The sequence below is a fragment of the Amblyomma maculatum genome, chromosome 5 (genome assembly GCF_055883805.1).
Source record: "Amblyomma maculatum isolate TAMU_Amacu chromosome 5, ASM5588380v1, whole genome shotgun sequence".
In the NCBI taxonomy this organism is placed as follows: Eukaryota; Metazoa; Arthropoda; class Arachnida; order Ixodida; family Ixodidae; genus Amblyomma; species Amblyomma maculatum.
The window spans coordinates 160,896,041-161,184,354 of record NC_139348.1 but is presented as its reverse complement, the minus strand read 5'-3'; the positions used below and the strand labels follow the sequence as shown (position 1 = coordinate 161,184,354).

The window sequence follows — 288,314 nt, the reverse complement described above, 5'->3', positions numbered from 1 at the left end:
CGCACAGGAATCATCTACAAGAAAAGCGCCGGCAACAGTGACCGAGCCTATCTTCTGGTCATCCCTGCTGATCTCCGCGATGAAATCCTTCATGCTTGCCATGATGAACCCACCGCTGGACACTTGGGCTTTGCACGCACTCTTACCAGAGTGCGCCAGGCTTACTACTGACCCAAACTTGCCGCCACCGTTCGTCGATATGTTAGAGGTTGCCGCGAGTGCCAGCGACGCAAGACACCGCCATTGAAGCCAGCGGGTTTCCTGCAGCCTATTCCCCTACCGCTAGTACCATTCGACCAAATTGGTATGGACTTTCTAGGCCCTTTTCCTCTATCGTCAGCTGGCAATAAGTGGATTATCGTGGCTACAGATTATGTGACACGTTACGCGGAAACTATGGCTGTGCCACGTGCAACATCCTCCGAAATAACACAATTTTTCATGACGCAGATTGTCCTCCGCCATGGCGCCCCTTCATACGTCATCACTGATCGTGGCAAGGCATTTACAGCGCGTCTCCTTGAAGTTTTCCAACTAAGCCAGACGCATCACCGAAAGACTACTGCCTACCATCCTCCGTCTAATGGCCTTACCGAGCGACTAAACAAAACAATAGCGGACATGCTCGCCATGTACGTAGATGTGCGGCATAAAACATGGGACGAGATATTGCCTTATGTCACATTTGCATATAACACGGCTGTCCAAGAAACAACTCGATTCACTCTGTTTCGCATAGTATACGGACGCGATGTACAGACCATGCTCGACGCTATGCTGCCATGAGCGGCTGACGACCAGCAGCTTACCGCTGACGCAGAAGAATTCACCAACTACGCTGAGGAAGCTCGCCAACTCGCCCGTAATCACATTACAAAACAGCAAGCAACAGATGCACGCCGATATAATGACCGACATCGCTACGTCGTGTTCCAGCCTGGGGACAAAGTCTGGGTGTGGACACCTGTCCGGCGCCCAGGCCTGTCAGAAAAACTTCTCAATCGTTACTTTGGACCCTACAGAGTTTTGCGTCACCTCTCAGATAATACGTACGAGGTTATTCCAGACGGAACTGACCGAGTTCTAGTCGTCAGTGCTCGTCTGACCTAGTGCATGTGCTTCGCATGAAGCCGTATTTCACCCACTGAAAGCTGTATTTACCTTCCGGATCAATTTTTTTTTTCTGTGGGCTAGCGTTTTTTGTTTTATTTTGTTGTTTTTTTTAGGGGGTGAGGCGGGGGGGGGATAATGCCACCTGGCGGTTTGAGGTAGCGCTTGAGAGACGAAGAAGTTGGAGACTCTCGCGCGCTTCAGCTGGCTAGGACTGCGGACTCTTAATTGAGCCTGTGTCTCTGTGTTACTGTTTCCCGCGAGCCCCTGCCTTGACTGCGTGTCTCTGCCCCTGTTGCCGTTTCCCATAAATCCCTGTCTTCGTGACAATATAGTGGCTGCACAGCAACCATAGTTCTGCATAAAGTAACAAAATTCCCATAAAGAACTGTGTTAGCCAAGGAAACACGATCTCCCCAGTACTATTCACAGCTTGCTTAGAGGAAGTATTCAGAGACTTGGAATGGGAGCAGTTAGGGATAAGGGTAGATGGAGAATACCTCAGTAATCTGCGATTTGCTGATGACATTGCCTTGCTAAGTAACTCAGGGGATGAATTGCAAAGAATGATTGATGACATAGACAGGAAAAGTAGAAAGGCAGGCTTGAAAATCAATATGCAGAACACTAAGGTAATGTTCAGTTTGTTACCCTAAGCGAACATCCGTTACCCTCTCTTCGCACTACATGTCCAGCCCATACCCATGCCCATGCTTCAACAGCCTCGGGAAGGAACAACAGTTTACGTTAGGTAGCGAAGCAATGGAAGTAGTAGGCGAAGATGTCTACTTAGGACAGGTTGTAACCGCAGATCCGGACCATGAAAAAGAAATAACAAAAAGAATAAGATTGGGATGGAGTGCATTTGGCAAGCACTCACAGATTATGACAAGCAGGTTACCGGTATCGCTCAAGCGGAAAGTTTACAACAGTTGCATCTTGCCTGTGCTCACCTATGGGGCTGAAACGTGGAGATTAACCAAGAGAGTTCTACTTAAGTTGAGGACAACCCAGACGGCTATGGAACGAAAAATGGTAGGGGTAACATTAAGAGATAGGAAGCCTGTAGAGTGGGTCAGAGAAATAACTCAGGTTACCGACATTCTAGTGAAAATTAAGAAGAAGAAATGGGCATGGGCAGGACATGTAGTGCGAAGAGAGGATAACCGATGGTCGCTTAGGGTAACAAACTGGATTCCAAGGGAAGGAAAGCGTAGCAGGGGGCGGCAGAAAGTTAGGTGGGCGGGTGAGGCTAAGAAGTTCGCAGGGGTCAAGTGTATGCAGCTAGCACAGAACCGGGTTAATTGGAGAAATATGGGTGAGGCCTTCGCCCTGCAGTGGGTATAGTTAGGCTGATGATGATAATGATGATGATGACTGGAAGTCTGTGCACAGACCTACCGCGTGGAGACCTCAATCAATGAGTGCGCACCGGCCGCACGCGTTAGAGGCTATTAAATCTGTACATCTGGTGCTTACCGCCACCAGATACATATAGCACCTACCGGTACTCTCGAACACCAATTTCTCAAGCACTAGTGAGCACAACACTGCATGTGCATGCGGCACATAGAAGCAGCGGCGCAGGTGATCTGACGCACCAGCAATTGTTTGCTGACCGGTGTCTTGCGTCCTGCGCTTCTCTTTCACATCTGCAGACACGTTAAGAAAGCCCGAGATGTCCTGTCAGATTCCAACGGCACGGACGCTTTGATCCCCTTCCACCGGCAGGGGATTTTTCATTTCGGTGTGCTGGACGCCGAGACATCCCAGTCTTCCGCTGAGACCAACTTCAAGGCCACCCTAGACCTCTTCAAGGTTTGTCCGCTTCTGCCTGCCTGCTTTAGTACGGCAGCACGTGCACGGGAACACAGCGAACCCACTCGTGTCCAGGAGCTCAGGCTCGCCTTTGCTATAAAAACCCACGCTACAAGCTAGGTCTCTCCCTTAGTGCATAGGGTGAAAAAGAGGTTAAATATTTCCTGGCGATGCCATCCTTTAGAAGCAGCCATGGACAATATTTGCAGTCACTGCATGCAAGGCGTCAAAAAGAGCACATTAACGTTACGCCGGAATAACAAAAAAAAAATGCCCACGATTATGTTACTTCCTAATGCGAAATTTGAGCGCAGCTCATCAGCTGTTTCATCTTTTCGATAAATTGAGGCAAAACGAAGAGGCGTCCGTGTGCTGTGCGATGTCAGGGCACGTTAAAGATCCCCAGGGGGTCGAAATTACTCCGTAGCCTTCCACTACGGCTCCCCTTTCTGTCTTTCCACTTTCACTCCCACCTTCCTCCCTTCCCTTACGGCGCGGTTCAGGTGTCCACAGAGCAAATGTGAAAAATACTGCGCCTTTCCTTTCCCGTCAACCAATAGAGAAAAAAAAGAGGCAAGGATTTCGAGCAAGGCATACTTCTTTTTTTTTTTTTTTTCCACACGTATTCCTTCAAGAAACACTCCACTAACAGTTCTTGGCTGTCATGGAAGAAGCTTTGTGGTCCGAGAAATGAAGAGAGCAATTGAGTTATCGGGAGGTTGCGGGAGGCAGCGCGTGGGTCCATAGGAACGTTGCGCAACGAACAGATAGCAGCGACTCCCTGACGCCGCTAGCGAGTGAAGCGAGCCTGGAAGCGAGTGAGAACGGGATGCACGCACCGTGATCCGCCGCTGCACGGTTGCTTTCTGCGGATGAAGGATGCGAGCGCTATTGTATCCCCCTCCGGACCGGTCGTCTCGGTGCGCCCGCATACTTGCGGAGCGGGTCGGCGTTTCCGCAACCGGAGAGCACCCTCGCCTCCACTCCGGAAGAGGGGGGGGGGGGGGGGGGGTCTCCTCTTTCTGCATGGCGGCGACGGTGTTCTACGCAGCACGTTGTGTTGACTAGCTAGCGACGTCAGTCAGTCGCTGCTAGCGCTGCCTCCGGCGACCCCCTCGTGTGCTCCGGTAGCTGCGCGCGCTCCTGCCCCCATCATTCGCCGCTGAGTGTACCCCCCCCCCTCCTCCTGCGAGGCTCCGGTGGCCAAAGCGCCGGCTCGAACGGGGGGGCTGAAAGGGGGGCGGAACTGGTTACGAGGCCGACGCCGACGCCGCCGCGAAACCCAGGAACGGCCGCCAAAGAGCTGTGCTCTAAAATGTCATGCGTTAGCGCACCCTTGCTTCTCGTCTCCTTTCAAGCGACGCGGATACCAACCACAACGACGCTGAAAAACGATGTGTGATGTCTTTTGTTGCACTTAGTTTGTTATTAATATTCACCGCTGCAGCGTTGCGCACACACAAATAGTCATATCGATGGCGTGAAAGTCCTTAAAATCTAATTTATAATCCATATTTACAGGCAGGTATGTAGAACGCTATGTTTCCTTTCTATGCACGTCACTAAAATTCCTGGCTGGGCCACTGCGTGCATCACAGATAACGCGGCTTCAACCAAATCCTAAAAAGGAAATGAGAGAGAACACCGTCAATAGTGCCGCTGCGGAAGGTTGTGCAATGCAAGAAAGCCACGCAAATAATTTATAGACAAGACCATGCAAGGATAGTACGACGTCTACGCCGATAGCTTTCTTTTTTCCTAGCTATCGTAACGTAGGGGAATCATTACTCGAATAAATGTAGTTGTAAGCAGTAAACCTCGAAAGCAAGCCAGTGGGGTCAGTATTGCCGCGCCTTCCAGTGGGGCATGAATGCCACACCAATACTGGCGCATCCACACCACGCGTAAGTTTTGCCAGTTTTGATAGCCCCTACGCAGAGGATATCGTGGCCCATTTTCGGGGCGTGGACCCACGCCGGACATCGGCAAAAACGTCTCCCTCATTGAGTGAGTAACGTTTCAGATAGCTGCTGTACAGCTTCTGACGGAAGACGATGACTAAAATAAGAGCCACGAAAGGCTATCGATATATTGGCCGCATAAGTGTTGTGCTCTAATAACTTCCACTACTACTACTACTACTGCAATAAAGAGAAATCATAATATTATGCAAGATATCAGTAATGATATAAGGCAGAAAAGGAGGCGCAGTTTATTAAGGGGACGGCGGGGTGCGACGTCTGCGGATGAGGTAAGGAAATTTTCTGAGGAGGTGGCCGCGAGATGCAAAGATTTTGCACTGAATTGAAAGCAGCTGCGGTAATGACGATGACAATGAGAACAAGATTTCGTGTGGCAGCTCGGAACACACACGACCCTGGTAACTAACCATGGGTGAAATTCGTTGAACCGCATTAGTGGCAAAAATGTAGCATTAAGGCAGTGAAATATGCACAGCTACCGGGGCCTCATCTTTTAAGAATATATATTTTTCAAGTCTTTGACCCATAATAAATGAGACCTCAAGGAGTTTTCTTTTTTTTTTTAACTTAGACTGATCAGCTTGCTCTCCACTGTTTGTTTACTGGGCTACTAGCTGATAAAATCAGGGCAACTTCAGACTCATCAACCAAGGATGAGGCAGGGTTTTCTACAGGCTACTCTACTGTGGATCAGATGCGTGCTCTCAATCAGGTGATAGAAAATTCCACCAAGGATGCGGGATCGAATCCCAGCTGCAGCGGCCACTTTTTAAGGAGCGAAAAGCAAGGCATCTGTGTGTTGTGCGATGTCAGTGCGTGGTAAAGAACAACAGGTGGTTGAAATTTCCGGCGCCCTCCACTATGGCGTCTCTCATAGCCTGAGTCGCTTTAGAAGGTTAAACACCAACAAGAAAACAAAGACCGAGAATTCACGGACTCTGCAATGATCCATTGAACGAGGGGCGCTTGAAATCCGCATCTACGGTCACCGAACAGTAACCAATACCGGAAGTGAAAATATATCCTCGATGGAAAATTGACCGTGGATCCTAGTTGAATACGGCATCTGGAGTGAGATTTGAGTAAACTAAATTAGGAGTACGATCACAAAAACCTCGAGCAGATTTGTTGTAGCGGAAATTGCCAAATGAATGCCTATGTAAGGGCAATTATCCGGTTATCGCATAAAACCTGTTATTGCTATGTTCAAATTTGTTCAATCAAAAGCGTCACGTTAGCTACCTTGCGGTGATGAAACAACTGCACCCTAGAAAACGGCATGCGTCAGAATAGTACACAGAAACCGGCGCAGGGGGAAAATACCGAAGAGAAAAAGCGGCATGGCGACCAACAACACTCGCAAAAACAGCATGCACCAAACCAGCACGCCGTTTATAACACCGCGCAGCGACAGAACAGCGCACGGAAAACAGCACGACAATAAAAGGGCGTAGCTCATTACGCTGCAGTGTTACACAAAGTGTGCTTGGTAGAAGTACTGGTTAATCAGTCCTCATTTGCTTGGATTTATTGGTGCAGTTTTATCCGTGTCAAGACGGCAGAACATGGGCAACGTCATATTAATAAAACCTAACCTAACAAATCACGGACGCCAGCTACAAAGTTAAGATATTTTGGAAGCATTGGCCCGTATATAACTCCACGCCCACAAACAATAGGAGCTTGCATAAAATAAATCACGGAGACAGCACACGAATATCGAGCACGTAAATTTTTGTACGCAAATGCTCATATTGTGAAACAAGCAAACATGATGCTCAGGATACTAAGTCCAAGAAACAAATGCCAGGCCCTACGTTGTGTTGGTCGCTCAAATGGCTGCCTGTCAGTCAGAAAGGAAAGAAGCCAACAGTCGGCGAGGCCAAGGAAAGCGTCGGGGATGGCACTTTGTCTTTTTCTTTTTTAATGTTTACTTGGATAATCACAGAAATTAGTAATGTAATCTGTTTAGGAGAAAGATAGTTAGACACAAAGTAGAAGAAAAAACAACGTGCCGATGGTGGGATCCGAACCCACGACCTCCGAATAACGCGTCCGGTGCTCTTCCAACTGAGCTACATTACTTACTAATTTCTGTGATTATCCAAGTAAACATTAAAAAAAAAAAAAAGACAAAGTACGATCCCCAACGCTTTCCTTGGCCTCGCCGACTGTTGGCTTCTTTCCTTCATGTATTATAACGAGCATCCTCATTTCCCCTTGATTTATCTGCTTGTAGCTTACGGGGGTCTCGGTTCTGGCAGTCTTGAAGCCATAGGTAGCGTAAGAGGGTTCTAGCACAGCTTTCGCCCTCGCTCTTGATCACGTTCTACGTGACGCTGGCGGTAACAAAGGACGTCCCACGTCCGCCGCTATGGCTGAGGGTGGCGCTGGTGAACACTCTCAAGGTTCGTATACAGACAACATAAATACCCAAGAAAGTAGCAGGGGAGACAGCGGCCGATGTAGCTCAGTTGGAAAAGCACCGGACGCGTTATTCGGAGGTCGTGGGTTCGGATCCCGCCATCGGCACGTTGTTTTTTCTTCTACTTTGTGTCTAACTATCTTTCCCCTAAACAGATTACATTACTAATTTCTGTGATTATCCAAGTAAACATTAAAAAAAAAAGACAAAGTACCATCCCCGACGCTTTCCTTGGCCTCGCCGACTGTTGGCTTCTTTCCTTCATGTATTACAACGAGCATCCTCATTTCCCCTTGATTGATCTGTTTGCCTGTCAGTCAGGTTATGCGGTAACAGCTGTATCGCTAAAAATAAAATGAACTGATTTTTTTTTTTAATGCACAGGCCCGAGTGTATTTGAACACCAATCGAATACGAATAAATCAACTTCGCTGGTCACTGCGTAAGGCCACTGTTTCAGCGCTGCATCACAGACAGCCTCCAACTCACCCACGTTTTTATTATATAAAAGCAATAGATTATCACGATGTTGCTTCAATCAATCTACAAGAAAAGCAATCTCTGGTTTCAAACGCCACTTCCATGTAGTTTGTCCTCTACCCTTCGTGGCTGTGAATTCGCCATTCCTGCAGGGCTGCAAAGTTCCGCGCTGCGTTGTTTTGCCGTCTTGCTGCTTCGTCTATGCGCTATTTTATCGCCATGCTGTTTTTCTTTGTTTCTTTGTGCTGTTTTATATCAGCGCTCTTTTTATGTGCGGTTCTCTAGTCTCCCCACGAGCACTACTTCAAAAACATTTGACTGCGCAACAGAAAATGAGTGCAATTTTGCTGGAGCTGAAGAATTCAGTGAACTGATCAGTATAATTCAAATTTGGCTACAGTTGTTCAGTAAGTTCTTGCGACAAAATCAAGTTTTCTTAAATATATCTTCCTGTATTTATGATTGCGTTCTGGCAGCGGTGAAATAAGGAAGATTGACAAGGAAACTACTTGTGGAGTAATCTGGGGCCCGAAAGCAAGTAGCTCGCCTGTAGCAATAGCGGCAAGCGCATCTCGCCGTCAGGAAAGAGCAGAATCACCGCCCCTCTCGGCCGCAGTAAGGTTAACGACTGCAAGAAATGGCATAATCTGAGGAAGAAACCTAAAAAAATCTTCAGCAAAGTAGAAACAGGCGTTCGTGGCTGCAACCGTGCCAGAATAATTTGGTTGCTTCTCGTGTTGCAAAAAATAAGTCCGAGAGAGGCCGCTTCAAGCATGAACAACACACAAGCGTTTAGAATGTTGGCGCAAAAATACTGTGCAGAATAGAGATGCAGATACGAGTGAACTGAGGACACTATTCCTCCCTTCAAACCATTCACGCTTTCTCTGTCAGATGAAGAGGAACCGTTTCTCTTGTAGGAAACGTACGCACCATTGTTCACTAAAAGCCTGCGCATTCCACAGCTCTCGATTCCAATGATACAACGCGTGAAAATAAAGGTTACAAGTCGATGGCGTGCTTTATATGCATTAGCCCACGCTTGTACCTTAATGTCCTCTTTTTTGTTTTTTCGTACTTCATCGTATAGTGACGCTGCATAGGCGCATACCGATGGCAAAAGTGTGGACCTTTGCCACAGCTCGTGTCTTGCTTGTTGTTGACTCTTAAGCGCGTGCCCGCCTTTTCTAGCTCCTCAGGCAATTCCAGCGGACGAGAGACGCCGACGCGCCGTACAACCTGGGTGGAATCGTGTTCGGCGTAAGGATGACGCCACACCAGACGAAGGCGCAGATAGGCCTTATCGACGACGTTGTCATGTAAGCTGCTTGATATGGGTAGGAGCTGTAAGCTCTTCCAATCAAAGGCACAGGGCACCGCCCTCATCTTTTCATGCATTTTGAGGCCTATTTGAGATTCATTCTCTTAATAACTAAAGTCTAATGCTGCTTTCGCGGTAAATATGTTGCCACGAAGTATTCAAACCTTTATTTGTTCTTTGTCAATCGCGGCCAGCATACGGCTTTATCACTGATTGTATAGTGTACGCATCGATTCTGTACTCCTTGTTTGTTCATGCTAATTGTCGCGAGACGTAGCCTTATCATTTTCGTTACCGCCCAAGATACGCCGAGATGTATCTGAAAGGATTCCAGCCATTCGCGTGTGTTCTGCAATGTTTCATGTTATGCTACTACCCGTCTGCGGCTTTATCTACATGTTTTTCATCACCTTTAAATTTAGCGTTGACGGGTGTAATGGGCATTCGTAGTTCGACAGCCGCTGAGCACGAATGCTGCTATCGCCGCCGCCTAGTTGGTTAGTATTTTTGGAGGGCGTAAGTCGGGGGGGGGGGGGGGCAGTAAAAATTTTATTTCAACGAAACTCAAGTCTGATTGTTGCCTACAGCCTCGTCACTACCACAGCACAATATGAGATTTTAATGTGATTGCACTAAAAAGCAAAGAATGGGGAAAATGCTGTGTCCGGTAACGTCTTCTACCATAAAATTATTTGATTGGCCGATGGAGTGCATTATGTCATTAGATCACGTGCAATGGCCAAGTTGGTACCTGTGTGTGATAGCAGCTGGCGGGTGCTCTTGGGGGTGTGCAAATGCAGCCCGTGCATCAGGTTGTAATAAGACCAAATCAGTATCCAATCAAAACAGTCTGTGCTGCCGTGGATCCTTGCAAACGGAGACCACAAATGTATGACGCTGAGGATTGAGTGTCGGGAACACCATATTGTCACGTGGGGGTGATAAGGTCGATGACACAAATGAAGAGCCGGTGATTGTACTGAAGAAACTATTTATTGGGCTGACATGCGCCCGCAAAAGAACTAAGCTACTCGGCGGCGGCAATAGCAACAAACTCGTCAACGCTCAATTTAAAGGCTGCTCAGAACAATATGGATAACGTCGCAAACTGCTAGTAGCACAGCCTGGAACATTATAGAAACATGCGCGAGGGATCGGAATCTTCGAGACAGATCTCGGCGTATCGTTCGCGACAAAGAAAATGATAACGCGTCGTATTGCGACAACGAGCATGAACAAACACTGGATACAGAATTGATAAGCGCGCCAGAATAACAATGATAAGGCCGCATGCCAGCGGCTGTCGAAAAGGAACAAATAAAGATTTAAACAGTTCGCGGCAATATGCTCCCCGCATACGCAGAGCAGCACTGGCGTAGGGGAGAATTAAGCTGATCGAACACTTTGCGCAATTTTCGTAATACGTGACGCAAGTATTTGTCCTCTAAAGCTACATTTCAAAACACAATAATATTGCTCTCTTTTGTAGAATAAAACTCCTAAAAGGTTGATCACTTCATATGCGGCTACCACTCCTGCTCAGTAGAACTGCGTCCCTATGGTGGTCATGCATGCTGGCGTAAAATTCAGCGCTATATTATTTATTTTTCTATTAATGGGTCAAACATTCCAAAACGTTCCAAATAAAGTATTTAAAGATATTAGAGGCAAAGAGGAAAGCATGGCTACATAAATTCATTGCAAAATATAGCGCGCACTGGAACTCTGTAGTCAAACGCTTATTTGCTTTTCATTTTGTTCCCGTTTTTTAATCTGTTCTTCACCTCTCTAAATATTGACCTACTTCGATCATATCGTCAATCATATCATATCGACAATGCCTTGGATTGTCACCAGGAATACGACAGCACGTTAGTATGCTGCCAAATGTGAATGTGCGCGCGGCATGTAAGACAGAATTAAAGAGATGTACACTCGAAAGAAGGCATTATTAGGTGCGCCGTCCGAGATCATGTCGTTAAATGGCTCTAGAGCGTTTTGCGATCGCCTGTGCAAACATGTGATGAGAACCTCTGATTGGGCACTTGCTGGAAACCAGATTTCAAAAGGCGAACAACTTATTTTACCGGCCATGTATGCACGAAAGGGTCATTCATCATCATGCAGTTGCGAGTACAAAATTATTGCAGGTTTCACAGCATTAAGATTTGTTGCTGGTTGCAAACATTGTGCAATAAGTAGCCTGCACAGCCCCACACATTTATTTCCAGCCTCAAACTTATATTTAAAATTTGAAGATTGTAACTGAGGAACAGGAGTGGCAGTGTTTTTTAAAGTGCTTAAACCGAGTAGTACGTGCGAAACCTTTTACGCGCAGATGGAAGTTTACGGAGACGACGGTGTGCGATGCACAGCGGGAGAGAGTGTTGCCGCCCGCGCATGGTGCATGCGATCGGCTGTGGCTATACGTTCGTCACTGTGACACCTGTCGGGCCCATTGGGAGTCGTTGCTCCAGTCTTACGATCGTTGGAGTTTTCTCACTGAAAAAAAAAAAAAAAAAATCGAGCTACTCACACGGAGTAAAGAAGGCAAAGAGGAAACACGCGCATATAGCATGGATAACGCTGAGCTGAGCCGAACTTTCAGTTTTCATTTACACGTATCTTTTGTGGCACAAATGTGACTCAGTGTATTATCTGGGTGCCCCGGCTTGCAGCCTAGACCAGATGCCCCATCTAAATGTAAAAAGAAGCGCTTAAAATGACCCGAGGTCCTAGACTAGTGAAATCAACTGAAGGCTGTTTGCGTCGGCTAGTCCGTAAAATATTTCTATTTCCAAAGTAATTAACTCTCCATAGAGAAGTTGTACATATTGGTTAACCAACACCATTCCCACTTCGAGTTATAGATCAATTTGCTCTCGCCCTACCATCTGATCTGCTGACCGTCCTGGTTAGCTCAGTCGGTAGAGCGACTGCCCCGGGAAGGCGGTGGTGCCGGGTTCGATTCCCGGATCAGGGCGAATTTTTCTTTAACTACGAAGTTTCTGAGAAAGCTGTATAGCTTTCCTTTGTAGCCGTATGGCTGCGCTTGGGTGGATGCAATGAGTAATTACTCCCTTATTACAAGTTGTACGTACATATGCCTGAAAAACAACTGGCTGAAGTTTTTGCACCAAAGTACCCTCAACGCAACTGTATTTACTGGCCTTCAAAAGCTATCCCGGGCTTATAGCGAAGTGGTGAAGGTGGCAGTTGGGTATAGTTGATTTATTAATGCGAAAGCATTACTTCGCTATGTTCACAGATTTCTGTCCGCAGACCGCATCAGCAGGCCGCGTACACAGAGCGAGTCCGCAGAGCGCGTGAGCCAAATCATGTCCGCAGCAGTTGAGAGTAATTGAGAAGTGGTAGAAGTTAATGACGTAATGTTGTTGCCTAAAAATACTTAGGTCAATAAGTAATTTAGGTAATTAATTACAGGCAAAAAATATAAAAGCTGTCCGCAACAGTTGTGAGTAATTGAGAAGTGGTAGAGGTTAATGAGTGGTATCAATCGATAGAGGGTGATGTAGTGTTGTCTGAAAAAATAATTAGGCCTATAAGTTAATTAGATAATAATTTAGAGGCAGAAAATATAAAAGTAAACGCGAAAATGGTCTCATTAGTCAATGACTTGGTGCCACATTTGAATGTATCAAATTAAAGTAGTTAATTAAATCAGTCAGTTAAGGTGACGTCAAGAATGTGACATCACGCAACCTGAAGTGGAGTAAAAAAAAGGCATAGGAAGGGATTGGCACGCAATTTGAAAGTACCAAAGACTAATGTAGTTAATTAAGGCCGTCAATTAAGGTGACGTCACGCAACGGAAAGTAGAGCCGGAAAAGGGCTTAGGAAAGGATTGGCGCGCAATTTGAAAGTATCAAATAATAAAATGGGTAAGCAAGAAGTGAGTTAATGTGACGTAAAGGATATGTTATAGAAGAATCAGGGCGGACACCAGGACGCCTCTACACCTTACGTTTGTCGATGTAGCAACATGGCGATTAGTCTTCTCGCGTGCTCCCGCTTCCAATCCTCGTCTTCCCTCTTGTTGTCGTTCTGTTTGCAGATTCTTGCCTGAATTTGCAACACCCCCTGAGGTGAGAGGTAGCTCAAAGCTTGAACGATGTCATCTCAACGGCATCAGATGACCACCCGACTGATGAATGGGGTCCAAGATGCTGTCGTAAGAACTGCATATACCGGAATTTCATTCTGCGCGTCGTGGTCCCCTTGCTGATTCTAACTGCTCGAGATATTACATTCATCGTCGATCTGCTTGATCGCCATCGTAGCCATGGGCCCTCGTTAGTGCTGCACCAGAGGGTCCGTTTCTGTTGGACGGAGACCAGCGCACCGCCCTTTCTTGTATCAGCTGTGACAACAGTTGCACTGTTTCTAGGGGACGTCTCTAGTGGGGGTTCACTTAGCTGTTACGTGTTTTCTGGAAGAGTGACAGTCTCGATGCGCAAAACACTGATGGTTTCATGCAGTTCGTGCTGTACGTCTAGTTTGAGGCTCACTTCGTGAAGCTCCTGCTCGATCTCAGTCATCTTGGTGCCCGTCGTGTAGGGCGCGATATACTCAATGTGAAACAGCTGGCGCAACACGGACGGGGCGCAAGACTTCGACGCCATCTGCTGGTTGGAGCCCTTCTCCCCGGCATGAAGGTATTATTGTGGTTTCGTCCTACTACACTGCGGCATAATCGTCATTGATCTTGTTCATCTCAACACTGACGCATCTCACAAGTCAGACACAACACATGTGTTTCCACCGTGATCTTTTTTTGAGCACTGGCGTTTATTTTTTTTCCTATGCTTGTGAAAGAGTGGCCGCCAATTTTTCAGGCTGTTCGAAGATTCGTTGATGCAGAAGTGCTTGCAGTATTTCAAGACTCAGTGCTTGTGTAATAACATCGTAGACCATCTGTTCTGTTTTCACTACGGCATCTTTCGTGCGATCTACATAGGTCGGCATGTGCTGCGTGATCTTTCTCTCGCACATACTTTACAGAAGCTGCACTGCGAAGCGCTTCGAGTTTATGTGCTGTTCACTCTCTCTCATATTTTTTCTCAGGGCCACTGTATGCGCTTCCACCGTTTTCTTTTGACGGCTTCTGGGGACCTCGAGTGAAGTCGCTATATCCCATAAGCTCCTCCTTGCCAGTCTCGTACCCCCGCAGGCCGATAAAGTCGATTCGTTTTGATGATTGCTCTGTGTGCATATTGCCAGGCGCACGATCCGCAGGTTGCGCTTGTTCGCAATCTTTATTTGGAGGTCCGAAAACAGTCTTGCTTTCAAACAGCACAGAAGCCTCTGCTCGCCTTTCAACGTTCGTAAATTGGTTCGATGCTTTGTTTACTCTGGAACCACCCCATCTGGATCGGTCCCTGATTGTAATACGCCTCACCCAAAGGTCTTTATCACAGTACAACAGGCGCTCGTGTGTGACTGCCGACATCGCTCTGGGCCTACTTAGAATCATCACTCTTATCAATCACTCTCCGCGATGTTTCGGTGTCTTTAGAGCCGACTCGGTAAAAGGAAAGTCAGGCATAGGTGTGACTGCGTTGGAACTTCCGACTATAGTGTCTCTTTAAGTACAATTGAATCGAAAGGTGATTCGGCGAACAGCGATTCAGGCTTTGAAGGGCTTCCATGGACTGCAGCTAGAAGACTCTGGGTACTTGAAGTCGTGTGGAACAATTCGAAGTCTTTCTTCGTGCCGTTACATAAATTCTCACTACGCCGCGTCACTCGTTTGAAACTTTCCTTGCAGCTTTCTACATTACTTCAATGCAGATTCTGCAGTGTTCTTTAATTTTTATGATACACGAATACAGCTTGCACGAAATGTGATCCAGTGCACTCGCACTCAGAAAAAAAAAAAAAAAAAGAGAGCGCGGCGCACAGGCTTGCATATAATGCGTCAGTGGGCGGGAAGACCACAGTAGGCGTTGCCTTCAAGGTTAACCAGGAAGACGAGCGCTGGCTAATGCGAACAGAAAACCGGTTCATTTATCGCTCCTTTTTCCTTGTCCAATAAATACGGGGCAGAAAAAAAAAAGAAAAACGTAAGATATACCACAATCCCATGAACAAAACGGAATTCAACAAACCGAAAAACACGAAAAAGAAAGAAAAACAGAATTTTTGTCTGGCACCCACAAAGACATGCAGCCAACGTCCACATCGACTTGTCGTGCGGCATTCTTATTCTTCAACGAACTAACGCACGAAATGTATACTATGACACAACACAGGGTATCCGACACCGACATCGGGTCTGTACAATTCCGCACAGCATTCCACAGAGGTATAAATGAAACTAAATACCTATCCTGTTCACGACATAATCCGAGTCTAGCGGTACAAATAGAAGGTTTTAAACCTACCATAAAAGCTGTATGTACCTTGTGAACGGTTTCTAAAAAATTATGGTGCGGTCATCGAGTTATCTAGTTAGCGCTTTCTGTGATATCTGAACTAAACCTAGAGTAATCACTCATCCACTTAAGCCTGGCAATGGTCATCGGCTTTTCATGTCGCAGGGACTTCAAGGTGGACATGCTGGTGGCTACCACCCACATGAGGCAGACGCATGGCCGGGACTACCCGTGTCGAGTCATGGCGCCCACCACGTGGAACCACAAGTACGGAAGATTCGAACTTCCCATCGTGAGTACTCTTTTGACAGCGCGTTTGGTATTGCCATCTCAAAGCCCTATAGACAGTCAAGGACGCTCGCTAAAGTCTGTTTAAAGCAAAACTGAAAATTGCATGAGGTCGAATGTCATATGGCAAATACATAATCAATAAGGAATATGCTGTCTTGACGCCTGTTCTTAGCAATGGGGTCATAAATGCCTTGAGCGCCGCCTTTTAAATGTGTCGTGCCGGCCTGAGTCAGAATTTTTCTAAGTCTGAAGAGTGCTTATCATGATGGGCTACCACCCTAGCCACCTAAGATGACTGCCTCCCTAAGACCCATCCTATAGGTCACGTGATGCCACTCAAAATTGTGACCTCCCTTAGGTCTCCTTAGGTAACCCAATGTCACATGATGCCACCCAAGATGACGGACCACCCTAAGGCCCTCCCTAGGTCACGTGGTGCCACACACGATGACGGCCACTCTGCGCCAATGATGAGCTTCACGTGATGTCACCCAAGATGACGACCACCCTAAGCCCACCCTGGCTCATACTCCCCCCAAAAGGCTTAGTATGGACCGCTACTACGGCATCATATATACTTAGTACCGGGGGGTACTAATTTGAGTGCCAACCCGAAGTGTTTAAACTTGAGCATGTTTAAAGCCAGCAATTTTGGAAGCCGTTTTACGAGAGTGTATTTTGAAATCGCTATTATTTTCCGCAATATGAGCCGCAGCACGTCGGGGACACTTCAGTCTACGAATTCTAAAGCTCTTGGCGCAGCATGTTTTGTGTTTCCGCCTAAGCCCACCAGTGTCGCGCATGTCTGACTAAAAATATACTGATTGTCGTAATTTTTTAAAAGCCTAGTTTCACAAGCACAGGAACATCTGGAATGCGAGCGAAATCTCGTCAAATCTCACTTCAGGACGCTTGATACTTTTTAAGTTTACAACGATTTACGCGCATATTCCCTAACCAAGCATTGCCCATCAGGCTGCTAACGTCCTGTGTTCTCATGCAAACTGCATTTGCTAACCGCGTCCATAGGTGTGAAACAGTATCATATGTGGAATCTTTAGATGGTCATTCTTTAGTTTCATTCTTGCTTTCTCTTGTTCAAATCTGTCCTTCAAGCGTCCTTCAAGAGTTGCATCTTTCTTTCCTCCTTTCAAAACCATTCCCACATTGGCCTTTGTCTCGACGCTGAGCGCAGCGAGACGTGGTCGAGCTTCTGTCCACGCGAGGCTACCTCAACCTGGGCATCCCGGTGTCAGTGTCTTTCTCGCTCAAAGGTTTCTGGTACGCACCTATGAACGTGAAGGACTTTGTGCCGGGGGGCAACTGCACTGTGAATATAGCCGGATATATCGGCCCCTACGTCAAGGTACGGATACCCGCGATATCATTGCACTCACCCGCTCACTCACTGTTTGCACTGGCGCGTGTTCAGAGGCTACTGCGTGTGTGTGTGTGTGTGTGTGTGTGTGTGTGTGTGTGTGTGTGTGTGTGTGTGTGTGTGTGTGTGTGTGTGTGTGTGTGTGTGTGTGTGTGTGTGTGTGTGTGTGTGTGTGTGTGTGTGTGTGTGTGTGTGTGTGTGTGTGTGTGTGTGTGTGTGTGTGTGTGTGTGTGTGTGTGTGTGTGTGTGTGTGTGTGTGTGTGTGTGTGCGCGCGTTTGCAGAGGACTGTGTCCGCATGGATATGCAAACGTGGTCTCGAGAAAATGTTATAGATACTGCGCTTTTTCTTTTTCGTATACGAATTGCTAATGCGAGTAGGCTAGGTAAAAATAAATATTAATGATGGTAATTAATACTGATTATAATAGTTAAAGGGGTAATTTTAAACAATAAGAGGTCAAAATATCAAAATTACAAAAACGTTGCGGCAGCACTAATGCTTTCGCATTCTCTCTCTCCCAGTACCGTTTTTGCGGTAACTTTTTTTTTTTTTTTTTCAAAGCGTCCGCAATCAAGACACATGCATATCCACTTATGGGACTGCTCCAATTTGTCTCCACGTATGTTTTTGTTTTATTTCATTTACAGGTTTGCAACAACCCTGAATACCGAGACAATTTCGAGGCCGTCGACGAAGGCCATTTTATAAATTACACTTTTAGCAAGAAGAAGAGACGCATCTTCACCTTTGACAGCCTGCAGACTATAACCAAAAAGGTGCAGTTTGGAACAATGAGAGCGAGCACTAACGACTGCTTGTTGTTGGGCGTCGTAACCGTTATGTCGTCAAAGGCAAAAGGGTACACAATTTCATTCTAGATACCACCAACGTTTATAGGTACATCTATAAACGTTGGATACCACATCCTGACTGTTGAAAGCAGTTGTAGAGCCTTCCTTACGTTGATATATTGTGCGCTGATGTTTGACATTTTAACGAACAATTATTTGTAGTGTGAAAAACGATCTTTTTAGGTAGTTGGTGTGTTGTCTAAGCTCCACCTTGCGGCCAGATAACATCACCCGTAAAAAAACGCACAGGAGCACCTAATTAGATTATGTCGTGTTTTCGATAGCGTTAGAAGCTCTTTATGATTTACATCGACTTTCTCTCATTTTTACAGGCTGTGCAGAGCTACGCGTCTCTTCGGGCAGGGGTCGTTTTGCGTCATCTAGCTAGAGGTTATACGTTTCCTCCTAGTTGACGAGGGGTAGCGAAATAAAAAAAAAATCGAATGGCACACGTAGCCCACTACGCACGGAGAATAAGCCAGGATGGTAAATTTTGGAGGTTGCCCACCCTAATTTGGTAGTCACCACTGAGTTGGTCGTAGTCAAATTAGGTTGGACCTCTATTTTACTCAAATTGAGCCGAAGTCTAACTTCGGGAGTCTAGTGAGATAAAGTTTGGGATGGCCTATCTAAATTTGAAAGGCGCCACCGGTTTGGCATTATTCAAAAGCGGTTGGGTACTAATTTTGGTCAACTTCAGACAAATCTAAATTGCGGTGACCAGGGAGGAGGAGGAGGAAAAACTTTATTTAGTCCTATATTATTTGGCGGTTTTTGGACGTCTTCAGAGATGTCTGCTTGTTGTATCCACAAGAGTCTTCTCCGTCGACTTCGTCCACTTTTTACAATGGTCGGTTGCCCTCAGTCCAGGGCTCCGCTGGCTGCTGCCGCCCGTTGGGCTCGCTGTACCAGACCTTTCTGGTCTTCGCAGCGGTCGCTGGACAGCAGAGTCTCCCATTGCTCCGCACTCGGGTTTCGAATTTTGGGGACCACATCTATGTTTTGACATGCCCATGTGATGTGATACAGTGTTGGTTTTTCATAGCACCACGGACATCTGTCAGCGTATAAGGTAGGGTGCATTTTGTTTAGTACGTGTAGGTTTCGGTATGAACCCGTCTGTAATTGTCTCCATATGACAGTTTCCTCTCTGGTGAGAGAACTGTGCGGTGGGGGATATCGCATTCTTCTTCCTCTATAGTTTTCTAGTATGGCCGAGTATGCCTTGGGTGCTGGCAAAAGTTCCGCGGACCCGTCGGATGCTCGGAAAGTAGTGTATGCTCGAGCTATCCTGTCAGCCTCTTGGTTCCCTGCCACCCCCATGTGCCCCGGTACCCATATAATTTTGTGTCTGGTCTTGTTTTCTTTGTGGTTTTTAAATCTGTCGCTCGCTTCGAGGAGTATACGAAGCGCGTGACGACCAATCCTACCATTCATGAAATTTCGACAGGCTGTTTGAGAGTCCGTGAGTATCGTTAGCGACCGCCCAGCTCTATAGCCCTCCGCCACCGCTAGAGAAATGGCTACTTCCTCGGCCTCTGCTGCTGTGCAGTGTCGGATAGAGGCGCTGGTCACTTCGCGTAGAGACGAATTGACCACCGTGGCCACTGCAATTTTGTTCTGTCCTCCTCTCGAGGACGCGTCTGCATACACAGTCGTGTCTTCAGGAGCGTATGTTTTTTGAATAAAATTGGCCCTTGCTTCTCTTCTACATTGGTGGAGGTTAGGGTCCATGTTTCTCGGGATTGGAGCTACCTTGAGGGACTTGCGAAGTTCGTCGGGGATCGTTACCGTCCTCGCTATTTCTCGCATCTGCTCACAGTATCCGAGTCTCTGTAAAAGCGCTCTTCCAGTCGTTTTCTGCAGCAGCCTGAGTTTTTGCGACTCAAGCTGCGCCTCGCGTAGTTCTTCGAATGTGTTTTGCAATCCAAGCGCCATGAGCTTTTCTGTAGACGTGTTGCGCGGTAATCGGAGCGCCGTCTTATACGCTTTGCGTAGCAGGGCGTCAGCTTGTTGTATTTCACTCTTGTTGAGGCACTGGTAGGGCAGGCTGTACATAATTCGGCTCACTACCAGGTTTCTAACTAGTTTTAGTGTGTCCTCTTCGCGCATGCCATGCCGCCTGTTGGTGATGCGGGTGATCATGCGTGTCACTTGTAGCGTTGTAGTTTTGAGCATGGTAAAAGTGTGACTACTGCGTTGGTTCGATTGAACCCACATACCTAATATTCTTATTTTTGTCTTTTCAGGGATGGGCATTCCTTCCAGGTAGATGTTGAGTTTCAGGCTCTCACTGGTTGGGACGGTCCGGTTTTGTTTGCCTCTCCACACTCGAAGCAGTTCCGATTTCTCGGTCGAGCATGCGAGTCCTCTTTCTCCGAGATATTTCTGTACACAGGAGGCCGCTTCCTGTAGTTTTCCTTCCTTCTCCCCGAGGGAACCGGTGTTCGTCCAGACTGTTATGTCGTCTGCATACATGGCGTGCCTGATGCCTTCGATCTTCTCTAGTTTTCGTGCTAGACCTATCATAGCTATATTGAAGAGGATAGGTGAGATGACTGATCCTTGTGGTGTTCCTTTGTTTGGCGCGTGAATTTTGTTCGATCGAAGGTCTCCCATGCCGATGGTGGCAGTTCTATCTGACAGGAAGGCTTTGACGTACCCGTGGATTCTGCGTCCGCAGTTCAGGTCGTCTAGACCTCTAAGGATCGCTTCGTGACTGACGTTATCAAATGCTCCCTTGATGTCAAGGGCCATTATGACATTTTCACCTGTTCGGGGTACGTTGCGGAGCACATCTTCTTGTATTTGAAGCAGCACGTCCTGCGTCGAGAGTTTTGCTCTGAAGCCGAACATGGTATGGGGTACATGTTCGTTATCTTCCATGAAATTTTGCAGTCTTTGCAGCACCACCCGCTCGTAAAGCTTGCCGAGGCACGACGTGAGCGATATGGGCCTGAGATTTTCAATTTGGAGCTGTTTGCCAGGTTTAGGTATCATAATTACTTCGGCGTGTTTCCACTCTTCGGGAACCGTCTCCGCCTCCCAGTGTTTGTTTAGAAAACTTACGAGCTCTTGTATGAGGTCGTCACTCAGGTTTCGGATCAGGGCATTGTCGATTCTGTCGGCTCCTGCTGCCGTGTTTCTGGTCGTATTCCTTATGGCCGCATAAACTTCTTCCACAGTTATTGGGCGGTCGAGTCTCTCGTTTTCGGCTCCGCGATAGTTTCCTTGGTATCGTGAGGGGTTGCGATCACCGAAACATTTTTTTCGTGCCTTCTCTAAAAGGTCGGTGTCCGAGCCCTTGAAGGAGTGGATGAATCTGTGGATGCTTTTATTGTTTTCTGATTTTGTTTTGGTCGGATCGATTAGTGCTCTTAGGAGATTCCAGGTTCTGGCCGTACCTAAGGTTCCCTTAAGCGAGTCGCTGAATTGTTCCCAATTTTGTCTCGCGAGTTGCGCTGCGTATTCTTCAGCTTTTGCCGTAACTTCTGCTATCTTTTGTTTTAGTTTCCTGTTGTGTTTTTGCTTCCGCCATCTTTTGGTGAGACAGCGTCTGGCTTCCCATAGTCGCAGAAGGTGCCCGTCTACTTCGGGCGTTGTTGTTGTTCGTCTTACACTTTTTGTGCATTTGTCTCGCGTTTCTGTCAACATGCCGCTCCAGTCTTCTAGTGATTGAATGCCGCCTTCAGATTTTTTGCAAGCCCCGCGGAACGCGTTCCAGTCCGTGAGTTTTGCTTGTCCGATCCGGCATCTTACCCTTTCCGATGCTATTCGCGTCCGGAGGATAAAATGATCGCTACCTAGGTTTTCCATCATGTTTTCCCACTGTGACTCCTTGCTCTTCCTTACGAACGTGAGGTCCGGGCAAGTGTCCGTGCTCACACTATTACCGATTCTCGTTGGGGTCGCGGGATCTGTGATTAGCTTACAGCCAAAATATTCGGCTACGTCCGCTAATGTTCTTCCCTTGATATCTTGTTTCCGGTATCCCCAACTCGTGTCCATGGCGTTGAAATCTCCCACGATAATGAGTGCATTTTCTTTGGCCAGCTTGTGCGCTCCGTGGAAGAGTTCGAAGAATTTGGCTTTTCTTTGTCTTGGCGGGCTATACACGTTTAGTACGAATGTGCTCCTTTCCTTTCGCTTTTTCGGAATGATTTCGACAAGCGCGTGCTCGATGTCCGTCTCGGCGATGGTATCGTGCCTGATTGCGGTGATGGCTTTGATGACTAGAACGGCTGCTTTACCTCCGTTTTGGCTCTCGTAAACATCGTACCCCTGTAGAGAGGGCCTGGTTCCAGTCTCTTGGAGCGCAATCACATCGGGGGGTGTGAGCTGTGTGTTTATGTATTGTTTTAGTAGGGCCTGTTTTTTGCGGTAGCCTCTGCAGTTCCATTGCCAAATTTCTAAGTTTTCTTGGTCTTGCTGACGCGTCTTGATCATGTTTACGTGTTCGTGCTGTTGCCTTGTTCGACAGCGAACGCCGTTAACGCTGGACGGTTGTACGCTCTTTCCCTAATGTTTTCGTTATGTCTTTGTTTTCGAAAAGCACTTTTGATTTCTGAGATCTGCCCCTGAAATTGTGCTTGCATCTGTTGCATTTGAGATTGGATTTGCCGCATCATATCCTGCATCATCTGCTGCATCATCTGTTGCATTCGTGATTCAAGTTCTCCATTGTTGGATGCTTGTGGCTGTTTTGGAAAGGCTCTAGTGATTTCAAGCGGTGACCAGGGAAAAAAATTTGGGGACGTATGTACACACAAAATTTTAAATAAAACAGCATGCACATTTAGTAAAGGGCCATTAAGGAAAGGGACCAGAGGTCCGATTCTGAGGGCTCAGACAGACGCATTTTCTCTAGACACTTTCTGCGAATACAAATCTGCATTATGACTACAATTTAAAAGGCATCGGAACTTATAGAAACGCCATTTCTCGTCACAGGAAATATGTGGCCGATGATGCATTTTTCATCAGTGAGGAATAGAGGGAGGGGGGGGGGGGGGCGCCTTTTCCGTTGCTCAATAATGATAGCAATATTATGTTTAATAATAATAACGGTCTATTCGCTCAGTCAATTCATATAGGATCCCATTCGATGCTAGGTAGGCGGTACAGCAGGGCAGTTTAACATTTCCGGATTTAGTGCACAACTAATGTTGATCAGAAATTACCTGACGAAACATTTGTTCCCAGACCCCTAAAGGTTAGCTTCACCAGAGTTCGTTCAATGTGGGAGGAGACATGCCCGAAAGAACATACAGCAGCGGATGAATCAAGAAATCTGTGCGTTGGTTCACGTTTCTGCGGATAGGTGTAAACGAAGCAAAAACCAGCATCTAGCGCCGTTAACTTAAAAACTACAATTGCGGCACCAAAACGATTGTACACGACAAGCCGACGAGAGTATTAGTTATTCTGTGATGAGAGCAAGTGTGAGGTGACTACCTTGCGTAACAACTCTCTTAAAGTGTAATGAATACCTTTTGTAAGACTGATGGTCATGGTACGATCGATACGTATTTAGTCCTTAAAAAGCTAAGCTGTGTAGCACTTTACCTTATTTTCGGAAAGGAACAACACGCCTGAACGGACAGGGAGGTTTCCTCTTGGTCAATTGGCTGGGAAGAATGCCCAGTGAACTTCCATTCTTATTAATTTCCTGTTACACAGAGCATAGATACGAAGCGGTAAATATGATAAAAACAAGAGAACATATACCGGACTTCGAGAAACTCTTATGAGCCATCTCTTTCCTGTTTCTTCAAAACTGAATGTTATCAAGCCTACGCAGCGAGAGGATAGGCCTGGAATAGAGATATTTAATTTAAATTTGGTGTAGTGTCCGATGAGGAACGGGCCACATCTGGGCCCGTAATCCGAGTTTGCGTCGTTAACGAAGTGTCGATATCTCACGTGACCTGGAGTCATCTGATTGGTCGAAACGCTGGAACTGGGTGTTGCCACTGCGGAACCGGAAGAGGTGGCAAGATCATTTTCCAGCGTTTCCACCAATCAAGTGACTCGAGGTCACAGAGATAGCGACATTCACGATAACGACGCAAACTCGGAATACGGGCCCAGATGTCTCGCAGTTTGGACCGAGTCATGAGTGAGTAGTGGGGGAGGGGCAGGGGAGGAGTGGGTACGGCCCCTATTCGCTTAAATCCACTCGGCCTCAGCGTTCCTAAACTAACACAAAACAAAATTAAGATGTGTTTAGGGGAGCCTCATTCCAAGGGCTAGTCCTTCTGTTGAAATAGCGGCTAGCAGTCTTGGGGTCCGCATAAAAGTATGGCTATGAACCGGGCTTATTTTTCCCACCCATCGCAACAGGCCGAAACTAAAGAGCGTAGTTTCATGCGTAGGGTATACTGCTGGTCTGGTGGTGCCTTCGTGTTGATGGAGTCGTCAGGTTCCCCTCGGCAGCCTCAGCCACAACTGGCGAAGGCCCCTAGGTCAGAGTAAGCAGCGCGGACATAAAGGTGTAGCCCTGCTTAAATGGATACCTCTTTCAAGGGCGTAGCAATTTTGGTTAGGTATTTGTCTCCATAGACGAAGCGCTTAAGATGTCTGCCGAAAAATTATATAATTTTGCGGCTTTTCAGTTTCTTGAAATCGCTTTATGTTCGCCTTCGAGTTGACGGCGCTTTTGAGGCTTGCGCCGAGAAATGGAATAGACCAGAGCGTGTTGAATGAAGACAGTTGACGCATGCGCTGCTACAGCGGCAGCGCAGCATCAAAGTAACAGTGCGTCTGATATGGTTATCTCTGCGTCACACAGCAGCCTGGATTGAAGGGTTTCTTGGCGCATACACAGCTCCTGTGGCGCATCTAGGCGCCAGAGCGTGACCCACGAAAGATCATTTAGCGCGTCGTTTCGCTTTTCGGTTGCCTCCATGTTCTCCAGTTCAGAGCCATGTTCTTCCGGGCGCCATTCAGACAACGGTTTCTATGAGAATTTCTTGTTTTAAAGGGAGAGAATACTGCCAGACACGGGTATAAAAGTGTTCACATATCCTAAATTTTACCCCTTAGTGGCAGTATCAATCGAAGAACTCGAGGTAAAATGAGGAGTTTATATTTGAAACCGATCAAGAAAGTTAGGTTTGGTGGATGGTGGCGTCATACTCTGTCGTTTTGTTACTACTGAATAGCATCTGCTTGAGGGGTCTGAAATGAATATAGCACGTTTTATAACCATCCCACAGCGTCATACAGACAGTTACTGGTGCGTGGCACTACTAGCCGCAATCACGGATTTCGCTGATGTCTATGCGAAGCCGCTCACTCTCCCTCCTCTCTTTCTCTTCGTGAAGGGGAGAAAGAGAAGTTAGCTTCACGCGCCTCAGCATTGAGGAGGCGGAGCAGCAGCAGAAGCCGCTCTCCTCTCTCTCTGTCTCTACTCGTCTCTCCGTGAACTCGAAGAGGAGAAAGAGAAGGTAGCGACGCCCGCATCACGCGAATTAACGATGAGGGGGCGCAGCAGGCGCAAAAATGCACCCAGTGAGAGAGTGGGGCGTGTCACAGTTGCGGACGTCGCGGCCGTCACCGGGCAGCGTTGTACAAGCGTGTTACCCCGGACTGAGCAGTCGTGTGTGTCGCTCCCTCCCCTCACATCAGTTACTCCTCAGCCTTCAAGGACGGCAGACGTGTATACGCGGTGCTCTCTGGATCTCTGCTCCGAGCTGCTCGCCGCGTCGTGAAGCAGCTTGTACTTACCTCCGCGCCTTAACTGATGCTCGACTTCAAGTGCATTTCCCGGCTCTTAGATTGCCTTTCTTCCTCCTGAAGACCTTCTTTCACTGCTCGGAATGCGTTGCAGAAACTCGGGAGCATCTGTTTTGATCATGCCCTACCATTCTCCTCAAATCTCTCTTTCTCTCCTCATATGATCCCACCGCAGACCTTTCGGACGCAGAGCAGTGCACTCCAAAGAGGGATGCAATACATTATGCCTATTCTGGTGTTCATATCAGCTTAAGTTACCCCTTTTTTTTCTCTTTTAATAATTGCAGCTGCTTTTATTTTTTAATTTTGCTTCATTCCCTTTCAAAATGCGTTCAAAAGAAAAATAACGCAACCAAAGACGTCGCTATACTTGAAACGGCGCTACCATCGTTAGCGCTGTCAAGACAATACTGTTTGTAGTGCATATCACCGGGTTTAATATAATTACTCATTTCAATCTATTAAAGTTCTCTTTGTGCATTCAACTACAGATTTAATAAAATCTGGGCATCTTCGTTCAGACACGTCCTGCTCGCGACTTGTGGTGCGGCAGTCATTGTGTTCATAGAGTTGCATAGAGTCACTTTACAAACTCTTCGTGTGCACAGTCACTGTTTGCAGACGCCATATCCTTGAGAAAACTAGATTAAAATATGAAAAAAGTACGTTTTAAATCTTTCTGCCTTATTTCTGGGCCCCGCGGACGGATATTGGTTAATTTGGGGATGGAGCTTTCGAATGACGCAAGAAACAAATTATTGAGAGTCAGTAAACTGTCCCTTTGTAGTCGAGTTAGCTTATTTTCTGTAATATTTGCCTTGTTAGGGTCGCTGCTTCTTAACTCCTTGCACAAATAAAGACATTGAATTAAGAAAGTGAGCACGAACGCAGGGGAGGGCTGAATTTGGCGACACACGCTAATCTAGTAGCCAACGAAAGTGAGAAACGGGTGACCTCTGAACCTAATTTTACTTTTCCTTTTTGCCTTCATCTTACTTGCCTGCGCGCATTGGCAGGCTGTGTTGGCCCACCATGCAGACCCCCGCATCAGCTTCGCGGTGTTCGACGTCGATTTGGAAGACGTATATGACGAGTGTCCGGGCAGCGTTTACGGAGCCTTTGACCGCGTCGCCGGCTTGCGCTGGCTCACGGACCGCTTCAAGGAACTACGGATGGCCAACGCAGCAAAGGCGGCGATACCGCCAGCTGAACAGGAGTCGAATAAATAACTTCATTGTGCAGCAAGAAATTTTCTCTGGATTCCTTATTCCATCACACCATGTGAAAGGTAGCCTGTCTGGCTCTTCGAACCAGTGTTTTCTGATCCTCCAAGGAATAAGCTGCTCAGCGTCTCTCTGCCCCCCCCCCCCCCCCCCACACACACACACACACGCACTCATCTTCACAGTTCTGCTGTTTTTATAATCACTAACGTCTATTTAGTTTGGAATATCCACATTATTTCGTGCATCAGGTTTCTCGGCCAGCCAGGTGAAAACATTCTAGGGGGCACTTTTGACCGCTAAAGTGCAGTGAGGCGAAAGCCTCTATTACACTGTGGTCCGAAGCCCTCCACTAATTCCTCCTCTCTTTTTTTCACTTCCACCTTCCTCCTCTTTCTTAAGACTCGGTCAAGGTGTACCTCGGCGGCTGCATTTCGATGGAGGCGAAACGAAGAGGCGTCCGTGTGCTGTGCGATGTCAGCGCACGTTAAAGATCCCTAGGTGGTCTAAATTACTCCTTAGCCCTCCACTACGGCTCCTCTTTCTCTCTTTCCACTTTCACTCCCACCTTCCTGCCTTCCCTTACGGCGCGGTTGCGGTGTCCACAGAAAACAATTGAGACAGTTACCGCGCCTTTCTCTTCCTATAAATAAATCAGAAGTCAATCAATCCGCAGGGAATTGACAGATACTGCGCCTTTTCTTTCTCGTGAATCAATTTGAAACATCGCTGATGCCTGCTGTTACTGCGTCTGCTTCTGTGTGCGGTGTGGTGCTGCGTTCGAGGAAGCGGCAAATGAAAGGCGCCGCAACGGCGCCAGGGTCGGACGCTCGGTGGAGTCGTGAATCGCCTGGTGATGTCATGGCTGGATGTGACGTCATCGTGATGTCAGTTTTGGTTATTAGACATATGGTCGGATATGATAGTCACAGCCGATCATCTCACTTGTCATGACGTCACCAGATGATGACGCCATAGTCATATCTTTCATTACCATCATCACTGTCACCGTTGCTAATCACTAATTAATTAGGTACTGATTACTAATTACGTAATAATGATTGATTAGGTAATCAGTTTATTAGCTCATTACCTATTGATTACTGAACTCATAACTCTCCATGGCAACCGCGCTGGCCTGTCTCTAGACAAGAAATGCCCGGCGTGCCTGTCAGGATGACAGCTATAGTGGGACAGGACACCGGACGCCGTATGGGCGATTAAAATCTTTTGTCTTAAATTGTACCATAGCAAGATAGATGGTAACTCCGAGTAAGAATTTTGCATAGGAAACAAAAATGAAATAGCAAAATTACAAAAAGCAACACAAAGACAGCAAAATACTAGCAAAAATTCAAGGAGACTTGCGGGCTAGCTCAGTTGGTCTCTCCTGGGAAATTTTCTTTGGCTTGTGAGAAAAATATGGTATTTTGTAACTGCACATACATATATGCTAAATCTAAATTAGGCAAGAATTCGGGCCCTGAGCAAAGCGCGCGGAACAGATCCGCAAACCAGACACATTGATGTAGCAAAATACCCTGGAAGACAAGCCCACTCCATTAGAGTCATGGATTCCACATTTACAGAAAAGGCAGCTGCAACTATTCCAACAAATGACACGCAGTTGAAGAGGCTGCAATTGCCCTAGCAATCTCGACGAGCAAAGAACATGTCATCATTTCTCGCTGATTCACAGTCTGCATGCAGAAACTACCAAAGGGAAAGAGTATCCAGCATAGCACTTCAAATCTCCCATCACACCACAGCTCATCACCTCCCAGATACCTACATCATTGGACTTCGGGACACAATCACTTGGAAGGAAACAAAGCCGCCAACGCCTCAGCTCGAGGATATGCTAACCGGCCACCACTTCCAGGGGGATTTCTGAGAACACAGGATGTACCCGAGAAATATACTGACATATTCCTGCCTTACAGACTTGACAGAAGAAAATATTGACAGAAGAAAGAGATTTAGCGACCCGCCTCGTGAACCAGGACGTATCAATGCCACGGCTCCTTGCAGTGGACGACGCTACCCTCCTTTTATCAAGAAAGGAACACCTCCGGCGCCGCACACGTGCACGTATCCCTCTTTGTGCGGTATCCCTTCCCCGCGGTCTCACTCGCGCAGAGGAGGTGGCGCTTAGGAGGATTCGGGTCGGTGTTGCCCTCACACCAGCTGTCACTAGGACGTAGTCTTGCTTCCAACACCTATATCCCCGCCCAGGGTGCCCGATCTGTAAAAACGAAGATGTTGAGGCCGACATTCACCACTTTCTGTGGGACTGCCCAGCGCTGAAACCAACACGAATCCGGCACCTGAGAATAGCTGGCCTTTCAGCAACCAATCCTGCCTAATATGTCGCTTGGACGCAGGGACCTCATCATCGCTCACTCCTGGACTTCATAAAATCAGCCGACCTTTTTCCACTCATTTAATCATTTATTCATCCTTCATCTTATACCCTACTGATTCCGTGAGGAAATAAATATCGATTTAAAAAAACGTTCCCCACGCCACGCGGAACTAACCAGAGAAGCAACAGTCACCCTCCGAAAAATCCAAACTATCAGCCAGGTCGACGGCACCTTCTACACAGGATCTCGCTCACCACTTACAAATATTAATGTGCATTTTGTAACGTACTAATCACCCTACAACATATGGTGTGGGGATGCAAGGACCACGTGATACCATAACCACCCTTAACCGAAGAGCAGTGGGAGATGCTGTCAAGCCCGGCCTGCAGCCTGGATGATCAGCGTAGTCTAGTCGACCGTACTCGGGAAATGGGTCGGGTCCACGGCTTCCTGGACTGAGGAGGCTGACCACCTGGGGCGAATATTTCACGCCTGCTCTGAATAAATGTTTGTCTCTCTTCGCCTCAGTATATCGCAAAAACACTTAAATAGCGGGGATAAAATTTCGCATTAGGAAACATCGTTATTGGCTTTAAAAAATTTTCCTTTGTTATAGTCGGGTGGCAATTAGCTCATTTGGCTGACGTTTGGTATATTCATGACGTTTCTATTTCTAGCAATTAGCGGTTGTACATTTTGAAAAAGTGTCGATTGCAGTTCGGCCGCTTTTATGCGCTCTTATCTTTAACGCAGATAAATACTCTTTATTTCCCCATTCTCATGGATGGAGGAAGCAGAGGCAAACGCTGCGTGCAAGCAGCTTGAGGAGTCCGTTACCCGCGCGCAAGTAATAGCAGTAAAAGAATGAACACATTTTGTGGAGTACTTTCGTACTTTCTGGGGTAAAACGTACCATATAGTGTTTGAACAAATAGTTAAACCTTAGCGTCTTGATAATCTTGATAAGGTACTTGGAGCCGTTTCCTTTTACGGGAAATGTTTTAGTACTTGCTGGAAGTTCAGTTGATGCATGGTTTCGTAAAAAGCCTTAGCGCGGACAAAACAGCGCGAACGGGAGAGAGACGGATGTCTTCACTGTTGCCCACGATTTTTCTACTCTCTCACTATTTCCTTTCGACTCTTTTTCTGTCTCCTCTCTTCGTCACGAAGCCAACTCGTTTCCCTTACCCAATTTTCTTTAAATTGACTCTAAAAGTGATCGAAATTAGCAGCGGATATGTAGAGGTGGCCGAGTTTTTAACCCATCTTATTTGTTGTCCTTGTAGAGTCTGTTCGACAGTTCGTCTCAGTGGCCAGTGCGCATTACGTGGCCTGATTAATTTATTGGAAATTTTATTCATGAAAATTCTAGGACCCTTATGTGGTCCGCCTAGTCAGACAGCCCAGAAGCCGGCTCCGTAGCGTGGGCCTTGCAAACACTCGCTACTGGTCGGAGGCCTCGCTATGCAGAATGGCCTCCAACTGCTCCAGATTGGGATTCGGAAGTTTGTCTATATACGATTTAATTGGCATACCCACACCTTGTGAAAGGCCGCAGATAGCTTCCCAAATTTTGGGCACTTTAGTTTGTACAGTGAGGGGTACCATAGGAGGAGTTTAAGTGGGGTGACGAGAGGGTCTGTAGACTGCGGAGGGTGTATTCTTGCGCTTTGTTTGTTTCCTGAGGTGTTTCCTGAGGTTTCCTGAAGACTCGACCGCCAGGCTCTTCTCGTGTTGAAATAAACAACGTGCACGTGGTGCCTTCGAAACCTTCGCTATATATGTTTCCTGGGAGCTTCTGTGTCAGTAATATATACGGTTGGAACTCGTCGAAAGCCAAGCATCGACTACTACGGCGGACCTTTGCAAGTAGCCGCGCTTATGTATTATTACTGTTTTGGGCGATCGTCGTGCGCACAGAAAGTCCTGCTTCTAGCAGTTTTCATCCCGATCCATCGCACGCAATGATCTCCACAACTGGAGTGATGCGATTCCTCAGTCGGGCAGCTTGGCCCTGCTTAAACGTAGGTCCTGTTTATGAGAGGCACCCACGTCCTGGATTTTGGCTAACATATGACCTGGGTTTTGAGCCCCCCGAGTGTCAGGGAATAAGCGTCTTCATTTTTTTTTTTTTGTTCTAAGGGACGACGCCATGTGCCTGCTTGCGTTTTAGGGTATGCTCTTATCAGTACCCAGAGGCCTTGTGTGTGACATTGGCATAGTGCCTTACAGCGAGACATTTGAGTACTGGGGTTTCGGTCCCCTTCCGGCAACCTCTGAACCCCAAGTATGGGACGCTTTCAACGAGACACAGCAGGGAAGTATTTTTGTGGCCAAGTCCTGGCTGCCTGCCCTGGCACAATTTTCCTGCATAATTTAAACCGTTTCACGGGGGGCTGCATGAGAAAGAGAATGATTGCTTGCTTTGTTTCGGATTGCTGCTTTTGGGGTCGTTTCTGATTTTTATTTATAACGAAAGAAAAAGAAAAAACAACGTGGGAGAGGCAGAAAATAATGTCACGACGATGGAAGGCGGTAAAGCGAAGATGAACAAAAAGTGTCTGTTTCAAACTGATGCTCTTTAGGCTACATAGAAGCAGAAGAGAGATACATAGATGGATTTATTGAAAGGAAAAGGCAGAGAGGTTGGCCCGAATAATTCAAATAATTCAATAATTCAAGAGGCATAACACAAGAAGAATAGTGAAGAAATAGGCCATAGGTGTGCAAAATTTATGATAAAGGCTAACTAGAAAATGTGTTTTAAATTGCGGATTTCTGTTATTTTTGTTTGTAGTGAAAGAAAAAAAAATGAGGGGGACACACAAGCTCGGCCGTTATGATGCCACAGCGTTAATAGCTGTTAGTGGGTCGTGTAGCACAGGGTTCTCAATATTTTGCCTCAGGGAACCCCACCGTCACGATCCCACGATTTGGCTTGTGCATGAATATGCTCTCGTTTTTTTTAGTGCGTAGCACTACTAGCCGCAATCAACGGATTTCGTCGATGTCTGTCCGAAGTCGCGCTCTCTCTCTCTCTCTTCATAAACTTGAAGTGGAGAAAGAGAAGGTGGCGACGCGCGCGTCGCGTGGATCAGCATTGAAGAGGCGGAGCGGCCGCATAGCTGCAGCATAAGCCGCGCTCTCTCTCTCTGTCCATCCGTCTCTCCGGTAAACTTGAAGAGGAGGAAGGGAAATTGGCGACGCCCGCATCACGCGACTTAACACGGAGGGGGCGGAGCGGCCAGTGAATAAGACAGTGAGAGAGGGGCGTGTCAGTTGCAGACGTGGCTGCCGTCACTGGGCAGCGTTTCACAAGCGTGTGTTACTCTGGAGTGAGCATTCGTGTGTTGCTCGGCCGCCCTCAAATTCGGCATCTCTCACCTCGCATCAGTCACTCCTCAGCCTTCACGGACAGCAGACGTGCACGCGCGGTGTCCCTGGAAAGCCGCTGGCCGCGTCGTGAAGCAGCTTGTGCTTACCTCCGCGCCTTAACTGGTGCTCGCCTTCAAGCGCATTTCCCTCTCTCTTTCTCTCCCCCTGTGATTCCACCCCAGACCTTTTGGCCGCAGAGCGGTGCATTACATTGTGCCTGTTTTCCTTCATTTCCGAATATGGTTTAAGGAAAGCTGAGGACGTGGCTGCGCCGCGCGTTTGCTTCGCGTCGCAATGGATGAAGCCGGGCCGTCAGGCACTGCGGCGCAGGCTCGCCGTGTTGATTGATTGATTTATAGGAAGGGAAAGGCGCGGTAACTGTCTCACCTGTTTTCTGGGGACACCTCAACCGCGCCGTAAGGGAAGGGAGTGAAAGTGGAAAGAGAGAAAGAGGAGCCGTAGTGGAGGGCTACGGTGAAATTTCGACCACCTGGGGATCTTTAACGTGCGCTTGACGTGCTGAAGTACAACGGTTAAGAAATGCCAGGCACCTACTTCGCATTTGATTAACTATGCAAATCGGCCGTAATTTTTTTTTCTATCTATGAGTTCGGTTTTGTAGCCACTTGAACACTCAGCCAAACGGAGTGTGAGGCCAAGCCGGCCTGCATGTGTCTCTCTGAGCAGCCCAAGCTGCTCACCAGAGCCCGGGAAGCAACCCCAAGCCATTGAGATCCTAGACGTGTCCCTGTATGAGGACGCAAACTTTGTGCGGCCTGTTGTACAAAAAAGCAATGAAAACGCCGTTTTGAATGTTTCAAAGCTCTGAGCCACTTTATTGGACAACTGGCACCATTGTATGCCTTGAAAAGCGTGGTAAAAATTGACACGGCTACGTTCAACTGTCAAGAATCTGCTCTGATGAAAATATTAGCATTTATTTATCGGAGGAAGAGCCCGTAACTGCTTACTAATGGCTATCATCATTAATACGAGATTATTTAGCCTTGCATACGCTTCGGAATGTTAGTCTCCCTGTTCGGGAACAGGGCGCCTCAAAGCCGCCTCTGAGTATTCGGCGTCACATTTCTGCTTGTGCGCCCTGGTGTGCAAAAAGGCAATGAAAGCGCCGTTTTGGGTGTTTGAAAACACGCCAAATTCGAAAGTCGCCAAACTGGACTTCCTTACTGTACCTTTTTAGGGCAGGAACCAAAAAGTGGCCCTGAGGGTAATTTCTCACTTTCTATGATCTGAGCTGTGCAATAGCTGGATAGAATACCTGTGAGACAAAAGTACTGAAAAGCTTGCACAGAAAAGTATTTTGGACATGAAGGCCCTCCAAATTGACGTTGTGAACAGCCCAATCGCGTGCAGTAGAACACCTCAAAAATATCGCGGTCAGCCAAGTAGTGAGTACCAAGAGCCAACTGCGATGAAGGCTAGACCACAGTTGCTACTGGCCGCTACCATTAGCTAAGACGGCTACAACCACTGGGCGGAGCATGTCAACACACTGCGCTGCCGCCGTGAAGGATGCACAGCAATTAGCTGCCAATCTTATTGTGCATGCCTGCTGAGAGCAATTGCCTTTTACCTTTTTGTCAATAAGTATGCTCTGAAGTGATTGATTTAATTAAGAAATCAAGCAATATTCCGTTAACCTTCTTTTGTGCCCGATATCTTGCTAAGGACACTATCGCACTTTCTGCTAGTAGCATGCATTACTTTTTCTGCACTGAGGCGCTCTGTCCCTGAATGAATTAAGACATTGCAAAAGAAAATGAAAAAAGTAAAATTTTTCTTTCAGTTTCTTCAGGACACGTCATTTGAAGTGTGTTGAACCGAAAATAACCCTCAAATATTTTTTGTATTGCAATTTTTTTTTCGCGCCTGAAGTGGCTATGAGGAAACCACCAACGTAATTCCGGTAACCAATTAACGTTTGTTCTCTCTGTCTCTGTCTATTGTAAAGATTTGTTTTCTTGTTTCTGGCCATAAGTTTATTTATTCCCACTAAATTTAAAACAAGAATGAACTAGCCACAAGCTGAAGAGACCGACGTGATTCGACCAGCATGGGCTGCGCACAGATTTACAGGCTTGTCCGCCCTTGACGCTAACTTAGTTATTGGGCTGTTTGCGGAAGTCGGACTGAAAGTCGAACGTTCTATACGGGCTAATTGGTTCATTGCAGATAAAAGGCAGAGCTGTGTAGATGAGACATGACGATAGACATGGGAACTGAAAACGACACCATGGTCGCAGACTTTCAGCATGAACGAAAGAACGTGCTATTTACTCGAGGAGCCGAGGCGAGCAACCACTACTGTCATTCGCACTGTATATGATAAAAAGTGCCCTTTATAAAAAAAAAAAAATTGTTTTGTGTAGTCGTTGCTGTATCTTTTTTTAGGAGCCTTAAAAAATAAAACATCTGACTTGCGTGCTTTGGGAAATTGCAAAAAATTTGCTTGCAATCTCCCAGGGCAATTAAAAACTGTCTACATACGAAGTGCATCCCATCAGTCGCGTTCGCGAGGACTTTGGCCGAATGCCATTCGCTGGTGCACAGATGTAAGGATGGATACTCCCCACACATGCAGGCTGAGCCGTTATCTATGTCCCTTAATCGTTCTTATGCGTCCTTGCATTTACTGCGTTTACCTTTTTAATGCTTCCTCATATCCGCTTTCCTCCTGATGAACAGTGCGACCATGATGAGGGTTGAGTCGACGTGAGCCGGGGTTACTTTCTTTCGGTGGTGGTGGTGAAAACGTTTAATAAATATAGAGAGTTACATAAAGGTTGCTCTGGGGTCAGGCTTAGTGTCCTTCCCCTCACAAATAATTGGAGTCCCTTTCGATATGAGCGCCAAAGAAGTAATGTTAAGTTGTAATTCTCGATTCCTTCACAGATATATTATTGCAACTTATAAATTCATTTGCTAACGCTGCTTAAAGTCATTCAAATGTATAAAAATTCAATAACTTTGTTTCTGTTTATCAAACTGTTCTTTATTTTACTTTCTTATTTTCTAATACTGTACACATTATATGTTCTCGTTCATGCCGCTCCTTTCTTTGCAATCACCTTCATTGAATTTGTCACCAAGACCTGGCCAATCCGCCCGTGTGAGGACGTGTCAGGTCTCCAGAGGCCGACGACGACAACCAGACGCAGTGGAAGGCAAGTGTTGCAAGGCGACGCTGTGTGGAAATTCATCATCCTGCTGTTTCACGCCTTCCAAGGCCAGCTAGCCAGCACCGGCCAGACATCAAGTTCCAGGGGCCTCCACGCTGCACCTGAAATATATCATTCATAAATTAGAAGAAAACGCTTGACTCAGTGAGAAACTCAGCGGCCTTGAAAGCATTGTTAAATCAAGGCATAGATGAGCCGTATGTGAAAGTACTTATACATATATAATGGTTGCACTGCGACTATAGTTCTGCATAAATAAAGTAACAAAATTCTTTTAAATAAAGGTGTTAGGCAAGGAGGCACTATCTCCCCAGTACTGTTCACAGCTTGCTTAGAGGATGTACTCAGACTTGGAATGGACTCAGGGATAAAGGTTGATGGAGAGCACTTCAGCAATTTGAGATTCGCTGACGAGAGTGCCTGGCTAAGTAACTCAGCAGATATATTTCAAAAAGAGATCAATGACCTTGATAATAAAAGCAGGAAGGTAGGACAAGAAACTGATCTGCAGAAGACTCAAGTAACACGAAAAAAAAAACGGCAGTTTGCGATAGGCATCTATAGGCATCGGAAGAGGGAAAGGAGTACGTATAGTTAGGACAGGCACTGGTCAGAGAAGCGGAGTGAGAAAGAGAAATAATTAGAGGAATAAAATAGGAAGAAGCGCTTTCGGGAACTACTCTCAGATCATGAATAGCTGCATTCCAGTATCGGTCAGCTATAAAGTGCATAACACTTGTATCTTACCGGGAAAGAAACGAGGAGGCTAACTAAAACAGTTCAACCTAAATATGCTGTTTGTTGCTAGAGGTGACTTTAAGTGCCTCTGGCGAACAATATATTCTTATTAATTTTTATTCCCACAGAGATTATTACAATACTTGTATCTCGTTCAGCAGAAGCCAAATAATCTGATCAAAATTTCAATGTGGAACAAGTGGAAATCGTATTAAATTTCGCCACACCATTTTAAGGCGAAAGCTTTTTTTTTTTTTTTTTTTTTTTTGCTCTTGGGTGCTGTAGACAGAAGTGTCGTCGTAAGCGTCGGCAAAAGCGCCAATAGAGAATGCGGATGGGGTGTGTACACACCCCATCTTCTTTATCTTCTTTATCTTTTTGTGCTTTTCTTTCGCTTTTTCTTTCTTTCTTTATCCTTTTTCCATTTCATATATCTATCTATTGTAACTAGGCAGTTGTGATCTTTGTTTCCTTTTGTATCTTTAATGTACAATTTTTACATTTTTATGTCCATGTTTTTTTTTTTCATCTAAATTATTTTTTTCTTTATTTTGGGCGTTTAGCTCCTTTTCTTTTATCTTAAATTGGATTAAGCCTGGCAAAGCTTTGCTGGTCCGGGCTCCCTCTCTCTTTCTTTTACATTTTTTTTTCGTCATATTCTGAGAGGAATAATAAAAGGTAAAAGGGGTGTGTACACAAGAATTTCAATCATCATAAAGTATTGCGGAAATAGTGATATAGCTAAAATTACACGTAGTAATCATCATCAGTCGGACTATACCCACTCCAGGGCGAAGGCCTTTTTCATTTTCAAACCCGATTCTGTGCTAGCTGCATCCGCTTGACCCCTGCATACTTACTCTCGTATAGTATAACTTGTAATAATGACATATATATAACAGTTACTGATATGATGATAGTTGACATATTAGTTATATTCATAGTTACCGAGAATTACCGACATTACACCAAGAGTTAATGACAATATATGATGATACCTCGGTTGGTGATAGTTATGGCAGTGATAGCAGTAATTGGTAAGAGTGGTAGTCGGTGATAGTAATCTGGGTGATAGTTGTAGGAATGATAGTGCTGATGATGATGATAGTGACGATGGCTATGCAGTTAGTGATAATGATGATGACGATGAAGTTACTGACAGTGGTAATAATCATAGTAATGACAATTATGTGGTTAGAGATAATGGTGATGATCATAGCGGCAATGACGATGGTAGTTAACGATAGTTGGTGGCAGTGGTAGTTTATGATGAAGATGATGATGAGGAGGAGGAGGAACAGGTAGTTATAGTGATGGTGACAGCAGTGATAGAGATGTGATCAATTTTTCAACCATTTTCTTTAAACTGAATTTCCTCATCTTTCCTATCCATTTTCTTAGTCCGAGGGACCCCGTCTACAAAACTCACTGCCCTGCGTTCCTCTCTGGCGCTCCTCTTCCATGGATTGGCAGAGTCTCTAGAGCTCGAGCGTCCTCTTGAATGGCTTCTTGTTCAGGTCCGGAGCAGCCCCTGGGTATTGGTGGAGTCTTCGCCCGGCTGTCAGTGGCTTTCAACTTCGGAAAAGAGTCCTCCCGGAACAGGAAGTCTTCTGTCCTCTTCGGCTCACGTCGCCGGGTCTGGCGTGCTTCGCCGCAGGATGTCACGTCTTGTTTTTCTACTTTATTTTCCCACTGTTTTTTCCTGACTTCGTACGGAGTCTTCAACAATTCTCGACATTTCAGGTCCCCCAGCACGTAGGCCTTGCCGTACAGTTGGCATTTGGGCTCACACTGGTGGTCTTTGGGTGGTCTTTCCAGTCCGCAGCCGCAACACTTGGTGTCGCTTGGATTGGGGCACACGTCCTCTCGATTCCCAAGACGGCCACAGGCGGAGCACACTTCGTACTTTTTGCGGTACAGCTGGCATCGATACGGCGCGCCATTAAGATATATCTATCTTGGAACGGCTTTCTTCTTGAAGAGAATAAAGACAGACTTCGAGTTTTTGCCCATTCGTCTGACTCGTATCTCGAGGTTGTCTCTCCGGTCTTGTCGATACAAAACTTCTTCTATGAGTACTCCAGAGGCACTCCGTGGATGACCCCCTTGCCACATTTTTCTGGAGTAGCCACGTAGGCAAAGATGTCCACCCGTTTGCCATCAAACATGATGTGCTTGAGACTGGCGCATTTCAATTTCCTCTCCGTGCTCGTTGTTACGACGAGGATTGAGTGCTGTTTCAGGTTAAGGGAGATGAGATCCTCTCTCTCGTCGCGTGGGTTGATACCAGCTGTCATCTTGATAGCGTCCGTAAGGTGGGCCGTTCTGTATTTTGTGAGCGTGACCAAGCCGCCACGTGGTCTAAGAACAATCTTTTCGGCGCCGTCGGGAACCTGCGTGATTTAACATTCTATCGACTTCGCCGCCATCTTTCTTTCTGCTTGCTTCTCCAAGGCCCTTTGTCTCACAGCTTCTTTGTCGCTTTTCTCGAGCGGCACGTATTTCCCTCGCCGACTTGAGTACCATTGTCCCGGTACCTCAAATTCCTCCTGTTCGACCGCTGTACCTTCCACAATTTCCATATTTTTCGTTTTCACTGGCTTCACAAGGCTGGAATGGACCCTCGATGGGGCCGCCGCACGCCCAGTCCGCCGCGAGAGGAAGGGGAAAATTATATAAGCCCCTTCTGGGTATACATGACAATCTCTAAAGAGGAGACAAACCAATATTGTATAATGTGCGGGGAGAGTGGCACTCTGACCACGTAATTTGGGAATGTGCAAAAGATAAAAGGGAATGTGCAAAAGATAAAATTTGGGAATGAGCAAAAGATAAAAGATAGAGAAGCCTGTAAGACCTTGATGCGGAGCGAGAACCCCGCCATACCCCACTCAACAGCAGCAAGCCATCCATCTGGCGACTGAGGCCGTGAAGCAACAATGTGTCTTCACTAGACATTAGTTTGCGAGGCTCCTGAGTATGGCTCCCTTAGGCCTGCGTGCCGGGGGGTCTAAAAAGGAGTTTCATTTCAGTGGATTGGATTGGAAAACATTTATTGTCAGCAATGCGACATTTGTGGGCGCTACACTTAGATGGCCTCAAGCCCGTTGCTCTCGGCGACCTTATGAGCCCACTCAGTATCCCGAACTTGCGTTAACGGGTCTGAGCTGGCCAGTATAGCCTCCCACCGCTCTAGAGAAGGAACTGGTAGTAGGTCCACTGGTAGCGGCGCTTTTTTGCAGCTCCATAGTATATGATCGTACCCGGCTATTTCGCCGCAGTGTTTACAATTTGGATTGTATTGTGCTGGGCACATGTGCGCTAATTAGGATGGGCTGAAGAAGGCACGCGTCTGAAGCCGACGCCAGATTACTTCCTGCCTTTTGCCAAGTTTCTTGTCTGGTGGAGGATATATATCCGCCTTTCTAGTTTAAAGTGATTAGTACAGTCATGAATGAGATAAGTGCATCTCGAGAGAGATTGGGGGAATCAACCTGGCTCACTGCTCGGCTGACATAACCTCGAGCTATACTGTGAGCCAACTCGTTTCTTTTGTTCCCCGAGTGTGCCGGCACCCATATTATTTCCACCTCTTTTTGGTTCCAGTCTTTATATCTTAAAATTCGCTCTGTCTCTTTGGAGATCATGCCCCTCTCAAAATTGTTTATAGCAGATTTGGAGTCGCTAATTATGGTAACCGCTGTGGTGCTGACCATCGCCATGCGATAGCCGCCTCCTCCGCTGTCCCTGAGTTGTTTGTTTTGATTGAACCTGCCATTAATGTTTTACCCGAGTCGTTCACGCCCACAATAGCAAAAGAGTTGCCTCCTTCGTATTCCGCCGCGTCTACATAAACCGTGTATTCAGAGCCTTAAAACTTAGCCTCAAGGGCCTTTGCTCTTGCTTTTCTCCTGCCTTCATGAAAAGCAGGGTGCATGTTCTTTGGTAGCGGTTTAATAGTGAGTGCGTTCCTTACTTCGATCGGCAGTTTTACTTGTGCATTTCTTTCCGGGATTCTATCTTGTAGTCCTAATTTACCCAGAATTTTCCATCCCGTGGATGTGGTGACAAGCCATATGTACCTCGCATAGTTCCATGGTGTTATTGTAGACCCCCAGTTTATGAAGTCTTTCCGTAGGGGAGCAGTGGGTAGCCCCAGTGCTGTTTTATATGCCTGCCTTATTATTGCTTCAATTTTGTTCTTTTCTGCCACCCCTAGCTTGAGGTAGGGGATGGTTTACACTATTCTGCTTATCACAAAAGCCTGAACAATTCGGCACAAATATTCTTTGACCCCGCGTCTTTAGTTGGCTATTCGCCTTATCAACCTGGTTGCATTGTTAATTGTTGACTTAAGTCGATTTATTATTTCTGTGTTCTTTCCATTGTCTTGGATTATCAGTCCCAAGACCCTGATTTTGTCCACTCTTGTTATTAGTGTGCCATTTAATTCCACCAAAATGTCTTCTGCGTTGATATTGCGTTTTTTTGTTCCTCGGATTATCAGAAGTTCCGATTTGCTTGGTGAGAATTTTAGCCCTGCCCATTCCACATATTCTTCAGCAATGTCGATTGCCTGTTGAAGATTTTCTTCTATTTCCCCATCGTTGCCTGTGCATGTTCATAACGTGACATCATCAGCACATAGCGTATGTTTCACCCCTTTAACAGTTTTCAGTAATGCTGGAAGGTTCTTTAACGCTAGGTTGAAGAAGAAAGGGGAAAGAACTGAGCCCTGTGGGGTGCCCTTGTCTCCTAGCTTAATTGTTTCAGACCTGATGTCTCCAAGGCTTATTTCTGCTGTTCTTTCGGTTATAAAATCCCTAACGTAATCGCAAATCCTCTTGCCAGGGACAATTTCCTCCAGATTATTTATTATAGCTTCGTGTTTGACATTGCCAGAGGCTTTCTGTAGATGAAGGCCAAGTACAGTTTTTGTGCCCCCTTTATAGGGCGTGTCAATTATGTCTGCTTTGAGTTGAATCATTACATCCTGCGTGGACAGCTTGCTTCTGAAACCTAGCATTGTTTCGGAAAATACCTCCCTTTCCTCTGCATACTCCTGAAGTCTGTTTGGTATTACATGCTCCATCAGCTTCCCTAGGCACGATGTTAGCGATATCGGCCTGAGGTTGCCTACTTCAAGTTTCTTCCCAGGCTTTGGAATGAAAACCACTTCAGCATGTTTCCACTCTGAAGGCATTCTACCTCGTTTTCATACCCCATTAAGAAAGTCTGTGAGTGCCGTGACTGATACTAAATCTAGGTTTTTCAGCATTTTATTGGTGACCCCATCTGCTCCCGCTGCTGATGGGGTTCTTAGCTGACTCATTGCTCTTCATACCTCCGCTATTGATATGTCCCTATCTAGCTCTGTGTTCTCTGGTCCTCGATATGGTGTAGGTGAACTCCCTTTGCTCGTGTTAAGGTATCTGCTCTTCAGTTCCTCTATGAGATCTTCAGCTTTGCCCTGGTATTTATGAACCAATCTTTTCAGCTGTCCTTGAGCTGCCGTCTTAGTTTGTCCTAGATCTAGCAAGTGGCGAAGAGGGTGCCAGGGATTTTTACACCCAAGATTTCCATTCATTTCATCGCAAATCTGTCCCCAGTATTGACTCTGAAGTTCGTTCGCGTACTCTTAATTTACTAAATATCAATTAATTTGGCCCAGTGATTGATCAAAATATATGTACAATTAACCAATAATCCAAACTCATGGTTGATCACGTGACATCACGTGCTTAGACAGATAGCTTGACAGTAGCGAAATAGACAAAGTCCTACTTTAACCTTCTCTGATCTTGAAGTTCAAATTTAGCACCAGCCTGGATCGCTTTCCGAAGTTTTACCGTGGTGACAGATTTCACGCTCTAAAAAACAAAGACAAAGTCAGAGGCAGTACTAGATTAGATGCACAAAATAAAACACCTTATCATGTGACTTAAAAAAATGTCTGCAGCGCAGAACTCGCCTGAAAGCTTTGTTTTTCAGTATTCCCCATTAAAACAGTTCTAAGAAGAAATCAATCTCTTCATGAACGGTGCTTTCGGCATTCTCAATGCTTTTCTCGCAATTTTTTAAAAATTTTGTGCACTCCTGGAGCGCACACCTGGCCCAAAAGCTCGCGCTTCACTCAATGCTGCAGCCGGCCGGCGGGCGCCAAGAAGAAAAAGTGTGTCGTGCGCAGCGCTCGCCGCCGCCGCACGAGGAGAATTGAGGAGGAAAGCGCGGCGCAGAGGAGAGTGGCGCTACTTTAGCAAGGGTAGGGGGCCTACATGTTGCGCCGCGGTAAGTTCCCTAAAGGGACACTGCAGCACTTTTTGCGACAATTGGGCTTTCAGCAGAAACCCACAGTTTTTCATGCTGCGAACTCGAATATCAGGTTGAAATTAGGCAGAAGAAAGTAGAAATAGCCTTTTTTTCAGCAGAAATAGGCAGCCCGCGCGACGGGGCTGACAGCGGGTCGCGCCGCCGCCTGCGATTGGCCAAGACGTCGGGTTACGACATTTGGAGGACCGGGGAAGCTGCGATGCGGCTCCTTCGCTGCGCTGTGTGCTGATCGCAGCTCTCTGCGGCTTTGTGAATGTCATTATAGCAATTCATTTCCACACGAATGACCATCGGGATTTTCACCGCATGTACCCGTACCAGATGCGCCCACAAACGATGCTGCACTTCCGTTGTGGGGAGCGTAGGTTTGGAATTAAAACTTGCTTTGATTAGAGTAAGGCATTTTGAAAAGCAGAAACTACATGGCTCTCAGCGAAACCTCGGCGCGTATATTCCTGGAAAGGAAGGGCAGCGAACAATGCCGTAGCCGACTACCTCCGTCTCAATTAGCCTCTCGCCCCACATGAAAGGTCATATTGTTGTGAAAAATGAACCCAAGGCTTGGTGTACCAAATCCTGCTTTGAGTGCCAGTCGCCGTACCTTGGGGAAACGAAGAATTTTATAGAAAGGATGAATCAGTACACAGCTGCCACCAGACAAATGAACAATAAGCGAAGCGCGGTTGCCGAGCTCTGCAATGCATGCGAGGCATTGACGGGGCCATTGTAGACAAAGTCAAATACGCGCAGAATGATGCTTGAGTGATACGAGATTTAGCAGACGTAGAGAACCTTTCCTTTTTTACCGTACTCTCACAATACACGTTTAGTGAATTGACGGCTGACGTATGTTGAAAGCCAAGCTGCAGCTCCTCCGCACCCATACCTTCAAGGGAAAACCACTTTCCGAAATGTGTTTTCACAAGAGTCTTGTCGTTGTCATTTCCAACTTAATTTGCATCCTCAAACAAGACAGGACTATGTAAAATGACGAGGCAGCAACGCGTGCAAAATCGCCAGGCCATATATGATCAACTTCGATGATTACTTGCTTAGACGCATCGAAGGAAACCTCGCTCTGTGCGCTCCTTACCTGAATGCGCCCATACCCAGCTGAGCGGTACACTCCTTATCTTCTAATAATGCTCCCGTAAGGGTTCCACGAACCTATCAGGCACGTGCTGTGCTGGAAAGGATCCTGCAAAGCCTTCACAACCTAGCTGCGACACAGCAGTGGGCTTTTCTTAATCATCTGCTAGTTCGCAGCAGCACGCGCTGATGAGTTGCTCATGCCTAGCGCAGAAGCCGTTGCTCAAAGATATTGCGAAAAAAAAAGAAGAAAAAAAAACGAGAGACGCGAATTTAATCATGCGCCGATGCTGTCTGCCCTCCCCATCGCGAGTTTCCACTCCATCAACGGATCGCAGTCAACGCTAAACGCAACGGTTCACATACAAATGAGACCTAAACAGTCAGAAAGTAATGGAACTACGAAGTACAAGCCTTACCTCCCTTTTCTTCCTTTAATAACCGCGGTTCTAGGAAATGATGACTGTCCCGGCACTTTTGTGCGAGGAAATAGAAGGAACCGCGTCATGGTTCAGCCATTTCTTTTTGTCAAAGAAATCGCATTAGGAACAAACTGCATGTAGTCACAGTCACAAAAATGCTTCGAGTAGAATGTTTCCTTTGCTCGGCTTGAATTTACCTCTCCTCAGCAACGCCGCATTGCGCCGCGAGCTTTTAACACAATGGAAGATTACATCGTCGTGTCCACAGCTGTTAGTGCATCCAAACACATGCAGATTTGTGCTGTACCAGTTGCACAACACTAAGTTGATGTGTTTTGTACGTCCGCAACGCACGCAAGACGAGGAACAGCGCATGCCGAAAGCCCCCTCCGTTGGCTCTGAATGCCTCCGGTTGGTTGGTTACACAACTTTTATTTCCATCGGAAATGGGCGTCCTCTTCCCCGCCCCCGGCACGCGTGTCGGGGAAGACGGGGAGTCGTGCGCCTAGGTAGCCCTTGGCTTGTTGCGGCCTCTTCCGCCAGATAGACAGTGCGGTGCTGGATCGCATAAAGCACCGCTTTTGGATCGCAGGGTCCGCGCTTCGCAGCAGGGTATCCCAGGCTACTCTACTTGTAATATTTTGTCCTATCACTGAAGACTGTGGGCACTCCCACATTATGTGGTCGAGGGTCCCTCTCGCCCCACAATGTTTGCACAGATCATTGTCCCTAAGTTCTGGCAGCGCGTGAAGCGCCCATACCGGGTTCATAAACGTATTAGTTTGTAGCCGCCTCCACGCGACAGCTTCTCTATTATTTAGGCTATCATCTGGCAAGGGTACCAGTCTACGTCCCAATTTATAATGGTCGATGATTTCCCCGTAATTTTGCAGACATTCGTCGTATGCTCAGTGTTCGGGGGCTCGACGGCTACCCGGAAGTAGAGAGCTCGGGCTAGCTCGTGAGCCGCCTCGTTACCAGGGACGGCAGCGTGAGCGGGTGTCCAAATTAACTGAATTTTCCTATTCAGCGTTCTTTGGGTGAGGATTTTGGCCGCCTCTGGCGATATCCTCCCCTTTCCAAAGTTTTGAATGGCAGTTTTGCTGTCGCTAATTATGAACTTGGCTTCCGTTCCTACGCAAGCTAACGCTATCGCAACTTCCTCCGCAGTCTCTATGTTGCGGCCTCTGATGGCTGCCGCGGATACCGCCGCCCCTCGCGGCCATCGACAACCGAAGCTACCGCCGCACCTGTTCTGCCACTTGCCGCATCAACATAGACTACTTCCTTCGCTCCCATGTTCTTGAACCGTCGCTCTAAAGCTTCGGCTCGCTTGGCCCTTCTTTCGACATTAAATTCTGGATGCATATTTCTAGGGAAGGGGGGACTACCAAGGCGTTCCTGCTTTCCCTATTAATTGTGACTTTTCTTTGAACTCCTCTGTCTGGGTTGAGGCCTACTTTTGCAAGGATGACCCTGCCCGTCTCGATCGTGCTTAGTCTCTCTAATTGGCCAATTCTGCCAACGTGTTATGCACCCCGAGTTCGAGCAGTCGTTCGCTCGAGGTACCCATAGGCAGTCCTAGCGCCTTCTTAACGCATCTTCGAATCAGGCAGTCTAACTTCTCGTTTTCGCTGGCCTTGATGTCCAGGTAGGGCGCGGCGTAGCTGATTCTGCTTATTGCGTATGCCTGGATTAGTTTTAGTAAATTTCTCTCCTTGAGGCCTGACTTATTCTTATCGGGCAGAAAAGCCTGCATGATATTTCAAAATTTAGAATCTCCTATAGAGTTAGGAAGCAAAGGCACGCTGCACGGCTCAGTGCTATCGCCTTTCCTATTCAACGTGGCGATGAGAGGCCTCCCGGGTAAACTTAACCAAATCAAGGGGCTAAATGTTAGCATGTATGAATGCCTACGGCTCCTTATGGTGACGTCATGACGGACGGAGAAGCGAGGTTTCTCTCTCCGCTTTCCTCCTCTGTAGCAGTCGTGCGGGGCGCGGGAAATTTGAGTTGCGCGCTTTCAGTCGGCGATTGCGTAAATGTTTTATGCATAATCGAAAAAATATCATCACAGGCATGATCAAATATTAATAACCTACTTCGAAAATCTATACTATTGGCACATTTGAAAACCGCTGCAGTGTCCCTCTAAGCAAGAGCACGGCCGGTCTCGAGAGAGAGCGCGCTCTCCCTCCCTCGAGATTCGGCCGTGGCAAGAGTAAAGCCCCTCAATAATTTGAAAGTAGCGACACTCTCCTCCACTCCGGCGTTTTCCTCCTCGAATATCCTCGCCCGCCGGCTGCGCGCGCTGCACACGGCACGCTTTTTTGGGCAGCGCTCTCTCGCCGTCCGGGCTGTTGGCTGGCACATGCGCGCGCTCTTACGTTCGCGCTTTTTCCACACTCTGTGATTGAATAAAATCACGAGTAAGACATGCGACACGCTTGTCTACCACGAGCCACATAAGTTAGCGTCTCGTACGCGCAATGAAAGTGCCAAATAAGAGCGCTTGCAGCACGAACAAAACTACTTTCTGCATACATCTCACATTCCTTTTGACTTTTCTATACCGTCTGTCTCAACACAGCATAGTATGTGAAGCTTAATATTTACAATATATTTGAACATTCCAGAATATTTTCAGCATACCAATTGTTAGTTAAATTTAGATTCACCTCGAACTAATTTTCGCGGAAGTACAGTTTATGACGTCACGAGTGGAGTTTTAGTAGTGGGATGTTTGCTGGGAACAAGCTGGGACATTTGCTTTGATGGCCGTCCTAAAATTTTTCATTAAGGTTCAGTCTGAGTTTGGCACTGCGCAGTGCACAAGCAACGGCTTAATCGTTTTTGTAGTTGAGAATTTTCGCGGCGGCTTGAAATCGAATATGAACTTTTTTCTATTAAGCATGAAAGGCCTGTAGGTCCCGCAGTCGGTGACCTTGAGGTGATGTCGAGCCGAAATCGAGAGCCAAAGATCCGCGCACCGATTTCCCGTCATCCAAGTAAAGTGTCCGCACCCCAGAGCCCTCTCGACGACCGTAATTTGGATTCGACTTCACTGAATTCGCCATACCGAAATTATAGGTTAGACATCGATTTTAGCCACATTCGGATGAGGTCACATTCAGAGGGTTCCTGGGGCTGTATTTTGCGGGAGGTCCCGAAATTAGGACGTAACTACTGAATTCGCCATATTTATGTTAGGTTAGACACCAATTTTCGCCAGATTCGGACAAGGTCAAATTTTAAGGGTTTAAAGAGAAATTTTTAATGTGCGGATATATAGTTTTGCGGACACGGTCTGTGGACGAGTTCTCTACACGCTTTCCTGCGACATAAGTCTATTAATGCTTAATAATCTCCCTCATTGCACGCGCTATCGTTGAAAAGCGAGACCTAGGTTCAGAAATTAGAGCGGGTGTGAAGAGGAAGAAGTACACGACGATATTATATGCGAATGTTTGCGCATTGTATGCATCAGCCGTCGCTATTATAGCACGTTGAGCGGAACCATGAAGTGAAAACAATAACACGCATAACGACGCAACATGATCAGAGAATTAAGTGAGATTTTCAGATTAGTGATGCGCTTGCATGCAGTTTCAGTATACACAGTCGCCTGTACCTCGCAGAGATTCTCAGAGATCCTCGCAGAGATGGGCAGTGTGCGTCGGCGTAAAGTTCTTGCGGCCGATGTTGTCATCATCATCATCAGCCTGATGATACCCACTGCAGGGCGAAGGCCTCTCCCATATTTCTCCACTTAACCCAGTTCTGTGCTAGCTGCATCCACTTAACCCCTGCGAACTTCTTAATCTCATCCGCCCACCTAACTTTCTGCCGCCCCCTGCTACGCTTTCCTTCCCTTGGAATCCAGTTTGTTACCCTCAGCGACCATCGGTTATCCTCTCTTCGCACTACATGTCCTGCCCATGTCCATTTCTTCTTCTTAATTTCCACTAGAATGTCGGTAACTTGAGTCATTTCTCTGACCCACTCTGCACGCTTTCTATCTCTTAATGTTACCCCTATCATTTTTCGTTCCGTAGCCCTCTGGGTTGTCCTCAACTTAAGTAGAACTCTCTTGGTTAGCCTCCACGTTTCAGCCCCATAGGTGAGTACAGGCAAGATGCAACTGTTTTATACTTTTCTCTTGAGCGATACCGGTAAGCTGCTAGTCATAATCTGCGAGTGCTTGCCAAATGCACTCCATCCCAATCTTATTCTTCTTGTTATTTCTTTTTCATGGTCCGGATCTGCGGTTACTACCTGTCCTAAGTAGACATATTCGCCTACTACTTCCAGTATTTCGCTACTTAATGTAAACTGCTGTTCCTTCCCGAGGCTGTTGAACATTACCTTAGTCTTCTGCATATTGATTTTCAAGCCTACCTCTCTACTTTTTCTGTCTAGGTCATCAATCATTATTTGCAGTTCATCCCCCGAGTTGCTTAGCAAGGCAATGTCATCAGCAAATCGCAGATTACTGAGGTATTCTCCATCTACCCTTATCCCTAACTGCTCCCATTCCAAGTCTCTGAATACTTCCTCTAAACAAGCTGTGAATAGTACTGGGGAGATTGTGTCTCCTTGCCTAACACCTTTATTTATGGGAATTTTGTTACTTTCTTTATGCAGAACAATGGTTGCTGTGCAGCCACTATATATATCTTCCAGCACTTTCACGTACGGCTCTTCTACCCCCTGATTTCGCAATGCCTGCATCACCGCCGATGTTGTGCAGCCACTTTTTTCTTCTAACGGTGTCTTCCTTGCCGCTCGGAATCGCGAAAAGAACAAAGCCTTTTTCATGCCGGCTTGTGCACTGAAATGCGCAGCAACTGGGCATAGTGCTGCACTAAAGGAGCGCGAATAACGCGAAGTGCAAGCGCGCAATGTCAGGGAGCTCGGTCGTAGCAGCGGCGGCTGCCCAAAAAATGTCGCCGACGAAAAATGAAAACACAAAAAGAGCGAAGTTAACGCGCGCTTTTCCCGAAGAGCGCCCGCGGAGCCAATCACCGTCCGATGCGAGAGGTGAGAGAGGAGGATCGGCGAGGGTGCGCAGCGCGGCGGCATAGTTCACAGAAAGTCGCTACTTTCAAATTATCAAGGGATTTTAGGCAAGAGTTGACTGCAGCGCCGCTAGTTCTCTCGACCGCCATCTGTGTTCCTGGGTGGTATGTGATGTTAAGAAGATAGTGAGAGACCGGAAAGCGTGGCGTGATATGGTCCATAGGGTCACGAAGAGTCGGACACGACTGAACTGAACTGAATGGGAAGCTGTGAAGCTGAGTTTGTTCTAGTAACTTTGGTCCTGGGCCCTTATTGCGAGTTTGCGTCGTTATCGGTGTTATCGGAGCACTGTATCGGTGTGTGTCATAGAGTTCCTTACACTAACTACAGGGAAAGCTGAGGGCGCTGCACTTCAGCCACCATGGGCGCGCTAAGAATCATGGGCCGGTGTGCTACTTGTTGCGGGACAGTCGGTTTTTCTCGGGTACGAGGAGTGGCGTTACTGCAATGTTTCTTTTTCGTCATCATCATCATCTGAAGGTGCGTCGCGAAAGCGATAGTAGCGAAGGCGCAAAAGCAGACGTCGCCAATAAATGGTTTTTGTTTCCCAAAATGCCACTAAAAACTTCCTTAAGTGATTGCACAACCATAAATATTTTATAACGTTTTTCTGTTTCAAATTTTGCCTATTAAGGGCGAAATATTGGTATTTGTGCTGCTCAAAACTAAGCCAATAGGAGAAAGAGCCATCGCTTATATTGGGTATATATCACATGCTGTTTCTCTCTCTTTTTGGAATTTATAGTCACAATATTCAATCTTAGGACATTATTTACGGTAGAACAACATTCATATTTGCATTAGTTTTGGCCAAAAGTTGTAGTTCTGCACTCGGTAGCTCTCCGGCCCATGATGCTTTGAGCGCCCATGGGGGCTGAACTGGCCGTCTGAAAACTCCATGTAAACTCCCACAGACGGCAGCACAGCGTTCCCTCTAGGTAAGAGTAAGAAACTCTATGGTGAAAAGCCGGTATCACTACAGAACCAGAAGAGGTGGCAACATCATGTTCCGGCGTTTCCACCAATCAAATGACTCGAGGTCGGAGAGATAGCGACACTATAAGGGGTATTCACTGACGCGCTGTTCGCGGTGCATTGTGGGTAATTGAGACGCAGTCGGCCATTTTTGTGTCCACGGAACGAACAGGACGAACGTACGTATCAAGTGCTGTCGTGCGGTTCTACAAGCAGTGGCACCCACAGCTATATGTTGTTTATTGAGCTATCGTAGACTAATAGACGCGTGCACAGTATAAACAACGGAAGCTGAAGAGCTGCGCCAAAGGTACACACGAACAACTTCACCCGAACGAGACACTTCACCGAGATGCGACGCCACGTATGGCTGGCACGGCACAACCGCATAATTATCATGGAATATGAGAAATGTATGTCAAAATGGGCTGGACTGGAATCTTTCGGATGTGCCCTAGCAGCCAGCTCTTGTCACTATCTGTGCACGACTGTTCTTCACGCACTCGGAAGACACATTTCCAGTAAAAGAGCAGCGCGGCAATGTATCGCTTGCAGTCATGCGCATGCATTCAGTGCGCCGCCAACACCTCCTCGTCGTGTTTTGTTGCAATAAAATGCTTCAAAGAGGACTCGCTAAACTTTGTGCTGCCGTACTTGCCTCATTCGATCAGAAGAAGTCGGATGTTCGCATCGTCTCGCATCGGCTGCTAATCAAAGCAGACCGCATGCAGATTCGGCGAAGGAACGTAGGCGGGCAGAGTTGTTTTGCCGAAGGTTTGAAGAACTTTATAAACAAATTTATCTCTAACAACAAATCAAGTTTAGCTTGGCCAAAACTGCGCTGTATTTCAAGAGTTTTGTTGCAAAACGTTATTTCGAGCCCGCAAGGCAGCGAGGTGGCGCTACCGGTGTCATCGCTGTGGCGTGTGGCAGCGGTTTCTTTTGCTTCCTTACCGCCACGGACGATGCAAACATCCGACTTCTTCTGATTGATTGAGGCAAGTACACCAAACAAGTTTTGTATAAAAGATACTGACTACTAAACGCCATTTCTATACAGAATATCAGCTACAAAAACTCAGCGGTTTAGTTGGTATAACAATGGACGGCACGCACGTAATTGCACAAAGAGAGAGTTCGTCTGCTTCAACCGCGGCTCTTAACCCAGCCGCTTGTAACGTAGTTGCTTTCTTCGAGTGGTCAGTAGGATTGCGATTGGTTCCTTGGGATGAAGCTCGCCTCTAGGACAAGGAATTCATGAATGTCGCGCATTTATGCGTGGGCACAGGCCGACGCTTACCGTGCAGTTGCGCATATCGACTGCACACGGGTTGGTACCAAAGTTTTGTTTCGTACAGGTCTCTGTCCGCATCGCGCCCACTTTGCTGATAAATCGAACTGCCACTCATAATACCGACTGAGTTTTTATAACAACAGTGCTGGCATGAGGCAGAGTGACAGAGCAAACGGACGCGCACGAAGAGCTAACCTAACCACCGCCAGTACTAGTACTATAGTCAAACCAGGACGCAAAGATGGCGTCGGCTGCATATTGACGTCAGCTGTGACGTCATGTGAATACCCCCTATAGACCAACACCGTGTTTACAAACAAAGGGGGCGCTCGCGGCGCCGCAGCCGACTGGGGGTGAAAAATAGGCTTAGCGTCCATAGGAATACATGGAATCTAAATATTCCAAAGCAGTTTTCTCATTTCACGGGGCACCTGTGATGTCGTTATTCGGTACGAAGCAACTATAAACATCCTGGAACAGATCGTCAAAATATGAAATCTCGTCACCGAGGCGAAGTATTTTTAAAACACCGCGAAACATCTTGGGGTGCTAGCTGGGAGGGTGACCCGTAGAAATACATGTAAATAAAACTAACCGGAACATTTTTCTCATTCACAGAACATCAGAAGTGGTGGTCGATCGCTAAACGTTAACCAGTGCTTTGAAGAAGTGTGTGATGAAGTATGGTGTGTCATTACAGAGGCAGTCTACTTTTAAAACTCCACCAATAACCTGTGTTATGAATCCAGACACCGCCAAAAGGCAAGCTGGGTGTAGCGAAACATCTTGGGGTGCTAGCTGGGAGGGTGACCCGTAGAAATACATGTAAATAAAACTAACCGGAACATTTTTCTCATTCACAGAACATCAGAAGTGGTGGTCGATCGCTAAACGTTAACCAGTGCTTTGAAGAAGTGTGTGATGAAGTATGGTGTGTCATTACAGAGGCAGTCTACTTTTAAAACTCCACCAATAACCTGTGTTATGAATCCAGACACCGCCAAAAGGCAAGCTGGGTGTAGCGAATCGCGCAGTTTTGCTTACAGTTTGATATGCTGCCGCATAGGGTAAATAAGCTTGATAATACTGTCGCTTCAGTGATACGTGCAAGACAGAATTACATTTAAAAAGCAGTTGTCAAACGCCATACGACAATATGAACCGAACGAGATTCGCGCATTGCAGCAGACGACTGCGCAGCTGGTGATACCCACCACCGCCGCCTTCAGCTCCGGAGCGTCTGCTAGCGACAGCGGGTGGTGCATGGTCGTCTGAAACTGCACGAGGTCAGTTTATCGTGCTGTGAGCGGTCCCGCAAGTCGTCAGACTTGCATTATTTGTAAGAGAATGCAGTGTGTCATGCAACATGACGTCGGGGCATCGTACAAGACGTTCACCAAAATGATGAGAAGGGTTCAACGCTGCTGAACCGAGCAAAATGTTGCGGTAATTTGTGTTTACATGTATTTCTATGGGTCGCCCTCTCAACTAGTACCCCCACACGTTTCGCGGTGTTTTAAAAATACTTCTCCTCGGTAATGAGATTTCAAACTTCTACGATCTGTTCCACGGCATGCATGGTTGCTCTGTACCGAATAACGGCATCACAGATGACCCGTGAAATTAGAAAACTTCTTTGGAATATTTCGCTTCCATGTATTCCTATGGGCGCTAAGCCTATTTTTTACCCCCAGTCGAACCACGCTGGCGATAGAAGCGCCACCGCATCGTGCCTACGTCACAGATCGGTGACACTTTCGATAACGGGCCCATCATCATCATCGCTGATTTCATTAAAAATGGTCGCGGCCGCGGTGGTCGTGGCGTGTGTGTGTATAGTTTGAGTGACGTGCGTCATCTTTGCCAAACTTTTACCTTGATTTGAGTGAAGTGCGATTGTGTGAATTGCCCTGCAAGGCTTCCGTGTGTGCTTTACCTCTGCTTAGTGTAAGCACTTCGCGCTTTAACCGGGGACTGGCACTGTTGTTTACGTTCGGTTCGCTGTCAGCATGTCTTTAGCAGACGAACTGCTTGCCGATTTGGAAGATGCAGGAGACCTTGAAGAGGATCAGCTCTACCAGCAAGACACGCATATTCAGGAGGTCGAAGATGTCATCCCGCTGGAAATCGACACGAAGGTCAAGTCCGTTCGGGCGATCGCCAAACTACGGGACTCCGAAGAGGTGAGAGAAGCTAGCTGCTCGCTTGATATGCAATGCGCCATGTATGTCGCCAAGTTGTGAGGCGGCGTGCGCGCAGAAATTCAACAGAGCTTGTGTAAGAACTTTAAAGCGCCGAGCTAGTCGCAAAATTTCCGGACAGCATCTCGGCTGCGCTGTAAAAAACGCGCTTGGGACCTCTTGTTAGTTTGGCATAAATAATGCTCCGAAATTCTGTCATTATGCACTCTGAGGTGTTCTCGTGGTGGATTTGTAATGAATGTCGAGAACTGCCTGCACAAGAGGGCTCAAAGCTCACTTTTATCGCGCCTAAACGATTACCGCACGTTCTCCAAGGTGTACTTAAACCAGAATACTTGCTCAAGCAAGGTCATAAATGCGAATTAAAAAACCGCATGCTTAATAAACTTAATCATAAACTTAATCAGTAATGTACGTCATGTGGAATGAAAATGCATTTGTTACCGCAGTTTACATTTCAGAGTTGATACCACTGCGTTTACACGTTTATCGAACGCGGCGACTAATTGTGGCATTATGCAATACTAGACATTTGAAAGAGTAATTTGTGGGCGTCCAAGGTTCTCGAGTGCTCAAAAACGGGGCAAAATTAGGTTACAGAATAACACAAGCGTATGTATCATTGCAGTTTCACCATAACAATGTGTTCTATTTTTCTGAAACTGTCAAGTCTATGAAATATGATTGCTGCCTCACATTGTAGTTTCAGGAATCTTTAGATGTGGTGTTGAAAACCTAATCAAATGGTGAGAGTGAGCATATTATGGAGGGAGGTGTAGCCCTCAAACCAAAATTTCTTACAGCCTGCTTGTAATGCTGCTGTTGTGGATACTGAACTCTTTTTCTCTCTTTTTACAGCTAGCGCATGTCATGAATGAAATAAAGGCAAAAGTTCTGCAGACTCGTAAAGAAGAAGGTGAGTTAAAAATTATTTTCTTCTTTAATTGTCTGACATTTACATAAGTGCTTTATTCCATTCAGTGACTGGGCCCGTTGAAGCAGATCCAGAATACCAGCTCATCGTTGAAGCCAACAACCTTGCTGTGGAAATCGACAATGAAATAAGTGAGTAGATTCTATGAGACTTTGGTAGGGAATGTTTTCGAGGCTTACAATTCGCTTCCAGTTCCACTAAAGGGGAAACTGCACATATATTGGCTTCGTTTCGTTGAATTCATAGTTGCTGATGGCCCTCCATTCACATGTCATTTATTCAATATTTAGTATGCACTACATAGCTTACAAGCCGTTAGCTTGGGCCCGGTCGCAGTAGCGTTGTGGTTAGGGCACTCAACTGCTGCACCCAAGGATGCGGGATTAAATCCTGGCCATGGTGGCCACTTTTCGATGGGGACGGAAAACAAGGCACCTGTGTGCAGTGCAATGTCAATGCGTGTTAAAACCTCCAGGTGGTCTAAATTTCCGGATCCCTCCACTACAGTGTTTCTCATAGCCTGAATCACTTTGGGACATTAAACTTCTTAAACCAAAATGAACCATCAGCTTTGATCTTTCTAAATGTGTAAACTCGTCATTGTTGCATCTATATGCACTAGGCAGCAAGTATGAAGACCTTTGCATCGAGAAACATTTCAAGGCTTCCCTATCGTTGCTGCATCACTGCATATAGGGATCTCATATGCCATTTGTAAAAGCTGACATTTGTTATTGTAATGTGTTTATGTGCACTTCTTTACTGTTCAGCATTCATGTAACTGAAATTTAACCTTTGGCATTGAAAGCCTAATCTGCTGCAGTGTCTTGAACAGTGTAATATTAACTGGTGTGAAATGTCCTGTTTCAGACATTATTCACAAGTTCACCCGAGACAACTATCAGAAACGCTTTCCGGAGCTTGAATCACTTGTTCCTGGAGCCTTGGATTATGTTTCAACTGTGAAAGTATGTAATTGTATGGTTTCCTTAAGCACAGAAGCCTTCTTTTTATATATATATATGTGGGCAGAACAACTGCTTTCTTTTCCAGGTTCAAAGGCTGTAAGGCATGATAAACTAACTAAATGTGAACAAAACACTGTTATTTAGAACAAAACACAGCTATTAGAAGCACATGACATGACAATAACTGTTTTGAGTGAATTTAGCAGCGGTTACAAACACCAGCCTTTCATAGCATGCAGTTAAAAAATGTGGGCAAGTAAATATTTAATAGTGGCCACAATATACCTTTACTAGCCTTCTTCAACATCGCAGTGATAGGTCTTCAAGCTTTGAGGGCTCATTTGCATAATAGAATTACAGTGCCCGCAGTTTCACTTGATGTTCTGAAAAGAGAAGCAATTTGGGGGTTTAGACAACTGTGAAGTGGTCTCAGAAGTTTATGTGATTGGTCGATGATGAGTGTAAACAGAGAGGAGCAAGTTTGCAAGTGGACGTGAACCTTACACTTATCTGTAGTTTAAAGAGGACATAAAAAAAGTTATTTCTCATGTACTCTTGAGAGGCTGGCATGATTGACTACTTTCTATAGGGGAAGGCCATGTATATTTCAGGGCCCTGACAGAGATAACTCACCTTACCGATGTGCACATTCCTATCCATTTTTCATGTGCATACACTTGTGGTTGTTCTATTTCTTCTATGTTATGATATTCAGTGTGTAATTTTTCAAATGAGTACAATTATATTGTGCATGGCATGGTCGCCTCAGTCATGGTGACCATGCTTGTGAGGTGTTTAGGCTCTTCGTAGCTTGCAGTGTACAAATATAATGAGTGTGCTTGCATTCCATAGGAACTGGGTAACAGCCTGGAGAAGGCCAAGAACAATGAAACGCTGCAGACTTTCCTGACGCCTGCCACCATCATGGTCGTCAGTGTGACAGCTTCAACGACTCAGGGGTAAGGGGAAATGTCTTCAGCGTGATATTACATGTTTCTTTGGGGTGAAAAATAAAACAATTCATGAGGTCTTGCTCTTCCTTTATGCAAAAAGTGATGGGGGACACGCAGTACATGGAGAGGTGCACGCAGCTTATCTTTCATCCTTGCTTTTGCAGGCAGTTGCTTACACAGGAAGAGCTAGCGACCATTTTTGAAGCTTGTGACATGGTAAGTACTCTTGGTGCTAGGGTTATTCACTATTAGTTATTCTCAAGCTGTTATTTTTGTTATTCTTGTTACTCTGATTTGATTTTGTCTAGCTGATACAGAGAGCATTGCCAATAGGCAACCATAAAGGTACAAGGTGGTGACATCTGTGTGTCAGCTGGCAAAACTTTTACTGATCCAGAACTTTCCCACTATGCTGTATGCAAATTGGGGATAAGAGGATGAGTGCTGATTTGCCTCCCATGAGTGCTTCAAACAATTCGAATAAACCCTGCAGGCTCTTGAACTGAACGACTTCAAGCTGGAGATCTACTCGTACGTCGAATCACGGATGTCCTTCATAGCACCCAACCTTTCCCAGATTGTCGGAGCATCAGTGGCAGCCAAGTTGATGGGTGAGTTGAGGTTTAACCTCCTTGATAAATTTTCCCTGTGGCAGCTGAAGCTAGCATATTTGCTTTAGCAACCCTCCCCCCCCCCCCCCCTCTTCCTCCCCTTTGTTGAGGTTGAGCTACCGAGCAATATAAAGGAGTCATATGTGCCAAAAAGAGCTTGGTTTCCAGCTTTTCTTTGAGCAGGTAAGCTTAAAACCCAAGTGGCGGGTGGGCCACCGCATGGGACTGTCACTTTCACACATCAGAAAAGCATGGCAGTTTATATATATTTTTTTTCTCTTAAAGTGCACATTCGAGGAGCTTTTATAGTTAATACATAGCGAATCACTTTCAAGCACTCGGCCCAACTATACTTTCTAATCTCATTCGCCCACCTAGCTTTCTGCCGTACGCTTACCTTCCCTTGGAATCCACTCTGTCACCCTTAGTGACCATAGGTTGTGTTGCCTTTGCAGTACATGGCCTGCTTATGTCCATTTCTTCTCTATGATGTCGACTAGAATGTCAGTAGCTGGCATTTGTTCCCTAACCTACCTTACACGCTTCCTCTTTCTTCTACTTTTCATCCGCTTGCAGTTATTTTCCTAATGGCTGTGTCCGTGTTTCAATAGAGGCAAGTTGTAGAAATGCTTGTGTACTGCATTACTGGTATTCTTTTAACTATCCTTGTTATTAATCTACAGTTTTCTACTGCAGCACGCCTTGTAGTGAATTGCTAGCTTTGCCACACAAAATTAGCTTCATTTAAAGCATTGTCAAATTTTTTCTTATGGAAAAGAAGGATAGTACTGGTCACTTCAATCTTTTCTCTTGCATCTCTGCATCTTTTTATTGTTGTTATCACCATTACTTGGCTATGCATCAGGGAGAGAATGAGCTGGTTAGATGAGATTATGATTATGTCGAGATATAGGATGGCCACACTTGCCACAGGACAAGGCAGTTGAAGGGGTGAGGGACGGACCTTTGCCCATGCTTTGTGGACATGAAAGATAGTCAGTTTATTTCATGTATTGTGGTCGCTGCATTGCAGAGACCGAACTCTGTTATCCCTTGTGTATCGTTATGGGTTGTGTGTGTTGTCGTCCTTGAATTCGCACTGCTCTTCCGTCTCGACTATCAGGTGTGGCCGGTGGGCTGACCAACCTGTCCAAGATGCCCGCCTGTAATGTGCTGGTGCTGGGCTCCCAAAAGCGCACCCTCTCAGGCTTCTCTTCCACGGCCGTCATGCCGCACACGGGTTTCGTCTACTACACCGACATCGTCCAGAACACACCCGCTGTGAGTGTGCATGCTATCTTCCATGCCTTACCGACCTCCTGATGTGCAGGGGTATTGTCTTCTGTTTGAACGTGTGAGCTTAAGATGTTTTTACAGATGTACTGGATTAATCGTGCATTGGGTGTCACCCGTTAATAATTAGATGATTATTAACGATACGCCCTTAATGGTGCGCACACTCCCAGACACCCTTAGAGTGAGTGGGGGTAGCTGTTCCGGTCACAAAGGAGATGCCCTCGACTTGTGTGGCAGGCTCAGCCGGAATTCGACTACCTTGTAGTGGCAGAAGGGGATGGTCGTTTGGTGCCCAGCTTTCGCTGGTTCAAGCCAGAGTAAGGGTCGGAGTGAGAAGTAACAAACAAAACAAACTTTATACACAGCAAGAGACGATACAGAATACACACGATCACTTAAAATGTACACACGAGAGGTTCACAGAGAACAACGCTAAGCATGCAGCTAAAGAGGTATTAAGTAACAAACAAAACAAAATTTATACACAGCAAGAGACGATACAGAATACACACGATCACTTAAAATGTACACACGAGAGGTTCACAGAGAACAGCACTAAGCATGCAGCTAAAGAGGTATTCAATAACACAGAGGGTTACAATACAAAACAATACACGAGAGAGTCAAATAAACAAACACCAAATTGTTCACCGGGCATTGTTGCAGTCCGACACCTAGAAAGTCACGATGTGGCCGCCATGTAAGACGAGCGCCGCTCCCTTGCAGGTCTGTGGGCTTGCCAGCAGCGGGTGATTCCCGGGAGTCCAGCTGAAGCACTTGCAAACACGCCACAATCACTGACTGACTACACAAGCGTCGCGGCCTCCATAAATGGGGCGTGCCACGTCTGTCTGTTAAGACGCGCCAAGGATAACATGCACACACACACTTAGCTTCACTTGTTGAAGCGTTTCCTTTTCCTCTCGTCGAGCCTCGCATCGTCATTGGTCAGATGCCGTTAAACAATCTAGATTAGACAGCGTATTACGGCCAGTTGAGTCACCGTCATCTCCCAGCGATGAGAAAGAGGGTGACACCGACGTGTACAAGACTATGCGCTTTCTCGCGCGAAGAAGGAGGCGTTTCTCGAATGTCGTCAAAAATTCGATGTGGCGCTGTGCAGGCTTTGCGCCACGCCGGCTTAATAAAAATGTGCGCCGATTTTGTGACACTGAGAAAGCAGGGCTACCATCGAGTTGTAGCATTCTGTCCTCTACTCTGTTTGCAATCATTGTGCAATTTTGCTGGCTATTTTATCTTTGCCAGGAAAAGCGCCTTGCTCTCATTTTGGGTTTTTCTCTATTTTTTTTATTTCTCCTGCCTGCCTTATTTTCCTTCTCCCTACCAGGATCTGAGGCGCAAGGCTTCGCGGCTGGTGGCAGCCAAGTGCGTGCTGGCGGCACGTGTGGACAGCTTCCACGAAGCACCTGATGGCACAGTAGGTGCCTCACTCCGGGAGGAGGTGGAGCGCAAGCTGGACAAGCTCCAGGAACCCCCGCCTGTCAAGCAGGTCAAGCCCCTGCCCCCACCCATCGACCAGAACCGCAAGAAGAGGGGAGGCCGCAGGTACTCCCCCTCTCTCTTTGCATTCTTTCCTCAGGATGCTCTAGTTGCCCTCACCCTGGCTAGGATCAAAGCATGTTTATCATGCGATGTGAGAAAGCCCAGTCATCAGTTTCAGCCTTGGCAAAGATACCGTGCATCCACCAGCTTTTACAGTGGCATTTCAGGTGAAACTAGTTAGTCACACTTGGAGATTAATCAGTGCCTTCCCTCTCTACTTATTTACCCATCATTATTTACGTCCTTTTATTCCTCTACATTAATGGGACAGTGGGGACGTGTAAAAGTTGGCCTATGTCGATAGGGTGCCACATTGTAGTTGCAGAGACTCGACCAAAAGGGAGTTTTTATAAGATGGGAGCGACTCAAGAAGGAGATACAGGTGTTGTAGTCAGTAGCCAATTTCGCAAGTGAAGTGCGTGCGTTGACACCAATTTTCGGGCGGAGGCCCCAGATGCAGTTCTACACTGCTGTTCACTTGAGAGAGCAGCGGCAGCTCATTCTTTTCAGTGTCTCAAGTTTGCATCGAGTGCAAGGCCTTTCCAGGCTCATGGGATGCGGAAATGTTCGCACAAACTTACACTTGAGAGAAAAAGTCTGTCTCCACTGAAACCACTATCTCTGTGATCCCCGGCCAAGCGCTCAAACCACACCAGGCTGTTAAGAAATTGATCGTAATTCTTGTCTGGCGTGAGGATGATAGTAGTGATGACAATCACGATGCAGTTAGATGGTAATAATAAAGGTGGTAGTAGCAATGACAATGACAGTGCATTTAGTTGATAGTGATAATAATGATAGTGATGATGACATTATAGGGATGGCAGCGACAATGTAGTTAGTGAAAACAGTCCTGTAAAGTGTCTTTCGCCATCTCTGCTCTTAAGGTGGCGGTCCCACTCCAGCGGTGAAGAGACGACATTTTTGGCGATATTCATACGCCTACTGCGCCTCACTAGTTTAGTTTATAAATATGACTTTAATATATTTGTAAAGTTTATTTCCTCTCCTTTCTAATGGTGCATTTGATTTATAAATAGCTGCACCGATGTTTAAGCTGTAAAGGAGAACACAAAGGTAAGAAACGGCTTTTCAGCTCTACTTGTCTCGGGAAAAACAAAATTGTGCAAAATCTTTTGCACCTAGGAAAACACCGTTTGAGATGTTTTGATATTAGATGTTAATGAACAAAGTTAAGCATTTTTATTACTGTGTATCGCATAGTTTATTAGCCACGCGCCTGTGAAAAGTGTATAAAACAGGTAATTATACATACAATAACTTTCAAGATACGCATTCTGCTGCGGAGATTTTTTGCGCAGTTGGAGGTCGTACATAGTTCGCTTTTTCCTGAAAATATCATCTGTCTGCTTCATTTAGTGTAAAAGTTATTTGTGATCAAACTTTACGTTTTTTGCAAAATGGCTTAAAGTATATGCTAAACTGTTCAAGTAATAAGCTCTTACCTGTGCTGAAATTTCGCGTGGAAAAACTTTGCACCTCGCTGTCAGAGGATAAGCATCGGTTTTGTTCTACGACTCTCGAGGAATGTGCACTGTAAGGATGATTTCAGCTAATTTTTTCGTGGTTCACTTGAAGCGCGCGAGCTCTTCATGAAATATTTTAAGCATGATTGAAATGCTCCATGGCTTGTTTGTTTCTGGCGAATATAACTTAAAGGTTCGGGCTTTCGTTACCTTATTCAACCGGTAACAATTATCAACTACAAAGTCAAATAATAGTAAAATAACAGAGCCACGTGTGATAAACGTAGTAGGTAGCGCCATCTATGAAATTTCATGTGCACTAAAATGTCGCAGTTCAGAGAAATTACGAGGATGGCGCCACAAACACCCTGAATCGAGGGGTATTTACGAGAAGGTATTGTGCTTCTACAACGTTTTCCCTTTGCCCCTTCCTTTCCATCGGGCGAGAGAGGTAAACACTGGCGAGTCGGGTTGAGTGGTCGGGTCGAACTGAGGTGCACGTGCTTCGCGCACTCAGGTGCTTCGCGCATGCGCAGTAGCGCTACTTGAAAATGGTCCCTTGACAAATGTACACTTGCTTGCTTTGAGATTTATTTATCGCCTCGAATTAAGTGTGTCATACTGTTTGTGTGCCGAAACGTTGCCAGCTAAGGCTCTCGCGCTACTTACTTACTCTACTTACTCAGCAAGATATAATCGTGGCGGAGATATTGAAATTTTTTTTCTTGTTTTGTTTTGTAGTCTTGTAGCGCCCCTCGCGCCGCGCTTTTATCACAAACAACGGAACGGCGCTGGACAAAGAAGAATTTGGCACTAAGCGTCTCTGTGAAAGCAGCAAAAAAAAAAAAAAAAAAAAAGACAGTTCGAACCCGAACGCTGTCGGAGCTGGTTATTCCTCGTCTTAGCTCCGCCACAAAGCTATCTTCAGATGTTCGCGGTGTTAGCATATATTGTGAGGATGTGGAATTTAGACTTTTTTTTTTCCAGTGGCAAGAAGGAAAAATATCTTCCCCTTTCTACGATAAAATGAATAGTAGGGCACGGAACTATAACACTGCATAAATTAATATAATATAATTTCAAAGAGCGTCTCCCTAGGAGAAATTGCACGAATACTTGTACCCTCTGCCACTTTACTGGTACAGATAAAATGTTTCGACAGTCTGCCAAGTACAACTTGAAAACCTGAACATGCACAAGCATGCCTCTTCAACCTTCCCACTGAAGTTCCTATATAGCGCAAGCAGTGCAGGCTCCAAAGAAAAGGAGAAAAAATGATATAGTGGGCAGCCGAAGATAATCACCAGCGTTTCAGTCATGTTTTTTTTTTTTCTTTCCTTTTTTTTTTCCGAATGTTGCGTTCCGGTGATGATAGTAAAGGTGCCGCAGTAGCTGCCGGGGATGTTTTCGGTGAATGGGCAAGTAGGAAACAGCCATGTGAAGCTTCTCCAATACAAAAATGTGATGTTGAATCGGGTTTTGCCACTGCATTTCCGTCATTCCCCTCACTAAAAATTAAAAAAAATGATGAGGCTCAACGCAACCGAATGTCGAGCTTAGCTCAAATGAGAGAAACCACTGTAATCAAGAGTTCGACGAAATGCAGTCTGATCAGGTGGTGGCATAAAAAAATATACAGGCTCACTGACCAAGTCAAAGTTTCATGAAAACGTACTATCGTTTCGGCAGCCCTACAGCTTCCTTGTTCGAGAAACCAGACAAAAAGCATTCGTTTATATCTTCTTCAAATACTTTGACTTGATCAATGGCCCTATATATATATATATATATATATATATATATATATATATGAAAACACTGAATTGGTTTCCCGTTTGATGTTTTTATTTGCGCTTACTTTATTTATTTTATACGTGCATGATGTCCCGTCCTCTTCCCAGGTAATTCCGCTTCTTGGAGGGGGATATACCGCGGATTGTCCGAAGCATTACGGCGTCTAGGGTAAACCGTTGATGCATTCGGCAGGGAAGCTGGTTTGGCGTTCATTTTGCTATAATGCTATACTTGCCTAGCATCGCCTGCTACCGCGCTTTGCCGCTGTGGCCGGGGGCTTGGAGAGTTCGGTCTAGTTTGCCTGGGCACAGTGAAACGGCGATGTTGCTATGGTGATGGCTCTGTTTACGATTCTTAAAAAAACGCGCCACTCGCGCAAGTGAGCAACAGAGCTAACGCTCTAAAAGCCCGTCGGCAGGCAGAGCGTTTCCAAAAGAATGGGGCCCTTATCCCGAGTAAGGTAGATACCGTGTCAGCCAGGCGTCCACTCACCCGCCGTCTCAACGCCCAATTTATTGACTTTATATTTGAACCTTGTTTGAAGCACCTCGACTTCCTGTGCTCTGAAAGGTATCCGATCATGTTAGCAAAAGTGACATAGAAGCGTGTGAAAATTTCGAAGCATACAAAGAACGTGCTTCCGTTTGACCACATGAAGCAAAACCGCTGTACTGCATTGGTATGGACAAATTCACAAATTATAGCACATGCCAAATCTGACCGAACGCGATCTGATCGATGCGTCTAATCGTTTGGCATTTGCAGGAAAACATTTGGTAAGCATGGGCGCTCTTGCATGGAGTAAAAATTGGGCTCTGATTATTATGTTGCAAATGTGTGAATGTACAAGTGCCACATCACGAAATTATTTACTACCAACACATGATGCCAAAAGGCGGGCTCAACACTAAAGTATACTTGTTGCATACGTGTGTGCGCCCTGTAAAATGAGTACAATAAAGTAGGCTACAAGCTACAGTAGTCCACCCAATATATTGGTTCAGAAAGCGCATACATCATCACGGGAAGCTGCAGCAAGACAGGTCAGCGTCTTCCATAGCATGCTACTTTTCACATCAGATTTCAGTGTCGAGTGAAATTCTGCAGGAGAAAAATGTTTCTAGGGGATTGATTGTTAAAATTTTATTCTAATTGCCTGAAAATACTGTGTTCCTTTAATTGCACACACACACACACACACACACACACACACACACACACACACACACACACACACACACACACACACACACGCACGCACGCACGCGCACACGCGCGCGAGCGAATAAATAAAATGAAGACCGTGGAGCATCCAACTGGGAGTGGGGAAGTGGCCGCCATAAGCGCCTAAATAACTGTCCCCGTTAGATCCTTTCTTCTGACAACCTTCCTTTACAACCCCTTCTCCCCTTCCCCCATTTCCCACATTGTTTAGTGTGAATGCGCCTCCTCAGTGCCGAAGAGAGCATGAATGCATGCCGGCCTCCTGCGCGATACATAGCCTCTTGGTGGATTTCACATCTATTTCGGAATATCGATTCATCTCAAAAGGAAAAAATTGGCAATCATTCACTTATTTGCACATTGTAACTTACCAGCTCTAGTTTCCAACATTGGACAAGCACGAACAAAAAATAAACAAGGGCGACTGTTGACTGAAGTTCAGCTAATTATAGCTATATTATCATATTTGTAATCACGTTTGATAAAGCAAATTTCTGGTGACCGCAAGAGCTGACAGCTTCCACTACAGTCAAGGAGTGTTCCGATCCTTACTATATCTATGGCATCAACAATAGGGAGGTTTACAATATGGTACCCCTACCGCTTAGGGGGACAGGGCAATAGCGCGGGTGACAGTAGGAGCACAATTCTCTATTATAGCGCGCACGCTCCGCTATTACTCTATCCCACTTACGGATAGGGTCGCCGTATTCTAAAGCTCGCTAATGATCGCTCGATTGCACAGCCCAAAAGACGAGGATCAAAAGAACACAAGACAGGCGCCGACTTCAACTAAGGTTCATTGACGAAGTGTGCAGAAATAGTGCCATTCGCTTTTCCTTTTCACTCGTACTAAGATTGCACTGTGCAATCATGTTGACACCCTGTTTTATTTGTGTTCAGTCAAGCTAGCCTACTGCAGTCCAGTCCAAACCCCTCACGCTCGGCGGGTAGGAGCAATGTTCGTGGCTCTACAGCGGAAACTATACTTCGTCTCACAAGATATCTGCAGCACTGCGAAAGGCAGAGGAGCCCTTTCAATTGTGCTCCTAAGTGCCTCTAGCCTGTGCGCACTATAATAGAGAATTGTGCTCCTACTCTCACCCCCGCCAATTTGGGGGGGGCGAGAGGCGCTTAGAAGCACAACTGCCTATTGTACGCGTGATCCTGGTTGGACCGGCTGGGGTGCCTCTGCTTTTCGCTGTGCTGCAAACATCTTGTGAGACGAAGTATAGGCAAGAGAGGGAAGCCTCTTGTCCAATTGTCAGGGCGCGTATTGTTCGAAGTAGTGGTGCGGTGGGTTGAAGAGGGGAGTTCAATGGGGCAGCCCATGCTGCGCAGGACGGGGACAAAAATCCTTCCCTTCTCTGCCTGGACACTGCTGTGGAGCCGCAAAAATCTTTGAAAGTCCACGCAGCAACACAAGAAAAGCGTTCAGGCAGCTCAAGTCGAGAGGGCTGAGTGGCTGGGTACTCAATTCCTCAGTCATGGATTAGTGGCGTAGCCTGGTGGCAGAATCTGAACTACTTCCAAGATGGCGACCGTAGAACCGCCACCTTAAGCAGACTTAAGCGCAGTCGTGTAACTTTTTTTAACTCCATTTTTATCAGCACTAAATACATCATTTGCCCTCAGGTAATTATCAGCACACCCAGAGATACACAGAGGTCCAGCTTTTACTGAGCGTAATAATTATGTGGAGCTATCCTCAGTGTTGCTTCAAGTCACTAGTACATCTAGCACAGTGGGGTGTCAAGTCAGTGTGCTTCATCTGTTGAACACCAGAGGTTTGTGATGCATTGCGAGCATCAGCAGAAGCGCAACAATGCATTGGGTATTGTAGAGTTAGGCATCTTCAGTGCATCATTGTGCATCTTAAGTGCGTACTAATAGAGCAATACCTGTTTATTTTCTTCCATCATTGCTGCTGCAGAGTTCGACGGATGAAGGAACGGTTTGCCGTGACTGAGTTACGTAAGCAGGCAAACCGAATGACCTTTGGGGAGGTGAGCACGCTTTATTATTCCAGCGTATAATTGTGCACTTAATAACTCGTTTTCAATTATGTGGGCACAGAACTGGCTTTTAACTTGCAAACGCACCATTGCCCCTTTCTTCATTCTCCTGATCTCACCTACCTCGCCACCTGGAGGCTGTTTATATAATGGACTTCTATTCTCAGCACTGCGTTCTCAAATGGCTTGTAGTTCCATTTAGGACAAACGAACCGTCCCTGTTGTGACAACTGCGGCACTGTTGAAACAATGGCGCATATTATGTTTGCATGCCCAGCACATGTCAAAGAATGTGTGCATATCACTCACTCAAGTGCCTCTAACAGTGGATTGTGCATTAGGTCCCTTAGTCTGACATAGGCAGCAGCAGAGACAGGCAATGAACTTGTTATTCTTTTTTTATCGAAATGATGCTCAACTCCCAGGCAAACTTTGAAACCTCCACGTTACTCATCAATGTGCAATTTCTACCCAGTTAGTATATTCAGTGGATTTGTAGGACACTGCACATCACTTTAAGTATTTTCTAGCCTACCACTTTGATGCACGTCATTTCAAATTCTTTATTACTAGTCTTGGAACGTTTTTATTTACATTTTATGTTTTCTTTTTGTTCCCTGCACCTCTTTTCTCCAGTCCTTCTCCTCCCCAGTTCTTTTCCCTACACAATTGGAAGTCAGCAGATATGAACCACCGGATAACTTCTTTTCCTTTTTCATTAAATATAATTCCCCTCTCCTCAGGCTGAGCATACTGAGGTTAGGTTATAATGATGATGAACGCTTGTTATATAAACTGTGTGATTTAAACTTTCTGTTAGGTCAGCTACTACATTCTCTAATATTCTTCCGAGAAACCATTGACATGCATGTTGTTCTCTCTTTTGTGCATTCTTCCGTGTCATATACTATTCCGCTGTTGGCTTGTTACAAGTTTATAGAACAATGTTCCAAACACAGACACAATGAATGTTCGATGGAAATGAATAATTGTGTCATTCGATGTCCACTATCTACGAGCTCTTTTCCAGTCCTTTCTTTCTCTCTCTCTTCTGACAGATTGAAGAAGATGCATACCAGGATGACCTTGGCTTCAGCTCAGGACAAGTTGGCAAGGCTGGCACTGGCCGCATCAGGGCAGCACAGGTGGACGAGAAGACCAAAGTCCGCATTTCCAAGACACTGCAGGTAATCATCGCCTCACAGCTTTTGTGCAACAGCTTTGTGCTCCTGTTGTCATACGTTATCATTTTGTGCAGAGGCAGTCAAGTCTAGCTTGCGGCTCATAGTAAAATATTCGACCGCCAGTCTTGACAGCTCCTCGCATACTGGACGTTGTAGACTTGGCAATACTTTAGAAGAAAGTGATCACTTTCCAGCTTTCAACTTGAAGCTCTTCCAGCATGTCCAGCTTTGCTTACACATCATTCACAATGAAAGAATGAACAGCTAGGTGCATAAAAAAAAAGATTGCTGGTACTTTAGCTGCGGTTAAACCTAGTGTGTATGCAGTAGCCTCAGTTGCGTCCCTCTGCTCCGTGCTAGTTCTCCTAAGACAACCTGATCTGTGCATGTTCATTCAGGGCAGCAGCTGTGGGCTCTGCCTACCCCAGATGAGCAGTTAACCGTTTCCTTCTGTTCTCAACTCAGCACACCGATTTATGGAGAAAAAAGAAATTCCATGCTTAAGGCATCATAGCACCTGCTGTGGTAAAATAGTCCATTGTGCGGAAGACAGCTTCAAACAATACCTGAAGAGCACAGGATATTGAACTAATGTGCAAGACTGTAAGCATAGCATAACTTTGGATTACAGAAAAACCTTCAGCGACAACAGGTCTACGGAGGGAGCACCACAGTCCGGAGGCACGTCTCTGGTACAGCTTCGAGCGTCGCCTTCACACCACTTCAGGTGAGCAACATCAATGGTGCTGGCGGCGCTTTGGTGGGGAAGCTACACACGCATGCACTTTAATGCTCTAACATTTTTTTCTTTTACGAAGTTTGAGACATTATGGCTTTTTGGTGCTATACCATCATCTGCTTGTGTTGGACGGGCCCTACTTGCTACAATCTGAACACCGAGTGCCATGAAGCACGAGCCGGATTTTTCAGGAGCCAGAAACAACAGTCACCTTGGGACAAGCCTGCCTCGTCCACTAGAGGGTTAAAATCCATGTGGACGCTGCACACCGATGAGAAATTCTTGTTCACAAATCTGAGGACGGGCACAGACTGAGGAGTGCTGGAGGTGTCGGTCTATACAGTCTGTGCGGTACATTTCTCGCAATTTTCTTCCATCTGGTTCATTCAAGCATCTGCGCACTTGTTTATCTATTGCTTTTTTTTTATGCTCATTCACTTGTCCTGCAGCTTTGCACTGGACTTGGGAAAGAACAGTCAGCTAAAAAGGGCAAAGAAGTATGAGTGCTCAAAATCGGATTATACGTAACCTTCTGTAGTTAACAGAAGTGCAGTTGGAGTTTGTCACCTGCCACTCTGACTGGTCGACCCCTGGTTAAAAGGACAGTGTGCCAATGTGTGGGTAACTAGCAGACGGCCAAAAATATTCGGGATCGTCATGCAGTTGCCACTTTATATTGTTGCAGCTGTTGATTTTGAATCCTCATGCTGGAGCACAATTTTTCAGCGACTCTACACGTAGCGTGACGCATTGTTTAAATGTTGCTGGGAAAGGTTACCAACTCACAGCTACCACGATTACACAACTAAGAGTTGTGATCTTATGGCGGAGGCCTCTAAAGTACATGACTGATGCTATGACAGTACAGCAGTACACCGGTACTAATATCGGTCTTATTCGGTAATCTTTTGTGCCTTCTTTGTGCCCATGAAGTCTGCCATTGCATTACAAGTGGTTGTGTTTTGGTATATACAGTGGGTTAATGTAGTTTAAAACAAAGCCTTTCCTTTAACTAATTTTACTCTGTCGTTATTTGTATCACCGTGGCTAACTTTACATATTTGCAGTGCAGAAAATGTTTCTTAATGTTATCATGCTGATGCTTGAGCCGTTTTCTTGGAAACTCATGCCTAAAGATGTTCCAAGTTGATAGCATTGAGCCATTATGTAGGTAAGGTGTGAGGCACTCAAAATGGCAATAAATATTGGAGTGCGTCACCTTGCGTGAAGTGGCCAAAATAGCCTCGCAGTCATATCTATGCTTTCTTTAGTGTCGTCTAGACTGGTTCATAAAATGGTGATAAATGACCTTTGCTTTTTGGCTTATTGCAAGTTTTTGGATGTCAGCAAAAATTATTTTTCTGAAAGGGAGGAAGATAGAGCAAATAAGCCAACTTCTCATTTAGCAATAATTTTGCATGTCCTGCATATGCAAGAAAAATTTTCTGCACACCAAAAAATATTAATTCAGTTGAATCTGATAGATAGTGCCGCTATCTCTTCCAGGGCCTGGAGATTGTCAACCCCCACGCAGCAGAGACCAAGGGTAATGATGGGGGTGCAAAATATTTCTCCAACACTGCAGGCTTCCTCAAGATTGCAAAAAACTGAATGGAGGCTAAGATATGCCCCGCCTCTGTACACAACCAATAAAATGACATTTGGGCAACAGTTAAGTGGAGCCACTATTCTTTGCATTCGTCATAACTGGCGTACAAACTTTAACAGCGTAGGGAGCACAGCTTACGCATTTTCAAGCTACTCAAGATGACCCATTTGCTGGCAGAATAAGGAATGGGCTGTGAACTCTTATAAATTGACATTAGTGTATGGACATGTCCTTGTCTTTTTATTTACAACCAAAGTTCAAATGTTGAAGTGCTAAATTTAGAACAAGCAACAAGTGGATTTCAAACAGTCCGAGTCATGCATTAAATGTCTTTTTTTTTTTAATCGTTTAAATAATTTCATTTTTCAGTCATAACCTCCACTGTCACATGGTTTGAGGAAAATTAAATTTGCTGCAAAATTTGAGTGTATCCCCTTGTGTAATTCAAGATGGTTTTCACATGTCCAAACCGACAAATTAACCTAAGTTGACTGTATAAATCAGGAATGCAGCTAATGTGTTCAAACAACCTGCTAGGAACGCATATTATGAATCAAATAAGATGTTCAATGTTCCAGTAGCTTCTGAATAACAAGCAAAATTCCAACAGCGCACGCCGCAGTTCTCTTCGATGGCCGTTTCAAAAACATACGTCGCAGAGCACTCAGCCACAATTTGTCTACGCATTCAGCACTGCAGCATAGCACAATCGTATGGTGGTGTTTGTTAAGCTGAAACATATAATACTGCAAAGCTTTGTACTCTTTGTTGATGCTAAAAGCCAATGGCATATAGCTTTATCGCTTCTTTATAATTCAAGATGTGCCCAGAATTCTCGAGTGACCGCCGCTTTTTGCCCCACAAACCAAAAAAGATGTTTTAACAAGCAATCTGGATTCAGACTCTACATTCCAGCCATCGATCCACAGCAGTACACTCTACCACAGGTCACCTCGCCTTCCGATGTGCTGCCGACATCCGTCTGCATCACAGTAATTTTACCTAATTAACACCTGCACGGTGATTGTCTGCATTTGAGATGAAACTGAAGCGAGAACTATGCTTTTCCCGACTTCATCAACTGCTTTGCCTTAAGAACACTGTCAGGAAGGCCCTTTTCTCATATGCAGCCCCCAGAGCACATTTTTGATTTCAATTATGCAACACAGCAGTAAATTTTGCACCTTTGCTGATTCAATGCACAAATACAGACTGCGCCTGGCAAAGCCCCACATGGTGATCAAGTGGCGAAATGCACATCAGCGTTCCCATAATTGCTTTACGTCCAAAAGAAGACACAAGCTCACTGCCATGCACTTCCTGGGAATGAGTACTACGTTTGCTGAGATGAATGGTTAATTTTAAGTTCCACAGAAGCCAGCTAACCGTCAGCTAGGGAATTCCACCCGCCATCTTCACAGCAATAAGCACATCTTCACAGCAATAAGCACATAATGTACGCTTGCTCTAACAGCTATGTATACATAATTTTAAACAAGACACAATTAAGGAACCCCTGCCCTCTAGAATTGCAAGAGTGTACAGATTCAGACAGTGAATGTGTCAGCAAACATTGACACTTCATCCTATGCACTTCCAAGTTGATTCACCTATTGAATCGCCTTCTAAATTGCGTTTCCATTGAAGGAGTACAGACATCAAATTTTGGTGGCATTTTTCCTCTCGTTAATGATGCAGAAAACATTTGTGTATATTGATCACTACGTGGTTTCCGGCTGCAATAATTTTCAATTGAGCCCCGCCGGGGTGGCGTGGTGTTTACAGAGCTCGACTACTGTTCCCAAGGACGCAGGATCGAATCCCGGCCTCGGCGGCAGCTTTTCGATGGGGGCGAAAAGCAAGGCGCCCGTATGCTGTGCGATGTCAGTGCACGTTAAAGAACCCTAGGTGGTCGAAATTTCCGGAGTCCTCCACTACGGCATCTCTCATAGCCTGAGTCGCTTTGGGACGTTAAACCCCAAAAACCAAACCAAACCAAACCAATTTTCAATTGAATTTTCTCACCACTTTCAGTTTCAGCAGTCGAGAGATGGCTGTGATGCCACAATCAAGTCTAGGTCAACCGCAGCATGAAAAAATGGCAATATAACTGCTGACTCTTTTTTTGTTGCGATTCCTGTTCATGAGGCAGGCTGGCTTTAGTGCTGTGATGAATTCAAACAGTACAGAAACAATTATATATCACTATTTTTTAATCTCTTGCGTGATCTAGACTTGACTTTGACATCAAAGCCATCACTCGGCTGTTGAAACTGAAACAGATGAGAAAAGAAATTCGATTATAAATTCAGCGGTCGGAGGCGACTACCGCATGGTGATCTGTGTATAATAATTGTCCTGCACATTACAAAGAATAAAACGCAAGCCCAAAAATTAAGTGTCAATACTTCTTTAAGATCTTGAGGCTTTGGAAACTAAGTAAATCAGGGAAACATTACAAGGTAGCTTTGCTTTAATATAACTGCTAGATCTCAACAAAGGTTCCAAGAACCTCGTTGGCATGCTTGGCATCTGCAGGGACGTTCTTCTTGTGGGCCACGATACAGTTCTTGAGAACAGCACCGGTGCCAATTTCCTGAGCGCCGCACACGATGCAGCCTTGTATGCTAGCACCATCACCAACCACGGCACCATCCAGGAGCACAGAATCTGAGACCTTGGTCTGGGCACCGATCCGGCAGTTTTGACCGATGACACAATGACGCGCTGACGACTTCTCGCCAAACTCAACCTTGTCAGTCGCAACATTGTCAAAACGGCCCGAGACAATGTGTGGGAAGATTTCCTTGTTCAACTGATGAGCCTGCAACAGAAGGAAGTCTAATCTTAAACATACCTCAGGGCATTTTATAGATTATGACTGCCTTGCAAGATGCTTGCACCACTCCACTCAAATTTTTTTTTTGTTATTCTACGGTTATTACGATTAAATATCCACAAACAGTAAACTGAATATAATAGTTCAGAAAATGGAATCAAATTGGACAGTTCCAAATGTAGTTCACATACAGTAAAACCTCGTTACAAGAGACACTCAAGGGACCCAAAAAAGATGTCTCTTGTAAGCAAGGTCTCTTGTAACCAAAAATCTAAAAGCACTGTGTTGATCAGTTTACTGCACATCAGCACATAAATGCATTTACATGCATTAACAGGAAATTGTTCAGGACAGCTTAAAGAAGTTATTCATACCAGTGTGTATTTTTTGTGAGTGCAGAGTGTATTCCTTCCCAAATTCTGGAGGCAAAGCACTTCACTTTGCAAGCCTTTCTGTTGCTTTACTACCTTTGAAGCACTCTTACATGCTCGTCACCCTCAGATGCTGACACTTTTTCTCTAAAATGTCCTCGTAGTCATCCACTATGGCACATGCGCCATTTACTTGCGCGAGAATTTCACAGTCTAAGTTCTTCGGGAGCACACAAGATCCACATCTGCAGATACGAATTCCTCAAAAGATTCTGGTACCTCGGCAGTCTCTTGGATGCTCGCGCAAGCCTAGTAGTGCGATGCCAGTGGCTGAAACAACGAGGTCGTTTTGACTTTCCAATCATGGGGAAGCACTCCTTCTTAGTTCCTGACATATACAACAAAAAAGGATGCTGATATGGAATAGAATTTAGCTAAGGGAATCTTAAGTGCGTCATGTATGAGTTGGCACGCTTCAGCTGCATTGCATGAGCACACCTGGGTTGTCTCTTCTAAACAGTGAAGAATTTACTCTAGGGACCTGAAAAAGTTGTGCTTAGTAACCGAGTGTCTTTTGTAACAATGTCTCTTGTATGCAATGTTGTTAACATGGCAGACATAGGAAAACCAACCAAACCATTTTCAAATGTCTCTTATAACCGAGTGTCTCTTGTAACGAGATTTAACTTGCAAGTACAGCTGCTTGGGACTCAAGGTATGCTAAAATACTACAATACCACATAAAAAATTACACAGGTTTAACATGGCTAAACCTCGTATAATGTGCAAAAGAATTAGTTTGGCAGTTTATCGGGACAGATGGTAACTGTATTTGACGTTATACCTTCTTCTTGCCATCACCTGCCTGAGGAGCGGTTAAGGAGGACCGTGATGCATGTTGCCCATGTTGCCAGGAGTGATACAGATATAAAGCCAGGTTTAACCACACTCTACTAAAGTGAATGTTTAGCCAAGGGGTAGCATGTTCCCAGGACCCTGGATGGCTGGATTCTGATCTAACCCTCGCATCTTGATAGCAAAAACCTGAGTTGGCAGTTCCTGCGAATTTGGTGATGCACCTACCCGGTGAGCCAGTTGCACTCCGTGTTACACCCTGCACTAAAATACTGCAACCTCTCCAAAACATTCAATAATTGTTGACGAGATGAACTTCTCCTTATTAAAATACATTGCTCCATTATACAAATTCAGACCCAGAAATTTGAGCGGTTCAGTGTATTTTATTGACTGAAACCGTAATTTGCTAGAAGAAAAATGCCATTAACATCACTCCCAGTGTGGTGGCATGATCTATGCCGGTGTTGCCTTACCACACTATACTTATGTTGAAAAGAAAAGCAGCCATGGAGTTCATTATAATTATAATTCGTATGCATCAGAAATTCAAGTCCCATCTTTTCACCGCTAGCAATGAGTTTACACCTTAACCAGTTCAAGCCAAAAGTCAATGTTAAATTACAGTAATAATAAGGCAAAAGCAGTATGAAGCTGAAAGCTTACAGCTGTTACAGGTATTAGAAGAGAAAGCGGTAATATCCAAGAAAAACAAAGTACAGGGAAACTGGAGTCTAGCTGGATGTACTATTGTGACCAATGGTGACAGACCTTCGCAACTTACAAACCATGACACAATGCATGAGGACTGGACAATGCACTCCAGGGGCTGAGCTATGCAACGATCACAAAAACTGTCACAAATCTCTCACAAACCGATCGTCTAGCCCCATTCCTATTGTACAATTCTGCCTGGCAGACCTGTTGGCCTATAGGATCGCTGAACGACTGGTTTGCGACAGTTTTTGTGATGTGATCTCTACGTAATTTGGCCCCTTGAGCCGAAACTGGAGCACTCCGTAGATCTAGGCTCCAGGAGTGCATCTCCAGACAATGCTCCTATACAGTGGGGCATGGTGTGACAGTGCAAACTACACAGTCAGTTAGAGTAGAAGTGAAACAGCACAACGTAAACTAACTTGCTCAGTTTTCTGTGCTACAATGGGGCATGATTCACAAATTGGAGAGTGGGGGTCTCTTACATTAGTTCCCAGCAGCACACGCAGTGCTTATCTGAGCAGGTAAAATGCTCTTGCTTCTTCATTTCATGAGTGCTTCCAACCATTTCATGTGAATTCATTGGCATAAACATAGAAAGGAAAAACTGCTGCTAGAGGTTCTTACCTGTCTGTTTGCCTCCATGTACCCAGCGACAGTGTTTGTCCTAACCAGAAATGTTCCTTCAGCAACGTAAGCATAACACCGTACTGGGTTCTTGTGGGTACCCGCATCACCAAAGTGGAAGTCATCACCGAGGTCAACACCTGGAAAGTCACTCCCCTCTACTGGGGCATACCTTTTGAAGGAAAGAAGTAATGACATGTTACTGAGTGAGATGGGCACTGCAATATATTGGCATTCCATGACATAAATACATTGTGTTTTGAAAACAACAAAGGAAAATAGCACTACATATTAGGATACATGTTGCCATGCATCACCACATGCACAATGGTGACCATGCAACTGAATATCAACCTAAATTTACACAGCCCCTGATGCACACAGCACGACACTAGGACACACACAGCCTTCCTTAACAACCCTGCACTATTGTCGTGAGGGCAAATTGAAACAACTACACACAAAACTGACACTGTAAAGCTATGTAGCAATGTCAACCAGCTTAAATAAGGCAAAAGTTGCGAGTACAATAAATATGAAACTGCCTACTCAGCTTCCAATTAAGAACCAAATCTATTTTTCCTTCTGCATCCGACTTGTATATAGCCCACTATGAAAAATTAGGAATAGATAAGCATTTGATAGGACCTAGAAGGGTTTTAGGCTTAGAAAAGATTTTTTTTGTTTTTGTTCTGGCCAATGCCGTATAGTGATCGTTGCAGAAACAAAAATCATCATCATCATCAGCCTGACTATACCCACTGCAGGGCGAAGGCCTCTCCCATATTTCTCCACCTAACCCGGTTCTGTGCTAGCTGCATCCACTTGACCCCTGCGAACTTCTTAATCTCATCCGCCCACCTAACTTTCTGCCGCCCCCTGCTACGCTTTCCTTCCCTTGGAATCCAGTTTGTTACCCTAAGCGACCATCGGTTATCCTCTCTTCGCACTACATGTCCTGCCCATGTCCATTTCTTCTTCTTAATTTCCAAGAAACATACACTCACCAAAATGTTTTGAAAAAAGTAAACACGACGTTTCAGGGCCCGCACGGGTCCCTTGATCACATAGAGTGCTGCATGGAACAACAGCTGCTTAAATATGATTAAAATTGCGTAATGTCTGATTGTATATCTCTGGAAGATAAACTTAGCAGTGCAGTGCTGCAAGGAAGCGATTTCCGTAAACTACTCTTTGCCTTCAAGGACGCCGTTTGACATGAATGACCTATGCCGCCTCTTGAGATTTTGTCTCGACAACGCATATTTTGCATTCAACGAAACAGGCAGCGCTTTGGCACAGCAATGGGAGCTTCCATCTCTGTTGTCTGCGCCAACCTCGCAATAGAAGCCATTGAAAAAGCTGCCATTTCCACGTTCTGACCGGCACTGAAGCTATTCCTACGCTATGTGGACGACTGTTTTAGCATTTATGAGCCGCAAGATGTGCAACCTTTCCTACGTCATCTAAATTTAATTCAGCCATCAATGCAATTTACTGTGGAAGAAGAAACCGATGGAAAAATCCCTTTTCTTGATGTCCTTGTAGAGAGAAAGAGAGCCATGCTTGGAACCTCAGTATATTGAAAACCGACGCACACCGGGAAATATCCAAGCTTTCAGTCCGCACATCCAACTGGACACAAGCAGTCAGTCGCCAAATCTCTATTTAATCGTGCTTTCACCTTATGTTCAAGCCAGGAAGAATGCCGCTCGGAAATCAACAAGGTGAAGCAAGACTTAAAAAACAATTGATATCCGCAGCAGCTAATGAAAAGTCAAAAGCGCTCAGCTCATACCTCCCAATCTGGCCAACAACAAAAAAACGCTGAATCCAAGCGAGCGAGCATTCCGTATGCTTCTGGGATGAGCAAAGCACTGTCACACATATTTAAAGGATATGACGTTCACATTTCTCATGTGCCTACCAGCAAGTTGAAGCAACAGATGGTCCAGGTAAAAGACTGTCTAGATATCTCAAGATACTCGGGCGTCGTGTACAAGATACCGTGTGGAATCTGTGACGCTGCCTACATTGGCGAAACCGGAAACTTCAGAAGCAGGTTCAGAGATCATCACAATGATGTCACGAGCGGCCGCTCTACATCTAATGCTTTGGTGGAACACAGCGTATCAATGGGACACACCGTCAATTGGGACGAAGCATCAGTCATTACCACAGAGAGAAACTTATCGCGCCTTCTTCTAGAATCTTTTCATATTCATAACACAAAGCATGCTCTTAACAGGACACGTGGAAATCTTTCAGATATATACAATCAGACACTATGCAATTTTAACCGTATTTAAGCAGCCGTCGTTCCATGCAGCGCTCTATGTGATCAAGAGACCCGTACAGGGCCCGAAACGTCGCGTTTCCTTTTTTCAAAACATTTTGGCGAGTGCATGTTTGTTTCTGCAATTTTCGCTCCTCGCCAGATGGCATTCCGTCAAACCCTGGACTAAAGTGATAGTTGGTTGCATGTGCTCCCGTTCATATTTCTTGCACATGCATGTCACACACTAGCCTGATTTCGTGTGGTCCATATGGTGATATGAGAAACGGACCTAAATATGTCCGTTTCAGTCTGCTCCCTCTGCTCCCCATCAACGATGTCTTCAGATGGCTTCGGCACATTCTTGAATTGGTACCGCGTCAGCAGCGGAACGAGCTCGCCTTTGATAGTGGTGATGCCCTCGTCTTTCAGCAGGTACTGAAGAAGCCACTTGTTAAGCAGGTAAACGTGAGCGTCAACCAGATCCGACCTCACATCAATCACGGAGTGTTCTTTCAGCACCTTTCGCCTCAAAGTCACAGTTTCCTCGAAGTCTGCTTCCGCGTTGAAGAGCACCAGTCTCCGAGTGCCGGGTTCAATTCCCACGATGTCGCGCTCCAGTTTCGGTTTGCCCCGAGTGCCGGGCACCGGCGACTCGCGCAGTGACTGAGACATAGGCGCCAACAGAGCGGTCAGTGTCGCGTTTCGGACGCGGTGCAAGTTTGCCACGAGCGTGAAGTCGAAATCAGTGACTAGGTCACAACCGACGATGAAGACATCTTTCTTGATCTTTCCCTTACCAACGACCTGGCGCAGGCTCTGTAGCGTGCCCAAGTCGTCTTCACCGGCGGCGACGAACTCGTAGTCGATTCGGAGTCCGACCCGATCCGCTAGCGAGTCGTCGATCCGGGCGCGCGCAGAGGAGGGCAGCACGACGATGGCTTCGGAGAAACCGGCGTTCTTGAGGGCCCGCAGCGGATAGTAGATCATGGGTAAGTTACCGACGGGCAGCTGGTACTTGAAGCAGTCCGCGGTCAGCAGTTCCGTGAGGCGAGAGCCGCGGCCGGCAGCCATTACGACGGCTTGAAAGTCGATCATGTTTCCCAAAAATAACAGCCACACACACCTGAAGTTTAACTAGCGTAGGCACGCAGTATGCATAATAGTTGCGATGACAGTCTATGCAAAAAATTCCAAGCGTATTTTCAGCTTGCGTTCCGCACGCGCCAGATGGACAGATGTAGGCGCATTCGCTTTGTGCAGCGCACGTAAGCACCGGAAACGCGCGCGAAACCCGATAGTGCCGATCACGGTGGTGCCGATAGAGCTGTCTTCGCCTGCTTGCTCGGTGCAGACTGTTCTGTACCCGACTGACGATGGCGTCATGGCGTCAAAATCACATTTTGAAACATGCGAATACACCGCTTGCTAGAAGAGAATGGAAGGGACGGAAATCTGTTCACAGCAAGCCGTAATCTTGTTGGTCTTTAATATCCTGCGGCAAGTTTTTCTGGCTGTGTTTGTTAAGCTAACCCTAAAGAAATAAATATTTTTGTGTGCTATTTCTTAATAAGCGTATTTAAAAGTAGGCTTGTGAGTGCCGAAATAGCTCAGTTGGGAGAGCGTTAGACTGAAGATCTAAAGGTCCCTGGTTCGATCCCGGGTTTCGGCAGTACTGACTTTTTTCATATTACTGTCTATAAATGTCTTTTGGGTTTTGTGCCATAAACAGTTCAGTTAGGGACAGGCCATCGTAGTACCTGTTCACAGCAAGCCGTAATCTTGTTGGTCTTTAATATCCTGCGGCAAGTTTTTCTGGCTGTGTTTGTTAAGCTAACCCTAAAGAAATAAATATTTTTGTGTGCTATTTCTTAATAAGCGTATTTAAAAGTAGGCTTGTGAGTGCCGAAATAGCTCAGTTGGGAGAGCGTTAGACTGAAGATCTAAAGGTCCCTGGTTCGATCCCGGGTTTCGGCAGTGCTGACTTTTTTCATATTACTGTCTATAAATGTCTTTTGGGTTTTGTGCCATAAACAGTTCAGTTAGGGACAGGCCATCGTAGTACATTGACCTTGGTACATATTTATACAACCTCGCTGTGTAGAAAAAAAATGCCCTTTGGGTTGTGTGCCATAAACAGTTCAGCTGCGGACAGGCCCGATCGTAGTACATGTTTCGACAACCTCAACCTCGCTTTCTATCGCTCCCCTCTATACTTCCCTCGCTATTCTCTCCCTATCCCCTTTTCTTTCCCGCCGGCCGCCGCTCAAGTGCTTCATTTTTTTAGATAGCAGTTGCCGCGGCCGGCAATTCTCTTTTCCTTCTTTTTGATTATTGAAAAAAAAAAAAAAAAAAAAAAATAAACCACTACCACCAAAAAAGGCACCGGCGAAAATGGCGCGTCTCAGATTCAGAGTAAAGAACAAACATTTACTCATATAGTTAAAATTTCACTTGTCTAGTGGAATGGGCTATTAGCTTCGTTCAAAACAAACGTTAAAAGACAGAAGATGTATAGGTAGTTTCGCGACTACTTTTAATCAAGGAAATGGGCATAAACAGTTAAGCAGAATTGAAAACGAGCGGCAAACAATAAAAAAAACTGTCCTTCAAAGTTACACATTGCATCAAAATGTGACCTGCGTCTAGAAAATTGTCTCAAAATCTTGCCTGTATGGCTTCTGCACATAAGGAGTTGGCCTCTCGTTCTTCTCTGTCACAAATTTCCTGGTATAAATAATTGGGAAGAATAATTCTGAGAAATTTTTCAAATCTCAAAGTTGTAAATTCTTTTCGGGCAACTCAGTGCTGAATTCTCAAGTGCTGATTGAATCAGGACCTTAAGTACTTTGAGAACATTTTGTGTAGTAGCTAGGTGTATGGCAGTTTTTTTTTTTTTTTTTTTTTAAAGCGCTTGTCCAATAAGGCAACAAGCTCTGGTTTCAGATAATGCAGTTCTCTAGAATATTGTCCTCGTAGAAGAGTGTACTAGTACCCCCTAAATAAAACGGAGCAGACATACGACCAAAATTTCATTTCATGGCACGCCCTGCAAGCGGATGCGCATGTGAATGCGTGTGGGTAACCCGGATGTTCAGCTTAACCCATTTGGTGTTCGCCTTCAGCAGCTTGGACGAAGGAGACCGCTTTTTCCCCAAACTCGCGCTCCGCTTTATTTTGTGGGAACTAGTACATGGGGCTGCTGCTTTTGCTAGTTTCAAGAAGAATAGGGCAAGCGTCACACTTTAAGTTGATTAACTTAATGGTACATCTAGCGACATAAAGGCAAACCGGAATATATGTGACAGTGAGTAATGGGATGGCAGGAGCAGCCATCACTTCCTTCAGTTCCTCGGTTACTGATTGCGGCACAGCAGAAATGACTTTTTTATTTTTGGCATTGATGCAAATTGATTTTGCTCTCAGATGAAATTTCAGTCTTGCCAATGCAGTCAAGTGCCGCTAGCTGTTACGGCATGTCGTATATTAGCCTTACTTTCCAGAAGAGAGCCTCAATGGGTCGCTATATATGTAGGGCTTGAAATGTGTCTTCAGTGAGGATCGAGTGACCTTCTTTAACGCTTTCACTGCATCGAACGTATCACTTTCATCATTTATTGGCCTCTTTTTACCACTTCCAGCACAAGTGGTGTCATGAATATCAAACTATTTTTTATTGTTTTCATAATAAGGTTAATCATCATGTAAAAAATTTCATTAAACCAATGTTTATTTGGAAAATTATAATGTTTATAATACAACACATTGGCTAATATATGAATTGTAATAATGTTTATAACTCAACCCTACACCATTTACTTTGACTGTTATACTAATACTTTATATTATGCAAGCATTTTGCAATTTACATTACATTTTTATGAAATTATTTTCATCTTCGGTGCTACATAGATGGTTTCGCATCTAGCGCTGAAAGACTGTTTTGCTGCTGCAGAGGAGTTGCTGTCATGTTAGCCTTGAAGAAGCTTCGACGTGATCACTGCTCATTTAGTTTTTGTTTTATTCTTGTACAGGCTTGGGAAACATTCGGATTAAAATGGACAAAAGTAGCTACCATGCCGCAATGTATGTCATGCTTGTCGAACGTTTGCTGAACGAGGTTTTTATATTCGTTCACATCTGTAGTACGCTGACAACATGCCGCTGCAGCATCTACCTTCTGTGTTCTTTCATTTCAATCACCCCACTTTACACACCCTCCTCCCCCAACGTGGCAGGCTTGGTTAGCATCTGAACAGCTGAATGATCAGTTGGCCTTGGTGACCCTGGCCCAGGACATTCTTGACGCTTAGTAAAGCGTTGAATAAAGTTGTTTCCTCCTCCTCCTTTCATTTCGGGGCTGCATTCACCACAAAACCCGCGAGCGACAGCGCGAAACCAGGCAAAAGCCACCCGCCGCTGCTGAAGCAGACGCGGAGCGAACAGTGAGCAGGTCACGCCCCTTGCGGCGGCGGAGAGCGTAACTCAAGGAGAAACGTTCCCATTGTTGCCGCGGCGATTGAGAAGGCCGTAAGAAAGAGCGCGCGCTCTCCCTCGAGACCAGCCATGGCGCTGCCCACCAAAAATTAGTTCGGTTTCTTTTGGATACCCCCTCGTACCTTCCTCTTGCCACTCTACATCCAGTGGCATATGAAATGCAAGTGCTATATTATAGTTACATACTCTCATCAGACGTACTGGAGAGATCTGCTGTTTCATGCACACTTCCAAATAAACTTGCTGGGACTAGCCTCCCCTATTCCCCTACTAGTTCCAACTGACTTAAAAATCACAAATGCAGAGCGATTACTGCTAAAGGCACTACACATCAACACATCATACTTAGGAGTTACACTTTTCGCTTGAAACCGATAAAAAGCGGTAAAAGTATGCCGAATTGATTTTCCAAAATTAGGCTTTAACCAAGAAAGTCGGCTTTCTTGGCCAAAAATTAAGGCACAGTTAGGGGTGCGAGTTACCTCAGTCAAAGTTGAAAAATAACTAATTAAGGAAGCCAGCAACGCGATCTGATGGTGCAGTTGTGCAATCTGAGGCACTGCTCCACCTCTGCACTGAAGCAGCACCACTTCCTCATCACTGTGCATAAGTGTCACGAAAAAGTATTAAATTCTTGCCACTGCAAGGGTCAAGCATTTGCCCCATTGCTGCCACAATCAGCCCACATGATCTCTCGCCCTCTCACTCAACCCAGAGCAACAGCCGGAGCAACATGTCAGCAGAGCTGTTAGAAGGTAACCTCCACTGGAGTTTTTGTCTGCTGCCTATCTCATTCATTTGAATTACTTTGAAACGACAAGAGACAGTCCTTACACAAGCACAACTCCAGACACTATCATCTGCACTTTCTTTACCTGCATATAATCTCTTATCGCTGGCAAAAATGCCTGAACATACTCCTGGTGATTTTTCACCACACAGGAATGCCACATTGAATCACCAAAAAAGTAAACAATTCATTCATAAAAACTAATAGTTTCCAAAAGAATCTACAACTTGAGTTTTGAAATGAACTTGAAACAATTCGTACATTTCATTTATTCACAGCTGCACAAGACTAGTTACTTCCACTACTTAGAGAAGAATAAACACACAACACCCCCATGTAGATATATTAAAACAATTTATACACGGCCATTTCCAAATGTATGTGTACATCGCTAGGAATGACCAGAATACAAAAATAAAGATTGCAACATATCGTATTTACACATTATGCAATAAACGCAGGCAATATACTGGATAATTTCTCAGTGAAGGTGCATGGTAATCAGACATATTGTTGACAAAAGGTATACAAGGTCAACCAATGTGTGCATGGCAAAAAAAATCATGTTACACGGATATATAAAGAATGCCTTTTGCTTCAGTAAACATCTCTTAGCAGATTGTATGCAATTCATGGGACAAGTACTTCTAAACATGTCTAAAAGAGAACAAAGAAGTATGTTTAAAGCACACAAATGAAAATTTAACATGCACATAACACACACACAAAAAACACAGACCAAGAGATTTGTGCAAAGATTTAACTTGCACAGTGAAGACGTGACAATATAATGACAGAAAGGCTCACAAAGGAACTTAGCCACACATTTGACCAGAGGATAAAAACAAGTTCTATAAATCTGGCATAAAAATGACTTATACCCGACATGCACATACAAGTGATAATGGTGATAATATACCAATATAATGATCCTGCTGACAGCCATGTACATCGTGCTGTCCCGTATCCTCACAAGTGGCTTGTATTGTATTCAAATGGACGTAAGAAAAACAACTCTGCACATTGCATGTGCAGGCTGCACGCATTTAATGTACACATAATTATGAAAAAGCTTCAAAGAAAAAAATATGCAAACAAAATTATAATGGTGCTTCCAGGCGTACTGCTACTGGCTTGCCCAGTTCTACAAAGCACAGTAATCTAGTGAGAGAAAAATTGTCAAAACATTTTCTTTTTTAAGGTTTGCTTTGCTTCGCATGCATTCCTTAAAGTTTTCACTCAGAATGCATTGCATAAAGGAGAAAGCACATCCCAAAATGCAAGCTTTTCTGCCTTTCTCTCACTTTCACTGTCTCTGCCTATCGTATAACCCTAAGAAATTTGTCAGACTTCAAAATACTGCAGAACGCTTAAGGACGTCACGAGACGCTTGTCAGACCAGCTGAAAGCACTACCCTATTCTGGGCTGCAAAACAAACACTGGCAAAGTCGAGGTCTTTCGAAAGAAGTCTTCAGGCACTCCTTCAAAAAAACGAAACTTTTCTTCAGCACTGTTCCAAGCATAGTAACATCATTCAGGTTGAGCACAAAGGCAGGTATCGTGCGTCACGTAACGTGCCTTCCAAAACACACTGCAGTTTGAACACACCTGGGTAGTCCCACATACAAATTAATGGCTTAGTAGGACAAAGTGAATAAAGTAGGGTTTTAGAGCCAACTCTATATGCGCGTTCTGTCCAACGTAAAAGGAGGAGAAATAAATATTCATACGACCACAAAAAGGAAGAGGTCACAACGCAGTATTTGAGAAAACATCGTTCGCCTTCCGAATGACCTAACCATCAGTGCATTTGGCTCTTCAGAGAGCAGTTAACAAGTGAAGAATGAGGGTAGATTATCTAGTGTTTACCAGTCAACTGCACAGTGGTGACAAAGCGGCGAGACACTACACTGAGAACAAGAAGGAACTGCCCCAAATTAGAAAGGTGCAAACCATTCTCTACCATCACCTGCATTCAGAGGGACAAAATAACACCATTGCTGACAACTGTGCGAGAGTCTCATTGTAATTGATGCGAGACTTTTTCATAACACTGCCGCAATAGCAATACAGTACCATTTTCCGAACTGGTTCATCTGGCCAGACAAACTGCTTGTTATTTAGAGCATATTCCTAATACCGATTACTGCTGCTTATTGCGTAGCCTTTTCATTCCTCTTACTAGGCCAAATCTGTGGCAAATAAAATGAACCAAAGCGATGACCACAACAGGATGCATAAAAGACCATAACTCTGCCTCAGTGCACATACAAAAGAGAAGCAAACTAATGTTTGCAACAATTTCAGGAGCAGCCTAAACAAACAACTGGAGCAAAATAAACAAAAGAGAGATTCGTGTTTGCTTTTCAGCTATACTGACCATTTCTGTGAGCACAGGAAGGAAGGAAGGAAACAAGAAAGGAGGGAAAGGAAGGAAAGATGGAGGTAACAGTCAGTTATCCTGGTCTTTACAAGTACAAATTTCATCTTTTTAATACCGGTGGTAACATCTGAATGAGTAACCAGAAGAGCTAATTAGTCATCCAATAAATAACTTAATGGGTAACAAGATTGTGACCAGTTCCCGCATACCACAAAATTTTGCCTCCTGATACATCTTCAGACCTTTGGTATAGCATTACCCAAAACCATCTTTGTGGTCTAAGTGCCCGGAAAGATAGATCAGATTAAAAAACTTGTTTTACACACAAAGTCCTGCTGCTAATTTGGGTTTTGCAGTGGACACTGCCTAATTCACTTCAGTTATGCACTTTGCGGAACCAGCTGGTTAAAAAATAACCCCACCGTTACAGCATCATGCCTCAAGTTAACAGTGTGCTGCTCCATTAATTCATCAAGCCCATAATAATAAATAGTAAACGCATCATATAGTTTTTGTATTAACACTAGGTAGGAAAAATGCCGTCTTCGGTGCCACTGAACATAAGTGCTAAATGTTCATTCTAGAAATAGCAGTGGCATGTGTTACTAGCAGCTCAACATGCATAATGAAAAATTTTCATTATAAGTGCACATTAATGAGAAGGTAAAAGCTTGCATGTTTCTTATATTGCTGCTAGCCTTCAATGTTTTGATGGCATTTACATAAATCTTGGCTACAAAAATGAAAGAACACCTGCCTTTTTGTTGGAACTGAATGCTACACTCCCACCCTAACTCCCACAATCTAGGTCAGATGCATAATATTAGTATGTGGTCCCAGAAGATTAAAATAACATTACAGTGAAGGAAAATCTGCAAAAGGCAGACCAAAATGTACACAGGCAAGGACGCACAGATGACAGTGACACACCTTGAGTTGAACACAAACAACAGACACCCAACCTTGAAATTGTAAAACGAATTCTAATACTACATAAAATGAAACCTAATGCAAACTGCAGGCACAGGCTCTTCAAGACATGAAAGTGAGCCCTACACAGGGGAAAGCCATTCTGTAACAAAAAAACAGCAAGCCCTAGCAAGATGTTGCTATTAAACTCCCATTTGCATAGACTCACAGCAAGTATCAAATTAAAGCATTAACCAGAAAACTTCACGTGTTTTCCACACTGTATATAATACTCACGCGATTGATAATGTCATTCTGCAATCTTGATGCAGGCATTTATCAGGAAGTGGCCCAAGCAACACAACAGTGAGAATTCAATAACCACCCAGATGCGTATGCATTTTCAGTGCCATGATTTCATTTGTGAGCAGCCTTCAAACCACTCGACAACAGACTAGTGAGCATATCATTGTCACACATAACTCTCTCTATTCTGGACGCTTCATTAAAAAGAGCTCTTCATATATATAATGCTTTCGTATACAAGACTGGGCTAAAATGCCCTATCTCATCATTTACAGGATTCTTTCAAGGCAGCAACCAGAGGAAGGCACACTCCGGTGAATATCACCATCCAACCAACAGTATCAAACAAAGTGCACAGACTTCTTCAACTCTTTTTCAACATCGTCCTGCCCCACGTATCGAGTGTCACTTCACCGGCTGACAAACTGCGTTGTCGCTGAGGCGAAAGAGTCACCATTTGAAGAACAGGTTGCTTTGAAGGCGGCTGCCTCGACACAACATTTTGCCATCGCTCAATGTCCTTCTGTGTGCTCTCAGATTGATTACACAACATTGCGTTCAAACCATCATTCATCTCAGCTGACGATAAGTCCCCATTGCAAGCCCTCTCGTCGAGACACACTCGTCTATTCTCGTCTTCAATACACACCTTCGGCTTTGTAGAGTCAGCAGCTGCTTTGCTGGTGTTAGTTTCACTGCCAGCCACTTTGTCTCTGGCGACTGTGCTGACAGGTGTCTCTTTCAATGCAGTACAACCAACTCCAACACCTTCTTCCAAGCCCTGGCTTTCTTTGCTGGCTGTTGAACTTCGGCTACACACATTCAAGCTGCGACTTGGTGAACAGGCCTGTTTCCTTTTGGCTTCAATGCTACCATCGCCTCCGTGTCTAGCCAAAGCTCTCCGTAATTCTGCAGCAGCAGAAACACCCGTGCCATCACCACAGCTATCAACAACATTTCTATCACGCTCTTTGTCCCCAAGAGGAGTTGGACTTCGGCTGCGCCAATTAGTGTTCAGATTTGGGGAACTCCATTTCCTGGGACTTCCGCTGTCACGTCTATTCGACATACCTCTCGCAAAATCATGCGTACTGCGTGCGTCCTCCCTCGCCACATGGTCCACAGTACATTGGCTCTCTCCAAGGGGACTTGGGTTTCGCCAGTTACTGCCACGGCTGGGCGAAGTCCGTTTCGGACTATGAGTACCACCACTATGTCTCGATGACGTTCTCAGCTCGTTGGGACTTTGCAGTGTTGCCAGTGAGCCAAGGGCGCTCTCCCCAGGGTCGAGTTTCGTGCCATCTCTCAAGCTGCCGGTGCTTATGACGGCCTTTGTACTTGCCATCAGCTCACCGCTCGGAATGGATTCGAGCGTGCTTGGTCTGTTGTCGGGAACACTGGTCCGCCAGCTCTTGCTCGGAGAGGACCTTCTTGGTGACGGCCTACGCTTGTCTGGAGTGCCTGGTAGGCTAGCTGTGTCGGATGATGAAAGCGTGTCCTCATTGTGTGCTGGATAAAAACAAAGAAGCAATCATATTTTCGCTAGCAACTTTCACGTCGCAAACTGACACACGTCTCCTAGCATTGCAGGATGAAAAAAATCTGCTGACAACTGCCGAGAAACTGAAATTTCACAAAAGGTGCAGATGCTGAAAGGTTTGCAGGCCAAATTTTAGCTCCAAAACATGAAGACTATCTTTTACGCAACAGAGATCCTTGAGAGGACAGCATCATGGCCACTGTGCAAAGAGTCTACCAGTGAAGAGTTTCTGAGACACTTATAAAGAAAAGCGTCCCTGCCGTGCTCTTTTTGAGGCTCACCCTTAGTCTCCTTTTCTTCACAGGCTGTGTTCCTTGCAGCTGCCCGGTCCTCTCCGCCTAGCGCTCCCTTCTCCTGTTCCTCGTTGGGCTTGGCTTTCCGGCGCCTCCATTGCCAGGGAAAGCCAGTGCCCTGCTGTGGCGGCTGTGGCCGGGTCGGGAGCCGCAGTTCGGCCGAGCCATCCTGGGCATAGTAGGGCCGCAGGGTGGCCTCTGACCGGCACTCCTGCAGGGCCAGGTAGGTATGCGGCAGCAGCAACGGGAAGCGTGACGTGAAGTATGTCACAAACTCCTCTGGGATGGTGCCCAGCTCTGCTTGCAAGGCCTCCGGCAGCTCCCGGTAGTGATGCTTCTGCAAAAATGGAAGGGCAAGGTAGCAGGAAAGGGAATTACTAAACGCAACTAGCGTCATTCAGTCTATCAGTATTTGCTTATGTGCCACTAAACACAACGCAACACAACACAGTCTACCAGTATGGTATGGTACAGGACATGGGACATAACGTCTCAAAGCTGCTACGAAAGATGCCACAATGGAGGGTTTCAGATTGTTTTAGACCATCTCGTCACATTTTGGCATCACACATTGAGAGGGTGTTTTATGCGTTTTGCATCCATCGAAACGTGGCTGCTGCACACTGAATTCAATGAAGCAAACTTGGGCTCAACGACTTAACACTGCTGCCACTAGGTCACCACGACAGGTAATACAGTTGCACCTGGATGTAACGAACCTCCATGTAGCAAATTACACAATGTTGTGAAGTTCGTCAATTCCCCAATGCTGCTCCCATTGAAGCACATGTATCTGACAACTCTACATAACAAAGGTGCTGCGATGATTGGCCTTGATAAAACGGAATTGCTTTGCCGACTAGTATCTGTTCGCTTGCTGGGTTACTTGAAATTTGGCAAACTACATGATAGCTTCATGATGACAGAACATAAAGTGACGTCACACGAACAGCTGCAATTGCAGCTGGCCACTGTTGATACAATTGCATTGCGCTGAAACATGGCTAATGAAGCAGCACCTCCACTGCCTTTGCTTGTGGAACGTTGCATCACATGGTACTAAAATTCCTGCTCAAAATCAGCAAAGAAGTTAAGCGACACGCATAAAAAAGACCCGGTCCAGACAGCACAAACAATCGGCCCAATATATTTTTACAATGGTGTTGATGTACTGGTCCTATATTGGGCCAGACAGTGATAATATAGTGCCAATATTGGGCCAATGCATCACAGTGCCTGGACCAGGGCAATCAGTGCATGCCCATCACAGCTGTGCGGTTGTTCCCGAGACTGGCACCGATCAATAGGTCCATTCGATTCCGCAGCGCTCTCCATACCAGTTCCGTAAAGTTCTGGGGCAGTGCCGCAAGCGTGCAGCGCCAGTTCCAGCAGTTTAGGTGCAGCATCGGCACCGACTGCTTCCTAAACGAATGGTAGAGTGCAGGATAGTCTGTCTGCTAGCCTTGGTGTTGCCAACAAGCTGTGGTCAGCTGTGTGCAACTCGCGTCAACCGACGCCAACGTCTCAGTTAACTTGATGAATTTTAAAATAGTACGTAACGAAGTTTTGCCATTAACCTTCGCCAAGAAAACGGCTACATGTTTCACATCTAAAGTGAACATACGCATACGGTGTGATGCATTCTGATTATATACTTCAGTCAAGACCATGTGCATTTAGATTGCCCGCTACCGCAATTACACATTTATATGCATTTTTTATGCATATAAATGCACAACACATACTTACTGTGACATGCTGTTTGAAAATATTCATGCTCGAGATGATTAGCGCCGTTGATCTGAGCGGTATATACACAGATGATAGGATTCATTCATTCATGAATTGGTGCACAAATAACTATAAAAGCCGACCACATTCATATGGTGGACCAGCTATAGCTGCCACTCACATCAACCGGCGCCAACGTGCCAAATTAGATGAATTTTCAAATAGCACATCACAATGGAGCGTTGACATGAACCAGCCTCGATGCACGTGCACAATGCGACAGCTGGCACAAAGCACACACTTTTACTGATCACGACGGAAGTCAGCATGCATCATAACACATGCACGTGCCTACTTGTTAGACATGGTTTGAAGTATGCATCGTCGTTTCTTTGGTGAACACAGGCCCCGCTTTCGTTGATGAGTTAAATAAAGGGTTGCTTCACTGTTTATCACAACATGCAAGCCATTGTCGCGCAAGCTGTCTGCTTTCATGCAGCTGCTGCAGCTGCACCATTTTAGCGCTGACCGCTAAGTGGTGCATAGTTTTGCATAACTTTTCTTGAACTCGACCTGCACGTCATCTGCACTTATTGAAGCGAACAGCGTCATGCAGAGAGCACCATGCTGCATTGCTAAAACAAATGACAAAGTGCAGCATCACATGAATCAGTTCACGTAGTGCAGGTGAATCGAACGGACCTAATGTTATTTGTTGAAAGCAGGAACGGCTGAAAATGTTGGCGATGTGAGGCATAGAGCCCGCTTCCTGGGGCTGTAGTGGTGAGCAGCCCAAGAATGGGAACACACATAAAGTATATGCCTCCTTGCCTGGTCTAGCACTATCAGCAGCAGAGGCATAACTAAGTGCGCACTCTAGCCCAACCATGCTGGCTCTGGCTCCTCCACGTACCCCATTCCTCCCACTCATAGCCACATCTGGCTGTGCGTCACAAGCCATGGAGGAGGTGATGGTGGCTGCTGCCATAGTCATGTCAGCGCAATCACAAAAAAAAAAAAAGAAAAAAAAAGAAAACATTTTTTTTTGCAGATTCAAATAATGCAGAATTACAGTAAACATTTTCAAGGTGATTTCGTTTACATTTATAGTTCTGGTTTCTATTTTGCATTGCCCTTTCCAGTGTTCGCACAAGAACATAACGTAACAAAAACCTAGACTGTAGTTATTTATTCACACACACAACACCGTGCCGAGTCCCCACTTAGTTCTCCATAGTTAGCGCACCCAACGCAATGCGCACCGAGCTCACACTCGAGCCCACCATGACCATGCCAATGCGAATCACACTCGCACATGCCATTCCCATAATGGCATCTCCCCTCCAGTCTGTGCTGCCAGCATTCTTCTCTCTCCAGCCACCCCTCCGTGTCCCTTACAGTGCCACTCGCGCTGGCCCTTACAAAATTTAATGAAAAAATCCCAGTATTTTATTCACTTTCGTTATAACCAGGTTCAACTATACATGTGTACTAGGTGCGCCATATTATGTGCCCCACCTAAGTGTAATAAAGTTCGCGAATATATACGGTGAGGCCTAGTCCAGGGAATCTAGCTAAGAGCTGTGCAGAGTCGCTTCGACTAGTTTGCAGCATTTTTGTGCATGAAAGTTAATTAATTTGTAAATACTAATATACTAATTAGCTAACTTTTTAGCTGTGCTTTACATCTTGTTTCTCATGTTCTCATATTTGGTTGTAAGAGACATCTCCTCAGACACATTTATATATTGTCTATTTTGCACTGTTGTGCCCTTTCCATTTTCAATTAGGTTTTATGAGACTACTCCTGCCGATGCTTTGTTTGCGATATTTTCGCAGTGTTTTGTTCCCTTCCAATTTCTATATTAGGTTGTATGTAACCACTTCTATCATGGCCCTATTCGGGCTGATAATATCTCTAAATATTTATTTAGAGATCTTATAAGCCCAACTTTTACTTTGACATGTCTATTCAAGCCAATAATTATTTATTTACTTATTTATTCAAATAAGTAAATAGATAATTATTGGCTTGAATAGACATGTCAAAGTAAAAGTTGTAAATCTTCTTGGAAAGCACCTAGCTACCTTATTTCCATCAAGGGAGCGCTTACTAAAGTAATTTGTATACCAGCCGAAACAATACCTGACGCAATGAGAAAAGGTTCCTCATGACGACAGTGGCACTCTAAAGTCCCAGATAACAAAATACGCTTTTCTCTGCAGTGCTTACTCTAACGAAGCTTTTTTTTTTGTTTGTTTGCTTGTAGGCCAATAAGTAGAGCTGCATAAGTTGTAGTGTGACAAAAACAGTGTAGCTAGCTGCTTTTCGAGGCGATCTACAACTTTTCGACTGGCAATTCTTCCCTCAACCCAATCACTTACATATAGCTAATTAGTCTTTATTAATTAATTAAATTTGGGTGATTAAAAGAATAATGAAGATTAGGATAGGTGACTCTGAACATCTCTTAGCTGGTTTTGCTGGGATAGGGCTCACCATATTCTTTAAAACCTTGGTTATATTTAGCCGGGTGCATACATATATTAGCCAATACTAATTAAATGTGCTCCCTAGAATTGGCACAGTGGTTAGGGAGTTTAACTAATGAGCCAGGAGACTCGTGCACATTCCAATGGAGGTGAAACGCAAGGCAAGTATATTAAGAGATGTGCTGGAAAGCCAAGCCTGGTGAGGAACAGGAGAAAAAGGGGACAATGCCAGATGGTCGAAATTATCTAGAGCTCACTGCTATGGCGTCCCTCATAACCCTGGTCGCTTGGGACATTAGATCTCTATAAACCTGCAAATTAGATGCAGTACATTTCTAGCACTTTTGTTATGATTTTCTCTATTAGCGTGGCATTCTTCTGCATTTCTGGAACCGATATGTGTCAATTAAAGAAGTATCTACGTCAGAGTGCTTAAAGACAGCACTCGTAAGCTCCCTTTTCCATGTGAGCAGAGTTTTTCCAATGACAGCAATCATTATCAAAGAACTGTAAACAAGAAATAACTGCATTATCCTTGCTGTCTTACTTCATGCCTGGTAATAATTACAGGCACAGTCGAACCTCGCTATAATGAACATGGATATAGCGAATTGTCAGATAAAACGAAATAAAATCAAAGCTTGGTTGGTCTATGGTTTGTTTCTATGGGAGTTCTTTTTGTATAACGAAAAAAAAATTTCAATATTTGACGCTAAACCGGTTATAACGAAGCAGTTTTTTGCATTAAAACAACAAAAAAAATGTGTAAAGAAGCCGGAAAAAACATAAAAAACAAAATTTTTCAATCAATCGAATCGCCTGCCGCGTAAGTTTGTTTAAATCGCCCGTGCGTTCGCGTGCCGCGTCATTTAATCACACCCCCGCGCACGGTGATCTCGGAGGTCATGAACGCCATGGTGCCATGGCCGGACTCGAGCGGCGCCGCCGAAGTGTTTAAATTGCCTGTGCGTTCGTGTGCCACGGCATCTAGCGGCAGCGACAAAAACTACCGCCAACGGCCATGGCCGGACTCGAGCATCGTCATCGCCGCCGCCGCCGCTGCTCGAGTCCAGCCATGCAACGGCTGACAGGCATGTGACTGACATGCCATCATCATTGCCTCGTCATGGCGTGAGCCTCTACTGCACCTCTGCCACTGCGACCGACCTGTGCGCGCGCGCTACACTTCCCGAGTCCTTTGGCTCCGTCGCGCAAATTGTGCGCGGAGGCAAGATCCCAAATTAGTATTCATTTTTGCTTCCGAGATTTTGTACTTATTGCATTGTGCATTTTCGCACCTTTGCGTTGTCCATATTAGTGCACATTTTGTTTTGTTTTATTTGCAAACTTATTTACAGGAATTTGGGTGCGCACTTTTATAACAAATATCGGATATAACGAAAAATTTTCACGCCCCGCGCTACTTCGTTATAATGAGGTTCGACTGTACAACAAATCATGCTGAGGACACATGAAAAAAAAAAGATTGTTTGCAATATCTCTTGTAACTTTCCATAGCTGCATTTTGTGGAAAAGCATCCCTTTTTATTTTTGTTCTATCGCTATAACTATTGCAATTATTAAGAAATAGTCGATAAAAACTTTCATTATTCGCATCACCTTTGCACCCAAAAATTTGCCATTTGTAAACTTCTATTAAATTTGATTTTATCTGGCCATAATTCACACAAGTCACTTGTATTTATCTTGGCAGTATCCAAGAAATATTTGAGAAATTAGTCGAACCTCGATATATCGAACACGGATATATCGAATTATTGATTATATCGAACACTTTCTATATCACGCCGAAAATCGCATGCATTTTTAATTTTTTATTTCGAACGGCATCGGTTGCCAAATGGATAAATCGAACTCCGCCACCCCAAACCATGTGCACTCTGTTGACAGGAGGCGAGCTTTCCCTCAACGCCCTCGAAGATAGCGGCGGCGCGATGGGCGTTCCCGACTGCTGCGCACAATCGCTGCATACATTGGTCGCGCCGAGGGCGCCATTTGAACGTAGCGGCGTATGCACGCGGCGGCTTGGCCGGGCTAGGGTGGCTAGCCTGATTTAGTTTGTCAACGACTAACCGCGTCTCGGCGCCGCCACTTGTGCTGCGCCAGTCGTTGTTATCGTGTGTGGCCTAGGCAGCCTAGGTGGCCTAGGCCTGTCACGGCGTGGTCGGTGTTGTGATGGCTGCAAACGCGAAGAAGCGGACGACCCTGACATTTTCTGCGAAATTGGAAGTGATCCGCTGCGTTGAAAATGGTGAAAAAAAGTCAAGCGTCGCCGAAGCTTTCAGCATACCGAGGAGCACTTTGAGCACTCTGCTCCCGACTGCAACTGAGGCTGTAGCTGCTTTGGACCTTGTACGCCGCTACTGCGGCGCAATAGAAGGCGCTGGACTATCGCTTGTGGACCGTTTAGACTACGTTGAGGACGCCGTGGTTAAGCACGCGGTTGCCAATTTGAAGCAAGCTACGCTGCTACAGTACTTTAAGCCAAAGGAATAAATACTTTGTTTGAAACTTCAAGTGAGTATTTATTGCACCACTGTGCCACGATTGGTTCATTGATTGATTTGTACTAGTTTTTGACGCGTTTTCTACGTGATTTTGTATATCGAATTCCGGCTATATCGAACTATTTTGCAATCACCGCGCTGTTCGATATATCGAGGTTCGACTGTATATCATTTGATTCGGACAGCAGCACTTACCGAACCATCCCTTTTTTCAAGTTTGTGCGATGGACCTTTGTGTGGTGCCATATTTCCCCTCTTTCATATAAAAACTCTGACACAATAAGGCATTTACTTCACAATTTGCAAAACTCTGTGCCAGTCTCTCAACGCTTAGCTGCCAAGCAAAGTCATCAAGCTGAGGCTATGGATTGCTGGTGACATGGAAAAGAACTGTAGAGAAAACGTGACAGGCAAATGGTACGAGCTGCTGAAAAACCACAAGAACAACAGCTGCAGGGCCGGAGGCTGACCACACTCAAAATGTGCTAAACGCGCTGTTCAACTAGAACGTTGCAGCACTTTAGCATGACCACTGGCTTAAGCCTATAATATTTGAATTCGCGCTGCATACAAAATTTGGATACTATTTGAGCAGCTCTAATTTTGATGGTTCACACATCACCTCCTCTCTTGCTACTGCTTATTAATTCTTATTAGCGAATACCAAGCTATTTCATGAAGGCTCAAGCAACCCTTTATCAGGGTGCAGAGAAATTACTATAACTGTGTTTGCGGCATACACGCTCCCTTGCTTCACCATAAAAGGCATCTGGGAGCACCCCGGCCTTGCCACGATTAATGGATGATTTATACAATATGCAAAACTAAAAACATCCTACTCAACCTTCAAGCTGACTGCCTCTGAAAATGTTTTATCTGCTAGACAGTGTAGGCCAAAGAAAGGATGCTGCCAACAATAAAAGTTCAGCATCCTGCAATAATTCTCTTTTTGAACAACACATGTCAAAACTTCTCTGCCACCTGGATGTCAAGCTCGCGGCTCGTGTCATTTGGCCAAGCTGAAGCAAGACAGGAAGTGAGCAGTCATAAAAGGGTCTGTGAACCAAGTTCTCTCCATGTGGCTATCGTGCCGCTGGAACAACAAAGCTTCTACAAACGATATTACCTGCTTAAGTAAAAACTAATCTGCTGCCTACATTATGGCACTTCCTTGAATCATCGCAACAACTGCAAAGTGGGGAAGATGTGATGTGACATGCATAAACAGCTGCATTAACAGCTGAATGCAGCCTCTCGTAAGTTTTGAAAATCACGAGCACTAGTCACTCAAACTAAGTTTCTTTGTCCAGAATCGCAGGAATGCCTGTAGAGACTTCATCAACAGTAGAATTGTTGAGACAGCCTCAGAAACATTACATGTTACCATCACACGGATGCCAGTGCGAGAGGGACTGCGGGAAATGAGGAGGCAGATAGGTTGGAGCTCATACAAGCCGACCCTACACATCTTTCAGTGGACCTTCACAGATAAGTTAGAAACATTCAGGGGCATATACCAGCCAATGCATAAGACAAACTTTGCAAGGAAGAAGCAACAGCACGGAGGCAGCTTGATGCACACCGAAATATCTATTTGCATAATTATCCAACCACCCGGAGTCGTGCGAAAATGGTATGACAAATGCTCTTAGTAGATGGAAACATTGATGAAGATATTGCAGCTCACTAACCTTGTTACGCATGGCCCTCAGCAGGTCTCTGACGGAGTGGCCCTTGTAAGTGCGGTACTTGCGCAGGTCTGCACAACATAAGAGTCTGCATTAAGCAGTGAACTGAAAGGGCATCTTGTGGCACGTGCAGGAGTTAGTGAAACATCAAACGCTTGAAACAATGCATTAGCGTGTTAAACCATGCAAACAACAGACACTGGTCATGAAAGAGCTGAGTCCTACTTCAAGCCAATGCACAGAGATAATTTCATGCACTTATGCATGCGCATAACAATTATATACATGGCACTACAGTTGGACCTCTTTATAACAAACACCAATACAGCAAATTATTGGTTTTAGCGAAGTAAATACAAACTTCACCATGCTTGTTTTCAGTGAAATTATTCTTTTATGGCAAAACCGAAAAACGTGAGATCTGCCACAATATCGGCTGTAATGAAGAGATATTTCATTCAAGCGAGGCTTGGAACTGGAAAGGCAGCACAAAAAAAGCAAAGTAGGATGCGAAATACAAAATCTTTTAGTCTAGAAAAGTTGCACAAGTTTACAGCATCCGACGCAAAAATGACGAGTTTGACTGGTTGCAACACCCACGATCAGAACATGAGTATTCTAAATGTCCTCAACTATATGTGGCGATGAACGATGGTACCATTTGTCCAACAATCACCATCATAAGGGAGTTTCTCTCCCTTAAGATGATGGTACAGTCAAACCCATTTATAACAATATTGAAGTGCCATGAAAATATCATTGTTATAACCGGATTACACTGAAAAAACAAAGAAAACATTAAAAATACACATTTAATGAGGACGAGGTAGATTATAATTTTTATTTCGTGGCGAGAAGAAACCCGTAAACCCATAATCCAGAAGCGTCTGTTTCACAGCAGTCTGGCCGACATCTTTCCACAGGGCATCCAACTGTTGAACATAGTGCAGCGGAAGGTTCTTAGCAAAAACAAAGTCCCGCAGGGAGTCAATCATTCTCAAAGCCTCATGGTGAGACACAACCTGCACAGGTTCAAGTTCATTGTCATCGCTACAGTCACACCATCCTCCGCGCCGGTGACTGCTGTGACTATAGCCTCGTCTGTCGACTCTTCATCTGTTGCAACTCTATCATTGGCATGTAAAAATTCCTCAAGTCCCGATGCGTCGCCATCACTGCTGCTCACTGTGGACCAAAGTTCAGTTATCACTGTGCCGACAGAAGCTTCGCGACCTTCCATGTCGCCAGCATATCCAGCGAAGCCACCTTCCTGATGCAGTTCATGATGGTGGAGGAGTTTACTTCTGCCCATGCTTTAAAAATGAACTGCACTGCCATCAGGAGCGAGATCTTCATGTCTGGCAAAGGTCAGCTTTCTCAGACAAAAGGTTCAGCACGAGCCTGCGCTCAAAACACGTCGGCAATACAGTGCCTTGAAGCAAGCAATCACGCCTGCATCCATAGGCTGCAAGCCTGCAGTGGTGCTGGGTGGGAGGAAAAACCTTCCACATGCGAGAGCTTCTGAGCTGTTTGGTGTGCAGTGCAAGCGTCCAGCACCAATGCCACCTTCCTGCCTTCGTACTGCAGCCACTGATCAAACTCAACCAGCCACTCGCGGAAAAGTTTGCACGTCATCTATGCTTTCCCATTATGATGGTAACGAACAGGGATCCTCACGGCAGCACGGAAACAGCGGGGATTCTTGGATATCCCTATGATGAAAGCGGAGAACTTGTTGCTGCCATCCATGTTGGCACACAAGAAAATGGTCACGCACAATTTTGCTTTGCTTGCCACCCTCGCAAGGATCGCCTTTGACAGCGTGCGTCTTTGATGGTAGCATCTGGAAAAGCAGCCCAGTCTCGTCCCTATTGTACGTACAAGTCCCGGTCCGTGTATGCTTTTCGGATGCAAGGCAGTGTTTTCTCAAGCCACTTCGGCCTAGAGTCGGCATTGAGCGATCCTGCTTCACCCACGACTGCCTTGTAGACGATTCCATGTCTCTCCTTGAACCACTGTATCCAACCACCACCAGGCTGGAAATCAAGTGTTGCGCAGGAGGTATGCGAAATGCTTCGATTTCTCAGCTAAAATCTGGCCACTAATTGGCAGGTTCACTGCACAGGCGTTCAAGGACCACTAGTAGAGCAACTGTTCTGCATCTTTGTAGGCCCTGTGTCGAACCCTTTTCCAACCGTCGTCCATTGCATGGGCAGCGCTGGCATCTCTTTCGTTCCCAAATCTTGAGCATGCTGCGAATGATTGTCGACACTGTCGGTTGCATCAGGACATACTTGCACACTTTTACGTCATCCTTGTGCTCACTCGTACAATGTTCCGCTTAACTTCTAGCGGTATTGCCATTCACTTCCTCTTCTGCGCCTAAAGGAGGATCCTCCATTGCTGTTCGCAGAAAATCCAACGCCACCAAGATCGTGGTAACGATGATGGCACGCTAGGAGAACCATGCTACAAAGACACGTGCACGAATGCTGGCACCTGCCAAAACAGATGTGCAAATGCGAAGCGGGAGCCTAGATAAAGCAAATAGGGGAAGATAGTGCAGCGCACCACTGCCAGCACACACTCAGAATAGACTGCTCCACTGTACAGAGGCAGAGAAGACGCAAGTGGCCTAGGCCACGGGCGCTCTAGGGGGAGCACTCAAAGCTCTCCCTCAGAATGGCCGTGCCTCCCCCGCGTCTTCGCGGCATGTCCTGGCGCATTCGACTAACGCATAATGTGTTTTGTCCCGATTTCTTTTCTTTCTTTTTTTATTGTCGCTGCATCGGCGTTGTCGCCGTCTCCGTGTACGCGAGCGTTTTTGTGGTCACCGCGTTTCAGCGTTTTTGTTGACTTTCAGTGACTATATTTGGTTGTTATAACCGATAATATATTATGACACCATTGTAATAAGCGGTTTATTTTGCCACAGAACACATGGCAAACTTGACAGTGCAGCGGCTGCCCATTGTTGTATCCGATGTATTGTTAAAACTGGTATTGTTATATGTGGGTTTGACTGTATGTCCCTTTTCTTCTGTAGGCCTACAGGGAAGTGCCCAATGACACTACGGGGGTGGCTCCCTTCCAGCTGCTTTACGGTCGACAACCGACAGGCCCACTAGTTATTATGAAGCTGGCGTGGACATGCGAAGCAAACGTGCCCCCAGCCCTAGCGACATCCCCATCGGAATACATAAAGCAGTTACAAACGCATTTAAGGCAAGCAGCAGAGACAGCTGAGTTGATTTTCACTCCCACCCTCTTCCCTTCCCTTGAACCGAGAACGATTCCATGAAAACTGAAGATTGTTTTACGTATGCAAAGTTCCAAGTTTTATACCATAATACACATCAAGTCACTGCATGCAGACTGTACAAATTCTCATGGCTGGGAGAAATAAGCCGCGCATAATGTTCCGGAGGTGCCACCGCACAGCACTGACTAGCCGATATGATGCGTTGTTTTGACGAAAACGCCACACACATACATGCCTGCATGGCACAGCGTGCAAAAAGTTTGGCTGCCAACAGTGCAGTGCAGCATATTTGGAAAATACAGCACTTCGTCTGCTCTGTGGAGCTGGACAAAACTTAAGATCACGTTTGAAGACTTCGTTTAGGCCAACTGGCCGTGGCACCCAAGCTGACAGATAAGGAAATTGTGTGTTGCATTGTGCTGCCTGAGGAGGACAGCAGCAGCGACAACAAAGATGGTCAGCGGAGTGAAGAACTGCTGACAAGCAGTGTAGTCACCTTGGAGATTGTTGGCTGGATTCAAAGTTACTTAAAGGGACACTAAAGAGAGAAAGGAAGTGGGTTTGCATCGATAGAATGCCAGTTCCTGGTTACAAAAATACCACTCTTACTGAAAACAGAGCTGTTATAAGGTAGTAAAGAAGAATAACAGAAATACAGGTATCGCCACCACAGCCAAACGGCCGAGCCTCGCAACTACAAACCACGTGACGCGCTAGGGATCCCGGAGGCTGACAAATGCGAATTACGTTGCATGTTTGAATGCGGTAGTACGTTTTTTCTCAAAGATGATAACACGCTTTTATCATACGTAAACGACGGCGAAAAGACAACGTAAATGTTGCAAGGCAAATACAAAAAATATACTTGGAGGCGCCACAGGCGCCCACTTCAGTTTTGGTTATGTTTCGGCTCAGGCATTTCGTGCGCACTCGGATAGTTTGTTTGAGCGCCTGAATTACGAACTTGGAGCAACAGATGCGCCTGGCTCGTTCACATTTGAGCATTCGGAGGCACAAGCGAGCGAAATCCGCTACCGCCGACACACTCCTTCGTTCACACTTCTGCGCCAACATATCGCCGCCGTTGCCGCTTCGACTGCGACCTGACCGCTTGATTGCAGCTACGTACGCCACGAAAAGCATACATATGCTAAGTACCGAAGGAAAAACGCATTATCATTCAATTGTTCACTAATTCATGGCACATCTGACCAACATATACTGCGTCAACAAGACCTTCAACGTGCAATTTGCAGGCGTCGTAAACAGAAGGGGCATACTTGCCGCTCATACCAAGGAGAGCGTCGATATATTGCGCTCGTCGCCCGGCGAAAAAAAGGGCCTCGGGTAAAAAGTAAAAACTAAAAATAACGAAGCACCAGAAATACATTACAAAAGGTTAAAAAAAAAAAAATTCCAAAAGCGGTAAGGCTCGAACTCGCTACTACTTGCTCCGTAACGTTCGGCGCTAACCGCTCGGCTACGCCGCGCCACGGGAACCTTGAAAATATTTCTAGTTTTTATGTCATGACCCGATTTACAATAAAGAGTTTCTGCTGCCGGTCTAAACATTACAACTTCTTGATCATCGGCGCATGCTGCCTGCTCTCACGTCTTGCAACTAATGTTCTGGATGCCCATGCGCACTATATTGTGCACTGGATCCATTTTAACATGTGGAATTTCACAGCGCTGGCAAATGTAGTGGCGCCGGCACTTCGGTCATGTTCTGCTACCGTGGACGTAATTTTCGCTGAACACGGAGCTGTAGCACAAACCTTGAAGGAAAAAAGTGCGACGAAGCTTCAAAACTGACAAGCGCAGCAGCGAGGACACTATTTTGCTGGTAACTAAATCTTATTTGTATGTAAACATGTCAGGAAGCGTTGCGATGACCGAGGGCTCGGTTTGTTTATACACAGTGCAAGAAGGAGCGCAAAAGCTTGAGAAACATGTAAAGTATTGTGCATTACAAGCGCTCTATGTTTTTTTTTTTTTTTTTCTTCCTTTATGGGCCCATCGCTCGGTAAATTACTCTCTTCATCGTTTTATTTATTTCGGCTGAGGCCGTCATTGCGAGTACGCTGTAGCCAAGCTGACCCTTGAGGGATGCGACGCCGTGGGCCGCGCCGGCTCGCTAGCTATCACGGAGTCTCCGCTTACGTCATAGTGTGCGTCACTCAACTCCAACTACGTAGTTGGAGGCCACAGTTTGAATTCGACCGGCGGGAACAAGAAAAAACCTCAACTTCTTATCGCAATATCTCGGCAATTATTCGATTTTTTGCTGCCGGATATGCGGCGACAGTGTCACCAAATGTAGTTTATTAGATTTTCATACCATCTTTGGCTCTCTTTAGTGTCCCTTTAAAGAAACTCCAACGACCAAAACTACCAAGGTAGAAAGCGTAGGCACTGTGGAAAATTTCATTCTTCTCAATGCTGTGAAAAGCCACGACATGATGATCATTTCATTCTTCAAATAAATGAGAATGTAGACCTGCTTTGCCAAAGGAAATTGCTGCTTTAAATTAACCTTAACCTTCCTAGGATCCGGCTTCATTATTACTTTCTTTTTAAGTGCCACAAGCAAACAGGTAAGGATTATCTTGCGTATCCTGGATTTAAAGCCTAGAATACCGCATTTTGGTATCAAACTCTTTCATGAGCCCAACTGATGACTTCTCACTGGCAATTTTTATGTCTACTGTATTGTTACAATAATGGCTGCGTTTGGGGAAGTCGGTCAGCCATGTTGATTGTGAAAGCGCAAAAAAACATGGACAACAGCAGAAGACAGACACACGAGCACTTACTTCCAACTGAATTTATTTCACGTGGGAAGCAGAATTTTTATGTCTTCTGTTGTTGTCCGTGCATTTTTTGCGCTTTCACGATCAACATGTATGGTTACAATGAATATTGGACATAAAAAGCTAATTAATTGTCCCAGTGCTGATTTGTTATAACGAGATTGAACTGCACTAGCATCAGTCGCAGCAAATTTCTATTCCTTGCAACTGGCTCTGCATTTGCATAAAAAAATTATTAAAAAAAGGATTCTACTCTACGCTGAAACAGTTTTTGCCCACATCACCCACTGAACACTCGGTACCAAGTGTAGTTCCACAACGCAAGTCGTGGCAGAGATGTATCTAGCTACTTCCTCGAACCAATACAGGAGATAGGGTTTTCTTCAAGAAGCAAAACAAGTTGGTCACCTTGGTAAAGAAACAAGATGGGCACAGAACACTCAAATGAATTTAATTAGCCATGATTATTACATATATGCATGTGTGAATGGATTCAAACTAACGTTACACAGAATAAAGAGAACAGCAACACCTAGCACTCTATAAAGTGGTCAATTCATTTCCGAAAGCCCATGTTACTGCCTGCCCAGTGCCTCCTGCATTCCTAGCATTGTTACCAACCGGTTTATTTAGCGCGAGAACATTTGTACGCTCGCCATTTAACCTCCTCACATCTGTAGCCTGTACATTATTAAACTGCACACTTCGATTTTCCCACCTTAGTGACTCTGCCATTCGTTGCCCTACTGTCCCAAACTAGCCCATTAGTCCACCTTTGACTACTGCTCATAAATCACAAGAGGCATTTCCCATTCCTACCTGCCTGGCCTAGGCATAAAAATATGCCCCTATATGCCCTTGAAAACGATATCAACAGGACGCCCCATACCAATCCTCTGTAATATAAAATACCGGACGGTGAACACCAAATTGGCTGCACTGGCCTCGCGAAACCGGTCGTACATGACCGCAATCCAAGGCACACCTTTCTGTAGCTCCTCAGTGATGTGGTCCCGCCAGTCGCCACGTACCACCTCGAAGCCACCCCGCTCAAGGCGTCGCACCACGGGGCTGTCTATTGGCTCTTTCTCAATACGGTCACTGACGTCCTGCAAGCCATTAGCGGTCACTCCCGATGCTGCCTTTGGGTCACAGGCAAGTCGCAAGGCTGCCACAAATCCGTCAACAAATCAGGTTTTGTCACGCAGGTTCATCACAGCTCAGCACATTACTGCGCCATAACAGCATGAATGCACAGCTGAGCTAACAGTCAAACTAAAGCTGCGACGAGTTGACAGCTGGTTTGCAACGGTTCATTGCATCAGATGACAGACTAATTCTTTTTTTTTTAATATCCACAGGTTATGCTCCCTTGAAGATTAGTTCCAGAAATAAGAAACCAAACATGAGTGGAGTATCGTGGAAGTACACTGAGAGCTTTTCGAGAGGAAAGGCATGCCCCCTGTGCAGCCATTCCAAGTGAAGAGATAGTACGACCGACAATCAGGACAGCACACAAAAAGACCAGCTCGCGACAGTCAAAACACACCTTTTTGAGTTGTCACCTTAGGTCGCAACAATTTATGGGCAAGTTTCTGAAGTAAATGCAAAGGATCATGGGAGAATCCTCTGCTACCGCTACTTCTGCTTCTTAATTCTTATCTTTGCTCAACTTGATGTCACTTATTCTACAAATTTAAGTCAGCAGTCTAAGCACAAATAAGTTTGCAAAGTAAGCTATACAACACAGAGACTGAGCATACTGCAATGGAGCTGGGAGAGGAAGTTCGAACAGGAAGTGGCGGCCCTAAACAATTCTCCCATGATCCTTTGTGTTAACATTGAAAATGCACCTCACCTATTGAAATGGGATGCTAACTAATTAAACTCCTCTAGGCCATCATTTTCAAACAGTTGTGCTTCCTACCCTGTGGTCATTGCAAGAAAAGAAAGGCTACAACTAAGGCATTTCAATGCAAAGTCAAAATAAAGTACCAGCATAAATAGGCTGCCAATTAAAAAAAGAAAAGACTTTCACTGCAGTACAGAGACTGCAAAGTATACGCAGTGCCTGGTGTCATCGACGGTACCGGAACCATGAAAGAATGCAAACATTATTCTCATTCATAAGAAAGGGGACTCTAAGGACCTTAAAAATTACAGACCGATCAGCTTACTGTCTGTTACGTATAAGGTATTTACTAAGGTAATCGCTAATAGAATCAGGACAACCTTAGACTGCAATCAAGCAAAGGATCAAGCAGGTTTTCGGAAACTGTACTCTACTATCGATCATATCCATACCATCAATCAGGTGATAGAAAAATGCTCGGAATATAACCAGCCCTTATACATAGCATTCATTGATTACGAAAAAGCATTTGACTCAGTTGAAACCTCGGCGGTGATGCAGGCATTGCGAAATCAGAGGGTAGACGAGCCGTACGTGAAAGTGCTGGAAGATATATATAGTGGCTGCACAGCAACCATAGTTCTGCATAAAGAAAGTCACAAAATTCCCACAAAGAAAGGTGTTAGGCAAGGACGCACAATCTCCCCAGTACTATTCACAGCTTGCTTAGAGGAAGTATTCAGAGACTTGAAATGGGAGCAGTTAGGGATAAGGGTAGATGGAGAATACCTTAGTAATCTGCGATTTGCTGATGACATTGCCTTGCTAAGCAACTCGGGGGATGAACTGCAAATATTGATTGGTGACCTAGACAGGAAAATTAGAAAGGTAGGCTTGAAAATCAATATGCAGAAGACTAAGGTAATGTTCAACAGCCTCGGAAAGGAACAGCAGTTTACATTAGGTAGCGAAGTACTGGAAGTAGTAGGCGAATATGTCTACTTAGGACTGGTAGTAACTGCAGACCCGGACCATGAAAAGGAAATAGAATAAGATTGGGACGGAGCGCATTTGGCAAGTACTCGCAGATTATGACTAGCAGCTTACCAGTATCGCTCAAGAGAAAAGTATACAACAGTTGCATCTTACCTGTACTCACCTATGGGGCTGAAACATGGAGGCTAACCAAGAGAGTTCTACTTAAGTTGGGGACAACCCAGAGGGCTATGGAATGAAAAATGGTAGGAGTAACATTAAGAGATAGGAAGCGTGCAGAGTGGGTCAGAGAAATAACTCAAGTTACTGACATTCTAGTGGAAATTAAGAAAAAATGGGCATGAGCAGGACATGTAGTGCGAAGAGAGGATAACCGATGGTCGATTAGGGAAATTAAGAAGAAATGGGCATGGGAAGGACATGTAGTGCGAAGAGAGGATAACCGATGGTCGATTAGGGAAATTAAGATGGTTTGGTTTGGTTTGTGGGGTTTAACGTCCCAAAGCAGCTCAGGCTATGAGAGACGCCGTAGTGGAGGGCTCCGGAAATTTCGACCACCTGGGGTTCTTTAACGTGCACTGACATCGTGTGCTGTGCGATGTCAGTGCACGTTAAAGAACCCCAGGTGGTCGAAATTTCCCCAGGTGGTCGAAATTTCCGGAGCCCTCCACTACGGCGTCTCTCATAGCCTGAGCTGCTTTGGGACGTTAAACCCCACAAACCAAACCAAACCATCTTAATTTCCCTAATCGACCATCGGTTATCCTCTCTTCGCACTACATGTCCTGCCCATGCCCATTTCTTCTTAATTTCCCTAATCGACCATCGGTTATCCTCTCTTCGCACTACATGTCCTGCTCATGCCCATTTTTTCTTAATTTCCACTAGAATGTCAGTAACTTGAGTAAGAAGAAATGGGCATGAGCAGGACATGTAGTGCGAAGAGAGGATAACCGATGGTCGATTAAGGAAGAAATGGGCATGAGCAGGACATGTAGTGCGAAGAGAGGATAACCGATGGTCGATTAGGGAAATTAAGAAGAAATGAGCATGGGCAGGACATGTAGTGCGAAGAAAGGATAACCGATGGTCGATTAGGGAAATTAAGAAGAAATGGGCATGGGCAGGACATGTAGTGAGAAGAGAGGATAACCGATGGTCGATTAGGGAAATTAAGAAGAAATGGGCATGAGCAGGACATGTAGTGCGAAGAGAGGATAACCGATGGTCGATTAGGGAAATTAAGAAGAAATGGGCATGGGCAGGACATGCAGTGCGAAGAGAGCATAACCGATGGTCGATTAGGGAAATTAAGAAGAAATGGGCATGAGCAGGACATGTAGTGCGAAGAGAGGATAACCAATGGTCGATTAGGGTGACAAACTGGATTCCAAGGGAAGGAAAGCGTAGCAAGGGGCGGCAGAAAGTTAGGCGGGCGGATGAGGTTAAGAAGTTTGCAGAGGTCAAGTGGATGCAGCTAGCACAGAACCGGGTTAAGTGGAGAAATATGGGAGAGGCCTTCGCCCTGCAGTGGATATAGTCAGGCTGATGATGACGATGACAGAGACTGCAGGGCAAAGGCCTCTCCCATACTCCTCCAATTAACACAGTCAATGCCGGGAAAGAGAAGGAGGCAAGTATTTGTCCGCACACACCTCAGTACACGGTGCAGGCACCGTGTGCCAATCTGCAGTAAAGGCCCACACAAAACACACAATTTTGTGGCCACTTCTGGTGAAACCACTTATGTTTAATTGTGTTAGATAGTGTGCGAAAATAAAATGAGCAGCCTTGTATTTTCCCAAGTACACATTTAATTCAACAGAATTTTGCTTTTGACCACCGTAACCAGCAACAGCTACTTTGGCTTTGGCCGAACTGCATTGATCGGCTGCTTAATCGATGACGTGAGCGGTGCTAGTGCAGCCTCTGATGGCGATGCTGGCGATTAAGGTGCAGCTGCAGATTCCTCACTGCCGGTATTGCAAAAAAAAAAAGTTCTTAGGCAGGCAGAGGTCACTTACTGGGAAATCTAGGACTGTGATCCTACAATCGGACACTAGGGCTTCTCTTTCTCTCTTCCCATTTCCACTTCCACCTTTCTCTACAGCACGGTTCAGGTGTCCACAGAAATAAGTGTGACAGATACTGTGCCTTTCCCTTCCTGTGAACCAATTATTATTATTTTTAGGTCAGAAATTGCAAATCTCCCAGGCAAATCGGGAGGGTTGGCAGGTACACTCGTAGCAGCCGAAATTTTGTTCGAGTTAGAGTCACTGTAGTAAGGATTGATTGTACAATGGTGCCTTTCACACTTAAAACCCGTACATCCGGTTGCAACTTTAAATAAATTTTGTTTCGCACTGGATTTGACGCTGACACTTGCTCAGTCCATTCAAAATTGGGCATGCAGAGGGGGAGGAGGTCACACAAGAGAGGAAAAGAAGTGACACGTCTCAAGAGTGGCCGTACTTGAAAGAAGTCAAGCTGCCGCTTGGGTTCCCAAAAGACGGGGTGCTTGACCACAGCGGACACCGAGGGGCGTTCCTGGGGTTCTGTGCACAGCATCTGCTCAATCAGCGACTGGCCCAGGGCACCTGCAGAGGCACGACTTATCTTCATCCAAGCCTGTCTGACAAACTGATGGTTACTCAGTGACGATCGCCAAGGTGACAGTCACACCTGCAGAGGCACGACTTATTTTCATCCAAGCCTGTCTGACAAACTGATGGTTACTCAGTGACGATCGCCAAGGTGACAGTCAAACACGGATAAGATGGCACAGCCCCATAGGGAGACGTGCTCCTCAAAAATTTTGTTTTTCTACTGCTGGGTGAATGAAAACTATATCCCTTTTAGAGATAGCAAGCCAGCCTATTCCACTGCCCTTAGATCTGATCCTGAAGGTACATGTTCCTGGAACAATCCCTTTTGGAGATGGCAAGCCAGCCTATTCCACTGCCCTTAGATCTGATCCTAAAGGTACATCCTCCTGAAACACTTGTTCTCCTAATATTAATTCTAGATGAATGAAAACTGTATCCCTTTTGGAGATGGCAAGCCAGCCTATTCCACTACCCTCAGATGTGATTATCCTGAAGGTGCAAGCTCCTTAAACACTTTGTTCTCCTAAGATTAACTCTAGATGATTGAGAACTGCATTCCTTTTGGAGCTAAATATACTTTCACAACTGTTTTTTCTAGTTTTAAAGTAACTCGATGCTTTCCTGTTCAAAAAGCCATGCTTAAGTGAAAAACAATACAGCCATTGGACATGGCAGCAAGCATGACAGAGCAGTCTTATTATTCTTGTCTCCAACACTCCACTGTGTACAACTGAGCAAATTAATAATGTTCCCTTAGCAGTCATCATTTTGAGATAGCTTTATAGGTAACTGGTGAGTCGTTTTCAGAGGCTGGTACCTAAATATTGAAAAGTTTAGAGCCTTAAAAATGTTTTCAATGGCCAAAAAGCCTAAATAGCTGCGTTCTACACTCTAGGATCGCATATGCCAAACTGCCTCCTGATGTGACTAAAATCGGTACATGACGTCTTGTATGCAAAAGCCATGTTTGGTTACAAAAATCAGAAATGGCGAGAAATAAGACTGGAAAACGATAAAAAAAAATTCCAATGACAGTCGAGAGAAACATGACTGGAAAACGATATAGTTCAATAAAAGAGCTCATTATAGCGATGGCCCTACTGTCCCAACTAGCCCATTAGTCCACCTTTGACTACTGCTCATAAATCACAAGAGCCATTTCCCATTCATACCTGCCTGGCCTAGGCATAAAAATATGCCCTATATGCCCTTGAAAACGATGCAACAGGACGCCCTGTACCAATCCCGCCCGCCCGCTTGCTTGCCTGATTGGTCTGATCTGATTGGTCCTTCCCCGAAGTCGCCCGATGGCCATTGCTATACTCTGTTTCATACATCAGGTGCAATGCAGCGAAAGCTACGCAAGAAAAAAAAGGAGGCGCATTACTACGCGCTTGTTTTGTAGCCGAGTGGTTTCTACGGAAACGGGCTCTATTACGAGCATACACGTTTGAAATAACTTGCTTCGCATGCCTGGACATCTTCGCAGTGCAGATCTTACAGAAAAAATCCGTTGTGAAGAGGCAGTCGAACAAAAACGACAAACAAAACATTCAAATTCACCGAATCCAATCCATTCTTCCTAAAAAAGGTGCTTTTTATGAAGTTGATGGCAAATGTAAGCTGTATTAAGCTTGCAGACAAAGCAACTATTATTTCCTCTCATCAAGAGCAGGCACTATTTTCATCGCGGATGCGGGGAGCACAAACAAGAGCTCTAGCTTTGGCAGTGTTGCACTCGATGTATGAAACTGAGTATAGATTATCGTGGTTAGTGACTATTTTGCTCGATATGTAGAGACATTTGCGCTCGTTTCTACCAAAGCAGCTGATGTGTCGAACTTTCTATTACATCAGATCATTCTTCACCACAGCGCTCCCCCAGTGATCATCAGTGACCACGGTCAACAGTTCACTGCAGGTATTGTAGAAGAACATTTGTGGCTCTGTGGCTCCAAATACCATCATTTTACTACTTACCATCCTCAGACAAATGGCCTTATCGAGCACCTAAACCAGACTCTCATCAACATGATGTCCATGTACACAGCATCAGATCATAAGAACTGGGACTCCATCCTGCCATATGTGACTCACGCATACAACACACCTAAGCATGAAATGACGAGATATTCTCCTTTTTTCTTTCTCTGCGCACACTTACCATCAACCTTCCTGGACAGAGTTCTTCCATTTCCGTGCACGATGACCCATCCAAGTCACAACATCTCTGTCTAGCTGAAGAAGCATGTCGTCTTGCTCATTTGCGAACCATCGCCTCCAAAGATCATACAAAAGTCCGATATGATGCAGCTCATGCTGCAGTCACTTACAAACCCTGAGAATTGGTTTGGCTTTCGATGCCACCACTGCGACGCTGCGGTCTATGTCAAAGGTGCTTGTGGCAATACGCCGGACCTTTTGTTGTTTTAAGACGGCTGAGTGACGTCACCTATGTTATCACTAAAGCGACATCGATGAATCACTGCTCACGGAAGACACAGCTGACTCATGTGGCACAGCTGAAACACTGCAATCCTGGAGCGTGTTGACTCGCTCGAGGACGACCTTTGTCTGCCCAGGGGACAACTGTTATGCCAGTTACACTGCGCTGTGCATGAGGAAGAGAAGGACAAGGTGGAAACGCATGGACAAGCCTGACTCTGGACTGTTTTTTGCATTTATACATTCCCCGCCTACGCTGTAAATAATGATAAATAACAAACTCACCCTTGCAACAATATCATCGATAGCAGAGTGGGAGAGTGTTTGGAGCATCCGGAATTCTGCATACTGTACACAATGCAACCCGGTCAGGGGATTTTATAAATTTGCATCATATTGAAACTCGTATCAGCGGGATTCTAATGTATATGGTAACACCGACTCGGTTGAGCTCCCATTAACAACTATCGCTATAAAAGCACAGATAGGAAAGGCCACAGCGCATGTTCGTGGCTTCCCATGAGGCGGTACCTTGCGTCCCAGCCTCCGACAGGATGTGGCGGCCATGCTTGATGTTGGCCTGCCGCTCCAGGGTGTCCCCAAAGGGGTGTCGGCCACCACTCAGCACGTAGTAGAAGACACAGCCCAACGAGAAGACGTCCACTGCCTTTGTCTGTGCAGGCAAAACAACAAACAGGACAGATAACAACACGGTCACTTCGATTCAACATAAAGAGGCAACTCGGGAGGTTTTTCAAGGCTCAGATATATAAATGAAACTTGGGTCTTTCCCTTCGTTCCCAATTACATCCACCAAGTTTGGCAAACATGTGCCATCTCAATGCTGTGCAAACCAATTTTAATTTTTTGACGTCTCCCTGGCCTCAGCTCAGACCAGTTTTACAAACAACAAACATTGTGTCTGTAACACCAAATGTGCTACCTGCAACCACAATGACTGCTCTCTGGTTCTAGAACAAGATTTTGGTGATTGCATATCAGGTTTTCCCAGGCATTTTGTGAAAAAAGAGACATCATTTGCAGTCGCTATTTCAGCCATTCAATGTGAATACAAATGTTCTACAAATAATATTGGTGATGATATCTCTACATCAAACAGATCACTGACCTTGTCCACAAAGTGAGTTTCAGTACTGGCTCACTGTTTTTGCCTTTGAAGAAAAGTTCCAATCAGCATTTTCAAAAACAGTGTATTGTGTGAAGTGTAAGGAATGCAAAGGAATCAGCAAACCAGATATTTGAAGAACCCCTGGAGTTGGCATTTCTGGCATTACAGCAAAATACAAAATGAGGAGGGTCATACCTAAGGCAGCAAATACAAAGTTCAGCACTCAGGTGCACTTTTGGAGTTGATGCTGTGACGCACTCCTAACCTGCTGATATTGGCAATGTGGGTACCGCTTTGTGTTGCATCTTCAATTCACCTAAGTGAGCTGTTAATTACCAAATTGAAAGTCTAGGTAGGTTTCTCTTTGGCAATTCTCACCACTGTGCGTGACATGACTTATGCTATGCTTATTTCGAATCCTAGTTTTCTTCAAATGTTTCTAGCTATACATTATGTATTAACTCTTCTCCCGTATTTTGCTTTCGGGAACAAGTGATGGCAACTTTCTATCATTCCTTGGTAGCAGTCACCGTGTATGTGAAAGGGGCCAGATCATCGCAGGATGATGTAGCTGCGGTGTTTGGAAGGCGCTCAAAGCGATGTATGAGGCGTCGTTGTTTAGCCTGCTCGAATTTTCGACAGACTTGAAGCAGAGTCGACGGTGGAGCAATCCATGCAGAACAGGATGTTGAACGCATCATCCACAATGCCCTTGAGGATATGGCCTACCTTGTCATTTTCCGTCATTGAGCAGTTGACCTTGCGACACAACGCAAGCACGTCTTGAATATACGCAAGGTAGGACTCCGTGGAGGATTGGATGCGAGATGAAAGTTCTGTTTTTGCTGCGACAGCTCGACCAATGGGCTTCCCGAACAGGTCCTGAAGCTTTTGCTTACAGATTGCCCACGTCACCACCTCTTGTTCGTGATTTTGGAACCACGTGCGAGCGGTTCCTGCCAAATAGAAAATGATGTTGGCCAGCATAATGATCGCGTCCCAGTGGTTGTTCTTGCTGCAACGCTCATACTCATCCAGCCAATCTTCCACGTCTGTCTTGTCTTCGCCATTAAATATGGGAGGGTGGCGGATTTTTGTGAGCACGACTGGCTGAGCCGAAGTTGCCGCGGAGGTAGGGGCTGCCTCGGAGGTCATAGTGGTAGTTGTTGACGTCGTTGAAAGCCCAGGTAGATGACGGCCACTGCGCAAATCTAGGTTTTGGCAGTGCAAGGGGTAATCTGTGCGCACGGGGATCTTTGGTCACCTCCATCAAGATGATACGGGGCAGAAGGCTAGCACAGGAAACCACAGCAGGTGATGGGCAAGCGTTCACAGCACAGTAGAGCAGAACACAGCAAGTGTTCAGGCAAGTCCCAACGGTTTCTTCAGCTTCGTCTTCCTTTCGCGTCACTACTGTTTATCGTTCTCTCCTTCAACATCCAGCGACGTGCAGGGCAGATATGTAACAATATATTGGTCCCAGCTATTGCTGCAGCTCTCTCGATACGAGTGCAGTTAAGATATGCTATAGAAAGGAAGTGATGCAACAGTGCTATCTCCGGTCTGTGGTTCCCCTTGTGGATCCTCATTTGCATACATGCGCTTTGCTACTTGCCTTCTCACTGATCCCTTAATTTGTGGGTCTGTCACCTCCTACACACTCACAACCATACTATCATAGGCTAGTACATTATGTGCAAGCCCACCCGAAATCTATCTCGTCCTCCCATCTCAAACCTCGACCACATAACACGGCCGCGTTATGCGAATGGCGACATAACTTGATAACCAATCTGTTCCCCGTCATGCCACCTGCCAACTACCACCTGCCAAAGGCAAACATGCAGACTGGATTTTCTGCAGAATAACAACCCTATCGCAGCCGCATCAATGTAACCTTTCGTAATCAAAAACTTGCACTTTCTTTCTGCCTACATTTATTCCGGAAGACTGCCTCTAGAAAGACCATAATCAATCTCTTTCTCAGTGCAAACTATGTGAAAAAAAGGCGTAGCACCACTACAGTCATGTTGGTGCTCAACCCATGGATAGGAAGAAGAGGCCTGACTGAACAGCCAGCCAATGTGTCTACTCACAGCTCGTCCATGGCCAGATAGCATCTCAGGCGCAATCCACCCGTCGGTGCCGGTGACACCAGACTTGCGTGAGAAGGACAGCCGCCCATGGCTGAGCTTCTTGCAGAGGCCAAAGTCCGAGATCATGGCCTTGGCCTCGCCCGCAGCATTGCGCCGAGAGATGAGCACATTGTGCGGCTTCACGTCCCGGTGCACTGCAAACAACACCCGAGGCCACTACCGGTCATTGTGACAGTCTCAAAAGATGCCTCACTGTAAGGAGCCGCATGCTCATGGAGAGTATCATAGTTTTCATTGTAGTAGCAGCATTGAATTTTTGTTGCATGCTCTTTCTTTCGAATGATCACATGAATGATGAGTGAAGACATCAGTTGAACCTGAACCACCATGTTAACATTTCTTGCACCCAGTAAATAGTTTATAACTGAATTTCTTCTCCGACATAATTTTGATTGTAGATGCAGAAAAAGAATGCTGGCCGTTACATTACAATAAGTGTCCAGATTGTGTAAGGCACGCAAGAATTGCAGCATATTTTGGCTGCATCATTTTCATTTGACCCAAATCTTGCACCAGAGGCCAGAATTACAGGAAGTAAGCAAACAACTATAGTATTATATTGCTGCTTTTGTACGCCTCGTGTGGCTGCAATCACATGTATGACATTCAATGGCTGAAACAGAAGCCAAGGTCACTTTTGAGATGAAATATGCAATTGGTGTTGAAAAGAAATGCACACAGCAATCCATGTTTACTAATGTCTTGCACATAATTCCTATAAAAGGAACAAGCAACTTACTATTCGGCACCCCTACCCATTTGCGGAGCAAGCTCAACAAAGTGAACATGGCAGTCTAATGACCAACATCCATCCTCCATAAAAATGTCTTCACGAACTATTCGGCACATAAAAAAGAGAACCTTTTCACTTGAGAAACACTGAATTAAGCATACAATTCAATGGAGTAATACTTCAGTGGGAGTATAACAGATGTGTAACGTGAGTGCAATGGGAGTATAACAGATGTTTAGCGGGAACATAGCGTTTAGCATGAGTACTATGACAGTATATTCCCACACCATACACCATTATTACTTTATTCCTTAACCCTTTCGCTGTCGGGCGTTTCTGGCCGTAACGCCCCCCCAGTGTTGGCTTGGTTTCAGGGAATGAGCATAGTGATTTATTTTTTATTATGATTGCTATACAAATAACATATAGTCAACGGAATATGCATATTTCAGTGTTCTGCAGGTGTTGTTAATTAGCATCATCATCATTATCAGCCTAATTATAAATTAGATAAATGAGGATAATATAAGAACAAAACTGCTCGATACTCCTTGAGACATCAAATCCGAGCTCGATTTGTATTTATAATCAAAAGAACCATCGCTCCAGTCCACAGTCGAAGGTCCCACGCGGTCAACCATCCAAAAGTAATCGCGCGCATGGAGGGCGCACTTTCGGTGACCCGCACAGCACAGATAAATGGCACGTTGTGAAATCAAGATGACAGAGGGAGATGGAAAGAGGCTAAAACAACCTCCTTTGCTGCTGCTAGCCACAAGCAAGGGCGCGGCAAGAGAGAGCGAAAGCAGCAATCGAGTCATGTGTCGACCTATTGGAGAGGCAACGGTGCGCGAGCCCCTGAACGTGATGCGTCGCAGCAGACATGCCAACAGAATAAAAATAAAAACCTGCAAACCTGCGACAGATGGCAGAACAACCCTTGAACACGTAACTGCACACATGCGCCACGAAACGCGTGCGCCGCATGATTGCTTAGCGCGATAGAGTAGCGCGCGGAGCGACCGCGCCCCCCAGCAAAGAAGGTGGCGGAGGTGGGCGCGGTCACTCCGTACTCTTCAGTATATACGACCAACACAATGCGGGTCGAGAATACGAACTTGTAGAAAGATTTGACAGATGGTGCAGCCTGTTCAAGCGCAGCAACATCGCGCTCAGGTGCGAAGTTTTGAATGCACAATAGAGAACGTACCGGTCATCGATGACACTGTGTGTGGGATGGGGGGGGGGGGGGGGGAGCGCAAAAACGTACCGGTACGTTCGTGACAGTGAAAGGGTTAAAAAGCATTTCATCTACCTCTTGGCAGTATAACAGGCCAACAATTCCCAACAGGAAGTCTAAAGGGGATATTCCAGACAGAGCAAGGCCTCTCTCTCCGCACACAGGCCCCAGCGCACATTTAGTGCTTACAGGTTACACCACCCTGTGCTATGGTACTACACAGCCTATGTTACATTACTCCAGCTCCAAAACTGCTCTAAGCAGAAACAATACATCACTGGCCAAACCGAGCCAGGATTCGAAAAACAAATCCCTCCTAACCCAGGGCAGACCCTACAATCACCCCTGTCACTGATGATGGCTGCTTGATCATATCTTCAAGGTTTCTCTGCCCCGCACATGCTCAAAAGCCACTCTCGCTCAACCCCAGAAAAGAGCAGCAGCACTTCACCAATGTCCAGGGAGTGCAGGTGGTGCAGCCCTGAAGCTGCCTGGTGCAGCAGGGTTGTGGGCTCCAGGTGTCCCCGGTCAAAGTTTGGCTGCTCCACATAGTCCTGCAGAGTGGCCTCGCACAGCTCCAGCGCTATGTAACAGAACTGCCGGTCCTCCTCCTGGAACAGCAGAGTCAGAAAATGCTGCACTCGGAACTACCGGAAAAACTCCACAAAAATGTATTTTGAGATTGTGGATGGGTTGGGCCATCTTAACCTAAGTTTGGTTGTCAATAATACAGAGGACATTGCAGCATGTGGAAGGAGATAACAGAACTAGAGTTGTTGTCAACCCCGTTGTCAACACTACGGACAAAGTCATGCAAAAAAAATTCCAGGGGTGCAAGTATGTTTAAGTGCAGTTCTATTTGGCAGCTCCATTCCAATTTTGGCTCGACCACATCTTAGAAATATGCGTCCCGTTATTGCGTCATACATGACATACATTACTTCCCTTGTTTACCTAGAACTTTTAGAATTCTGTCGTATCTTTGTTGAAGCCTTCAATACAGTCACCAACCGTTTTTTCAGTGCTGACGGGACCCGGGAAATGGTCCAAATAATCGAACAGTCCAAAAAATCGGTGAACATGAAAAAAAAAAAAACTTTTCTGCGAAAAATCACTTCGAAAATCACAAACTTCGCTGCTCCCCACGTTTCGTTTATATGCCGATAACAGGGAGTTATAGCATAGCGCGATCTGCTACTGTAATCGGCTTCCACGCGCTGCTCGTGCGCACATGCTAGTGTGATTCGATATGACGGATGCAGCCTCCAGGCGCACGCTGGATGGTGCAGACACGACAGGTGTGTGTGCTGCTGGGAAGCATGCAACTCACTCAAGGCGGTCACCGCATGCACAGCGGTGCCCCACAGAAGCAGATCACGCTAAGCTGTAACCGCTATAACCCTCTAGTTAGAATATCTCAGCCAGACATGCTTTCGTCATGTCCATGCCATTTCACGACGTACTGCGATATAGTCAATCGTGCCGCGAACGAATGCACATGCCGCACGAAGCAATAACATTCAGTTTCCATGGTTAACAACGGCAGCGAAGACCGCGAGACGGAACTCGCGGGAAAAAAGCCAGCGGAATGAGAGCCCCCATGAATCATGAAATTTGGACACAACCCCCCCCCTAGGTGGTGGCGGCATCGGAGCGAGCTGCAGCTTATTGCCACTGCCTCAAATGGCGATGATGAAATCTAAACGACTGCTTCACCTAGCTTTCATAGCTAGGTGAACCGGTTGTTTGCAAAAACGACGCCCACTCATGTCTAAATGATGCCGAAAAAAACGAGTCTTCGGCTAAAAATGATCTCCACAGTACTGCTCGCGCAAAATTTGGTACTCCGCCGGGGTTGCGCAGCGGTTACGGCGCTCGACTTCAGTGTCCAAGGATGCGGGATCGAACCATGGCCTCGGCGGCCGCTTTTAGATGCAGGTGAAACGCAAGGTGCCCGTGTGCCATGCAATAATGTCAGTGCACGTTAAAGAATCCCAGGTGGTCGAAATTTCCGAAGTCCTCCACTACGGCGTCTCTCATAGCCAGAGTCGCTTTGAAACGTTAAACCGCACAAGCCAAACAAAATTTGGTTTGAAAAATCGAACTTATCGGTCGGGAAAGTGTACACGCTCCGATGGGCCGTGTGACGAATCCTGAATAAAGTCTGAAACGTCACGCAAGTCCAAGTTATTGGAGTCCAAATTATTGGAGTCCGAATCATCGGAGTCCGAAAAATCAGCCAGCTACTTATATAGTATGTCTCTAGGTACACTAGTTTGTTTTTAGGTTTAGAACTTTTCTCCCTAGTTCAAAAGAAATTTGTCCCTAGATGGGAAAACTTGTCCCTAAATCTAGGGATATTGACGTCACATAAGGTATGACGTCACATCCATTCACACATTTTGTTCACAGCTTTCGTTTACAGGATACACTCAAGAGGCAAGAGAGGCTTTCACCTAAAAAAAACTCAAGGTTAGGTTATGTTGATCTCGGTGGGATTAGGCAAACAATCAGTTCTTTATCTCTTGTGCTGCAGCTCAATGCTATCAGCTAATTTTAAAATATTTTGCACAGATGACAGTCTAATGCATGAACGTAAGACAAAACATACGACTTTGCAACAAAGCTTGTTTAGGCTAGGTGAGATTAGGTTGCAATAAACACAGTTCCAGGACCTCATTCAGCACTGCTCAACATCGTCAATTATGCAAGCTGATACACGTGTGAACTTAAACAAGGGACAGTTAGATATTGCAGGGACATTTGCCACAACAGGGCAATGCCACGCTAGTAAGGTAAAGCCATCACAGCAGTTCAATGAACTTTGAAGAATCATTGAATGTATCCAGTTAATTATGAGGCCTGATGCACAAATCAAAATGAACAAACAACTGAGCAGAAAAGGGTGGGGAAATGAAGACCTTGTTACGACTAAGGCCTCTAGCTTCTCAGGATTTTGCAAAAAATCAGACTTATGCAATTTCTCTCGAAAATGCATGCTTACAGCGACATTCTTTCTTTTGATGCCACTGCTGTTACAGACATCAGTAGGAATATCAGCATGATGGAAAAATGATTATTTCATCTTATTTAAGCAAATACAACTTGAGGGATAAATTCAGAAGTTGAAAGAAATTCAAAAGAAGTACAGTCGTGCCCCGTTAATATGACCCCCGTTAATATGGACGACCCGCATTATGGGCAGTTTTTCTGGGGACGAAACTTTTTCAATGTATTTATGCCTCGTTAATATGGAAACTCGCTGTCCGGACAATGGACAGGGGAAGAATGCACGCGCCACACTTGGGCCCATGTATTTTTGTCTCGTTAATATGGACAGCGCTTGAAAAAAATCAGAGGAGTCCGAACGCAAGTTAAAGAAGGGCGCGCCGCCCGCGAACCTACCCGACAGCTGAAACGGCGGGATGCCTGAACGAGTCCTGTGGGGTTGGAAAGAACCAAAGCCGGCGCGTCGCCGTTTTAAGGAAGGGGGGAGGGGGGGGGGGGCGCAAGAGCGGAGAGGAGCGTACATAGCAAACCGAGGGCCAGCGTAAGAAAGACCCCGAAAGGGGGAACCAGGAGGCTTCTGGGTGCAGCGGAAGTGCCGCCGCAGTCGGGAAAGCAACAACATGTGGTCGCAATAAATTCTGCTGAACGTGAACAGAGAGGCCGGTAAAAGCGTAAAAAAGAAATGACAGGACGAAAGACAAGTGCCTACAGTGGCGGTGGGAACTGAAGTTTTCTTTCCCAAAGCGCTATGTGTGTTCCATGAAGCCGTTAACGCTTTTCGGTGAGAGTTAAGACACGCTCGCAAAGTACAGCGACAAAAGAGGCGACGTACGAACACGCAACCCGGACCGGGCGTCCCGTCCTGGACGCGCTTCCCTCTCATGCTCCTGGTTTTCGTCCTTGTTGCGCTGTCGAACGGCCAAACTTTGCCCACTAGGCGGTCCGTATGTCGGCTCCGCTTTGAGTCAACGATGCGGCCTTGACAAGGTCTGAGCTCTTCGTAGTCGGCTAGCCGTCGCTCTAAACTGTACTTCAGCTTGCAGTGTTTGTTTTATGGAAACACATAAAAACGGCGCCAAGAAGCTGGGATGTTCGATAGCCCTCTGCATAGCAGCTTGCCAGCTTGACTCCTTCGCTTTCTTACAGAAACAGTACAAGGCAAAAAAAGAATCAGAAGAACGGAAAGGCAGAAAGGTTAACTAGGCAAAAAAAGTGCACAGCATCAGGAGCCTGTAGCCCTGAACTTGAGTCTGGCTTTTGGCATGGCGGGAGTTAAACGCAAAAGAACAGAGCTGAACGTAGGCGCGAAGAAATCTGTGAATACAAGCGGCAAAAGCCATCTCAATTAATCCAAGCTGCGAGGGACTAGTATCGGCAGCTCAGCTGTTTCCTCGCCTCAGGAGAATCTCAAGCAGCTACTTATCGGCTACTTAGCTCAGTGAAGAGCACATTTTGGAAGTGGCGGTGAGTAGAGAATCAGACGCTGATTCATCGCCCAGTGGGGAGTTCGTGCTCGAAAGTTCGACCAACACAAAGCCCAACATCACGGGTGTCATGGTAAGCCAGTCACTTCAGGCTGCATTACAATTTTTCGAAGACAACAATGACAAGGATAATGCACTCAAATGTGCCAGTGTTCTGTGAAATTTTGAGTCCAGTGCACACCGTTATGTACAAAAGCAGTCGTTAATTACAATTCTCTTTTCTCAATAAAATCCTTTTTGTTTTTTATTCATGACTCGTTATTATGGATGACTCGCTTTATGGACAGTTTTGGTCGGGAACCAAAGTGTCCATATTAACGAGGCACGACTGTATATAGATTATGTCGCAATCTCAAAGTGACCATGCCATCCAAAGTAAAGGGCCCACCAAGTTACCATCTCCTAACAACTCTTGTTCCTGATCGCTAAGGTCAGTTCAGCTACTTTGAAATGCTCCAAAAAGAAAAAAATGCTCATGCTATTCCAACTATATAATGCGAGGTACATTCTAAAGCTCTGTTTCATGATTCCTGCGGATTCCTTGCTCTCAAACCATGGAATTTAACATTATCCATAGCTGTGCAAGCCAGGGGCCTTGGCTCAAAGCCCCTGGCTTCAAGGAAGCACAAATAACAGTGGGCATTTTCACTAATCTATAAATACCATGCAGAAGTAGCGGACAACGTTTGGGTGCTCGTCAGACTCTCGAAGCAGGTCCACTTCCCGACTCGCCAGGCTGATACAGTCCGGCAAGATCCGCTTCACTGCAACAGGGCGCTTCTCAAAAGTGCCCCTGCATCAACCAAATGCAACAAAATACAAAAACAAGATAAACTTGTATCAACAGTTTCAACTTCATGTAATGTTGCAACATGTAAAAAAAAAGGTCCTTCCCGTTTCATTCTTAGCTCTCGTCTCTTCATACTTGTCGTAACACCTTACATTCCATTAGCCCATACATTAATGACCAAAAAGCTTCAACTCGTTACTAGAGAGAGAGAGAGAGAGAACACTTTATTTGCACCTGTCAAAGAGTATGGATGATCGGGTGAGACGCACCTCCCCTTTTGTTATTTTCCTTTATGGTGCTTTTCCTTTAATACCAGCACCACTTATATAAGCCAAAGAAGCAGGCCCACCAAAGCATACAGAATGGCCCCAGTGGTAAATTATAATAATAAGGATTCTCATCACTTTTTCAACGACAGGATCATAGATGGTGGTTTACACCTCATAACAGCACTTATTTTGTTTGAAGAGACAAAACCCATTCTTGAACGACACAACCCACAAAGCACGACATGAGCAAGTAGAAATTGTAGAAAAAGCTTACTATTGTTGGCTATTATTAATTCACACTCCCTTAATTCAAGTGTCCTGTTTACTAGATATCCACATTTTTGGCCCGTTCAACATCAATTACGACGATGATAGATGACACAAAGGCATATTTGGCCAAAGAGCATCGAATACAAGGTGGCTGACCAGTCCCATTGACATCACGCATGTAAAAAATACTTCTATTAATTCCAGTTATGTATATTTAAGAAAACATGGCTCAGTCACCTTGAGAAGGAAGCGAAATACAGGCACACACAAAAAAAAAGATAATCCCCACCTCATCATTTTGCTGAATCGTTACAATGTCACAATGGGTGAAACCAGGAGTTTTTGCTTACTTGAACACAAATGTCCCATTGCAGCCACGACCAATCACGTCCCGTGTGTCAAAGCTGATCTTTCCAATCTGACAAACGCCATCTTCCGTTACTTCTACATGGACGGAAAGAAATAACAAATTCACAAAACAGAAGTTGCATCACATTTGCTGTGCTTCAGAAAAGAAAAGAAGAACAAAAAAAAGTAAGTTAGAAAGTAAGCTTACCAAGGAATTGACTGCCGCCACTGACTCGAAGGTTTCCACTCCGTGACGAACGTTGGTATTCTCTCGCCTGGTATGAAGAAAAAATAAAAATGATAGCCAGTTCAGTGTGGTTACACCAACTGCGCATTTGGTGCATTACCACTCAGGTTTTCAGAAAACTTCTGTTTCAGGCCACACGTACGTTCCGGCATATGGTAATAAGCTACCATATTACTGTGAAAGACCAGCAGACATTGATACAAGCCCCAAAGCCATACAAACATGCATGCATGGCCTAAGAGTAGCCTGTCTGAATCCGAATCCAAGGGCTCGATTCCCATCTACAGTGAAACTTCACTTGAACGAACTTCAAGGGACCTTAGGAAAAAGTCTGTTGAAGTGAAAGTTTGCTGAACTGAAACAAGTGCGTGGAAGCTTATTTCCATTAGCTCCAAAAAACATCAGGTGTTCAAATCACATAACGATCCATTTATTTATCACGTAGTGTGGATGCGTAAGCATTAAGTGCTGCTGTTTTGTTTCTTAATCGAGTTAGTCCGACGAGTTTAGCTCAGTTTCACATGTCTTTTTGCGTGGTTTCAAGTGTGAATTTGGATTTACTAGCCTAGACCTTTCCAAGAATATATTAACAACAGCTTTAATATCAATAGTTATATATGATGATTAATTAAAGAAAATTAATTAGGACTTACAATTTGTTCAGTACAATCATACTCTGTATAAGCTTATCAAATTATATACTGTCACATGCCCAGCACCGCGCGGCCTCAGCGCTGGGCCGCAATGACGACAAAGTGGTTGTTGGCACGTGGAGAGTGCTCGGGCCGGACATTGTTCAAAGATTTGCAGAACGCTTCATGGGTCTGCTGCGTCGCTCTGTGTCCGCACAGCGGCTACTCGCACGTCTGAGGCTCTTTGGGTCGTGACTATATTACTTGGCGTAGCCGTAAGGTGAATTTAATCATAATTAACTAACTAATTGTAATTAAGACCCACAATTAGTTTAGTGCAATCAAGCTTGACATAAGCTTATCCAATAATATGTGATGACATTGTAGCCTAAAGTTATCACAGCTGATTATCAATAATTCATTACGACCTAATATTGGCCCAGCACAATTATACTTGACATCAACTGTCAGTCGATATAACTCGTGTAGCCATTACACTCGACATAAGCCAGCTTCTGGGTCTGCGGATACATTCTGTACACACAATCTGCGGAGACAATCTGCTCGTGCCACGCCAGCGCCAAGTAACAGTATGCATTAAAAGCAATGTGCAATGCTTTCAGGCTAGCTCGTCAAGCCCATCAAAGAGAGACAGTTCTCTTTCAGCTCCACCACAAGGTTTTCAAAGCCAACGCGAAAGCCCTAGTCAAACCCAGAGCACAGGTCCTCACCTGTGGGTAGAGGTAAGCTACGGCTCCTGCCATGCCGCCCAGCAGCAGAACGAGGGCAAGCTGGAACCATGCCGTTTGGCCCGAAAGGGGCAGGAGCGCGTCATCTGGCTGCCACGGCTGTGTCTCCACCGCTGCATCGCGGACGCGCTTCTGGTGCGTCCTACCTCCGCGACCCCGGTGGCTCTCTTTCTTCGTCCGGTCGACCACCTCCCCGTAAGGGAAGAAGGGAGGAACCGACCTCCAGCTCCTCCCATCATCCCCAATGTCCCAGCTGACACCAGGGTCGTGACCTTCACTGTCCTTGCTTGGGATAACCTTTGAGACAATGCCACGAAAAGCATGGTAAGCTCCCACCGACAAAAAAAGAAAAAAAGAAAGGTCTAAGCTGGTCCAGAACGAAACAAAAGGCAAATTTATCACTCTGCTTGTTCATGAAGTACCGAGCAGCCCAAAAGAAAATGACAACTAGAACACTAATACCCCAGTCAGACGAGCAAGTTTAGTGTCACTTTCAACTAGTGAAACTTGCCTTTAGTGTAATTCGCATCATGTCACACAATGAACTTTAATGACACTCGCTGCTGAACACAATCGGCGTGAAGTGAGTTTGGTGAACTCACTACACTTTGTCCGGCAGGCGAGTGTGTAACCTCGACAGCAGCGCATCCATACATTACTTATATATGTTTGAGAATTACAACGTTTTGAAATTTTTATCCTAATTTCTTGAGCGTTTCTTCTATTAGGCACAAGATTTAAGCTGTCACCAACTAAAAACAATCAATGCAAACACTTGAATCGCTACCCTCGCTCTCAGTGCTTGCGCTAAGGCGAAAGCATTCTTCTGCTGCTGCACTTAGATGATATGCAATATCTCAAGTGGCACCAATGAGGCTGGAGTTACTTGTACTCAATTTCTAGAAAATTGTCACCCGACACGGCATTTCACTCAAGAACAGGCCAGAGGCAGCACTGCTTTTCCTCTCGCAAGCCGCCAGCGCCAAGCCAGCATCTTTACCGCGCATCCGGCCCTGCTGTCACCGACTCACTGGCGTCAAAAAAGTGTGTGAAAATTTGTTTTTCTCATAAATAATAAGCCCTGGAGTAAATAAATGTAAAAATTAATTCTTCTTATGGATCGTTAACCCATGCAGAGTCGCTAGTAGGAGTAATAGCTGCAATCATGGAGGAAGGAAACAACTAAGGAGAGGCCCTTGCCATTCCCAATGCATGGAGAAAGTGTGGAAGAAGTGACGTCAAAATTTAGGGCTAGCCAAGTCGGACCATTAGCAACGGCATCGCTGTTGCTATGAAAACTCAGGCCGCTAGCAACAACGTTGCTAGGTGCCCGAGGTACGTGAGCGACGCGCAGAATGAAAATGCGGAGGGTAAAGGAGGAGGAGAGACGTTGCAGCGTCTGGTCGCGTCACGGCGCGGCCGCGCTGGCTTCAAAAAAGTGATGTCAGGGACTCTCCCAAGTTCTTTCCTTCCTTCATGGCTGCGATACAACCTAATTTCGGCGCAGCTCACTCGGTCAGCTTGTACACGTATACGCTAGCTCCACTCTTAAGTCGTCACAGAATTGAATCGCACTTTTCGCTTATTATCAACAGACAGTAAGGTTAGCAATAAGGTAGTGCCACGAGTGAGCCATGTATCCTATTAAGCTGGCCAATACGAAAGCGCCGCCCGCCGATGCTTCGATGTGAAACAAACTATAGGCCTAGCTACGACTACGGAGGAGCACACGGCCAAGCGCTACTTGCACCATGCGCTCTGCTGGCCACGGGCACTCACGGACGGCACTACAGAGGAAAGCTAGTAGCATCCGGTGCTGCGAACGCTGCGAGCTTCTGGCCTACTTTCCTGATGCGGCAGGGGCCGGACCTTTTCTGACGTTGTGATGCACGCTAAGCAAACACTGAAGACGTGACGATATTGCCGTGCATGCGTGCTGCGCCACTGGACAGTTTAGGCTGCACAGAAGCGCCGTTGGACAGGCACTGAGACACTGCCTATTATTGTGTTGCTCTTAAAACATGATTTCGTGTGAAAAATGCACGCTGCTCTGAATCAGACAGCTCATGCACTTTTAGCACTCGAACACCGGTGACCCCGCTCCATACATAGGAGCTACTGGCATTTTCTCGGTTAACGATGCAAACCAAAGTCGCAAAGCTAGGTTCTCAATAACCGCGGCTAGCAGCGCAACTATATAGCATAAACGAGGTCGGTTTTGCATGTAAACAGCAGTAGCCATGCACGTTAGCGAAAGTGCGGTCAAGCTAGCATGCCCGTGCGACATCGTGATGCTTTTTTAGTCAAAACTATGTACAATCGCCGACCATTTTTTTCGGACTAGACGGAAAACGAGAAGACCGCGAGATGGAACTCATGGGAAAAAAGTGAGCGGAACGAGAGCCCCCGTGAATCACGAATGCACCGAACCCCCCTTCCCCATGGGTGGCGGTGGTGAGTGGTAGCGGATGGAGCTCACGCTGTTTTCAATCCGATTGTGCGCTCTTTATGGCAGCCGAGATGAAAAGGTTGCACATTCGCTTACTGCTACTGCCTCAAATGGTGACAATGAACAAAAAGCCTAGCCAAATGAGTTTTTTGCCTAGCTTTCACGGCCGTGCAAAACCGGTTGTTTGTGAAAACGACGCCCGCTCACATCTAAGTGATGCCAAAAAAAACTAGCCTTCGGCCAAAACACGATCTCCATAGTATTGCTCGCGCCAAGTTCGGTCCAAAAAATCAAAATTTTGGACACCATAGGGTCCGAAATATTGGTTGTGAAAATGTACATGCTCCTATGTGCTGCGTGACGGTTCCTGAATAAAGTTCGAAAAGTCCGAATTATTGGAGACCGAAAAATCGGTCAGCTACTGTATTCAGATGCACAAATAAACTCTGAATATTAGCTTGTGGTAATTGTGCTCGGAATAAAAATAAATTTTAAGGTATTCTCGCGAAAACAAATTAATTTCCACATAGGGCTGCAGCATCCATAAGGGCACTGCCGTCATTTCAATATGACACTTGATTTTTCCGTGACAGCAAGCACTGAAAGTGTCATTGTTACTATGTAAGTGCACTTCGGGAAAGTGTCACTAACCTGCCCGCGTGAAAAGGATATAACTTACTTTTTCACCATGTTTGCAGCCTATAACACTTTTTTTTTTATGTTCCGGCTGGCTCAAAAATGGTTCCCTTGTGCAAATGCAGCATAAATAGTGCCTTGAAACTAACTCACAACAAATGTCTTTGCTGATTGAGGCCTACATGCATTTCAGTATTGTTAGAATGGGAGGAAGCAAGGCATGCCCACTTCTATTCCAAGCCAATATGTGAAATGAGGACACACCATACATAATGTTCGTATTTACATGAATGTGCACGTGTAACCGCCTCACTAGACATAAAGGAGAAGCTTTGTTTCTCTGCATACCCGCTCCTCAGAGTGCGCCCCTTCCGAAAAAGCCTCGCGCTGGTCCCTGATGTGGTGGAAGGTTCCTGGGTCTTCAGACTGTGACGGCCTCTGGTAGCCAATCTGGAGCCTCGAGTAGAGTACGGCCACCATAGTGTTTGGGTACTCATAATAGCCTGTTGAAATGAAGAGAGTACAGACATCATGCACTGTTCCCGTGACAAGTCGCAATAAGAAAATAGTGCTACAACTACGTCTCATCGTAACACACTTGGAAAACACAATGTGAAAACACAAACCGGGACATTCACAAGCGCTTCACAGCATGCCGCTCCCTATCCTAAACTAAATGTAATGAAGTCAGGTGTCAAATGCCTTAAGTTAACTGTTCACAATGCCCATAAAGGCATGCCCAGACGAAGACAAGTCCACTTGTCGAAACGTTGGCTCATCTGCGACCTGAGGCGTACCCTATTTATCCTTGTTCGGTTCTTTTTTTTTATAGACAAAACAAGGTTAATACAGAATGCCCGCAAACATTCTCACTTCTCAATGTTTCCTATTCAATTTGGCGACACTCTTGACTTACACAACGCCGACAATGAAAACGAAGGACTCTAGTTCGCTACACACTGCAGTTCAATTGCAAAGACCTTATTTCCGATTGATAAGACAGCTTCAAAGTGTAATGTGTGTTCGTAATCTTGAACAATGCTTAAAAGTATCTAGACCTTTTTCTAATTAAATATCTACATCTCTTTCTACATAAAAGTATCTACATAGAAAGAAAAATGGGGCACATCTCTGTTCCGACAAAAGGCTAGGCCCTCCAATCCATCCACGAAATGCAGTCACTCTAGCTGGCATACTAAGCTCTCGCTAAGCGCTATGCAAAACATCCGTGACCACTAAAAACGCACCAATAAATTCATCCTCAAATATTTAGTACAAGAGTAAAACAAGAGTAAGAGTAAACACAGTAAAAAGTTGGGCCAACTGGTAAACTAGTAGCTTCATTTTTCTTTCCTCTGCTATGTTCCCTCCTGTCTTGAGTTCTCCACCCGTGCCAGTCATTTGGAAATTGTGACCTTAAAGATATGCCAACAACAAAACTCCTCAAATTTGTACTTCCAGTAAAAATCTCCGGCTCTTCCTGGTTGCGTCAACACCTCTCCGGCTGCAAAAAATCAGTTTATTGCCAAGAAAACCACACCTGAAAATTTTCCCACAACCAGATTCAAGGTCGCAATGTTTGCACCAAAAAGTTCGCAGTGATGACCGTTTCGTAGTGAACGGTAATCCAAGCCTCTGGGATCTACACTCAAAATAACTCTGTCAACACGTCGCAGTCTAGTCAATACAACTGGCCTTTGCTGACGATGCCTGCATTCATTTATGGGCCTTTCTCTAGCTGACGAAAAGCCATGTTTTCATGAAAGCAGAATCTCTGGATTTAGAATATGGTAATCTTAGTAAATAGGCCTGCTCCAATTTGTCTCCAATGACCCAACACTTGAAAGCAGCTCCACCAAATGCAGCATAATACTGACCGGAAACGAAAGATCTCTTTCTCTTCACATCTTCTGAAGACGACTCAAAGTCGGCGCCCTGAGACGATTTAGCTGCACGGTCGGTCGGTGAAGTCGGACCTTCCAGGAGGGGCACTCTACGGTCTCGTGTCTAGTGTTCATAGAAGAAAGAAAAATAGAGCGTGTTTTGCTCCAGGAACTTGCCAATGATAACAACCACAAAAAAGACAACCAGACTGAAGTACGACAGAACGTCTAGCTACTCTTAGCGAGATGAGTACACTTGATGCTTACAAGGCTCCTTCTTTGTGTAACAAACGACAAACACATGAACGTGGTGAACATGAACGTGCACCGAAGCGAAGATATGCCTGGCTAAAACAGCTGGTGCCGCAGAAATAGCAAATGGCAATGAACGAGTCTTAGCGGCGGCAAACTGATTTGTACTCACCGCCATCACCGGCATGTTCTTGTCAACAAGGGCTGCAAGAGCATAGCTTGCCTTGGCATGTTCACCCACGTACAGCGCTGGACTGCACCGGAAAAGAAATAAACACATGCGCGTATAACATGTAATAATCTACATGAGATGAGCGACATCGAGTAGAACCTTGGTGACATGAATCTCACAGTCGTAAAAAATTTGCATCATCAAAACAAACAGAAGCATAAAAAAGCATTCACGCAGATCCTTTAGAGCTGAGGGGATTCAATTATGGCCACCTGCCTGCCACCGCAAACTTCTCGCAGTGCACAAAGAGTGACAGACAATGACGACGCATCGATGATGTGCAGGTACTGCGCCGCCACAAACTGCTCCCTGTGAGTACAGCGCGACAAGATACCACGTCATCGGCAATGCCAATGCACGGGTCGCGCGTCGCTGAAAGCTGCTCCTTGTGCATACAGCACGACAAGCAATCGCAGAGTCAACGATGTGTAGGCAGTGCGTAGTGTTCAAGGCTGCAGTCATGGTTTGCGTATTAATTTATATCATTATTAGTGGTGACGTGGAAGAGCGTTTGGAACATCCGAAGCTCTGCACATTGTACACAGTGCACACCGGCTGGAGAATTTTATGAATAAGTCTCATCCCCAAATTTGTATCAACTGAATTCGCATCAATAAGATTGTTGCATTGCAGGTACTAATAATGTAATAGTAGTTGACAAACATTTTTTTGTCAAACAACAGTTTTTGTCAAAAAGATTAAATCCAGGCTAACAATAAAATGCAAGACTTCCACCTCAATGGAAAAGAGAATCACGTCGAGCACTCTAAGATAAAGGTCAGAAGACACCAAAATCTTCACTTCCCTTTGACCTCAACACTTGCAGGCAAATTTTTGATCTTTCTAATGCACTCGCAGAACACATGTGCCTGATAAGCCTGTGCTACTGAGATAAGCTTAACACTTATAAAGGCAGCCACAGTTATCTCGGCCACCAGCCACACTTGTCACCACCAAGTTCAGCTTAGAGAAGCCGCAGCCTACAGAATACATCAAGCAGTGAGGAAAAACAGATGCTGTGATCTCTCAAAAGAGACAGACTGAAACACATTTAGCAGTGAGGGTCAGCAAAATAACTACTATTTCCAACAAATAAGCACAGCCATAAAAACCAGAAGTAGGTAGACCTAACCTTTTAGTATGAAGACATACGATAAGGTGCTTTAGACATTAAAACAACTGGAGAGTGAGTCTGCATGCCCTATTCAAAGGTGAATGAATGAGTGTGTCCTAGCGATCCTTTAAAATGATTTCTCCATGAAAAGGTCGCTGGGCAAACCCCAAATGACGAGAAGCAGGTCACTACACAATGGACTGAAAAGAGAGCTAACTAGGAGGCACAGTAAAAGCTGCACAAGATGAAGGCAGTCCTTTGTTAGGCGCACGATTTGGAGTGAGGAAAAAAAAACAAAGTTACTTAAAAGGAGACATGCTTTAGACAAATTGCACCTGTATTATGTGCTCGTGGATCATGAAAGAAAGCAATATTGACAGAGGTCAGAATGCCTTGAGACAAGAGAAACAAAGAAAGTCAGGTTCCCCTTGTCACCTCTAAATATTATATGCTGTCAGCAGAAAGTCTTCAGAGAGAATTTCAATTGTTAAACATCACTGATTATTTGATTCACAGATTTCCGTACGCCAAATACAATAATGTAGGCTGCAAGACATGCTATAGAAGAGAGGAGTTCATAGTTCATTTCAATCACCTGACGTTGACGAAGGTGCTTCTACATCCCACCACAAAATGCAGTCTTGGCAAGCACAATTAAATGCATAAACCGACGATGCCTCAGCTCTTGAGCTACAGCAGAGGGTGTCCCAAATCAACCTGGCTTTATACTTTTTCTGTCTTGGCAAAAGAGGGAAAGGAAACCATTTGCAGCGCCTCACTAGAGAGTGGTATGCTGTGACGGTTCCAGCAGGTTCTTGTTCCAGGAGGAGCGCTTCAGTCGTCCTGTGATGTCCTCCAGGGTGCGCTGTGCAACGGGCGTGAACGGCAGCCGCCGCAGCGAGCTCTCTTCGCCAACATCGTAGACCGCAACGACCGGACTTCCCAACTCCCGCTCCCACAGGAAGTCACCTGCAGTCAGTCGACAGGTCACACAATTTCCCCAAGCATCGCAGCAACAGGCATGCGTAGAACCCATGCTTAGCTCGCACCTGTTGCTGGGAGTCTACTCAAAAAAGCATCGCCGAACGCCTGTGTCACAAATAGGATGACAATGCCGGTAAAATGTGCACTGGTACATCATGTACTAATGCACATAACATGTATACATAGCGCACTAGTACCTAGGTGAAATGGTGCGACCCATGCTTATGTTTTACCCTAGACCAGAATTTGCGACCTCCTGTATGGCATTTCCATGCACTTGAGACAGATTACCCCCCTAAAAAAAATGCAAAACTGTAGGTGCACTAGCGAAGAATGTAAGTCCTGCACAAACAAGCAAAGCATAACCTCACCAGTCTCCTTGTTGAAGGTCAGCACACGACCACCTTCACTAGACGTGAAGTGGGCAAGGTCTGAAAATGAAAAAAAAGAAGCAGACGAAACAAAGGAATCAGAGGAGAAAAGCACATGAATTTATATTGCAGCCAAGTGGACATATTGTTCAGTACCTGCAGGCACATTTGAAAAAAGTGCAGCACATACCTTTTGGGCATCAAACTTTGACCGAACACCGAACAGACTTTGATATAAAGGTAGTGCGATTAGTGTTCAGCAAGAAGCTCATTATTAACCTTGAGCGGAGTCCCCTATCAACAATCAAATTCGAGATAAATACGTACATTAAATGCAAACGCAATTACCTGAGCTCCATGTGATACCGCGAGGCAGGCACTTCTTGCTCAACCAGAATTACAGAATTTGCATGAATATGAGAGTAAATTTATCCACACCCCATTGTGGAAACAATAAGTCTAGTTTACAGAAGAGCTGAACATCGCTTTATCCAATTATATAGCAAGAGCCAGACTGCCCATTCTGTTATCACCCACAACTCATTAAAGGCGTTTAAAGAAAAGGAAAATGTGTCCGTTGAAAACACGCAACAATCATTGTGTGTCTTCGCACATAATAGGTCACGGAGCCCAGTCACAAAAGCACGAGTTCCTTTGATTTGCAACATCTGTGTCTAGTTTCAAGTCTTCACACCAACGGCTGGTAGACTGACTCACTCAGGCTTCTATTAACAATCAGCACATTTCATAGAGCTAAAAATGTGATAGAGGTAATTTTATTTTTGTTTGAAAAAAGTAGAGGAAAACAGCAAGAATTAGAAGGCACAAACTGCGTCGGCACCTTGCCTGTGCAATGGGAAAACCGGCTGACATTTTGTAAATGCATCACGAATCAGACAAAACAGGAAAAAAAAATTAAACAAAAGGTGACAAGCACGGCAGCTGGCAAATGATGGATGAAGGCTTTAAAAGCAGCCAGCGCTTCTTAACTGCACACCTGCCCCCAGAAAAAAGCTCTGTGCAAAAAATCGCGCATGGATTTTCTCTGCTCACCATATTCCTTGGCAAAGTCTGGTGCTGCCTGAGCCGCATAGTCAAAGAAGGACGCATTCCACCTGGGTGGGAAATGAAATGAATGGGAAGACCTAAGGGACGCTCGGCACACTGACGTAACGAAAATCTTTATATGGCAGCAGAATCTGCCACGTTTAGAATGCGACGGCAGAATCAAGCTTTAAGTGAAAATGAACCATGTGCAGACAAATACAAGGTTTCAAAGTGAGCAAATTTCCCCAATGCATCATAATTACTGGCACCTTAGAAAGCCCCTGCAAACCTCTAAAAACCTCCCATTTGCAACCTCTAACAGCTGTGAACAAACAGAGACTTTAGTCATTATACTATGCACCACCTTTTTTAAAAAGTCTATGACAAACAGCAGCTCAGCAAAGCTAAAAACAACAAAAATTCTTGCAGCTGTGTGAGGGTAACTATCGGCAGCATGCTGCATGCCCCAGGGCAGCTGCACGAATTCAAAATCAATTGGGAAAGAGCTTATGAAGTTTGCCAGGAGAGTGTTTTGTTACATGTAACGAGGTACAGAAAAATCAGTGCATATAGCTTAGTGATCTAGCCTCAACGTCAAGTTAACACACAAGATAACTAAGACTCCCAAGGAAGACTCACCTCTTCTCGCCTGTCTTGCTGTCGTACATCGCAATCTGAAATTCTGTCACAAAAAACAAACAGATACAGAAATTTTACACAAGTTAACATAGAGAGAGAGGAAGAATACAGGTTTTAAAATTATTAGGCTAAAAACTTCCGTCTCAATTCCTGTAACACAGTCTACAACACAAGTGCCCCTAGCGATTGTAAACATACATGCTCAAACTGTTGACGCGGATGGAAACACAAGGAGCTAATTGAATTTCTGTCCCTGCTTTAAAATTTAATGTCATGCCGCTTCAAACTTGCATCAGCTACTTTTTGTAAATAAATCCTCTTTTACCAAAACAAACAGGAACATAACACGAACATGAGACATTAATGAGAAATACAGCCACCTAAACTGTTAGCTCATACACCTAAAACAACATAACTTCCCATAAAGAAAGGTCCACAAGCTAGGATCACAGCTGTTACACAGAACACATGATAAATGAAAGCATCCCAAATCTCAAGATACAACTGTTCAAAACAAACTATCCAGGGCCATGAACCACACAAAGCTGAAACCTAAGTGAGAACAGAAATATATATATATAAAAAAAAAATACAAGGTCATGAGAACACTTTGTGACAAATCACCCAGAAATGATAAACTGGCAGAAAAGGGAAATATTTTTGACAAGCTCACTTTTTAGCTTACGCAGAACAAGAAAAATATTTCATAAGTATGAGTGAGTATTTCGACGAAGTCAAAATGCTCACTCATACTCCTACCCTTACTACTTGACAGCAAGTTTTCTCTTCCCGACTCTGATCAATGACGCATGCCTCAGCAAATGTTGTATCCCTTTGTTCCAATGCATTCATATCTTTCACTTTTTGAAGTTTCGCGGTCGTAACAAGATGATATGGCTATCTATACCCCCTCAGTCTTTTCCTAGCAGTCATGCACGATTGTGCAAACAATTAAAACTGGCTTGTTAAGTCACACTGTGCATCAAAAGTTAGGCATAAAAAACGAAGGCTTTGCACTCTAGACGCAAAGCCTGTTAGTACGGTTTTCCCAGCTCAAACCTCAAAAGTGCATCGGCTGATTTCACTTTCCTTTTTTAATTTCTGCACACTGGAAAACATGAAATACTTTAAAATTATTTACAGTACAGCAAAAATATCCCTCAGAGAAATGCATGACAATGGCTACCTGTGCGGCCAACAAAGATGGCCTTCTCGTAGGAGATTGGGCAGACCTTGTCTGAGCCATGAAATGAAATGGTCTCCAGCTTGTCCCCCGTGAACAGGTCGATTGCAAACCACACATCCAGTTTCTGGCCTGGGCATCCACAGGAAAGCATAACCCAAAAGGAAAGCATCAGCAACAAAACCCCCCCAGCCAAAACTCAAATGCAATGAAGCATACAAAATGGGACTTGCTGTAGATGATACTATCTAATCAGGAAAGAGGTCCTTGATACTGTGCAATTACAAAAGATAGCTAATTATGAACAATTTGGACACATGACAAGAATCATCCAAATCGCAAGCATCTTTAACGTTCACAGTAACCAGTATCCTACTTGAACGACTAGACCCATCACACTTCACAAAATCAATACCAAAGAATGTTGGGAATGCAGAGGTGATAATTGCTGACAAGCTTAATGCCTTCTAGCAGGCTTATATGAGTCTGAAACTGCACACCTCAATCACTGCGCAACCGCGTTGCGGTCACTAGAACAGCCAAAGAAAGGCAGCATTACCAAGGAAGCCCACAGTCAGACCTAAATCATAACGGGATACCATTCAGCAGCTTCTAAACAGACAAAACCTATCCTATGGGATGAGATAAAAGGAACTAAACTCTATCTAAACTTCAACTTCTGTTTTCCTTACACGATTGGGAATGTTTGCAATCAACTGCCCCACTTTTACCCATCTAGGTCATTCATTTCAAAATAAGCACTTCAGAAGGGCCAGTGACAATTTAAAAATTTTTATGCTGTACCTATAATGCACCTCTGACAAACAACTCCTGCAATCTCTCCATAGACAATATAGTGGTTAAAGGCATGACGCTTCGTGCAAGTCACAAAGTCGGGACATGACAATCTAATGCATGCTACAGACTTTCACGAAACACACATATTTAGCATGCAAGGTTGATTTCTACCAGAAGCATCATCATCATCATCAGCCTGACTATACCCACTGCAGGGCGAAGGCCTCTCCCATATTTCTCCAATTAACCCAGTTCTGTGCTAGCTGCATCCACTACCAGAGGCAAACAACATCAAATATGTTCCACACAGGCTTCATCCTCAATCTTGAAGGCAGCTCTGCAGTACTCTGTTATCTCCACACACATAACAATATGTATAAGTACATACATCCAGGTTTAATCAAAATTATGGGTACTCTCAATAAGTCTTTAGACTCTTGAGCTCCAATAAGAGATAAAGAGGAGCAGTGCCCTGTCTACAATGTGGAGTAACTATCGTAATTTTAACACAGCAATGCTAAAGGCCCCTTTCTCCTGAAAATCCAGCATTGCCATTGAGAGGGAAAAACCTCGAGCATGCATGCCTCTGGCAGGTGGTAGTTGGCACAGTCCACAATTAAGGGAATAGTGATTAAACAAGCAGAATGGATGCAAAGCAGGATCTGCAAAAGGAGCCGCAGACTGAGCCTTAATTAAGGCTGCGGTGCTAGAGGTGAAACTTAAGTGCCCATCCAATCGTTTTCAGTCAGTGGCATCTTAACAGATGGTAAAAGTGTGCACACTTTGCAATGCAACTTAACGGAAGCTAGTAGGGTTAGACCTGACTAAAATAAACTCAGACTGCAACCATTTATGATGTTATGGCACTGCCACAAAGGCAGTTTTATGTACTGCAGCCAAGTAAACGTTGGTTTAATGGAGTTTAGCCTACAGCAAGTTAATAGTTTATATTTTGTTCACACCAACGAAGCTACTGCACTTATGTTAAACCCTAACCACTTCTGTTTAGTAATCCTCTGTCATGGGTCAGCTAAAAGTCACTCCTCTGACTATCTCACCAGTGTAGAGGATGCCATCGGTGCTTCGACAGGGTGATGCCGACACCAGTTCCGGGATGGTGAAGGGAAGCTTCTTGATGGCGTCTTCACCACTAGCTCCACCAAAGCCATAAATGTAGAGACTACCATCCTTGGGGTCCGGAAGAAAGCTAGTTCTATCGTCAACAAAGGATCAATCAAACGTCAAAGCGGAACAGTGACAAGTACACTGAACATATTATGATTTTCAATGGCGCATTTTTTTTTTTTTTTGCAAAAATTAAAGGCGATGCACTTGCCTTTTAGACACATCAGCAGGCACTTTTAAAACCGGTTCTGAAATAATGAAAAACACAAAAAATGGAAACTTGCTTTATCCATAAAGAATTACCGTGTTCCACTAGGTAACAACTAGTAAACGATAACAAGTATCAGTCAACAAGTACTTAAGCAGATCGTAACATAGTTTTTCTTGCATGTATTTACTGACCACAACCGTCCAGTTTCAACTTAAGCTTAAAATCCTGAAGCATGCACAAGTACACATTTTAAAGCTACATAGCATGTATAAAAAACGTATAGAACTTGTCAGAAAAAAAACATAACAGGTAAGTACAGTTCAACCAACCTTCCTTCCTGGACCAACGAATCGTGCCAGACTTCTTTTCGATGGCGTGCAGGGTACCATCCAGTGTAGAGACCAAGATCAGTGGTTCAACAATGGCAAGGTGCTTGTCATCCTGAAGATGTTGAGAAAAACAAACAAACAAACGCACACATGTGACTGCTGGCCATGTCACATCAACTACCTTTCTTCTCCTTATTTGAGTACAGTAAGACTTCATTAATTTATAACTTTCAGGGAGTGAAAAAAAATGTCTAAATTATCTGAACGTCACAACATCCAATGGCTCCCAGAAACTGGCGAAAACAGTTTACACGAAAAAATGTGTATGGCCAAAAACTCTGCAGTCATCACCCGCAATTATGAACAAAACTGTGACAATGACGACTTTTTGCAGTTACCTCAAATGCTCCCCCCCCGATGGTTTTTTTTCAGTATGCAACGAGGTAACACTAGAGCTTCTGCGCATGATGGTAATATGTTATGGCCGCATCAAGCGTAACGAGGCTTCACCACACAAAAAGCGAGCAGTACGCGAAGAGCACAGAGTTTCAAAAACTCTGGGCGGATGAGAACGGGGCACACTGGCAAAACAGCACAGCACCACTGAAAAACAAAAATATCAGTAGCCTTCTATACAGCACGTAGCTACAGACTCGGCTGGCCATAGTAGTATGTGCAGCAGACAGCCACTGTCGCTATGGGCTGGCAACGCTTTGAAAAGGAAGCTATGCGGTCATACTCTCGGCCCATTGAAGGGTGCCTACCATTGCATACGTGTTAGAGGGGTGCAGGAAATACTGCAACATGTAGTCAAGGCATCACTTTGAAAGCCTGTTCGAATTAACAAAGGTCATATTAATGAGATTTTACTATAGATGTGACATGGCACTGTACACACTAAACTATGACATTGGTTCGTCATGCATGGCACTATGATGCTCTTTGTTCAGCTTTTTACTAAGGTCAGATCTGTGAAACTCGTGTATGGCATAAAAAGGTGCTAATAATGAAAGGTAAAGAAAGGTAGGGAAGGCGCACACAGCGATTCACCTGCAAGCAAACTCACTAACTTCGTGAAATATCATCATAAAACTGCATAATGTGGCATATATATGACTTTTCTGTGCATGCCGAAGCCAATGACTGCACTCTTCTTGTTTCGTGTGAAAAATGACCTGCGGTGCCAGCTAGGGCAATGACAAACCATCTTGAAGTGTTCAACTAATTCTTCACGCAAATGCTGAGCTCCAGTCAAAATTGCTATTTCGATTTCCCTGATTACTCAGCCAAGAATTAGGGTAGGGTGTGACGACTGAAAAATGACTGCCCCTCACTCCTTCTTCCAAGTGTCCTTTAACGGGCAGTGAATGGCATACACTTAGTGGAGCACATGTCCCCATGTTTTCCCATTTGCAGAATACCATTCTTTGCTTTCTTGTGTCACATTTGCCCCTATTGCACCAGACTTGCCAAAAGTAGATTTCATTAATGTGATGCAGCATCTCAACTTCGAACTGTACAATAATGGGGCAATGAACTTCTGCTCAACACCCACAATGTGTAGTGTGTGCTCCACCTCAAACAGATGTAAAGCGCTTCAACAGCACGACCCCTTATGCCATCTCAAGGCATGAAATATAAATGCATGCTACAGGTAATCTAAAGTACCTATCTCTCAACTTAAAGGGCAGCATTAGGGAGCTTTAGATAGTTAAAGTTGATAACTAAATCGCATTCCTTAAGGTCCCCTCTTTCTGGTCCAACAAACTGTTGTTAAATTAGAACCATTTCAGAGTAGTGAAAAGAGCAAACCAAATTCCAAACTCAGCCTGAAGCAAGGGTGATGCATCGCATGACACAAGGATGGCACCGCAAACATGACCAGAAAAACATGTTTACGCACACTGAATGGTTGTACATACATAGTATGGATTGAAAACGACAAGTACTTTCACTTGAGATTGCATAATACCAGCCTTAAAATTCTGCTTATGAAGCTGCCAGCAGGTATTAATGTGCAGAGAATGTTTGCAATATCAAGGTACAGCATGTGCTCCATTAGATACATTGACCTCATAAATCCCCCGAAGCTACTTTTCAGTTAATCTCAATGCATTCTTTCTGTTTTGCTTAATTTCTTTCTCAGCTGTCATTGTTTGCTCAAGCATTATATTAAGCCATTAACTCCTCACGCTTTCATTACACTTGGCAATACCAAAGCAGATACATTCGCCTCTGAAAGTGAGGCAAGACACATTCTTTATGCGATACTGTCATGCTTATATTTCTGCAAAATGCCATTCTTTGGTCTAGGTAGATTTACGTATGATTAATTTCAAGTCATCTGCTTGCCATGTCCATCTTTATACTTAACAAGTGCACTGGCATCTCACCTTTTTGTCTAGCCTTGCACATGGTCGAGTCGGCTGTAATTACAAGTGCAAATAGAAATAATTATGATGCGATTATCATTACTAGTTGGGCATATACAGCTTTACAGAGTAATATAGTATGCTTGATCAATATTTGCAAGCCTTGTATACATGGGCTCAATAGAATCAAGTCGTGATTGCCAGTGGGGTAAAAAGCCAGTCGATGGTTTCATGAACACGCAGTTTGGCTAAGTAAAGAAAGCAGTGGGGTGAGTCGACTTAACCTGCCTACTGGGAGCAGGTTAACTCGCTTGACCAGCTCATCTAAAAAGCATGTAAATGCAATTGGGTCAGGAAGCTAGAACTCTGGGAGCTTTTGGTCATGTGACCAGTAGACCAAAATGGCAGCCATCATCAGTTCTCATGCATCTTGGACTGTGATTGAAAAACACCAAATTTTAGTTGTATTTTTCTTATTGCTAACAATATGTAAGCCATTACTGTACATGAATAACCACTTGCTTTGCACCTATGAGCACTAAATAATATATTTATTCTGTCTCCAGTTTCGGTTCCAACAGCCGAGTGATAGCTGTGACGTCAGTTACCTAGGTCACGTGAGAAATAAAGAAACTGCAGTAAAACGCTACTTTGTCACTTGCTGTGATTTCCATTCTCGAGGCAGGCTGACTTTGGCGTTGCAGTGAATTAAAGAAGAGATTATTTCACGCTTTTTGCACCCCTCTCCATTTTGATGTCACGGCCATCTCTCTCAACTGTTGAAACAAAAACAGGTAAGAGAAGAAATCTGATTATAAACTATTTAGCAGCCATAGGCAAATAGCTCGTGGTGATTCGTGTACAGCAATACCTTATGCACAAGTACAAAGAATAAAATATTATGCGTCCATACTCCTTTAAGCTTTTAAAGGTATGACATGATATTGCCAACGGCTCCTGTCTACAGCTCCTCTAGTAGGCCCTCATTCAAGTGTATCCAGTTTCCTGTTCACTTAATCTCTAATCCCTTATTATGTGCCTCCCTTACCTTGCACGTATTCATTTGCACACAGTTGTAAGCTAGCCAGTTTTGTGAAAGATCATCCAACAAACATACTTTGCTTTAACCAAGCTGTACGGACGTGCCTGTGTGGCCTTAAAGTAGGATGCCTTACTCACCGCTCCAGGATCCTGAGAAGTTCAGTTCTGATCTAACCCACCCATCTGAAATTAGAAGCCTGAGCTGGCAGCTCCTGCCTTGCGATAAGGTCTCGTGATGTCATACATTGTGCTGGCCAATCAGTATGCAGCCATGTCACCTACCAACTACTAGCTGCCAGAGCTATAACCGCGATCTGTCACTCCCAATACCAACACTAAATTTTCTACAGAACGGGGTCTTTAATGCCCTGCCGCGGTGGTGCAGTGCTAAGACGGACGCCCGACTACTGTGCCGGAGTACCTGGGTTCGATCCCAACCGCCGCCAGCTGCGTTTTGACAGAGGCGAAACGTCCGTGTGTTGTGCGATGTCAGTGCACCTTAAAGACCCCCAGGTGGTCGAAATTACTCCGTAGCCCTCCACTACGACTCCTCTTCCTCTCTCTTTCCACTTTCACTCCCACCTTCCTTTCTTCCTTTACAGTGCGGTTCAGGTGTCCACAAAAGCAAGTATGACAAATACTGCGCCTTTCCTAAGAACCAATTATTATTAACGGGGCCTTTAATGCCATCGCATTATCAAGTATGCACAAGTGATGCATTATCTGGCACTGCCGCCCGGTTGTCGGCTGCTTGCTTGCTCTTGTTGTATGCAGCCATGGCCAAGTTGGCCGGTAACTTAACTATACAGAATAAAGCCACATCACTGACACATACATGACATGCGTTGAAAACCAGGCGAAGCAGCAGAAATATGATCAAATAACAGACGACACAGCCCCTGCAAATGTACCGGAAAGCCTTAGTCAGAAGCACAAATCGAAAGCTCGCACACTAATTGCCAACTTAGACGCAAGGCGCTGCTACAGTACTTACGTACTGCAAATGAGTTCGAGCAGACACTAAGCAGGGTAAGCCGGGAAACAGTGCTTAACTCAATGTTGACTCGACCCAATCCCATTGGCCTCACGTACACAGGGCTCATACATACGTTATGTCATTGAATCAGAAATGTTCAATTTGGAATTATTTGTGTTGCTGTTTTCAGAAGAGGTTCCAACAACCACAGTCGCAATATCCATCACAAGAGCTTGAAGGAGCGTGTCTTGTGCATTATTTTACAAAAGATAATTGGCTACTGACACATGCGCACTTTCCCGTTCTGCTTTATTTATTTGTATGTGCACAGTTTCTCCCTGCTTTCTTGGTGAAAAAGTAAACATGGAACTTGAATTAATTGTTTAACCCAAACCACTTGCTGGAAATGTCTTAGCAATTATAGAGCAAGTTTTGCACCAGCTTGTCTGTAACACTGTCACAGCAAAAAAAGATTCTATGAAACTTTCAGTGCACTTAGCAATACATACATCAACGTTCGGGTCTAATGGCTTTTCTTCCTAAAAGCATGTGCCAGCAAGGAGTTAGTTACCATAACCATGCTGCATTATGTTATGGCGGTCCCGAAACTATTCTTAAGACATCATCTATCTTTCTCAATCAAAGCCCAGAATTATAAACTGAAAAAGCATGATGATAAGCTATGCTGCCAAGTGAGAAAGCACTACTACAGTGATGACTCAAAACTGGTCTCAGGTCAGCTTTAAAGGAGTATAGACACGCAAGCCTCAGAATGACACGAAGGACACACACATCAGATGCATACGTAAAACCAACTGCGCAGAGGTTCCAATCTTCTTACGCTGTCTCAAAAATACCTGCCTATAGCGACACCTGCATTTCAGTTTTCAATAGCGACACTTGCATTTCAGTTTTCAATCTTTTACTTGCGAATAAGAGTTTGCCTTTGTGAAGAAATTAATGCCGTTGTGATTAGAATACAGTACCCTACTGATACAGGCCAGCTTCAACTTGTCCCCCCAGTGTCCCATCAAAGAAACAGTTCGAGTCACTTTGGACAAGCATTCCTGTCAACCAAGCTAAACTTCTAGAGCCACATCGTGGCAATAAAATCAGGTGGAAGACGTTTGGCTGGGCAGTCAATTCCCTAGGTGGTGGACTGCTTTCCTGAATAGAAGCCATGGACTATGCCCCAAATGATAGTCTCATCCTTTAGCACTCGTCTGTGTGATTTTCAAGTGAGGTCATACTTTTATGTGCAATAAACTTGCGATGAGGTCACAGAAGTAAGGATGGCTCCATAGACGGGAGTATGTAAACAAACTGGCAATGGGCATGCACAATTGTGAAAAGTCAATGCCTCACTTCTACTTATGAAATGGACGTTGCATTCATACATACTCTATCTGCACAAAGAAAGGCTACCAACCTTTGGACAAATATTTAGGGGAATCCCCCAAGGTGGAGTAGATTTGTAATAAGGGAGTAATTACTCGTTGCATCCACCCAAGCGCAGCCATACGGCTACAAAGGAAAGCTATACAGCTTTCTCAGAAACTTCGTAGTTAAAGAAGAATTCGTCCTGATCCGGGAATGGATGCAATGAGTAGCTACCAACCTTTCAAAGCCTGCGTGTTCATTGGTTACTTAGGGACAAAGTAAACATTTCTTAATGTTTTATAGAGAAAGCATTATATGGCCCATCTGCAACAAAACCTAGTTTGCTTTGCCATATGTTAGAATGTTCACAGAAAATCAGAAACAAATAAAAAATGAATTAAAAATAATGGGAATTGATGTTAAATTTCCAGAGATGCTCCTGTAATGGTTAATTTGGACAGGGCAGAAAATGAACCAAGGACATTCGGATTGCAAAACAGGCACACTATACCCAAAACACAGGAAGGCTCGTTGTCCCATGCTAACCAACCTAGTGAATGTGCAATGCAGTCAGTATTAGCGGTAGTGATACGACATTTATTTGGATATAAAAAGATTTATCTTTTTTGGTTTAGGAACAAGATAAGAAACTGTTAGGTTGTCTTACATTAGAGAATTTATAAATAAAGTTCATAACACACAACAACAGCCCACTGAAGATGGAAAAATGGCACGCAAGTGCAGCCCCAATATTATTCCACCAGCAGACAGCACTGTAGCTGACTAAACTTGAGAGGATGGCTACAACTTCACAAAGCAGGAACTACACTGGTCGTGGAGCTTCGTCCTACCACATGACCTGGAGGCCTGCGCACTGCATAGGAATACCGCTCGGAAGACCATGAGGAGCATGTGCGAGGCGTTTGATAAATAAATGTCGTTTACGTTTTGTAGCTGTTTTCATTCTCATCGCCCTCATTTTTCAGTTGATTTACATTCGAGAAAAGTTTGCTTTTTCTTTTTTCTTGCCCTTAAACTTTCGAGTGCCCAGATCGAGTGCCCCAGGAAGGCATCCAATCTTAAGTGACTAAGGAACACCTGTTAGAAATAGGAACAGTGTTTTCCGGAACATTCCCGACATCATCAACCCGTTACTATTTGTCAAAAGTTTAAATACAATTCAATGCAACTAAAACCCACAAGCCACTCCTACTTCTTATTTCAAGCATTTCACCTAATACCCCAACAATGGGCCTTTGAGCGAACAGTGCGAGAAATAAAACAGGCTGCTTTCGGCCAGGTTGGCAACAGAAAACAAGCTGTGAAATGCAGAAGCTCCTTCCTTGCACAGGAAGAGAGTGCATGTGTTAGCCTAGAGTTCATCTTGCTCACTTACCAAGAGAAGCATTATGATAGCAAGTCTCCAACCTGAACAGATAATGCATAAAGCCAAGCCCATAAAAAATTAAGTAATCGCTGATACCAGCTTTCGTGTACACACTTGGTCACTTAGTTCGTTTGCGTGTCGGTGCTGTTTCATTGGCCACACTGTACATCATACAAAATGCACGCATTAAGAGCTCGTAAAGAACAGCTTTGATGGTTTGCGCTCAACTCACAAGCACACGTGCAGGTGTGTGTGTTCTACTACCGCAATATTTAGCCTTTTTTGTTTAGTTGTAAAAAATTTCAAAGTCATTTAAACCAATTTGATTTGTATAGGCATTTTCCAGAATAACTTCGCCTGGGTAACACCATGATACAAAATGATACATACTACAAATTTTTATGGAGTGTCACAGAAGCATGATTAAGTAGCAAAGCATAAAACAGATATTGATGCAAAAGTGTGTTCAATTTTCACACCATCCACACTGCATTTTAAAACAGAAGAACGTCTGAAGCAAAAGCATCACCGAAGTTCCTGCTACATCTAATCTGAATATCCCCTTAGCATAATATATACATCATCGAGCAGACAGTTCCGAATGTGACAGTACGAAATCGATAATTGTACTACGACTTTTTCGACAACTACCAGGCGCGCCAAATCGAATACGATCGAATGCGCCGCGATGCGTACAGCAGCGGTCAGAGTCGAGATCGCATATCAGACCGCTTTGCCATGCATACGCAGCACTCCGATCTCAACGCGAAGTTGAAACAGCTGCGCTTTTGAGGGCGCATAAGGAACTGTTAAACACAAAATGAGCAGCAAAAAGGATAATTTTCATCGCGCGGTTAAAAGAAGCTGCGCAGTTGTGTGTCAAATATATCATACGCAGTGCGCCTTGGCCAGCGAGCACGTCGGGCGCGTTACAGTTTAATGCCGGGGACAAATGCCGCAATGCAACTAAAAAGAGCCGCTTTGCAACGATTCTGCCAGAAGTGCGCGCGCTGCTTACTATTCTCAGACTCCTTTCACTGTACAGCTACAAGGGCCGAAAAAAAAAAAAAAAATGCGAAATTGAACACCGCTGTCACGAAATCGCTTATCGCCACTCAGGCGTTACAGTGAGCTGTTTTGATTGCGTTCGGGGCATTGCGTAAGCCAGACACGCGTCGGCACTTTCCAAGGCGACTTGGAGGATCGATACACCCCGGTTCCCTACAATCACTGCAGCACGCGCCGCTAACTTCGACATGCGCAACAATCCGAAAGCAATTGCAGGATCGTGTTTCCTACCTTTGCCGATCCTTCAGCGCCGTTGTCTGATGAGGAGGATGACCATGCTTCCGACTGGCGGTCGGCATGGGCCAGGGACAGCAGCAGCAACGCGGCGATCAACAGCGGTAACAGCTGCAGCGTGCGCGAGTGCATCATTCGCAGCCGCATGATGTCGGCGAGCAGCGCAAGACCATGCTCCCATAGTACGTTGTTGAGGCCGCTTCCGTGCGCGAAACGACAGCGACAGCCAGAAATGTGCTTTTCCGCGTCGCTGCTACGCCTCGTTTCCCGTTCTGGTTTCTATCACGGTGCGAAGCGAGCGACAGGCTCGGTTCACCACAACTACCACAACACAAAATCAGCACGCACCAACGAAAGTTGACTTGTGGACTAGCGGTGCGTTCCGTTTGAACACAATTAGCGTACTCTAGAGTGCGTTCGAAAGGGCTCGAAGCCAGTTGATCTCCATCGTCTCCGTGCTCTTGATCCTCTTAATAGAAAACAAAACAGCACACCAGTGTAGTGTAATAGGTCTGACGTAGCGGAAGTGATATATTGAGGTTGAAGAAAGCGGAGAAAGGAAAGAACTTGTTTCTATTCGCACATAATCCACATAACTATCATAAGTGTCCTGAATAACTTTACCACCTACTAGTTATCACTCTTCATTGACTTTGCACTCTGTGCAAAAGTAGCATATGTGGTAGTAGTGTGTTAGTCTGGTAGTCAGCGCCATGGTGAATGGATTATTCCGCATCATGTCCCTGTAGCATAAATGCTTTTGGTTCCGCTTTCGCCGAGGAAAGAAAACGCGACGAAGGGACGAAGGCGCTTTTGCTCCTTGCAGCTGCTGGGGCCTGCGCGTTATCTTCCGGACATGCAAGGGGCGCTGCTCCCTCGGCGTTCATCACCACTAGTATTGTACTACTACAGCCACTGGTAATCTCTGGAGGCGTGATAAAAGTGACGTTCGTCATCGTGTCGCCGCGGTGCTCTCTCGAATCACCTCAGACGAAAGCACACAGTCATCAGCTGGGAGATGATCATGGCAAGGCGTCGTCGCACCGCTACGGATTCTACATGACTGGCCGGTTGTAGCGGCGTCAGCATACTGTGCTGTGTCTGTCTTTCGCTCATTTGTAGCGTCGAGAACGTATTGTCGCTTCGAACTGCCCGGCGCCGGAGCAGGACATGCCAGGGACGCCTGGCGAGCCGTCGCACCTGTTGAACACCACCGCGTTGTGTGTGTTCGCACCGATCGTGCTACCGCTGCCTACGACGAGGCTAGCGGCATGACGGCCTGCTGACGCTGCCTGTCACAACACCGCTGTTTTGAGAAACTGGTAAGCTGACGCGTTGAAGCTTCTACTGTTCCACCGAGGACACGATTTTTTTTTTTTCTTTTTTTACGGCCGGCTAGCGAAATTTCAGCCGAGGTCCATACGCGAGAGCGGCGCATGTTTTGTCTACTTACAGCCCTATAGGTATTAATTCGTCTGTCTTTAAAGAGGCTCTTTATTTTTCTTACCTTCTGCATGCCTCAACATAATATATGTCTTTATAGTTGTGAGCATTAAAGCATTTCGTATATGCGGAGACCGTAACCTGCGCAGCAACAGTTTTTTGGAATGTGTGTTTTGATTGGAAAAAAAAAAAAAAAAGAGGGGGGTATCCATTTGTCACTTCGGTTGTCCTCGAAGTCGATGCGCAAGTAGAAAGACGAATTTGATTTTGCTTTCATGAAATGGCTCCTGTGTTGCCGCCGTATCGCGCGATCTTGCGTTGTTCTCGGCCATTATTGCGCGCTTGGTCGAGCGCTTTGAGGAACGAGCTTTTTGGCTGACTGCGTACGATTGGCAGGTCATTTCCTATGAATCACGTTAGCGCGACTTGTACTACAGAGGGAAAGTCGCGCGTAGCATTCTGCTGCTACTACGATGGAAAAAAGAGAAAACCTATGGCACGCTCTAGCTGTGTCATGTCTGGCCGGTTTTCTTTGCGCAGAGTGTGAGGAGACCACCTTGTCGCACCGCCAGCATGCTTGGTAACGCGCGTCACGCACGCGACGTAATTTATAAACCAGCCTTTACCTTCCGGGATGTTGTCCCCGGCAACAATGGCAGCATACCAGACTGCACTGCTTATTACTTTCCCGCGCTATTGACATCAGATGTTTCTTACAACGATATGAACCTGACAATGCATGGGACGTCTGCTGCAGACTTTGCGCGTATCATATGCGCCTGCAGTATATGTACAGAGTAGGCTGAGTGAAAAACGGCTGAACGAGCAGGGCTTTGCATTCTCAAGCAAGCAGTTTGATGCTTGCAGTATTCAAGTAAATGTTTGTGACCGGCCACATATATCACCCACTGTGAACAAGCTGCAGAAATCAAAAAGTATGTGACTGGACTAGAAATGAAGTTCATGGAGGGCTTGAGGTGATGGAATATTATAAGGCAAGCTTGTTAGCCAGCTTGGTATGAGATAACGGAGTCTTGTCAAGGAACCTTGTTGAGGATTTCGAAGGTTGGCCCTCAACACAGTAGCTAGCTAGCCATTCAAAAGCCCCCTTATGACAGGGTACCATACAGCCATTAGTAGTGGTCCTTTAGTCTTTCAGCCAGTACTGCATATTTTTTTAATTTCATATTTACTGGTCCAAGACTTGGTCCTAACAAATGGCCTGGGCTCTTGCGTAGTTTCATAGCATGGTCCTTGGGCTTTCACTTTGGCATCATACGAACAGTTTTGCTTGCAGTCCATGGCGCAAGTTTGTTTTTCTCACTGTCATCTATCAACCAGACCTTCTTATCTGTGCCGAATGTCCGTAATAGTTTTTTTTGCCTAGCTGTAAGAATTAAGATGTCATTGGGCCATTTGGCAGTAAGCACCAGTATGTTGTGAAATTGTGCAAGGTGTATGTTTGCGTTACCTTTCTGCTGTCTGTGGCTTGTAGCACAATGCAGAGGGCAAGGCCAAAACACACCATTCTATATGAATACTTAGTGAATTTACCAGTTGTAACCACTTTGTTTTCTTATAAGCACTTTTAACCATTGGCCATGGATTTGTTCTTGCAAATTAATGGCTAAGATCACTTGTACCACAGAACTAGCAAAAAGTAATTTTCAGCTGATGCATACTATTGAAGATAACCAGCAGCCAGCCTAGTTTAGCCTGATACCAGGCACCAGCTTGTATTTTCAGATGTTAAAAAAAATATGTGCAGTTGTGCTAGAAGGTGGAGAATCGCACATCGCCAAAATTCTCATTGCCAGGCAAGGAATGAATAGTGTGTATAGATAGACTGGATCAACATGGGTCGAGTGAATGACAAGTAGGGCTTATTATCAATGTTAAATACGAGAAATGTCCCACAGGCAATGCCTTTTCATGAAATGCAAAATGAACATAGCTGCATACCCGGCAGTGTAACCTATGCCCACTTGTGTGGCTTCATACCTCTGATGAACAAAAGTATGCATACTTTCTGCGTACCAGCATTTATCCTTCTGGTGCAATGATGTCTTGTTGATACGAATGATGCTCTCGTCATATTTAAATCTGGATCCGCAAAGTGCAGGGTTGGAGATCAGGCAGTGACAGATCTGGACTGTAAGGAGGGTAGGAAAATACAATCCAGGCAAATTTGTCAATCGCTTTTGCTTTTAGGCAAGTGTTAGGGCTGACAACAATGCCTGCGGTCACATCAGTCTTGGGAAGAAAGCTGTTGCTAAGAAGGCATGCATACTATTTTGTTCATAAGTGGTGCAAAGCCATGCAAATTGATGGATAAAAATTAATGAAGGTATGGCAGATACGTTTTTTTTTATGTACATTTCATAAATTTGGAATAAGCAGTGTTCAGAAAAAAAAAATGAGGGACATTACGTTTTGGACATCCCCTGTATGATTCCATTGACTAAAAAGCGGGACATTTGCACATTTCACGGCTGCCGATGGTTTTATTCATTCTAGGTGCAAGTAGTTACACCAGTATAGCAGTGGTCACAACTTCTTGGACTACAGTTATGTGGGGGAAAAAAAATTCCTGCATGGCATTCTATCCCCACCGCTCGGACCATGTTCAGCTCGGACGCAGATGACCAGCTTCAGCTGGTGGACTGAAAATGGTGGTGGCGGCACAGACTACGAGCCCTTGACGAAGGGCCCCTCCCTTCAGCAGTAAACTAGCTATTTTTTTAAGACAAATTTCTTCGTCTTCCTAATCCTCAGTGTTGCATTGGCTACTCAGTCACCTTATATTCATTCGAGTAGGTGAAGAACACCTGTCCTGTTATTCTTCAAAGCTTTTCACTGATTGACTGGCTTTACCTGATAGTGCAGGATTATTCTTCCACGAATTGAACTAATTTATATGACGGCATTCATGCTCAAGACAGGAATTGGCCAGAGGCTTTTTTTTCTTAACAACTTACAATAGCCTCACCAGAAAAATCAGATGAAGCCAGTTTGTACATGATGAAAAAACATTCTGCTGAAGTCATGAATCAAATGTAGCCAGTATGCTTAGTGAGCACTGGCTTCATTTTATGCATGGCAACAACTTAGTGCAAATTTTATGCAGTTTTATGGGCTCACAAAAGAAAACTTCTCAATCAGCAGCCATTAATTGCAGTCATGTATTAGTAAGAATATCTTTCTTGTGGTTGTAAATTCTTCAGAGTTTCATGTATTCTTCTTATTTTGGAAAGGGAAAAGGAGGGGGGGGGGGGGGGAGCAGGAGAAAGGACAAATTTTTTTAGGTATTTTCAGGTGTGTTTAATGGGTACAGAAGTCAAAGCTGAACGAAAACAGTTCACAAGCTACCATGATATACACTTTGTCTTGGTCCAGAGAGCGTGATTGCTTCCTATATGCCGATAGGCCGTGCAGTCTGATTATCAGCATACGCAAAGTGGGAGACAGTACCTATATGCTGAAAAGATTCTGAATAGTCATATGTTTCATGATGTGGTTCTAGTTGAGAGACCAGAATAGACAGTTTTCACGTTATGTGTCAAGTTCTACCCCGGGCGGTGATAAAATGTTTTCCTTTCCCCTCGGAACAATACTTGTAGACTACCAAGATATATGCTCATCAGTCAAGCTATTCTTGAGATGCAAAAACTTTTGTAACTTTTGTAGGTATAACTTCAAAGCAGAAATATATTCCTAATATATTTTAATTTTGAATTGAACACATACCATTCCATATTGCTCCTAGGAGAGGAAACACTTGCTGTTATGGCCTGTGTTTTCTTATACGAAGCAACACTCCTAAACATGCTACAATATTCTAACAAAGAAGCATCTTGTCTTGAACTGAAAACAGATTAGAGTACCTATTGATGATTGATGTCATGTTAAGCGTTGAATTATCTTGAACTGCAAATGGTCTAAAATGCTTACTCCTTTTTTCAGGTATTTTTTGCTTGAGCTCTCACATCACGAACAAAGTAAAAGGAGGCTGTCTAAAGTGGTAAGCTGGCTGGGGATCAGTACACAAATAAAAGCAACTATAAATTTATTGTGAATTTCATAGTGATACATAATGGGTTAGATTGACACAGCCCTCCTGATTTGTTGGGCTCCATGTAGCAGCAAGCTGGCTAAAGCAAAAAAAATATCTTATCATTTACTGCTGGTCTCAATCTGTCAGTCTCGGCGGCTGCGTTTCGATGGAGGCAAAACAGAGTGGCGTCCGTGTGCTGTGCGATGTCAGTGCACGTTAAAGAACCCCAGGTGGTCGAAATTTCCGGAGTCCTCTACTACGGCGTCTCTCATAGCCTTAGTCGCTTTGGGGGCGTTAAACCCCACAAACCAAATCAAATCAATCTGTCAGCAGCACTGGAAAAACAAACTCTCGGCCATTGGTGACAGCAGGACCTCCTCTCGGAAATGTTTCCCACAAAGTGGAGAGATGAAGGAAGCGTCGATTGGCAGCAGTGTTTAGCTGAACTTTGCTCGGGAGATACCTGGCCTGTCGTCATTGGTGGCAGCCTTTGTGGGGCATGTGTGGAGTTTTGCTTCGAGGCCTGTTCGCAGTTCGCACAAAAAAAAAGTGGTTGTTATTTTTGCTGTTCTGTGCAGTGGAAACAATGCGTCATTACGCAGTTCATTTGTTAATTTGGTCTTGCTCAGTTAACTCTGCCAGTTAATTCGAACTGTTGCTGTGGTCGGTCTTGACATCAGCTGTATAAAAGAAAGCACCCATTAGTTGGAAATTCTCACAAGCGGGACAAACCTTCGGTCCTCTCTAAAATTTATCTGCTTGAATGATTTGGTTTTAGGGTTTTGTGTCCCAAAGGGACACAGAATATGAGAGATGCTGGGTGCCACCGTGATGGGGGTTTCTTTTTTCCCTTGCTTAGTCAGGTGCGCTTGTATTGCTTCATTCATGCATGGATGTGCTTTCTGTCTCTGATGCACAGTATGCTCAAAAGCTGTGTGTCTGGATACCCAATGTCAGAGTTTGCACTTTAAATTCAGTATTGGCTTTTGCAGTAGCGATGTTACTTTGTTTTTGTATTATTGTATATGTATTGTATTGTATTAGATGCATCTTTTTTACCAATCTAGCCTCAAAGTAGTTCTAGAAGAAGGTATATAGTGCGCCGTATGCAGGCATCCATGACGCGCAATAGATGGTGCTCGCATTGTGTCGCTACCACAGGAGCGAGACAGTTCAGTCCTCCGGCATATGAATTTTCAGCTTTTATTACATACTGTAACAGGAAAGAAAACTCAGTATTAAAAAATGAAATAAAAAATGCGCCAGAAGATTTTTTTTTCTTTTTCCGTTTTTTCTGAACTCATTTAAACTGGTTCGGGCAGGGTTGAACCGGTTCGAACCTCAATGGAATGTGTCTCCAGAGCCTAAACCAAACCAGAAACAATTTTGGTTTGACATTCTAGTTGCATGGCTCGCCTGAGTGGCTGCATGGTCAGGCACTTGACTGCTGAGCCCAAGTGCACGTGCTTGATCCTGGCCACAGCAGCCATATGCTGGGCGATGTCAGTGCATATCACAGAACCCCGGCTCGTCAAAAAATCAAAGCCCTCCACTGCAGTCTCTCTCATAGTCATTCTCACTTCGTTAAACCCATGTACAACATGGTGTCGCGTCAATTTACACAGTTGCATATGAAGGCAGGCAATGCAACTGCAGTTAGTCTGTGGCATTGCATTTGAAAAGCCAAGGTCGTTGAGCTAGGCGCTAGGAGCAGTAGCTTCACGTGCTTGCTACTTCTTGGGGGCTAGATATTTCTTGTATTTCCTTTGAACTGCTTATAGCTTGCTTTTTATTGTAATTGAATTGGAAATTCCTGATCCACTTCACTCTGAACTTTTGCATCTTGCTTTGTTTCCGAGGGAAGTGGCATTTGTGAAATGGGAAGTGTTGCTGGTTAATTTCCAAAATAAGCTTAACCGTGAAATGGAGCAGGACAGGCATTGCTATACTAACTGAATTTTATTTTGGGTTCGCGGGGCCTAAATAGATCGCCATCTGCTTAGACAGTAAACTGAATTTTATTTTGGGTTCGCGTGGCCTAAGTACATCGCCATCTGCTTAGACAGTAAAAGGATGGCTCGTTATGGAATGAGTTGGTTGGTTGGTTCACAGGGAGGGAAAGGCGCAGTATCTGTCGCACTTGTTTCTGTGGACACCTGAACCGCGCTATAAGGGAAGGGAGGAAGGTGGGAGTGAAAGTGGATAAAGAGAAAGAGGAGCTGTAGTGGAGGGCTTCAGAATAATTTCGACCACCCGGGGATCTTTAACGTGTGCTGACAACGCACAGCACACGGACGCCTCTTTGTTTCGCCTCCATCGAAACGTAGCCGCCGAGGATTTATGGAATGAGTGAAAGCATTTTTCAGCCATACGTGTCCAACCAGGAAAATAGAAAAGACACGGATGGCACACTTACTCGCCTTTTTTTTTTCCCATTTTGTTCTGGTATGGTACGTCTTTGTAATTGTTTCTAGTTAACTTTTCACCTTGTTTGATGATTGGTTGAGTACCATACTTTTGGCAGTGGTTGCCGAGATGTCCTCCCGGTGCATCATAAATGGATATGCAGCTAGTGAGGCAACAAATTAGCCGACCTCATTTTTGATCCTCGTTCCACCCCTGCGCTCTATATGTCCACACGAGGATGTGAAGAGATGGTGTTCTGATGTGGTGCAAACTGTTAATGACGTAGTGGACCTGCATTAATTCAGACTGATAGTTTGTCCTGTCAACATTAGAAAGGTGCCCATTCATTTCAGCTGCTCATAATTTTGAAAATTTGATCCTCTTTGAGTTTTAATTTTTTTCAATCTGTATATCGGAAATGAGTAGCTCTTGAATGTGGTTGACAGTCAGTTTCGGCCGCCTTAATGTAAGTGATGAAATTCATCTTGCAATGCATTAATACATTACTTTCGCTCATGGAGAAGGAAACTGTATTAATCAAATCCTCTCGCAAATGCTGCGCTGCTTAGTTTTACACGGACAAAGGAACTGGACAAACGCTGAGGTTAAACGCAATCTACCAACTGAAGTTTTATTTCTTAGAAAAGGAAAAAGGAAACACAAGCACGCGACGTAATCTGAGAATCGTGAATACACATAAATCATAACAGTGCATTGCAACAGCAAGAGACAAAAGACTTGCATGAGGTCACCCGCGCGTGTCTGTTAGATGCGCGGGGGGGGGGGGGGGGGTGAGTACGATTTCATCCCGGGCTTCACATTTTCATGGTTTCATTCCTTAGTTTTTCTTGCTGTTGCAGTGCACTGTTATGATTTATGTGTATTCACGATCCTCAGATTATGTCGCGTGCTTGTGTTTCCTTTTTCTTTTTCTAAGAAATAAAACTTCAGTTGGTAGATTGCGCTTAACCTCAGCGTTTGTCCAGTTCCTTTGTCCGTGTAAAACTAAGCAACGCAGCATTTGTGAGAAGATTTCCAACTAGCTCAATCTCAAGCACTTCTTAATCAAATCCACCCAGCCACTCCCCACATATGTGGCTACAGAGCAACCAGAGCTTGTTGTATATCGAGTGTTCTTTTTTTTCTTGGGAATGGCTCTCTGTAACAAGTGCTCTGTCCATGTCTCGTTGTTTTGGGTCTCCACCAGCGATCAGTGCAAAAGCAAAGCAAAAGATAAGCAGTGTTGTTGGAATTCTTACAATCGAATTCTTGACCGAATGCTGACGTGGTTGACAAAAGCCCCCATTTTTATGTCGTGTTAGCCATATTGGCCATGCTGGGTATCGAGCTAGAAATCCTGAGGAAGCACAGGACGTGGCATAATTTATTCTACGACACGCAATAGTATTTGTGTTCTCAGTTATTTCTAGTGACAAATTTTGTGTGTGTGCATATACAGTAGGCTCACGATAATTCAGTCTTAGGTAATTTTCTCATTTGGTAAAACACAAATTCCAAGCTTTGGGGGTTTCCTGATATATTTGCAGTGCATTAAGCCACTTTATTCATGCTTTTTTGTCCTGCTTCAACTCTCACAGTGTGCAAAAGATTGCCGGCCAAAGTCTGATGCAGCAGGTTAGCTGCGCTAGAATGTACTAAGCTGCGATGTGCGAGCTGAAAATTTGCCCCCCCCCCCCCCCCCACACACACACACACCTCCCCCACTTCGATAGCAGCCGTCAGAACTGCTAGGCTCTTATTTGTGCCGTTTCAAATGCTGTGTGGTTGGTGCGTCGCTATTTGGCTTTTTTTTTTATTAGTCTCTGGCGTGCGGGTTCCGTCTGCATGGTCGGTCTTGTGCACCGAAGATATGCGCATTCATCACAAGATGCTTTTCGTTTGTGACTAGTCTCTGCTACTTTCACATCGAATCGTGGATGGAGGCCGCAGAAGGCTGTCTTGTTTTAGAGCATTTCTTTGATATTCAGCACGCTTGGCATGCAGTATGGGCGGGAGGACATACCGTGGTGCCACCTCTTGGCAGTGCCGAGTGACGCAGTAAGTGGGATAACCCGCGTTGAACTGCAGTTGTAAGATTCTTTCCTAGGCAGTTTCGTTGCACGTTAGTATTGCGTTCATTTATTTATTTATTATACACCTCAGTCTGGGTCTGATGAGCTTAACTGGAGGTTGGAGTTATTAAACATACATACCTTAAGTCCCCCATAAATTGTATGTTTATGAAAATAATGTCAATTCAATTCAATAACTGGAGGTATTAGACCCGCTCATTTGGCAAGAAAGCACCGAATCAGCAGGTCTTTGAAGTTGGCGAGTATCAACTACTGCGACGACGATGCACACCGGCTGCACCATTGCTGTTGCTGTTATGGAAAAAGCTAAAGCTGCCCCACAACGTTAGAGATAAGCGGTCATAGAATCCAGGTAACAAGAATCCTCTGCTAGAGCAGCGGAGCTGTCAGGTGCCTGACAGATGCTGAGTGCCTTCAAGTAACGGAAGTGGCTCCTTGCACCTTCTCCTTTGAACGTAGTAGAGCAGACAAGTTGAACAGTGGGGAAGATGTGGATTAATTTTTATAGCAAGTGTGAAGAAATGCGTTTCACGCAGCAAATTCTTGTGCTCTGACTACCGTCATTGGCGCCCTTGGTTGGGCGGATATTTGTTTTCCCCATGCAAAGTAGCTTTTTCGACACATACCTCAGCACATCCCTGCATGTAATGCACTGTATCTCTCATTTATTTATGTACCCTGTCATTTGAAATTACTACAGCACTGCAGACGCTGCCTGAGATAACTCATCATGCATACTGCTGCCCATGGCGGGAAAATTTTCTAGTTCACTCCAGTTAAACTTCTGTGTCAGTGCCTTTATTCATAAGATTGAGACCATCTGGCTTTTGAGCTATCCTTCCTTGCTCTGGGAGCTTAGTGCTCCACAAAGAAGCCAGCATCTTTTTCATCCTGCCAGCAATAGGTCATTAGCTACTCAAGTAATACGCACAAATTAAAATGCATGCGTTGTTCCAATTCTGCTACTCGCCAAACTGTTCAGCGCCAACTCATGCATGGACAAAAAATCTTGCTCACTGAAATGTCTGCTCGCTTCTCTTCGCCCGTTCAAATGTTGCATAAAGAAGATTCCATATGAGCCTAATTTTTGGGTAGTAATGGGATCGAGTTTCGTCGTGTACGTCCGAGTACAGAGCAATAACGTAGCATGGCAACAGCTTAAATAAACTTCAGCAACCTCAGCAACAATGCAAAACAAAAAATGCAATGCTGCCACTCGTTATGAACCAAACTACAGAAATAAACTAGACTATTAGCTTTTAAAATGCAGAAATTCAATCGAACGTCTGCCTCAGCAACAGCAGTAAGATGAATCGTGTGACCCCACTTGCTCCCCTAGGTCAACGCTAGCGCCGTTCGCTCCAGTGGTAGCGCTCCCGCCAATTGTAGAGTGTGATAGAACTGTTGCCTTTATTTTCCATCAGTTCAGTTTTGCCGTGGGGTGAAACTGTTTTCATTCTTTAAGACATGGAATAATGTGACCTTTGTGTTTACCGTTCCTACAGGTTCCAATTAACTTCTTTGTACTGTATTGAAAACAAGTGCATTATTCAACTTTTTTCAATCACATAACCATTTGAGCCTTACTGGTTGCATAGATGACTTGTATGCGTATCCGTAAACCAAATCATATTTAGTCACGGATTGCATTAAGGTTCCTGGCCTGCTTCTGATAATTCGAACAAAAATCTCTGGTCCCTTGGAAGTTTTAGGTTAATGAGTCTACCATAACTGCTATATGAATGCAGTGTATTAGGAATGAGACAGCACCTAATGGTTAAAAAGCTTGTTGTGCCTTATAGTCTTAAACTCTCTTTTTGAAACGCTTAGGTAATGAGTTTAAGCGTATGCAGACGAATGCACCGAATGCCCCATCAACTACTTCTCCCACAGCTGGGTCCATTTAAATGAAGGAGCAGGTGAACACTAGTCTCCTTGGGCATCCAGGAATGAAGAAATGAATGCTCTGCTGTGTTGGATGTAGTGTGGGGAGCGCAACCACCATGGCCCACCGCCTGAGCCTGTCCAAGCTGACGGGCAAGCAGGCGCCCTCCCCAGCCATGCCAGTCATGTCCTTCCGCTACAACCCCTGCGATGAGGACATCCAGGAGCTGCAGCCCGTCGTAGACCCCAAGGACGACGGTGGCACACAGCAGCAGCAGCCACCAGTGGCCAGGTGGGTGCTTGTTTGTTGGCACTGTGGGTTGTCTGGCAAAATACTACAGCAATTGATCAAATATTTAAAGGAAACCCTTAAGGTGGAGTAGATCTGTAACAATTACTTATTGACATCCACCCAAGCATAGCCATAAGGCTACAAAGGAAAGCTATGCAGCTTTCTCAGAAACTTAGCAGTTAAAGAACCTGCATTTCAAAGCATTTATGCTTTCAAAAACGGGAATTCAAGATGCACGCTGACAATAACAATATCGAAGTTCTTGTAATGCATGGTTTTAGTTTTGAAAACAGGTTTCTATCAGTTTGCATGCCAGGCTTGATGAGTTTCTTAACCTGATTTTCCAGGCCTCAGCACATTTTACATCTTCATTAAAAGCCATATTGCCTTGCATGCAAGGAATTGGATGATGCATTCACAGATGTATCCACAAATATGGGAAAAAGAGTACTGACACACTGCTTTCTAATTAAAGGAATTTGGCTTTCATGCTGGCCCATGTGAATGCAGTCCGCAGGGTCTAGTGTCATAAGGGCCATGTGAAACCATATGGTTGATGCTTTTGGGTGTGTACAATAGTAGAAAAGATGGAGAAGGTGAGTAAGGGCACACTGGCACCTTTCGTCGAGCTGAAGCCGTTACGCCTTTTTCACGCTACCAAGATCTATTGGCATTTCTTGGTGGCCCGTATCACATTTTACCACCTTGCAGTCCGGCTCCAACCTGCCTATTCAGTGTGGTGGCCTGGATTGGAAACATTCAAAAGGGATTTCGGGCACAAATCAGAGGTGAGCTGTGTTAGACTGTCATCCTGACGGTGAAGGTACCACTCTCTTCGAAAATAGTTGCCTTAGGAGCTAGAAAAGACTGAAAAAAATTGCATTCATATGAGGCCATCACCAGCACATTTTACCATTACATTGCACGCTTCAAGTTCCAACTTTTGCTCCAATCCTGGAGCAGCACTACATCACCATCAACTCCAAAGTGGGGGCAGTCGCATCAACTCCAAAGTGGGGGCAGTCGCATCAACTCCAAAGTGGGGGCAGTCGCATCAACTCCAAAGTGGGGGCAGTCGCATCAACTCCAAAGTGGGGGCAGTCGCATCAACTCCAAAGTGGGGGCAGTCGCATCAACTCCAAAGTGGGGGCAGTCGCATCAACTCCAAAGTGGGGGCAGTCGCATCAACTCCAAAGTGGGGGCAGTCGCATCAGCTCCAAAGTGGGGGCAGTCGCATCAGCTCCAAAGTGGGGGCAGTCGCATCAGCTCCAAAGTGGGGGCAGTCGCATCAGCTCCAAAGTGGGGGCAGTCGCATCAGCTCCAAAGTGGGGGCAGTCGCATCAGCTCCAAAGCGGTGGCAGTCGCATCAGCTCCAAAGCGGTGGCAGTCGCATCAGCTCCAAAGCGGTGGCAGTCGCATCAGCTCCAAAGCGGTGGCAGTCGCACCAGCTCCAAAGCGGTGGCAGTCGCATCAGCTCCAAAGTGGTGGCAGTCTTGTCTTTGATGGCCATGTCACAAGTTTTAACCTGGTGGCAGTAAGGTGTTTATCAAATTTTTGGTCATAAATGTCATTTTTGTTGTTGTTTAGAGCATGTGAACATGTAATCGGAAAGTGCCGGAGAATCGATTTAGACAGAGCAAACTACTGTGCCGGAGTACCCGGGTTCGATCCCGACCTCGGCGGCTGCGTTTCGATGGAGGTGAAACAAAGAGGCGTCCGTGTGCTGTGCGATGTCAGCGCACTTTAAAGATCCCCAGGTGGTCCAAATTACTCCGTAGCCCTCCACTACAGCTCCTCTTTCTCTCTATCCACTTTCACTCCCCCTTCCTCCCTTCCCTTGCAGCGCGGTTCAGGTGTCCACAACTACAAGTGTGACAGATACTGCACCTTTCCTTTCCTGTGAACCAATTATTATTATTATTTAGACAGAGCAATGCAATATTGAACAATTTTCTCTACATTGTCTCTTTCATGAAGTTCTCTCATTTGGACAAAATCTGTAAATTTGTTTTGTGATGATTGCTTGTAATTTTTTTTATTCTGTATGTGCATAGCAGTTTCTTACAATTTTTTTTTTTTTTCAGTTGCCTGATTTATGATACTGTGCTTCTTTGTCGCTGCTGCATATTCCACATAGTCTGTCGTGCATCATGGGCCGCCTGGGAGCCATTGTTGACGACAGCTCGGATTGAAAAACATGGAGTTGAAAAGAGTGCAATGTGTCATTTTTTTGACTCCCTGTCACAAGCTAGCCTCAAACTTGATCAGCATATACGTGTTGTATGCTGTATGGCAAACTGTTGCGTTACATTTTGACACGAAATTCGGGAAAACTGGCATCATGTGGATGTTGGCCAGCACCAAGTATGTATAGATGGACAACATGTATAGCACTTTTTGGAGTGGCAGTGGCCTTAGTTGCACATGGGTGCGATGCATGAGATGCATCGTGGAGGATCCATTTGCTATGTGGATGATAGTACTGTTTGATGAGGCCATTCATGTTTGTTTTCATTGCTGGGCAACTGCTGATGACATATTCTTAGCTATCTCATGCCACTTCTTTTTTTTTTTTTTTGCAACGGGAGAAGTATTTCTTTTGCTTTAATAGGCTTATATTCCATTCACTTGAGTGTTGTGTGCATCTATGTAGATGGTAGGGGCTCGCAAAGTGTTCATATTATTGCTTTTATGTGTAAAAAAAATGAAATGCAGCAGCAGCAGTTTACCGGGGACATCAGCAACTCAGGCCCTGGTGCATCCTGCTGCCAGCTCTGGCTCACGGGAATCTTCTGTGGAGAGGAGGTGTTCCCTGGGTCCCTCCGTGGAGAGGCGAGCGACGAGTGCACCAGACCTGGATGTCCTCGATCATCCACTTGCCCCAGTCGAAAGAGGACCGACCCCAGAGCCTCTTGGAAGCACAAGTGCAGTGACGGCTGACCTGCTTCGGACGCACCTCACCGAAAGCACGCCCGCTGTTGAGGCTGAGTCTTCTAAAATTGTGAGTTTGTTGAGCCCAGTGGGCGCAGATTTGTCTGAGCGGTGGAACGAAGTCATGGTCATCCTGTAACCTGTAGACTAGAGTTAAAGGCCCTATTCTGCAGAAAATTGGACATTGTCACCGTTGTCATCGTGAGGGAAAAATCGTAGAAATGGGTCTTTTCAGGTGACGTGACAGGCTTTGCCTAAACTGGCTTCCCCCTTGAAATGGGAAGGTGAAATGGGAATCAAGCCTTCCAGGAAGTTTAGGCAAGAAGTAAAGCACTCTACTCCTAGGCCGTGCAGGCGTGTTGTCCTTTGCCATATCCATGTCAGGTCGTTTGCACATAATGTGGTAACTTTGGACTGTATGACAAGGAACCAAGTGCGAGGCCATAGAGGCACAAATTAAAGTGTTAGGGATTAAGCCCTCCCCCCACTCCCCCTTCTAGTCTTCTCTGTTCACTTCACAGCACAAGAACTGCCTTTCTTGCGAGAGTCCACAGGCAAAAAAAAACTGCTTGGTTTGCCAGCATCTTTAGTACATGTTCCATCCCATTCTTCTATTTTTAACTTCAAGAATCATAGCCACCAACTGTGACATAGTTGATGGGGCATTCTGTAAAGCCAGAGTCTGTGGATGCCTGGAGGGGCAGCTGCATTACTTGAAAAGCGAAATGCTAAAATGCTGATGTGCTTTGCTATATGTGTACATGCATGCAAGAGCTGCACGTGGTCGCAATCAATCCTTGTTTTCCTCTTATGCATTGCCTGAACCAGTAGTTTTGGGTTTGGCACATAAAGCAGTCAGTTTTTCAATATTTTTTTCTTTTTCTCGTCTTCTCAAGCAAAAAAAATTTCCGAGAGCACTGCAGATTCTGCCCTGGAGAAATGCAAAAGCCTGAGCGTTGCTGCTGCACACAGTATATTTACGCCTCTTCTAGAACTTATGCCAGCAAGGCAGGGGCTTGTGCTGCACAGTAGAAATTCTCTTTCCTTGGTGCGTGCTCATTCCAGTGCTACATATAATTTATAATTGGTTTACAGGAAAAGTAAAGTGCAGTATCTGTCGCACTTCCACCTGCAAGTGTGAGATTAGAAGGTACCCCTTTGCTGCTGTCACGTGGCAGTCCATGGCACACATTCGTCGCAGTGCACATTCAAGTGTGGGATTGGCCGTACAGAGTCCCTATCGTGCGACGTTCTCATAACTACATGACATCCTGACACAAGCTTCCCCCTGAAGCGGAGACGATGCCCACGATTTTTTAGGTTCTTTGTTTTCTCCCATCGCGCCGCCGCCCTCTCCCATGATGTCGTGCTGTTGCTAGAATATTCAGCGACGTCAGCGGCGGCGGTTACCATGGCAACCACGGCAACCACGCATGACGTCACCATGAACGACACAAGGCCTGCTGACATGTTTTGCGTCCACATTTTGCATCCATTTCTATCTGACACAAAATCGCAAACATGGTCAGGTAAGGCATTTGCCCTAAAGAAAAGCGAGGCTTCTAAATAAAGAGCTGCATCTTTCTTGACCCTCCTTATCTGCACTGCTTTTTGACTCTTGCGCTTGAGTTCAGTTGCTGCGTCCTGTGGCATGCTTTTGTCCCTCCACCACTTCCTTTGCATCCAGGAGTCATCGCCGGTTAAAGACTCGGTCAAGGACTACCTCTCTAAGTTCAGCAAGAAGGCGTCCATCTCGGGCAGTGTGGCCGACACCAGCTCCTTCCACAACCATGGTGCAGCAGCTAGTGGAAGTGCCCATGCCCCCGTTGCCAGCACCAGCGATGGCACGGACGGCTGGTTCACGGGCCTCAAGGGGCGCATCACTAAGCGTCTTGAGGAGAAGCGGCACGGCACGCGGCTTCTTCGACGGGACGACGATTCCAAGTCCATGTCGGCCGCTGCAGCGAACGATGCCGCCGGGGGCAGCAGTGGAGCTGTTGCCTCGGACCCCCACGACGACGAGACGCTCTCCGTCCGCACTGCGGCGCAGCAGCTTGATGAGTGCAAGGAAGTGACCGAGAGGCTGGAAGACTCAAGTGGGATGCGGACTGGCAGTAGCAGGTAGAGTGCACTCTTTTTTTCCCTTTGCAGGGTAGGCTAGCACCGAGAAATTGTCTTTCAGTTGCATCGTCACATGCTGTGTGAAATGATATTCTGCGAGCTATTGTGCAACTGGCCGAAAGTGTACGAGTGCAGGATGCCACAGGTCTGCGCTCACTCGCAGGAGCAAAAATGCCTTGGCTGATATAGCGTAACCCATCACCATTATTATAGCTTCCTTGGTGGTGTTCATTGTATTATAATGGTATTCTTCACCATGATGCAGTAACGTGACAGTTCATTTGTGTCATTTATACAGTGAAACGAGTAATGTGGAATTCATGGAACTGAAAGAAATGCCCAAATTGTGCAAAGGTAAAGATATCGCTTCTCCTGCACCTTTTGAAAAAAAGTAACTGTGCCAAACATGTGAAAATTTAGCGAAGCCTTCAAGTTCCTCTGTAACTCCAAAAATGGACCGCACATGTATTCAAGGAGCATAAGCCATGCGTTCAGGCCATTACTTCGGCTAGCAACGTCGGTTCGTCGATTTTTGACGCGCCTTGTATTAATAGGCCCTTGAAAGGCTTCTTGCAATAAAATTCTAATGCAAGAGATTCGTGGAGGTGATCTATGAGAGTATTCGGGTGAAATTTGAAAGGTTTGCATGGAGCCAATAATTTACAAATAATTTTTACAAAGAGCTCCTGGCGACCTCTCGCAGCCAATTTGGGCGACACATCCCCGCATGCAAACTTCCGCACTGACCATAGTGGGGCTGCTGCGCGCACCCGCTCACTGGATGCTACCATTATGTGGGCGGGACGGAGAGTGCTGGGGTGCCATCACTACTTGTCTTCTTTTTTTTTCTTGCGCGCTGGCATGGCTTGATTTGAGGGGGGGGGGGGGCGTCATTTTTGATCGCCGATATCTTCAGGGCCAATAAAGGTAGCTTAAAAATTGTTGTGTTGTGGAGAGGATTGATTGATGGAATACCTATCGATGGAATAACTCTCCCCTAGTGTGAAATCTTTTTAAACACTATGCGTTTACTGCAGTACTAGTACGGCAAAAATGCCGCAGATCGGAATGCAGCCACAGTACCTGTACGGTATTGCATGCGGCTCGCGGCCCCTCGGTAGCGTTGGCCTGGCGGCTCCGTGGCTCGGCGGATGGCATCAACGGTCCCAGCAAAGGCGAGGTGTCTTCTAACGAAACAACCTTTACTACAAGATCATAAAGAAACTGCCAGAGAAGCTGACCCGGAGAGAATACAGACACTCTCACACAGCTGGTGTCTAGCGTCGTGTCAACGGCGCGTCAAAGTAGTTTCTGTCGCAGCGGAGTCTGCCGCTGCATTTTATAGGCTTGCCAGTTCACAGGGAAAGGGAGAGAGCCCTGCATGTTCAGACAAGGCGATGACTCAATCGCAGGTGGCCCGACCGCATCTCCTCCACCTCCTGCAGATGGGCGAGGGTGACACACTCTCCCTCGAGCTCTGGGCTTGGCCAGCGTTTGCACACACACACATGCACACACATTTGGCGCGTGGCAAGATCATGTCGAGACTTGTCCGCGGGAGGAAGCGTTAAACGGCCGATGGACGGCGCCGAAATGGCCGTGCCGCTCGCCGTTCTGCCTGTTGCTATGCGATGGCCGCGTCAGCTGTCACGCTTGTCGGTAGCGAAACGTAGCAACGGCAAAAACAGTCAAAGGGTTAATAGAGTACCATGCATTAGATGGGATTACCACGCATAAAAGAGTTATGAAAGCAACAAGATAAACACCACTGCTGTGGGTGTTGAATATGAAACACACTGTGGGAGGGTCAAACTGGATACCACGTACCTTAGCATCATGACTGTTCAAGGCAGGCGGTTGGTCATCTTGTTTTTCATTAAGTGGGGTAAAACCCACTCACGTAATTTTTGATGAGGTTCAAGCTAGTGGCGTCATGACGTGAGTGGTCAGTGCGATAAATGGTGAAGAAAGCGGAGAGGACATCTTTGTTGTTATCCCTGGCACTTTAAACTCTGCTTTGAAATAATTTTTGCAGTCATGGTTGTTTTGACATGTTTGGATTTGTGAAAGTTATTGGTACTCAATGGCTGCATAATACTATTCAGAAAGTTTCGAACATCCACTTCTCTACATGTAACTCATCTTAGCAGTCCAGACAACCAAAAAAGCACGGATGATTTGGAAGGCGAGGTGTCCCATCGTAGCATTTCAGACAGCCAAAAAAACAGGAAATCCTCCAGGCAAGGCACTGAAACCACGTGCCAGGCGGAAACCACAGCGCCGCATGTAACTTTCGCAAATGCTAATGTCTGCAGCATTCTGAACAAAACAGTTTGGATCGAATCACTGTTTGTTGGAATTGAGCCAGACTTTATGGCAATAACAGAAACTTGGTCATCAGCCAATATCTTGGATGGCGAGATTACACCTCCAGATTACGTAATCATACGCAAGGATAGGCCTACACATGGCAGCGGTGTAGCTATTCTAATAAACAAAAAAATTCACTTCTCTGTACTGCCGGATGTTCAGGGGGCTGAGGCAATCTTTTGCAAATTGAAATTAGGCTCTCGTGTTATCATAGTGGGGTGTGTCTATCATAGACCTTCATCCGACCATCTCTCAATGTCATCCTTGTATGATTACATGCAATGTCATGTTCTAGGCTCTAGACTAATCTTATTAGGAGATTTCAATCTGCCAGATATAAACTGGCAATCTTTACAATTTCACTCCCCTAGTTCCGAAATAATTCTAGAGTCTATGCTTCAATTTAATCTTTGTCAGGTAGTAAATAAGCCTCATCATCATCATCAGCCTGATTATACCCACTGCAGGGCGAAGGCCTCTCCCATATTTCTCCACTTAACCCGGTTCTGTGCTAGCTGCATCCACTTGACCGCTGCAAACTTCTTAATCTCATCCGCCCACCTAACTTTCTGCCGCCCCCTGCTACGCTTTCCTTCCCTTGGAATTCAGTTTGTTACCCTCAGCGACCATCGGTTATCCTCTCTTCACACTACATGTCCTGCCCATGTCCATTTCTTCTTCTTAATTTTGTACTATAATGTCTGTAACTTGAGTTATTTCTCTGACCCACTCTGCACGCTTTCTATCTCTTAATGTTACCCCTAACCATTTTTCGTTCCATAGCCCTCTGGGTTGTCCTCAACTTAAGTAGAACTCTCTTGGTTAGCCTCCACGTTTCAGCCCCATAGGTGAGTACAGGCAAGATGCAACTGTTGTATACTTTCCTCTAGAGCGATACCGGTAAGCTGCTAGTCATAATCTGCGAGTGCTTGCCAAATGCGCTCCATCCCATCAGCCATAAATAAGCCTACACGTGTACAAGGAAGAACGTCCAATATTCTTGACCTAATATTTTTCAGCAGACCAGGCAGAACTCTAATATATTGATGGCATATCTGACCATAAATTAGTCCTATTTCACTCTTCCTATTTATAACACAGAGCCTCCCACTAAGTCTAAAATTATCTATCACGATTACAGTCATGCTAAAGATTCGAATATCCTCGATCACCTTATTTATGAATTCACGGCATTTGAAGGAATATCAGATTAGCCTTTGGCAAATATTGAATCCCTATGGTGCAGATTCAGACGTACTGTTTTCTTCTGTATGCAGAATTATGTACCGAGGAAAACAAAACTAGCCGGAAAACGCAACCCTTGGATAACACGAGACGTGATTCATCCCAAACGCAAAGTTAAACGACTAAGAAAATCATCGAAGATGAAACGCACACCTGGACTCAAAAGTCTTCTCGCTGAAGCCATTAGAGATTTGAAATCAAAGATAAACTCAGCTAAAACCAACTATTTCACAAATAGTCTACCCAATTTTCTCAAAAACTCCCCTCAAAAATTTTGGAACTTTCTCAAACCCAAAAAGACAAAACAAGAACCAGAATTCCCAAGAACAAGATCTTAACTGTGCTAATAGCATGAATAAGTACTTTAAATCTGTTTTTACAGTTGATGATGATGAGCTCGCTCCTATAGTTCGTTTATATAGGTTACCTTTAGCCTCTTTAAATATAAGTGAATCAGGTATATTGAATCTTTTACTTAAACTAGACACAAAAAAAGCTCCTGGCCCGGACAACATACCAAACATATTTCTCAAACGATATGCCGAATGGATTGCCAAATATTTATTCATAGTATTTAATAAATTACTATCAACAAGCACCTCACCCCAAGAATGGAATATCGCCAAAATTATTCCTGTACATAAAAGTGGAAGCAAGAGTGAACCCTCTAACTTTAGACCCATCTCCTTAACTTGCACAATATGTAAACTTCTCGAACACATCTTGACCAAGCATATAACCACTTTTCTCGAGCAACAGCACATTCTGACACCATCCCAGCATGGGTTTCGGAAAGGCCTTTCCACTCTTGGATCTAATTCATGACCTATCATTGAGCATCGACAGTCAGAAACAAGTAAATATGACTTCTTTTTTTACTTCTCAAAGGCATTTGACCGCGTTTCACACAGAAAACATATTAATAAATTAGAATGCACACTAGGCAGCAGCCACGTTGTTAAATGGATTAGACTATTTGACAGATCGGTCACAATATGTTGAGATTAACAATCAGTGCTCTAAAATTGAACGAGTAACATCAGGAGTGCCTGAGGGCAGCGTCCTGGCTCCAATTTTATTTCTAATTTTTATTAATGATCTACCCTCTTATGTCAATGTCAATATTAAACTTTTTGCAGATAATGGTATAATTTACCAGGAAATTAATGCTCCCGATGACTATATTGCCCTAAACCGCGCTGTAGAAGCCGTATCCAAGTGGTGTGTTGACTGGAAAATGAACCTTAATATTAGTAAGTCTGCTCTTCTAACAATAACGAGAAAAAAAATCAGTCTTCATATTCCTATATCGTGAATAATACCCCCCTGACGCGAGTTAACAATTATAAGTACCTCGGTGTTATAATATCACATGATCTCAGATGGGAGTCGCATGTCAACTATGTGACATCAGCCGCATTAAAACTGCTCCTGTTTCTCAGAAGCCACCTCCGTCAAGCCCCGCCTTCAACAAAACAACTTGCATATAATCTTTTTGTTTGATCGGTTCTGGAATATGCGACTGTCGTTTGGTTTCCTCACACGAAATGTCTCATAAGTAAATTAGAATCCATCCAAAGAAAGGCAGTCAGGTTTATGTTTAACAGGTACAGGTATACTGACTCACCGACTCAACTTCTAATTGACGCCGGCATTCTCACTCTGGAAAATAGAGCCAAACTTGCACGTCTTAAGCTGCTTTATCGATTGCTGCATAACCAACTTAATCTTGATAAAACTAAATACATCACGACCTCAGAGGAGAGACCAACTAGGCATAAACATAACCAAACAATAAAAAAATAGTCTTTCCGCACTGACTCCCTGAAATATTCCTTTTTCCCCCTTTGCAGTAAGAGAGTGGAATAACCTTCATCATCACATCACTAATAGTGCATCACTAGATACTTTTGCAAAACTTGTTGAAAATTATCTCCTATCATTATCACATATTTCAAATGTCATCCTAAATAGTTAACTTCATGTTTAGTGCCACATTTTTCGTTTATATCATTGTTTCTGTGTGATGCTATGTGGGCCATGCCGAACCTATCAGTGTGACCATGTTTGTCAGGCATCGCCTGTATAACTGTATAATGAAGTGTGGCACTGTATTCTCATCGTTTCACCTTTTAAGCTCCTTTTAAGACTACGCACTCTGCATCTGACATTTTTAGCCATGTAGTCCTTTTCACCCTGATATGCTTTGTAAAATGCCCTTCCTGTTAAAATCCCCAATGGATTGACAGTATGTATAAATAAATAAATAAATAAATATGTGAATGAAGAACAAAGAAGTAGATAAATATTGAATATTTCAGTATATGTTCTCACACCGCTTTTTTTGTGCCTTAGATGTATCTCTACTCATGAGTGGGGAAAAGATGAAGCTGTGTGAGGTTGCTCTTGAACCTTCTGGCACATAGGGCAGATGCATGCTGTCAAAGCAGCAGAGTTGTGTATGCGCTGCTATGACTGAGTCAGGACGTGGAACTGAGGACGCTGTTCCAAAGTATGACTACGGGACTGCGATAAACATACGCTTAGCACTGCACAGTGTCCACCTTCAGTATTGTTCAGCGTGGCAGGTTACGTATATATTTTTAACCACTTGTTCCTTTGACGTTTCTGCAGCAGCACGTTTATTGCATTTCATGAACAAAAATTTCTGCCCCTGTATTTTCGTTCTAAGGCTCAATGCACCACTTGCCACCACTGATGAGGGGCTGGACCCCGACCTTGCGACCTGGGAGTTTGTCGAGCAGCCCGAGCGGCCCCTGAAGCAGACTGCCCCCAGCCAGATAGCCTCCGCCTCTCGCGACCTGGCGACCGCGTTCCAGGGAGCACCAACCCTGAACTTCACCGCGATTGCACATGCCATGATGAGCAAGAACTCATTCCTCATAGCTGGCCTCGTCGGCCTCATGGCCGTAGTCATGCCCATGCCGTCCTTCTCGAGTGGCTTCATCTTCGGCTGTGTGGTGGCATTCTTTGTGTTTAGCTTCCTCTGGTACCTGCTGGTGCCGACGCAGGAGAGATTCCCCTTCGAAGTTCCAGACTACCATAGGATGCCTCCACTCAGGGTGCCACGGCTGCCGGCGGGCGACTCGAATCGGGCCGACGCCACTTCTTTTGAGGCGAGTGCTTCACTTCTCTCCCAATAGAAATTATTTCCCTGGAAGTCGATAAAAGTCATACACACCGTACCACGCTTCTTATAACTGGCTCGTTTGCAGCTTGCTTACAAATTAACCACCAGATTGCATGGAAAGATGGATGGATTTTAAGATATCATTATTGAATTGGTGTGGTGGTTGAGGTCGCTAGGCATGCTGATTACAGGGCAGTATGCACAAATATCGAATTTTGCAATTATTACAGTAATTCATATATATGACCCCTAAAATGCCATTGTTAGGTAATTGCCTCCATTTTTCTGTTATCTACTGTGCATCCGTCATTGTTACCCTCATTTTCCCAGACTCCTAGGGTCTCACGAATGTAGATCTTCCTGGTATAGACATTTGGAAAGATACTTCTGCACAAAAGAATACTTTTTTGTTAGTAGGCACTGTTGATGGCTTCACAGCACCTCGCATGTGCCTTCCTAAGCAGTCAGTGAAGCCCACATCAGCAGCATTTATCCTGGGCCCATATTCCGAGTTTGCGTCGTTATCGTCGTTATATCCCCGACCTCAAGTCATCTGATTGGTGGAAATGCCGGAACGTGATGTTGCTGCCTCTTCCACTTCTGTCGTGGCAGCACCCGGTTCCGGCGTTTCGACCAGTCAAATGACTCGAGGTCACGTGAGATAGCGACATTTCAATAACGACGCAAACTCGGAGAACAGGCCCAGTTCTTTTACTTACGCTGTTGGTAGAGCCCACAGTTGACACATGTTAGTATTTTCGGTCCACTTCCCCACCACCCTGTGAGCCGTCCTTACATGAGCAAAAGGTTCAGTCCGTGTCAACAATCAAATGAAATAGCATGCATAAACCACATACAAAAGGGAGTGCGAATTTATTGCACTTTCATCGCTGAGTATGAGTCGAGGTCTTGCTAGCAAAGCAGCCTGTGATGTCTTTCCTGGTGACCATCTTGCAGGGCTGGATGTCTCAACTACCCTTTGAGACGGAGTACCGCATTGAGACGCACCACATGAACAACACCCAGTCGGTGCACCTGGTGCTGACAGGGAACATGCTGCGGCTGCGCTGGCCCAAGCATCCGGTGCCTCGTCGGGCCATGTGGAATGAGAAGCGGCCAGAGCCGGTCTTCGTTAGCCAGCGACACTTCAGCCTGGTTGATGCCAAGGTGATGCTGCTTCCCGAGAGGCTGGCACGTGACAGGTGAGCGATGTGAGCGTTATGCGTTCGAACAACTCGGCTCAATCGAACGAAATCTCAGGGTCATTCACAGAAATGTGTAGCACACTAAAAGTGTGGTGGTGGTGGTGGTGACTATGATGAGGGAGTAGGGGATACTGGTCACGACTATGCTGGTCTGTAGGAGCGGCGGCACTCTTGGCGACCAGGGGAATGGGTTAGGGACGGGTAGAGGAGGAGAGGGGTTAGGAGTCCGAAGGGCGGAAGCACAAAAGCACTGCGATGTGGACCAAGTTGTCACGTACCACTGCAAAGTTCTCATCAAAGGTTTCCTATTTGCACTGGTTTCATTAATCAGACAGCTAAGTTTCAGGTCTGTGGCTTGCTCTGCATCTCCCGTATGATGATGTGGCACCCTCTCTTATCTGACTTACACGCTGAGACAGACAGCAGACATAAAAAAAGTGGGCATTTTTGCAGCGTCCCTCACAGCTCCCGTCACTTTGAGGATTTAAACTCTACTTACTACCCCCGTTGTAGGCTGTGGAACAAGAAATATCCCATTTGCCTGCTGATCCCTTCTGAGGATCACCACATGCGGCAGGCGCAGAGCAGCAACAATCAGGCGGACACGGTCTCCCCAGTAATCAGTGCCGATGAAGAAGGGAACGACGTGGTGAAGGACCTCTTTGTGCGGAGTTCCAACCCTGACGAGTCTGCCACCACTGCCCTTGCCACCACCAAGGATGCCTCGGCACTTTGTGAGTTATTGATCGCAGTACTCTCCATTTTCGATGGTAATTCGTGTCTCTCAAGGCTTTTGCGCTATTTAGCTGTGCCTTGGTCTTGCACAGGTGTATTGCAGGAGATAAAAAACGGGCTCTAGAAACTGTAAACCAGTTTCTGTCGTATATGGTAGAAGGATATACGCATGAGCGTGTTTTCGACAGTGCTAAATGTGAGCCATTTGTCTTGATTGCCTGTTTAGATAGTTGAACAGCATGAAGGGGAGAAGTCTCAAGGTGAATCTGGGAGTGGCAGTTGCCAGAGCAGGTTTGATCATTGGAAGTAGAACCTCTCCTTGTATTTCCTCGTGCACTGCTGAGCGTACGTAGCATCTTGGAAGCCTGTGCAGCCAGATGCAAGGGTTTGTGGTGAGCAGTACCTGCAGTGCTATCTCATGGCAGCCACCTGCATTATCTTAGAAGGGACACAGCCACAAGGTAACAAGGCCCACACCAAGAGAGGGAAAGCCTAGGAAGGGGCATCAGAGAGTCACTTGGGTGGATAAGTTTAGAAAATTGGAAAAGAACGCGAGCATGTTTACGAAATGAAAAAGGGTCTTATCTCTGTTGCCCATGTCCGTTTCCTCTCTCGTGTTTGTCACAGTTTCACCTTTCTGCCTTCTTTGCAGCATGCGCTTACTAGACTGACATGCTCTGTTTTTCATTTCCTGCGTCGCACAGCTGGAAGCGGTGTGGCTGGCAAAGACTCGAGCCAAGACAAGCCGTCCACTATGTCCCCTACCAACAGCACGCCGTCCAAGGAACCAGGGAACCTTGCCAGTGCGATACTGCCCGTACCGACCTCTTCGGAACACGAGGTGCTCTACCTATTCGCACGGACATGCCGGGAGAAGGAAGAGTGGTTCCGCAGGTTCCAGCAGGCCATCGCTTATGGCAGTGAGTAGTAGGCTTGCACTGCGCGGCTCTGTTTAACTGTGAATTCGATTGAACAGCGAGTTCTGAATGCAGGTGTTCACACCATTTTGCCACTTGTATTCATCATCATGAACCTGACTGCACCCACTGCAATGCAAAGGCCTCTTCTATGCCTTTCCTGTGCCAACTGTGTCCACTTGACCCCCTGTGAACTTCTTAACCTCATCCGCCCACCTTACATTCTGCCGCCCCCTGCTACACTTCCCTTCCCTTGGAGTCCCACCAGTTTCCCCAAGCAACTATCGGTTATTTTGCCTTTACATTATGTGCCCTGTCCATGTTCATTTTCTTCTCGATTTCGACTAGAATGTCATTAACTCTAACTAAGTCATTAACTAAGTTATTTCTCTGACCCACTCTACATGCTTCCTATCTCTTAATGTTACACTTATTAATTTTGTTTTCTATAGCTCTCTGCATTGTCCTCAACTTAAGTAGAACCCTTTTCTTAGCCTCCATGTTTCTACAGCCTTGGTTAGCATGTGTCAGATACAGCTGCTATGGACTTTCATCTTGAAGAGTACTGATAAGCTTCAGTTCATGATCAGAGAGTGCTTGCCGAATGTGCTCCATGGGTTTTTGTGCATAGTAATTTTTAGACCCACCGTTCTGCTTTGCTTGTCTAGGTCATTGACGGTGCTTTTGAAATTCCTCTGAATCTCTTAGCAAGGACAAGACATATTGCAGATTACTGAGGCATTGCTAGTTAAGCTTTATCTGCAATTGTTCCCAGTTCAAATGTCTGAATGCCTTCTCGAAGCGTGGTAAATAGCACTGAGAAGATAGTGTCTCCCTGCCCGACATTTTTCCTTATTGGGAATTTTTTCCCATATGGGCCATTGGTGAGTAGCCTTTACAGGAGCCTGCCGCATCCTTTTGTTGATTGAACAGCAATGCTTTTCTGAGTTATTTAGCTATTCAGTTCAGTTCAGTCGTGTCCGACTCTTCGTGACCCTATGGACCATATCACGCCACGCTTTCCGGTCTCTCACTATCTTCCTAACATCACATAACTTCATCTGCAGCGCCTCGAGGATGCCATCTCACCATCACGTTCGCTGCCTACCCCTTCTCCAGTGACCCTCAACCTTTCCCAACATCAAATCTTTCTCCAGCGACTCCTCTCTTCCATCAGATGACCAAAGTAGCTGAGCTTTAACTTTAGAATTTGACTCTCCAATGAGCAGTCAGGGTTTATGGTCGACAATATCGACTGATTTGATCTTCTGGCAGTCCAAGGAACTCTCAAGAGTCTTCGCCAGCACCACAATTCAAATGCGTCAATTCTTCGACGGTCAGCCTTCTTCATAGTCCAGCTCTCGCATCCATACATCACAACTGGAAAGACCATAGCACGAGTTATACGGATCTTGGTTGGCAGTCTAATGTCTCTGCTCTTTACTAGGCGGTCAAGGCTAGCCATGGCTCTTTCCCAGAAGCAGACGTCTCCTAATTTCATGGCTGCAGTCTCCTTCCGGGGTAATCTTGGAGCCCAAGAAGAGAAAATCTGTCACAGCTTCCACTTCTTGTTCCTTGATGCTCCAGGACTTGATAGGGCAAAACGCCATGATCTTTGTCTTTTTAATGTTCAGTTTAAGCTCAAACTTCTCACTCTCTTCTTGTACGCTCATCAGAAGTCTCTTGAGTTCCACTTCACTTTCTGCCAATAAAGTGGTATCATCTGCATATCTAAAGTTGTTGATACATTTTCCAGCAATCTTCACTCCAGCTGAAGGCTCGTCCAGACCGGCCTTCCTCATGATTCACTTAGCATATAGGTTGAATAGGCAGGGCGACAGTATGCAGCCATGTCTCACTCCTTTCTCAATCGAAAACCAATCAGTAAGACCATGCCCAGTTCTGACTGTGGCCTCTTGCCCTTCATACAGGTTCCTGGGGAGACAGATGAGGTGAATTGGAACTTCCATCTCTTGGAGAGCTTGCCACAATCTGCTGTGATCTACGCAGTCAAACGCTTTCGCATAATCAATGAAGCAGAAGTAAATGGGTTTCTGGAAAACTCTTTGCTTTTTTCATGATCCAGCAAAGATTGGCAATCTGGTCTGTAGTTCCTCTTCCCTTGCAAAACCCAGCTTGCACGTCCGGAAGCTCCCAATCCACATACTGCTGCGGCCTACCTTGGAGGATTTTCAACATCACCTTGCTAGCATGCGAAATAAGCGCGATTGTGCAGTAGTTGGAACAATCCTTGGCACTGCCTTTCTTTGGAATGGGGATGTAAACTGACCTCCTCCAATCCTGTGGCCACCCTGCAGTGGCCACAGGATTGGAGGTGGCCACTGCAAATTTGGCCACAGGTGCCAAATTTGCTGGCATAATGTATACAGAATGTTAACAGCGTCATGGTTGAGGTTTTGAAGCAACTCTGCAGGAATGACATCAATTCCACTAGCTTTGTTCTTAGCAAGTCTGACTAAGGCCCATTCAACTTCACTCTTCAGGATGCCCGGCTCGAGATCAGTAATCACAACCGTCTTATGTTGGGTTTGCACATCCGGGTCCATCTTGTGCAGTTCTGTGTATTCCTGCCACCTCTTCTTTATCTCTGAGGCTTCAGTGAGGTCCCTTCCTCGTTTGTCCTTTATCACGCCCAGCTTAGCACAGAAGCTTCCTTTGATATCTTTGATTGTCTTATACAGAGCTCTTGTGTTCCTTAATTGGCTGTTGTCCTCAACTGCTTGGCACTGTATGTTCAGGAAGGCATTCTTATCTCTCCTTGCTATTTTCTGAAAATCCGCATTGAGAACCTTGTGTCTTTCTCTTTCCCCCATAACTTTTGCCATCCTCCTTTCCTCAGCTATTTGCAAAGCCTCTTCAGATATACAGTTTGCTTTCTTGCATTTCTTTTGCTTTGGAACTACCTTAGGAGCAACTCAGTCCACGTTTCGTCAGGCTCTCTGTCTTCTAGATCTAATTCTTGAAATTGATTCCTCACTTCCACAGCATATTCTGATGGAATTTGATCCAGATCATACCTGAAAGGCCTTCTAGTTTTCTGCGTTTTCCTCAATCGAAGCTTAAATTTGGTAACAAGAAGCTTGATGATCGGTGCCACAATCGGCCCCAGGCCTTGTTTTTACTGCTTGTATAGCACTCCTCCATATCTGCCGTCAATCTGATTCCTGTACAGACCATCCGGTGAAGTCCATGTGTACAGGCCTCTTGTGCTGTTGAAAATGAGTATTTGCTATGGTCAGGTTGTTTTTTTGACAAAACTTTACTAGCCTCTGCCCAGCTTCATTTGGCTCACCAAGGCCGAACTTGCCTGTAATTCCGGATATTTCTTCACTCCCCACCTTAGCATTCCAGTCTCCTATGAGAAAAAGGACGTCTGATGATGGAGTGCGGTCTAAAAGGCATTGCAGGTCAGCATAAAATCTCTCGTCAGCTTCTTCAGCAGTAGTGGTTGGTGCATAGACTTGGATAACTGTTATGTTGAAAGGGTGGCCTTGGATTCGAAGTGAAATAATTCGGTCGTTTTTGGGGTTGTACCCTAGCACTGCTTTGCCCATTCTTCTGTTTACTATGAGAGCGACCCCATTCCTTCTCCTGGATTCATGCCCACAATAAAAGACATAATGGTTCCGCAATTCATGGAATTCGCAAGCCCCTCCGCCACGGCAAGGCAGTGATCCGTGAAGGGGTATTTAGCTATTAGTACCTTAGCGAATTCCTCGTAGGCAGGACATTAAGACAAGGCATTTCAAGTCCTTGGCATGCCCTTTATTAACGTAATATTAGCATTCTTCCAGGATGCTGGTTCACTTTGGTCATGAGGCATGGGCATGACCATAGTCATGAGGGTGTGAACAATGCATACTCCCCTCCTTGCTTTGGCCGTTCATCATTGTGGCGTATCATGTTACTGGCATTACTAGTAGAGGTTTCCACGAAGCTAGGACGTTTGAGAACTTCTAGCATCCACCTCGTTTGGGAGAGAAGTGCGATTCAAATCCTGATTTAGCCACAGTTCACCACGGGGGAAAACGATCCACATGTCAGCGGCAAGTTTGGGTTGTAGCCTATCCCAGTGACTGCAGCTGACAACAATGCTGTCCCTCACCAGAACAGGCTTTGGCCAGCCAGGTGTGGGGATCGGCCATCACTTCCTGTTTGATTGTGCGCACCAGTCACCATTATTGTATACGTGCATGTCCATTGCCTCTGTCCTGCGCCGAATGGATTCCGCCGTCTTGGTTATGCACCCCGTGCCAGCTTTGCATTGACACACACACACTGTGTTTTCATTATGTTGTGGGGCACGTGCACAATTTCAAGTGGTTCCTGCACTGTTACGATTGAAGCAGATTCTCAGTCTGTTGCATTGAAGGCAAAATAAGCAGAAATGCACAATGGTTGCAATACTGGTCATATTTTCCCATTAAAAAAAAGGCCATAAATTGATGAGTTCTGTGTTCTAGATTTGTTTATCATTTATTTTTATGGTGCCTCACCTGGCAATTCATTTTAGAGGGAAAGGCTGCATAACTTTGCTCTCAACCTCCTCCTCCCTGCTTTTTTTCTTTTCTGTATTGGTATTGGTATTTAATGGTGTCAATAACAGTAATTGTTGCAGTGTAATGTTTAGGAGCTCATATGCAAATTAGAATGACTCTCCACTGAATGTGGAGTACTCTTGAGTTTATAACTGGAGTAAAAGCACATGGTTCCTCCATATTTACTCCATTATTCACTGAATAGGCTAAAATGGAGGACTGTCCTCGTTTTAACTCCATATTGATGGAGAAAATGTTTCTGCACTTGGAATCGAGGGCACGGCGTTGCTTGCGTTCATGCCTGAGAATACACTGTGGCAGCTGGAAATAGTTTCCTGAAAAATTGGCAGCTGCATATGCAGCCTTTAGGCACTGCTACCCCAGAATGGGGTTATTGTTACCCCATCACTGAAAAAAGTGTCAACCTTGAACAACAGACTCGAAGACGAAGCGGACGCGGTTTGAAGACATGGCAAGCCAGCCCATCTCATACGAGGCATACATCGAGGAGCTGCAGCTGAGGCATCGGGAGCAACAGTGGCTCTCACCATCCCTGTCGGCAGCACTGCCTGTCAAGGGCTCAATCCTGACCTCACCAGCAGTGGGCACTTTCTCACAGGTGAGGATGGTTTGTCAGGGCAGCAATGCATACTCCCCTCCTCGCTTTGGTCGTTTGGCACACCACGTTACTGTCATTACTAGTCGAGGCAGGTGTCATGGGAGTGGTACTAATTGTAGCAGCAGCATCGCTACTCGGAACGTGCGAAAGTTTGGGAAAGACGAAACTACCACTGCCACGGAAAGTTGCGTACCGTTGGTGCTTTGAGCAGAAAAGATTGGCTTCTACTGGGAAATGAAGGTTTTCATGAGCTCACCTGAGGTCTAACTTTCCGGAAGACCCCGGGCCCCTATTATGGTAGTGGCCGGGGCCGACTACTTAACATAACACTATAAGTCGAGTGGTATTCCCACTGGCAAACAGACCACTAAACAGAGAGCAAAAGAATATTTGGAGACTCCTATGGACAAGAATGTATCCCAAGCCCCGCTCATGTGCACCAACCACAGTACAGAGAGACTTGCAAAAATACGACGGACATGGCTCACTTGATCTGGGCATGCCCAAACACACCAGGAGAATAGAGGCCTCCCGGGAGACTTTGATACTCTGCCAACAACTCACCTTGCTCTCATCCAACTGGCTGAAGACGCTGTCCGGACCCAAGAGCTGTGGGCCGCATTTTCCTGTCCACAGGAAAAGTAGTGGTTTTTGGGTGGTATCATAATTTTTTAACAAAACTTGCTTGGTACAGGAGTATATGGTATCAAATTGTAGAGGAGGAAACTCTCTTCGCAATGGTATGAGTAACAATTAACATCTTTATTTCGTAAGTGATGAAAAGAACAACTATCAGAAAGAAAAATTGTAGTTAAAATTAAAAAAACTCAAAAAATATCGAAACTTTTTCACACAAATAAAACAAAACAATTTCAACATATACGTTTTTTAAGACAAGGTCCAATGCAACATTGCAGCAAATTCTACCTTTCTGTGTACAGTATTTGCTGAGTTATTAAAAAAAACAGTAGTCGAGGTCGACTACGCCAATGTCGACCCCTGGCTATCTTATAGTGGAAAACACGACTCTGTGCACTGATGAGGCAAGTAATTTCACCCGAAAGACGTTGACACTCTGCAGGTAACAGTTGTGACCTTCAGAACACTGATCTCTTCCGATCAGTCTGCAGCAGAAGGGGAACTTTTCGGGGGCTGAAGCGAAACTTATGGGCATGGCTGTTGATGTCCGGGTCAGTTTGATGCAGTTTTGCTGTCGGTGCTGAAGTCTGAAGATCCGAAGTCATCTTCAAAAACATCATTGCTGCTGTTTGCGTCCAAAAATAAGCTCTCAGATGCGTCAATTTTCGTGGAAATGCGCTGTTTCCGAGCAGCAGCAAAATCAGTGCAGATCTCAACACCATGATGTAAACAAGGAGCCCCGATCACCTGATTCCGGAGACCAGCTGCACTGGCACAGCACAGTGGAAAATGAAAAAAGTGAAATTGAAAGAAGGGTTCTTATATTTCCCACTAGAGGCCGCCACTTGTCAAGGAACACTTCAAAAGCAGGAAAATTCGTATCGTGGAACCATCGATAGCGGGTTATCAATGTGAATAAGCGCAGACAGTAAAGTGTTAATCCAGATGGGTATCCCCATCCTACTCTATTGGAAAATAGATATTTCAATCAGAGATGCTAATGACCACATCCCCACAACCTTAGAGGATGAGAGTTAAGCCAGACGAGTATCCCCATCCTACTCTATTGGAAAATAGATATTTCAATCAGAGATGCTAATGACCACATCCCCACAACCTTAGAGGATGAGAGTACAAGGGGTCACGTTAGAATCCTTTGCTTCTCTTCTGCTGCAGTGTGCTTTTTGCAGTGTCTGTGCTCAGGTGACTGCAGTCAGTCAGTGGAATCGTGAGAGTAGGCAAGTGTGAGCCCAATACATGACCCAGCTGTTGTGACAAAACAAATTCTTTTCCTCGTCCCCAGTCTATCAAGTCTGACACCCAGTGGCTGAACATGCTGGTCGGGCGGCTCTTCTACGACGTGTTCACACAGTCTGATTGGGCCGACATTGTCAGGCGTCGCATCCAGAAGAAGCTAAGCCGCATCAAGGTGAGGGGCAAAAAGGCTCTTGTGTAGGGTCAGTGCCCAAATGCACCAAATAGCCCAACTGTCTTCTTTGATCGTGCTCTTCACTTGCTGCCATTGTGACCTTCGTGCCAATGCAAGGCACAGTTCAGATGATTATGTGGTTAATTAATGAATTGGTTAGAGCATTTAATGATTCCAGTGTTTCGAAAGGCAGCACTACTAAAGCCCAACGAGAGTTCCTGAGGTGACACTTGTTACCTGTATCAGCCTGGTGCTAGTTGGATGTTCTCTATGCTAGTTGGGCGTTCTCTGTTCTCTCAAAAATGCTACAACTCTGGTAGGCAGAAATCCTAGAGACTAGAGGCAATGCTGGCAGTTTGCTATAATTTGTGTCTGCGCTATTCATGTATTTCCATCTAGATCATCGTGGATAATCGGTGGAGGATGATTTTTTTGGTTGGCTGCAGGTGCCTTTCTTCATGGAGGAGCTGACTGTGACGGACATCCACCTGGGCTCACAACTGCCATATGTGCGGCGCACCTCGGAGGCTGTGGTGGACAAGCGGGGCGTCTGGGTAGACATGGATGTCACCTACAACGGGGCCTTCTACATGACCCTCAGCACCAAGCTCAACCTGATGCGCCTCAAGCGCTCGCAGACTGAAGAGATGCAGAGGTGACTCTACGTGCCACATACGTACAGTCACCACAGTACAAAGTACAGACCAAAGCAACGAAGGGCCACATTGCAGCATAAAGTGAAATGGGCTGACGGTCACTCAAACACAGTAAAAACCATTGAGGGAAGAAATAAATATCAGCCCTTATCTTGCTCATGTGTACCCCTTGTAGAAATTCTGATGCTTCCATCATCATCATCAGCCAGACTAGACCCACTGCAGGGCGAAGGCCTCTCCCGTATTATTCCGATTAGCCCAATCCTGTGCTAGTTGCATCCATGTGACACCTCCTCCGCCCACCCGACTTTCTGCTGCCCTCTGCTGCACTTTCCTTCCCTTGAAATCCAATTTGTTACCTTTAGCGACCATTTGTTATCCCCTCTTCGCACTACATGCATTGCCTATATCCATTTCTTTTTGATTACGACTAGAATGTCAGTAACTCCAGTTATTTCTAACCCACTCTGCACACTACCATTTTTCGTTCCATATCTTGTCATCTTGTCAATTGCACTGTTTGTTCATAATGTTTATTTACAGACTCACCTAGCAACCTATACATAGATATTGAAGCTTAGCTTCTGCATCTAGTTTTCAACTTATCTTCATGCCAGTGAATGTTGGCACCCATTGTTTTAGGATTCAGTCCATAGTTTTTGCATAAGCCTTCATCTTTTGACTGTACTACAGTAAAATCTGGGTGATACGAATTCTCGAAATTCTTCGGCCAGAGTGCATTGTGTGCAATGTGCAAAATTTTGGATCTTCCAAACACTCTCCTGCGCCACTGTGAATAATACGAACGCGTGAACTGAGACCGCAACCCTGAGTGCTATGCACTGCCCGCACATCCACGATAGCCAGGCGTGCTGTATGTACCCATCATAACCAGCTTGTGGCGATGCGAGGTCCACACCTCACTGATGTTGCGGTTGTCTGTCAGGCTTACGTCGCGAAAAGCTTTCAGTGGCGCGTGGCCTACAAACCGCAGATGTCGCAACCGCATTAGTTGGTGGCGGCGTACGTTGCGGGTGTACGCACAGGCAACACACCGCTGGCTCCGCAGTTGCGACCTGCGAACAGTTTGTGGCGCCGCGTAGCCCGCATGTTGCCATCTCTTGTCATGCTGTACGCGCCGGGAGAAGTATGCGGAGGCGGGCAGACCGCAATCGTTTCTAGTAGTCGGCGGCACACGTGGCGGGCATATGTGGGCCGCGCATCATAGACTACATGACCGCCAGTCGTGCTGTACGCATCGCGAGCAGTCTGACGCGGCACCTCACTGACATCGCGATTAACTGTCGCGCTGTGTGTGCCGCGAGTGGTGAGCTGTGACCGCGCAACCGTAATAAACCTCGGGCGTAAACAGATCTGCGTGACTGCCTTTCCCATGCTTCTGCATACTTATTGCCTTTCATTCTGATGATACGAATGTTCGGATTATACGAATTTTTTCGCGACCCCATGAGATTCCTATCACCGAGGTTTTACTATAGCAAGAACATACCACTTTGCATATTTTATGTACTCTACTTTCTTTCTTGCTGGTGAGGAAACTTTGTAGAACTACAAGCAAAAATCAAAGTGCCACCTTTGCAATGAGTTTCTCAACTTTTCCTTGGTGCAGCTTTGCCATAAACCACGATGCCTACGACGATGAGAGTGCCGCTTCTTCCTCCGATGATGAGGGAACTGTGGCTGAGAAGGGAGAGTCGAGCACCATTTCCCGAGACCCGAGCTCAGCGACGGGCACAGGCAAAAAGCTGCTGGAGCTGGTAGACAAGATAGCGCAGTCGCGCTACTTCCAGCAGGCCACGGAGAACCGCTACATCAAGCGCAAGATGGAAGAGGTCTCTAACACTCCCCTCGTGTTGACCGTTGAGGTCAGCCACCTGGTGGGCACCCTGGCCCTCAACATACCGCCGCCGCCCACCGACCGCATCTGGTGGGTGCATCTGAGCTGCTTGAAACGTGCTAGAAATTGCGCTTGCCAATAGTTTTCATTTTCATCCTACCTCTCGTAGATGGCAAAAGCAAAAGCTGTGAATATTGAAAACATGAGTCGCATTTGCGCTGACTTGTTAGTACATTCTTTTGTTGACTTACTGCTACTGGAAACTTTGCTACCAGTTAAGCAGTAATGAGGAAATAATTACTCATTAGCATCCTCCGCCAGTGCAGACTTGCGGCTGCAAATGACAGCTACACAGCTTTATATCAAGCTTCGCTGCTAAAGGCTGCATTTTTGGTGCATTAGCTCTTCTTGGCTCTTGCCTCCAGTATTTCCGTAGTACCCGTCTGCAAAGAGTGCCACAGGACAGCGACACAAAGCTGTGGAATGATGCTCAATGCCTTGTATGTAGCGTGTCCCATGCTTGTCATGGGAGAATTCAGTACAAATTGGATACCTCCTTAACTATGTAAGCCTTCCTGCGGTAACAATCTCACGACTACCGCTGAAACTTAATGAAGGAACCAGGCTCTTCAGGCCTCAAAGCAAAACGATGAACCCCGCATCACATGCAGAAACCACTAGCTTGCAAAAATCCTGCTTAAATCCTGCTTGCTTCCAAATCAAAAGTGAAATGACATAAATGCACAGATACTGTCGTTTGTGCAGCTGCAGTATAACTGGCGTGAATACAAAGTCAAGAGAACGTATTTCATGAGCATGAACAAGGCAGTGGTTGCAAGTTTCTGGAGGATTCTTCGAATACAAAGCGCAGCATTCATGTTATACTCTTAAGCATCCTGTAAGCTCTTTCCTGGTGTTCTATTTCATTTTATGTTGCCATAATTCCACTTTAAGAAGGAGGGATGATCATTTTCACGCAGGTATGGCTTCCGCACACTGCCCAAGATGCAGCTGCTGGCCCGGCCCAAGCTCGGAGCCAAAGAGGTCACCATTGCCCGTGTCACAGAGCGCATAGAAAAGATGCTCTTCCTCGAATTCCAGGTGAGTTGGCAGAGTGCCCACATGGTAGTCGCACTTATGAGTCTCCGTGGCAGCGAGTCTCGCTAACAGTGAATATCAGTAGCACATTGTGTAGTCTGATCTAACAAGTAAATTTGCCTGGACGTCATATAAGAGATTATTAAACACCTCTTACTCACAGTCATAGGGACATACGAGTGATCATAGGATTGGACTTCGAAAAGGCATTCAACAACATCCAGCATGAGGCTATTTTAGCAGATCTTCACTATCTTGAGGTATGATAGCTAAACTTTGCATTAGGGAGCATGAATCCAGAGAAAACGGAGTCGGAACCAGGGACACGCCGCAAGGCTCGGTTCTCTATTTGTCCTTAATGTCGCCCTTCTTCAGCTACCACAGAACCTCAAACACATTCAAGGTCTAAATTTTAGTTTGCACGCAGGTGACATCACTCTTTGAGCCACAGTAGGAAGTAATGCGCAGACATAGAAGAGACTGCAAGAAGCTGTAGACACAGTGAAAGCATATGTCGTCCCCCAAGGACTGGGATGCTCGCCGAACAAGTCAATTTTTCATGTGCCCAACGTAGGTCTGTCTGTCAGAAGTTCCCCTACCTCAGGTCTTCAAAAACTGGATTTTGGGGCTCGCAATTAAAAAAAAAATAGCTTCAATAGAGGCGCAATTAAGGGGGAAGCGGGTATCAAATCGCAAAAATCTCTATAAAAGTCGCGTAAAACATGAAAATTTCGTGCAAGAAACAAAGTCAAAATAAATATATTCGGTGCTGCTGGTGAGATATTTGACTGAAATCACCAATAAGCTGCAAAGTTTGGGGCGCAACGGCTCTCGTTTCCTGCCACGGAGTGCCGCCATCTTCGTATCTTGGAAAGCCCGATTCTCCGACTCTTTGCTTCCGTGCATCGCCCTCCCCTCTGCCCTCAAGCAAACAAACAAAAGAAAGATCACGGGCGAGCTGCGCGTAGCTGTCGATGGAACCTGCGCCCAGATTGGCTCGGCGCCTCATTGGCTGATGCCGCTGTTGCAACAAGTCTGCAGTGGCGGGCGCCGCGAGGCATAGAGTTAATGCAACTAATGCTAGACCGAAAGCGACAGCAGCACTCCCATGTAAACCCTCACTACTCCTGTGTTCGCAGCCATGATGATACTTCTCGCATACTACAGCTGCGTACAGCCAGTGCCCTCTAGTTCTAGGTACAGCAGACGTAACGATACGAAACTATCGCAAGTAGGCTTTTATCAGCCTTTATATCACTTAAATTTTACAACTCTAAGAAAATATAACATGAAAATAATTTCTTTAAGAACCTAATGCTTTACAGATCTACTTTTCGGAGTTTCTTGTGCGAGTAAAGGAAAAATAATTGATAGGAATGCCATCATGGTGCTACACAAGTGGAGCGCAACCTCCTCACCATGCTTTACCCCCTGCCGCAAGGAGATTTTCCGCGGTCTGCTTCTGGAAAGGCATTTTTGCGTCTGCGCCGCGACGACTTAGACCATGTGTTATGGATCGCTGCACGTACCAGAAGTAGTACTGGATGAAACATTCGTACGGGAAGCGAAAGCGCAAGCCTGTTAACCCAAGAAAAAAGCAGCGATTGTCAACGGGAAGATCGAGTATGTCGAACGTCCGTTTGCAGCCAGTGGAGTGTGCCTCCAACGTGCCATTAAGAGAACATGCATAATGTGTCATTTGAAAAAAAAAAAAAGAAAAAGAAAGAAAAAAAGACAAATAAAAAAAAAAGTTGCCTTGATTTAGACCATAATTTCTACTAAACATCAAAAGCATTTACAGATCTATAGCCCTTTACTTTTTGCCGTGCCAGGCTTTGCACAAGCAGGTGACATGTGAACAATATATAAACAATGATAAAATAAGGACTACTAAAGGTGTCAGTGTGAAACTTTATATCTGACTGTTTCATGCTGGTCTAAATCACCTTAAGTCAAAAATTAAAGAAGTTCACCTTCAATCCCCTCTTCCCCTATTAACGCCCTTCGAGGCACTGCACAACAAATGGTGCAACTCTTTTAAAGAATCAGTAACACACTCCAGCATGAGGGAAACAAATTTCCTCAGGTTAGCACAGGCCTTTGCTTATGGCCTACATTTGTCCGTGCCTCTTACTCAAGGCTGCTGAGAAGGGAAAAGTGGACATGTCATCAAAAAGTGCATTGAACGAGCAATGGGGCTCCCATTCCGCATGTCAAATGATTTCCGCCTTTTAGTTGCACCAACTGGCTGATTCCCCCCCATTCTCGCCAATCTAAACATAAACTACGAAGGACAGACAGGAACCAGCACTGCTCTACTAAATGAGATCTGCAAAAATGCAATAATTCCACCCATCACAAAGAACATGAACACCACAGGGAGTGTGGGGCACATAGAGCCAGAACTCTGGGCAAACTCTTCCTTAATGACAAATCAGTGGTGTATGTTTATGCAGTAGACTCTACTGGCTAGCGGGTGGTTCCCATGACTCATGCACACACTGGGGAAGAGGTCGCTATTGTCCTCGCCATAACAGGATCCTCTGCAAGAATCTATGTCTGTGATTACAAAACATAAATCGACAATTGCATCTTTTAAAAGAGTTTCCCCACAGGTAGAAAGAATTCTGTGTAATGTTGAAATTAGTGGGAAAATCTGCATAGCATGGACACCTGCTCATGCCTCCCTTCTTGGGAACGAGGCAGCCCACAAACTAGCTCGAGGGCTTACTTTCCGATCTGGTCGCTCCGGGCCAGCCGAACGTTTCACGGCTAAGACAAGCTAATCACATATGGAGAAATATTGTAGCACTGCAGGCATTGCTAGACTCTCATATCCACCCACGAACAAATCTGAGCTTTATATCATGCCAGTTGGGACACTCCATTTCAAAAAGTGACTGGTTTTTGTGCGCATTTTCCAGATGCTTATGAATTGTTGCGCCATCTGAAGGCAGTCAATAGAAGCTGTTATTGATAATGATTGGTTCACAGGAAGGGAAAGGCGCTGTATCTGTCGCACTTGTTTGTGTGGACACCTGAACCACAAGGGAAGGTAGGAAGGTGGGAAAGTGGAAAGAGGGAAAGAGGAGCCGTAGTGGAGGGCTAGGGAGTAATTTTGACCACCTGGGGATCTTTAACATGCTCTGACATAGCACAGCACATGAACGCCGCTTAGTTTCGCCTCCATCGAAACGCAGCCATCGTGGTCGGGATCGAACCCGGGTACTCGGGCACAGTAGTAGGGCGTCTTACCACTGCACCACCCAGGTGGGGCAAGCTGTTATTGCCATCATTGCGTTCTGGAAACTTTCTTCTTTCTTCATCTTAATTACCTCTAAGACTTTTATTTCTCAGGAGTTTTGTTCTTGCAAATCTTGAACATAATTTATTTTTATGGTGGTTGTGCATTTATTAAAAATCTGACAGTTTGCAATATATACTCACTTTCTTTTAACAGCCGCGGGCGCCGCCACTGTTTGTGAACACCTAATTTTTGACCAATCAAAACCACCTGTTTTTTGATACATGGCCATTATGGGAAGTTTCACAACTGGTAATATTGAAGAGCTCTGCGGACAAGTCTCTTACTAAGCAGGCATCGGTCTGCAGTCTACTCTGAACCAACTGATTTCCAAACCCCCTGTTATGTAGATTTTATTGTGACTGACAATACTTACACAAATGCAAAAACAGTAATGCTAGGTCCGATTTAAATCTTATAATCTGAATCGCCAACGTTTCACTGTACTCGTGCTGTGTATGAGCGCCACGGGCCATTATCCTTGTCTAGTTATACACTATCACCTTGTGTTGCATTTCGGTTTTCTTATGTTCTCCTACTCATCATGTCTTGCTGTTGTACATGCACCATTTTGTGCTGCGAGGTTATTTACACATCTTTCTTTTTTGTTTCCACAGAGGGTTTTCGTTATGCCCAACATGGACGACTTTCTGGTCCCATTCATGTATAGCGATGTCACGGAATCATGAGGTACATTCTCGTGTGACCCTGCCCCACTGAGCCGAGAGAAAAAAGGTGACTGACGACGACAGTGCCACAACTTTTCGTCGTCTGCCACTGTGTCAACCTCGCATATTGGAGAGGGCACTCACATGCACTCGGAGATTATGGATTCTCTTTTTTCTAAACCCCCCTTTATATGTATATGTGTACGTATGCGTTTTTACTGCCTGTCATTCTTGTGTACATTTTTGCCACCCATCTCAAATAATTTTTTGCGTTGAGCTCTTTCACTGGACGGCTTTGTCTTTTCTCTGTCTTCATTTCTGCGTGAACAGAGATCTGCAGCTGTGATTGTGTTAGATTTGTTCTGGTTTCATTGCACACTTGCGCTCTCTGCTATGAGGTGGGGAGGGGGGTTGAATGCATTGTTTTGGCGTTCTGTGTTAAAATGTGTTCTTCATACTTGATGTCACTGGTAAGCACCTTTATATTACTGAATGGACATTTCGTTTCTTGTGCTTTGTTTTTGAAAGAGAAAAAAAATAGAAATGCTAGTGATCTTTAATTTCTGCTTTTTGTTAATGGTTTGGCCACAAAGATTGTCTCTCAACAGTTCCTTGCTACTGAGCAAAATTTTGCAGGGGCTGGCACATTTGATCTCTCTGCATTAAAAAGATGCATGGGGCAAAGGACAGCAGAGGCAGAGTGCATCGAGTGAATGGCATAGCATTTATCTGGCTTGATTACGAAGGTCGAGCTATTCCGAGTGCATGTGTGGGTGGCCAAGCCTTCCCCGTACAAAGTCTTTCACACCTTTTTAGAGCCTCGCATTCTTCTTCGGGAAGATTCTTATCCTCCTGCGAAGTAAAGGCGCTCGGCACTTGGTACCATGGCATTGGTATGTTTGGAAATAAGATGAGCTATGTATCATAGTACAAGGCTACGGTTGCAAGTATTATCAGGGGAAGAGCAAGGTATGTCCGAGCAGTTTTTAAAATATTTTTTCTTAAATCTTCAAGGGTTGGGAGAGAAGTGTCTTCCAGAAATGTTCCTCTGAAAGAGATAGCATGAGTGCGAGCAACTCCAGGTTGTTACTCCCTGAGCTCGTGCATTGCTGGCTTTGTTGCCGGTGTCTCAGGTTTTTAATGTCTCCACGAAGTGAACCTCACGAACCCGAAGTGATTGAAATGTCGATGGCCGTGTGGTCGAAGGTTTCCTTAAAGAAACATGTTGCAGTCTTGTGTACACTGATGTTTTTCCCCCTCGATGTCATTTCTGTGATCTGTGTATCACAGTGTTGTATACAATTTTCTCTGCGACCCTATTGTCTGGAAATTTGCGAAGACTTCAGTCATGAGAGGTGGTACCTTGCGGCGTGCGCACACGAGGTGCCATGATCGGTTTGCATTTTGTGTGCTGTGCTCAGCATGTTACAAATACTGTTTGCAAGCCAGAAAAAAAGACCGATTTTTTGACGGTTCACAGTACTACTGTCTTTCGAGGTGTTGCTCTGGTGATCGGTGGTGCTTTAGGTGTTGTCTGTGTTTGGATTACCCAACTTTCTGCATGAGCCCCTTTGGTGTCTGCACCTGCTCACCGCGGCTGCTTTCGTGAAACGTACGCCAAGCTCCTCCGTGGTGAAAACAACCAACACTCAATTGTAGCCTTCTCTTGCACATCGAAACTGTACAGAAGGCTCAACAAAAATGTATCTGCACACCCTGCAGAGAGTTGGAATAGCGGGATTTATATATTTGCCAGAAATTGGACGCAATGCACATGCTCTGGTTTTTCGTTGGGTCTCTCGGTTGTCGCAGTAGGCAGAGGTCTTGGATAATACCAGTTGTGCAAAACGATGCTTTGAGACCGGGTTATTCTCTGTGACCACTTTTCATTGGTTAGTAGGTGGTCGTGCCACTTTCATGATGCTCTATAGCTTTTATTTTATGTGGTGTTGAGCAGTTAGGCTTTAACACTGCATGTAGGGTAATGGTCTGTCAATCTCCATATTTTGGGCCAAATTGTTGCAGCAAATTTTGATGCGTTTTGTATGGGGTTTCTCAACTGGTTTGCTGTAAGAGCTCGGCAGCATGAAGTTACTTTGAATTTTTGGCAGTTGTTCAGCTGGTGCTGTAATAGCTTAAAATTTTTCTTTGTGCGATGCGATATGCCTTGTGGTAAGGCACTTGTAAACAATTTTCCTACCATGAAAATTTCAGCCGTGATATTCGGCTTTGTTGAACTTGTAAATTGTTATACGTGCTTGTTTAACCATGGATAAACTGAATCAATTTCTAGGCGGTGATGACATCTCAGCTTACATATCTTGATGGTACTCATTTTCATAGTACCTTGCTTGAGTGGTGTGATATTGTGGTACGATCTAGTACACCTTGAATTAGAAGTCTCACTGAAAATGAAAGCGAATTTTTTGTTCTTGATTTCAAAACAACTTTTCTGTAGTCTGTGGGTTATTGATGTCAGCAGAAAATTGTGTATTTATATTTAATATATATTGCATTCATGTGCTTTGCTTTGGTTATTTAGTGTGCTGGGCATACTTGTAGCTTTAATGAAGGGGTCGGAAAAAAATGCCACCTTGGTTTCACTTTTTTTTTTGTTGCTTGAATACAGACATTGTGCATATGTTGCCGGGTGTCGTGAACGGTTAGAGTGTGCTGTATGCAGGGCAGTTAATTGTCTGCATATTTTATGGAGCGCGTGACCCGAAGTACCGAGGTAGTCTGGCAAAAGAGCAATTTTCCGTCCGAAGCTCGTGAGGCTGGTGGTGCAAATACTGTCTTGTATCTTGTACATTGCTTTTATCCCAGTGTGTAACCCTTTTTGCAGTTACGGTCGACTTTTGGCCACTGGGAGCCCAAGTGGAAGAAACTTGTGTGGATATTAAATTGACCTTTGCTTGTCTTGCTTATGTGGCAAAGTGTAAACTGAGTGGCATGTTTGTTTACACACATCTTTGCCAAACGTTAGAGTACTCCGCTCTTCAGCTGCTTTGGTAAAGTCTGATTATATTGCACTTAGTTGACTTATAGATACAACAGTGACATTGTCACTAGGGCACAAGAAGTCTTTCCAAGTTCTTTCGATTTGCCCGGATTTGAGGCAGCAGTCTCAGTGTAGACGATTAATAAACCCTCTCAAAAATTTAATGAGACATTCCCTAGGGTGCCTATGAATGCCCTAGACAAAATTTCAGTAGTAAGTCTGTAGAGGAATGTGTATTGAAGTTATGAGTGAAGCCTTCCAGGATGATTGAACTGGTCTTTCATTTTTGGGGCTTGTATTTTTGTTGAAAAGCCATATGAAAAATGTCAGGGATAATTAATGGATGCATTCTCAGAGTTGGGAGTTTCTTGCACATGCTGTACCAGTGGCCGCAGTCTGTCCTGGTCTGTGATTTATAGCTTCTTTGCATTGTGTTCTTCTCCCCCTAGTCTGCTTGGTACACGAGTCCTTTAAATCTGGTGCAATGTAGAAGAAATATTGAGTTATTTTTAGCAAAGGAGATGCTTATACCCAGTATGTTTATGTCCCCATTCTATGGCATGTTCTAGTCTGTCTGCAGTGGATATCTCTTTTGGGGAGATTGCACAGGGGATAGCAGATTTTTCTCTGCTGGCACAGGAAGTTTGCACAACATGCACTTGTCATATCATTTATTAAATAAGTCTGAATTCTGTACTGAGTTGTCAGTAGCGTCCTCTGCTGTTTTCTTTTGTTTACATGCTGACAGCATCTCTCTTGTCCGTGCTGCTCAATGTGAAGTATTCGATAACATTTTATAGGCTATTCAAGGGTGCGGCTTCACTGTCTTTTGCTGATAGCATGGCTTACATTTACCTGGTCAGACTCCCTGCCCTCTGGGCTGGGTTGTTTGGTGGTCACGCCACTTGGTCCATGAAGACTGGACAATCTCGTGAGAAGTTTTCTGAAAGGCATACACTCAAGATCATGGGGAGCTGCTTGTTGCCCAAGCTGAAAAGACTACAGACGTTTCGCCCTATAGATGACATAAACTGTATATCAGAGAGTAAGCTACACAACATTTAGAGCACTGCTGCTAATGAAGTGCAGTAAATTGTATTTTTTAAGCTGGTATCTCATGAAACTTGGAGGATTTATATATGTTTGTAGTGTTCAGTTGTAGCTACACATCGTTGTTCTTTCATTGAGACGCAATGGTAAATTTCTTTCTAGGCAGAGAAGCTGATACATTGTTTACGGATCGGCAAGGTCCTGCAGGTGTGCAGAAATCCTTTGCAAAAACTATGGAACTGTTACGTGTTTCTACACAAGCACTATTGCTTACAAAACTGTAACCATATGGCTAAACCAAGTTTTTCACCATTTACAAACACTGCACATGTGCTTTCAGGATTCAAGAAAGGAGGACATATTACACACTGGCCAAAGCCAAACACATGCTACACCACACATGCGCTAAAGGGTTTGACTAGATAATGGTATGGTTTGGTTAGTGGGGTTTAACGTCCCAAAGCAACTGAGGCTGTGACAGACTCCATAGTGGAGGACTCTGGAATTTTCGACCACCTGGGGTTCTTTAACATGCACTGACATCGCACAGCACACGGGCGCCTTGCTTTTCGCCTCCACCGAAAAGCGCCCGCATTCTTCGGAACAGTAGTCGAGCGCCGTAACCACTGTGCCGCCCCAGCAGGAGTTTGACTGGATAATGAAATGATTATATTCAATGTCTGTTTCCCCCAGTCATTGTACTGGCTGAAGTGATACCAAGGACATTCATTCTGTCTAGGCCAGGCAAGGAAACAAAATAGATTCAGAGTAAAATCATCCGAACCGATATGAGCAAGTCTGTGGGTCTGACTGCCGAAGTTTCACTGGTGGTTTGGGGGCTCAAAAATGGTCACACAGGGATTCGTCTGCACATGCATAAACCAGTACATTCATGTGGAGAAGGACTCTCGACATAGCGAAAGTGATAACCAACCTCTCTGCAGCTCTTCTGCCCCATGAGCGTGATCAAACCGGAGCATGCATATAATCAGTTATAATTATTGCCACTTATACAGTCTGTACGTTGCACCCGTACACGTGCACATCAAGATCTGCGCTTTCACAGTGCGCAGCGAGATTGTACCTTTTTTTTCATTTTGCCATCATAATCACCCATTAATTACAGTATGCAATGTGTGAGCATGGCTTCAGCAGGAATGTTGATCAATGGGCTTCTCTGCATCAGGGAAGCATCACTGGTGGATTTTAATAAATGTTTACACCGTCTGCTGTGGAAAATGTGCAGCATTGAACGCTGTCGTTTGCTGTCGGAACGAGCTTAATAAATACAATTTATACCATATCTGAAATGTTCTTGCTTTTTTTTTGGTTTTTTTGCTGTACAGTGTTCTGCAACTTTATGGAAACAGTATTGAAAAATTTTCCTGCCTCAAACGGACTGCACGTTTGCGGTGAAACCGGGCAGAAAGCTCGCGCGGTATTGACCTTTGTTGCGCAGTAGGTCTTACAGTGGTGCTTACCTGGTTAACGCGCGCATGATGACAAACCGGAATCGTCTGTGACAAGATTAAAGGAATGGAAGACTCGAACATTTTTCGACCAAGGGCAGTGGTGGCGCCATCTAGCACCTTTACAAAAGCGTGTCACGCTTGCTGGGCGTTTTAGAACTACGCTTTCTTCTAGAGACGATAGATGGCGTCACGATTGTTGAAAAGTTGACAGTGGTGTGGTGCGGACGCGTGTTCCATCGCTCCTCCGATTGCACGTGGCTACCGGAAACGGACGGACTGGCGATAGCGGGAGCTTCTGAAAGCGTCAAATAGATGAGTTCTTTCTTTTGGAGACGGCGGTGCGCATGAACGGCTGCCTAACTCCCGCTCTCTCCGCCAGGAGAGCCACAGGTGTTATGACGTCACGCCTCAAAGCTGGGAAGCCCTGCTGCGGAGCGAGGTCCCTGCTCCACAGCCAACGTTTTTAGATTCTAAAAACGTTGTCCACAGCTAAAAGCCATCCGCCTGGCGGAAGAAGCCGCGAAGAGCCAAGACCTCTTTGCATAGGTACTTCTGATCGCGGAGGTCTCTGCTCCCGTCCCTTAGGCCTGCGTGCCGGGGACGGGAATTGTGAGCCTCCTTATCTGGTGAAAAATAAAGTTGTTATCATCATCATCATATCTGGGCGACCAACTCGCGCCGTCTGTGAGAGATGGCGGCGCGCATGAACGGCGGCCTAGCTCCCGCTCTCTCCGCCAGGAGCGCCACAGATGTTATGACGTCACGCCTCAAAGCTGGGCCTGGGCGACCAACTCGCGCCGTCCGTGAGAGACCGCGGTGCGCATGAACGGCGGCCGAACTCCCGCTCTCTCCGCCAGGAGCGCCACAGGTGTTGTGACGTTATACAGCTGTATACTGGTATCGCTAAACAGGAAAGTATATAACAGTTGCATCTTACCTGTACTCACCTATGGGGCTGAAACGTGGAGGCTAACCAAGAGAGTTCTGCTTAAGTTGAGGACAACCCAGAGGGCCATGGAACGAAAAATGGTAGGGGTAACATTAAGAGACAGGAAGCGTGCAGACTGGGTCAGAGAAATAACTCAGGTTACCGACATTCTAGTTGAAATTAAGAAGAAGAAGTGGACATGGGCAGGACATGTAGTGCGAAGAGAGGATAACCGATGGTCGCTGAGGGTAACAAACTGGATTCCAAGGGAAGGAAAGCGTAGCAGGGGGCGGCAGAAAGTTAGGTGGGCGGATGAGATTAAGAAGTTCGCAGGGGTCAAGTGGATGCAGCTAGCACAGAACCGGGTTAAATGGAGAAATATGGGAGAGGCCTTCGCCCTGCAGTGGGTATAACCAGGCTGATTATGATGATGATGATGATGATGACAGCTGTATAAAGCGGCGACCGACTCGCGCCGTCCGTGAGAGACGGCGGTGCGCATGACTACGATGCCGCCTACTGCTAAGGATGCTTTCGCAACCTGCTAAGCCTCTGCCAACTTTTTTCGGCGTCCATTCTTTAACTATTTTGTTTAGATAAATTCTTTTTTCTAGGCTATTGGCATTCGTGAAATTTATTTTAACGCGTTTTTTTTTTTTGCTAGTCGTTTCTGTGTCTTCCTTTTGCAGTTTGTATATTCTGACAATTCGTAGTAAAAATAGTGCAGTTGATACATGCTTAAGATGCGCAATCAAAAGAAGGTAAAGCGTACTCAGTGTGAATCTCAAGGAAACGCGTTTTGACTCTGTAGATGAAGCGGAAGGCAGCGACTTTTTGTGTCGGTGTTGTGTTGAGTGTGCGCCTAGATAGATTTGAACGAGAAAAGGGCAGTTTAGTGTCTCGTGTAGATGACTTAGAAAATGAAGTAGGTTTGTTAAGAGCAGAAAAACAGAAACTGCTAGGACAGCTTTCTCAAATGAAAAAAAAAAAATGGCCGACTTTATCCTCCGAACCAACGAGGACGGACATTCCAGTGCGGGTCACGTGGCTGGGACCAGCACTGGCATGGAAGGCGTAAGCAAAGTAGGTCAGGCGGATTTTGTCCTTGGAAACAACGAGGACGAACATTCCAGTGCGGGCTACGTGGCTGCAGGACCAGCACTGGCATGGCAGGCATAAGCAAAGTAGCTAGGTGAGGGGGATCCGAACCGACAGTTATTTAGAAGCAACTACTAAGTCGGGAAAAAAAGAAGTAAGGAAGAATGAAAATCCCAGAGAGAAGGACATATATGCAGCCGAAAGCAGGAGCCAACAGTTGGGAGAGGGAGAGACAATGCCCAGGTGCTTATCGCCGGAGATTCTAACATGAGCAGGTGCAAGCAAGATATCCTGGAACGTACGATTAGCAATTTGACGTGTATGACGGCTGTGGCGCGGTAGAAACTCTCGAACATCTTCTACTGCACTGCGCCGCGCTAGCCGAACCACGACGTGAGTTGCTGGCGGCTTACAGAGCGCAGGGGGATCCCGGACAGCGTAGCTGTGCTCTTGTGGCTGCCGGCCAGTGCGCGCGTCCGCGAGCGAACACACGTGAGCCTACAGTGTGAATATATCGAACAGGTGGGCTTAATGACCCGCCTATTTCACCTCGCCAAATAGTGCGCACTGTGACTGAACGCTCCACGTGTGCTATTTCGCACAATAACGGCCGATCGCCCACGCGACAGCCGTCAGTGTTTTGTACAGTGCCAGTGCGTGCGTTGTGAACAGCTGCCTGGACGCAGAGCTATTGCGGAGGCCCGCCCGATGTGCCGAGTGCTGTGACCTAAGACATTTGGGGGTGGGCTTCAAGCAAACTACTGTATACTGTACCATAGTGTATATATTTCTTTTATTTTTACCTACCCTTTTCTTTCTCCCTATCGCTCACCTCTGATTTCCTCTACCTTTTCCTCGCTATCCCTTTATTTCCACCGCCCCAGTTCAGGTGCTTCAGATATCAGATACCGGGGCTGGCAAACATCTTTTCTTTCCTTTTGTATATACAATAAATACCCACTACCATCACCACCACCACCACCACATACCTACCCGCCTCCACCCTTTTTTTCCGTTCTCGTTCTGTTGCGCTCTTCCCAGACGTAGCCTTCTATAAACGGCGGATCTTCTAGATCCCTGAGATGAGTCTCGCATAGAGCGTACACACGTACCTATTTTGTCATCCTTCAACTTCAGTTATATCTCTAGCCATTTCGCCCTTTTTCTACCTCCTTGCATGTTTATATGTAGCTGATCCTAGTGTTAAATATCTTTTTTGTACTTTTCTTTCTCGATCTCCTCCTTGCCATTTTTGGGGGCTCAGCTTCCGTTATTATGCTTTCCTCTGCTTCACTTCTAACTACCTCTGTGCACGGAGCCCTCGCGGACCCCCTAAAAAAAGCTACAGCCCTGCCTGCCAGGCGTCAGCCGATCTCTGCTCCCCTTATGTTAAAATGAATGCCATCACGCTGAAAATCCCTGCCAAAACCTGCTTTATGCACCTCCCTGTTTACCTCAACCACTTTGAAACGCTTTTCCAGGCTTAACTTTCTTATGTCCTGATTAACTGTCACCAAGTCCTTTGATCCTAGCACCTCCGGTACTGTGCATATACAACTATCTGCGCTTGCTGTGTTATCTCGCTGATATCGTCAACTTCGTTAGCTAAACTTTCCACCACTCCTGCAGCGTCACCATTTAGGACATCGTTTAGCCCCGTGGCTACTATCACATACTGCGCTCTGCGGAATTTTTCAACAGCCTATTTTTACCCACTGCCCTCATTGTCATCCCTGGGAAGGTTCCAACTAACACTTGTAAAAGGAATCAAAGAAAGCAGAACCGAATTCAAGATAACGAGGGAAATTGTTTAAATGGAGACAACGCAGTGAACTACATTACATCAGTTATAGCCGAGTCATTTAAGAGCGACGATAGAGTAATCTCCACAAATCACGAAGCAACACAAGATAGCAGAATACAAAGCAGCTAAGAACTGACCAATCTAAACTGAAAAAGGCAGAAAAAAATATTCCTAAAAGCACATCTACAGGAATAGATGGAATTCCGATCAAGCTGATTAATGAACTTGGTCCAAGAAGTATAAGTAAACGTTGTTGAAAGCTTCGGAAACAGTCATAACGAATAAGAAAATTCCGGACAGCTGGCGGCGGTGATTTGTAAAGGGAAAGGAGAAAGGATGCACATAAAATCCTATAGGCCGATTACCATAACATCAGGTATGTACAGGTTGGCCATGCAGACGGTGAAATTAATGGTACAAGCATGGGTAGAAAGTAACAACATACTCGGAGAACTTCAGAACGGCTTTAGAAATGGTAGGCGCTTAGATGATAGCCTACTCGTGCTTACCCATTAATGCATCTAAATATCTAGAGTGGAAAATACACCTTTGTATTTGGCCTTCCTGGAAATAAACGGGGCGTACGACAACGTAAACAGGGAACACCTGTGGAACATATTAAAAGAAGAAGGTATCGGTTATGAGATAACAGAGTTCCTATAGGAAATATACCGGGATAACAAAGTAGAAATTACATGGGAAGGGATAAGAAGTACTACGGAAGATGTCAAGGTATGCAAAGGATTAAGACAGTTGTCCTCTATCACCGCTGCTGTTCATGCTTTATATGATAAACCTGGAACGGAGGATACAAGAAAGTAACCTAGGTTTTAACCTGTCATATAGATTAGGTGGAAAGGCGGTAGAGCAGCGCCTCCCCGGTGTGATGTATGCAGACGATATTGTGCTGCTAGCTGAGAGTCTGGAAAAATTGCAAACTCTATAGTTAAGTATTGCGGAGACGAAGGGGACGCTCTAGGCTTCAGTTTTAGCGCAGTGAAGTCGGGTCTGATGATTTTCAACGGCTCAACTGTTCAGGGTTTAAAATACAAGGCCATGAAATACCCAGAGTAGCAGAATACAAATATCTGCGAATATGGGTAAACGAAGGATTGGCATACATTGGAAAGCATGAGAAGGCCAAAGGGCGAAGAAATGCCGGGATAATGAAGCATAGGGCATTGTGGGGATACAACAAGCATAAGGTTTTGAGGGGTACTTGGAAAGGAATTATGGTGCCCGGACTTACTTTCGGAAATACGGTTTTGTGCCTAAAATCAGAGGTACAGTCGACATTAGAAATAAATCAGAGAGCCGCCAGACGATTAGCACTATAGTGCACACGGCAAAACTACAAATGAGGCGGCACAGGGAGATATGGGCTGGGCATCTTTCGAAGTACGGGAAGCTCAGAGTAAAATATTATATGAGGAACGCCTGAGGAAATTGGACAGCAACAGATGGGCAGCTAAAGTATTTAAGTCAGTTCAGTTCAGTCGTGTCCGACTCTTCGTGACCTTCGTGGACCATGTCACGCCACGCTTTCCGGTCTCTCACTGTCGTCCTAACATCACATAACTTCATCTGCAGTGCCTCGAGGATGCCATCTAACCATCGCGTTCGCTACCTACCCCTTCTCCGGCGACCCTCAACCTTTCCCAACATCAAATCTTTCTCCAGCGACTCCTCTCTTCTCATCAGATGACCAATGTAGCTGAACTTTACCTTCAGAATTTGACCCTCCAATGAGCAGTCAGGGTTTATGGTCGACAATATTGACTGATTTGATCTTCTGGCAGTCCAAGGAACTCTCAAGAGTCTTCGCCAGCAACACAATTCAAACGCGTCAATTCTTCGGCGGTCAGCCTTTTTCACAGTCCAACTCTCGCATCCATACATCACAACTGGAAAGACCATAGCACGAGTTATACGGATCTTGGTTGGCAGACTAATGTCTCTGCTCTTTACTAGGCGGTCAAGGCTAACCATTGCTCTCTTTCCCAGAAGCAGGCGTCTCCTAATTTCATGGCTGCAGTCTCCTTCCGAGGTAATCTTGGAGCCCAAGAAGAGAAAATCTGTCACAGCTTCCACTTCTTGTCCATTGATGCTCCAGGACTTGATAGGGCAAGACGCCATGATCTTTGTCTTTTTAATGTTCAGTTTAAGCCCAAACTTCTCACTCTCTTCTTGTACGCGCATCAAAAGTATCTTGAGTTCCACTTCACTTTCTGCCATTAAAGTGGTATCATCTGCATATCTAAGGTTGTTGATACGTTTTCCAGCAATCTTCACTCCAGCTGAAGACTCGTCCAGACCGGCCTTCCTCATGATGCACTCTGCATATAGGTTAAATAGGCAGGGCGACAGTATGCAGCCTTGCCTCATGTGGAAAACCAGTTTCCTCCCCCTTCGCCGCGACCGACCACCACCACCCCAACGAGCTTCATGGCAGCGCCGGCTGGGAGAGGAGGTAAATACCTCCCCTTGGGGGAAGGAGACCAGCGATGGGTGCGCCACCAATATGTCTACGCGGGTTGCCGCGAGAAGACGAGAGAAAGCTTCTGGATCCAGCCGGCAACGAGAGCGGTCGTCTCCCGCCGCCTCTCCCGGCAAATGCCGAGGGATAGCGGGCACGGAGTACTCAGCGCACACGGGAGGACCCGTCGTGCACGACCACCCGTCTTCTGGTTCCCAACGGCGAAGCGACCGGTAAATATCGCACGCTCTCGCCGCCTTCCGCGGCAAACGCCGTGGTATGGCTTTATCCGAAGAATGCGGCCCGCACGGGAGATCCCGGCCGCCATATTCACGCCGCGTGCAAATGTCCGCCGCCGAAGTCGCCCCCCCCCCTTCCCCAGCCGGTGAGTCAAAAGTCCTTCTTACGTAGCCTTGCCCTTCCAAGGAAAACCTTGTTGATGTATAGCTAGCCGGCATGCTCTGTATTATTTGCAAGTGCAATAAATAGCATTGGAGTATTAACTATGTGTCGTCCCCGTCCTTTGTCCCTTTGTTCCCCACCGCGGGTCGCTAGCGAGGACGCTGTACCTGCGGAGTAGGAGCGGGCGGAAGACCGTTCCCTCATATCCCCACACTCACTCCTTTCTCAATCGGCAACCAATCAGTAAGACCATGCCCAGTTCTGACTGTGGCCTCTTGTCCTTCATACAGGTTCCTGAGGAGGCAGATGAGGTGAATTGGAACTCCCATCTCTTGGAGAGCTTGCCACAATCTGCTGTGATCTACGCAGTCAAACGCTTTCGCATAATCAATAAAGCAGAAGTAGATGGGTTTCTGGAACTCTCTTGCTTTTTCCATGATCCAGCGAAGGTTGGCAATTTGGTCTCTAGTTCCTCTGCCCTTGCGAAACCCAGCTTGCACGTTCGGAAGCTGCCGATCCACATACTGCTGCAGCCTTCCTTGGAGGATTTTCAACATCACCTTGCTAGCATGCGAAATAAGCGCGATCGTGCGGTAGTTGGAACAATCTTTGGCACTGCCTTTCTTTGGAATGGGGATGTAAACTGACCTCCTCCAATCCTGTGGCCACTGCAGGGTTGTCCAAATCTTCTGACATAATGTATGCAGAATGTTAACAGCGTCATGGTTGAGGTTTTGAAGCAACTCAGCTGGAATGCCATCAATTCCGCTAGCTTTGTTCTTAGCAAGGCTGGCTAAGGCCCATTCAACTTCACTCTTCACGATGCCCGGCTCGAGATCAGTAATCACAACCGTCTTATGTTGGGTTTGCACATTCGAGTCCTTCTTGTACAGTTCTTCTATGTATTCCTGCCACCTCTTCTTTATCTCTGAAGCTTCAGTGAAGTCCTTGCCTCGTTTGTCCTTTATCACGCCCAGCTTAGCACAGAAGCTTCCTTTGATATCTTTGATTGTCTTATACAGAGCTCTTGTGTTCCTTAATTGGCTGTTGTCCTCAACTGCTTGGCACTGTATGTTCAGGAAGGCATTCTTATCTCCTTGCTATTTTCTGAAAATCCGCATTGAGAACCTTGTATCTTTCTCTTTCCCCCATAACTTTTGCCATCCTCCTTTCCTCAGCTATTTGCAAAGCCTCTTCAGATAACCAGTTTGCTTTCTTGAATTTCTTTTGCTTTGGCACTACCTTAGTATCAACTTCTTGTATTATATCACGAACATCAGTCCACATCTCTTCGGGCTCTCTGTCTTCTAGATCTAATTCTTGAAATCGATTCCTCATTTCCACAGCATATTCTAATGGAATTTGATCCAGATCATACCTGAAAGGCCTTCTAGTTTTCTGCGTTGACTCATAATGGAGGAAAAGAACTAGGAAACTAACCAGTAAGTATGCTGGTCACAAGGACGAAGAAATAAAGAGCGTTAAGCAACAGGTGAAAAACACAGAAGGTAAAAATTGGGTAAATTCGATGGAAAAGAAACAGAGTGTGGAATTATACCGAAAGTGGAAAAGGCAGATCAGGAAGGAAGCTTTCTTTGATAACTCAAGAGGCAGTGCCCTGCTTTTTGAAGCTAGATCAGGGTGCTTTAGAACACGCAGCTACAAAAAGAAATTTAACAATGAAGATGAAGCTACAAAGAGAAATTTAACAATGAAGATGACGCATGTGCTGTATGTGGTAACTCCAGTGAAACAATTGACCATATTATACTCGAATGTAATGGTATCCATCCGGAAGTCAATGCAGGCGCAGTTCCTGAAGCTCTGGGGTTTAGAGATACCAGTGGCCGGGTGAATAAACCGGCCTGTGGAAGCTAGCAAAAAACGACTGGAAGATTGGTGGCTTAAAAACAGAAAAGTGGCATAATATTAGTAATGTAGAAACAAAAATTTAATAAACGGGACTATGGTATAATTAACCAATTTAAAACAATAATTAAGATATAGGAAGAAAAATGAGCATGATAGCTACTGCTACCACCCCGTTTCAAAGGGGACGCTCCTATATTCCATCCATCCATCCGAGAAAGGAGGACGTTAACATATGGTTAAAAAGAAACAGGTTAACCATGTGCAAGGTGCGCCCCGGCCAGTGCTGCACCGGACTCCTTGTTTTTCATACTGCCCATATCTCCCATCTCCCACGTTCGCGGCGCGCCCCGTGCGGTATTATGTTCGGGCTTGCGCCTAAGTATCACACCGCTGCCACCAGTCGTGGCCCCTCGGTAGCGTTGGCCTGGCGGCTCTATGGCTCGGCGGACGGCAACAACGGTCCTAGCAAAGAGGCGTCTTCTAACGAAACAACCTTTACTACAACATCATGAAGGAACGGGCAGAGAAGCTGACCCGGAAAGAATACAGACACTCACACAGCTGGTGTCTGGCGTCGTCACAGCGACGCCTTCCAAAGTAGTCTCTGTCGCAGCGGAGTCTGCCGCTGCTTTTTATAGGCTTGCCAGTTCACAGGGAAAGGGAGAGCCCTGCAAGTTCGGGCAAGACGGGATGACTCAATCGCAGGTGGCGCGACCGCATCTCCTCCACCTCCTGCAGACGGGCGAGGGCGACGCACTTTCCTTCGAGTGCTGGGCTTGGCCAGCGTTTGCGCACGCACGCACACACATTTGGCGCGTGTCACGAACACGACGAGACTTGCCCGCGGGAGGAAGCGCTGGGCTATGGTGTCTAGAAGGGTAGTTGGGCGGCCGACTAGACGGCGCCGAAATGGCAGAACCGCTCGCTGTTCTGCCTGTTGCTATGCGGTGGCCGCGTCAGCTGTCACACTTGTCGGTGGCGAAACGTAACATTTGGAACGGAGTTTTCCGCGGCGGCGTGCTGCATCTCCCACTTGAGGAGAGGGGCAGTCCTCCTGTCCTCAGCCAGTCTCCCGCGGACCTCATTGTTCATGGGCCTCCGACGCGCTGCCTCCCTGGCGGTATTCTAGCGTCACCCGCCGCTCCTGCGGTCCCTCCCGCTGGCTTTGCCAGCACTTCCGTGCACCTTGTGCTCGCGCGGGCCTCGACGCGCCGCCTCTCCGGCGGTTAATTCCCCCAGGGTCAACCGCCGCGCCTCTGCTTTGGCAAAGGTTCTCCTCACTCAATGAGGGGCAGGCCATACGGTGGCTGTCACAGAATGAGCGTATAAATGACAATAACTAACAGTGACTAAGCGAAAAGCAAGTCAAATTCCTTAGCGATTTTTCAGCAAATTCGAGCGAAGAAACATTAATGAGAAATGAAATGCAAGAAAGCCTACAAGGAGATATGAATAGATGATAAGAAACGTAATGCGAATTAACGCATTTACTTTTTTTTTTCGCCATTAAGCTTCCCATCTCCAGCAAGCGGCATATATATTGCCTGTCTGGGCCAGTAAGGACACCTGCCGTGTCAATGTCTTCGCGCCGTTTTACCTTTGCGTGCTGAGTCGCACGCGCAAGAATGAGCGGGAGCAAGCGAGCGCAGCTCGCTAATTCTGCGCAAATCGGTGAAATGAGGATGTGCAATCAACAATTAGGGGAGTGCGCTTTTTTTCTGAAACCTCTTCCCGGCTAAGCATTAAGCGCATAACAAAAGAGGGGGGGGGGGTGAAGAAGGCAAGGAAAAAAGTAGTTCGAAAGGAAAATCGTACAGATAGGCAAGGATGCGCACACTCTCCCATTCACACCTCCGGGTCGTCAGACAGGCGAGGGAAATATTTATAAAAAAAAAGCCTGCTGAGAGGGCAAGGAGAACCAGGGTTGTAGTCGTGACATAGGTTCTACATCACCCTTGTCACAAGCCCCTCCATATGACGTTTTCCGTCGAAGCGCCAGCGAACAATAGAGAGGCTTCAGTTGTCATGTGATCCTCCCCGTGATCCCCCCCAGTCCACAGAACACTGACCAAAATATGTCATGAGATTATGATGGAGATGAAAAGATCTTGCCTCATATGGTACAGATCAAGCACTACAATATCAAAGAGCGAACGTCGCTTGCGAACTCCCTCAAGCTCCGCCCGCAGCCGGTGTCGCCGCGCAGTGGAGTCGGAAGACTGCCTGGCTTGATCAACTTGACATGACTTCACGCTCGTAGAAGTAAAGACAAAACAGCGACGTTATCAGAAGGATTATCTGCTATCGTGCAACAACAGCATGCCTGCACACGTACGAAGCTTTCGGCAACGGTGCCACCCGCGGACGCGCTGGGCGACGAGCTCCACCGAATCGTGCCTGCCCTAGTCGAAGCCCTAGCCAACGCTGTAATAAAGCTTCGAATAAATTTCATCTCCGATATACAGTCGTGCCCCGTTAATATGGACGACCCGAATTATGGACAGTTTTTCTGAGGACGAAACTTTTTCAATGCATTTATGTCTCGTTAATATGGAAACTCGCTGTCTGGACAATGCATGGACAAGGGAAGAATGCACACGGCCCACTTGGGCCCATCTATTTTTGTCTCGTTAATATGGACAGTGCTTGAAAAAAAAGGCAGAGGAGTCCGAACGCAAGTTAAAGAAGGGCGCGCCTCCCGCATACCTACGCGACAGCCGATACGACCGGAACGAGTCCTGTGGGGTTGAAAAGAACCATAACGGACGTGTCGCCGTTTTAAGGGGGGGGGGGGGGGGGGGTGCGGGAGCGCAAGAGCGGAGAGGAACGTACACAGCAAACCGAGGGTCAGCGTAAGAAAGACCCCGAAAGGGGGACCAGGATATTTCTGGGTGCAGCGGAAGTGCCGCCGCAGTCGGGAAAACAAAAACCGTGGTTGCAATAAATTCCGCTGAATGTGAACAGAGGCCGGCAAAAGTGTAAGAAATGACAGGAAGAAAAACAAGTGCCTACAGTGGCGGCGGGAACTGACGTTTTCTTTCCCAAAGCACAATGCGTGTTCCATGAAGCCGGTAACGCTTTTCGTTGAGAATTAAAACACACTCACAAAGTAGAGCGACAAAAGAAGGTGAAGTACGAACACGCAACCGAGACCGGGCGTCCCGTCCTGGACGCGTTTAATTCCCTCTCATGCTCCTGGTTTTCGTCCCTGTTGCGCTGCCGAACTGCCGCATTTTGCACCCCAGGCGGTCCGCATGTCGGCTTCACTTTGATCAATGATGCGGCCTTGACGCCTGAGCTCTTTGTAGTCGGCTAGCCGTCGTTCTAAACTGTACTTCAGCTTGCAGTGTTTGTTTTATAGGTACACATAGAAACGGCGCCAAGGGAGGGATGGTCGATAGCCCTCTGCATAGCAACTTGCCAACTTGACTTCCTTGCTTCCTTACGAACAGTACAAGGCAAAAAAGAGAGAATCAGAAGAATGGAAAGGCAGAAAGGTTAACTAGGCAAAAAAGTGCAAAGCATCAGGAGCCTCTAACCCGCAACTTGAGTCTGGCTTTTCGCATGGCGGGAGTTCAACGCAAAAGAACAGAGCTGAACGTAGGCGCGAAGTAAGAAATCTGTGAATACAGCGGCGAAAGCCATTTCAGTTAATCCAAGCCGTGAGAGACTAGTATCTACAGCTCGGCTGTTTCCATCGCCTCAGGAGAATCTCAAGCAGCTGCTTAGCGGCTACTTTGCTCAGTGACGAGAACCTCGATGGCAGAGCCGTGAGCCGAGAGGCGCTCCACGGCTTCACCGCACAGCCTTCCTACGTCACCGTTACGTTGCCGCTGTTCACGCTCCCATTGGCTGCCGCCGCCCGCCGCTGCGATTGTCGCTTGCGGCCCGTCGTCTGCACTGTCTACATCATAGCCTGCTGGACGAAGGCGAAGGGCTGCGATCTGTCGTTGCGACGACGTTCGCAGCGTCGCGCCGCAGCTAATCGCACTCGCTTTTCGCACATGTGTACTCTTGGCGACCAGGGGGTATATAGGGTGACGAGAAGGTTTGGGAAGGGGTAGGGAGTGGGAGACGCCGAACTACTGTGCCGGAGTGCCCGGGTTCGATCCCGACCGCCGGCGGCTGCATTCTATAGCGGCGAAACGGAGAGGCGTCCGTGTTGTTGTGGCTGTAGGAAGAAGGAAAAGAAAATGCACGGACCTGCTACTGGCTCTGTTTGTTGTTGTGGCTGTAGGAAGAAGGAAAATGCACGGGCCTGCTACTGGATCTGTAGCTGAGCCACCTCCGCTGCCTTGCGCGGACAGAAGAGAAAATATAGAGGAAATGAAAAAGAAGAGGGAGAGAAAGACGCGCACCGCAATAGCCGTCGTCCGCCACCTAAGCGGTGGCGGGTGCAATGACGGCCTAAAACAGATAAAAATTCGGTGGCTGGCTAGCCCCCGTCGCAAGCGGCGTTGACCTACCGTCCCAGCCCCGTAGAGCCAGGAACAGCCACCCTTCGCCACACCTGTTGCTGAGAGGCGTCCGCGTGCTGTGCGATGTCAGCGCACGTTAAAGATCCCCAGGTGGTCAAATTACTCCGTAGCCAGAAATGTGGCGCAACAAACACAAACACAAGCGAAGGGACACAACACACGCGCACACTACTAACTGTAATATGGATCTGAACACCGTGCATGAGTTCCCCAACCTGTGAGCAGCCAAGGAGGGCTACTAGGGAAGAAGAAATTTGGTCAGTGTCGTTGGGAGCCATCGATAGAGAATCGCCCGAATTAGCGCGCGCAGAGCTCAAGGGTTTGATAAGGGCTCGTGAAAAGCCTGGGCAATGAGGCGCGGGCACAGCTTGCCGGTATCTTCACAGATATGCTGGCAGGCAGCCCTCTGCCAGAAGACTGGCGCCGTGGCAGAGTGATCCTGCTTCCAAAGAAGGGCGGTGATGCCGGCTCTTACGCGACTATATCGGCCTCTCACTATCACCAGCGTGTTGTACAGGGTATTCGCGCAAGTCCTGAAGGCTTGGATGACCAGGCGGGCCGAAGAGGGCAACCACTTGACCGAATTGCAGAGTGGGTTCCGACGTGGCCGCCGCCTTGAAGAGAATCTGTATGTCTTAAGCCAATGCATAGAGATCGCGCGAAAAGAGGCAAGAGGGCTGGTGAGCTGTTTCCTGGACGTAGCGAAGGCTTATGACAGCGTCCCCCAGGATACTGCTGGAACATCTGGATACAATTGTAATGCTCAAAACCTGGACAGAGATACTCCGACGTCTCTATGCCATCAACACGGTGATAGCCACCCTCAATGGCATCTGGTCGGGCGAGGTGGTAGTGGGTCATCATCATCATCATCATCATCAGCCTGATTATACCCACTGCAGGGCGAAGGCCTCTCCCATATTTCTCCACTTAACCCGGTTCTGTGCTAGCTGCATCCACTTGACCCCTGCGAACTTCTTAATCTCATCCGCCCACCTAACTTTCTGTCTCCCCCTGCTACGCTTTCCTTCCCTTGGAATCCAGTTTGTTACCCTCAGCGACCATCGGTTATCCTCTCTTCGCACTACATGTCCTGCCCATGTCCATTTCTTCTTTTTAATTTCCACTAGAATGTCATTAACTTGAGTTATTTCTCTGACCCACTCTGCACGCTTTCTATCTCTTAATGTTACCCCTACCATTTTTCGTTCCATAGCCCTCTGGGTTGTCCTCAATTTAAGTAGAACTCTCTTGGTTAGCCTCCACGATTCAGCCCCATAGGTGAGTACAGGCAAGATGCAACTGTTGTACACTTTCCTCTTGAGCGATACCGGTAAGCTGCTAGTCATAATCTGCGAGTGCTTGCCAAATGCGCTCCATCCCAATCTTATTCTTCTTATTATTTCCTTTTCGTGGTCTGGATCTGCGGTTACTACCTGTCCTAAGTAGACATATTCGCCTACTATTTCCAGTATTTCGCTACCTAATGTAAACTGCTGTTCCTTCCCGAGGCTGTTGAACATTACCTTAGTCTTCTGCATATTGATTTTCAAGCCTACCATTCTACTTTTTCTGTCTAGGTCATCAATCATTATTTGCAGTTCATCCCCCGAGTTGCTTAGCAAGCCAATGTCATCAGCAAATCGCAGATTACTGAGGTATTCTCCATCTACCCTTATCCCTAACTGCTCCCATTCCAAGTCTCTGAATACTTCCTCTAAACAAGCTGTGAATAGTACTGGGGAGATTGTGTCTCCTTGCCTAACACCTTTCTTTATGGGAATTTTATTGCTTTCTTTATGTAGAACTATGGTTGCTGTGCAGCCACTATATATATCTTCCAGCACTTTCACGTACGGCTCGTCTACCCCCTGATTTCGCAATGCTTGCATCACCGCCGAGGTTTCAACTGAGTCAAATGCTTTTTCGTAATCAATGAATGCTATGTATAAGGGCTGGTTATATTCCGAGCATTTTTCTATCACCTGATTGATGGTATGGATATGATCGATAGTAGAGTACCGTTTCCGAAACCCTGCTTGATCCTTTGCTTGATTGCAGTCTAAGGTTGTCCTGATTCTATTGGCGATTACCTTAGTAAATACCTTATACGTAACAGACAGTAAGCTGATTGGTCTGTAATTTTTAAGGTCCTTAGAGTCCCCTTTCTTGTGAATGAGGATAATGTTTGCATTCTTCCATGCTTCCGGTACCGTCGATGACACCAGGCACTGCGTATACAGGGTGGCCAGTTTTTCTAGCACGATATCCCCCCCGTCCTTCAGCAAATCTGTAGTTATCTGATCCTCTCCAGCTGATTTCCCCCTTTTCATAGTTACTAGTGCTTTCTTGACCTCGCCCTTCGTCACTGGTGGAACGTCTGACTGTTTTTCCCTACCGCCAATCTCACTACGGTCCTGACTACTTTGGCTACTGTAGAGATCTGTATAGAACTCCTCGGCTACTTTGACTATCTTGTCCATATTAGTGATGACGTTGCCCGCCTTGTCCCTTATCGCATACATCTGGTTTTTGCCTATGCCCAATTTCTTCTTTACCGCTTTAAGGCTTCCCCCGTTCTTTACAGCATGCTCAATTTTCTCCATGTTATACTTCCTTATATCGGCCACCTTGCGCTTATTGATTAGCTTTGATATCTCGGCCAATTCGATCTGGTCTGTTGGATTGGAAGCTTTCATACTCTGCCGTTTCTTAATCAAATCTTTCGTCTCCTTAGACAGCTTACCGGTATCCTCTTTAACTATCCTACCGCCTACTTCTACTGCGCACTCAGTAATGATATCTCTGAAATTATTGTTCATTGCCTCTAGGGTAATGTCGCCATCCTCAGTTAGAGCTGAAAACCTATTCTGTAGCGAGATTCTGAACTCTTCTGCCCTCCCCCTCACCGCTAATTCGTTGATGGGTTTCTTTCTTACTAATCTATTGCGTTCCTTCTTCAGATTTAGGCTAATTCGGGACCTCACCATCCTATGGTCACTACATCGAACTTTCCCGATTACCTCTACATCCTGCACAATGGCGGGGGTTGAACACATTATGAAGTCGATTTCATTTTTAGTCTCTCCGTTAGGACTTTTCCATGTCCATTTCCGGTTCTTCCGTTTGCTGAAGAAGGTATTCATGATTCGTAAGTTATTGCGCTCTGCAAACTCAACTAGTAACTCCCCCCTGCTATTCCTAGAACCAATGCCATAGTCACCTACTGCCTTGTCTCCTGCCTGTTTTTTCCCTACCTTGGCATTGAAGTCGCCCATTAGTACAGTATACTGCGTCTTTACTTTTCGCATTGCCGATTCTACATCTTCATAGAAGCTTTCAACTGCCTGGTCATCATAACTACATGTAGGTGCATAGGCCTGTACAACCTTCAGTTTATACCGCTTATTAAGCCTAATTACGATGCCTGCAACCCTCTCATTAATGCTATAGAATTCATCTATATTACCCGCTATATACTTATTGACAAGAAAACCTACCCCTAGTTGTCGCCTCTCTGGTAAACCTCGATAACACAGTACATGCCCATCCTTCAATACAGTATATGCCTCATTCGGCCTCCTAACCTCACTAAGCCCTATGACATCCCATTTCATGCCCTCTAGTTCCTCTAACAGCACTGCTAAACTAGCTTCACTAGCAAGGGTTCTAGCATTAAACGTTGCCAGGGTCAGTTTCCAATGGCGGCCTGTCCAGCGGAGCCAGGCTTTCTTAGCACCCCCTGCTGCGTCACAGGTCTGACCGCCGCCGTGGTCAGTTGTTCCGCAGCCGCTGGTGACTGAGGGCCGAGGTTTTATGGAGCTTATCATAGGAGGTTGTGGCCAATTACTGCACCAGGGTGGCCAACTCCTGTTCTGGTGAGGGAGTGCGTTGCCGGAGGTGTTCACCGGCATCAGGTCGCACCCCAAACCTGTGTATGCAATTCCATCGACACGCGGATTTTTTTTTTTTTTTTTTGTCATCCGGTGGAGAATTGCGCGGCACCGGGATTTGAACCCCGGTCCTCTTGCATGCGAGGCGGATGTTCTACCGCTACGCCACCGCTGCACCTCGGGGGGGGTAGTGGGTAGGGGTCTGAAACAGGGCTGCCCACTCTCACCTTTGTTATATATGTTATACACGGCGAGTGTTGAGCGGCGGCTACTGGTGTCGGGTGTTGGCTTCATAGTGGAGCGGATGAACGAAGGCATCAGGGAACGGCAAGTGTTGCCAGCATTGGTGTTCGCCGACGACATTGTGCTGCTGGCAGGTGACACGGAAGACCTGCAAGCACTCATTACTGACTGTGATGAAGCGCTGGCGCCTCTTGGGTTGCAGTTCAATGCCAAAACATCGGCCGTACTTGCTTTTTCTGGACCTGAGCCCTCCTGTCCCCTGATGTTGCCAAAAGGTGTGCCGCTTCCGGAAGATACGCATTACCGCTACCTCGGTGTGACCTTCGGGATTGAGTATGACTATACTGCTGGTCATGAGTTACATCTAAGAAGATCATCCCAGCGGGCTGGCAACATTCTTCGCAGGAGATGCTTGTGGGGCTTTAAGCGATGTCTCATGGTGCGGGAGCTGTGGAAGGCGGTCCACGTCCCTGCCCTGACCTTTGCCAATGCGGTGGTATGTTCTACAGCACCAACCCGCGAATGGCTGGAACGCAGTCAACGCACTGTTGGAAGGCTGGCTCCCGCGGATGCGATGGGAACGCTGCAAACGAGGCAATTCAAGGCGACCTTGATTGGTCCAGTTTTGAGGCATGAGAAGCGCGAAGCAAGGCGTCGTATGATGGCAGGCTGAGGCTTATGCAGCCACATCGATTAGCGCGACAAGTGTTCGATTATGTGCACCGTAATGGGGTCCGCACCAGATGGACGAAGCGACTGCAGCAACTCCGCAGGAAGTACGGTTTTTTTTCTTAGCCCGTACAAGAAGAGACTGAGCGAACGAAAGCTGTTGAGGCTCAGGTGCGAAAGGTGGAAACCGAGCGCTGGAAGGAGGCCATGGAGGGGAAGTCCACACTTAAGCTCTACAGAAAACACAAACAAGAGGTTTGTGCGGAACCCCTCTATGACAATGATATCTCTAGCAGCCTCCTCTTCGAGGCACGAGCCGGAGCCCTCCGAACTTTGACCTATCGCCAGCGCTACGATGCTGGTGTGCGAAGTACGGTGTGCAGGTGCAGAGTGTGCGCAGTGAGCGAGAAGACTATCGACCACCTGGTTCTCGACTGTGCTGGCCTCACACCAGCGCCAACAGAGGGCACTACACTCCCACAAGTTCCGACAGTGCAAAACAATTCAAAGAGGTGGCCAAGACCAAGTGCCGCTTGAGAGAGTGGTGGAAGCTAGTGCGACTAAAATAGTAGCTGACATTGTTAACGTGTAAGTGTTCGTGTGCAGTAGGTGAAAGTGAGCCAGGCCAGGATGTTGTTCTAATGTAATATCCAGCTGTTACAAAGGGGAAGGCCACAACATCCATCCATCCATCCATCCATCCATCCATCCATCCATCCATCCATCCATCCATCCATCCATCCATCCTGTGATGGAAAGGTTCACTGAGCCGAGAGAACCAGCAACCACCTCTCCGAAAGATCCGACGGCTCCGTCCGCTCCGATCAACGTTAGCTCCGATGGCTCCGACCGCTCCGGATCCGACGGCTCCGGCGGATCCGGCTCTGACTTTGCGGAGCCAAATGGCTCACCCGCTCTTTGAAAAGAGCGGCTCCGAAGGTTCGGCTCGCTCCGGGGTGACCCATCCCTACGTCTGGCGACTGCAAGAGGGGTGCGCTACTCGGAAAAGGTCCGTTACCATATCCCCCCAGCCGATAGGTTAATGACCTGCGTTTTGAGCGACAGCGTTAGGGTCCCGAGTTGCCAAAAGCCCGCATCAGTGTTGTGATAGTAACACGAAAATGCGCACGCGATTTAAAGACGCAACCGTTCTTTGCATAGCGTTCAGGGTGTGTTTGTCGCGTCCAAGCTCTCGCAGGAAGAAAAGGAACTACTTCAGTGTTGTTTTGTGCTACGGACAACAGCAGACGCGAGAAGCCATTATAATCCGCGTCGCGTCGCTGCTGTCCACAGCAGTTCCGCTTTTCAAAGCGCTCTCATGGAGACAGTGGCCACGCTGGTGGCGGGCATGAAGAATAGCTGCTCGTTCACGGGATAATGTTTTTGCAGATCGTCGATGCGCAATCACGTGACACCTGGGTGACGTACCCTCACGTCACGTACGCGTATCTCGCGGAGCCTTTTTTTTTTTCCTTGTAAGAGAAAGCGCTCGCGGCAGTTAGTTTTGTCCACACCATGGCTCCTCCTCCAACACAGTCTTCTTCCCTCCCCCATGGCTCCAAGCAGTAAACAGAATTTTCCTCCCCCGGGGGAATGAGTGAGCGCAGATTTTATGCGTTCGCAGTCTTTTGCTTTCGTTCTCTTTCTTCCAGTGGTCTGGCGGGGTTAGAGCTGGTATTCGAAGCGACGCAGGGACTTCGAGTCGCGAGTCTGCTTCTTCGCAACGCGCTGCAGGGATTGTGAGTTTGCTTCCTCACTACAATGAAAACGTGCAAGAGTACTGACCTTATGCGGGGCCTCAAATATATTGAGTACCTGCGCATGAGTTATTTGCACACACGCGTGCCCGCACACATGCAGTTTTTTAGTGGCAAAAAGCAAATAACTTTACAGCATCTTGCGCGTAAACGTTGATGTTTGGAAATTAAGCTGTGAAATTATACAAGATGTTGTTACTTAGCTTAATTGTTACTTGTTACTTAGCTTACGGATACGTCACTAGTTATATATATATATATATATTGAAAGGGGTTTTTTACTGTGCTTTAACAGGGATAATAGCCCTGTCGAAGTTTCACGGCGAACCACACAAGAACACAGCCAGTCTCGGTCTCCACAAGCGCGAGCACGAGCAGCGCAGCGGCACTTCGTCGTCCTTATCCTCGTCTTCGTGATATTCTCGTCTACTTAATCCTCGTCTTCGTATATCCTCGTGTAGTTCACTACAATTTCCCCCGGAGCGAGGAGGAGCCATCCTGGCGACCTATGGTGAGGGCAAGAGGAGCGGATCGTAGTACGTTTTGAGGCGGCTCACGTGCACAGTTTCGCGGCCGCGATGACGCATGTCCGAAGAGGTAGTGAGTGGCTCCACGATGTAATTCACAGGGGAGGATTGACGGACAATGCGGTAGGGGCCGTGATACTCGGTTCGAAATTTTGATGACAATCCCGGTGGGGTGCCGGGAACCCAAAGCCAAACAAGGGATCCTGCAGGAAAAACGTGTGGCGTCTGATCTTTGTCGCGGTGATGCTTTTGGCGGCCTTGAGATTCCGATGTAAAACACCGGGCCAACTGGCGACATTCCTCCGCATGTTTGGCAACGTCTGAAAGGAGAGTACACTCGGAGGAGTCGGGACGATATGGTAAAATAGTGTCCATCGCGGACGACGCCTCACGCCCATAAAGGAGGAAGAAAGGGCTAAATCCAGTAGTTGACTGCGTGGTGGTGTTATAAGCGTATGTCACGAAAGGAAGGACAGCGTCCCAGTTAGTCTGATCGGCGGCAACGTACATCGTCAGCATATTTCCTAGAGTACGATTGAAGCGCTCAGTCAACCCGTTTGTTTGAGGGTGGTAGGCTGTTGTGGTCCGATGTATGATGCGCGCGACATTCGGCCAGTAGAGATTCAACGACGTTGGAAAGGAAGACGCGTCCTCGGTCACTCATCAGCTCTCGCGGCGCGCCGTGGCGAAGAACAAAATGATGTAGCAAGAACAGGGCAACTTCACGGGCAGTAGCGGCGGGTAAAGCGGCGGTCTCGGCATACCGGGTGAGGTGGTCGATGCCGACGATAATCCACCGGTTCCCAGAAACCGTGCAGGGAAGTGGCCCGTAAAGGTCAACGCCAATGCGGTCAAAAGGGGGGGCCGGGCATGGAAGTGGTTGTAAGGGGCCAGAAGCACGAGCTGTGGATGACTTCCGGCGCTGACAGGCGATGCAGGAGCGGACGTATTTGCGAATATAACCGTACATGCCGCGCCAATAGTAGCGTTGAGAGATCCTTTGAAACGTCTTCACTACACCAGGATGGGCACACTGAGGGTCGGCATGGAAAGAGGTGCAAATTTCATGTCGTAAATGGCGGGGAATGACGAGAAGCCACCGTCGACCATCAGTCATATAATTGCGGCGGTAGAGAAGACCGTCTCGTAGGGCAAAGTGTGGTGCTTGACGGCGTAAAGCCCGAGAAGGCGCAGCAGCGTTAGGAGAAGTGGACACGATCTCGATAAGAGATGCGAGCCACGGGTCTTTTCGCTGCTCCGCAGGCATGTCAGCGATGGTTAGAGAGGAGAGGACGGGATCAGCCGCCGTAGAGCAAGCAGGTTCGTTGGAGACGGGAGAACGAGATAGTGCGTCGGCGTCCATGTGTTTACGGCCAGAGCGATATATAACGCGGATGTCAAATTCCTGTAGGCGGAGAGCCCATCGTGCGAGGCGGCCGGACGGGTCTTTAAGAGAGGACAGCCAACATAACGCGTGGTGGTCCGTGACGACGTCAAACTGGCGACCGTAAAGGTAGGGTCGGAATTTTGTTAATGCCCACACAATCGCTAAACACTCCTTTTCCGTAACTGAGTAGTAGTTGCATTCAGCTTTAGAGAGGATACGACTCGCGTTCGCGACGACGTATTCGTGAAAACCGTTTTTCCGTTGTGCCAAGACAGCTCCGAGGCCAACGCCACTCGCATCAGTATGGACCTCGGTGGGTGCTGTCGGGTCGTAGTGGCGAAGGATTGGTGGCGAAGTCAGAAGACGGCGCAATGCGTTGAACGCTTCGTCGCACTCGACCGACCACGCAGTTAAGTCACTGTTTCCTCCGAGTAGTTTCGTCAGGGGTGCAATTATCGAAGCAAAATTCTGCACGAAGCGCCGAAAATAGGAGCATAGACCTATGAAGCTTCGAAGTTGCTTGAGCGAAACCAGCTTAGGAAACTCCGCCACTGCGCGCAGCTTGGCCGGATCAGGGCGAACACCTTCCTTAGAGACGATGTGCCCCAAAATAGTCAACTCCCTGGCACCGAAGTGACCCTTCTTGAGATTCAGTTGCAGGCCGGCGTCAGTAAGGCAAACCAAAACTTGCCGCAAGCGCTCTAGGTGCGTAGCGAAGTCGGTGGAAAAGACAACAATGTCGTCCAAGTAGCAGAGGCAGATGTGCCACTTGAACTTCCGCAAGATGTTATCCCTCATCCTCTCGAATGTGGCGGGCGCATTGCACAGACCGAAGGGCATCACATTAAATTCATAGAGGCCATCCGGCGTCACAAATGCGGTCTTCTCTCTGTCACAGGCGGCCATTGGTACTTGCCAGTAACCTGAACGTAAATCAAGAGATGAAAAGTACTCGGCACCTTGGAGGCAATCAAGAGCGTCGTCTATACGCGGAAGGGGGTAATTGTCCTTGTGGGTAATTTTGTTGAGGCGCCGGTAATCAATACAAAAGCGAAACGAGCCATCTTTCTTTTTCACTGGCACCACTGGTGAAGACCAGGGGCTTTGTGATGGACGAATTACACCACGTTGTAGCATGTCCTCAACTTGTTCATTGATCACGCGACGCTCTGCCGCTGACACACGATAGGGGCGCTGTCGAAAAGGCGAGTTAGAGCCGGTCTGAATGTGATGCGCGACTGTGGAAGTGCGGCCGAGAGGTGTGTGGGCGGCGTCGAAGGCGAAGCGAAATGTCTGTAAAAGGGCCACAAGCTGAGTCCGGTAGGTGGAAGGAAGAGCGTCATCGATGGCGGTTCGAAAGAAGTCGTCTGGCAACGAATCAGGCGTCGGATCGGACTGCAGAGCATCGATGTAGTTACTGCGGTAGGTCTCGGAGGCATCCAGGTCAGAAAGAAGGTGGGCTGGTTGAATAGAACCGGGAGATTCCCCACGTAGCAGAGTAATCGGGCGTGGGGACGGATTGTAGATGAGTAGCTTCGTGAAGCCACCGTGAACATCGAGAACAGCAGATGGCAGCGGCAGGTGCTTGCGGTGGATGAAGGATGCAGACGGTGTAAATAAAACACTGACGTCTGACACGGCAGGACACGAAAGAGGCACAAGGGCACAAGCCTTTGATGCTACGTCGACATCTTCAGCGATGGTCAGCTTTTGAGGACACACTGAACGGTTGTCGTCGGGCAGTGCGTCGCACAGTGCAGAAAATTCTACTTCAGCTCGGGCGCAATCGATCACGGCGTTATTTTTAAACAAGAAGTCCCATCCGAGGATCACGTCGTGGGAACAAGATGACAAAACTACGAACTCGACACTGTACAAAATACCTTCAATGACGACACGCGCTGTACATGCTGCTAAAGGTGCAATCCTCTCTTTACTGGCAGTGCGGAGCGACAAACCGTTAAATGACGTCGTAACTTTTCGTAATCGTCGGCAGAGTTGCTCATGAATCACTGACACTGCAGCACCCGTATCGACCAGCGCATATACGGACAGACCATCGATAGAAATCATTATAATGTTCGTGGGCGGAATATGAGGCCTTGAGCTTTTCGCAGAGTACGCAGTTCTTGCCTCAGGAACCGCGGAGCTTAGTTTCCCTCGTCAGCAGGTGGTGGTCGCCGGCGCATTGGTGACAGTGACCGGCGACGCGGAGAAGGAGAACGACGGGTTGTATATGAACGCTGTTCTGGGGCATAAGCAGGCGGAGAGTGGGCAGAATGAAGCAGCGGTGGCGAGTAATCAGAAGACGCAGGCTCGGCCATGCGACGACGACATCGGCGGACCACATGTCCAGCGAAACCACAGTAGTAGCAAATAGGACGATTGTCCGAAGTACGCCAAGGGTTGTAATAGCGCGCAGTGGGCGGATGAAGCGGGGCCGTTTGAGGAAGCGGTGCAGGGCGTAGAACAGGCTGCATGGGTTGTGACGGCTCAGGCGGTGGCCGCGCAGCCACAGCCGCGTAGGTCAAAGGGGCTGGAACAGCAGGTTGACTATACTGAACTGGTGCTTTCACGTATGTCAAAGGAGCAACAGAAGGAGCTTCAGGAAGCGTGGGGAGTGCTTCCGCAACTTGTTGGCGGAGGACTTGCTGCAGCTTTGGCACTAAAGCAGTGGGAGCGTCAGGACGTTGGCGGACGAGGGATAGTTGACGGGCAACTTCTTCTCGAACGAACTGCTGTATTTGTGGCAGCAAGGTGGACTGGTCTGCTTCAAGTGTTAAAGCTGCAAGCGGCGCGGGGTTTGAGAGCGAAGAGCGAGTGATGTTACGGCGCTTACGTAATTCATCAAAGTTATGGCATGCGTTGATAACGTCGACGACGGTGGCTGGATTTTTAGCCACAAGCATCTGGAACGCGTCATCATCAATTCCTTACATAATGTGATCAATCTTGGTGCTCTCTGACATTGAAGCGTCCACGCGCTTGCACAGGTCTACGACATCTTCAATATAGCTGGTAAAATTCTCACCAGGAAGCTGTGCACGGCCGCGCAGGCGTTGCTCAGCACGCAACTTGCGCACTGCAGGCCGGCCGAAAATATCGGCAAAACTAGCCTTGAAAGTAGACCACGACGTGATATCGGCCTCGTGGTTGCGGAACCATAGGTTTGCAACGTCCGTTAGGTAGAAAATGACGTTATTGAGTTTTTGGTTGTCGTCCCAGTGGTTGTGAATACTGACCCGCTCATATGAGGCCAGCCAGTCTTCCACGTCATGGTCGCCGGTTCCGCTGAAGATAGGAGGATCACGCTGGCGCAAAGCTCCAGCGCAGAACACCGCGGATGAGGGGCCGGTTGGACTGGGGGTGGTAGCGTCGGTCATTGCTTGCGTCGGGAGTGTGCGGCTGCGGAGCTCCAGGGCGGCAGGAAATGCTCACCTTCACCAAGTGAAAGGGGGTTTTTACTGTGCTTTAACAGGGATAATAGCCCTGTCGAAGTTTCACGGCGAACCACACAAGAACACAGCCAGTCTCAGTCTCCACAAGCGAGCACGAGCAGCGCAGCGGCACTTCGTCGTCCTTATCCTCGTCTTCGTGATATTCTCGTCTACTTAATCCTCGTCTTCGTATATCCTCATGTAGTTCACTACAATATATATAGTGACGGCTGATTGAGCCAAGTAAACGACACAGCAAATCTTCAGCACTCCCTCCGCTGCCTCTCAAGCCAAACCAGCCCATACCTCACAGCTATGGAAAAAGAAGAAAGGAAGCAAGCGTGCATACAGCTTTACCGAGGGCAGCTCCAAGCCGTCACTCGTTTGAAACCACGCTGTCTACGTTGGCTAGCTTGCCCGCCCCTGAAGCCCCTTTATTGAGGGGCTTTACCCGCCCCTCCTTTCAACCACTCCCCACTAATAGGAAAAAAAATACAGAAGAAAGCGTGCGTGCTGTTAAGTGCGGACGGCTAGATGCTCTCCCTCAGCCAGCTCGAAGCCGCGCTTCGATGGCCAAGCGCTTTTCTCACTGCTCCAGAATAAAAAAAAAAACATCAACAAAAAAAAAAAACCGTCGACAGGACACGCAGAAGTGACGTAGTAGCCTCACGTCACTTTTGTGTCACGTGATTGCGCGTTCACGATCTGCAAAAATACCCTCTCCTCGTTCATACCCATTTGCAGGTGGGCACATCCGGCTACTATGCATGATGAGACTCGGATAACTGCTCGTTGGCGTCGGTCTCTGCATGGTGCATGTTGACAGTTAGGAGGGATGATACCTCATTAGATGGAACTCGGAGGTTGCCTTTCCTTGAACCTGGGTTTACACATTTCAACTTATTGAAGCCGAGAAAAGCATGCACCCTTCGGAATGCGAGGGTGTTCGTCAAGTCTGAGGGAAGAATAGGGAATCCTCTAGCTGAAACCTCGGTAGTGGAAAGTGTGTATGCTTGCACAGTAAGTATTGGTCGAGATGACTTTTCTTTTCCCTGTACTTCATCGAATATGCTTTCTTCCTCCAATCATTGATTGGTTATGTTCTCCTTTCCTTTGTGATTTATTGGATGACTATTTGTGAATTTATCTGATTGGGTGTTGCTCTCCGAGGGCGGGGACACTGGTTTTAAAACAAGATGTTTTGATGATACCGAGGGCTGGTTTCGTCAGATAAAACTACTTGTCAATCAATTGTAAATATGTTTTCTCTTTGCTTGCATCCTTTCTGTCTGCTTATTAGTTGTTAAAAAATAGTTAACCATTCCGGAAGTGTCCTCGATCGAGTACCGTGACTGACAACATCGAACCTGTAACACGTCACGCATCCTACAATCATCATGCTCAACATATTTCCCTCCACAAGATCCGGGAGGAAACTCAACTACATCCACCTACTATAGTGAATTCAAAACAATGACGTATATGTATTTCCAACAGTATCATGTTTATTGTAAGTGTAGGTGTCTGCCAAGAAATGAGACAGATGTACTGATGGGCCTTCCTTTTCGTCCAAATTTACGTAAATAATTAAACTGCAAGAAATAAAAATGACATTTTAAGGCACTCTCGATGAACTTAAGGCGAAGCTTAAGCATCCTCTTAATTTTTGTGGAAGTCACTGAATCAAATACCGTTCCCCATTCAGCCATCTCAGTTTCTGCATTTTGTCACGTTGAACCGCGTGTAATTAAACGAATGCAAGATGACAGCAAACAATAACAACAACAACAACAACAACAACAACAACAATAATAATAATAATAATAATAATAATAATAATAATAATAATAATAATAATAATAATAATAATAATAATAATAATAACAACAACAACAACAACACCCCGCCATCACGCATATCCTACCGCACTGCGCGTCCTTTTCATATTGCACGACCACTGTGTAGAACCGCCACATTTGCTGGCTCATTTTTTCCCTCGAACAGCCATTGACTGGAACGACCTTCCCCACGTCATATACTGCCATCACCTGCCCATCGAAGTTTGCTACAACTGTAAGTTCACATATTCGAACATTATAAATCTCACCTATTTGTTAACCCACCCCTTATGTAATACCCCGAAAGGGGTCTACAAGGTAATAAAATGAAATGAAATAATAAAGGAGTGCTGACAGGTCTCGATTGGTGGTGGCTGAATCCGGGAGTCCTGACGCTTTCGTAACTGCGATTTTTTTTTTCTATACTCTTAGTGAGTTGGAGTTTAACATGCTGCTTCATTTCATTTATTTTACCCCCAAGGAACGAGGGCATTGAAGAGGGGAGTGGTAGTATACTGTAGTTATGTACAGTGTGTTTTAATTCTAATTATACAATTTTAGCTAATGCAGAACAAAAACGCTGATACTTGGGGAGACTGAGGCGACCGTTTGCAAATAAACGAACATGGCATCTAGATGGCCTCATATCTGTTGCATACACGGTGTGGCAGAGTGGATATAGATATACCGAAAACGCTTTGAATGGTGTCGGCCCTCTAATACGCAGGGCTACCCTCTCTGGCTACCCTCTCTGGATTAACTTAATGCCGCGGAAAGGCAGCGGTTTGAAGATAACTACAATCACGCGTAGTCATGTCAAGTCCTTTGATTGTCGACAGATTTCGACAGACTGGTATCATTCGATGTCCACCGAGTGTATAGCGTCTGAACGATTCTGTGTTGCTTACACTCTAATCCAAGGGAGGTCAGGAATCCCTGTTCTCCCGCGATTTACGTCACTGCTTTTAATCCATATCGACGCAAAATCCCATTGAGAAAGAACTCGGCCCGCTCTAATCTTCTGGGATGTTTTCTTTTTCGGATAAGTAAACCCTCAGAATTTTTCGTAACGACAACTTCTGCGCACATTCTGCAGACATGGACTGTGTGACGAATTCGAAAAGCCCACCAAAACCATAGTATAAAAACAGCAAAGTTAATAGTTGGTGTTCTCAAATTTAGAACCTAGATGGCGCCACCATATAGAGCGCTCGCTGTTGCACGCTTTTTATTGCTACCCGGCATTCCGTGGTTTCGCGGGCACTACAGTTCAAAAGCAAACGTCCTACACTCCCCTCTTACCCCCCTCACGAGGTCGCCCCCGCATACCGGCCAATGAGGAGCGGAATCCCGCTTCCCAAACCGGGCCGCCAGGCTCCGCCCCCGACTCGCAAAGAAACTACCCGGACGTACCACCGACCGTACCGCCACCAGCGCAACCACCGACGCCAGTCGGCGCGGGTTTGAGGCGCATCGGGCGGCAGTGTATGTTGTTGCGCGTTGCTTTGTGCCTGTGGTGAGGTCCATTTCCTCTCCAGTTCAGGATTGGCCTCGCGCGCGCTCTTCGATCTTCTGTTTTCGTGAAGTGTGGTTGTGACGTTCCCCAGCTGTGGTGCTTCGGGCACGGAGGTTATGCGGCAACGGCGACCACCAAGACCAAACCCGGGAGTGACGACGGTGTCTGCCCGCTGCTGACACGGCAGCGGCGGCCTCTTCGTCGTCACCTTCGGCACCATGGAGTGTAACAGCCCCGGGAGGCCGTTGACGAGGCGCGCCGCATGGGCGCCAAACTGTGTACTGCAACGGTCTGTGGTGTGCGTGTTTATTCTGGTCGCTCTGGGACAGTTTGTCGTCTGCAACGACTCGGGCTGCGATTGGGATGGCAGGTGTGTATGACTTCTGAGTTTCGTCTGGTGCGTTACTGCTTGTCATCTATACTAATTCCTTGTTTCTAGAGTTCTTGGTTTCAGTTGGTGCGCCACAGACCTTATTACATTTTGGCCGTCATACATTTGTAAAGTATGGCACGCCTTATATGGTGTGCATAGATTGTGCGTGTTCAGGTGGTAAACCGTGCTAACTACAGATATCAATCTCTTTTGAGGCATTTGTAGCGCTTCTAAGAACTAGAAGATATATATATAGATGAAACGTGTTGCGTACGCTTTTTTTGCCGTGCAACAAGACCCAATCTTGTTTGAAGTACTAGCTTGGATTTTGCGCCAACTTACTTGAATCAGTGCAGAAAGATGCAAGACTGTCAAGCACAGTTCGAAGCTCTTATTTATCTGCCGGATACAGCGCTGCAATTAAGTGACACCAACTTAAGGTAGCGAGTTGGAATCTCAGCCGCATGCTTCGAACGGCGGGGCCGAGCTGCAAAGTATTGCACGTATTTGTAACATTTCGCTACCAACATCGTCATATATATTACCTGAGCACAACTTTTCCACTTATCCGTTGCGCCTTTTGCGAACAATGCTCAACAGGTGTTATGCAGCTATGTTTTCATGTTTTGCTCATCTTGCCTCCTATAATTGCGTCTGAGCCATTCTCGTTGAAAGTAATATTCTTTCTCATTTTACCGCTGTTATTAGCACAAGTATCGTGCCTCGTAGCTAACTATACGTCTGAAAGCGGCGTTACTTCCGTGAAACTATGTGAAACGCTGTCAAAAGAAGGCTGCAGGCGCCTGAAAGGTGACCAGAGGGAACAGTCACTGAAGGAGGGCTGCCATCGCAGGTGGTCGACGAAGCGTTGCAGACAGACGTTTGTCTGATCCACAGCCACCCTTCAAGGAAACAAGCACTATCAACCCCTTCATTTTTTACTTTCCCTGGTGCCGTTTTCTTCTTCTTTAGGCTTAAGCTTTTTGAGCATATATTCGCGCTTAAGAAATGAATGGGCGCTGTTAAGTCGCGCTCACTCTAAACAACGGATCCCGTCGAGGCAAACTGTTCGTTAGGTAGAGCACAGAACTCCGCGCTTATTTTGTTACTTCTGCCTCTTTCGACTCTGATTTTTCTTTAACGTCTCTTACTACTACAGAATCCACCGCAGCCTACAGGACGCGTGAAGCTCGAAACACGGATGATGACGAAAAACATTCATTGATGCAAAAGGGCAGAACATCCGTAATACCGTACATCTTGTGCTATTACTCACTGCTCAGAACCATGTGCATACAGTAGTACAATGCACTCTCAGATGGAACCATTCAAACGCTGAACACAGACGAGGACTTACACGAAACCCAGTACTTAGGCTGGTGTCTGCCTAAAGCTTCATTATTGCCTGCTAGTTTCCAACAAATCATGTTTTGTAAATTGCCTACATAATTAACGTTCTTTCATCGACACTGCTAATTTAAGTAAAAGAAAAACTTCATCCCATGATTACCTCTGATTTCGGTGACTGCCCGCTTCCTCTGTAGAGTGTGATTTCGTGATTATCCAGTGAGCTGGAGTTGCTTGTTACGTTAGACCGTCACCAAACCTTCATTTTAAAAAATGTATAATGAGCCTCTTCCAGCAACCTGCGATTTCGCAAAACGCATTTTTGTTTTCTTTAATTTTGACCTTGGTGTACTGCGAAATGGTACGACTGACATAAGTCCCAGAGTCCGAAGAATACCAGCAGCACGCCCTTTCTTGAGCAATGAGGCGAAGGACGCTTTGTTTTCAACTCGCAAGAAGGTATTTTGAATGCTGCCACACCTCAAAGGTACTCGCTCGGAGTCTGTACGAATGGCACAATTGCATGCGCGCGCATATATGTATGTCGCGTCCATACGCACCGACGGAAGAAGAAGGCATTGGACAGATTAATTATCTTCGCCCCGACTTTGCGTCCTGAATAAATTGCCGTGCCGTAGATTCGCAAGATAGGAACCGGCAGTCTGGTTCCCGACTCATTTCCCTTTTATCTCTTTCATCTAGAATGTCCGCCCGAGTCGAATGCTGTGTATACCGCTAGCGAACCAAAGTATGAAGTCGGCCCGTATGAACTTCGTTCGTTTCACTGATTTATATCTTCTTTTACATTTCCTTTTCAGTGGCGCTGTGGCTTACTAAACGATTTCAATCTGCAGTTAGGTTTAAATCGTCAGTTCAAATGTCAGTGCTAATCTCTGTCGCCATTTTGTAACAGCACTGTTCGAAAACTGGTCGCACGAGGACTGTAGGTGCTCACCTAACGTCGTGCAGTCGAGATAATTCGAACTCGACCTGCCAATTTGTTCACTCGATTTAATGTTTTAAGCCTGTCGACGTTTATAGCGTGAAAAAAAAAAAAAAAAATCAGCACAAATTCTCATTTCCCACGAAAATGGCGTTGTACAGGCGTACTCTTCTGCCAGCTTTGTATAGTTGGCCAAAATGACGCGTCATCAATTAAATCTCTGCTTTCACTGATTGCACTGGATTGGATTTATTGTCTGCACCCTTTGTAACGTGTGGGCATCACAGCAGCGATGCCCTAGCGTTAAAAATAGCACATATATACAAATTGCATGCACACAAAGCACAGTAACACGCTGCGCGGCAGCAGCGCCACAGTGCGGGACTTTGCCGTTAGCTGCTTCCACAAGCAACACAGGAATTTGCTCTAGATTAGTGCTCTCGCGCGAAAATTTAAATTCCCCTTGTTAAGAGCTCCGCACGATTGAAACAAGTTTTAGGTCATCTTCGAGTTATCGATTCTGTTAATTGCTAGGCCTCATGGTGATTTGTTTTCGCACTCCTCTGCAGCCCTAGAAAGCTTGGAAGAAAGCGGTGGTGAGCAGAAGAAGCAATCCGGTGATAAGAAACTTCCACCTGTTGAGCCGTTTACTTAGCTCTCACGGTGCCTTGCTCATATTTCAGAAGGAGCAAAATTTCAGATTCGTCTGACAGGTTTAAAATATTCGCATCTGACGAAGTGTGCAACGCTGTCAGGGCTTTTGTGTAAACGAAGGCGTTGTAATCACTGCAGTCAACTCATAGGTGTAGCAACCCCGGTTCTTCTTCAAGCCACGACACGCCTGCACCGACATATCGCACCTCAAGAAAAAGCCAATTTTGTACACGCACTACGTAACGCTGGCAGCTATGCGCAGGAATGGGGCCCGCTGCGCTCCAGACAAAGATGCTGTCCCAGACCAATCCCGCGACCGTTTTGATGGCCATGTAGTGATGACCCGATAGTCGCATCCTTTGACTTGGCTTTTTCGTCTTACTTCCTTGTTGCGTTGGCCACTCTGGGAGGCCAACTGAACGTTCGCTCCAGGCTTTTCTACGGTTAGGCACATTCGTGCAGCCGCAGTGTTTCTCTCTCTCTCTCTCTCTCTCTCTCTCTCTCTCTCTCTCTCTCTCTCTCTCTCTCTCTCTCTCTCTCTCTCTCTCTCGCTCTCTCTTTTTTAGCTATGTCAGTCACGGGAAATGTGCGCCATGGGTGGATTGTCTTTTCGGATGATATTGTCCGAATGGCGGCATTTGCACATTGCATTTCTTTTACTTTCTTGTTTATTAAGAAATATAGGCCAGTGTTTTTTTTATTTCTTTCCACGGAAAGCATCTTGCTCGGGCGCTCAAATTCGCTGTTGATCTCAACTGGTTGGGTAAAAATAGACGGTACAAGTGATCAGAATTGTGAAAATTGTATTTTTGAGTCACCCGAGCTGCGTAATATTTCAAGGGCGTAACTCGGTGATTTTTTTTTTTTTTTTTTTTTCTTTCGAGGAAGGAAGCAAATTCGTCTGTCGTAAATTCAAGAAATGTCTGTCGCCGGAGACGGGCGCTCTTCGGAGAGAAAAAAAAATACAGTTTAAGAACTTTGCGAGACTGTGGAAATTTCCTGTATAAAAAATGAAAAGCGAATTATCATGACTACTGCGGGAGAAAAGTACAGGGCCGTTTACGAACGGGCCAGTTTCGCATTGTGTAGAACAGCGCGCAAAAACGACAGGGACGAAGGAAGACAACAAGACGAGCGCTGTTTCGCACTAACGGGGGCGACAGATAGAAATACCCACGTGGAAAGCGCGTTGCCTATTGCCATCGATGTTCGTCACTCGAGATGCCAGCGGCCAACGACAATTTTCATTCCGCGAATGTTAAATTTTGTGTTTAAATTATTTAAATATTCACAATTATTATTACTGTTGACACACATCCCAAAGCGCTCGTTAGTAAGTCCCAACGCGTTCACCCTTGTAAAACGCTTGGTGCCAACGACAGCCATTTCGGGGCTTAGTGTCTGACATGACCTTCGAACACCAGTTACATCAAATATACTTTATTGAATAACTTCTTCTATTTTCTGAAACTCCTCATTAGAGGAACCTCCTCGCCAATTGTGGCTCCACTTGTACCAGTGCTTAAAGTCTGAGACTCTCGATTCCAGCACAGGTGGAAAGGGAAATAAAGAGGGAGAGAGAGAAAGCTACTGGTGACCTGCCTCGCACATCGTTTTATACATATGGGAAAAATTATTTTCTTCTATCGCGGCTTATAGAAGATATGTGGTAACGGTTCTATTAAAACTCACTGAGATATTGCCGAAACAACAGAAAAATGTTCTAACAACCAATGACAGGAGCCAGCTTTGTATTGATACAGTCATATACCTTCGAGCGCTTTTAAGCCCCGATTTGTACGTTCCCCAGTTTGTTAGGTTTACTTGAATAAGGGCTATTTGAAATTCACGCGCGAGGTCATGCAATTGTGATGTCATGGCCCAGTCGGGAATTTCCCTGACCGCCGGCTACAGCGTCGCCATTTTGTCTCTGGTTTGCTATATTGGATGCATGGGCGTCAGCAGACTTTTGTCTCGGGGGTGATGGGGTAGGGGGGTTGAAATAGTGCGCAAGGGACGTCAGGTAGAAGAATGGAGAAATTTATTTTCTTAAGTATTACATGTTTGTACATCACAGCAAGGAAACACTCTGTTACGTGGTGTGGCTTCGGACCCTTTTGCGCTACCTTGCCGACTGAATGTGGTTCTCAGTTCGCTTCGTTTTCGCCCTCACCTCGTGTGATCTCACCGGTCGAAACACAGGAACGGGATCCTTGTCTGGCGTTTCCACCAATCAGATAAGGGCTAAATTGGCAAAAACCTCGGAATCACGGTGTTCGGAATATATCTCTGGTGCTCTGCCCAAATCCTCTCCCAGCCTGACCGGTTCTAAGTGTGTGTGTGTGTGGATCTTCTTTTTTGTTTTTCAAATAAAACCCCTTCCTATATTAAAATCCCATTTTGCCTCTGGCAAACCGTCTCTGACTGGTAGGAAGTCCGCGACCAGTACGAAACGAGCAAGAACGTTACTCTGATAGATTTTAAGCATTCGTCAGGAAGCTCACATGTTAACGCTGTATGATCTGTACGATCGCGTTTCTCAATCAGCCGTCCAATCAATATACGTGCAAGGTCGAAAATGCTGCAAAAAAGATAGCAAGGAACGGGCGCACTTTGGAAGTCGCTCGTACGCTTTGGAATTTTTGCGCTGAAGGTCCTTGTCGCTCGAGGTTAAAGTGTGGAAGGGTTACATCCGAACTCACACAATATGAATGTGTCAGTGGTTTTTAAACGACACCATTTTGTTTCTTCCTTTTTAATCGTGACGTGTATGTGTGGTGCCTTTTTCTGGCGCCACATATGTAAATCGCCGCAGTATATCGCCTACCCAAGTCGTCTGTGACGGGGAAACGCCGCCGGCGCCACTATCAGTACCTATCCAGCTATCCAGTCGCGTGACGTATACACACTTGCACGCAGACACTGTGTATACATGTTATTGGCGAACGGAGAGGGCGAATCCATTGGGAACAGGACGTATGAAGCTGCTAACACACACCACGGCTGCATCCTCCTCGCTAAGCAGCAACATCCCGTTTGCCTACTAATGGCAGCCGCCGGCCTGCGTTGCAGACGATCGCGTTGCTACTGCGTACGAGAGCAGACGACACGTTGCGGATTGGAAACAAGAACTTAGAAAGGAGGGGACAACGATGGACCTAAGCATGGACAAATGAAAGGCGACCGAGCTCCGAGCAGAACAATGACTGTTCCTCTTCGGGAAAGAGCTCATTATGTAAATACACCTCTGTGCACCGTTTTCTCCTTGCACTGGCGTCACGCGCTGTTGGAGCTCTGGACAAATAAGTGTATGCCCGCTGCAGTGGTTCGGGTCATTCGTCAGACGATTTCCTTGTGCTGCCCGTAATATCTCGCTTATACTGTCATTTAGCGAGCACATTTATAATAATCTCTTCCCTCCTGTATGCGCTATATATACACTTCGCATCAATCCGCCTTTCCTTTCTCCTCCCACCCATATGAACGCAGCCTGTCGTCTGCAACACGAAGACAGTGATGCCGCTTCACTCACTCCTCTCCAGGCCAGAACGTTGCTGCCAGTGCGACATGCAGGAACATCACGGTGACATAATTTCCTGCACCGCTTGAGTGAAGCAGGGGATTTTTTCTATTTTCGTGTAGAGATCTTTGGCGTACCGTACAAAGCGAAAACAGGTGCGCCCTTTTTAAGAAGGAGCCGTAGCGCATGCAGCGATTTGTTCTTGCCTTGCGTGATGCCGGTAATTATAAAGCGGGTAGCCTCCGTACGGTCGCCTCGGATGACTTCAGCCTTCCAGGTGCAACTTCGTTGAGAATTCGGATGAGTAATAACAGTACTCCTGTGTGCACGAAAAACGTTTTTCTAACACGCACGCTTTCCGATCAGTCGGTAAAATCTGGAAGGAGCAGCTGCCCGATTTATGTTGACTCCGCTTTCTGTAGGCGCTTCTATGCCGCCACCTGTTTGCCATTTTTGGGTGCGCAAAATGGTCGCAGTGCCGATCTTTTTGCCTTTATCGCTCTTTAATCGTGATGCCAGAGTTGATCAAGCAATATCATTCGCCAACGTCAAAAGCGATGGGTACGAAATGCAACAAGGAAGCAGAAAGTTACTTATAAGGAATTCTGAAGGGAATTTGTACGTGCCTTTACAAAGTACCTCGGGTTGGATAGGATTCTCTGTGAGTTCTCCTTGGTGAAACGTCTTGAAAACGCATACCTCCGTGCGCGTGCTGTAACAGACAACGCGTGTCGCGAAAGCGGGACCTTACACGGATTCTTACATAGTATCTGCTGCTGTTATCGTATGAAACACCTGCTCTGTCGATGCCCGAGGTAAGAAGCTTGTAGTGAGTTGCTTGGTCTCGGTGCATGTATCCTGACAGTCAACAACTGCTGAGCCAACGGCAATCATCGGAGGATGTTCCTTTGCAGGGAACCCCAGCTTTCGTATTCTCCACTCTGTGCCCCTCCAAATCAGCGCCGATAACGCTCCTCCGAGAGGCAGACAAGGCGGGCGTAAATACGAGACTTCCGGCGCCGAGGCTTTAGTGTGTGTGTGCACAGGCGGACGAGTTCTCCGCTGGCCGCTGCATGGATTAGTCACTGTGTGGTCGTCGAGGTTCGTGTCGATTGAGTTTGTATTTAAAAGAGTTAAAAACCTAAGTTGAAGAGAAACAACTAACTATCTGTGTTACTCCGCTGAACAGCAAACGAAATCAGTTTTTGAGGTTTGACCGTACGAAACAAGGCATCGACATTCCTGAGCCCATGATTTGGTCCCATGCAGCTTTCTATTTAGTTGAGCAGAGAAGCTTGAACAGCGGTCTATGTTCTCGTGGCAGGGAAATTGTGTGTGTGCAGACTTGTATCCACGGTTACCACTGACCATGCCAGGCTAGCTAAATGCTGATGTGCTCACGCAGTGGTATGGTACTGAAGTTGACTTTTGTATACAGCTTTCTGATGAGGTTTATGATTTATTTCACAAATCGCGTGCGTTCTGTTGCGATAGTTTTCCGGTTGGTACACAAAATATTTCTGGTTGACTGTTGTTTCTTTAACGTAGCGAACGACAGCATTACATAGCTTTTAGTTTCACTTTCGACCCCCTCCTTTTTTTTTTTCTCGTGTTCCTTCTCTTTTACTCCCTTAGCTTTTGCTAATCCGGCTAACGTCATTTTCGTCGTGCTCGCTTACCCCTCCTCACCATAATGTCTATACTCTCAGAGACAGGTCGTTGACAGGCGCATGTAGCTGCGCGGAGAGTCCAGTTTTGTTTCTGGTGCTCTCTCGCCGGCGTCACCTGCTACTAGGCAGGAAAAGTGAGTCGGCGTTGTTCGCCGTCTGTACTGCCCGCTGAAGCGCCGTTGACACTATAATAACCAGCAGGTGGACACAGGCTGACATTCACTCGGGGCACACTTTCTCTTTAGGGGCATGTATTTCACTCTTGCCTCGATCAGGGCGGCCGCAGAAAAAAAAAGGGGGGGGGGGGGGGAGTTAGCGATTTGCGACACGCGACCGACGCGATGCCGTCACGCGGCCTTCTCTGAGACAAGAGGTGGCGGCAGAAGAAAACAAACAGCCCACCACAGCCCTCGACCGCCATTAAAAGGCTGACACAAACGCGAAAGCTCTAAAGAAACCAAGAAAAAAACGACAACGAAGAGACATTTGTGCTAAGCAACCGGTCCCATGCATGAGCTGCAGCAGCGTCGTCTGCTACAAGCCGGTTCGCCCGTAGACGACCACCGACCGACGGGGCGACAAGCAGGCGACGCGCTGTTCGTAACAACGGTGGGCCAATCAGCGTCGCGCGTGGCGTGCGCGCGCGCGGCGGGGCGCCGCCATCTTTGATGCCTCGACGACGTCAATTAGGCCTAGCACCACTAAGAGTGGCGGGGGGGGGTCGAGGGTCGAATGATGAAACGGGCAACGAAAAAACCCGTCCCTCTGGCTGGTGCTGGCGGGTCTAGCAGGGATCGGCTCGATGCTACGATTTCTTTTTTTTTTTTCTTTTTCAGGCTCGTGCAGCCGACGAACTTGGTGTCTCCGGCGCGCGTTCTCTCCTCAATTAGCAGCCTGGCGTGGCGGCCTGTCTTGGCGATGTCTCGCTCGCCTTTCGATTGCTTCCGGTAACAGCATTAGACACTTGACGACGATGGCTCCGCCTGCTGGCACAATCGCGGGGCGTCGGCAATGCAGCATAGACACTGCTGCCACGTTTCCTAGCTCGTTGTCGGTCTCCGAAGTTGCGCTGAGCTCCGGTCGTCCTTGGATTTCCTTATAGGCTTGTTTTATATGTTATATTGGCCTTACCCGTCGGATGAGAAGTAGCCAGCGAGCGGCCGCGTTAAACTTCGCGCCAAGGTCGTCTGGCGTTATATTGAGGGCTGTCCGCTAACGAAGTTTAGTGGACCTCTCCCCTCTCAGCCTTCCCAAGGGCGCCTGGTTGATTCTAATTACGGAAGCAGAGCGTCGCACCTTATCAGCGTTTGTAGCGCCGCTGAAAAAAAAAAAAAAAAAAAAAAAGGAACGGGCGACGGCTTTCTTGGAAAGCGAGAACGCTCAGTCGTCAGCCTTTTCATGTTTATCTCGCAGCCGTTGCAGACTCGGGCTCCAGTGACACCCACGCGGACATTTACGCATCGCTTAACGAGGGCGTATTCATTTCGATGTCGACGAAATGCAAAGGAGGCGCTGGCACGTCCTGATTTTCACTCTAACGAACTCCTGGCTTTAACGAAAGAGCCCTCACTGTTATTCCGGTCTGCAAGTGCGCCCCGTGTTATGTAACTACAGCGCGATGGACAAGACAAGTTGTGGAAAAGGCACACATCTCTCGAACGTCGCGGTGTAGTTGTAGATTACCGTTGCCCAACAACTTATCGCCTAATACACCGAAAAATGTGAGCCTTTCCTCGGCACCGCTCGCTCACTAGCGAATTTTAAATACTTGAAAAATTAAGCATGCGTTTGACAAGAGCCGTTTATAAACTTTTCACAAGGTCGGGTACTTTTGCCTTGCAACAGCACAAGTAACAGTGCGCTTATTCACGGTTACACCGTCAAATGTGTCATTACTGTACGCTTTATAGTGAAGTTAGGCGAGCCTTATAACAGTGCATATAGAGCGAAGTAGCCTGCGCACATTTTACATGGACTCTACGGTATCGCCTGGACAAAATCAACAATCCCTCTCCCCTCTTTAAAATATATCTCAGGAGTAGCCACGCAGTGGCCAAGACTTGTTGACCAGAAGTGTGTCGCATTTTTGCCAAGGGCGGGTATATGGTTGCTCTGTTATGGCGGAAGGGGTGGGGGGGGGGGGGGGGGGGGGTTTACCTATGCATTTCATTAAATTTCTTCGTCCAGTAATGAAACTCAGCCTTGTGTTCCTCAGAAAATGTTATGCATGGGGATGACCCTCTCTTGGACCCGTTTTAATACCCTGCGTTCTCCGACAGAGCTGGCATTGTTGGAAGGGTAAATTCCGCTCCTTTGTTCAGTTGGATCGGACTATAGCTAACTTATGATCTCGATTGTCACTACTACAGCTAATCCCACTGGCTGCTACCACCGATCCGATGATATCAATCGCGTAGGTGAAGATGGCCCTCAGCAAAAATGCTGCTGAGGTACCCTCAGTAGCACAACTGATGTGGATAAGCAAGAACGTTTGGATCTCTCTTATACAACTGTCCTTTCTACCTTTTTGCGCAGCGGCCTGCGATCTTTCGAGGCGTCGCGGTCATCATCCTCTCACCGATGGCTCAAGTCTCGCTCCGTAGTGCCCGTGTACCTGCGCTGCGACCAGGGCCGCGTCACGTGGAAATACCCTCGCGGAGCCCTGCGCGTTTTGCTTCGGCTGGGTGGAACCGGAAGCGGAGGCTCTCCGCGAGACTTCCGGGCCTGCGTCAAAATTGACGCCAACTCGACTGGAGCCGCCATTCACCTGGAAGGACACCGGAGGCTCCTTCCCATTTTCAAGGTATTCCACGCCGTAGTGATTCCCAAAGGACATAAAGCCGTGTGGAGGTTCTTGCCCTAAGAGACCCCACTTGGGCATCTTTGGACTTCAACCTCCCTGATATTCACAAGCTTTGTTTACAGGTCATTAAGTCAGCCTCTCAGGCCTTGCTAACCTTTGACTCTCCTAGCTTGAAGGACATCCACGCTGTAATGGGCTCGCTAGAGTAGTGAAAAAAAGGAAGCTTACATATCTGAGGCTATCAAGTTCTGGAGCACGTATCGAAATTATTTCACAGCCATACTGTGTAGCAACCGAAAAGCACCGATGTTGAATACATTCAGTTTTGATTATTTCACCAGTTCTTTAAAACTCTTTCAATACCATTCATGAATTCTTTGCGTGTTGATAGTGTTGGCAATTTAAGATATAGGCGGGTGAGCGTCACTGTAACTCTGTCAGCGGTCGTTCCTCCTGTGCCTTTTAGTCTCCTGCACTTCCTAGACGTCCAGCGCCCTCTGAAAACTTCAGCGATCGCTCAGCTACCGCACACCCCTCATGTCCTCAGGAAATAGCGGTATGATGCATGTGTGTAATCAGGTTTTCTACTCCTTTCTCTGACTTGACAAAGCAATATTCTCCAATCTCCTTTCGCGTGTACATGTCCGTGTAGTAGAATCTTGCTTGAGAGGGGTGTCCCTTCCAGCAGGTCCAGTCCCGGGGATCGAGCGAGGAGGACGGCGAGATTCGACGGTGCTTCACGTCGTACGGTGGTCAAGTGGCGCTGTTCCTCGAGGCCACGCCCGAAACCAACCACCTACTGAGCAGGGACACCTTCCGCTTCTGGTACCATCTCACGCCCGTCATGTCTCTGCGGGACCTCGATGACGACTTGGCCGGTGAGGCTTTAATTCTTGACAGTTTTTCTCCTTTAGTTTGCTTTTGTTATATCCGCTCAGGCCTTATGTGCTTATATATATGTGTGTTCCTTGTGCTCCCACTTGCCATCTGTATTACATCGTATCGCGGGCTCTTCTTCCCACGGCCCGTGCCAAGCCCACTTTCACAGCGGGCTTTTGGAAGCCACTTTGTCGCTTCGTGGAACTCCCTGGCCATTTACTCGTGCCATGCTTTGGCACTGACGCCATGTAGAGCGCGTGCGGGGGTTTAGTGAATGGCTAGGGTGTCCAGTCCACGATAGTCGTGGTGAGGGAGAAAACAGCACCTGTTTTTGTCTGCCGCATACGACATATGTTCAGAGCCGATCGAGAGTGGGAAGTGTAGTTAAGCCTTAATAGTTAGGACTGTGCAGCGAAATTTCTAAAAAAAAAAAAAAAATTGCGTCAGTCGCCAGAAATTTCGCGGCCAATTTTCTGTTGCGAATTTCGCAGCTGTAATTTGGTTCTAATATCCGAGAATTTATAGGTTACGTGTTACCGGAGAAATTGTGCAGTAAGTGACTTTGAGGTGCCTGTATCGAGAGGCCAGTACAACGCCAAAGGACCCAAGATCTGTTCCTTTTTGAGTGTGCAACCCCATTCTAGAACAAGTTTTTGTTTAACTATATAAACTGCATTTGCGTCTCCTATCATCGCTACTTTTGTCAACGCTGTTCTGCGCTCTTACTGCATGATGCCTGTCGCTGAATGCCGGACCACCAGGAAGATGATGAACGAAAAGGGGTAAAAGGGTGGGAGGGACGTAAACAGAGAAAGACGTCAGCGGAGAGCGCCGGGCCTAGAAAATGAAGAAGACCGCGCGCCTCTGTGGGCAGAGGGCGCGTACGTAGCGACAGGCAGACAGACGCCACGTTAGTCCTAGTTGCGAAAGAGGTGTACAAGGCGGGTGTAGCGCTAAAAGAAATTAAAAAAAAAAAGGCGATGCTTGTTGGAGGGCATGCGTGGATAGTTTGTCTTGATTTTTCTTCCGTTCCGCACCTATCTTTTCATCCGTCGAACACGTGCAGAGCAGAGTCGCCCGTGGTGTACTGTTTTCGTAGGCTTGTTTCCTCCGCCCCCATCTTGCGACAGCTTTTGGAGGTTCGGGCAGGCTGACGGGCGGGGGAGTCTCAGCCGGAGCGGCAAAGCCCAATCCCCGCCTCACTGCGTCGAGGTGGTTGCTCGCTGGTGCGGTGCGAGGGATTTGCTTCTCTGGTGCGCGTGGCTCGGCCGGGGCGTGCAGAGGGTCGCGCTCGCATCCCATATTCGCGCGCGCAGGGGCGCCCGGGCCACGGGCGAAGAAGCAGAAAAACAACCGCAAAAGGCAAGAAAGGAGACGCGCACGAAGAAAGGCCACAGAGGTGGCGGCATCTGCAAGGGCGTCGGTCGTCTTTCAAGTGTGCGCCAACGTTGCCCATCTGAGGCTTTTTTTTTTTTTTTTTTTAGATGCCCCCCTTCTTTCTTCTCCGGCCATTCTGCCCGCTCAGCGGAGATGCCGGTGCAGAGTTGGGGGTCAGCTGTGTTTTTGTTGGGGCGCGGTGGTGCTTGGTGGAGAGAGCGCTGGCCCGACTGGTCTTCTTGCGGCAGCGACGGGGGCCGGTCGGCGGTTGCGAATTGCTCCGCGCCTGCTCGCGCGACCGTTGAGGCGTGTGCTTTTTAAGCCCAGCTCGGGTGTGGATCGCGCAAAGCGGTGGCGCGCCTACCATGCGTCTCTCCGCAATGCAGCGATCTCTAGCTGTAGCGTCGATGTCCTTGGTGCTTGTCCGTCGGTCGCGGCAGTAGTGTTCTTGAAAGTAGGAAGAACGCCGACTTTGTCGAGGCTAGGTGCAACGAAATGAAAATTTTCAACCAGTGCTGCGCCTCTCGAGTTTTAAGGGGCTCTCCTGAGGAGAATTCGCCGGCGCGCCATGTTGTGTTCCGCTCGTGCGTGACAGAATAAACGTTTCCGCTTCGTCTGCAAATGCGGTCCAAAGCCCTAGAATGGAGCGACAGAAAGGGCGGATTTTATCCTTTCGCACGAACATTCTCGTATTTTCTTCCATACGCAGAACGAAAGATCGCGCGCGGCCAAATGTGTGCCCTGAGGCATTGACGCAATCTCAGTCGTGATATTGTGACGTCAAGCTACTGAAAAATAGCCTAGGGCCGCGAACGGGATTCAAAGCGATGCAGAACTGCGCAGGTCAACCTCCCTGTCTACTTAATTAGGCAAATAAGCTATCGCGGCTTATCTTTTTGACAAGGTAATTTAGAATAGTTTGCTTTGGTTTTGGGGTTTAACGTCCCAAAGCAACTCAGGCTATGATAGACGCCGTAGTGGAGGGCTCCGAAAATTTCAACCACCTGGGATTCTTTAACGTGCACTGACATCGCACAGCACACGTTGCTTTTCGATCCCGCATTTGGGTACAGTAGTCGAGCGCCCGAACCACTGCGCCACCCCGGCGGGGTAAATTTAAAACAGTGAAGCAACGTTATTTTTGCATGAAGTGTGTATAAACTATTAGTTGGGCAATGCCAAATCAACACAATGCGGCACAACTATAAGCAACAACAGCATTAGGAAATACAGAGCACATCACTTAGTGGGAGTGCCTTCCATCTCAGCCTGGACATATCTTAGATGAACAATCGTCCTTCCGAAGTGTCGTTTGCAGAGATTCGCAATGTCGATTCATCATAGCGTGTTTAACTCCAGGGATCACCAGCAGATGACAAGGACTGCCGCGTAAAATGAGAAGTAAGCCTCCTTTTCAACGTCCGTTCAAGATATCCCAGAAGAGTATCGCATCTTTGTAATTATGCTCGATCGCAAAGGCGGCAATTGACCACTGAAGTGCCCTTTTTGCCTGACCGTGTCTCGGCTTAGCCATCGCCGCAGCCTGATATCTGTACAGCGTTTTTTCTCGCGCTGTCTTCGCCCATTCGTGCACAATTCAGACCCAAACCAGAATCACGCAGCTATCTTGCACGTGCAAGCCAAAATTTGAACGCGTGCCCGCAGTCGCACAACAGTCGCTAGCGACGTTTCGGATTGCTGTACGTCGTCCATGTGGGAAAGAGCAGGGATAGGGAGCAAAGCCCGATCGAGATCAGGAGCCCTCCACACATTTCTGCGGCAATTAGCAATCGGCTCACGCTGATTGATACACAAACTTAGCTCTACCATTTGTTTTTTTCGTTCGGTCCTAGTCTCGTAGCGTTCGGACCAGCACATGCAGAGTCTCGACACTGCGATGTCATGAACGTTGTGGGTAATAACGAGTCGTGTTGTCATGGCTGTGCTGATGTCACACCTGGCACCGCAGCTCAAACTTAGGGTAAAGATTCAACGACTTTGTCCTCATGTATCCACGCTGCGTATGGCAATGGGAAAGAGGCTTGTAGTTACGAGAAATAACTGCAGCAGTCAACGTCTTTAAAAATGCATACATTGACAGTGCATTGGAAATGCGGATACAGTGTTTCAGAGCTGATTAGTGTGTGAGTACATATAGCAAGTGAACTCTAGTTAACGGTGTTTTAGCGATTTAACTGGAGGGGAAGTTAACCGACGGCTGTTTCGGCTTACGGAATGGGCTATGTATATAAGGGCAGGTAACTAACTGGGGCAGTAGAGACAAGTGGGTAAGTGAGATTACGAAGCTTGCATGGGAAAGTTAGCAAAGGGCAGGATTAATTGGAAGCATATTGGCCTTTGTCCTGTTACGAAATTAGTTGGGATATAATATGGTTTATAGATGTGACAGTCCATGGGGCCAGCCGATTTTTCGGCACGGATACCTCGTGAGTTTATACTGCGGGCGTAGAATTGATGCGTGCATGTTTCCTTTGATGACAGAATTGGGCTCCGGGTAATGGTACAGGCAGTATAGTTAACGCAAAGCTTAAATTTGCCTGGTATAACCGAAGTTACTTTTTATTCAGCAACTAGGAGTGTGCACATTATTCTCCTAAGTTCTAACAATGTTACGCTGTTTCCATGTCCATTGTCTGCTTTTTCACTTTGTGTAACATCCCCCCTACAACAATGCCTTCGGGAGATTTGTAGTATCGTATAAATAAATAGGTAAATAATGTGAACAGGTACTGCTAATATAATCGGTCAACGGAAAACCGCGAACTTATTGCTCCTTAGGCATCGTTGTTCCAATTGTTCGCTTAAGCATTTCGTGGGTCTTTACTTGGTCACAATGATCGCATGACTTTTCATGGTTGCTCTCCTGTAGCTGTCTACGATCAGGAGTTCTCTCCATTGGATCCAACGGTCGGTTTACGATTGAACCGCACCGAAGGCACATCTCCGTCGAAAGAGCGGAGTGCCTTGACCCCGATAGATCGACGCACTGCGCGCATGTACACTCGTCGATCACCGCGAATCGTCGTCGTCTCGGTGGGCGCTTACGCAACTGGAAGTGATAAACCAACAACAAAAGTGGCGCGTGCTTCTTCCGCAGCCAGAGACGCACTGCGGCCGGTCTTGTCTCGGCTTGGCTGTTTCAGCCCCTTCTTTCTTCTCCCCACTTGGCGGTCGCGCCCCAAGAAACCAACCGGTTTGCCGCTCGGTCGGGCCCCAGATTTGGAGGTGGTTTCCCCGCGGCCGGTGTTGTGGGGGGATTTGCGGCGCCAAGCAGGCTTTACTGGTCGTCAATCCGCTTTCGAGGCGCGCCTTGCAGTGTTTCTATTTTAATGTCTTTCCATCGACCCACCGACGTCCCGTGGTTCCCCCATGGTTGTACGCTGCGGAGGGCCAGGATAGCTGGGTGAATGCCAATCGGTGTGACCTTTAATGTGCCCGTATAAAGAAAGCTCCGACGAGAAGGCACCCAAAGGTGTTGTAGTCTGCTCGAAAGGAGCGATTTGCACGCTTGGGGGGCGCGTCTTGTCTTTCCGATGTATTTGTAGCTGCGCCTGAAACTAACCTCCGGGTTGATGGTTTTCGGCGTAGAGGAGATTCCGACGGGGCTGTGCGTCTTTATCGTACAGCTTTTCGGTCACCGGACTGCGGTTGGCGTTAGCCTCAATTGCAATGCCTGTTTCGGGATATCCAAATGAAACTGATGGCGGTGTAAGTAACGCCCCAAAAGTCACCGTGGCGACCAAACATTCGGTTGTGTTCGGCCAACACCATATTTTTTCACGGGTGCTTCTGTGGCAGCCAACAGAAGGCAGTATAGTGCTCGGCCTACCGGGATATGGTTTTTTCGGCTTGGAACGTACGTCAGGCACCGTGGGAGCAAGAATTAACAGACGCTTTTGTGGACTCCACCAGTATATGATACGCGGCCCATTTAGGATATGTATAAAACGTGGGACAGCCTTTGTCAAAAGCAAGACTGACTGAAATACAGACCTGCACAGATAGCCCGGCTCCAGCGCGCACCTTCTAGTTCATAGCCTTCGCCGCTAGGAAACGAACACTACGGGTAGCCCAGCGCTACTGTACACCTGTTAATAAGAAGGGTCTATTAGTTCTGTCATTTTTATTCGTCGTTATAGTTTAATTATCTGTCCATTCTGTAATACACAAACACCTGTTCTGCGCATGTGCAGCAAGTAACTGCAGTGCCGTTGCACAAAGCGGAATCGCGGTATGTCTTCTGGCGAGAGAAAAACGTTGTAAAAATAAACTCTCCGCTGAAATACAAAAATTAAAAATTTTAGAAGTATACCTCGGGCAAAGATCTTTTTTTTTTTTTTTCAATTTGGATACAGTTTGTTTATATTATTTTTTGTGATTTGATGATGATGTAAATGACAGACGAACAGGTCAACCGAGCGCCCTCAACGGCGAGAAAGGTAACGGAAGTTGGCGCACGAGGTCCTATAGGACCCCGTTTTCTGTGCAGGTCTGTATTTCAGTCGGTCTTGGTCAAAAGCTTATAGCCAAGAGGGTTTGCTTTTAAGACCTCGTCGAAGTCCTAGCCATTGGAGAGGGTAGGACAAACGAAGCAAGTTTCGAAGCCTGGACATAGTACGGCTCTAAACTTTTGACAAAGGTGTGTACCTCTGTTGTGTTCTATGAATAGTCGTATATGCTCGCTCCATATACGTGAGCTGTAATGTGCATAGAAATATGCAAAGCGTATGCGAACAGGCGGCAGTGTTTCCGCACCCGGGGGCATTTGCAGGGACTTAAATTATTTTTCTGTGCAAATTCGTTGTCTGTGCTAAACTTCGGGTGCCACTTCGTTTCCTCGTGTAAACCCTGTGGCGATTATAGTATTCTCCCAAGATTCGCTATTCTGGAAACATCGTCGTGACCAGGGCAAGCGCAACAGCGGATCTCTCTATTGCTTGCTCGTTGGGGCGTAAACAGCCGGTGGTCCAGCAGCGACGCGTTTCACCATCAGTTTCCGGTGGCTGTCCGTGCTGTGCACGCTGGATTACTCCCCGCCTGAGGCGCTTGACTAGTCGCGAAAAGCGGCAGGTTACGGCAGTTCAAATCAAAGTTTATTCGTCTCTATCGCCCATTGTACAGCGGAAGGAACTTCCGATGGTCGCTTTCCACGTGAGCTTCAAATGAATTACTGCATCGCAGCGGCGGTCAAAGCGTGCAATCATGCAGATAACAATGGGCCCCGCTGTCATGGCATAGGCGTTGCTAAATCTAAGCTCCAGTTTTGCCATATACATCCTGTGCGCTGACGACGTACAAGTGACAGTCGATCGTACTATGTGCGGCTAGATCAGCTTTCTCCAAGATTCCACAGGCTGCGCATCTTGGCATAAGCATGAAGTGAGTCCCTGGGTCCTGTGACCCCAAATACAAACTTTGTGGGGAGAAGGCAGGCCTGCACCACATGGTATAGACCTGCTAAAATATCCCTCTGACGACCCAAACGCAAAGCCACCTGTTGAGGGGAGGGAGGACGCTCTGACTCGAGGTCCAAAGAACTCTCGTGCACGGATAGCTGCGGCAGCCGCTGGAGTCCGGACCCCCCACCACACATCCCCCTTGGTCCTGAGCGCTGCTGCACCCGGTACATCTCGCGCCCCTTGTCGAACACAACTAGTGTTCAGTTGAACGCATCAAATTCCCCGGCGTTGCATAATTGATTTGCAGGAAAAGAAAGGCGCTGTATCTGCCACCCGGGGAATCTCGCTGACACATATCGCAGACAACACAGCAACGCTCAAGCTTGCGCATTTCTCCAGTGCAGATTCTGCAGCGCTCTCGGCAATTTCTTTTCGCTCTTTTATGCCATGATTATATTTCACTTGATTAATTGACACTCATTACACACTTCTGATCACTATTATTTGGTTCATTAAGTCAGAAACACATTTACTTCTGGATGGCGTGACGTCACATTTCTTGGATATCGACATGGCTATTTCGACGTCTTATTGATTTTCCTTTTACATTTTTGGCTCTAATAAGTTTAACTACTAGTCATCATATTGACATAATTTTATCATCATCACACCATCCGATTACAACCACTCGTTTGATCCTGTTGGGAGAACGACACACGGCTGTGGACTGTGTTCTGCGCACAGGCCAGCATAGCTTAGTAGCGTTTTCAGCCAGTCAGTGAGCATACGGTGTTGGCGACCGCTGGTGTAGTGTCCCGTCGTCGATTTCGTTGAAGCAGTTTTGCTCCGAGGAAGAGCCCTATTTCTCTAGGACGTAGCTGCGTGATGAGCGGAGCGTGACGGTGCACTTGGCCTTGCATTTCCGCTGGCTGCTTTGGATTTTGCTCGCGGAACACGCAATGCATGTTCTGCACGGGCACCCGACCGTGCTGGGCGCGTGCTGTGAGAGAGTTTTATTCCGCTCTCCTCGCTGCTGTGCCTCATTCTTCCTCTTCTTTGTTTATGTATCCATTTTCACATTTAGGATTAAATAATTTTCCCAAAGAATATCCTTTAATATACCCTCTTGCTCATGTCGACACCGGGATACGCCGGGCGTGTGTTGGCTATTGACACAGATTTTGGCAGACTTCTATATACGGGTACCCAAAGTTGTCCACTGCGCCTGGACCGAACAGCAACCGTCGCTGCGCCTGAGCCGAACGGCAACCCGCGTCGTACAGAGTAATTCAAGCTCACCAGGCGCCAGAGTCCGCTGTCTGTTCGGTGGGAGGCCGCCGCGGCTGCTTCTTCTGTGGGCCTCTGAGGTTCGGGTGACTGCAGACAGATCAAGGTCTGAGAGAACACGTGAGCCAGCCTTCGACTGCAGTGGGAAAATCGGCGACGAAGCATACATAGCAGCCGCATATACAGCTGCCTTTCTCTTCACTTCACCCTCTCCGCCATGCCTTTACCGCGAACGCATGCCACCCCCCCCCCCCCCCCCACACACACACACACACACTTTCCCGGCCTTGCTAGCGGTCACCTTGCTCTGACGCTGCGTTGAATTCCACAGCTCGCCCGCTGGATCCAATCTCGCGCTTAGGCTTTGGACTCCACGGGCACAAAACAAAGGCAGACTCGGGTGGCGCGTAGGCATCTCGTGACTAGCCTCACTAGATCGCCGACCTGTGTGCCGACCGCTGTCTCAGGTGCCGTGGAGGCTGTTCTCGGTGTAATGCGTGGCTTTGGGTATGTTCTACGACGAGCGCAGTGCGCACCTGCTGCACCTTGCAGGATCAGCTCGACATCGAATCGCTGTCGGGCATGCGTATGCAATATTTCACCAGGAACTCGGCGTGAAAGCCCTGATCTTCGACAAGCGTTGCAACGCGCACGATAGCGCTTGTAATGACTGCTGCAGATGCAGCTTGCGTTCTCATCAGTCGAGAATATGGAGCAAGCACTTCGTTAGGGGTGCGAAAGCTAGGCTGTGTCAAAGAAACGACCACTCGCTAGGAGATAGCTATATGATTAAGGCAAAAGCCTTTATTGCCTCATTGTTGTCAGCAAGTGTCACGCTTTTGCGGCGGCTCTGATTGGTCGACATGGGATGACGTCATGGAGTTCTCGACCGATCAGAGCACCACCACAGTATGCGCGAATGCGTGCCTTATATGGCTATATGCCAATCAATCACTAATTAATAACTAATTAACGACTAATTCGATAATTACTAATAAATTAATGATTCTTAATTAGCGATAGTTCCGTAATTATTTACTAATTAATGACGCGCTCTTGTATGACCATATGACAATGAATGATCGATCACAAAGTAATGACTAATTAATTAACGACTAAATAAATGTTGACTAATTAGTGGCAGTTGGGTAATTAATTTATTACTTACTAATTAATAATGCGCACCCGGTAAAATCAACCACACAACAGTAAAGAAGTGCGAAGATACAAGGAGCATAAATGCACTCGCAGAATGTGAAATAGTAGTCGCTCGCTTTATTCGTAGCAGCATTCATCGCTGCATGCGATGCACGTAGCAGAATGCAGCACTCAGGCTTTCGCCTTTCATTACTTTAGTCGCCAAAGTGTCCTCGAATGTTTTACAAACTTTTTCTGGAAGAAGAAATCCTTTTGAACCTCTGCCATGCGTCGGCCATAATTGCAGCTTTGTAACAGTTGAAGTGACTGACCGTTTTAGACGCGCGGCTGAAGTAAAACTCTTTCTAAAAAGCAGCCAGAAACGTATATCCACACACGTAATACAGCCGTTTGTTATGAGCAAGTACGGCGTCGCGTCGATTGTCGGAGGCGCGAATTTCGCTGACCTGAATGGCCTGTCCAACATCTCCACACCATATGCGTCTTACTCCAAGAAAAAGAGAGCACGTACAGCCCCATTTAAAATTTCCACTCCATTATAAATGAACTCAGAATTGCGCGATCCTGGCGGCTACTAGCGGATTGCCCGATGAAGGAGCAGGCCATCATACGACTGATCCTCGCCAAACCAGGGCTCCTGCCAGTGCAACGCGGCTGAGACCGTGGGAGCGAAGATGCCCTTTGGTTCATATCAGCTTTCAGCCGGCGAGGGGTGTTTGTGTTTGCCTAAATATACTACACGCGTGTCTGATTCGTTATCCCCCTTTCGCTTTAAAAATAAGTGATCTGCAGATGGTACCCTTCGAAACGCAAGCGAAGTCTAAGCAACTATATATGCTTCTTTCATCTACATCATTTGTTTTCTTATTAAGGCGAAGGCCTTTATTACCTCATTGTTGTCGTCAGCAAAAGTGTCACGCTTTTGCGGCGGCTCTGAGGTCTCCACCAATCACAGAGCACCACCACAGTATACGCGAATGCGTCTGGCTTGTAATCTTGGAGCGAATTCTGAATGAGATAAGTTATACCTCTGATAGCTGCGCCAAATTTCGTGAGAAGACCTCCGAATGAGATTGTACAAACGACGCTTATGTTAATTGCCTAACGCGCATGAAAACAATATTTTCTGGAAACATCGAAAAAGGTTTGTTTATGGTTAATCATTCGGTTAATGACTGTTTTTAATGCTCCCCGCAAATTTCGATTGCCAAGTGCAATGCATGCCGCTTCCCGGCGTAGTGTGCCATGGCCATTCGGATAAACCAAACCCGCTACAATTTCTCATTTCTATTATACATTTTACAACCTTTGTTATTTCAGAAGCATTGTTACCTTGCTCATGATTCCACAAGCAAGCTCTACGACTCACCGGAGACTGATGTACCACACAAAAGGCACGATGCATAATTTTGAATGATGGGATATTGTTGTGATCTCCATCTGAATGAGGATCCATGATGATGTCCAGTATCACCCAGCCTATTTCAAATATATCACACGGCATGAGAGTGGAATGACGGTATCAAACAGAGTTCCTATGGCGATGTCGTGTTTGTACACGCCGTGACGCCAGAATAACAAAAAAGCAACAAAAGTCGGTTTGAGTGGAGAACCTTGTTGAAGCGGCATTGTGGTTTTTGAAGACCTTGAAGGGTGCAATCAGCCGATGCATTGACTTCGCTTTACCCTGGCTCCGGTGCGTAGGCACAGTATTAGCGAAGCGTTCCCCGCCATCGCGATGCCCTGCTGTCCAAGGACGTGCACCTGCATCAGCGCGCGAGGGGCGGTCCGGGCAGGCGCGGGGGAGAGTTTACGCCAGCCTCGGACAAAAGCACGGAGCACGTCGAATCCTACGCGGTGGGTGCGTGTATAAGCGAGATACGATCCTTCGAAAAGGGCAGGAGAGTAGCACCCCCTCCTCCGCCGAAAACAGGAAAGGAGTATGGAATCACGTGCACCGCACAGCTATAGGGGACGACACGCGGGTTACAAAAATCATTCATTGTAGACCTGCCTGTATCTTTATTTATTTTGTTTTGGCCTTCGTTCTATGCGCCGTTTTATATTGTAAAAGACCTCATCTTGAGCGAAGTGACATGATGCATCGCCAACTGGACAGCGCCACCACTGTGACGCAGCCAGCTTTGCGAATTTGACGCGAAGTTTTCGTACATCCCACGAAATCCACGGTTTCGTGAGTGATGCGGAGGGCACCGTCTTTGCCAAAAGTAACCAGGCTGCCCGATTTGCTCCTTAGCTCTGTAGTTAAGCGTTTTACAGGACATGCCAAATTATTAATCACCTGTGCGGGAAAAAAAGCCGATCACTCTTACCTGTAAAGACCATTTTTGGCTTTTGAAATAAATCAAGGCTCCAAACACGACTGAGAAGGAAACCCTGGTTACTTTTGGCAAAGACGGTACGTAATAACTCCACGAGTGACGCGCGCGGGCGTGGGCGTTCGAAGAGATTTCCACAGCGCGAGAGCTTTGGCTCCCCTCCTTTCTCTGCAAGATTCTCGCCCTCTGGAGGGTGCAACAAACAGGTCGTTCCTTGCTCGGAGGAGGCCGGCCGCCTGGTCAGCCAGCGCAGCAAAAGCGGCGGGGGCGGCAGGCCGCACGCACGCATCCTCTCCGCAAGACCGGACTGGGCCCGGCTGCGAGGTCGGAGGTCATGGCAGCTCGCCGTCACTCCCTCCTGTCTAGGCCTAGCCGGCTGTGGAGGATAATTGCGCGCACGTTTACGGACTCTGAGGTGCGCAAGCCTCAAAGCGACACGGTGTGTGCAGGATCTTGTATACACCTCTTCCACCTATTGTCATCTTTCCACTGCGGGTAGTACACAAGGCTCGGCAGTGTACGCTTGTTACCGGGCCGTTTGGCTTGCGCTATTTTTATCATCTGCGCCTGCCCTCTATCTCCTGAGCGCTGGGTTTGGTTTGGTCGTCTGCTTGCCCTCCTGTCTACGGGTTTTGTCGTCGTCTGCTTAGTTATGGACGTTTTGTTGTTTTTTTTCCCCTCGCTTTTCGTCTGCCCCGTGGCGCCTCATCTGCTTCTCTGTTTCATCTGCGGTTGGACGTGCACCTCTTGGGCGGGCGTCTTTCCTTTTTCCTGCTCTTTTTACTGGTCCCTAGTTTGCTCGGTTGTGTCTATCTCACGTCCTGTCGGCAGGCAATGTCTTCTCCGTTGCCTGTATCAGTCCTCAACCCCGTGTCGCCTTATCTCTGCTATGCGCATACCCTCGACGCGCGCACCCCCTGCCGAGGTGTGTTTTCTCGTCTGCATCATCTGTCTCCCGTGATGTCTGCAACTGCTGGCTTTCAGTTCGTACTGCGCCACTTTTTGTTTAAATCGTCTGCTCCTCTCTTTTAAGCGTGAAATCTGCCACGCTTCCGCTTGACCAAAGGAGCCGACAGAAATATTGGGCCCCCTTGTCCTCGAAGTCGCCTTGTAGTATTCCTCGTCGGGCTGCATGGCTCTTTTCACTTATTTGGTTATTATTTTCTTCTGTACACGTGCAAATATACTGCGCAGTCAGCAGGAATGTCTGTTAGCACCCTGAAGAATCTATAAATCTACTACTGGCTTTTTTTCGTATCTTATCTTTTTCTTTTCTCATCTGTTTCCTTTTCGCCGTTTCCTCATCCTGTTGTTTCCATTTATGACGCTAGCCCTACCAACTTTTTCGTTTTTATCGTTGCTGGTTTAAATGGGAGTGTATTTAGACGAGGTGGTATCGACGGACTCGGCAGTCAACTGAGGGCATGGACAAGCGCCGGCCGGCTGAACTCCACTAAGCGAAGTTTGTCATTCAGCTTTCAAAACTGGGTAAGAAGCGACAAAAGCCTCCCCCCCCCCCCCCCCCCTTTTTTTTTTTCTTTACGTCCCCACGCGGTCGACGATGCAATTTAAGAATAGAAGCTGTTGTCTTCGGTGCAATAGAAACAGAACTTTTTTTGTTTCTATTAGTTCCTTATACTCGAAAGGCGCTTGAAAGCAATCGAAGCACCCTCTTCGAAAACGAGGAAGCGATCGCGTCACAATCGATCGTTGCCCCATATGCGGTGCGATGACGCACGTACATAAAACAACGAATTGCGGTTGCCTATCACAATGCACAAAAGAGAGCAGGCGACTGAAAGAGGCCAAGAACGTTGGTCTTGACTGTGCTGGCTTTAGTGACGTTGGCTGGCTCTATCTAAGCGCACGTCGTCGTTTCAACCAAATTCCTCCATTTTCGTATTCGGCGATGACTGTCCGAAGGGTTTACGAGCGCCTGCCCCATAACGCTGCCCGTAAAACCTGCCCAACAACTCCGCGAGAAACGTCCACTCGTATGCATACTACCACGCTTCGTTGACCGTTCCCACGAGCGGTGATGACGACATCAAAAACGTACATGACTCACTTCCATGCATGCAATATGGAGGGGGGATGACAGACAAACTAGGAAGGGCAAAAGCGAAACTCCCACATAAAGCGCACAAAAACTCGACCCGGATGCGTAGAGGGCGGCGTCTGGCGGCAGGTCTAGGTGGTCCGCAGCAAAGCAGAAGACGAAAGCGCTGACACGCGTCGTGCTTGTGTCACGTAGGGGTCTCGTTTTCTGGCGGGGAGCAGAAAACAAGCAAATGACGAGCGTCGGTCCGCAACAGACGACAGCGCTGCGTCGTCACGTGTTGCCTTTGTTCGTCTCCTTGCAGAGGGACAACAGTGTAAAAGGATGCTCACGTGACCACGGCACGTGACCGCGGCGCACGCGTGTGCTCAGTCGCACGAAAACAAAGTGCTTGGCGCGCATATGACCCCCCATCCCTTTGTGCTCGGAGCGAGTTGCGCAGAGAAGGGAGAGTTTAAGAGCGACGGTAACGTAACTATTCAGTTACCAGGGTCGCTACAGTACAATGGCCGTTTTGGTTCGTCCCTGGTTTTCCGCACGTGACCATCGCTGACGTAATTTCGAGGTGTCGCCGTGCAGCCAGCCAGTGCTATTGGCGCATCTGTCATTTGGTCGTCTACTGACGCCGTCGTGATAGAACGATTGCGTCACCTGTTCGCACAACATCAAGCGAACAAAAACCTCAAGGGACAAAACTTATGGGAGAGGTGATTATTGCGGTGGCGGGGCAGATGGGCTTGTTATCTACTCCATATAAGTTTCTTTAAAACGGCCACGAAGCGTTTATAACGATGTATTAGTTGCAAAGTTTGTTGTGCGAATATCACTGTGCATGAATTTGTACTCCTGTGCAGCTTAAATCTTACTTAGGTATATTTCACATGGCGCACAATTTTGAGATTACCCGGGCAGTCAACTAAACTTGAATTCCTGGGAATACTTTTACCAAATACAGCTCATGCAACTAAAACTGATAGACCCTTGCAAACGTCCCTATGATCTGGTAGTCATCGATAATGAAAAAGAAAAAGTAACAAGATCATATTTGCGAATACTACAGTCGCGCATGTTGGAGTTTTAATCCGCGCGCTATGGGAAACCGCTTCAGCGGAATCGTACACGCGGTCACCTTGGTCCTAATTCGCCAAAAGCACTCTCTGGATGGTCAGGGACGCACGTCTCCCAGTTGATAGCAGACGGGGAGAAGAAAGACGCCCACTCTGTCGGCGCTTTTTAGCGCCGCTAATCACTTTGCGGTGCAGGCCCCGCATGAAGGACGCAAGTTCAGCACTCTACCAAACGCCCATCCCTAAAAACACTCAAGATAGAAGCTCCTTCTACGCTTGTCGCGGTAGGTTCGGTTAGGTGCGGTTTCCCCCTCCGCGTTTTCCCTGTGGTGTTCCTAGCCCTAATTGGGCGTCGTTTTTCAAAAGCCCGGGGACGCTACTTAGATTCTTGCGACAATGCTTTGAGGAAAGTTTTCCCGCTTCTTGTGTGCCCCAACACGAAATTGCAGGGCCACCATAACAAGGTGCCTTTTCTCTCGTTCGTCCCATTCTTCTCCGCGCCCTCTCCAACCATGGCTCCGGCTTCCTCCTGTTCTGTGAACGAAGGAACAGGATGCGGGCCTTCTAGGGATTCCGCCTTTCCACCTCTCCTACTGCTGCCGAACAGAGCTAGAAGGAACGAAAAAAAAAAAAAAATTAAAAAGGAAGCGACGATCCCCGTCTATTCTCCCCCTTCCTGCGTCGTCCTCCATGTCGTCTGCTTTTGCGGTCGTAGGCCTGATTTTTCTCTTGGCACCCAGCATGGAGTTTTCTGCAGCACCGCTGTTGTCGTTCCTCAAGCGTTTCGTTGCCAGCCCCTTCGTCCGTAAAGACCCAGCTGCGACCCTTTTCTTGTGGTCTTCTTTGACTTCTCCAGCCCCGACTTTTCCCCCAGCGGGCTTCTGCAAACTCCTTCGCCGCTGGGCGTCAGCTCTTGTCCACGAAGACGCCGCGAAGGTATAGGGAACCAAAGCTGGAGTTTTCTCCGCGACGCCAGCGCTCGGTTTCCAGCGGAGCGGAGAGGAACTACAAAACCTACGCGCATTCGCGCCCGCGCTGCGCGCGGCTGTCTGCGGAGTCTGCGCAGCCTGCTCGCTCGGGAGCGCGTGCTGCGTTCAGCCGCGCGTGCACGCGGAGCGGGAGAAGGAGAGTGAGGACGAATGGGGTTGGGGGGCGTCTTCGCGCGCAAAGCCGGCGCTCTTTGCCAGTGGGATTTCTTAATTTTGCTTTTTTCTGTGCCCCGGCTGACATAGAGGTTGGCTGGAGGCATGTTTTTTATCGGTGCTTTCGAAAGCAAGAAATTATGATTAATTGATCGCCGGACATTGTTTTCAAAGAGCGCTTGTTGGCAGGCTCAGACAAAAAAAAAAAAAAAAAAAAGAACGCGAATTCGCTACTTGAAGGCGGGAGGCAAACGACAGGTATCTTGAAGGACTTGAGGCGGCACCTCTTGATGCCTCTGTCCATGTTCACAGAATGAAGGGTCCAGCCTTCTGGTTGAGAATAACCGCTAGGCTTGTACACAGAGACGAGTGCTCCTTCCTTTCCCTTTGTGACTGGTCACTTGAAAGGGGCCTATTCAGCTCTTTGGGGACAAACGTTTTAGGCAGTGCTGCCGGCGCCGTGGGGCCTGTTTTCGGCGCGTTTAGGATGCGTTCCCTACAAAGGCACAAAGCATGCCGCCTTACCCTTTGGTTCCTGCCGACACCGGCCAGGGGAAGTTCGCTGCTGCGGCGCTGCAGTTCGAAATCAATGACCTATCTACCTTTAACGATGAGGGGTTCCTAACGACTTGGGTCACTCTACAGAAGCCGAGGTATGCCATTTTTGCAGCAGTTTCCTCTCCACGAGACGAACAGCGAGGAAATGTCTGACGACTTTCCATGCAGACGGGGACATCTCTCCACGGAAACCTTTGTCTTCTTAATTCCACTGTTACGCTGCGCAATTCCTAGTTCAGTTATCTCCTATAGCGAACGCGCAGTTTTGAGCTCCCGAAGCAGGATCGCATATGAGGATAGGATGATTGACGTAAAGTGATCGCATTAATGACGAATATCTGTTTCTTGAGGCCGACTCGGTTCCACGATGGCTGATTCGGCACCGCCAGTTAGAGAATTACGACACACGAACAGTACGAGATATCCCCCCCCCCCCCCAAAAAAAAAAAAAAAAGAAAGGAAGGCCCACAACCATCCCGTTACCGTTTCCACACAAGCTTCGCGAAAAAAGTGCGCCGTCATTTTTTTCATTCTAGTTCGTTTCTTTCTTTCTTTTTCCCCCCTCATTGTTAGAGCGCGACGGTGGCCACAATGCGGTCGGAGGAGGAGAGAAAAAACCGAGCGCGCGCGCGCAAACACGTGCTAGAAAGCAGCGCGGAGCAGCGACAACATGCTTTTCTATGCGGCGGCTAGCAGACGACGCGGCCGGGCTGCGCGTAGATTTTGACGGGGTCTCCATGGAGGGCGCTGACGCACAGAGCGGCGCAGCGCCCCCTGGCCCAGGTTTTCTCCCCTATACGTGTGGGCCCCACTAGGTTTTCCGGTGTAAAGCGACGATTTTCACGCTTTCGGCAACTGCACACACCAACGCCACTCACCTCTTTCTTTCTTGAAGCCCGTTGTCCAGCGTGATTCGGCCATTAGAGAAAGGTTGGGGGGTTGGTGACGCTGCCATCCCGTTGTGTTGTTGAGGCTGCAGAAGGGATCGTTCAGCAGCCCCTAAAAGTGAGCGACTGCTTTGCAGGCGATCCGGGCTCGCGCCCTTGCCTATCCTAATTGGATTCGTGGTGGCCTTTGTTGCTTTGTCGACTGGCGACCCCGCAGGGCTGGATTAAGACGGCACGAGTAAGTCGCGCCGGGACGTTGAGGGCTTGACAGACCAATTTATTTTTCCCCCGAGAGGCCGTCCTTATGTCTGTCGTGTTATCTCGAGTGACCCGCGCCATCGCATGGGGTGTACGCGTAGTGGACGTCATCACAGAACCGTCGTTTGTGCAGAGCATATACAGGACGTCACAAACGGCCTTTATAGCGTAATATTGGCCTAACGAATGACAGAGGCTGCCTGATTTGTCGAAGGTAACGTAGGATTGGACTGGTGTTTCTATGAACAGAAATCTGGCAGGTCTTTGTCCTGAAATGAATTCTACTGGATCCGGGTAACAGTATGATAACGACCCTGTTTGCTCCTTTGTTTGCTCATACGTGTATTTCAATAGATTTTTTTTTTTTTTTCCACGGGGGGTTGGAACGATCCACCTGCTAAGGAAATGTGCTTAGAGTTACTTGAGATGCGTGTGTGGTTAATTTTCTCCGACGCATTATTTTACCTCTCCTATTGCTGTATTCCTGTTGTTCAGTGCGATATCTAACGTATAATCATATAAGCAGTGTGTAGCTCAGGTCCTTACGTGTTTAGGGCATATTTGACATGTAGTGTCCCACAAAATAAATAAACAAACACGCATCTTTATAGCTTTAGAACAATCGCAGGCTCGTCACCGCAGCTTGGAGTGTAGACTTAGTTTATTCCTTTGGGAGAACCACGATGTCAAAAGTCAGTCGAAAACAAAATGTCACGCTGCTTTTCCTAGAAAAACACCGAAGTGGGCAGCTTCTTGCGTGAGCTGAAAATTTAGCGTGTAGGTGTTTCAGGCGGTGGTTTTTTTCCTTTGAAACAATATCGGCACACATTTGCCTCTGTGCTACCACTAGCTCCGAGACCGGAAAGCGTGGCGTGACATGGTCCATAGGGTCACGAAGAGTCGGACACGACTGAACTGAACCACTAGCTCCACTGCCATATTTGAAATTGAAAGTAAAGAAAGGCTGACAGATGTTGTCACTTTTGCGACGTGTAATTATTGCGCACATTCTGCTAACTTTTCACCGAAACAAGTAACTCAAGGCACTTCACTGACCAATCAACCATATGGCAGCCGTTGCTGGGTGCGACAGTGCTGACTTCTAGACAGGGAGTGGCGGTATGCCGACTACTACCGGCCACTGCGTGCGAGCTTCCAAAGTCGTCTAAAGCACATCCGACTTTCATAGGTATCCTCACCATAACAGAAAAAAAAAATAAAAAATAAAATGTGTATGGAATGAAAATAGTGAAGCGGGCGCGCCGAAGGTTCCTCCCCAAAAACCAGCCCCCGATCCGCTACGCGGCAGCTCAGTACCGTGTTATTTGGCGTTATTAGAAGCGATCCTTTTTATTGTTTTGCTCTGCTTCTGGCCCTGGCTTCAAGCTTTTGTGCGTGGTTCTTTGTCCAAAAGAAGCAAAAAAAGGTACGCCGAGTCGCGTAGCATGTTACTACGACCCCACTACTTCTTTGGTGCCTTTTTCCCCAAGGATGCATTAGGAGGGGGCGGTGGACCAGCGAAACTTCGAAAGAACCCTGGTTGGGGGGAACGCAGGCTTTTCCTTGCTTCTTTACAGCCCCTAAGCTGGCACCACTTACTCTTTTGTATTACTTTTTTTATGTTTGTTTTGTGCCCAGACAGGACGCTTTTCAACGCCCCCTCCCCCCCCCTCTCCAACCTCCGCTCCCTTTCAAACCTGACCCCCTCCCCCTCGAAATTTCCTTTGCTGCTGGTGAAGGGGAGAGAGGGGAATGCACTGTTCCTCTCTCCACCCTCACTTAACATTCCTCTCTGCCGCTGTGGGCGAGCAGTGGCCAGCGGCCCGCAGGAGAGACGCTTGTTGCGAGGGGGAAGCCAGGATGGGGCGCTTTTAGTGACCCGTTGTTTTGCTATTCCTTGTTACTGTGGCCTTTGGCTCACGCTGCTCCCCGTATTTCGTGCTGCATGGGCCACTCCTAGGCGCGCCGTCGCAGAGGCTGCTGTTGGCCCAACAAGCTTCGACAGTATCTCTCATCCTCGCTCTACGGGCTCTCGGTAAAGCGTACGACGAGAGAGAAGTTCGCTTTCCAACACTGATTGCCCCCTTCTGTGAACTAAGTACCGTTGTAAGGAGGGGGAAAGAAAAAAAAGCTTCATTTCATGAAAAGTACCATCGGAACTGAGCAGCACTGAAGAGACACGTTTCTTTCCTATTGAAAGCGCATCCTCCCGTCCACACATTTGTCACGTGTGTAACGCTTAAGATTCTCCTAGCAGAGACGAGCGTAGGTGCAGCCCATGATGCAGCCTTCCGAATTTTCAATGAACATCGCGTCGACTGTCGCGCCGGAAGACGAAAATGAGGAGAACTTCATTGCAGGGCCAAGGGTACGCATGTCCTCCGCCATTGATCAGCTCTTATGCATGGAAGCACTGAGAAGTTGCGGTCGCTTCACACATCGCGATAGAGAGAGCCTACCATGGGTCACTTGAAATAGCTAATGATTACAGAGGGCCCTTGTTACCGGTGCTTTAAGGGAGTGACTGCTTATTCGCATTCACTTAAGCCCCAGTCATGTGGCTAACCAAGCAAAGCTTCCACGGGTGCTTTAGATCTTGGTAATAGTACTTGCTTCGTGGGAAGCAAAACAGTACTGTTGGTATTCAGACTTCGTTTCCGCGTACAGATATTGGCGAGATTTCATCCGTTTCTCCTTCGATGTGTTCCCGAGAGGCGACGCTTTTCCGTGATTTCCGCATTCAACAGAGAACCGCTCGCGGATGTAACCGACTTGCCCATCGAAACAAGTCTTCAAAGAGAACACTCCGAGATAACTCGGGCGACACTTCCGTAATGAGCTCTGGCGGCGTCTACGAGAACGAGCAGACGAGGTCAAGACGAGAGCAGACGACGCATCGCAGACGGTCTGGATGCTGCCTCTTTTAGTTCTCGGGTGCACTTGTTATGGGTGCGCGTGAAAGACCAATTCCCGCCAAAAAAAGAAAACAAACAATGTACAGCGAGAAGCAGCAGCAGACGACGACACATCCCGTGGAACCGACCAGAAAAATAAAAAATAAAAAGGAAACGACAGCAGGCCGCCATCTTGAGAGTTTCAACCTTCCCCTCGGGATGGGCGGGGGGAGGGATGATGGGGAGCGTGACGCGTCTGCAGCGAGTATGCGCGCCTTAGGGCGTCTGCCCTTGTCGGATGCCGGGTTCTGTTTGCTTTCTTTTTCTTGCACCATTTTTATTACATAAGTGTCTCTACTGTGACTTTTCTTTTGTGATCTCGCGGAACCTCTTTGCCGACATTTGACGCATGCTTCGGATCTGCGCGGTAATGGCCTCGCTGCTCAACAGGGGACGAGGTGACAGTTTGAAAAAGCAAATAAAAAGGGGCTGAGAGAGAGAGCTTTGCATGTTTTGGGTTTGTTCCTGCGGGTTTTACGTTGCTGAAGGAATCCGACCTACGCGACTGCGCTGTGGTGACCAGAAGCGGCCAGTAAGTACCATAGATGTGCTCCCCCAGTAACTTTGTTATTAATTCGGTGTTAGCATAAAAATTATAGTATTTCCGGTAGCGAAACAAAATCGTTTAATATGGGCCTTTTAGGTTTATGGCGCGCCTCGACTGCTCCCATTGTGATTCGTCGTTCGCGAACGTGTACTTAGCTACTTGTTTGATCACTAATGATAGCAATCTCTCCATTTAAACGCGCAGCTTGCTCCCATGGCAACATTAATCATTCCGGTCTGCGCCGTTTTCCGCGCTTAGCTGAAACGTCGTGATTGCAGTGCACACGCTATATTTTTTGTTAACTAGAACACCGTATGTCGTTAATAGAACGGTGTGATAATTGTTCACAATCGCTGAACGTTGGTTCGGTTGCCGTCACTTGGGAACACTGTCGCGGGAGTTGTCTTTTAGTCGAACTGTTTGCGGTAAACGGGGGTCTCTCGTCTTCGAGGTAGAGTAATCGAGGACCAATGGGCGAATTATCTGACACCTCGCCATTGCAACGGAAATGGGTGGGACGCCTGTAAGGGTATACCGTCATGGCAGGCAGCCCGGTGCACGATCAATCAACTATGCGTGCTGTTTTCACGGTTACGTTATTTGCCTAATGGAGCTGACCGAAGTTCGTCTTGACACCCTGCTCAAAGCCAGTCGGGGACGAGACGATTACCAAACACTCGGCGTCAGCGCACACTCAACATTTCAAAGAAATATGACTAAGCAGACGACTCCACGTAGACCGCGTAATTGAGCAGCGGGCACCCTTCATAACAACTACGAGCCTGTGTAACCCCAGCTGAACGCCTGTTCTTTTTTTCCTTTACTCGAATGAGGGCCCGGTACCAGGAACATATGCGCGGCACATGCCTCCTGTTTTGCGAAAGTGCACGTCTGCTTTGGAGGCCAAGGATGCGGGCCGACAGACGATGGCAGACGACACCTGACACCGCGGCGGTTGGCTCTGATCTAGCCCGGCTTCTTAAGGGTGGCGCCCTCTTGTGGCGGCCATCAAAAGGAATAGCCCAACCCACCCCTCGAACTGTCATCGTTCTATTTTTCTTTTTCCTCATTTGAATGTTTGCGCGTAACTGCAGTTGCGCGCCTCTAGCGACGAATCCATTTGTCAGTTTCTGGAAGCTCGCTCCGAAAAGGCATGCCGTGGTTGTGATCTTTTTAAGGCAGAAGCCTTTAATGGCTCATGCTGTCGTGGACAAAATGTGTCCTGCTTTTGCGGCGGCTCTGATTGGCCGAGGCGGGATACGTCATAGAGGTATCAACCAATCACAGAGCACCACCACAGTATGCGCGAATGCGTGCCTTATGTGGCCATATGGCAATCAATGATCAATTACTAATTAATGAATAATTAAGGTGAGTAATAATTATACATGTTTAATACCTAATTAATTACTAATTAGTGCCAGTTGCGTAGCAGAATGCGGCCCTCAGGCTTTCGCCTTTCACTACTTTAGTCACTAAAGTCCCTCGTAATTTTTTTATCTGACTTTGCTCACGCAGTTTACTTTACGAAGCAGACGCCTCACGGCGACGAAGTTTTTGTCGTCCTGCGTGGTACAGCAAATATATAGGGCTACTAACATATGACATTATTATTATTATTATTATTATTTATTTATTTTTTTTTTCACTCATGAACCACATCCTGACACATCCTCCCTGGTGGACATGCGCCATATCAGAAATGACCACAGTATCAGTATAGAACTGCAGGAGGTATAGATTTTAAATTCGTCAATTCGTCAAATGCATGACTTGTTCAGTCATCCAAAAGGTCCGCGCTCGAGAAAAAGAAAAACGGTTACAAATTAATATTACGCTGAAATGACTCTGCTACTTGAGAGTAATGTCAATTAATTGGGCTGTTATAAGTAGTGATGTTCGTGGCTCAGTTTCGTCGGAGTCCCGGTTTTGCTGATGGGCGTTTATGAAAGTGTGCCAATACCGATATCACAATCAAATTGCGCCAACAGCGAAGGCTTCTTCGGAGTGCTCGTCGTCGTGTGCGGCACCACATAGCGTGCCTGGATATATACAGCGAGAAGCATTTGCATTCTGCCTCCATGTTCGGGGGCTCGTGCTGTGTAGTGTGCCAATTTGAAGGAAACAAATTTGTCTCTTTTTTTTTCGATTTTATTTTTTTATTTATTTGTCTATTGATAACAGGTCCGCGTGACGAGGAAGTTGGTCTGCGCGTTTTCCCTTCCTGGGTTCACCACTTGATTCGTTGCAGGGACGACCGGACGGTTAGGCTGGGTCGCCCCGGCCACTGAATTTCAATCTGTTGATAGGGGAAGTGTGAGCGAATGCTGCAGCGTCTAGTTGAGACGGTCGTATGCGGACGTGCGGAACACGTGACAGTTCATCGCGCTATGTCCTATATTCTTCAGTTTGCCTACACCTTTCGGACATGTGGGTAAACCAGAAAGGACACTGCGGCTTGGAACTCTCGGCTACTGGATTTCAATCACTCTAAAAGCCAGGCGCCCGGATAAACCGAAAAATCCCGTCTCGTGTTGTTAAGCGTTTTTGTAGCGCTGCAGACCAGAGCGAATAACTACAGTCCAAGTTGGTCAAAATTTGTTCGCTTACTGATAGTAGTAGTGCCGCCTGTCGACGTGAACATAAACTGCTTCCAAATTGTCAACTGCGATTTTTTCTTTTTATAGATGCACGACCACCTGGCAACAAAATGAGTTGACGCAAAATGTAACAGCCGCAGAGGTAATTAAAAGATAAAAGAAAAAAATGTGTAGAAACCATTTTCAGAAGGCAATGACGACAACGACAGATAATTCATTTGGCCGCTTCCGGGTGGCATTATAGTCGATAGGTACACAGAATGAGATTTTTAAAACTAGACACATTTTGAAACGGAGTTTCCCAACTATGGCCGAAGAGCTCTGCTGCTGACGAGCGGAGCAGACGATAATTTAAAAATGGCACCGGGGCACCAGCAGACGGTATAAGTACCAAAGGTAACGTTACGCGTTTTTGTTTTTCCATCTTTGCATGTGCGAAGCATGCGGTAGGGTGGTGAACATTACGTGCTGTTGTCAAAACCGCAGGCACGTGAAGCAGACAATCATTAGGCTTATCGAAGAAAACGCTATTTGCTTTTGTCAGCCCCGCTGTGCACTCAGCAGAGGATGGTTATGCTTACCGAGAACTTTACGTGCTGCTGATATGATTGCAGATGGACGGAAGTGATAGTTGGGCTTGTCAAGAAAAGCCTTCTAGGCCGGTCTCTGAGAAATAGCTCGGCCAGAGCAGGAGATCGCGAGACTTTCTTTCCTTCCACATTTAAGGCGACGGCAAACCAGATAGCTTTCCTTTACCAATCCATTCCGGCCATTGAGCAGAAACAAATTCCTGTTTTTTTTTTTTTTTTTTTTTTTTTTTTTTCATTTCGCGGTGTCGCTTTTGAGCTGATGAACTGACTACAGGTTTGTAAGTCGTGCTTGCTGAATCCATTAGCCGTGTGGTCTTCGTAAACTTGCGGGCTATTGGAAGAGGTCACTTCAAGTGGCCGCCAAGGTCATTCCAGGGAGCGTCCAGACACGTACCCCCACAATGCAGGATGCATCTTTGCATTACCTCGTCGTCTTGGGTTACCCAAAGGCGGGTGTACCGAAAGCGTTATGTTCGTTCCGGTACCTTCAAGTATAGTGCAAACGGCATCTCAAGGTTAAAAAGCCACCTTCTTTACTAATTGTAGCGATGTGAATGTCTGATGCTCTAAAGTACAGGCTAGTATTATTTTCGTTCCGCCTGCTTGAATAAGTTATAGTTAACATTAACTAATCAGTTTTAAAATACTGCTCTCACTCAGGTGTGAAAGGCAGTTTTGTCGAGCGCACGAAAATGATCCGACCAACGTACTTTCGACGATCCAGTCTTAGAGTAGCCCTTTTATTCGAAAAAAGAAATAATAATAAAGTCCCGCTAAATTTAAGAAATATCAAGTGACAGCGCGCTCCATGCACCTCGATTGTAACTCCCTCTCAGCTACCACTGGGCCGGTATAAAACGCTGCCAAAATCGCCTCTCCTGCGCTGCTCACGACAGAGCTCGGCTTTGTTGCCATTGGTATAATGATGGAAGTATCTTTAAATTGTGAATTAAGCGCCAACTGCTGATGGCAGCGCTCTACTCTGGCAACTCGGCTGAAGCGCCGGCGCTCACCTTCATTCACAGCTTGCTTAGAGGGAGCGTTCAGACATGGAATGAGAGCAGATAGGGATCAGTGTGGATATCTGCGATTCGCTGATGACACTGTCTTGCCAAGTATAACTCTGGGGAACAACCGCAACGAATGACTAATGACCTAGACAGGAAAAGCACGAAGGTAGGCCTACAAATTAATTTGCACAATACTAAGGTAATGTTCAACAGCCTCGGGCTCTGGAAGTGGATATGATAATCGATGGTCGCTGAGGGTAACAAACTGGATTCCAAGGGAAGGAAAGCGTAGCAGGGGGCGGCAGAAAGTTAGGTGGGCGGATGAGATTAAGAAGTTCGCAGGGGTCAAGTGGATGCAACTAGCACAGAACCGGGTTAAGTGGAGAAATATGAGAGAGGCCTTCGCCCTGCAGTGGGTATAATCAGGCTGATGATGATGATGATGATGCTAGAAGAAGGAGGAGGGCAGGCACCAGGACGCCTCTGAATGCGTTTAGTACCTGGCTCTTCTTACGGTTTTCCAAGTGCCAACATGGCGCTCAATCTCTCCCGCGCGCTCCCAGTCCCTGCAAGACATTTCTTCCATGCTTGCTGATTCCATCGTGAATCTGCAACACGCTTCGCGCCTTGAGGTGAGAGGTATATATGTCGAAGACCACCAACACTGCAGAACAAGATGTATTCATAAGGGGCGTGCAGCACAGACTCGAATCACACCGTAGCTTACATTCTGTCCAAGTGCTTTTCAGCATCCTTCTGCTAAACGCCCTACAACAGAATTTACTGATTCGTCGGCTCAGTGACCCCAGTACACAACGCAACATCAATCACTAGGTTCGTGTGGGAGTATGTACTGTGCCACCACCTGGGTAGGTTTCTTGCAGCGTGTGGCATCCCTTGCTTCTGGAACCCTGCAACGATGTCCAGGGGTTCAAGTTCTGTTAACCGAGACCAGAGCACCACCCCTCCTGGTATCCAGGTGACGTCCTACGTTGAGTGAAAATGTCCATCAACTGCTCCGCATTTTCTCAAACATTGAGTACTGATTTTTTCATCCGGCTCTGCTGGGCATCTGGCTTTAGGCTCACTCTATAAAGCTTCAGCTTGCTGGCCCCAGTGCAGGGCTCTGTGGTGCCGAGGTTGGCGGTACAAGGGGAAATGAGCGGAACTTGGATGATATGTGACATTGCAGCCTTCCTCCCTGTCATAAATTTCCATGCTCAGCTTGTGAATGAAAAATCCCATTTCTGCAAAGAACATATTTTGGAAGTGAGTGAGTGAAAACGTGGAGGCTAACGAAAAGGGTTCTACTTAAGTTGCAGACAACGCAGAGGGCTATGGAACGGGAAATGGTAGGGGTAACGTTAAGGGATAGGAAGCGTGTAGAGTGGCTCAGAGAAATAACTCGTGTTAATCACATCCAGAAATCAAGAAGAAATGGGCATGGAAAGGGTGTGTAGTGCGAATACACGATGACCGGTAGTCTCTTCTAAGAGCAACAAACTGGATTGCAAGGGAAGGGAAGCGAAGCAGGGGGCGGCAGAAGTGCATGGATGAGGTTAATAAGTTCGCAGAGGTGAAGTGGGTGCAGCTAGCACAGAATCGGGTTAGTCGGAGGAATATGGGCGATGCCTTCGTCCTGCAGTGGGTATAGTCTAGCTGCTGATGATGATGAGTAAAGTATCCATTCGAATGTCTACAAGGAAAACACATGAGTGCAAGGAAGAATAATTTCGAGGGCACGGAAGTCTGCCTGAGTATAAATGCGAAAGCGTTTGTTGCTGCTACCGATCTTGAATAACGTGACGCTGTCAAATGACTGATGTGACTTCTTCACTTTTTTTGCTAGTTATCCTGCATCACCCATACACTTCACGTGGCTCCGCAATAGTGCGATCACTTTTGGCAGGTCGTCATGAATCACGTGACGTTTTGTCATGTTAGTCCGGTGTGACGTCATTTAATTTTTTCCGAGCCATCCTTAATCGCATGACTCACGTCACCACTTTTTCAAGTCCGATGATCCTGAATCGTGGGACACGTCATACCGCGACTTAGTCATGATGTTACAATTTAGTATGAAGTTACGTTTAACTCACGTGACGCTAATAAACCTTTTTCATCTTTATATTTTCGTGCCTTATGCTGCATCATAACATCTCATCACTAGTAATGATTGCGCGACCTTGTCGCGTCATACGAACTATGCTATATATGACACATTTACACTACAAATGATTGATATGGACAACATACACCGTCGTAAGACATCGCGTGATCATTTAGGCCCCGACTTCCTGTGACACAATCTGCGGAAAACTTCCGGCGACGGCTCCTGCTTCTCGCGAAACATACACGAGGCTTGCACCTTAATGAAGATCCTGAAACTGAATCCTCGCCCACTGCTTGCACGAACGATGTAAAGCCCGGCGCGTGAATAGCAGTCGCCGGGTGCAGGCATCCACCAGAGCGTATTATTGGATCGTCCGCACTTCTTTACCTTCGTCGACAGGCGTTGCTCATAATCGAAGTCGTGACCTGAAACTGTGCCAGGCTATAACGCTGACAAGGTTCGAGAGAGAAGCACCAAATAAAATGGGAAGCAAACAGCACTGGTAAATGTTGGCAGCATATCATAGGCGGGGAAGGAGCCAGCGATGTTATCGTTTACGGTACTCTCGACTGCAGACTATATATACCGGTTCGCACCATCGCTCCTTATACACACAAGAAGGCCTCCCAATAAGTCCGAACAAAGTGTATTTGTAAAAACGAGCTCAGTCAAGCTGCGTCCGCAGCAAGTGAATGTAGCAGATGAAGAAGAGGCAAGAGCAGACGAAACGCCCGCAACAAGCGAACCCGGCAGCACCAGACGACCGCAGGCGTCGGATCTCATTAGTCGTCTGCTTCCTTCTCAAGTGCTGCCGGGATGCGTGCCAGCAACGACCGTGCAAGAAAATGCATCGTGACCTGGTGACGCGGCGATGTGCTTGTTGGTTTTTTTTTTTTCCTCCTTCCAAAAAAAAAAAGGGGGGGGGGGGGGGTAGCAGCACGCTGCGAACACTGAACACGATCGCCTTGTTTTAAAGCATTAGCGCCACTATTCAGCCTGCGTGAACAGAGAAAAAGATGGAAAATAACAGCGAGGAAGGAAAGCTAGCCGGAGAAGGAGAGAGCGTATGCGAGGGGCCGTTAGAAACCGAAACTGGTTCCCCGCTTCGAAAGCGTTCGCCGGGTCCACACAACGCGCCTGTCTGTAATGCAGCGCGAAAGCCGCACACGAAGTACGCCGCAGCGGCGTCCCGATTCGTGAGGTCCTCGTGGACGTGCCTGCTTGCGCCGTGCGTGTGTGCGAGGTCAACCGGTGTGCCGGGCGCATGAAAATCGAACCAACGAACGCCTTCGGGTCGTTCCGAACGAGGTCACCGTCGTCCATCGGGAGCTTCAGCGGCGTTTGTTGTGGAGTGCGCGCGCTTTCTTGGGCCGCACACAGCGAAGCGGGCCGGCGGCGGACATTGTTGCATGGCTCTTGCCTCTTATCGGCATGTCTGGTCTTTACTTCGTCTGCATCGCTCGTGATTGGTCGTCTGCTTCCTGGACGCATTCCCCAGCTGCTGGAAAAAATGTCTAGTGGCTGTTTACCGTTTGTCCCTGCGACTGATTGGTAGTGTGCTTATTTTATTCCTGTGCATATAACATTCCGTTTCTATAGTTTCCAGTTCGCCGAGGATTTATCACACGATATAAACGTGGAGTTGTCCCCTCTCGCCAGTGATCGTTTCGACTTCTTGGAACACTTATCTGAAGCCGCCCGTTGTATCTTTCGGGCGCATTAGTGATAAGCCGCAAAATTATTCATTCTTCCACATTCCTGGCATGAAAACCAAAAGGAAGAAAAAAAAGATGTACACTATTCGAAAAGCACGGCAAATTTTCGAATTGTCGCGCCACCTGTGAGCAGAGAAATGAGACTGATGTTTGGCGCTGAAGAAGAATGAGGGGAGAATAAAGGGGGAGTGGCAATGTCGTTCATTCTTTACGTTGTCGTCAATCTGGCTTTATGTTCATTTTATTTTTGGGATTATTTTGAGCAGTTTTTCACGCATTTTATTTTATCCTATTCGGGAGAAGCTTGAGGTGGAGGGGATGTTCTGAGAAGGAAAACCGCGCATCGTGCACAAAATACACCAGCTTTGCGATTTGCGAAATCGTCGAACTCCACAAAGTAGCTTTAGAAAAAGACCGTTTGTCTTCAGGTTTTCTTCTCATTGTTTTGATGTGCGTTTTTTTTTTCTTTTCTTTTTTTTTTCAGTCAGTTACAATCAAACGGAAGGGCTGCAGCGTCAAGACGGAAATATATATATATATATATATATATATATATATATATATATATATATATATATACGTCTACTGTATAGAAATGTATGTCTCTATAACTAATGCCAATTTTCATATTTTTGTCACATTTGCAGAGTGTCGGCCATGCTCTGACAGGGAGCTGCTGCACCACTACTGCTCCAGCGATTTTGGTGAGTATACTGCGCTCGCTCCCACAGCGCTCTCACGTTGGCATGTTCGTTTTTTAATGTGGCATATGTTGTTATCTGTTCCCCTCCCTCCCTCCTCCCCTCCCTCTGCCATATGTCTGTTACCCGCTCTTCTTTCTTTTTCTTCAAAAATGAGGTCTGCTGAACCGTTCAACCATTGTAGTACAAGAAGTCATTCATATTGCCTGCTTGCAACCTTGCAGTTTTTTTTTTTTTTTCTGTTTTGCTGTTTTGCTTTACTATTGCTGCACCGATCTCTCGCAACCCACTTATGGCTATTTTGTCTGACCTGACAAAAGCTTAAAAAAAAACTATATCAACGCTAACACGATGGTCGAGCTTCCACGGCACCAACTACAACCCCGCCCTTTGCCCATTTTCCCCAGTAAATGTTTTATACTACTGCTAGGTTAATTATTAGTAGTAATAGAAGAGTTTATTGAAGCGCAATAACACTTAGGCGCCTAATACATCGATGGCCTGCTGGAAGAGCAGGCGCATGCTCTTCCTCGCCTGAATGTAACTCTGAAACTAGCCTGTTTTATGTACGTTACTGACTGCCTCATGGACGCCGGTCGTCGGGCTTTTCCAGAATGGCAGAAGCACGCTCCCAAACCTGTCTTCGCTGCTGTGTTTTAAAAGAGAAATGTCATATATATCGACAGCTCACTTTTATGGGCGCCCTCGCTGGAGCTTCGCTTCATTTCAGAAAGAAAACTGTACGAGGTTACGCCCGCTCCTTAAAGCGGATGGCAATCTCCGAGATCGTCTACTCGAAAAGGGCGGCGGCAAGCAGACGACGAAGCCACGCGTGTGCGCGCACTCTGTTCGTCTGCTCTTAAATGAACTCGCGGTGACAAGGTTACGAGAGTCGCTGCAACCACCCCCGCTATCGCGCAAAGATTAATAAAGTAAAGGGCAAATGCTTAAAAAAGCTAAGCAATGTATAGTGGAGACGTTAAGAGAGGAGCTTGCGAGCTTATAAAGACGCGCGTGACTTCTCGCGAACCCTTGTTTATGACATCTCAAAACTCCACGACGACTGCGCTTCCTTTCCCAGAGTGTCTCTTTTCACATTCTGATGAGAAAAAGAGAAAGAGAGCACACGGTGGAGGGGAGACGTTGAGCAGACGACAAACATAGCGCGAAGCAGACGGCACACTCGCTCGTGCTGGAAGCTCGAGAAAGAAAATTGAAACAATCGAGGGTAACCGCGTGGAAGTTGTGCGAGCGCGATGATAAGCTAACGGTCGTAATAAACACACAGCGAAAAGCAAGAGAAAGAAACGCGTACGGCAGTGCGACATCATCAAGGCATGCCCTAGCGAGGGGCTTTAGCCCTAGCCCCATTCGCTCTCTCAAGCCCACGCCGAGAGCCAAAGACAACAAACGCAAAGTTCATGACGTAGATAGATGTTAAAGGAGAAGGGAGCGCACCCTGGGCTCAGTCGCGGTCCCACGCTAATGTGGTCGCTGTGGCTGCTTGGAGTTGCCACGAGGGGGCGCCACACATTAATGCAAAAACAGGGGCTGTGTGCGTGGCAGTGCTGGCGGCAAGCCCCCCGAGCTACCACCGCCGTCACCGTGAGAGCCGGTGGCTAGGCTAAAAATAAAGTGCGCCCTCTCTCTTTCTATGCGTGGAATAAATGAGGAGGATGTTTCTGAAGGTCTGGGACCCAAGAAGGGTTCACACTGTACCCGTCAGAATGTGTCGCAGCTTTTCAAAGAAACAGAAGTTGGTCAGATAAAGCGTGTATGGAGGAGGTTGCAGCGGGGAAGGAGGCTTATCTGTTAGCAGACCACCTCGTGGACAGATGCGATGCAGCCCAAGAAACAGTTTCACCCCCACGCATTTTTGTCGCCAGTTCTCTAGGCCCTCGTGTTGTTGTCGGCATCGACAACAGCCAAAGCTGAAACACTGAACAGAGCCACTTCTGCTGGCGACTCGTCTTCGGAGTGCGTGTTCATGTTTGAACCTTTTCGGAGAGCAACCTTCTCCAAATTAGGCTGCGGTGGGAACAAGCTCTTGCGTGGGAATGTTGACGTCGGCAGGAAAAAAAAAAAAAAAAAAAAAAAGTCGAGGATATAGCGTATCGAGGCCGCAATATCGTTTGTGCGACAACACAGACCGCCACCTCGGGTTGTCTGCTCGTTGTTGGCATAGTATGATACCACCGACCCTCAGTGTACATATCTGGGTTTCATCTGCTGTCTCATTAGTGGAAAGTTATACTGTGTCTTGTGGAGCGATTTCAAGGGGACGGATGTATATAGGATGACTTCATTTCCAACAGAGCCAACTTTAAATCGCTCCTTGTGCAGCAAGGGGCCACTACTCACCTTTTCCATTCTACTCTCGGTGTATTTTGCTGCTGCCAACGAACGCGATCACTAGCCGCACCAGCAAAAACTGGGCCTCAGCGTCTGCCCCAGGAGACTTCCTTATACCGATCTTTTGAGCTGCTCTGTTTTGTTTACTCTGCGCCATAGCCATAATCTGGGGCAGGGGGAAGGGGGGGCGTTCACAGTGCTTAATTTACGCGCGATCAGTGCAGTGGCGACAGAACTCACACGTGCTCAACGCAGTACGTCATGCGCCATGTTGCTCTTAACAAACTACGACTGAAAATTTGCTTGGGCCCAGGAGCATCGGGGCGAAATGTAAAACAGCGGAGGAAGCCTTTGGCCTACAGTTGGCTTGGCCTGAGCGAGGATGTGTCGGTCACATCGATGCGGGCTGCTATACCTACATCCTGACACTGGGAACATCTGTGCGAGGAAAACGTAGTACCAGCCCGCCATTAAACGCTAACCGCATGAGGCGACAATTCGCGCGGTGGGATGAGGGCCGGCAAAGCATTGCCGCTCGTCGTTGTCGCTCAGGTGCCAGGTTTTTAGAAATCTTCGCGTGTTGCCCGGAAGCAGCTCGCGAGGCAGCCAATCGTAGAAGGCTTTGAGTACTCAACTTCCGTTCTAGCTTTCTTTTTTTTTTTTTTCAGCGAAGTTTGTTTTCCTAGTCCGGTTTGAGTGAATAACCTGCACACGCTCACTTCGTCTGATCCGTGCATATATGAGCGCATCGAGACAATTCAGTAAAAGCTTGGCAGGATAGTAACGGAAAAAAACAAAAGGTTAGTGTGTCTAGGCATAATTTTCGGAAGGAGCAGGAGAAAGTCACTGCTTGCAATGCAAGTCTGCATCGGAGTGTGGTAGCGCACCGCTGAGCTATGACCTTTTCTCTTTTTTTAACGCGCTGCGTTACAAGAAATTTTATCGGTTTTTATCGTACTTCATAAACGGGATATAGCGTAACTGTACTCCCCTTGACCGAACGACGAGACGGCGGTAACAAAGCAAGGCTGAAAACACTCCTCTCTGTCGCAGAGTCCCGTCGCTCCGTTCGCGGTGCATCAGCGGCAACGACAGGTGTTGGCGGCGGCGTCGCGCGATGGATCGCCAGGGATTAGAGAGATTTAGCACACCGTGGTCCGCGATCCGCTACCGTGATCCGCCGCCGCGCGTTCCACTGCGCATGCCCAGATCACTTTGATGCCGATAGATGGCGCCACATACTGGATGTCGGCACATAGACCTACCGCGTCGGAGCCAATCAGCTTGAGCGCCCCGCCAACGAGCGGTAGAGGGTTACGGTGGCGGATCGCGGTAGGCTAAACGCCTGATTCGGTTATCTGTTTATCTGCGGAACTTGCGATATGTGCCATGATCCCAGTCTATGAAGCGGAGGTCCTGTGGGACTTGTGAAACCTATCATCCATTAAACATTCGAGGAGCCTCTTTCCGCTCACCAAGGCATGCAGCCATTCTTCGAAGTAGTATACGCTTCCACTTGAACTGCACACACTCATGAGCTGAACAAACTCGCAAAATGGGTCACCGCGTGCGCATGGTAAGCGCTTTTCGGGGTTCCCACAGCTGCTTGCGTACGCACGGTTCTAGAGTGTACGCACACACTCACTTCATCTAGATTTGCACGCCCCAAAACTTGCTCCCGGCCTCTCGAATCTCCCTTGCCCTCAACTGGGCTCCGTCCCTCTTCTTGGAACAGGCGCGGAGCAGCAAGAACCAAACCCATGTCGCGTGAGAACAGTGGCTCCCAAAGGCAATCCTCCTCTCGCAACCACCGGCTGGCAAGGGGTACGCTTGCGCAACGGCCACCGTGTCATCGCTTCGAGCGAACGGAAGCCTTCCCCACGTTCCTGCCCCGGCTTCCGCGTAACCACTGCGTTGTGTACATGCCGCATTGCTCGCAAGATACACAGAGCATATATAGCTCCGGACCGCGATCGCGTTTCAGTCGTATATTTGTTAACACGGCGTCGTGGAATTTTCAAACATGGGCGCGGTGGCGAAAGTGTATCTCCATCCTAGAAGGAGGGAGAGAGAGGGCGAGGGATGAAGTAAGAGAGAAATATGCATGTCCTAAGCTTTGCGACCTCCGCCCTCGCTGTCTTCCCATGGTCCTTATGTTGCAACCTCTGCTACGTGTTGCGCTCCCCGACGTGTATGTTATAGACACTACCGCGACCATTCCCCACGTCACTTACGCATTGTGTACGACTTTCCTTTTTTTTTTTTTTTTCTCACACACTTCAGAGCGTTCCCATGGTCTGAACATCCCTGTGTGTAGTCTGCCCGGCGATATTTTGTCTCGTTTAACAGGACGCGAGTGCCTATCTTTCAGAGATGTGCTCGCGCCGAGTGTTGTAGCGCTGTTTCATTTGTCTCTTGCTGTGGCCCGCGAGTTTTCTTTCGTGCACGTCATACGTACGGTTCCCTTTGGCTGTGTCCGTTCACATTTTTTTCCCTCTCCGCCTTCGAGTGCTAAGCGAAAGCTTTTCCATCTAGCTCGCAAGTTGTGCTTGTATCCCTGGTATTCGTGCCTGCCGTATTTTACTCGACCTTGGCCGAAGAAACAATACTGCGGTATGGTGGGGCGTTGTTTCGTGCGCAACCTTGACCGTTTTCACGCCGTTTCCTCAGTCACACTCGATGGCTCGTTCATGGCAGCGGTCAGTCTATCGCGCTAATAGTAAACGCATTTCAGTGGGTGACGTTTATGGTCATTGTGTAGTAGCCGGACTTCGTTCAGGGTGTTCTTTTCGGATCATCACTGTGCTTTGTGGCACATGGTTGTGCAGTCGAACCCCGGTAGACCGAACACGAAGGGGACAACTTAAAGCGGAAAGTTGGGCTAGTTGGTGATCTTTAGTGCATTGAATCTAAATGAAGGGGACACGAAATCTCTGTATCGAAAATCGCATGTGCGATAGATCAGATAGTTTTGAATCTTGAAGCAAGAATACAGTACACCCACGCAAGTGACACCCTTCTAGAAGTGACGCTGTCTATGCGCATGGCAGCAGTGTGGCACGGAACATAAGAGACTGAAGGCTGCCCTCAAGCACACCTCGTCACGCGGTATCCTAGCGCTGCCACCAGGTTCCCAAGGCTGCGGCTGACCCGTCTCTGTACACACACACACACACACACACACACACACACACACACACACACACACACACACACACACACACACACACACACAAAATAAAAAAGATAGCGTCGTTAAGAAAAGCCCCACTCGTAGAAATGCAACGCCTCGTTCCATATACCGAATGCTCCCCCTAATGAGAGTTTGGTAAAGACAAACAACTTACCTATATTTTTGCATATATTCTGACTGTTCGATATAAACAATAATTCGATATATTCGGACTCCCGTTTTTTTTTTCTGCGGGCGTTGTTTTTATTTAAATTATCAGATGCACAGGCTTATACACACGTTCAGTTATTGAATCTGGTACGTCCATCTGCACACTTCCCTCTTGCTTTGTCACCATTTCTTATTTTCAAGCTCTCTGTCTCGTTCTCTGTGCTAAATATGGAGCACAACGGCTTGTGGATTCGTGGGCTTATACCGATATATTCTCGGAGGTATTGAGTCTGAGGTTTAAGGTGTGGATTTTGTAGCGAAAGCTACTGCGCTAGGTTTTCAAACCGTCGGCGTGGCACCGTGGCAGCGCGTTGCCTAGCAACTGTCACGTGGTATAGACCGAGAGCTGGGCCGGGAGTTCGTGCCGTAGGCATGGCACGGCGACCGTATGCTCCGCGGCGCGTCGCGCCGTTCGATAATCACGTGATGCGAGGAGGTATATAATATACGGGTAGACAGCTGAGACGCTGGCAGTAGGGCGATGGAGCAGGAGGCTGGCAGAGCACCGCCGAAATGAAGCCTTGCGAAAACGTCGGTCTGAAGATACAGAAGGAGGAGAAGAATGACAGGAGACGAGGCGTCGAGTGCTGCTGCCCAGGCCAAAGCCACTGCTGCGAGTGCCCAGACTGCCCTAGCCGTAGTGGCTAGCGGGTTGTCTAGCCGTGCCGACCGGGAGCTGGTTCTCCTTACGGGGGACTTTAATCTCAGCGTGATCCTGCATTCATCGAGGGTGCGGAACAGCGGTTTCTACTGGAGTTGAGCAAGCAGCAACCAGCCACTACAACGCAGTGGGGAAGTAGCCTGGACAGCGAAGCATTGTAGATTCAAATCATGTAATTGAAAGGGTGGAAACTAAGTCTCACTGATCATAGGAGTGTCTTCATTGAGTTTAAGGCGTTGCCTAACCTGTGTGCTCCACTATAAGCTGAACCTTAGCGTAGCCAGGGGGCCGCATCTTTCGCTACACCATTAGGCTTAACCGTAGTTAAACCAGATTTTTGGTCGATGTGCTTCTCTTAGTGTTAAGCGTTGTTTTATGCGGATCTTGAAAAAAAAAACAAAATCCTTAACATACCGCCTAACAACCTAAACAAAGGACGCAGCCTGTCCAGTCCACATGAATGGATGTGCGAAAATAGCCCGTGGTACCTCTTCAAAAGAGAATCCATAAATTTCTCGATCCTCGCCACGCTAGGTATTGCACCCGTGACATCCTCTCTTTCCTCCACTCGCTAAAAGGTCACGTGTGACTCCTAGCGGGCAACAGGTGCGGCTCACATACCCACCATAGCTCTCACTCGGCGAGAACAGGTGACCGCCGTCAGCGATCCCGAGAAATCTCGTTCTCTGATCACGATCTCTCCGAGGTCTCGCGAGAGGAGACGGGCGCGTGCTTGATTGCCGCTTTAAATGCGGCACGAGGATGCTGACCCCGGCCGCAGCTGACCGAAGACGGTGCGGCATCATCATGAGTGGCGTTTAAGTGTCCCGCCGGCCCACACAAATGCCTCTCCCACACAAGGCCAAGCAAGCATCCCCCACCCCCCAATGCAAATCAACCGCCGTCAGCGCGAGCTCGGCTCGCCAAAGAAGGGCGGCCGACGCATCGTATCACCCTTGCGTGGACGAATGAAGTGGACGAAACGCAGTGAAGCGCAAGCAAAGCCGGAGTTGCAATGGCGGCAGACGAACAAGATGTATGCAGACGGAAAGAAGAGACGGACCAAGCAAGAATAAAAAGCGCAGACGACGCGAACACGCGCGCGCGCGTGCCCGCGTCTTGGCTGCGTTGCCGGGCCGGAAACCGGTTGTTGCCGGGGGTCAGATTAGGCCTAAGTGCAAGCATGCAAGAAAAGAGATTGGGACGCCGCGCTGGCGTCGGCTTGTTGGGTTGGTCGGTTGAGCTCGGAGAGAGGTCATGCGGCGGCGGGGGGTCAGGGGTCAGCTGCACGCGACTTTCGAAACGTCACGAGCGCGCCGCAGGTGTTCTCGGCCGGCGTCGCCCGCACAGCCGCGGCTCTGCGCCACTCCCGAGTCGCTTAAAAGAGGGATGCTTACCGTGCTGGTTCTAGTATCCGAAGCGACGGTGTGGAAACGGAGAACGCCCAGCGAGAACCTTCGCAGCGCACGCCGCCAAGAAGAGGGTTGCGGGCGGCGATTATAAGCGTGGGCACGAAACAGATGGTAAGGAACCCGCCTGGTTGGAATGGACGCGCTGCTGTATAAATCCAGATTTTTGCTCCCTCCCCCGCCATCCGCGTTGTACAAGTCACGGCCGTCTATTCCCTCACCGTGTCCTATGACTTGAATCCTGCTGCTGCGATCATGAGTCGGCATCGTTTGTCCGAAACTGGAGTTCATTTTTGGCGCCATCGGCTCGTACCGTGTTTTGACAGCAAGCGTGCCAAGCATTGAGCTACAATTTAGTACTTCTCTCATGCAAGGTATACCACCCTGAAAAGGGATGTATTATTATGCGGACAACTCGGACGTGACGTCGCTAGCTCAGTGACGTCATATTGTGGGAAGATTCGAAGATTGCGGGAATAGGATGATCTATGGAAGGAGTTCAGTGAGAAACGCATTTGTCCGGTAGTAAGCACGTGGTTATAGACTGTGCTATACTTGACAGTGATGGTTATAATTAACCGTCTGTGTCATCCGAATTGCCACCACACCGCCGCTTAGCAGGCAGTCCCCATCACCAGCGAACACGGTCAATGCGAATTCACCGTCTCTCGGTGGAGCCCAACCTTTAATTACATGCCAAATAAATTCTCGGTGATGCGGGGCGGTTCGTAGAAAGCAGTTTATTCACGCGCCGTTGCACCTGGGGGTGAAAAACCACCGCGCACACACCTCGCCCGTAGTTGCACCGCGGCTGACTAATCTGGGATTCCAAGGGAGTTCAGCCGACCGAGGCACTGTGGACGGAGTCCGCGACACGCCCCGTCCCTCGCGCCGATGGAACAGAAACGCAGGCGCGGGTTTCTTTGCAGGCGTGCAACTTATCTCGAGGAGTTGCACGTTGCCTGGGCGGCCGCAGCCAGCATCAGGGAACACTGTAGCCATGAAACATTGCTCTTTCTTCAATAAAGCAAAACATGACGTAAGAATAAAGGGTTTCACTGGGGACCGATCTAAGTTGCTTTGCTCTGTGGGTTAGATTACGAATTCTAACGACAGATGGGCAGGTGGGATGAAGCCTTTTAATAAGATAGGAGGGAACGAAAATAAGCATAGCCTTCGTCAAGAGTGCAAAGTCGCGCAGTGGTTACGGCGCTCGACTACTGTGCCTAAGGACGCGGGATCGAATTCCGGCCGCGGCGGCAGCTTTTCGGTGGAGGCGAAAAGCAAGGCCCCCGTGTCCTGTGCGATGCGAGTGCACGTTAAAGAACCCCAGGTGGTCGAAATTTCCGGAGTTCTCCACTACGGCGTCTCTCATAGCCTGAGTCGCTTTGGGACCCCACAAACCAAGCCAAACCAAAAGTGTAATGTCCAGGTGGTCTGCTTCTGTGCCGTGTAGTGGCGCTGATTTAGCATTAGTAGACGTCCTTCCCATTTGGTTGGACAAAACATCGCTCACCAACATTGGAAATGCAATACAAGCCGCACAAAGGGGCTCTGAGGCAGACCCACAGGGATCCGTACACTTTTGACGAAAACTTTACATGTGTCGCCATCACCTTCCGATTTCACACGGGAGCTTACGTTTCTTTTCTTTCTTTCTTTTTTTTTCTCTGTTACACCGCAATTTACAGAATGCGATCTCAGACTCACTCTTACATCACGGCCTTGAATCGAATGGCGGGAAAATTTCTATATATATATAAAAACAAAAATTAGTTGCAGCTTTCCTTCTTTCCCCCTTTAAAGATGTACACACGTAGCTTGTGAACAGGAAAAGGGGATGATGAGCACGTAAGCCATATTTCTTATGTGTTAAAGCCACGCATGGTTCACTTGCGCAAAAATTATTTTGTCCACGTGAGGAATCAGCTAGATCTCTGTTTGATGGCTGAGCTTCACATGGGATGATGTAATTGTATAGCTTAGAATAAAGTTTTAAGACGAGATTCGACCAATTAACCAATAAACGTTTCCGCCACCACCACCTCCGACATACTCAGTGCGTGTGAACGCTAAAGGAACACGGGAGCAAGAAACGTTGTAGTATGCACAACACAGTGCGATAATGTAGATTGTGAGAAGCACTTGTTTGAACAAATAATTAGAAAAAAGTTGTACAGTGCACAAGTGTTGAGTATGAAAACTATGTCTTTGTGTGACTCAAGGGCATACCGAGCGAATGAGTGGGCGGTGCGAACGAGGTGCAATAACGCTATCGCGTTCCACTCTTGAAGGCGAAGCTTAAAGGTCCCCAGAAAGGGGTCACCAAGAAGGGTAAACAACGCCATAACACTGTTAGTTATTGAACCACCAAAAATTTTCGATCTAGCTTCTGCAACACCAGAGATATCGGCGATTAAAAATGACCCTTCCAATTTTCCCCCTCAACTCGTACGCCGAAGGGAGCCATAAAAAAACAAAGAATACAAGCAAGTTCAAAACTCCGCCCAGACATACGTCACTTCGACGAACTTCCGGTTGCCGCGCGCTCGCTCGCTGGCGTACTCGCGCCAACCCGTCCTCGCTCGCACACGCCAGAGGAGTTCGCCAGTTCGCGCAGCGACGGTTAGTGTAACCGCGAACCCGTGGTTATCCTATGTTACACGGCGGACCAAACCATGGTTGCACCACTAACCGCGGTTACCGCAAACCGAGCTTGACGACCTCGGTTTGCGTCGTTAACCGAGGTTATGACGGCGTCTGTTGACGGAAGCTACTCGTTGGCGCCCGAGTGCGCGAAACGTACGAGCGGGTCTGCTTCACAAAGTTATTCATTTGCCCACTGTATCACGTTTAAAGATCGATGTATAGATTATGGTGCCTCCCGATGCCTTCGATTACGGCCGACAGCGCAGCGACTGCGTACTGAAGCCTTGTCGTGCCTACAGTATCGTTTGAACGGCTTGTTGCTGAGCAGAACGCCAAAAAAATACGCGGCCTTAGCTATGAAAGTACACGAGTTTGCAACGCTTGCAGCACGGGATGCCGCGAGCAGGCTGAGGTACGTTACACAATTACCGCGGGGGTGGAACGTGCGAGCGCGGCGAACGCCGGCGCCGTGCGTGACCGTCCCCAGTCGTCGCTAGGCCTATTGTTTCGCTTCGAAGCCGCGGCGGTCGACGCTTTGGAACATGATCAACGCTGTCGTAAATCGTCTACTTATGAAACTGCGCCTTATAGTGATTCCTATCCTGCCATAGTAAAATAATTATAGGATTAACTCTGCCGACGCATAGCTAGTACGAGCAGATCGGATCAGCCGAAATGCACCAGCGGCAGCTGGCTTGAGCAGAAACTAGCTTGTATCACGGCTATCGCTCTTATCAGCAATTTGCTGCTGGTCAGCGAACCTCACGAGAGCTTCATACTTGATATTCGGCTCAGTATTCCATACGCCAACAAATTTTAGCACGCTTTATTTCGGACATCGGCGCTAACGATCCGCCGTGTCGTTCGCGAACGGTATGCGGGAGGAGGGGCCACAGCGGCGGTGTTTACGGCGGTCAAGGAGGTGCTGCCATCGTGCGGTGCTTGACCGTGCTGTTGACGCCTCGTCGGACGACACTCCGATACTCCTGAAACCACGTTATATAAATAAGATATTTGTAAATGCAGCTTCGTTCTGCCGATCCCTGCGTCGCTTCGGTTGTTGCACTTAATGGGCAATGGCCACCTAACCGATAAGGGCGGCGAGCTGTAACAGCCCGCACAGAGTTCGAGCAGCGCACGAGCAGACGACTTTCGCAGCTACCGGAAGTGTGTTCGTGACGTCATGGTTGCAGTGACCGAAGCGAATGGCAGCTTCTAGCAAGCCTTGCCAGTCAACCGACCCGTGACGTCACGGGATTAGGAAATAGTTCCATGCGACACCGCCAAGCGACATTTCCTCTGCCCGCGAATTTCAAAAAACGCTGTTTTTAAAAATTAATAATAAATCGCTGGCTTTGTTCCAAGGAGTTATACTTTGCGTTAATGCTCAAAAGGATGTGTTCTACGCACTGAACACGTTTATCAGTGGTTTCTTGGGGGCCGTTTCCGTGGACCTTTAAGCGTCCTCCAAATTTTTATTTTCATCGTTATTATAATAGCACAAACAACAAATTTAACTTTGGCAGGGATTGCAGTTTCGGGGAGTTGATGGTTAAAAAAAAGCAGCAAAAAACGCAGGACGAGCGCTGAACTCACAATAAGGCTTTGTTGATATAACCTGGAATGTATAAAGGAAGAAAGGCATGAGAGGTGAAAACATGACTGCGCGCTAAACTGAAACCGCCAAGAATCACACACAAAAAAAGAAAAAGACTGGTTTGCTGACACAACCGCGTGGCTTGGTCTTTGTGTGCGTATAACACCTATGTTGTCTTTGTCAAATAACATCCGACACATACCCACACGGGGAATCGGCAAAGGGCAGCAGAGAAATTGTTTGATGCATACTTGCATGTCTAAAGTGGTGTCATGACAGAACAGTATGTACTTTTACTCTCTTATGTGTTCTCTTTCTTGTGCTCAGTCTGCTTCGCGCTGCAAACATGTAATGTGACAACCAAGTTGCAGTGCCCTGCATAACCTTTTCGTTTGGTTTACCGACGTCTTTTAAAGCAGTTGTTAAAGGCGTGGCAGGTTGATAAAAAATTACGCCATAGTCAATTTCCGCGTAATTCTCCGTCTGCGAACCTTTTTGGGGCCGGTGTTCGTGACAAAGCGGCTTTTCGTAAAGAAAAAACCTCGCTTCACCAGTATTTGCCTTTCACTTAGCTCCAAGGCACCGCTTCCGCTGCGAAGTCGGCCATCTGTGGGGTTCTGCTGAGACCATCAGCGCGGTGAAAGAAAGCGAGAAATCCTAACTTAACGCGTTTGGTTCTTCGCCATTTCAGTTCGTGTGTGATGCTATTTTACTTCATTCCATATCTTTGCGAGACACCACCCTCTCATTCCACATCCTGAGACGTGTCCCGCCCAGACGCCGACTCACGACGACATACCGTGGAAGTGTGCTCTATCTCTCTCCCCCACACACTCTCTTCCTCTCATGGAAAAAGGGCGTCGCCGAACGGATACGCAAACACGCGCGGCGAGCCACTCGAAAAGCACAAGACACAAGGAGGAATACTGGTAAAGGAACGCGCGCGAAATCTTCCTAGAGCGCCCCCGCCCAAACTCCCCGTCGCCATCGTCAACAGCAAATAGCGGCGCGCGCGCCATCTTCCGCCCTCGCCGAGAAGCGCAAGCCAACACAAATATAATGCGAGCAAAGAGAGACGAACATCCCCCGAGTGACCTCCCCTCCCCCCACTTCCACGCCACCGCACAGTCTCGACGCCCCTCACTCAAGCGCGCGCTTTTCGCTTCACAAAGGACGAAAACCGATGGTTCCGAGCCCGGTTTGAGACAGATTCACGAACGTACCGCGCGGCGCCCCTCTCCGTCCCATCCCGTCTTGTCTGCGGACTGCAAATAACGCGGCGTGCAGCAAAGGTTTGTTGTTCGAAAGGGGCGACGCCTAGCGGTGAACCGCCCTGCTGCGGACCGGCCTGCCCAGGCGGCAACGGCGTCGTCTGCTGCGGTTGTGTTTGTTTTCGTCTGCCTGAAACGAGTCGTCTGCTCGAGCGAGCACAATGCTCGAGACCTGTTGGAGGGAGCACGCCAGCGCGCTGGGCTCGAAGAAAAAAAGAAAAAAAAAAAAGCTCTTCGGGGATGGCGGCGTCTTCAGAACGTGCACACAGTCATTATGGGACCACCATTCGGACCCCGAGCTTGGGGCATCACTCGCGAAACTTTTTACTTATTTCGAGTTTCCACCGGTCCCCCTGAAAAGAACGGTGCGCATTCACGGTGCCCTGGAGAAGAGAAATAAATGGAGCGGCACGGTTGTGTCGATGACTGGAAGAAGCTTCGACTAGTTTCTTGCTCGTTTTTGAATTATAGGTCCTGCCAGTGGTTTCTGCTTATCTTTGTCGCCGCAAGCTCGTTGGCTCCTAAGTTAGGCGATCATACCGATAAACTAGACGCGATTTGTGAATATGTGCGCATGTCTAGCTGTTAACACTTCCTTGCAGTTTTTTGCTGCTTGCAACTTCACACACGCCGACGCATTGGAAATTCATACCGCGATTCTTAGTCGGCAGTTTCGCCTCGTAGGTGTGCTGTTTCCTACGTCGTTTACGCCCGCCTAATAGTACGACTTCTGAGACAACTTAAGGTTTGCAAATCGCTTCATCTGCGGTGATAATATAAAACGAATAGTTCTAGATAAATCGTACGTGACACCTAGCGTCACTTGCTGAGTTCCAAGCTCACGTGCAGCTGCGGGCACTATAGCCTTGGAAAAGTGGCGACAGAGGATGCCTTGGCTGTAGTCTTGAGTTTCCAGGGGATTGAAGGGCCGGGGCTCAAGGCGCATTATAGGAGAGGGGAACTTCTTAACCGAATGCCCAAAGAAACAACTGGCAGATCCTTTCTTGTAGTCAGTTTCATTCAGAACATGCATTGAAAGGACAGAACTACGACATCAGGCATGCAGATGGTGATGCAGAAGACCATGCATTGGTTGGTTGGTTGGTTCACAGGAAGGGAAAGGCGCAGTATCTGTCACACTTGCTCTGTGGACACCTGAACCGCGCCGTAAGGGAAGGGAGGAAGGTAGGAGTGAAAGTGGAAAGAGAGAAAGGGGAGCTGTAGTGGAGGGCTACGGAGTAATTTCGACCACCTGGGGATCTTTAACGTGCGCTGAAGACCATGCATGGATTTCGAAATGCGCCTTTGCTTACACGTGCAGACTTGGGCCTGCGGAATGTCATTTATAACTTCAGCAAAATCCCTAGTTCAATGGCATAGCCGTCTTTAGAACGCCCCACCTGCCTTTCGCATTCTCGAGGGCCTACGGGTCGGGTCGCCATTGAAAACGGAAACCCCGTTCGAAGCGCACTGCCCGCGATGTTCACTGACCCGTGCGGACGCGACATCACTTCCCGCCTAGACAGGAGCCTCCCAGTGTTGCGACTACATGATGGTTCCCGAGTCTCGGGCGAAGCACGAACGGGAAACCAGAGACACGGCTTGGATTCAGATCATTGTAGCTAGCCTTTGCCATGCGTGTTACTACCCAAGCTGTATGACCCAGACAAGCCATCGAGGAGGGGGAATGGGGCTCGCGATAGATGGCGCGCTGCTCATAGAAAAGTCCTACCCAGCTAGCCCAGGCCATCTCTACAGTGGCCGCTCTGTGGGATTAAAGCTCCAGACCATGAAAGAGCCGAAAATGGGGGCGGGGCTGTGGAATGAAAAGGAGAGAAAGCGTGGGAGTTGTTGCTCACTGCCCTCTGCTGGTGTCCAGCGCATACTCAAGCGAGCAGGGTCAAAAAGCAACGGCGCGTTGTACGAATAAGGGTAGGAGACAAGCCTCTTTTCACGCTGTTACCTTTTTCCCCTTCTTTCATCCAGGTGGGGTCAGCACAGAGAATTCACATAGCAGACTCTCGGCCTGGACCAGCGGGGGGCAGAGCTTTTCGAACCGCCGTAACCGGGACGACACACTCGAATCGCTGCGCAAACGCCGAATCTGTTGACTGAATACCGCCAGCGGATTATCCCGCCGCCTGCGCCCTCTTTTCGCTCTTGTGTGCACAGGAGGTGGTGAAAAGGACTGCGCGGGACACGTCGTATTTTTTCCTTATCTCCGTCTTCTCTCGCGCTGAGTTGCGGAAGCTGGGCGCCCTTTCACTTTTCAGGGCTTCGCTCCTGCACCGCGTTCGTTCCGTAGTCGCGGAGGGCTCTGGTCTGAGTCGGCGCACAAAGGCCTGGTGGTGGAAACGAGTGACATCTAGTGGTCCTGCTTAGCATAACCACAATAGAGACATCCGATCAGACTGGTTCGACCTGGGGAAGGCCTTCGGTCATTAGCCTTCGGAATATATGTGACGAAGTGGCTGGTCTGTTCCTTTGTTAGGGCTCGCTGAGGCAGTGTAACCAGGCGTCGGCATCCCGACAGACGGGCCCTCGATTATTAAACTTCTTTGTGGCGTCGTGGGCGTTGCTATAAGCACGCTTTACGTCTCTCAAATGTGTGTGCCGAACAATGACATCTAGGGTTTTAACGACGGAAGTATGGAACGTTTACACGCTTGATGGCGTTAAGGACGCGGTCTGGGTTCGATTCTGTCGGTTCAGCTTACTGCACGGGGCGATGTGGGTGGAACTGGTGCGCGCATAGATATATCATTTTTTTTATTTATTATTCGCGATGATCCACATGATGGTGTATACGACCGGGATTGCGATTTCAGTAAGTATAGAGTAAGGGCCGCCTCTCAATGGCTGCAGGTCTTGTGCAAAGCAAGCGGTATACGAGCCAGCTTTTTTCCTGTTATCTTCCAATGTATGGTGTTCTTCAATTTACAGCGCTTTCCAGCCATCGAAACCTACAGTCACTGCTTGTATATATCGGGTCGCGGTTATTTCGGTGTTCAGTAAAATATATATTCTTTTCTTTTCCCGCAGTTGCTGAAGGAGTGGTCACCTCATTGCGGCACTTGCACCGGCGTGACATCACCGAGATCACAGTGTCCGCGGCGCGCGTCCATAGGGACTCAAGCGAGGAGCCCGCCTTCCTGCCGGGTAGCAACAGAAAAATGGCGGCCGTCTTGCAGCGCCCTCTCAAGTGCGGCACTCGCGCCGGACGCGGCCATTTTATGTTCATCGGAGTGCGCATGCTGGGCAAGCCCACGCTGAGGTGTGCACCCAGGCTCCAGTACTGGAGGAAGCTGAGGGACCGTGCCATCAGGGACGGGACGAGCATGTGTACACTACTCTGATTAGTGCCCGTGCCAAAAAGAACTCTGCTTCTGTGAGATGCGTGCTGCGCCTAAAGTGACTGACGTTCGTTACTGGAGATGACGCCTGCTTCCAGAAGACACGGTGTGCTTCTTGCTGCACTGAAATGAAGTTGCTCTTTCCGAAGGGGCCGGGATGTAGACGTGATGTGTGCTTCTAGAAGTGGCACCTGCTTCTGGATGTGCCTACTTTGAAAACGACGTTTGCAGACGACATGTGCTTTCAGAAAGTGCCGTCTGCTCTTGGAAATCGCATTTGCTTCTGCTAGTGATGTATGCTTTTCACAAGCTCGATGAGTTTCTCTTCCCCGTGACGCCGCTGTGTATTGTGAACTGCACCCGCATCAAGAAACGCTGGCTTGGTTGTTACGATTGTTTGAAGTTTATGCGCTTATATGTTCCGCGTTACAGAGACAACCCTCCTAGGGGAAACACTGATAGAAAGCCATAATGGCTTAACTCTCACGCAATCTCGGTACAATATTCACCTCTCTTATACAACCAAGGCATGCTTCAAAATCCCCTGAGAAGAATGATGCAACATCGCATATGCCATGGCAGATTACGAATCGCTGACCGAGCGCCGCCGCTTCCAACTTTGGCGCTAGTGCAGCGGCGCGGCCAGCTACTGTTAAGCCTAACACGTGTGAGTGCCAAAGGTGCTGCTGTCCCAGAGTGCCAGATGTCGCCTGCTTCCTCAATGTGCGGACGACCGGAAAACCACAAAGTGCAATGCCAGCCTGTAAATAGTCAAGTGCACAGGTTCTCATGTAAATAACAAAAGCGTGGCTCGGAGAAAACACTTTAGAGATGCGTGAGGTGATGAAGGGCTTTTTCCTTTTAACGCTTGCTTGGCAATATTGCTGATCTCTCATTGTTTTGCTGTTCTGGAATGCATCGAAGGAAATTAGCTGTGGCAAGGACGTTTTGAACTGCGTTTGTTTGGAATCTGTGTTGTCAATGCTTGCTTTGCTGGTTTTTATGCCAACTGGGTCATTTGTTTTTCGTGTGACTATATTTGTCATCAGTCTAAGAAGCTAAAGGAAAAGCTTGTCATCAAACCATTATGTGCTGCAATTAGAGGAATGAAAGCAGCTGAATTGTCTGGTTTGCAAAAAAAAAAAAAAATGTGTAGATATGAACGGTTATGTACAGCGTTCTGTACCATATTGTAGATAGTCGAGAATAAAGTATGCGTTGTTGCAGAAAGTCCGCTCGCATTTTATTGTGCTTTGGCGCTCACTGGCCAACTTGCGCGCTTCCCACTTGAGATAGATTTTGTTCCCCCTATTGTTCTTAAATAATTTGTATTTGGGACGGTAATTCGTGCAACGTGACAGAAACAATCCCTTTATGTCATGACAACTTATTCCGCAGGATAACAAGTTTGCTGCAGGAAATCGAGATTTCAGAAAGAACAATTGGAACACCTTTGAATATGTTAACTACTAGCATATAGCTAAAACCATGCGCCGCTGTGATCCCGAGCCGAACATATATCTGCACAGCGTACAACTGTTTTCCGCTTCCGCCGAGTTTACCGAAGACACTCGGCATGTATTGGCCGCTAATGTCAATCAACTTTCGTTTATTAATGCACTAAGGCCGTAAGCATAGCCTTACCAAATGTTGCTTTTTTTCCCTTTTTTGGCGAGTTCCTTCGTCCCGCTGCTCGAGACCACGTGCCATTATAGTAACACGGCAAAACATTAATACTTGTGTCGAGGTACGACGGCCCAGTGCAATTCAAGATTAAATATGGGTATGAAAAAAAATGACAAAGGTTCAACGCAGCTGAACCAAATATTGAGCGAAAGCATTAGCTGCGGGTGACTGAGCGTTCTTCTTCCTCAGCCCACGTGTAAAGCCCCGCTTTAACCAAGCCGTATGAACGTGCCTTAGCGGCCTATAGACCCTTTACAGCGCGAGCGCATGGGCGTTGCCATATTTGATCATGTGACCCTTCCGCCATCGCCGGCCTTCGGGCCTTCTGGTTTGACGGTATAGTTCACTATATTTGACGGCTTTCGGCGCGCTGGTACTTGGTTGCACGGTGCGGCGTACCCGCTGTCGCTGGGGGAAATGAGCTTGTGGACAGCCAAAAAAACTTCATGTGAATGCTCATAGTGTGCGTGTAGGTGCTAAAAAATGTTTATTTTAACCACATATTTAATTTATTGCGTCCTCTAACTGTCTGCATTGGCTAGAAGGTTTCAACATACCGTCAGCCATCAACTCATTTTTTTTTATTTTTTTATCAATTCCCTCTCTTGTGGAAAACATTTTCTGTAAAAGTGAATAGATTAGAAACTGATTATCCCCTTAAGCGTTTAAAATTTTCTTGCACAAAGGGCAAACGCATGTTCAGACCGTGCTAACTTAGACGAATTATGAATGTTCACCATTTAACACTGTGCACAACATTTACTGCTCAATATGGACGCGCGTGTAATCCCCGACAATTGATAAAGTATAATTTTACCTCCTGTAAACGTTCTGGCTTCAAGAGACTATTACGCTGCGTGAGGGCCGCATCAGGCGCTCAGCGGCATTCACCGGCCATGTGCTTGGGCAAAAGTGACTGAAATCTGCATCGGAATTCAGAACCCACAGTAGGCAACCCAAGCAAGTGGTAATATAAAAAAATCTTATCATGGTAAATTTCGTCATTGGTCCGTGCATTAGTTTTATAAAAGCAGCAGTTTTTACATGTATTGCAGCAGTGCTTGTCTAATTAAAGTTTGTGGGGTTTAATGTCCCAAAGCGACTCAGGCTATGAGTGGAGAGAAATTCCCACCCCCAGGGTTTTTTTAACTGATATATCGCACAGCACACGGGCGCATGGGTTTTCGGCTCCATTGAAAAGCAGCCGCCGAGGCTGGGATTCGATACCACATATCTTGGGAACAGTACCTAATTAAAGGGCCACTGTCCAGGGAAGAAAGACCCTTTTAAGCAAAGGAGCCCAGTGTTTCGAACAGGTACCGGAGATAGTCTGTGCAAAATGCTACAGTGACACGCGCGCCGCAAAGCATCGAAAATACAATTCAAAGCTCTCTCATGTTCTCCTCTGGGAAGCCAGCTTTCCCGTTTGCTGCGCTGGCCCGACGGGCCACAGTGATGACGTACGTACCGGGAACGATGTCCATTAGTCCGTCTCGCTGACTGACGGGAGAAGGATGGGTGTCTACCGCTCGCAGCGCGCTTTTACCTCGCCACGACCAGACAATCCAGCGACGCACGCTCCCTCGACCGTTTTTTTTTTTTTTTTTTCGCGCTCGCGGAGAGCCACGCCCCACCTCCCGCCAAACGCGGAGGAGGAAGGGGAATTTGTATAGCGGAGGCTAGATGACCTCGGGCAGGAGAGTGAAAAACCTTTGCGAGGGAACGGAAGGAGAGAGGCATGATAGAATCGGGTGATTGCGGTGGCTGTAACTGCGTTATTAGTTACTCTTTTCAAAAACATTTTGCGGCCTTGCGTTCTAGGGGCGAAGTCTCACAGTCACCGGGGAAGAAAATATTTTCGACCGGAGGGTGGACAGTGGGCCTTTAAAATAAGCAGATTCACTGACATGCCCACGACTTTCCTTCTCTGCACAACCAATTGTTATAAATGCATATACATTAATAGCCACGTCAAGGTACTTCTTAACGCCCTGCGAAAATAATTCTGCAGCAGTGCTCAATATGCAACTCCTTAGAAAACGTCAGGGTCGTTCTCGCATTCCCATGGCTACTGCCGGTGCTAGAATGAGCTGGTGCGTGAGATGTAGCCTTTCTCTACAATGCACATGCGCTTTCTTGTTCCAGAAAAGAACATGAACTCGTGATACACCTCCGAGAAAAACGGTGGCCTAGGCTATGATGTGCACCTTATGTAGAAAGCATCGTCTGTTCTTCCGCCAATAAACAACAGGTTCATTAGCTCTACTTCCTCACAGAATACTTAGACAATACCGATGACACCTGCATCAAAACAGCGGTGTTTAAAATTCAGCACGCATTCTTACACAATATGCACAGCAGCAGTCTGCACTGTGCGCCGATGCGTTCTGAAGGCCAGCAATAACGGCCTTACTAGTGGCGCCACCTGTTGGGGAGAGTGGAACTACTCTGTAAACCGTGGCCTCCGCGATCGGCTCCGTCGCAGCGCCGTTGCTCCGCGACGGAGCCGATCGCGGAGGCCACGTGTAAACGGTCTATAGTGGTAACGTGAATGCCATGGTACTAGCAGGCTGATTCTGACATAACCGTCCCATGTGAAACGAGAGACCCAAGTTGGCCGCTCCTGCCAGCCCACATCGCCTAGTGTCACGTGGGTAAGACGTGGCTACCGGCCGCGCTACGCTGAAGGCTCGAAACCTAGAGTGGCATTGCTTTCGCAGTAATAGAAAGATGCAACAGGCGTCGTTACTTATCCTTCGAATCGTCAAGGAGTTCGCAGTAGTGTTGTCACGATGTGTGTCCGGGTGTCGAGGCTCTGTGTCCACGAGATGAAGTGAACAAAAGGTTAGTTTGTACATTATTTACGCTCATGGTATGCAAGGCACAACAATATCGGCACAGAGGCCGAAAGCTACTCGCGACTGTCTTCGGGTCAAAAATTTCCGCTAGAAGGGAACTTGCGTCAGATTTATTCTAGCCAAAGGGTTGTACTTGGAGCTACGGCGGCCATCGTGCAAGAGGCGGAATGTCTTGATTCGTTCGCTAATTAGTAGTAGTAGTATGTCGTTATTTTATTACTAGATATCCAAAGGGAAGGAAAAGATGTTGCCAGCCCCGGTATCTGCTGTCTGAAGCACCAGAACTGGGGTGGCGGAAATAAAGAGATACGGAGGAAGCGCTAGAGGGAATCGGAGGTGAGCGATAGCAGGAAACGGCAGGGTAATTAGGCCCGCTAATTAAATATTCTCGTCTTAGTTCTGAGGAGCATGTTGTATTTGCAGAATCGGAGCTCGTTCTGGAAATATTGTAGACCATAAAAAAATAATAAAAGAAATTGCAAAGCGCTTTATCGCAGACGTCGACCTGATAAGCGGCTTTGCAAGTAACACTGCGGCGTGCCTCTAACGTAGATCATTCAGCCCAGTGATTTCTTCACGTCAGCTTCGCCCGCATTGCTGCCTCATCGGTGCGAGTCAGTGCGATCTCAGATCCGCAAGCAGGCCGTCATTTAAACCTCAATTCAGCGCGAATTTTTATCCAATTTTCTATTCTACAAGTGCAGCATATAGGCCATGAATTAAAAAGTTAATTAGCGAATGTATAAAATAGCTTTGCTGAGCCTACCAGCTGTTTTTTTTTTTTTTCCTTATAGCGCGCAGCATGACAATTTCATTCGTCTCGATGCTGTACTTCGTTCTACAAGAGTGAATCAAAAGCCTGGCGCATCGACCCGAGCCCGGCCAAGGCCAATGCAGTGCTTTAACACAGCCGTCAAGATCCCCCAATACCAAATGATTTTTTCGATCAATTAAGGACGCCGTAGAAGCGGGGCCCTGCCTCCGGCACGAACCGAAACCTTGGAATTACTGCCGCAACGTGGAATGACAAACTAATCTACAATGGCTCATTGCTTGAGAGAAAACGAATTGCAGCTAAAAATAATAGCGACCCTCAAATGAGCCATTTCTAAGGCTGTGCGCTATTCGCAGGCGGGCTGAAAGGAAAGCTTTGCGCACGAAAAAAAAAAAAAAAAAAAAAAAAACAACCTTGGATGACATTCGTGCCTACCAGGACGCCACCAGGACAAACTCAGTCGGGAACAATGACAAGGCTTCTGTTCTATGCTGGATGTGGGCCAATCAATATAAGAACAAAAAATGGCGGGTGGTTCGTGGTATACGCATATCGCGCCAACATCTTCACTCCTTCGCACCACTGTCGCTGCATGAAAGAAAATTCATAAATCTCAGAAATCTGCAGAATACTGTCAGCGGTGTCAGGGCCTTCGATATTTCCCACAGATGGTCAGTCGGGCATTGCCCAGGGGACAACTCCAGCAATGGACCTACCTTTAGCATTGGAAGAGCTATCAACCGCTATCGCAGAGTACGTCTCGGGGTCATGATGAACTGTCCTATGACGCCGTCGAAGTTACCTCCCAACCACGGTGCTCCGCCCCCCCCCCCCCCCCCCCCCAACTGTTGTCTCCTGGAATATTACAATTCTTCCTGGATGTCTAGTGAAGCCCCCTTGGAATGGAAGCTAGGGAAAATTGTTCCCGTTCTGAAACCTTGTGAGCAGCCAAACAAGCTACGCATCCTTCCGGCTCATCTCTATACTGAGCTGCGTATATATGCGCGCGCTTATGGGGGCGAATGGTCTGCAAACGCATCCCTTGGTTTCTCAATAGCCGTGATGAGTGTCCTCGAGAAATGAACGTGTTTCGCCAAAATATGTCTGACTGATAATGTTACCGCCCTTGTCTCATTACTCCATGCTGGATGCATTCAGACAGCCGTTTTCTTTGACAGCAAGCCCACTTTTGAATCTGTTTTTCATCATACAATTCTCGTAGCTTTGGCAACTCTTCGCCTCGGAGGAAAGCTATAGTGAATTGAACACTATTTACAAGAGCGGCAAATTTTTGTGAGCACTCCGAACGGCTCAACTCTTTCAAATAGTGGAGAGCGGCGTACCTCAGGGAGCTGCGCTCAGCCCTCTTCTATTCAATAGTACTCATACAGACAGAAGGATTTACGCATATATATCTCCATCTGGAGCGCGTCACGTTCGTGCTATATTACCCAGCAACAAACTAAGAGAGCGTTACTACACACCTCGATGTACCTGGCTGCGCAAGGTCTTCGCCACTCACTGGAAAAGAGTGTAGCCATGGCTTTCACGGCGAAAAACAATGGCTCGATATCCGCTCTCCTTAGGTGGACTGTCACTATACCTTATGTACGACGTCAGAGATTTCTGGGCGTTACGATTGGCTGTTACCTCTTCTGATCACCTCGTATTAAACTCCATGGGAGGTTCACAACAGCGTTACAAGTTTTCAGATTTATGGCGGGAACACTGTGGAGCAGCAGCTGCAGATTGGAAAAGCACATGTTAAAGGTACTCTGCGCTATTATCTAACGGTGCTTCAAATGCTACGCTTAACAAGCAATAAGATTCTTGAAGCCGCGCGGAACAAGTGCTTTTGGATATGCCTTGGACTCCCAAAGGGTTCCTCAGCATCAGGAACGCTCGCAGCAGCCGGATGTTTCCCTCATGGATACGATTGGCGCGTGGTCCCATCTCAGACAGCTCCTGCCTCTGCCTGCTATTAATCAGCCACAGAAACTAATGCCTCCGACATTCCTCACCTGGAGACTCGCCTCTAAACGTGAGGACGTGATTAGACTGCAAGCTACTCCACACCCACATTTTCACCGATGGTTCAACAACTTTGTGTGTCCTCAACAAGCCGGATCATTTCTTACCGGTTGCAGCGGAAGACAACTACAACAGCCGGACTCCATTGTGCTATAGTAGCTTTTCCTATATCCTGTGTCGCAATTAACCCTGGTAAACGGGTTATATCATTATCGACCCTAAATCAACTTTCCAAATCCTCTCTAACCTGTCAAAGGAAACTAATCATCCCTTGACATCGAATATCGAATTCATTTGGCTGGTCCATCAGTCACTGCATAGCATTTCAGTGCATCCCAGGACATAGCCAATGAAAAAGCAGATGAAGCGGCTCCGCCAACATCGGAGATATATTCGGACCTTCTCGAAATCTAATGCATCGAACTGGCTAAACGATTTGCTTGCGAAGAAAAGTATCTGCACAGGAGCTTGTCTACACATCCCTGCAATTCCTTCACTCGATCAAGACTCGCTCCCAAATTTCTTCGCTATCTGGAAACCCACCGGTAAAATTGGGTACAAGCGTCCCCTGGCCTGGCGCCCGGCTCTTTCAGGGGTGTGCGTTTGGAAGAGGCTCTGCTAACCCTGCTGTTGTGCTCCCTCGGGAGCTTAGTTTCGAACAACCAAATCTGGAAACCTGCTATCTGACCACCATCGCTTGAACAGTGCACTTACAGATTCTGCAACG

At 46.7% G+C, this 288,314-nt stretch overlaps 6 protein-coding genes and 3 non-coding genes across 14 annotated transcripts; 7 read left to right on the top strand and 2 right to left on the bottom strand.

The window, feature by feature from the left end:
• The first annotated feature begins 8,888 nt into the window (after positions 1-8,888).
• Positions 8,889-27,030, top strand: LOC146190147 (uncharacterized). The gene is made up of 5 exons (XM_084603385.1): positions 8,889-9,134; positions 15,697-15,823; positions 17,018-17,188; positions 17,850-17,978; positions 26,807-27,030. Exons 1-5 carry the CDS (start codon positions 9,082-9,084, stop codon positions 27,017-27,019), a joined length of 693 nt encoding a protein of 230 aa, XP_084459511.1. The 5' UTR covers positions 8,889-9,081; the 3' UTR covers positions 27,020-27,030.
• Positions 12,046-12,122, top strand: TRNAP-GGG (transfer RNA proline (anticodon GGG)). The gene has a single exon. It is a non-coding gene; the product is annotated as a tRNA-Pro (tRNA).
• A 26,633-nt stretch (positions 27,031-53,663) lies between the features above and the next one.
• Positions 53,664-70,529, top strand: Prp31 (pre-mRNA processing factor 31). Its single transcript, XM_084604876.1, has 13 exons — positions 53,664-54,067; positions 54,944-55,001; positions 55,067-55,150; positions 55,890-55,987; positions 56,840-56,946; positions 57,105-57,156; positions 57,434-57,551; positions 58,675-58,832; positions 60,196-60,413; positions 66,849-66,921; positions 67,989-68,117; positions 68,746-68,841; positions 70,360-70,529. The coding sequence occupies exons 1-13, from the start codon at positions 53,894-53,896 to the stop codon at positions 70,462-70,464; spliced, it is 1,470 nt and encodes a 489-aa protein (XP_084461002.1). The 5' UTR covers positions 53,664-53,893; the 3' UTR covers positions 70,465-70,529.
• Positions 70,530-72,917: 2,388 nt separating this feature from the next.
• eIF2Bgamma (eukaryotic translation initiation factor 2B subunit gamma) lies at positions 72,918-79,445 on the bottom strand. The gene is made up of 3 exons (XM_084604877.1): positions 78,439-79,445; positions 75,872-76,043; positions 72,918-73,286 (listed from the first exon to the last, which is right to left on the bottom strand). Exons 1-3 carry the CDS (start codon positions 79,242-79,244, stop codon positions 72,948-72,950), a joined length of 1,317 nt encoding a protein of 438 aa, XP_084461003.1. The 5' UTR covers positions 79,245-79,445; the 3' UTR covers positions 72,918-72,947.
• Positions 79,446-79,745: 300 nt separating this feature from the next.
• TRNAF-GAA (transfer RNA phenylalanine (anticodon GAA)) lies at positions 79,746-79,818 on the top strand. Its single transcript has one exon. It is a non-coding gene; the product is annotated as a tRNA-Phe (tRNA).
• Positions 79,819-80,050: 232 nt separating this feature from the next.
• TRNAF-GAA (transfer RNA phenylalanine (anticodon GAA)) lies at positions 80,051-80,123 on the top strand. Its single transcript has one exon. It is a non-coding gene; the product is annotated as a tRNA-Phe (tRNA).
• A 3,561-nt stretch (positions 80,124-83,684) lies between these two features.
• Ire1 (serine/threonine-protein kinase/endoribonuclease Ire1) lies at positions 83,685-146,635 on the bottom strand. Of its 3 annotated transcripts, XM_084604870.1 has the most exons (25): positions 146,044-146,635; positions 139,982-140,014; positions 137,589-137,700; positions 137,260-137,296; positions 136,982-137,136; positions 135,129-135,257; positions 133,943-133,985; positions 133,310-133,371; positions 132,257-132,316; positions 131,681-131,870; positions 129,728-129,809; positions 129,298-129,427; positions 127,769-127,923; positions 124,318-124,632; positions 122,916-122,982; positions 122,710-122,803; positions 121,694-121,823; positions 116,989-117,148; positions 114,505-114,698; positions 111,811-111,952; positions 108,701-108,825; positions 104,366-104,489; positions 97,309-97,376; positions 88,854-89,202; positions 83,685-88,541 (listed from the first exon to the last, which is right to left on the bottom strand). In XM_084604870.1, the coding sequence occupies exons 1-25, from the start codon at positions 146,191-146,193 to the stop codon at positions 87,397-87,399; spliced, it is 4,251 nt and encodes a 1,416-aa protein (XP_084460996.1). In that variant the 5' UTR covers positions 146,194-146,635; the 3' UTR covers positions 83,685-87,396. The 3 variants fall into 3 exon arrangements, with proteins under 3 accessions (XP_084460996.1, XP_084460997.1, XP_084460998.1); XM_084604871.1 differs by lacking the exon at positions 139,982-140,014; XM_084604872.1 differs by lacking the exons at positions 83,685-88,541; positions 88,854-89,202; positions 97,309-97,376; positions 104,366-104,489 and adding an exon at positions 108,020-108,201.
• Positions 146,636-146,833: 198 nt separating this feature from the next.
• On the top strand, positions 146,834-193,077 carry LOC146190141 (testis-expressed protein 2). 3 transcript variants are annotated; one of them, XM_084604875.1, is made up of 15 exons: positions 146,834-147,368; positions 151,453-151,510; positions 158,027-158,218; positions 160,937-161,219; positions 162,837-163,270; positions 169,578-170,022; positions 170,994-171,238; positions 171,755-171,975; positions 172,681-172,896; positions 177,890-178,071; positions 180,014-180,139; positions 180,586-180,794; positions 182,426-182,743; positions 183,634-183,754; positions 187,673-193,077. In XM_084604875.1, exons 3-15 carry the CDS (start codon positions 158,046-158,048, stop codon positions 187,742-187,744), a joined length of 3,045 nt encoding a protein of 1,014 aa, XP_084461001.1. In that variant the 5' UTR covers positions 146,834-147,368; positions 151,453-151,510; positions 158,027-158,045; the 3' UTR covers positions 187,745-193,077. The 3 variants fall into 3 exon arrangements, with proteins under 3 accessions (XP_084461001.1, XP_084460999.1, XP_084461000.1); XM_084604873.1 differs by having other exon boundaries at positions 160,934-161,219; XM_084604874.1 differs by lacking the exon at positions 151,453-151,510 and having other exon boundaries at positions 160,934-161,219.
• Positions 193,078-221,339: 28,262 nt separating this feature from the next.
• On the top strand, positions 221,340-281,465 carry LOC146190140 (meteorin-like protein). Of its 2 annotated transcripts, none has more exons than XM_084604868.1 (5): positions 221,340-221,941; positions 232,614-232,881; positions 233,567-233,759; positions 263,489-263,545; positions 279,927-281,465. In XM_084604868.1, the coding sequence occupies exons 1-5, from the start codon at positions 221,790-221,792 to the stop codon at positions 280,238-280,240; spliced, it is 984 nt and encodes a 327-aa protein (XP_084460994.1). In that variant the 5' UTR covers positions 221,340-221,789; the 3' UTR covers positions 280,241-281,465. The 2 variants fall into 2 exon arrangements, with proteins under 2 accessions (XP_084460994.1, XP_084460995.1); XM_084604869.1 differs by having other exon boundaries at positions 221,342-221,941; positions 233,570-233,759.
• Positions 281,466-288,314: the final 6,849 nt, after the last annotated feature.

What these genes read in the sequence shown, in the direction of transcription:
- LOC146190141 (XM_084604874.1), top strand. Translation starts at nt 158,046, where the DNA reads ATGGCCCACCGCCTGAGCCTGTCCAAGCTGACGGGCAAGCAGGCGCCC. An exon ending in CAAGGATGCCTCGGCACTTT is followed by an intron (nt 171,976 to 172,680) that starts GTGAGTTATTGA and finishes TGCGTCGCACAG; the next exon opens with CTGGAAGCGGTGTGGCTGGC. An exon ending in TGCTCTTCCTCGAATTCCAG is followed by an intron (nt 183,755 to 187,672) that starts GTGAGTTGGCAG and finishes TTGTTTCCACAG; the next exon opens with AGGGTTTTCGTTATGCCCAA.
- eIF2Bgamma (XM_084604877.1), bottom strand. Translation starts at nt 79,244, where the DNA reads ATGATCGACTTTCAAGCCGTCGTAATGGCTGCCGGCCGCGGCTCTCGC. An exon ending in ACTGAAACGGACATATTTAG is followed by an intron (nt 76,044 to 78,438) that starts GTCCGTTTCTCA and finishes TTCCTTCAAAAG; the next exon opens with GTATGCCCCAGTAGAGGGGA. An exon ending in ACATGGAGGCAAACAGACAG is followed by an intron (nt 73,287 to 75,871) that starts GTAAGAACCTCT and finishes CTTCTGTTGCAG; the next exon opens with GCTCATCAGTTGAACAAGGA.
- Prp31 (XM_084604876.1), top strand. Translation starts at nt 53,894, where the DNA reads ATGTCTTTAGCAGACGAACTGCTTGCCGATTTGGAAGATGCAGGAGAC. An exon ending in ACAGCTTCAACGACTCAGGG is followed by an intron (nt 56,947 to 57,104) that starts GTAAGGGGAAAT and finishes TTGCTTTTGCAG; the next exon opens with GCAGTTGCTTACACAGGAAG. An exon ending in ACCGAATGACCTTTGGGGAG is followed by an intron (nt 66,922 to 67,988) that starts GTGAGCACGCTT and finishes CTCTTCTGACAG; the next exon opens with ATTGAAGAAGATGCATACCA.
- LOC146190140 (XM_084604868.1), top strand. Translation starts at nt 221,790, where the DNA reads ATGGAGTGTAACAGCCCCGGGAGGCCGTTGACGAGGCGCGCCGCATGG. An exon ending in GGCTGCGATTGGGATGGCAG is followed by an intron (nt 221,942 to 232,613) that starts GTGTGTATGACT and finishes CTTTTTGCGCAG; the next exon opens with CGGCCTGCGATCTTTCGAGG. An exon ending in CCTCGATGACGACTTGGCCG is followed by an intron (nt 233,760 to 263,488) that starts GTGAGGCTTTAA and finishes TCACATTTGCAG; the next exon opens with AGTGTCGGCCATGCTCTGAC.
- LOC146190147 (XM_084603385.1), top strand. Translation starts at nt 9,082, where the DNA reads ATGACGCCACACCAGACGAAGGCGCAGATAGGCCTTATCGACGACGTT. An exon ending in CTTATCGACGACGTTGTCAT is followed by an intron (nt 9,135 to 15,696) that starts GTAAGCTGCTTG and finishes TTCATGTCGCAG; the next exon opens with GGACTTCAAGGTGGACATGC. An exon ending in GAAGATTCGAACTTCCCATC is followed by an intron (nt 15,824 to 17,017) that starts GTGAGTACTCTT and finishes CGCTGAGCGCAG; the next exon opens with CGAGACGTGGTCGAGCTTCT.
- Ire1 (XM_084604870.1), bottom strand. Translation starts at nt 146,193, where the DNA reads ATGCGGCTGCGAATGATGCACTCGCGCACGCTGCAGCTGTTACCGCTG. An exon ending in CATCTTTGTTGGCCGCACAG is followed by an intron (nt 133,986 to 135,128) that starts GTAGCCATTGTC and finishes TTTTTGTGACAG; the next exon opens with AATTTCAGATTGCGATGTAC. An exon ending in AAAGAGATCTTTCGTTTCCG is followed by an intron (nt 127,924 to 129,297) that starts GTCAGTATTATG and finishes TCATTTCAACAG; the next exon opens with GCTATTATGAGTACCCAAAC.